General features: G+C 45.7%; 1 protein-coding gene across 1 annotated transcript; it reads left to right on the forward strand.

The window, feature by feature from the left end:
- The first annotated feature begins 65,642 nt into the window (after positions 1–65,642).
- PAPPA (pappalysin 1) lies at positions 65,643–243,406 on the forward strand. The gene is made up of 22 exons (XM_059828870.1): positions 65,643–66,039; positions 91,609–92,677; positions 118,248–118,393; positions 122,802–123,095; positions 127,167–127,359; positions 133,922–134,043; positions 139,607–140,114; positions 157,103–157,231; positions 158,842–158,933; positions 171,467–171,663; positions 189,998–190,111; positions 190,520–190,655; positions 194,307–194,520; positions 203,834–204,002; positions 210,602–210,785; positions 213,400–213,610; positions 214,220–214,391; positions 217,733–217,880; positions 220,568–220,677; positions 227,362–227,433; positions 231,298–231,396; positions 243,299–243,406. Exons 1-22 carry the CDS (start codon positions 65,643–65,645, stop codon positions 243,404–243,406), a joined length of 4,884 nt encoding a protein of 1,627 aa, XP_059684853.1.
- Positions 243,407–243,793: the final 387 nt, after the last annotated feature.

Raw genomic sequence — 243,793 nt, forward strand, 5'->3', positions numbered from 1 at the left:
GCGATGCGGCCATCCTCACCGAGGAGCTCAATGTGACCTATCTAGTGGACACCAGTTTGTAAGGAAATGGTGCTTCTCCTCTCTATCAGTCCCCAGCTTGCGCTCCAGACCCGCATCTCCTTCGGTGGGGACAAAAGCCGAGCATATCGCTGCTGCCGGCCTGGGACCTCGGCTTGCGGAGGCTGTGGTCACAGCGCTCCCTACAAGAGTATCTCCATTTTCTTGGCCAGATATTGATGTGGGTAACTCCATATGTCCTTGCAAAATTCCTCTTGGAGTTTTAGTTTGATTTGCGTCTGTTCCTTGTGCAATATAAAGTTTTGCTTTGGCTTGACTAGCACTTGCTGTAAATGCATTTTTTCCCCAGTAGTAGTGGTAAAAGCCTGAGTTTGGAAAGCGGGAGCTTTTGGGAAGGTGCTGCAGAGCATTACTGTTTCCCCAGTGCTCTTAATTTTCACCCGCTGTCGGGGAAGGGGATGGGGAATAGAGTAAATGGGCCCGAAGGAGTTCAGAAAATGCAAAAGGAGTTAAAAAGCCAATGCCTTAGCAGGTTAAGGGATGAATCTGGAATCCTCTGGGTATCCACATATCTGGATGTGCTGGTGAAATCAAAGAACTGTAAGTTCAAGTGAGTGTTTACAGGCTCCCAAATTCAGTTAATTTATGACATGTTTAATATGTTTTTACAAATGTTTGCTGTACTCAAGTAGTGACGATGCTTTATTTGGTCAGTAAAATTCCATCCTGCCTGCAATACGCAAAGACCTGAATGTCACAAGGATGTTCTGTGTTTAAGGAAAAATATTCACTCTCGTTTTAAACAGATATTCCAAATTCTTCTTCTTTTTTTAATAGAAAGTTAAACCTGTTACTGAAACCACCAACAGGACTTTCCAATTCTCACTAACATTAAGGGATATTTCTGGTTTTTCTGGTTTCCATTCTTCCTCTTTTCTTTTTCTTTTCTTTTCCTCCTTTTTATTTTTTCACCCTCTTTCTTCAGCATAACAAGATTGGAAATTAGTGCTGGCTTGAGGCCATGGCTGCATCTAAGAGACCATTTAAAGTTATTGCTCTCTACTCCCTCTGGGCCAGTAGGAAGTTCAGTTGTGAACACAGAGGGAAAAAACCCACCCCAAAATGTAAGAAATAATAATTAAAAAAAAAAAAAAATCAGGAGAACATGGGGTTGCTTTTATGCATGCCGAGTTTTGGGTAAAAAGAATTGTGAAAGCAGCTAGAAATACTGAAAAGCAGCTTTTTGCGTTGAGGTGCCGGGGTTGCTCTGGTGACATTTGTGGTCACGGCCGGAAGGGAGAGTCTGTTTTACTTCGGACTGAGTTTGGGCTTCTGGGCTCTGTCTTTTACATAGGTATAATCAGGAACGGTCCTACTGAAGCTGGTGGAGTTCAGCTGCTGTGCAGTTGGAGTGAGGGAAAGCTCTGAGCATCCGGGCAGGTGGGAAAAGATTTGCAACTTCATCCCCATTCTAGTTCTGAATTTCCCAAATCATCCATTGCAAGAACCTGACCTGAGCAAGCCTTTTATTCTAACAGCATGGCTTGGACGAGGATGTGGGAAGATGGATGTGAGGTTGGTTAGCATGGGCTAGAATTTGAGTGAAAGAACCTGCCTTCTTAGAAAATATCCTTTCTTGTAAACAGAAGACTTTCTGGCTCCAAACAGGGAGCTGAAGATGAAGAACCGGCCTGTACGCGTTCACACAGATAACCTTTTACGTGTACAAGTTGGTGGGTTTTCGATCAGTTTGTGCACACATCTGAAAGCATCTGGCTTGTCTGGTGGGTATGAACAAGGCAGGTCCTGGCTTACCTGAGTGAATGGGTACCCCTAAGCCCTCTCCTTTTTTTTTACCTGAAGTTGAATGACCTGATCCTGTGAAATCTGTTCCCACAAGCTTTCTTTTCCCTTTTGTACAGCAGTAGTTGCTGGGCAGTATTTGGGCTACTTCTTCTTGGGATATGAGCAGGGTTTTTGTCTTTGCAGACAGAAGTTTTCTAGGAGAGAATGAAGGGAAACCTCAAACGTATACTCACTTTCAGTGAAAAGGTGAAGGAGTTTTCAGAGTCTCTGTATGAAGAGGCAGACGGGGTGGGGGGGTTAATGGATTTAGTCATTCTCCCAGCACCAAATATACAAATCACGTCCGAGATCCATGACACAGGTTGTGGGGCAGGGAAATGATGAAACTTTTAAAGAATGAATCACTAAAATGCTTTGGGTCCTCCTGATGTTTTCCAACTTGTAGTAGCTCTGGATTTTTATTCCGTTGAAAATTTCAACTTTCCACTCAACTGTGAAATGATTAAATCCAGTCATTGATGGAGCTATGGTCCTACTTGCTATTGCCTGTCCAAAAGGCTCCACAGGTGAAAAGCAGTTCAGGACAACATGTGCTAATTTGGGATTATTTTGGAGTTATTTACATGACAGAACCACCCTAGACTCCAACCTTGGTGAGGATCTCATTCTTGACGCTATGCACATGAAGCAGATGTTCCTCCTTGCCCCCCAAAATTTATAGTCAATACAGGTGAGGCAAAGAAAGTCTTATGTCACATCCTTGGTTAACAGCAAATTCAGACTGTTTTACTTTAAGACCACTTATCCTACAGCTCAATTCAGTGCTGTATCCTACAGCTCAGTGCAGGGCCATATCCATTGCTCAGATTATTTTAAATGAATGCAGGCCCTCTCTTTGCTGAACAGAGGTTTTTTGACATAAATTTTCAAACTTAGGAGAATTCTTTAAATTTCCACCCTTGGGTTTCCCGTTTCTCCCTTGGTTGTTGGTCAGCAGATCCTGCATAAGAAACTCCTTGCTTTCCTGTTTGTCAGGAAGGGTTAAAAAATAAATAGTGACGTGTGTTCTGGGGTGCCAAACTTTTTCTTCTGCTCTCTCTCCTTTTGATTTAAAAGCTTTGTTTATCTCTCTGTAAAGTCACTGGCAGGCCATAAAGAGATATATTGCCTTGGTGCAGACAGCACAGACTCCGCTCCTGGGAAAGCAATGGACTGTGAAGTTGAGTGTGTGCGTGTGTGGGCCCGCTCATAATTCAGGAAGGGTTCTCTTTTGGGAAGCTCCCAATGGATGCTGCCTGCAGTCGCTTGCGGCTCCTTGTAGGAGAAGCGTGCATGCATCCAGGAGGGTTGGTCAGGCTCGCTGCTTTTGATGTTCTCATAAAGCCATCACTCTAAAGCTTGGAATCGCAAGGCTATCGAACTCAGTCATAATAGACTGGATAAAGTACTCCCAATGGTTTTATTTTATTTTTATTTTTATTTTTCGATAGAGAAATAAAGTCATGTCAGAGCCCAGCTTGCTCGGGCACTCCCAGCATTGAGCAGTGAGATTCAACATCAGCATTGCTGCTTTGCTTCGCGGATGCTGCCATCAGTTGAACCTGCGAGCGTACGTTCCTTTACGGGAGCTGCACCCCGCTGGGTGTTTGCAGACCGCGTCTTCCCCCACGCATGTCCCCAGCGGCTCCCGCGGGTGCTCCTGGCTGGGATGAAAGGTAGGGCGTTTTAGTAGGAGTGATGGAATAGGTGAATTATTCCTGTCTGGCATTTAGACTGCAGAAACTGCTTATTTAGCTGAGCAGAGGACACTTGGGTTTAATTTTCAATGGAATTGACTTGTAATGTCCTTCTTGCTTATCACCGGAGGAGGAATCTACTGAAAAAGAGGGCAGAGCACCAAACGCAGCTGAACCGTTGCCAGCAGAAAGGTTATTGATTCCCTGCAAGAGGAGATAGGAAGCCGCCTCTTTCCTCCTTTAACAGCAAGTCATGCTTTGTGGGAATCCCCCACCCGGAATCACGGATTTCCAAAGATCTGAGTCCTAGTCTTGAGACGGGGAGTTGGGAAGAAGCAGACCCTTCTCTTGGAGAATTTCCTCCACAGGGAGGATTAGCATGAGAACGACAGATCCTTTCAATCCCACTGCCTTTCTCAATACATTAAGTGACACATAGGCTGGAGGAGGCCCCTGAAGATTAATGCTTTCCACAGATTCAGTTTATCTTTGGAAACTCTACCAACATATGTAGAACACGGGCCCGCAGCCTGCCACCTCCTCGTCCCCGGCAGGCCGTGCCCACCCTGTTTTACCTTGTGGCTGACACAAAAGGGGTTCCAGACTCGCTGTGTCTTCTGCAGCTCTGGGTCCCTGTACTTAAAAGGCTGTTAATCACAGCCTCCCTGTAAGCTTGTTTGCCTGGGGAGACATCATTAGTACCTTTTTTACAGTGAGGATAAATCTGAGAATCGCCTGAAAATCTGCAGGAAATTACTCTTAAGTGACCGATGATATGACCTCTAATTTCCTAATGATCGAGGAAGAGTTCAAGCCCAAGTGCTTGTATATGCAGAATGCCAAATTTATATATACAAAGCATCATAATTACTGTCATGGAGATTTACAGCGCTTTACAAATCATTAATAATCATAATAATAATATTTACCATAACTCTTTCTGGCAGATTAATTGCAGTTCTCTTTGACCATCCTCGAACTACTTTTCTTACAACGTCTTTCCCATTGGCATGAAAATGAAGTACACAAACCAGAATTTATTGACATAACCGGTGGCTTTATTTGCATGTGTTTGAGACAAAACCAGATATTTGCTATTGAAGGGAAAGCATAAGCATCAACGAATCGGCAGATCTTCTAAGGCAGTGCTGTGTATTGCAAAATTTCAATGTGGCGTTTAGCAGGGGATGTGCTCTTCAATGCTTGTGACAGGCAGGGGTGGTTCTTACTGCTCAGTTAAGGTACCATGTGCTGTAATAAGTGTATAAAAGACATACATAGTCATTTGCACGAGAATCTTTTTGGTCTTTCATGCCTGTTTTGGGGTGGAATATCCACATGTTATAAATGTCAGGTTTAGGCTACACTGACTGATCTGTAATTGATGGACTGAGGTGATAGAAATTTCTCATTCTTCTAAATACCATCAAAATGATGAGATTTGGAGAAAGGAAAAACGTAAGAAAATATTTCCCTGTTTCCTCTGCTTTCCTTCTCCTCGATGTACAAAGTTTGGAAGCAATTTCAGATGGGATAGAAAATAAATGTCAGCATGCAATGGCATTTTTCAATTTGAAATTTTGTATCTTAGTATATTTTCTTGTATTTCCTTGTATTTTTATAAGCTAAAAGTCTTTATAAGCTATTTTATTGTAGCAGTTTTATGAATTTTCCTGCCATTTTTTGACAGCGTGTACTATTCCTGCCAATGCCATGGGTATTGTTTCTCTTTTATGAATTATTCTATCTAGGTCTGGTTTTATCCATTACTAGAAATCTGGTATTAATAGACCTTTATCCTACGGCAGATTCATTAATTTGAAAGGGCAGTTAAATTATTGTTTATGCTTTTTGACATTGTTCTGTTATCTATTAAAAAAAAAAACCCAGTCAGAAAATATTAACATTTTGTATCTTAGTTTTGCGCTTCTCTTCGTTTATTCATCCAAAGCACATTTTGGGTGTAAAACAATCATTCCCCTTGCTGTGGTAGCACAGCTGTGGGGTGGAAGAAATCATCTGCTTCATTGTTTGCAGGAATATTACCCGCTGCTTGATGGTAAAAAGAAGTCTGGCTCTAAGATGTACCAACCACTCACATCTCTGGTTGAACTCACTGGGAGCTGCGAGTAGCATGCATGAGGCAAAGCTGCAAAAATATGTAACCTCATATTGAAATACTGCTTCAAATATATTCTACAGTAATTTAATAATTTGTCAGACCAACACAACCTTTAACTGCGTTCAGTGTTGCAGCATCAGACTCCCTACTGAGGTACAACAACCTGGATATTAGGAAAACTTATTCAGGACAACAGACAGAAATCTCAGGCACCCTAACCTCAGCTCTGTCTCATCAAACTTTCATCTCTGCGAGACAATTACAAAAACTCATGTGTTATAATGCAAAACGTTGAACTATTAGTGCCTGCTGACATGGAGAAAAATGGTAATAGCATTTCTCTCCCACCTGCCTGTCCTTCAATTTAATTTTATAGTGGGTGTCTCATAATTTTTTTAAGTTTCTAAAAAAAGACTTCAAGAATCTTTTCTAAAAGAAGGTGCCAAGCAAGCTGAATGTAGAAGTTGCTGCCAGTTCTGCCTTTAATACTTTTAAAACAAATACACGATTACAGGCACACTCACACCAAAGCTGTGTGCCAAAGGCCATCAGAACTAAAGACATGGTTTAGAATATCTATGTGTAAATTGGGTCTGATGATTCACATAACTTGATGCCTGGAGACAGAACACATATACATGGTGTTCTTTAATCTATTTCTAATTTATATGATGTTCCTTGGTCTAACCTGTTGGTTCTCTGTTCCGTGTGCCCAGCAATAGATGGTACGTGTTTCTGTGAGACACGATGCCTTGCCTAACAAGGACTGTTCTATGTTTATTTGTATATTCTCCGTTCAGTGTAATTCCAGAGAGATAATTACCCATGAATGGGTTATCCTTTCTCAAGTAAATTAAAGGGTTTCCCATACGGTACGTCCTTCTGAGACCACAAGGAATTTTCTGAGAATCTGCAACGGTTCAGGTACAGGAGACTCCCAGCTTAGCTGTAACCTTTGAGGTCCTCCCTATTTTCATACCGACACCTATGTCATCAATCCCATTACAGAAAAATTCCTCTAATTGGAAAACCCTGCTGGTGGAAAACCTGTCCTCATCCTATGAAAAGTAAGAGGTACCACGGGGATGTTTTTGTTGTTAGTGAATCATATCTGGTAGGAGTTGTTTCTTTTTCTTGTGCCACACCTCCAGCCCCCTCCAAGCCGTCCAGCCAACTGCTTTGGCTGGAACAGCCCGTTGGAAGTATAGCATGCCGTAATTGCTTCATTGTGTTGCTTTAAGAGGAAAAGAAAATAGCTATTACTGTGAGCAAATGCTTCTGGTTTTTTTCCCCTATTGCTGTTGTGTTTTTTGGTTACGAAATGCATCCTGTTCTGAAACTGGGTTTTTGAGACTTTCTGTTGTTCAGGTGGAAGGCTGAAGATGGGCAACTCTTGGTAACGCAGCCGGTGGTAAAGAGAGAAAACATTGGTTTAGAGAAATGCTCTTCATTTATAAAAAGGGAGTGAAACTATTAGCGATTAATATTCGTCCTGATCTCTTTCTGGAAGGTAACAAAGCAGCATAGTTTTACTCTTGGAAAGCATGCCAAAGCTAGGCTTGATGCTTACATACTTTCATCTTGTCTTCAGTTACATAGAAGTTAGTGGAGATTTGACTTTTAAAATTACTGTACGTACTTGTTTACCCATTTGTCTATAGATGTAAGTATGGAATTTAATGGTCAGTCAGTGGCTGAGATAAAGCCCTCTAAATTCGGGGTACTGCCTGTAAAAAAGCTGTTCTTCCATAAGGCTATTCTGAGAAGAATGAACAAAAAAAGCCCAGCTCCAGTAAACTGAGATCAGACCCGTTACTGGAGATATCTAGAAATTTATGACTGGAAAAGGTATTAGGTTGTGACCTGATGGTCTCCCGCTGCTGAGGCTCCGATGGTGATTAGGAAGAAGTGATTTCATCGCCATATGAAGCTTACTGCCCTCATCCCTGTTTGTTTTCTCATTGAGAAGCTTGAACGTGGTATTCAGGACTAAGAGGAAAAAATGCCTCCCCACACATACGCACAAAGCGTTATCACTGCCAGCTCCTCGTCTTCAAAGACCCCTGACTGAAGCTCTGTGTGACTAAGTCTACTTAATTCCCCACCTAAGAGAAAAAAGTAGAGTTCAGAAGTTCAAGGAACTCTCTTGCTAACCACATGCTTGTGGTTGTCTGGGCTGCAGGGTAGAGGGCTAGGCTGAATCGCTCAGTGTTTCGGACCTGGTCACAGTCATGTAACGTCTTCTTTCCAGGCAATGAATGGCCAAAAAGGTGGAAGGCTTCACATGCTGCTGGTCGGACCTGAGCGCTCTTGGAAATGTAGCCTTAGATGTCACCTTGGGAGCTGTTCGATAGGAAGTATCTGGAAGTCTTATCCCAAGTTCTGGGAATATTTAGCATAAGATTGTGTATTCATGGCCTTGACAGGCTCATATATAACCCTGTATAGCATCCCCCTTTCCTCCCAACTCGTGTAACTGTTAATAGTAGTATTCTCCTATAAAGCTTAAAGTACATAGAGCATTTAAAGCTTTAACATTTATAGATTGCTACTGTAGCAGGAGAATCAAGCTAATGAAAGGATTGGGTGGCTGCCCTGAATTAATACGACCATAATCTAATTCATTTTAACTTCTTTTTTGCTGCGTGTAAAACCTTCCTCTCTCCTCCAGCAGCGCACTTAGGGCCCAATTCACAGCCTTGTGGCAGATAATGGGAAGGTTCCCGCACAGTGGGGCTGAGAGTCAGGTTTTGAACAGGAGGCCCTTGGCAAGGGCAGAGCAGCGATGGTAGAGGTGGCAGAGGTCTTCTGCAGAGGGCAACGGGAGGGCTAGGACGGGGGATTCGGAGTCTGAGGAGTGAATAGGGGAATCGGAGCTGGGAGGTGTAGATAAAGCAGTGACTTCTGAAGCAGGATCTCTGCTGTACTTTGAAATAGAGATACTTTTTTTTTTTCTTAAAAACTTACATAGTATAGAGCCTACTTGCACCCAGAGATTGTCTTATAGGCTACTCCTTTCTATTTATGCCCTTGCCTATTCCCTGGAGAAATTGTGTTTGGAGAATACTTCTTGTAGTTATAACTTTAAGTGCAGTGAAATGTGTTTGATCGTGCTGCCTACTTTTGTTCTTTGTTTCATCTCCATCTCCCATGGAGATGGAGATGTTTTGTTGGTTTCAGCCAAAAAGGAAGGATTATTGAGTGCTCTGTAGATCATCCCTTGGAAGCTTGGAGGGTGGGAAGGGAGCTTGGGACCTGCAAGCAGTCAGGTAGAGGAGCTGGAGGGGAAAGCAGTGATTTTTGAGAGTGAGCAAGGCACTGTGGATTGTTCTGACAGGTTTTGTTGAACTGTTACTGGATCACTGAATCCAAGAAAATATTACAGCACATGTCCACGTAACAGCCAGTTTATACTTATGACCTTTTCACATTCTTCTCAGAAGCTATGTATGCCACTGTTTTCTATGTACAAACTTTGGCAGCCCTCCCTATCTACTGGAGAGCTATGGAGAATAATATAAAAATATAATAACATAATGAAGGACTATAAAATTCTTTTTCTTAAACCTTAATCCATGTATACAGTGCAAGGGTTTCAGTAGCTTCTGAGTGCTCATAAGCTAAGGGATGGGCCTGTTCTAGGATGTGGAAAATTCAGTGAAAAACAAGGCATTAAAGAAAGTAATAGCTGGACACGATTGAATGGGGAGCACTGTTCTTCATGGACCTGTCCTGAACTCGTGCCCCAGCACAGTTTGAGGACTGGTGTTGTGCTTGGAGTAAACCTAAAACCAAAGCTGAAGCCACTTGTGCTCATTAAAGAACCTGTGGCAGCTTTTGCCATGCTGGATGAGCAACACCTTGCCCTGGTCAGATACTTACTGAGTGAGTCTCTTCTATGTGTTAATTGTGACTATTTATAACACCTTATTTAGGAGGCTCTCTCTATCACTTTCTTTCTCCATTGAGTCAATGAAGGGGGAGTGCATCTAAATTAAGTTTCTTCTCTTACTTGCTTTCTGGAAGTATGTTTTTCCCCCTCACTAAGTATATAAGAAGCCTAGAGAGATTAGTCTCATAATGTAGGCTAAGATAGGTCTCTAAGAGTAAGTGGTGGTAGGCTAAGATAGGTATCTAAAAGTAAGTGGTGTTTACATCCCCATTCTCTAAGTGTGTCCTGCATCCTCATTCAGATAAGATATGCCTTGTCCCTTCCTCCAAAATTGCTATGTCATGTTAAAGCATTTCCAGCGTGGCTGCACATCCATCGTGATCCCATGTGCTTCTGTAAATACCCAAATGTGTGTGGGGGTGATAAAATCTGTTTTATCTGAAGGAACGTGCAAGCAGTAAAATATTGCCTCAAATAAGAGGAATGCTTGCAAGGATTTGTGTATACTAAAGGATGAAGAAATATATGCAGTTGAAGAAAATCATGGTTCCCCTGCAGGTAACACAATTAGCAACCTGTAGACTTAGGGCTGGATTAAAATTTCAGCAGATGAATGCAGAATTGCACTCCCCAGAGCTCCTGCTCCCGACAAGGTGAGATCTGGGGGATGGCTTCTGCGGGGACGGAGGTGTGGCCCTGCCCTGCCCTGCAAGGACACTACAGGCATACGGTTCTCTGCAGCTTCTCCATTGCCAGGCTCTGTCTGCTCTGTCCTGGGTCCCACTGTGAGGCACATGTCACATAGCATCGACGTTTCTCGGAGAGCTCTGCGTGCCACCTCGGGTGCTGGTCCTCCTGCGGTCAGCCAGCCTGCAGAGCTGTGGTGCTCACACACACATCTGCCTGGTTGAAAGGGATGTGCTCCAGTCTAGGATGGAAGCAGCGAATACCCACCATTAGCATTTGCTTTGTTAATCCCTTGCCTAACCCTACAGATAAGACGGAGACCTGAATTGGTGTCTACTGGGGAGAGGAAACCACAGGTCTGAGCAGGGCGGTGTCAGGATTCATGGGATAGTCACCATAAAAACACATGTACGGTGAAAAGCCCACGGTATGGTGAAATATGCCCACGCTAGGCTGAAACCGGCTCGCGTTCCTGTCACGGAGTTTTCCCTTAAACAAAACACCTGCAGGCAAAGCCTGCCCTGAGGAGCACCGAAGGGCCAGGCCTGTGCTCTCCAAGCGATTTCAGGATGCACGGCGGAGCAAAGCTGGTCTGCCTGCAAATGCGATTATTTGTTTATTTATACAGAAAGTCCCTCCTGTTCCTTGCAGAGGCCTGAAGCCCGAGCTTTGCCGGGCAGCGTGCGCGCTGGTTTGGGCAGGAAGCGTGGCACGGGGGGCACCCGAACCTGGTTGAAAGACAGCTCCTCTGACTCATCAGCTGAAAGCAAAATGAGCTGTATATATTTAAAGCAAAGGTCTATTTTAAAAATTAATGATCTGCAAGGGAGAGAGGAGAAACTGCTTCTCTGTAATGCAGAAAAAGGCCCTGATGACCACAGCCTGGGTCCCTTTCCAGATGATGTCATCATCAGTCTAAATAATAAATTTTTAACGATGTGGAAAAAAAAAAGGAGGAGGAAATAAAAAAGAGGGGGACTCTGTTTCAATGAGGAGTAAAAGTAGCTGGTGGCAACAGGGTCTGAGGAAAATATATGGTTGGGTGAGGTTTCTGCCCTGTGTAATTAGATTATCCCAAGTGTAGGAGTGTGCTGCAAAAGGCACATTGAAATGCCAGTAATTGACTGCTCTGTGTCTTCCCCTGCCGCACACCCATGCAGAGTGGAAAATTGGGGTACTTGGGATATATAAGGCAGAGGGGCGTTCTATAAACGGGGCTGCTAATAATAGGCAGTTAAGATTAGAAGGGAAAGTGTGGGCTCTCATCAGCCCGGAGACTAGGGGATATTTTCCCCTCATAAATAACAGGCCACAAGAAATCTATTCAAACGGATTTGTGTTTGGTTGACAAATGTATGCAGTATTTTACCAACGGAGTACTCACACTGGCTCTTTAATGCAGCTTCAATTACTAGCAACACATTCGTTTTTAAATGCGCTCGGTTTTGTTTCGTAGTACCCCCCTGGAAACGTGTCGCCCATTGCCGCCAGCGTGTTGTGCAGGCGAGGAGGGCGCGGGGAGAGCCGGGTTTGGGGAGAGCCGTGCCGGCATCAGCAGTGTGGCTTGGGGGGGCCGCGGCACCAGCGTGGACTGAATGGTTTTGTTTTTTCGCTTCGTGCTGACTCCCCATCATGGGGAGCCCTTGGGCATTTTCCACGGGATTCCAGCCAGAATTTTCACAAAAAAACCCCAAACCAAACCTTAGTTAATGCTGGAATTGTGCAGAATGTCAGAATGTATCTGATATGATTTTAAGCTGTATTTTAAGTGATCTGACTTCCAGATCCTGTTCAGGGCTTGAGCTCCAGCGTACTGAGTATTTCTGTAGAGATGACCCCCTCCGTGAAGAACTTAGAAGCTGAGGAGACAAGACAGCAGCTATTCCGACCTGGCAGGCAAGGGGGCTCAGTTGTCCAAAAGCAACAAAGATTTCGTGTCAAAGCTATGGACCAAAACTGCATTTCTTGAATCTCCGTCTTGTATTTTCCCAACTAAATGTATTAACCCCAATCATAGTTTTCATGGACCTCAGCTTTCTGAACGTCAGGCCCTGAAAGGAACAGATGTGTTTCATGAGGTTTGGGGTTTTGTAATGGGAGATTTCAATGGTTTTAAGACCCAAATCTACACCTTCTCCTCAAACTATAAGGGACAGATTTATGTCATGTTTTGTAGTGGGCTGATCCTAATACCCTTGTCGTGAGACAGATTTACTGTAGTTGTCAAGACAGATTTGCTGTAGAAGTCAATACCTTAGCCCGCCGGTGCCTTAAGGAAAAAAGGCCTGGGTATTTAATGCCATAAATATTTTATTCTTGCTCTGCCATACAAACCTTGCATGGCCTTTTAAAAACAACTTCTCTTTGCCCCAGTTTCTCATGAGTTAAATGGGGATAACAACACTTCTGAGAGTGGAGTGAATAAGACCGATGAAATAAGGAGCCTTTTGACCAGGAAGATGGAAAAACCCACCTTGTCTCTGCAAGGCCCTATTATTTTGTTTAAATGAATTCTTTCCTTTTTGCTGTTTTTATTGCTCCTTAAATAGTGACTTTAATTTCCTTTCAGTTTTGTTCTGGTACGCAAAGATGCAGCATTTAGATGCCCTTCAGCTTTGCGAGTCATTTGGTGTCTCTCCCTGTTGCTGCTGCTATTCCCTTAGCGAGGGAAAAAGGCACCTTCAAAGTATTGGTTGGGTTTGAGGGTGACATTCACAGGGCCCAGCAGAGATGCTGAAGTTAGCAAATCCGACATGGGTCTTTCTACAGTTAGCTGGTCGTCATGCAGAGGAACACAACAAATACTCGGTCTCGACTGTCAAGTAGTTTTGTCTGCTCTGGGTCTCCCATGAGAAGAGGAGACACTGCTGTGCTCGCAGCTGGGTTTTTCTTTTCTGCTGGCCAGGCAGGAGGGGACAAAGCAGGACTTAAATCCTCAGGTCACTTGATACGTCCTTTGTATTCGTATTTCTTCCATCATTGTGAAGGACGCATCAAGCTTTGGGTTTTATGTTGGGCTAAAGACTCTCATCCATCTCATCCAAAACCTAAAACACAAGTCACACTTCACTGGTCTAATACAGACGTCTATGGGCTTGTTTTTATTATTAGCTTGCCCAAAGTTTGCCATGGGTGGACAGTTTGTTAAATGTTGGCTCAGCTCGTGTGTGCTGTGTCTTTCTTTTGTGTGTTTTGATAGAGCTGGGTGCTCTATCAGTGAGGAGCACACACAGGTTAAACGTGCCTTTTTTTGTACAGGGCAACAGAGTCAGTTCGTGAAAAAGATGAGCAACTTGGAGAGGAAAAGGACACGGAGTTGGCAGTGAAAACTGACAGTACAAGCTGGCCCTGTTTGGTGGAAACAAATAATGCTGGTGGGAGGACTGGAGTCACCTCGCCGTTCCTCATGTGTGTGGCACCGACTGCAGCGGAGTTTCTTTGCCAGCACGCTGGATGGGAGCTGGGGGAAAAAGTGAACGCGTTGCCAGGGCCTGTCTGGATGGGATGCGTGTGCAGAGGAAGCGCGAGCCACCGCACCAGCTCTTTGGCAGTTGAAGAACCCATCTGCAGAAACCAGGCCTTCTCTGAAACGTGAGTTATACCATTTCTCAAAACTGTATGTAGCAAGAAATGACTGTGAGGCCAGCGATTCGTTCCGGGTTAATGTAAAGGTACCAGAGGGGCTAATATAAAGGAAGAAAATTGATACTGGCTTTGCAGTGTTTGTGGTGCAGAAACGTGTACAGATGTTTCCCAGGGAAAGAGTGGAACAATCTGATCCAATATTAAAAACAAAAAATACCCACCCAACAACAAACAAACAGCCATGGGGATATAGGGGCTGGTAACAGTGTTGGGATATCTGTAAATTGCTGCAGACTGCACAAGTATTTGCTTAGTGCTGTACGTTTCATTGTAGCTGAAAGGAAAGGGCCCTTGTGAGATGGTAGAAATTGTATGAGAAAACTTTGCTTGAATTGTAGCACTCCGATTATTGTGTCAAATACACTTTGGTGGGTATCCATGGGAGTTACACGAGGGGCAGATTTGACCCTTTGGGATAAATACTCTGGGGAAATTAAAACTGGCTATAAAAGCTATATATAGTTGAAAAGGCTATGGTAACGTTTTATACAGTATGAGCCATGTTCTATTCTTTACAGAAACCCGTATCTGTAAAAAAGCAATTAGAAGTGCTTCCCCGAAAAAAGGCAATTGAACGCAGTGAATGAACTGCAGGAATTGTACAGTTTCCAGAAAATGGTGGTAGTGAAGCATTTGTGGGATCCATAAAGTCACCATAAATTCCTAACTGAATATGGATTCACTCTCCAACTCTAAAACCACAAGATTTATTTGCTGCTGGCAGAGGAGGTGAAGTTTGCAGAGCTAGATCTGTCTGGAGCATGCCAGCAGGTGGGGAAAGCACCGGTACATTCCCAAGTGCGTAGTGTTCCCAACATCACCTTGACTGGCCACGTCCTTTCACGATGAGAAGAGAAGACAGGACTGGGTTGGTCTTTTTTTGCCGAAGACCTATCTGTGCTTTCAACACATGTAACTGTGTATGGGTGGGAAGGTTTACTAGTGCGCAGCATGTCCTGTTGGAAAAGAAGGATAAGGTAGAGGGTACACTACTGGTTTCACTCAGGAAGATCTAGTTTTGGCTCAAGAGCTGACCGAAGTCCTACGAGCTCTGTCTGTCTGTGCGGTGGGGATGCTAGCTGGTGATTCACGTGTTTTGTGGTACAAACCTAAACAATGCGGTAAAGGTTGCTTTGTTTCCTTTCCGTGAAATTCCCTTTGTCCCCCAGACTGTGGATGTTTCATGGACATATGCTTTCAGGAGGAAGTATTGCCGTGGATGGTGGACTTATTTGTTGGTTTTTTCCCCCCTCTCTGCTCGTTCCCGTTGGCCTGTTCCTCTGGGTCCTGGTTCCAGTGCCGTTCACTTCAGACTCCCACCTTCTAACCCTGCTGTGCTTCTACTGCTGAACGTAAGGAGGACACCAGCTCCGGCAGCCAAGACTTTCAGTCACTGACTGCCTGCACCAGTGATGGAAATATGCATAATAATGCGGATTTGGGATGGGAGAGCTGGAGGATAGGTCACAGCTTCAGGTAGGACGAAGTAAGACGGGGAGATATGGGCTAAAAGTCACTGCACGGAAGTGGAGAAGTCTGCGGCTTCAGAGATCTGTAATTATTTGGGCCCTGTCAAAGATGAATGGCTGTGTCTCTTTCTGAAGTCATCTGCATAGCTGGGTAAATGTGATTGCATTGATTTAGCGTGTCTTCAAGAGTCTTTTTACAACCACAGGAGCTAGAAATGTCTTTTGTTGTTGTTGCTTTTTTTAATGAAAGCTGACGTTCTCGAGCACAAGTCAGCAGGAAGTGGGGGCAAGTTTATTGGCTGTTTTGGCGGGGCCTGGAGAATAATTCTGCCTTTCTCCTGCCTTTTGTCTGTTCAGACTGTAAATTCATTGAAGTAGGGAGTGCTTTCTATGGTGTGTCTTTATAGCACTTGCTGCAATGGATCTGTGCTCTCAGCTAAATCCCCTAAGACTTAACAAAATATAAATTAGGATAATGGTATAAGTTAAATGTTAAATGGTTGCGGGGGGTGGTTTATTTACATGAATTATCACCTTAAAAAAACCCACAAAACAAAACAAAAAAAGTCTTTCTGAAATCTCGGTGGGAGTTTTAGCTTTGTGGCAGAAACCGTGCATTGTTCTGTAGCACTGAGAAGACAGGGCAGTCGTACAGTGGTTGTGCCCCGTTTTAACGGAGAGGACACAGGCTGGTTTCAGGCTTCCTGTACCCCAAACTTCTCTAAGCTGAGCTTGCTGGTAGCAGTGGGAAATTACTCCCTGCAATTCCTTGCCACAGACTTCAGTGATTGCTTTGTGTTGCACAGTACCTTGGGCAGAGCTCTGACACCCAGGAATATATTCTGGAAAGACAAAAGAATTTCTCCCTCCTTCAGCTCCTGCACAGAGGGATCTTCAATGCGTTCTCCGTCTGTTTTGTTAAGAGAGAATGTAATGCTAAGCTGGGTAGATGTTACAGAGTGGAAGAGTGCAACAGAGCTGCAGCAAGCCTGATGTGGTGTCATGCTGGTGTAGAATTTGCACCTTTCCTTCGTATGAGAGCAAATAAGGCCACAAATGGTAAGACCTCGGGATCCAGCTTGTCGTGCATGTGTTTAGGTGCTCAGAAAAGGTGTGTAGAATGGTGGGGGTCCTCAAAGTCCAGAGCAGATTTGCTTATCTATGTAGTGCGAAGAATGGTAATCTTAATTCCACTCAGCACTCTGCCGGGTCCAAGCCCCGTTCTCCTGCCTGCAAACCCACAGCCTGTCGTCCGCGTCCTTTTAGGTGCTTTGCTTAGGGCAGTGCTGAGACCTGTGGGTCCATCCATTGTGGAAAACTGGTCTCTAGCTCTTGTTTTTTGCGTAGTTAAGATCAGCAGCAAAACTTTCTATTGCTCGGATATTGGAAGTCCTCATGGAAGTTAGTGGCAGTCTGTCTGCCAGTGTTGTACTGGCTGCTTTGGGGTGACCTGCCAGCTGTGTCGTCAGGTCAGCTGGAGGCATCTTGTTCTAGGTTTGCAGTGCGAAGCAGCCCTGAAGTTGGCAAATTGTACTACCGCAAACCAGCCCTATTTGCAGGTTGCTCAGTGCTGTGATGCGGTGCACATCCCATATCCCTACCCCCTCCTTGAGAGCTCCTGGAGGCCAGAATACCCCGGCTGCATTTTAGCACTGTTTGATTCAAACATTTGAATACCTGTTTCTCTGAAGCACCCGCTTCTGTGATGGATCGCCCTTGTTTTTCCACTTCCAGAGCAGTCAGCACAGCTCAGACACACCAAAGAGAGCCTCACTCCAAACATAGACCAGTGTAAGAAAGCCAAACTGAGGCCAGGGGTCTTTCAACAGATAGTCCGGCTTGGGAGGAGGCAGAAACAGGATTTGCTGTCAGCTTCGTGCCAGTGACAGCACCGCGACGTTATTTGCTGTAGATTAATGTGGGAGAAGGTCCTTGCCGACAACCCCTGCAAAACAGTTCAGCTTCAAGTGGAATTACAGTGGGCCTTTTAGATAAGTATATTTTTGCCAGCTGATCCCCAACAGCACTCCCAGTGGTGGGGAAAGCTGAAGCTATTACTGTAAATACAAAAGGGAAGACATACTTGGCATCCCTTTACATTAGAGCTGGCTCAGAAGAACGTCTGCGTAGCTGTTCCACTGCCAAGATGGATTGTAGTCAGATAGTACACATTGCAAAGGAACCAGAGCACACACTGAGATCTGTTGGGGTTTTTTTAACAATAGTTTATTTGTGTTTCAAAGGGATAGTTACAGGAATCCAGATCAATATGCTTGTCCAGAACTGTGCCTTCCTATTTTAGGGCCTGGATGAATAGGAGGTTACTTGAGTTCACATGCATATTGAGGGATCGGTGCTTGCGGTAATGCAGCCTCCCAGGCTTGTTGCTTTTCCTTTTTGAAAGTGAACGTGAAAGAGCTGCAAGACTAAAATTGCCATTGTTCTGGTTCCTGGAGTTTTATTTTTTCCAATGAAGTCCGCGTGGCGTTGCATGTTGTGAAGCTCTTTAGGAATGGTGAGGTCGTGTCTCAACAGGAGATGGTAGGAGCTGAGCGCTCCCCATCCAAGGTGTTTAAATAGACTTTGCTTGAACCATTTTAGATGCGTGTCCTGAGAACATGTTGGGCTTTGGACCGAATCGAACACTTCTGAAACGGAAGAAAGATTGTCTGTTTCAGTTAAATGTTCTGATTTTTTTTTTTTTAGTAGAGAGTCGTAAAAGTACAACTTTGCTTTGATGAAAATTTGTTTGGCATTTCCCAATGCCAGGTTTCGAAACCATATGTATATTTCCATGGTTTCAGCACTCTATCCCATTTGTTTGGGACAAGAAAAATGGTTGACTAATGGAGTAGGTTGCATGGGACCGAAAAAATGATGTCTGGTTGGTTCAGTTTCTGAGATCCTTTGAAATGCTGGTTTAGACAATGAGTTGTAAGTGCTTGAGAATTAGACCTGTAATTGCTTTGAAAATCTTGGTTTATAACCTGTTTTTTCTCTACTGATCTTGATATTTTTTTAAGGGACACAGGCAAAACAGGAATTTGAATAGACGTAGGTACTTAGATGCTCAGGGTAAGAGTAAGCTATTTTCCTATATAGAATTTCAAGCCCTGATTTATAGCAAGCAATACATTTCCGACAGTTTTAAGCAAGCATATACCACTGCTGCACCTGGGTTTTTGAGGGCAAAATTGCATCCATTACTTGAGCATATATGGTATCTAACTGATGATGAATTATGCTGCTCATGCTTTGAATGGTGCCACTGCATGTTTTGTGAAGTGTAGACTCAACAAAGTATATCAGCAGACGGAGCCAGTTTCTTCTGAATCTCAACCTATGACAACTTTCTCAACACACACTGGTCTACGTTGATCCAAGGGGCTATCTTGACGGGTGCGTTCCAACCCCGCAGTGCTTCAGAGTTCAAATTCTGGTGTCATCTGGCACATTTCTGATGTCTCTGGCTTTCGTGATGACATCCTGTTACATGAAGAATTTTGGCTGGTGCATGGTGTTCTCCTTTCAACTGTTTTGCATAGCTGAGGAAGACACCATCCCGACTAAGTCAGTGTAGTTTGCAGCAGCGTGTCTGGTCTTTGCTGGGAGAAGGGCTTCTTTAATCTTGGCTTACTTTTCTCCTTTTTTCTTCTTCCCCGTGTGTTTCTGCATTGCCCCCTATGAAAGGTGGGGCAGTCACTCGTGGTGGCACTGGTGCAGGGGCAATAAGCACTGTGGCAGTCCCAGCGGAGGGTAAGAGAAAGGAGATACGGTTCATTGGGCATTTCACAGCCCTCACTCCTAATTGCACTAGAAAGTGTATGATTGGGAAGGTTATGAAAAGGATGTGGATTATCTTCTTCTGTTTGCCACTGGTTTTGTTGGTTTGTTTTTACCTGAGCTGATGGGACGGGGGAGAGCGGGGAAGACTCCTCCTAGACACCCCAGCACTGGGAGGGGAGGAAATGGTTTTACAGGCTTTAAAGCAGCAAGACAAGATTTCCAGAAATGCACGAATTAGGAACCAGGCATAATTGTGGGGGATATTTTGAGCGCAGAGCTCTCCCCAGATCCAGGTCTCTTTAAAAAGAAAACTTCAGCATGTTTCCGACCCCACAGAATTAGGGGACTGGTCCACCACTGCTGCGATGAGAGGGGCAATGAGAGCACGGTCCAGAAGATGCTTGCACAATCCTTCCTGGCCCTGGCTAGGACTTGGAAGTCCCTTGCTGTCCTGAGCACCCTAGAAAACTGCACGTTGACATTGCCTTGCAGGTAACTGGCTGGGAAAGGATTTCTTCAGGGCTTATACTCCACCTCTACCCACACTTGCAGTCCCAGAGTCACCAAAGAAAGTTTAAAAATATTCTGCCAAATGTTTGCTCAGTTAATTTTTTTTAGGCCTTATTGTATTTAACCCCTGTTTTGATTCTTGATTTTTTTTTTTTTTTTTGTCCCTGTCTTCCCTTAAAAAAGTTTCCCTTCTGGGGGATGATCCTTAGGAGTTGGATGTGTAGGAGACTCATGCAGAGACTGCCTTAGCAGTAGTCACCTTGCAAGTACTCCCATGCAATGCTTTTCTCTGTGCACATTTGTGATCTGGGAGTTTTATTTAGCGCTTTTTGATGGGAATCAAATTAGGGTTGGATTTCAACATTTCTTGAAGAGAGGGAATGTACAGCACAGACTGCATTGCAGGGAAAAATACCCAGCACGTCATGTGCCTGCTCACTCCTCATTCTTCACGTTGTTCTCACTGTTCCTCGAGTCGAGGGACCAACCTCTATTTGCCCCTGTTCAGGAGTAAAGTCACTGAACCAGAGGGGTGACTAGAAGTCAGAGGACTTCTTGTTTTGGCATAACAAGAGATAGCCTTTCGCTCTGCGTTTTTGTGCTTTGCACAACTCGGAAGAAACAGTGGGCTTCCACGTTCATCGTCTCTGCAGCATGATGTCGTGGGATCCCCGTGTTGAGTGTACCTGCGCTTCTGGTTGAAGAGTGGAAGAGAGGGCCGGGTGCCGCTTCAGGCTCAGCCCAAGTCATTTAATCAACCCCTTACCTTCAGGGGCTGAGAAACGTGCTTGGGACGTGCTTCCAGCCCCTGTTGGCTCTTGGATGCAGAGGATGACGTCTGTCCCAGCAATGGTTCCCCCCACCACCGGGGCAGTGAAAGTACAATAACTTTGATGTACAGTCAGCGGTTCTTGTAGGAAGTTTATAAGCTGTTCATTTATCAAGTTTTTCAGTGTGTGCACGGCTGGAGAGGAATGAAGGCAACAGATTTATTCCTTTAGGAGGTGGGTTAATCCTGTTTCAGCAGTTCCGGGGCGGGGGCGGGTAGCAGGAGAGGGAGAGCTGTTTCTGTACGTCCAAGGCAGCACGCTGTGAGGTGCATTCAGATGAGTTTCACCTCGGCATGCATACTGCGTCGCCTTGGCTCCCTTAGCAGGTCTGCTCTTCAGCATCCCAAGAGAACCCCCAAACAAATTACCAATTACATTTTGTGCTTTAATTAAACAGAAAGGTGGGCACACACTTCAGCTTCACTGTGAGCCCCAGCGTTAAATAATCTCTTGAATGATTACAGACCCAGCAAATTGAGGCACTGCTTAATGCCTTTCTTTGCATATTGGTGATTTACCTCGAAGATTCCCCTGTGAGTGGTGAGTTCAGTGTCCTCCTCACCTGCCCCAGAGAGGCTTTGAGACTTGGGGATGGTATGAAGATCCTTGAGCATCTGTTGAAGTCGGAGGGAGCCCCGTGTCGTTAAGGGCTGGCTGGAAGATGCTCAGTATCCTACAGCATCTGGGCCCAGTGTGTAAGACCTGGTATTAAAGCAAGGAGCATATCCAAAATTTGCGCCACAGAGGGAAGCATTGGCAACATGACAGGAGCCCAAAGGTTGTGCTTCATTTGCATGTGTATTTGCATAATTGCAAATGCATGAGATGCACATTAATAATCACTCTTGCATCTTTATCATTCTCAATAAGTACAGAGAAAATTTCTTGCTCTTGGAGTTGATCAGCAATAAAAACCTGCAGTGTCCTCATTCTGTAATCGCAGGGAATGAGGGACACCTTGGGAGAGGGACATGTTTTATCGTTCTGTTGGATGTGTCTGCCCTTAAATCTGTAGTCCATAAAATTTACCTCTGGACTAGTTCTGGGCAAGAGAAATTAACTGGGAAGGGAAAAGTACCTTGAAATTTTTATACTAGTGGGGATATTTGAGGAGCCTAGAAAAGCGGGCACACCTGGATCTTGCTGAATTTCGGTGGAAGTTCCACTCCACTTGTTCTGTTCAAAGCCTCAGCAAAACCCTGTGGGGCATGACCAAGGATGAGTGTAATTCTTTTTGGGTGTCCTGTGTAAGGACTTAGTGGGGCTGGCTTAAAGTAGTGTCTTGGACGGAGGTGGTTGCTCTACATGTATAGTCTGATACTGTCCCTATTGCAAAGACTTACTTTCTCAAGCAGACAGAACAGAAAAAGGATTGGAAGAGGGAATGCAGAGACAGAGGGTTTTGCATATTAGAAAAAGCTCTTCTTTACCAGCTTGTCTTTTTTTAACCTTATCAACTAAATTTCTCTCATTCTCAAGCTTATCTTTACTTTGCAGAATTGTTCCTTCTGACACCACTCTTCTGCATTATACTGTGATGGCATTACTTAATTGCTGAAAATCACAGTGGTTTTAGGATGGAGAGTGATAGATTTCTGCAAGTGATTAAATGATGCAGGTGTCTGTTGCGGGAGGGACCTGGCTGTGATGGCCTTGATTTGATGGACCAGTGCTGTGTTCCAGCCTGGAAGGTCTGGGCTTTGCTCATGTACTTCTACCACGTTTTTGTTACAGTTGGCCCGAAAATGAGTACTCAATTCAACAGAAAACATTTTTTGACTTTCTAATGTTTGTTTTCATTTTTTCTCAGATTTAAAACTTTCAACATTTTTCAGGATGGGGAGATGGAAGGATATGATTACATTCCGCCCAAACCATCACTGTCCAGTGGCTTGGATTGAGATGACTCAGATTCAGAGTCGTCCTTTTCTTTATTCGGGCCTTGAGTCAAATCTAGGTGGGTACCTTGGTCATGTTAGAAGGCATTCTGAAATAGATTCATGAATCCCATCTTGATCATCTTTTAAAACAATAGCGTAACTGAAACTTATCAGTACAGTGTTTGCTTCAACAAATCAGCATTTTTCTCTAAAAACAAAGAAATATCATTAGGGATCATTGCTATTGTTCCTTTCTGTATATGCTGTAATTATGGAATATTACCCTAATTGGTGAAAACAGGATAGGTTATGTATTTACTGCTGCAGCATCTCAGTCTAATGTCTTCCTTGGGATATTGGCTTCAGAGTTTTTCTCAGTGAAAAAGCAAATCTTCATTAATTTGTCCAAGGAAGCAACAACCTGTGAAGAAGGGGACAAGCTACTTACAAGCCTTGTTATATATGCTGGGAATCCCACGATTTTGCAACAAGCAGTGCCCTGTGTCAGGCTCCTGCTTTGCCTCAGCAGGATGAATTTGTTGCTGGTGATTGTCTGCTCCACTGTATGCTTTCTCAGGGATCTGGGAAACTGCTGAGTGTTCGCATAATTGTCTTTACACTTCCATTTCAGACATCTTCAAATGTTTCTAAACTGAACACATAGGAGACTGAGTAGGCATCTATTGGTTTTCAGAGATCTCACCTTTTTCTTCAGTGGGATTTTACTCTACTCTTCGAATAATGTTTGTGCCCTTAGACTCATTGTGGCTTCTGCGCTTACTTTGAAACTGTATTGACATAATTGAAGTGTCTTCCGACCACCTCAGGAATCTAGCAAGATTGAGACCTAGGCTTTCTCGGCTGGTTTCAGAAACCTCAGTCTGTCCTTCATTTTAATCTCAACTCCCAACCTGATTCTTTCAGTTACTTACAGATCTTGCAGCCTGTGCTCCTCAGAGTCTTCAACCGTGCAGAATTCAGGCAACTAGAAGATTAAAATGGATCTCAATCCTGTACTGTGTTAATTCCAGTCTTGCATTGCAACTGTCTCATTTTAGCGGTAGTATACTTCTGTCCACAGGCCCCAAGGAAGACGTGGGGAATCACTGTGCGAATGCATGGACATACATTCCCTTGGCCTTTGCTGACTTCCAGCAAAGCGATGGGAATGATTCTAGTACTTTTTATTTAAAATTATACATCTGATGGAAAGCTGAATGCAATGATCCTCATTCACTGTTCAAAACCATCATTGGTTCGCTTTATGTTGACCGTGAATAATGCCAAAGGTGCTTGCACAAAAAAACACTTTGCAAAGATTCCTGCTTGATAGACTAAATTGAGTAGCGCTACAAAGTGAGCCAATAAAAAAGAAGCAAGACTGTCAACCATTCAATCTCTTTTCATCTCTGTAGTATCTTTAACAGCTGCTACTTCAAAGCCCTTCACAAAATTATCAATACTTTTAAAAGCTGTTTGGGATAGATAGTACAATTCCAGATGCACCTAAATTATTTTGGGAAAGAAAGGGTTTAAAAAAATTGTTTTAAGGAATAAAATACACACTAGTAACAAGAGGAGGCAAGTCAAGAGTGAATGTGAGTACACTCTGGCAGAGAGCTTCCCAGCTGAGGAATATAATGCAAAAAGCCTATTGGCCAAAAGTTCTTGTCCAAGACTTCCAAAGTCCAGCACTACCTATAATCATGTCCAATCTCTTGCTGATCCAAAAGCCAATTTTTCAACTCAATTCTGGCTGAAACTAGAAACCCATGTAGAGATCTCAGATTGGTGAAAAAAGCCTGTTACCATGCATGCCAGAGATCATTCCTGCTGCCACATTCTGGACCAAGTGCAATTTCTTCTAATAAAAACATTTCTGGCAAAGCTGTACATTAAGCGTTAGTGTAATCGAATCTGGATGGGAGGAAAGCATGCAAACTTGCTTCCAAGTCAGCAAGAGTTAGGCAGGATTTAATCCTCCATGTATTTTTATTATGATATAAAAAGCTGTTATATTGGTATTTTTAATACATTTATCAAAAGGAAACTGCAAATCCAAAGTCACTTCCAAATTTCCCACTGATACAGGAATGAGTAGCGGAGACAATTCTGAAGTGAACTAAGGCAATGGGATTTTGTAATACGGGTTTAGCTGCCAGGAGACCAACACTCGGATTTGACTTTTAACCAGTTCACACTAGACCTATGCAAACATTTTCCCTGAACGTTTGCTGTAGCGTGAAGCTGATTTCCTCCCCCCCCTCTTTTTGTGCATATATTTCTGTTGGCTTTTCACAAACATTTTAGCAACCCATAGGACCTTCTGGGATGACAAAGCCAGTCACCAGCCATGCACCAGCAGCTCCCACCACAGCCAGCACCACTTGCTTAGGGGCCTAAGAATAGGAGGCGGCAGACATTTCTATTAAACCCTCTTTTTTAGAAAGAGCTTGGCTCTCATCTACTCATCTAAATAAGGTCCAGATTTTCAGAAGAGCTCAATAGATTGCGTGCTGAACACTTGTGAAAATAGAGTCTACATTTCATGTCTACTCTGTGGGGCTCGAGGCTTTCAGAGAGCCGGCCTCAAATTTCTTGTTCTTGGACAAACAACGAATGTTTGGGGATACCTTGGGGTTGATTCTGCCTTCCTTGCCCTGGGGTTTCCAGCGGTGTGACGCCATGCAGCGCGAGTGGCCAGGCTGGTGTGACATCCTGCGGGAGGCTCTGGGAGGAAGTGGTAAGGGGCCTCCGATACGGGAGACGGGCATTTCATTCCCTGCTCCGCCACAGATGGCCTTCAGGGTCTTTGGCTGGGATTTTCAGGCTGTTTAATGGATGTTTGAGGGTCAAAAGGAAGTGATTTAGCTTTTGAGTCCTAAAAATAAGGTACTTTGAAAGGACCTGATTTTGAGACCTACCTCTGCCCTTTGATATATGCCAAATTAGGCAGCGAGAGTGGAGGCACGCATAAGCATCGCTCAGAGTTTTGTTCTGAGTTGGTATCCTCCGACTTCTTGGTTTGTTTGTTTGCTTTTTAAAATTCTTGCCTCCTAGGGATTTGTGAGGACAAATGCATTAACGGTCTAAAAAGTGTTTGGGAACTAAGCTAATGGAGACTGTCTAAATCCCATGTACCGATTCTGAAGCCCAATTTAGAGCAGCCTAGGGGCATCTCACCATCTTTTTATTCCTTCTCAGTACCAATTACTTTTGGATGCTAAACAACCTGTCCTGAAGCCTGACTGTACTACAGTATCTTTCATCCTGAAAAACCCTAAAACTACACAGCAAATTTATTACATAAACCATACAGGGATCATTTTACCCGTCTTTAGAAAGCAGCCTCTTGTGGGTTTGGAAAGTGTGAGAACAGCAGCGTTATGCAGGAAGCGTCATTTTTAATCAGGATGCTTTCATCTACGCAGTGAAAGTCCCTTGCCAAAAGCTCTCTCATCTCTGACCCCTTATGCGGTGATATAATGTAGTTCCTCCTGAGGCATGAGAGATGCTGAGGTCAGCCTTGCCATGTAGTCTGAATTACTGATATTAAAGAGGATAATTGGCATTTCTACCACCTGGTACAGTTAATAAGACAGCATCCAGATCAACTGTCTAGAGCCCTGTAAAATAATCATAAGGAGAATACAGTTCTTTAATAGCAATAAAAGTATAATAAGGTCCTCTAAATAGAGTAACAAAAGTTGAACGAACCCAATATTAAAACACTATATATTATTGGATTTTTCTTAAAGTCTATAACAAGGAGATCCTTTGGCACACAACTACAAAATCAAATTTAACAAGCGAGTTAAATAAGCAGTGAGGAGTGGGGATTTTAAACTTCTTTCCAGTCTCAACTGCTCTCATTTAGCACAAGCAGAGATCTGCCTTGGGTATTGGAAACCCTCCCTGGTGATGGCCGTACCCGAGCAGTGGCGTTACCAGAGAGACTGGCATTTTTAGAAGAAGATTGAAGACCCGATTCTCATGGTGGGGCGGATTCCCCAGAGTAACCCTTTCGTAGATGACGGCCTTGTGTCTGAATGCTCACCATGCTCAGTTGGAAACCCGCATTCAGTTTTCTCTTCTGCCTGGGAGAATTTAGACCTAAATCTCCTTCTTTCCAGAAAGATCTCTGCCCAGGGAGCTGGTTGCTCCGCACTGGGTGCGTTTTCTAGTGCTGCAGTTAGTTTTACTGGTCTCTTAATAAGAATGCAGGAGTCGTTGGATAAGGAGAAGGGAAAAAAAAATCTGAGGTCTTGTAAAAGGTGCCTTTGCCAGTGGTAGGAGACCCGAGTTCCAGCCGTAACTCCAAGGTTGGTTAAGCGTTTTTCATAGAACAGCTGAGCAAGCAAAGAAGCAAAACCGGAGGAGCTTGGGGACTTCAAAGGAACCGAGTGAGGTGCCTTTAGGGTTGGCGGAAGTTTTCAGGTTGCTGTTTTGAGCATAGGAATCTAAATTCAGAATCTAAATCTGAGGATCCGAGTCCTGTTTTGGCCTCGACCTGATGTACTCTCAAAAAAATTACCTTTGTCTTAAAAAATGTGTATGCACCAAGCAACAGGCATATTTTCTGTTGGATGAACTCTCCCAGGAAACCATAGTATCTTTCTAGCTCAGCCACCGGGATTTTGCTGGCAAACTGCACGGCAATGTGTGAGGTCCTCAGATGCTGTTACGTTGGAGGAGCTGCATGGCTGATACTGCTGGTATTCACATTTGCACCAGTGCCATTTGAAGAATCTGGTCACTTACAGCCACAAAGAAGACAAGCCATCCTATCTGCTTTTCTAATTGATGAATCTCTGGTGGACTTCCTTAAAATAAGGTGGGATTTTTAAGCTATTCCCTTCAAGTGTTGTTACAAGAGGGATTTTGCAAAGCTGGACTGGTATGCTGCCATCCCTGGCAATTCTTTGTTGATAATGGACTCCATCACCTTGAAAGTCTCTGTTGTTGCCATTATTGGAAATGTCATGGATGGTAACTGACTGGCAAAGTAAAGACAACCAACTGTTTTGGAGGAGTGAAGTGTTTCAGCCACGTTTTGCTTTGCCGTTTTCATATAGCATCTGTCTTGCTCAGGAGCGTGTCCTGGTTTAACTCTCTGCTCAACAGCAGCAGCGCTGGCCCTGCAGTCAGCACTAGACATGTCCCTTTTCATTCTCCTTTGTATGACCGAATATTTCCCTTTAGCTATTTTATTTTTTACAAAGAAACTTTTATCTGTAGCCACATGTGCAAAACTCTCAAACAGGCTGTTTCAAATCTAGTCAAGGTCATTGAAAAAAGATATTTTTAAAGTGGCTAGGGCTCTTAAAAGTCCTTTTGGATTCCCCAGAAGCAAAAAAGCAGCATTTACCCTGTAAGCCTTATAGATCAAGGACTTGAGTATCTTTCAACATCCTAAAGCCCGTACAGACTTTAAACTGGTATTCCCAGCTCATTCGCCAAAGGAAGAGGAGGAGGAGGAAAATGAAATGAACTGAAAGCTTTTGCCTTGAGGTCTGGTGCAATAGGCCTTCTGAAGTCTGGAGTCGGAATTGTTTCAATCTATGTAAATATCGGGAAATTAAATTCCATATGTCCCACGCCAGATGCTCCCAGCTGCTGCTGCTGTGTGGGGAACGGTAAGTAGACAGTTTAGCCTTGTCAGGCAGGGGGGGGATAAAAAATAGAAAGGGTGGGAGGGGGCGGATTGTCATTTTGAGGTCAGGAGGGTAATGTGCACAAGCGCCTATGCCAGTGAGCTGACAAGCCAAATCACTGGACAGTTCTAAGTGCCGTGTGAGGCTTAAAACTGGAAGACCCCAGTGACAGCGTCACAGGACTTGGCGTGAGAGCTTGACTCTGATGTATATTGTTTATTTCAAAGCATATAGAAATTATGTGCATATGGGAAACAGTCAAGTTTGGACCGTGAATGGCTCGAGTGGCTAAAACCGACTTGGTTGTAGCCTGGGAAAAATAGCCCAGAGCAGACGAGGGCCCATCGCTGAACCAACCAGCCATTGCCAGTGACTGCACTGGCCGCTTCTCGCTGGCCCCTCCATTGCCCTGGTTCATCACCCCGGCTCCAGCCTTTTCCCTGGGCCTTCTTTGTGTTTTACACAGGCTCGTGCGTTTATTTAACAGGTTTGTTATTTATATCATGAGCCTCGCGCTGCGGAAGGGAGAGAAGTAGAGTGATGCAACCACAATTTTAAATGACCTGCTCTTAAAACAGGCACCCACGCCCTAATGAAACTAGAGATTTAGGAATCCTCGTGGAAACTCCAGCTGCCTGAAAATAGGCAGTGCCCCTCTCACCTCCGCACGGATCCTTCGCCATGCTCCTGGCCGTCAGCGCAGCCGTGCCCCGGCCCGGCCGGAGGCGGGTGGAAGTGCCGCCAGCCCGGCCTGGAGCAGCCCCTCCGCCTGCGCTCGGGCGGCTGCTCCTGCCTCCCTCCTCCTTTTTATATTTCTATTTTTTCCTAACGCAGTGACAAGTGGAATGGTCGCTGAAAAAGAGCGGCCTTGTGGCTTGCCCCGACCTCGCTGCAGACGCTCGGTAAACACGAGGGAAGCCGGAGCCCCGGGGCCGGGGCGCGGGAGGGAGCGGGTGAGGAGGGCTGAGCAGTTACTCAGCATTCGCTGTCTGAGAAGGTGAGAGTTACTGTGGAAAAACCCTGCAGCTTTATTGTTCTAACCTTTATTTAAATATAGAATCTATAACTCGTTTTTCCAGAGAATTTAAAATAGCGGTTTTTCTGCTCACAACTGCGCCGTCCAACTTCTGAGGTATCACATACTTATGTATTATTTTATGGAGCTGACAGAGGGGGAGTCTAAGGGGAAAAAAATAGCTGAAATAGCCAACAGCAGTGTGAGGAATAAACCCGTGTGTGTTCGCGCATCTCGGGAGGAAGGTCGGCTGCCGCGAGCCTGCCAAAGCCTGCGCTTGCTCTTACGTTAGCCCGCTGTCCTCCTCCCGCAGCTCCCCGGCACGAGGGGCTCGGGCCTTGGGGCTGCCAACAAAAACCACCGTTTCCCCACGCGGCGCCCACGAGAAGGGCTCGGGGCAGGCGCCCTCGCCCCCGCCGTCCCGCCTGAAAGAATTACTTGTAAACTTCGCCAGTGGAGGCATATCATTAGAAGTGATATTTTCTCGTGGCGCGCCTGGAAAAAGAAGCGTGGCGGGGGGGAGAGGGTATCAAGTGAGCGAGGTGGTTTCCTCGGTGCTGCCAGAGCTGCTTAGCCTGGCGTGGTCGTGCCGCGTTGCGGCGGGGTTTGCCCGGCCTCGGACGCGGGGCCTCCCCCGCCACTGCCCATCCGAGACAGGCCAGCAGGGTTTTTGTTTCTTGTATGTCAGAGGAATCCCTTACGACACCCATTCCTTTTCCCCCTTCGTTTCCTTTCAGCGTGTTTTTAATACTTTGCCGAAGACTTTTGCTGCAGAGCGAGAGGCAGAGAAGGCAGGAGGAAACACCCCCCTTATTCTCAAGCAAACCTCCGCACGTTTGTGGGTAGCGTTTAGTCTGCAGCAAGGTGTTCTTAAGCTATGAATGCTCCTCTTGCAGCAGTATCCTGAAGTCCCTGTGGAAATCTGGGCCTGGGGTAGGTAGTGCGGTTCTGACATTCGGATCTACATAGGCGAGACAGACACGCTGCCTGCAGGGAGGTTGGTGTGGCTCACTGAGGGTCGCGCGGGGCTCGGTGGCAAAGCCAGGTCTGCTCTGCTGCCAGTGCAGTGCCCAGAGGCTGCTCCAGTATTTTGTATGTTCACTGTTTTCCGTACGGCTGTTATGTCTGTCTGCGTCTCACAGTGACGCGCGCTTTGCGCTGTGAAAGATAAAGTTTTTCCTCTTGGAAGAGCGTGTTTTAGGGCCTTAAACCACATCAAAGCAGTCAAGGTGTGCATATGGGTATGTCAGCAGGCTCTCAATGGATGCACTTATCGCTCAGGTATCCATTCCCCTGGTGCATCCCTCCCCTCGCTCTGTCAGGTGCTTCCCTGATGTCATAGGATTTAATTCTTAATTTTCTGCGTTTTTGAAAGGTTGACGTTTTGATTATCCGATGGCTGACCAAAGTTGCCTTCCTATTTCCCACTCTTCATAAATGGGGCTGCAGAACTCTAAAAGTGTTGGAAAGTCATGGCTGAAAGATACGGGGCCAGGAAGCGTAGAATAAATGTAAGTTGTCCAAAGGTGTTAACCGAATGAAAAGGGAGTGAAGACGGTGGGCGAGTGTTCGTCCATCTCATCAGAAATGAGATGGATGATGAGATTCAGAAAAGTGAGGTATGTTTGTGGGGAAAAGTTGCATTGTTTTTGCTGGAAAAAGAAAAAGGAAACATCTTACATCGAGTTGGTTATCTCAAGGTGAACCTGTAGTGTATACAGGGCATGAGGAAGTTTTCTTCCCAGAGTCTGACGAGCTCTCTCCACTGATTCTTCCCAAGCAGGTTTTCATAGCCAGCTAGGTGAGTGTGAAAGCAACGATCCTCCCTGTGCGCCTGGCATTTTACCTGATAGTAGTTGTCTTGGTGTAAAATCACAAAGGAATTTTTTGGATTCTTTTTTTCACCCAGGTGAGGCAAAATTACTGGTCCTTCACCAATCCTTTTGATGGATTGAGTTGAGGGAGAGGATTGTTCATGTTGACTATTCATTCACAACTTGGATTGCATAGTAAGACACTAAAATCTCTTGGATGCTCCCAGAATAAACTTCAAATAAAGACCATGGCAGCAGGTTAGTCAGTGACTCGGCCAATATATTCTGGTACAAGTTCTTAGATCAATCGTCATTTATTACGGAAATACACAAAAGTGCTGAGAGAGTATTATGTACATTACCATGGACAACATAGAAGTAGCAAATAAAAGGAGACTGCTAAGGATCTAAACTGAACAGAGAGTGCAGAGATGCAGGAATGGGTTTGAAGGATTTTCGAAGATCTCTACCTCTGTTTCCTCTGCTGCTGTCCAACAGGGCGTCTAAGGCATTCACAGGAACAAGTGACTTTTATGGGGAGTCCCTGTGTGAGCCTAAGTTGCTCATAATGTGAGTGTCTTTCTGACCAATGTCTCTAAACATGTGGAACGCTACTTGATCTTTTTTCAACGTTTGTAATCACATGGGATTTAGGTTTCCTTTGAAGTCCTTAGTGAAAGTTCAAGTTGGTTTTTATTTACCATAATTTATTTACCTGCTTTTAACTGTGAAAAAAGGGCACTTCTACCCTGATGTCAGGGGGCCAGCCTCCCTCTCTGCTCCCCTCCCACAATGTGACCATTATATCAACATATGGCAAACATTTCTCCTATTCTGTGTTTACTCCCAGCAGTAAAAAGTCAGTAAAAAGCCAAGGGCCTTCCATAGAGAGAGGAAAACTCAGCTACAACCTTCAGGACAGGAAAAGCAAATACACTTTTAACAAGAAAGTTATTGGGACATTGCTAAATATTTCCAAGAAATAAAATAACAAAGGAGCTTGTATCCAAGAGGAGTCACATATCTTCAGAAAGTATAAGCATCATGGAAAAAAATCCTGAAGGATTATTATTGAAAGGTTAGCTGAAATTAAAAGCACGTTTGTGCAGCCAAAGGAGTTTTTGGGCTTTAATTCATTAGCTCAGGTTTCATCTACCAGGATTCCGCCCCCGGCACGTGTAATAAGATTAGTTCATTAATCGTCAAGTCCTTGGGAATTAACATACTGGAGGTGCTTTTCTCCCCCTCTGAAAAGTCCCCCTGGATATATAAACACAGCAGCGATTTTGTTGAACGTGGGATCAGAGTTAGTCGTGCCAGGTTTGGCTTGATGAGAATGACTGAATCCTATAAACAAGTGAACAGTGGGAGAAACGTATTAAGAAAAAAATACCCCTTGTTTTGTCTTTTAGAGTTGTACTGCAATGTTTGGCTGATTGCGTACGGAAATCCAGTGCATTAACTCTTTTAAAAAAAAGAAAGAAAAAAAGGAAATAGAGAGTGGTTTGTTTTACAGAATAATTACCCTGGGAACTCTGCTTTCGACCTGCCATCCCATTGGAAAAGTGAGGATAAAAGGTCAGAAGGGGACCCAAGCAGCAGCTGGGCATGTGTGCGGTATGGCTGTGTGCGCATCCTTGGGGCCAGGCTTGGGCAGAGCGTGCCTCCTGCAGAGATGTCTTTTGTACGTCCCTGGAAGGGGCAGCAGCACTGTCCTGGGGCAACACTGGTCTCGCTCAAAAGGCAGGGCAGTCCGTCTAGTTGCTCGTACAGCAGACATCTGAAGGTAGGTGGAGGGAGCGCATGGTCAGCAACGTGGGGAAAGGATTTTGGGAGTCTTGTCTTCCCTTCCCTCACTCAGAGCCTGAACAAGGTCAAGGTAAGATGTGGCCCAATCCCTTTCACTGACCGAATGGGAAAAAACCACCTTTGTAATAAGGTCTTTTAAAAATCACTTGGGTCATGCGCCCATTTACATTGTGCCATGTTGTCATGCAATTTAAGCAGATTAAAAACACATTTAACCAAGTGCAAGGAAGGAAATGCCCTGATCCCAAGTGGCAAGGGTCAGAAGTGACATGAGTGATTAGGTGCGTTATTGGGTATTTTGATACGCCGTTGCTTAGTTCTGAGGTTCTTTAAGGATTTTTGGAGCAGGGAACGTAAGGCATGAGGCTCTGGACTCATGGGAATTTTACCTGCCAGAGGATATTCGGCTTTCCTTTTCTTGTAATTTCTGAATCCACTTTTTCTTCTCTCTGCAAACAGATACAAGCTGTTTTGTAACAGAGGCGTATTTCACTTTTGGAGCTATAGGAAAACATTCCTGACATTGGCAAAGGGCACCAGGGCGGGATGATTTACGAGTAGAAGATTAAAAAGAGCTAAATGTGGCTTCTTGGTTTAAAATGACTAAGTAGGTATATGATAACTATCTTCAAACACATAAATACTAGAGAGAAACAGAAACGTCTACTTTGAGCCACAGAGGCAAACCTGCAGGCAGTGGAAGGAAAACAAGTAACACTCAGGCTGAGTAAGTATCAAGAGAAAATTCCTAGTAGTGAGACCTCTCTAAAAATCTCAAGGTACAACAATGCTCCAGTTGTAATAATGTCGTAAAAGTGTCCCAGTGCTACAAATATTGTAAGCAGCGCTGGGGATTTCCCATTTATTATGCCCAGATGGGATTAAATAACCCAGGCAAAGGAAGGCTTGATTCAGTCATTAGCCCCTGCGAGGATCTGGAAGGAGTGCAGGAGCAAATTGGGTAAACCTCTCGGTGCCAATAAGTGGAGGGAGACAATGACCAAAGGAAAGGTGAATGTGAAATTATCCTATTTGGGCTCAAAGTGCGATCTGAATGGTGAATGCTCTTAATGAAAGCACGGCTGCTTTAGTAACCCAATACCTCCATTACTATTTTAGGCTGTAATTGTAGCTAATAGAAGGAAATGGATTTATATTTTGCTAGACTGCATTATTTATCAGTAAGAGTTTTAGGATTCATACAGCACTGCGGAGAGAACTGCTTGATAAAGAAAGCCTAAACAGACTAAGTCAGCTACACTGGATGCACTGGTTTTTTTGGGTGTAAACCCTAAGTTCAGAACAAAACAAAAAAAGGAGAAGAATAGTTATGTATTGACATGGCCAAATGAGACTTTGTAGAGTAAAGGCAGCAAAGAAATACAAGGTGAGGGTGTAATGTCACTGTGGGATATACAGCCGGTAAATAAGGAAGAGAGGGAGCAGAAGGAAGGCAGAATCTCCCAAATGTTCCTAAATCAAGGGGGCAATATGTAGAGAAGGACTGAAAAAACAACAAGTGCAGGGACCCTTTCCAGATCTGCTGAGCTGATGACCAAGCTGATAAAGATCCAGGGAACAGCCGGCTTCCTGGAGCAAAATCCTGTACTTATTTCCTCAACAGAGAAACCTTGTCACCGCAGGATAAGCCGCTGCAGTCCCAACAAGGTGAATCCTACTGAATTTTAATTCTGTGCCGTCCCCTTGGCAGAGAGGGAGCAGTCTGGGGCTACAAATAACGGACTAACATAGGAAAGAAACAGAGTAAATGTGGTTATCAGGAAACGTTTACAAGCGAAGGGCACTGGGCTATGAAATAGTCACTGCAGCACGATGGTGGAACCCCATTGTTTTGGGCTTTCTTAAAGCGGTCTGGACAAAATCCTAGAAAACGTCTCTGAAGACAAACCTGCGCTGGCGGGGAAATGAGCTGGATGATCTAACTGGACTTCTCCACCTCCAGCTCTGGCGATCTGAGCACAGCTTCCCAGGAGGAAAGGCGAAGCCCCGCTGCCGGAATCACTTCAGCGGCTGGGTCAGACCCGCGGCCCCTTGCGCTCATGACGGGCGTCTCCCAGCTCTGCAGACACCGGTGGGACTGCTGTGTCGGTAATTCTTCCCCGTGTAAGGAGCTGTTGCACAACCTGGCCCTTCCATTAGGAAGTGAGCCATCTAATGAACAATTAACCATGCACAGCCTAGACACGATTTGTACACAATCATTCCTATTTTATCATCCGTACTTACGTTTTTGCGGCTGCTGCTTCTTTCAAAAACCAAAGAAAACAAAGCGAGCTATTTTATATTTTGTTTTTCTTAGTAATTTATGATTAATGGGGTAAATCTTGGAATCCCTATTCAGTTTTCACTTCATGTTACCCAGGGCTTCTGTTTATTCATGTTTTGTAACAGAAATACAAAGTATTTCCTTTTAGCCCAAGGCACCTAATCAGGATTAGGCCTGGAGCAGAATATTTTGCATTCTTGCGTTCCAGGAATACCTTGATGTGGAGTTATCTTTTGTCAACTGTAGATTGAATATTGAATTACACTGCTTTTTTTTTTTTTAAAAAAAAAGGTATTTTAGGGCTTATATGATCAACTGATACTGAATACAGTTATTCTCTGCACCACATTTCGTGAATGTGGGTCTTCCTACAAGTTCATTAGCTGAAAGTTGATAGTTGAAGAAGAATTTGGTTTGTGAAGTTGCCTCTCTGCGGGATTGAGGGATTGGGTGCCGCTCACTGTGTGTAAGCTGTGCAGCAGCCTGCTCACGCCTGGCACACAAGTTATGGGTCTCAGCTCCACGCTGAGCTCAGATTAGCATCTTGTGCTCTTAGTCCCAGGTTTACACAGGATCTGCGGCACAGGAGTCACCGTATCGCCTCTTACCTGTTGGCAATTCCTCCTTCTCTGCAGCCCAATGAGCACTATAATGTTTACAAGAAGCTGTGATTTATGTACAAAATCAAGGCTCTTTTGAAACAGCATCTAATTTGCAGTTGCTTGAAGAAACAGCCTGTCCTTGTATCTCCAGTGGGTGAAGATAAGTGACTTGGGAGGGACACAGATGTCAAATCAAGGCAGAGTGTGTCCTGGATGCTTCTCGGTCAATGCCTCATTTTCAAAGCCAAACTGAATTGTAGAGCTTTTCTGCAATTACAATAACAAGCAGCTTTATTTAAATGTAATTGCTTTAACTGAAAATATCCTAATGCGGGTTTTTTGTTCTGTCTGGTGTTTGGAAAAGTCTCCATAGCTTTGAGTCACCTATTTTGAATTTTTAAAAGGTTTATGTCTAGTTACAGAGCAGACATATTATTACACATCGAGGTCTTAGTCATTTTGTTCTGCTCTTGCATCCTGGTGTGCTTATTCACTTTGGTTTATCTGAATAGGGAGGGAGGGAACCTGGAGGGAGTGGGAAGGGTGCACAGATTGAAGGAAAGGTCCCACTTTAGAAACAGTTGGCCTTTACTTTTTTTTTTAATTGTTTGTATTTCATTGACTTACTCTTAATAGTGATACAATTGTGAAAGAATGAGAAGTCCAGAAAAACACTTTTTTCTAAGATAGCTTTCTGAGTTGTACGCTGTATTGGAGAATCCCATTGAGTTCTAACATCAGATCTCACCTCTCCAAATAGCTTTTATATTGACAGTGCATCATTTGCTTTTATTTTTATACAAAGGGATTACTTGTTCCTTTTTTATTATTATTATTTTTCTTTTTCCGTTACTGTGCCTGTAATGTACTCAGAAAGCTGGGTTGTTACAGTAGTGCTTGGCAGACCTTACTAGGAACCGAGCAAAACTTCCAATCCCTTGACCTTTGGTTTTCCAAAATTAAAACTTGCAGCAGAAGTGTGTACGTTAGGCTTATCGCCTAAATATCCAGGCTGATGCTGCCAGGCTTTGGGCTGCAGTGAACCTCGTTCTTCTCTTCTCTGCTCCCTCGCTTTTGCTCCCCACCCTTCCTGTTTGAGCTGTGGTCTGTCCAGCCACGCAAGAGGTTTTGAATCAGGACTCCTGCTTCCTCTCGACCCCGTGCAGGACTCTCTGTACAACGTGAGTCACTTTGCCAGTCAGAGTTTGTCCTCGTTTTGCCTGAATATTGGGCAAATTACATCACTGGGCTCCTGACGGGCGGTCCCTGGGTCTTCCCGGCCTGGTGGGAAAAGCAAGGAGCTGACATGAAGGTGACGCTGCTCAGCAGAAACTGCCGCGGCGGCGGCCCTGAGGCGGCTTGTGTGGCTCCCCGTCCCTTTGCCTTCAGGCAGTGGCAAAATTAGTAAGTGTAAAAAAACAGGTTTACTAAACAAAACTAATTTAGCAGGAAAACTTCTACATAAGTGCGCTATGTGGAGGAAAAGCATGGGCTAGATGCAAGGATAGGGCATAGGAAAATAGGGAAGGAGACATCTGTAAATTAACATGAGGAAAGGAAGCAAATTTGCTTTCAGCCTGTCCTGAACACAGCTCTGTTTGCTTGTTGTTGCTTTTACCAACAGGGAAGTCGGCCTTTGAAATCTCTCTCCGGCTGCGCAGGTGGCAGTGTAAGTAGCATAAACCAGAACTTGTCAAATCCAGGAATCTGGCTTGTGGAGAGCAAATCCCAGAAAGAAGGGAAAAAAAAAAAACCCTCAACCCCAAAACAAAACAAAAACACGATACCTAAACCAGACTTCCGCTTCTGGGATCAGATCAAAACAACAAAAAGCCCAGAAAGATTAAACTAAGCTCAACTCAAATTAGTTTATTGTGTTGCATGTTTCTTGAGGCAAAAGAGTTTACTTTGGAATTAAAGTGCACACACCAAACATAGCCCTCGACTGGACATTCAGCGCGCTAATAGTTTGCAGAGGAGTTCAGGGAAGTTGACTCTAAAAAACAGATGGGTGTCGAGAGGCACCGTTGAGGTCTCCGCATTCCTCTCTGCGTATCGACACGGGGCTGTTGTGCTGAGGTGGTCAGAAACTCTGCAGCTGTTTGATTCCTCTGCTTAAACAGCTCTGCACACGTACGGCCGCCTAACACCGCGTAGAGCCCTACGTACCGTCTAACGCAGGCTCCGCCAGATCCCAGACCTGCTGCAAGCACGGGGAGGGGGTGGCGGAGAGGGAGGGCTCTTTCGGGGACTGGAGACTTGCTTCGGGGAAGCATCGATGTGCTCTGAACACAAGAGCGAAGCGCCATGTGCTCTGCGTGGCTCTTTTGAAGCGTACCTGCCTCCACCGTTTCTTGTGGCTGTGGGATGGTTGTGGGAGAACTCCCCCAAAAGATTTCTCCTGTAGCGTTGGTCGGTAGCGTTTTGTAACATTTTGGCAGGCAGGATCCTGGCCGCAAATAATTAGTGCAGAGGTGGCATGAAATTGAAAATGAGTTATGAAAATATTTGCTTTTAAACATTCAGTAAGAGCTTTGGTGTCATGTTTGGGAATAGTTCCTGTTTTATTCCAGCTGGGTTGAAGTTTTTGTACTTCTCTGGTTTGTTCGTCTTTTGAGGTAAGAGAAGGGCATTTCTTTATGCTGGGGGTGTCCCCACAAGTCCACCTCTACATGTCCTTAGTGAATGGGGACAACATGGGATGCCATGATAGGAATGGGTCGCTGTGAACTCGCTGTGCACTGGTCTCCCAAGGAGGCTGCTGTGTTCCCAGCAGCACCCGGCACAACGGAGGCTCACGAGGCTGTGACAAGTTCACGTGAAATGATGCTTCCAGGTGGAAGTGAAGCTACTGGTAAAACACTTGGAGACCACTGCCCCGGTGACCCTCTTCTACAGTAGTAGAGGGTGCAACCTTCCCTGTTACTCCTCAGGATTGGCAAAGGAATGGAGATACTGCCCAGTCTTCGGTTTCTATTTTATTTGCTTATTTTGAAGGCTGCAGTCTTGGCAATAGGAAAATGCCAATGGCTATTTGTGCAAGAGCCGCTAAGCTCACTTCCGTAGCATCACTGGGCTGTCTGCCCTGAGAAGGCCATTTCTTTCAAGGACGTCTCCCAAGGACCAAGGATTGCTGTGTTCAGATGAGGGACAGGATCGATCTTCTCTCCTCCAAGGTTGCTCAGCTGGAAGCAGTGCACTGTTCCCAGTTGGACTGACGGGGAGGGCTGGGACGTGACGGGTGTGAAGGCAAAGACACTGTGGAGAGCAGGAAGAGTAGCTGAGGTGGAGAACTGGCTGCTCTTTTATTCTACTTCTACTGGTCTAACTCCAGGCTCCTCCTTTACCCCGTAGTATCACCCAAGACACAACTCTGGTCCATTTGGAGAAGGCAGAGGTAGGATTACAGGGCTCTCTGGGAGCAATTAAGAGGCCAGCCATGAGGCCTCTGACACCACTTCCTAGCTACTCCAGCTTCTCCAGGTCTGGGGAGTGCCTGCGCTGGCCGGTAGGTAAGAAGCAGGGGGTGAAACGTTGGTTGCTTGAAGATGAGTTTCTGAGAAAAAGGGCAGCTTAGAGTCCAAGGACCAGGTGTCAGAGCAGTGCGATGCTTGAGGAAGGGACAGCCTGGTTTTTCTTAGTTTATTTTCACATTTGACCTTTTGGTTAAGGAGTCCAGTCAGACTAATTTCTTCCAGCATAAAGACAAGACACTGAATTTAATTGGTGATGGGCAGTGGAAGGTTGTATTTTTGGACTGGGGATGTATACTGAGGGAACCTATTCATTAGCTTTCCTAATATTCTGAATATTAGCTGCCGCTACTGCTTGATGATTGTGGCTTCGTGTGACCAGTGTTTATGCTAGCGTTCTGCTTTGATGGCATTGGATGTATTCCCCAACTCCTAAGGTATGGTAAAACAAGGTGGAACTAGCACATGATAAATAGAACCGCCTGACTTTGCTGTGGCCTCATATGCCCTTGACTCTCTCTCCAGTCAGTTGAGGTGTCATGTGGGGTTTCCCTAGCACTAAATCTTTGTGATTTTATACAGAGTTTGAGGCAAGAGAGGGAAACTACTTGGTTGGTTTTGTTTGTGGCTTTTTTTTTCTAAAGGTCTAACTCTCTTGAAATAACATGTAAGAGTCAATAGAGTTGTTAGTAGCTACAGTGGGGATTATTAATCCCGCTTTTATGGATGAGTGGTGACTGTTAAGGATGGATGCGTGGTCAAATCCTCTCTAAACAGCTGGGAAAATATGAAAATTTAAATTCTAACCAGTGGTTTACAGGTTTGGTGTTTTCTCCATGCTTGTGCTCTGTGCTAGGGACTTGGCCACAGAAAGGGCTGTATTTATTGACTGTTATGTCCAGTCCCAATGAAAACAGGAAATCCTTAGGGATCACAAGAAATCTATCTGAATCTCATCCATTAAACGAGAATCAAAACAAGTGAGGAATCAAACTGCTGATTCTTCCTAATAACTCTTTACTGCTGGAGAGGTGGTGCCTGGAATCAGCCAGAAGTTGATAGAAACTGGTGAACTTGAAGCTGGAATCTGGCTTTTGTAGGGCTACAGGGAGTGAGGATGAAATGTTTCTTTCTCCTTTACGTGTCTGTTTGCTGCACGTTCGAACTATCTGCATGTGTCATATTGCGGCATCAGTTTTTTTTAATTCCTCATTGATATGAGGGAGGATTTCTGTTTAAAAATCAATGGCTCAGGGTGGCTTGTGAGGAACAGGGAAGGAAAGCCCGTTTTCTGTTTGTGTAACATTTGCTAGAATTGGTTAAACAGACACACATCAAAATAAATGCTGTAACCTTTCAATAATGTTTAGTCTCCCTGAGAATGAACATACTGTAAGTATGTGTGTTAAGTATACACCATTAATAGCCGCTGTGACATTTGGGCTGGCTCCACAGGGGAGATGAAGGGCATGCACTGAAAATGGTATCAAAAGGGAAAAATAATCACTTCAAGTCACAGAAATAAAATTTACCAGAAGTTGCAGGAATAAAAATAGGTTATTTGGGTTCCCTTGAGTGAATTTGATCTCTGTGATGTCGCCATCAGAGGACCCAACTCAGGTCCTTTCATAGCCCAGGTTTCTTCTCTAAGTTGTGACAGGAATGGGTCCAGAAATTCCTGGAGAAGTGTCACAGATGATGGATAATTTCGGTGTAAGTTACTGCCATTACTTAAAGGCAGTAATTTTTTCTTAAATTCTGTCTCTCTCTGTTGATCTTTTCTGTTTCTGTTTGTAATGATCGAACTGTAAGCATAAATACCTAAGGACAAATTCCCACTACGGTGGTCTTTGTCCCCAACTGGTTCACCACGTCACAGCAACCTGATGGTTTGTCAGTGGATGCAATCTTCTGCTTCGGCAAGCATGTGAACGATCACAGTCCTCGGCCCTAAAATGAACCACAGCAGAGAGGTGAGGCTGGCCTAGATGTCAATTAGGTAATTCTGTGAAGGAAGAGCAATTTTGATGGAGAAGATGATAAAGTCAGTGAAGAGTTCTGTTAATGTCAGTGGCCTTGAATACAGCCTTAAACAGGATTTTTTATAGTGGTTGGGTTTTTTTCTTTTAAGAATCATGCTTTACTACTCACATGCTTTACTTACTTACTCACTGTTGTCTGCAAAACACCCCCTACCCGATGGGTTTTTTTAAATGAACTCAATGGCACCAGCTAATTCTGTAGGCTTATTTCCACTAAGACTGAAGCTGAAGAAGGCCATGACTTAACTGAAACTCTGAGCTGTATCAAGTTTTGCTTAGGCTCCAGAAAGCTTGGTTATTCCCTTTTTATTAACTTTTCTTGTCTCCCTTTATCTCTCAACGATAAGAATAGTTATTATTTCTGGACCATTGTGCTAAGAGTATTTAAATTGTTTATTGGTGTATAAAGGCTGATGTGATTTTTGTGGTGGATCGTATCATCCTACAATAAACAGTGAGATGCGATGCCTCAACCTGGTGGATTAATGGTGAGTTTTAACAGAACAAGAGTTCCATGTCGATGGTCTGAAGGCCCCCGAGTTCACCCAGACCTGGCCATGGCTGCCTTTTAAGGCTTTGGACAGTCTCTCGAGATAAGCCACTAAGGATGGCTGCAGAGCATGCAACTTTCTCTTTCCAGTGGATGCGGCGTTCAGTCTCAAGAAAAACTGTTCTTCCTGTGGTGCATTGCCCAGTTCTGGGGTGTAGTTTGGGTGAATGTAGTTGTCATGAGTTTATATAACTCTACCACATCAACTATGTACATCCTGCATTAGCCACAAGGTTTGATCTGACGTTTTTCTGTGGCTCTTAACATAAACCAAACTGACAGAGAGGTGCTGCAGGTAAAATCTTGGGGCCTTTTTGGAATACCCCTGGTAATAGGAGGACTGGAGAGTCGAATGCAGATCTATTAATTTTGCATCACCTTTGCATCAGCCCTGGCCTTGGGGAATGTTCCAGGGTGGACTGGAATAGGCTAAGATGGGAGCAAATCGGGGCATGGCTCAGACAGACCTACATTTGGCTGTGGCTCTGCCGACAGATTAAACTGGTTTTCCAAAAGATTTTATCAGTGGTGTGACTCAGCATCGTTAAACTTGAAAGCAATAGCCAAATTGGTGATCAGAAAGAGAACTTGGGGACCATCACTCAAAAGTTTGATGGCCTACAATAAGTCAGAGCGGCATCCAGACGACTCATGTTCTTGCAAGTCTCTAAGCCAATGTTTTTTAAACACAGAAGGGGTTTGGATAAGCTTCTGAACTGGACCCAACCTTCCAATGGTTTGAGGTTCACCGATTGCTATTTTCTGTCTAACTTAGGCAAAGGCTTAAATTTAGAAAAAGAACTTAGTGTGTAAACATTAGGCACTTTGTTTAAATATTAAGCATTAAAGTTGCAGGTTGGTTTTTTCACTTGAGCGTGGAAATATGTAACCTAATTTGCCGAGGTGTGGAAGCCAAATCGATTTTGGGACTGGAGTGAGCTCAGCTCGTTGCACTTATGATGTGTGTATTGCTTACAGCTATAACCAAAATGTTTGCAATTTCACTCTGTGCCCTGGAATAGTCAATATTTGGGATAAAAGAGAAATTCTTTGCAATTGTAATATTCCAGTGGTAGGAAATTAAATTGATAATGTCTGATTGCATTTGAATAAGCATATAAGAGGACAAACCCCCAGTTCTGTAAAGGCTTTTGTGTGTAAACAAAACTTTGCATCCTGGGAGTAGCTGCATGAAACAGCAATCATAAGGTATATATTAATAACGTATGTATGTCTTTACAGGACTGGGGATGTAGATATTCTCCCTCTGAGAGCCAAAACAGAATGAAATAGAAGTACAGAGTTTGCCACTGTGATGTTTGTTTGAGGAAATTTTGGAAAACAAGGAACTATTGTGTAAAACCTTTCTCCTTGTTTTGAGGCTTGTGGTTTATCCGCCTCCCTCCTCCAACAATTACAGTTTCTCAAGAGCAACCTAAGAATTGTTGAGTAAAGGTCATTTATCTAGTATGGTTTCCCCTAGGATTGCTTTTCACTCTGGCTGTCACAAAGATTTGATGCTGGAAACGGCCCCAGTTCATTATAGAAGCAAGCTTGCTAATACAGAGCTTGAATGTGGAGGTTTGGAGGCAGCTGGCTGGAGAAAGGAAGGGCCTTGTCCACTATGAAGAAGCAATAGCCTGTTTTAGTTTGTTACCCCCTTGCTTGCCATATCGCTATCCAAAGAGCAATAACATTTCTACAAATGAAAACAGGAATGACAGCCAAATGAAAAATCCTCCTCGTTTATTTAAGATAGCATCCAGATCTACCCACCTTGGTTAGATTTGCTGCTTTTTTCACCTGTTTGCTCCACGTTCTGCATGGCTTAGTAGGATTTGCCAAAGCAGACCTTCAAGTGCTGCCAGCAGGAGAAAATCTGACAATGCAATACATGAAGTACTCAAGAGGACTTTTCTAGCTCGATGCATTCGCCAGAGGTGCCTTTTCTACCTTGCATCCTCAACAAAGTACCTTCCCACAAGTTGTCGTGTCTCCTGCAGTATGATATTCTACCTACAAATGCATATATCTTTCAGTATGTGGGAATGCCCAGTAATGAGAGCTGACTGGAGAGTGAAGTTGTGAGTCAGGGACTTGGATAGCTTTAGTACCACGTATCATTAGCTTTCCTGTTGTCGTTCAAATGCATCTTGGGTTGTTGGTGCCTGAACGTTGTTGCCAGCTGATGATTGTCCAGGCATCCAGGTGGTTTCAGCTCTGTACGTGTCAGGAGCAAACAAACAAATCCTCTGCTGTTTGGCTGGCTCCGGTTGTTGCACTTCTAGGCAGTTTCAGCCAAAGACTATTTTCTGTGTCTTTTCCAGTTCTCAGCTGCCGGCATTTCTCAAGGCTTGGACTTCAAGACTGGTTTAAGGCAGTGGGTATTTCCTTGTGTGTAGTGAAAGGCAGCTGCACAAAAGCTGTCGCTTCCCAGGAGACCCGAGTGAGCCACCCAGACTCCCTGTTAACCGCACCTTCGTAAGCCTGACGTCCCGGGGCTCCCGTAACAGTCAAAATGAGGTAGGAGTCACCGTCTCCAGAGGTGTTCAAGGAACGTGTGGACGTGGCATTGTGGGACATGGTTTAGTGGGCATGGTGGGGTTGTGTTGATGGTTGGACTTGATGATCTTACAGGTCTTTTCCAACCTCAGTGATTCTGACAGATAACAGTAAGTTAGGCTCCTGCTGGTTTTTCTGGAGGGTGATTCAACATAGCCACTTCTCGGGCTATGAAGGGAACCCGAGAAGGTTAACCCGACAAAGCCGTGGATCACCTATGTGGACGCCCGCCACCATCCCGCATGCAGCAAAGCCCTGCAGCCGCTCTTCAGCGTTCACAGCGACAGTGCAAGGTGCAGGAACCAGAGCCGGTGGCTGGGCGGGAGCGGAACACACACTGCAGCTGTCTGGACTGTACCTATTACGTGGATAGGCAATCAGCTCCTGTCTCCAGGGCTGTCAATCTGGAACCTTTCACCAGCACTAAATTCACTTTAGAAAAATAAAATAGAGAGACAGCGAGATTAGTCAGACTTCTAAAATGCTTCAAGAAACTTTAATGCTATTATCTAAGCAGAAAGATATCCAGCAATTCCTCAGCTATTTAACATAATAGGCAGTTGCTGACAAACGACGTTATCGAGCGTACACTCTTGAGTGAGGAAGAACGATATGATCTTGCTTAAATTGTATTTTAACAAACATGCCTATCTAACAATTAAGCTGGAGCAATTTTACTCTAATAGATGCTTTTGCTGCTTAATATAGAAATTTACATGTTCATTTGTAGCCCCCAGAGATCACACAGCTGCCAGACTCCCAGCTGCCACCACCCCATTCCTCCCTCTGCGACTCACTCCCAGCTTTGGCTACGAGCACTTGATCTAACGAAGCACTTTAAAATACAAATCCCACTGTTTTCTTGGCCGTGGAGCTGAGCTCACTGGGCTCTGTTTGAAATAGGCTGTCTGCCAGCCAGACACCCTTACTCACCTAAGCTAACTTTACTCCATCTGATGGCAAAATTAGTCGGTCCCCCTCCCTCCTTATCAGAATCCTGTTGCATTATATGCAATGCTATGAAAGCCTGGAAAGGGTGATCCTCCTCGGTGCGCTTGGCCATCCACCCTGTCCCTCCTCCCGCGTCGTGGTGCGAGGGCTGTCCTGCCCGGGATCAGCTCTGCGGCCGTGGTGGGCTGTTTCAGGCGGGACGGGCACCAGAAGAGGCAGCAGCTCTTCGGTTGTAACTCTGCCATCCGATTCACGAGGCATTTCCCAGATAAGGAGGTTACAGTGGGAGGTGGCACAGGCAACTTGGGCGCTGGCAGCGTTTTTCCCTTCTCCTTGGGCGCTGGCAGCGTTTTTCCCTTCTCCAGTTACTCTGTAGTTCAGCTTGGGACAGACACGAGCCTGATGTAATACGCTGTGTGCTATTTCAAGGAAACGGAGCCCATGTCCTTCAGGCCAGCCCTCGGAAAGCTTAGTAGATAAGAAACCCCGCTCTGAATGTTTCTTACAGTCCCAGATGAGAGAAATAGGTAAAATGCTTTCTTTTAACTCTGCCAGTGAAATATAGTTGTTTCATCTAAAATGCCGGAAGGCGGGTGCCCGTAGCTCAGCATTTCATGTGCACACACACTTTTAGCCTTGACGTAGCAGAAGGCGGCAGGTAGAAATGAATGTGTGGCTAGCAAATTCAGAGTTGTTAGGGAACTGTGAAATCAGTTACCTGTGGACTACAACACCAAAAGCCACATGGTGATGCAGGTACTTGGCTCCTTTTTCCTCTTGCATAAAGAAGTGGAGGGCTTTGGTTTACCTTCAGGTCTCATCTGTTGTTCTGTCATATGGATGAAGGATCTTCTGGTCCAGGCACTGCCTTTTGCCCCCTGGACGCAGAGGCAGGATACGGAGCTAGCTGGAGGTCTGCTCATGAGGTTATTCTTATGCAGGAACCAGCAAAACTGTATCCCTAAGTAACTTATCCAGCAACAAGAAAAAGGCCCAAACTTCTCTATGAAGTGATTTGGCATGAATGAGTCTGTAAGCTATAGACAAAGGGGCATATTCTCCAGTATAAATCGATTTATGTTTTCTAGGGATTTGGCCTAGAGCTTTTTTCTCTGGCTTGCATACCATTGTGACGGTTTTGTAAAACATTGTCAAAGATAATTCATTGTGGATTATCTTGTATTACGATCAGCTGTGTCCGTATTGTAACAAGGGGTGTCCAGAAAAGTGATTTCCTCCCCCTCACCCTTGCTGAGTGATAAACCTCATACCAAAGGTGCCTGCGAGGGTTGGAAGGCCAGAGAATCTGTTCCATTTGTTTTTCCATTTAAGCAAAAACACTTTTACTTAACCATAATCAAGGAGGGAGGCAACGCCACTCCACTTGGCAAACAAACTTATAATAAGTGTACTTGCTGGAAAAATTTATATTTTGTTCCTGAAAAATAGACTGAGTGTATTGATAGCACAGCACAATCTGCCTTGTGCTTCCTGTGTGGCAAAGGGAATGAGCATCCTCCCTAAGCCTAGAGCTGACCTCTCTTCTGCAAGGTGGCAGATGCCTTCGTTTATAAATAGGCCCAATTAGAATCAGGATGATAAAGCAATACTCTGACTTTGGGAAATCCCTCCCCTCCCGGAGGGAAGAAATGCATCTTCTGAAATAACTTGTGGAGCATAGTAAGTTACCCCTGGAAGAAGTGATCCTTGCGCTTCTCCAAGGACAGGCAAAACACCCCATTGAAATATTTTCAACGTACACCTTTTCCCCAGTCTCCTGCAAGCTTCCCAGAGGTGAACCAACACGCCCTTGCAGAGGACTGCCCCAACTAATCAAGCGCTGCAAACGGAGGTCAGCATTGGACAACTCACTACCAGAAGGCACCTTGAACCAACCGTTTAGCCAAATATGGAGGTGTTAATGCAGTCAACGGTGACTGCACGGTTGAGGAGGATGTCTCTGGAAAGCGTCTTCCAAACCACACCCAGAGAGGGAAAGCAGAGTCTCAGATAACCCGTGTCTTGGAAGTATTTTCCTCTGCCTAGCGTGTGTCCAAAAACTCCTGGAAAGAGACTCCTGCGGATCTTGCATTGAAAAGATTTCAGCCTGCGGAAAAGCTCTGCTGACATTTGTCGCATGGTCTCTTGTCACTGCCACCTTGTGAAGTGCCTTCCCCTCAAGATGTGGAGGGCATCAGGTTAGACAATTTTTGTGTGTAGCTCGAAATAAAGCGTTGAATGTAGGCATTCAGTGCTTTAAAATTAAATGGAGGTGAGTTTCGTCTCAAAACTTTACAGGGAGTGAAAAACCGAATCCCATCGTTTTGAAAAGTTGGAACTGAAACATTGGGACTCTTTCAAAAGCTTTTGTTTTCTGTTCTTTTTCATCTCTTTTGGCCAAAACGATTAGCTTAATTTTATATAGCTTCAAGAGAAATTGTGAATGGTCCAGAATTTCACTTACAGCTTAAAAAAACCCAACAAAACCAAAACAAACCCCCAGACCTACCTTAAAACAAATCCCTCAGGTGTAGCTGCTTCTGAGAATAGGCCATGTGAGAGATAACAGCCAAGGTTATGATTTTTCTAGTGCTTTCAGTATAAAACTATGACTTTCAGTTACTCATGCGGGCTGATATTTTTCCTGCTGGTTCATCTCTTAAAACATTTGAGCCAAAGTAGTCTTCTCTTTCCAGGAACAAATTGGGAGGAAATTATGTTGTATTACCCATTAAAAAAACCAAACAAACTCACAGCTGTTTCAATGTGAAACTCTCGAACGTCCACGCAAAAAGAGTTGACATTTGTTGATAGGACATGGGGGCCTCACTCTGCTGATGTGCATTTTTCTGGTCCTAAATTTGCAGCTAATTCCGTCTCCAGCTGTGCATGTTGCGTGGTTTTGGAGCCCCTGCTTCTGAACCATCAGTGCATGGAAGAGGAAGAGACTGCTGCCCGTGCTCGCGTACCAAAAATAGAGCTTCATTTGCTCTCCACCCCAGTTCATTCCTGCAGCAAGGATCCGTGCCCGAGTGAGGCAGCCCTAAGCAGCATGTGATAAAGGAGCACATGATTGTAGTGTTGGGGACATTGTTGTAGCGTGTGTGCACATGGGGAACAAATTTTGATTGCACAATCAAGCGTAATTCAGGGATTTCCTAATCACTGAAATCTTGACTCTGCAACCTTATGAATTTTCTTCCATCTGCGGTGGTGTAATTCATTGCTATAATTGCAACAGATGGCTGGGGTTTTTTCAATCATGATACAGCAAAAAAACTGAAATAGTAAAAAATTGAGAGTCTTGGGGTCTAGGATGTTACACACTGGATGAAGTGTCAGGTTCTGACAGGAATATACATTTGGTATTACCGGGCTATAAAATGCAGTTTTCCTAATCAATGTTCTAAAAATCCCTGCTTATATTTTTGATAGCTCATAATACACTACTTTCTCCTGGGTAGTGGCCAGGTAGTAGCCAGTCGTCACTGAAATAACTCTTACAGCTCTGCCGTGGCAGCTTCGTGTGGATGCGCCGTGATCCTTAGCCTACCTACGCTGAGCTGAGACAGAGCACAGATGAGAGGAAGGTAACAATCCTGTCTGTCTTGCAGGCTGGAAGCTAAGGATAGGTGATGCAAGTTTGGAGAAAGGAAATGCAACTTTTCCCCCAAATCTTTGGCTTAACTCAATGTACAGTGTGAGCCGAGTGTTTTAGAGGAGATTCAAGTTACCTTTTCAGAAAGTTTCTGTAGACCTCTGCAATTCCTGGCTTCACAGTACCAGGTATGTCAAAATGTCACGTCAGAGGCTGTTTTGATGGCATCGTAGTTCAACCAGATGCAAGGTGTAAATCCTAGGAAAGGTCTCCGCCCTCCTTGGAATTTTGGAGAACCTAGAGCAGAGGCCGCAAAACATTTGGGAGAGTCCTTCCGAGAAACCTCTGAACTTTTTGGGGGTTGTAAGTGATCTAAGGAAAAAGTCAGAGTTTACCTGATGTGATATTGGGATAAGCAAACTGGAGAAAACTAGAGAATGAAGGCAGGGAACAACCCCTCGCTCCCCAGCGTTGGGAAGAAATGTTCCTGCTCCAAATGATGTCTGGCCATCATAAATTATCTTTAAAATACACTTTGCAAGTTAGGCAGAAAGGGGCTGCTTTTTAGCTCTGCAGAGAAATTACCTAGAAGCAATGCATTGATTAAAGATACTTTTTGCTCATCGTTAATCAATGTTGTCTTTGTGCCCCCTGTTATTCCAAAGTCTTCTAGGTAGACACTATATGGGGTAGTAGAGCACACGGAGAAAGGACTGTCTGTATACATTTAATAGCTGAAGGAGAGTGTTACCAATGTTAAAAGCAAATAAAGAGTGGTTCACAGCATGCTAGTAGGGCCAGTGACATTAACGTCACATGCTGCACCCTGCTCGGTGTCTGGGGGAAGGCAGGTAAAAAGTTCTGTCTGCTCCAAGCTCAAGATGCTGGCAGCCTGAGGGGCAACACGGGCAACAAGAGAGGTCTTGGCGAGGGACAAAATAAGGGCAAATCTAGATACCCACGTACCTGCCCTGCTTCGCAATGTGCCGTCACGCTGTAGCGCGATCCTCTGGACTCTTTGTATTGCTAGTAGTTATTTGGGGATTTGGTGGTTTAATGGCAGATTTTTTGACTGTTTTGTTTTTCAAGGAGCAGAAGCTGCGTGCCGGCTGAGAAAAGTTGTGTGTCTGTGCTACTATAGGTTTGGCTGGTCATCTCATATTTCTCTTGTATGAAAGTTTTTGAGAATCATCACGTAGAAGTAGGAGAAACTTTGGGCCCGTGTTACCCACCTTCTGACACAGGGTGTAGAGCTTTTCTAATTTTCATGTAGAGCATGCTACAACTGCAGAGAATAATGTTGTAAAACTAACGTTATTATTTCCATGCGATTTTTTTTCACTTAATACAATCACTTGAATTTATAATTGAGGCTGCCTGCGCCATCCTTTTAATCTAGTAATGGTATAACTCTATAACAGTCTATTTGAAATGTCAGCATTAGGAAGGGAGAGTGAGCTGGATAGCCAGAAAATGTGCTCATCCCTAATGCAATTATTAGTACTTTTAAATAACTTGTTCAAAAAGAGGGAGAGCAAGTTGCTGACTGCACGTTCAAAGTTTTCCCCCCACCTTGGGATCCATTTTCATCCCTAGTGGAGGTGTGGAAGAAGGGAAGCCAAAGCAATGACATAGCTTCTGCCTTTAGCCCTTGCTAGAAAAACATCCTGTTACACCTAATATCCTCTACAGCAATCGCTTCACTGGCCACAACCCAGAAAAACTTCCCACGAATGCCGGAGTCTCCTGCAGAACAATAACAGACGCCGGTGACAGCCACTTGTGAGGTGTGGCTCTGACTCATGCTTCATGTTTGTACCGCTTCCTCCTGCGCACCCCCCCCAAAACACATCCGTGGAGCGGGGCCCCCCCGGTGCCTTCGTCCGCTTGGTCCTGCAGCCGAGCCCGGGGCCCGTTCCAGCGTTGCCGTCTGCTTCTGAGGCTGCTCCTGCGCTGCTTCCCTGTTGGTTTCGTACATCCCTTCTGGAGGCCTCCATCCACCTTCTGTAATTCCTGGTCAAAAAACTAGACCGATGCCACGCAAAGGTGTCCTAATCGGCAGCAGATGTGCAACCAGGTGGCTTTTCATTGCGGGGCAAGGCGAGTGGTTGGGAGCGTTGCATCCGCTCTCTGTTTTGTGCGAGGACTGGTAACCGGTGCGGTGGGTTCAGCAGGAGCAGCCCTGGACGCTCTCCCTTTCCCTGTTTCCTTTGGGTGCTGCTCTGAAAACCTGGGGACAGAGTACTGCTAATATGTTGATTTTTTTTTTTTTTTTAATCAGTTAAGAAGCACAGAAGGAAATCAGTGATGGTAGACTGCTAGGATTATTTTTGAACCATGTTTTATTCCCTTAGTCAACTATAATGGGACTGCAGGAGGCTTTATGATACGCTGTAAAAACTCACAGCTGAGTGTGGTGGTTTAATGGTCACAGGGACTTTCAAAAAAGAATAGTTTATTTTTATGTAGCATCCTTTAAAAAAAAAAAATGGTAAAAAAAAAGTCAGGAAGTATTTTACAGGGAGGAGGTAAAATAGGCAGCGAGTGCTTCCAGGAGCTGGATGCTGCTTTGGAGGGAGAAAGGGTGAAGTGGTATATAAAGAAGGACAGGTACCATTTACAAGTGGGAAGGACGAGGAGAGAGAATGGAAAGTGAGAGTAATGGGAGAAAGAAAATGAACGTGGAGGAGTTGGACAGTACAAGAGGAAAGGATGCAATTATAGAAAGGGAAAGAAGAGGGGAGGGGAATGTTACATTTGGGGCTGGATGAGGAGGACCACGTTTTGGCAGGAGGGGAGAGCGATGGGTTTAATGGGAGGTGGCTGCGGAGGGGGGAGGGAGAGGGGCAAGGGCTGTGAGAGGAGGGATGATGGCTGGGCAGGACGTTTGCCTGACCAAATCGGTGGGTTTCCGTGCTTCTCCTGGAGGCAATAGTTGTACCATGGTATGTGATTTCTGGGAATTTAAGGAAACCTGATTCCAGTGTTAGGTTCACCGGTCATGCTGCTAGTTTCTGCACAGGAGCACTCTTTCCAAAGACAGTCTCTGTATGGGATTTGCATAGAAAGAAAGATTGCTAAGCAGAAACCCTCTCAGGCAGACCAAGTATCCAAACTCCTCTCTCAGTGATTAAGAGTACCCAGAGTTAGCACTGTCAAAGATAGTCCTTTGTGGTTTTAATCCTAAGTGATTATATGGCTTCTGCAACATGCCCTGTGATGGCAAACCTCAAAGAAAGGTGAGAACTCATTTGAACGAAAAGATTTTCACCTAAGCTCTCCTGACTTCTTGTCTTCAGAATAAACTGAGAAAGTAGCTCTCGTAATCCCATTGAGCAGTCGGGTCATGAATACCCAGACATAAAGCCTTGGCATATAGCAGGATTAGAAGGGCATAAAGAGACATGGTACCTCCAGGGTGGCACCTCCTGCTCTTCCTATCGAGGAATGAATCTCCCAACATCATTTCAAAGTCAGCATCCAACAACCAGTCTGAAATCCCGCACCAGAGAATTTCAGTTGCAACCTGGGTCCGCTCCAGTTAGAAGCTCGTTGTTAAGCCTTGGTAATGCTATCGCTGTCTCAAAGACCTCACGGGCCTTTGAGAGGTGTAGAGATGGGGAGGTCTGGAGCCATTGGCAAATTGAGACAAGAAATAATTTCCCTTCCCCTGAACAATGCAAGTGAATTAATTTTATGCAGATGAAGTACTTGGTTTAAAAAAAACAACGCAAAAACACCCCAACAAGCAAATCCCCGAAAAAACCCAGGATGTTTCGTGACTGGAGAAGGAAATAGTGAGAGAAAATACCGAAGAGCCTGAAGGCTGAAAAACATTTATTCCTCACTCTGAAGAAGAGTAGCATAGATTTAATGGTCTCAGGAGGAGGGATAAGGAAGCTACAAGCAACAGAAGTAATTGTAGTAAACTGTGCAGAAAATTAGCCCTTCTGAATGGGGTTATGTCTTGACCATTTGTCGGTACTTAATCTTAGCTTTTCCTCTGGATCCTCCCAGTCAGTTTCCTACAGAGTGAAATCCCCGACAGCCCGAAGCTTTCCTTGGGGTGCTGCAGGCTCCCCCCGGCTCGCTGCCCTCCCCGGCTCGCTGCCTCCGGGGAGCCTCCCCCAGGGACACCCGGCAGGAGCCCGAGGTTGGATGGACAAGGGGTGCTCTTCGTGCGAGCCTTCGGTGTCGAGCTGTGGTACGGCAATGGAAACGCCATTGTGGATTTCTGTTCAGTGTCTTTTTGCCTGAGATGAACCACTGGGAAAAAAAAAAAATATCCAAGAGAGAAGTACTCTCTTCCTCTGACCTGCTTCCTACCCGGCTATGTGCGTGCTGCCTACCGTAGACATTAGGGCTGTAAAAGCTTATTGTCAAATCAATTCCGCTCTTACTGAGACCGGAGAGACCAGGCGTGCGCCTTGAAAGACTTTAAATCTTGCCCCTCCCTGATGATTTGCAAAGTTTAATTTCTGTAATGGGCTCTGGTGACAGAAGCATTCACTGTTTTTCCAACAGGAATTGCTGAATGTATGAATGACTCATTCTGTAGGCGGGAGATATAATGGCAGCCTTCGATATCCTGATCTAAGGGTGGGGAGGTTGTGTGGGAGGGGAGTAATGGGGTACACTTTAAGTTAAATTATCCACCTTGCTTCCCCGTCATCAGGCAGCCCCTCCTTCTTCTCTCAAAGTCCCTTTCTGGCCTGGTATCAGGATAACGCTGAACGAGGGAAAGGGAAGGCTGAGGGACCTCCTGTGGGAGACAAAGTTTATAATATATGCATTTGCCTGGAAATGCCATAAGAAATTAATATTTGTTACAGAAACAGTGGGCCTGCATTAATATTTTAATATTAAATGAATATTTAATTTGAAAGCTTTGATTTGAAAGTGAATGAGACAGCCATGACATGAACAGTTGTGCTGTTCCTGTTAAGAAATGTTAATGACTTCTTGACAATGTCGGTAGCAATAACTTTACACTGTTTCAGTTACATAATGCCTTTGAAATATTGGTAAAATGATTACTGAGAACAAAAAGCAGTCTGGCTTCAGCAGCCCTTTTGGGAAGGACTTATGTTAGAGAAAGGTGGGATTTCCTCCAGAAAGAGGATCCCGCCAGGCCGGCTGGGGCACGGGGTGGCCGCCCTCTCCCCAACATCAGCATCCTACACCAATTTCGGCCATCTCTCTTGCCTGAGGTGCCCCAAGCCACCACATTGGTTGGGTGTTGGCCTCTTCTCCCAAGTGACAAGTGACAGAACAAGAGGAAATGGCCTCAAGTTGCTCAAGGGGAGGTTTAGGCTGGATATTAGGAAAAATTTCTTTACTGAGAGAGTGGCGAGACACTGGAAGAGGCTGCCCAGGGAGGTGGTGGAGTCACCATCCCTGGAGGAGGTGTTCAAGGAACGTGTGGACGAGGCATTGTGGGACGTGGTTTAATGGGCATGGTGGTGTTTGTTGGTTGAGGGTCGGACTTGATGATCTTACAGGTCTTTTCCAACCTTAGTGATTCTGTGATTGCTCTGGCGGTGCCTCCTGAAGAGTAAGGCTGAACGTGGAGGGGCTGAGAGCTTCCCAGAGCCAGGCTTCTCAGCCGCCTTCCCACAGTGACTCCTGCCATGGACCTTGGCGCCTTTTATAGCCGAAAATGGCTTGCTCCAGGGTTTCTTATGGCTTTTCTGGCTGAAGATGACGCAGGGGTATCTGTTAATTTTCATGCATTCAGTAATCGTAAACATCATAAACATGTTAATCACTCAAGCAGGTTTATTTTGTATGTTTTAAAGCGTTATTGAAGCTGTACCTGTAGTTTCTGGGAGCTCTCCTAGGGTTTTACTCTGGAGTGCGAAGGCAGTGAGGGAACAGAGGAAAGCAAACAGGTCTGTTGCCTCAAGAGCATCCTGAGTTTAATCTTAAATTGCAGCTGAAACTGGAAGTCCTTGGCTGAACGTGGCTCCAGTGAACCTGAGCTAGGTGCCTACAGTCTGTAGGCATTGGTTCTGAGGACTCTCTGCCTATAGTTTTTAAACCCCTTGAAAACTCTTAGGAAAAGCTGAATGGGATGTGGAATATTTTTGCGACATGGTCTGTTGCCCATTAACTCTGAACAAGGAAAATTCATCTAAAAAATAATTAAAGAGACACTTTGGCATGGTGTCTTGAAAGCTGTACCATGCTGTAGGTTCCCATTTCCAGAAATGTGTTTCTTCTTAAGGCCAATCTTTGCACAAAATTAAGAGAAAAATGAAACCTAAATTCACAATGTGACCCAATCTAAACAAACAGAGAGTGTTTTTCTCCCCCCGCCCCCCCCCCCCCTTTTTCCCTCTCTCACTCTTAATTTCATGCCATTGTTACAATTAGCCTTGTTAAAAGTAAGTTAGTGGAACGAGGAAACAAAAAGCCAATATAGGATGCAGTTTAAGGTATTGGTTCTTGAGCATGAGAATCTTTCTCATTTTTCAACTGCATTTTTCTGACGGCAGTATTGGTGAATTTAGTGTTGGCAAAAGATGCAAGACATAGAAGGATGGAGGCTTGAACTTGTATAATAAATGTCAGCACATGGTTTTGTCTGTGGCATTTCTGCCCTGGTCCCTCTACTACCTCCTGGTACCTTCAGGTGGATTCTAGGTGAGCTTTTGATGAGTGAAGGCTTATGATGTCCTCCAACAAGTCATGTCACAGAAAGCAATGAAAAAGGATCAGATCAACTTGATAACCTTGGCCAGGCTTGACAAGGTTGAGAAAAGATCAGCTATCATTGCAACCTGGTAGAAACTTAGCACTTGAATATGTAAACTTCAGCTCCTATTTAAATCCTTCACTTCCACTGACATAATTGGAAAGGTAGGTGCCAACATACCTATATAGCTCTTGATTTGGGTTGATTTGCCCCAACCTATACAATGGGGCTCATCACCCCACTCACCTTTAGCGAGAAAGCTGCCCACATTCCCCACGAAGTAATTGCTATAAACTCCACATACAGCAATTCCTATTAAAAGTTGGCAATGCTTTACTTGCCACAAAGCATGCACTGTTTTGGAGCACATGGCATTTTAAGGGCTGAAATATTGTGAATACTCCTAACAAAGTTGATTTCATTTGTGAACAAAAAGCCTCCCTATTTTTCATAGTAACTGTTCAGTAAACTATTCTGACAACAACTCAAGTCTGATCAAATTAAAGTCAGTCCAACCTTTTTTTAGTGATGAACCAAACTGAAAAGATTTTGGTATCCCAGAAAGAGTTGCTAACCTTTCTGGGCAGGTCCTATAGTATTTAATAGCAAAGGGTACCTTTTTGTATAAATATTGTGAACTATGGAATTTAATGAGATTTGTATTGTGCTATAGAAATGTACTTTAGAGAATTAATTTTGAAGTCTGTAGGTTTAAATGTTCTCTAAAAATAGCACTGAATATATACAGGGCTTTGTGCTTCTATGCCTATTTAGTTTTGGAGAATGTTTTCATGTATTATTTGGGTTTTCATTTGATGCACTTTTCTTTTTCCTCATTCTTTTTTAAAGCATTGGTAGCAAAGGAATGAAAGGAGGCTATTTTTTGCTACAGGATAAATTTTGATATTTCAATTCCAGTTTTTGCCTCCTGAGGAATTTTCTATTTTCTTGAGATTGTTAACCAGGTCAGTCACTACTCATCGGTTTAATTACCTGCCTTAGCAGTGTATCCGAGCTGCCATTTCAACAGCCCAGTCCGTTTAGTGTGTCTAATTCTGTGCACAGATGTACTTGTGCAATAACAAGCAGTTTTAAAACTAGGATACATGAAATATCCTCCAATACAAACAAGGTTATAGTTTTCTCAGATCCAGTTCTCTGCAGCTTTTATAGCTGTCCATATGATGTTTTCTGGTTTTCTCTGCTAGTGGGCAAACAGGGTTTGACACTCAATAGTGAGCTGTACTGCATCAGAGAGGTCTGCTACGTATCACTGGAGAACCGGGTATCACCTCAAAGAGCAAAGGGAATTTTTGAAAATCCTGTTAAATGCATTAACAATGAGCTGGGGATAAAGTCAAAACCCTGCTTAGACATTTCGATTGAGAGTTGCCATACAACTATAGCCAGTGGTGGGTCTTGGCTGAAAATGTATTTATACATTAAGACAGATAGAGATGGATTTCACTAGTTTAAACGCAGCTTTAGTGCAGACGAAAGCAATAGGGGGTGGCGGGGAAAGCACAGGCTGCCACCACCCTCACATATGGCAATCGTTTCCTATAGTGCTTGCTATATTGTATTTATTTCACGCGGTGACATATCACAGAAAGCTACCGATGCCAAATTCTTAACAAAAAAACCCCAACCTGCAGCTTTTAGTGAGGGCTGTCCTCCAACTTATTTGTGTTTTGTTGTTGGTCGTCTTTTTCCTTCTGCTTTTCATCTGTCTGGTTTCTATTTCCACCCTTTCTGTTCTTTCCTTCTCCGTTTTGTTTTGTCTTGTTTTGGTTTTTTACCGTATTTGAGGAATCTCAGTTGCACTGAGAAGCCTGGGAGGTATGAGTGGAATGTTTTGATTTAATACATCCTTGCCTGAACTTTCTTTTGACAAACCAATTAATATCTGGGGATTCTGGGGGCAGAGTATTGGGAATACAGGGAGATGAAGCAGCCGGGGTGCAAGGCTGGTCTGAGGATGAGGAAGCTTGACGGGGTGGCTGGGATCAGGACGGGAGGACTCTGGAGGGCTTGCTTCAGGTGCGAGGGGATGACAGATGAAGTCAGGAGATTTTTCAAATTCTGAAGCTAAGCACATGAGTGAAAAGCCTAGCTCTGTCTTCCAGGCAGGCAGGTGATCACCTTGCTCTACGATGCCTGGAAGATAGATCTAGTCTTTTCAGGGTTCTGAAACTCTGGACTTCAGGGTTAAGGTATAATCCACAGTTTGGCAGAGCTTGGTTCAGATGCCGGGTGCGTTGCGTTTGGACTGAGCTAGCCTCCTGTGTCAGCTTGGGGCGGAAATTAGCCTTCGACTGCTGATTTATGGGTCATCTCAAGGACCCAAGTCCAGGTGAGGATCAGATGCCTGTGAGGCTTGGGAGCGTTTGAGTCAGGGACTTGACTTGGGCCCCGTGTGCTGTGAAGACGGGACAAACTCCTGAATTCAGATCTGCTGCTGAAGGCTGTGACGGCCTGGCTGGGAGGGTTCCCCGCTTGGCTCCATACCTTGTGTGCATGGGACTCTGCAGCTGTGTTTTTCAAATGCCATTCAAATGAAAGCAGAAAGGGGAAATCCCATTTCACTGGGAATAGCTCTCAAATGCAGAGAGAAGCTTTTCCTCTGAATTCTGTCTTTTGGCTTTCTTGCTGCAGAATGACACGCAGTGTCTTTCTCTGGATCAATTTGTTTATCATTTGCTTGATTATCTTCTTCAATAGCAAGACACGACAGGTTTCTCTTGTTAATCCTGTTAGTACTGGCATTGGAGCAGAAATTTAGTTTAGGAAAAACATTTGGGTACGTTAAACTTTCCTGTAGATGATGCCTGTGAATACCAAAACATGGCCTGATATGTTTGAATTTTCTAGATTATTCCTGAGCCATGTATTTCCATCCGTCTGTCTGAGTCCCGCTCCTTGTCTCTCCCCGTGCATACTTAACGTGCCAGCACCAGCCTTTCTTCTGGCTTTCAGAGCAGCTTGTGTGGCTCTTCTGATGCAGTACCGCAATGTGCTGACTACACGTCGGGGGAGCTGAGAGTGCCGCAGGCAGAGCCCTCTTCTCCATCCCCACCTCCCAGCCCCACCTCTCCTCCAGCGGCCGATGCCACCCTGCCCGAGAGAGCCCACCCTGGCGCGTGGGGCTGGAGAGCCGCCCCGCCGCTTCTGCTGTGTTCCTCCTCCAGGACAGCTGATAATGACCTTTTTCTCTTTAATGTTTTAAAAGTGATGTATGGTTAGAGGAAGATGTCAGAGCAGAGCACTGGAAGACTGATGACCTCCCATGTATCTTCTGAACAGGTAGGCAGCTAGCAGAGGCCCCATATGCCTTTCCACGGCAGCCCCCCTCCCCTCTCTGCACCCATGCATGCTATTTATCTTGTGGGGAAAACATTAGTAGGTCTAAGAGGATAGTTTAGGCTCCAGAGCTCACCCAGTCCTTGACCTCTCGGCTGAGACTTGCCAATGGGGCGGTGACTAATTAACAGCAACTGCAGTGGTGTGTTTTGTGTTGTGGATACATGCCTCTTTGGGTGGAACGTATCTGCTAATGTACTGTGTGTTTACAAAGGCCCCTGGGTAATAAGCAAGCCCCCATCTTTTCTGTCTTAGAGTTGTTTGACTGTCTGGTGCTGTCCCATAAGTCTTTGGTTCAGTGAAATAGTCTTTTCTTCTGCCCTGTCGCCCTCCCGATTTGGTCTTGGCTGATGTGAGAGCCTGAGTACTCCAGTGCACCCCGGAGATGGATTTGAGGTGGCCCCGGTGGATGTCAGGGTGGGCTTGTGGGTCCTGTCATGGATACAGCTCTCTCGAGTTACAGACTGCAGCGAGGCAGCCCGGACAAACTGAAAATGCTCCGGGGTGAATGAAGCAATGGCCCTGTGCAGTCCTCCTCCTGCAGGTCATAAACCAGCGACCAGTATTTGCAAATCACTAGGAGATGCAACAAATCCCAAGGAGTTTTTCCCTTCCTGGTCAGTTGACTGCTTGTCTTGTTCCCCTTTCCTTCCCAGCCAGGTCCAGTTCTCTTCCCCCAGCATTTGACCCAACCCCAGAAATGCCGGAGGGCATATAACCTTTGGGTGAGATGGTTTGGGAACCACATAACACATCTTGCAGTCTGGAAAATCAGGGGATCTCCTCGTGCACTCTCCTGGGTTTTATCTGTTTTTTCAGGACCAACGTTTGATTGTTCCTCGTCTTGGCCCCTGAGAAATTCCTCATTGGGCAAGAAGTGCAGGAGCAATAAAAATAGTGTTCTGCAGTTCTGGGTTTCAGCACCCCGCTTTCATCTGAGGATCTCAAATCTCTGGGCAAACAGACTTTTAAGATAGGTATCGTTTCAGTCTCCTTAAATGAGAGAGGAAAGTGGGGGCGAAGAGTTTCTGTGTTCTTGTTGGGGTTTTAAACCTGTCCAAAAGGGGCTGGGGGCTCCAAGGAGGGCTTTCGATGCCAGGGCAATGCCAGGAGGGCCCAGGGAGGGTGCTGGGAGCTCGCTCCTGCCAGGGGAGCCCCTCGGCCGCCCCGGTGGTGTGGGGCGGGCTGGGCATGGTGCTGTGGGCACTTGCTGAGACCCAGGAGGTCCTTCCTCCTCTCGGTGTCTTTGGCTTTAGGCTGTGATTTTGCTGCCCCCATCAGTCTGCTGGTTTAGGAACCTGCCTCCTCTGCCTGTGCGGTGCTCTCCCGTATCGGGATGTGGCCCTGCAGACGTGAGAGGTAAAGGGCCTGTCCCCAAAGTCACCCCGTGGGACCCACTGGGGCTACTCACATAAGCCTTGTTCATCCTCGCGTGTGTGTCTTGGGTCACAGGGACGTGGCCGTGGAGTGGCGACTGGGCACCATGTAGGTGAGGTCTGTGGTTGTTCTCTTCGTGCCTGAGCAAGGATTTCATCCGGGCAGTCCATCCCAAACACCCAGAATTACAGTATACAGTCCAAATTACAATGGACCCATGGAAATAATCAGCATTTACATGGTTTAATTGAAGAGGAAGAACGTGCCCCATTGCTTACATCATCTACCGCGCCTTTTTGCTCTCCTCACAATGTTGTAGAATAGAGATTGTTGCCCCACCCCCAAGAACATATTTCAAGAATGTGGTGAAAAAAATACAAAGAATATGTAACTTTTCTGGAAATATGATATTTCATGAGGGAAATTTGAAGGATAAAGTAACCAAATTCCAGGCAAACAGGCATCAGTATTGTTAGGAAATACAGCTCTCTGCAGGGCAAAAAAGAGTGGTATGCCAGGTTTAAATAGGAATTTATAGCCACTGACTGCAAATTACCTTATAAAATTACTGATACTGTCATAAAGGCATCAATTATGTGTTTAGTCTTAATTGTCATTTATTGCACTTCTTAATTGTTCAGTAAACTTTTCTGGATTAAATAGTGTATTTCAAATTGACGTGAAGCTGTTTTATTGATGTAAATTACCATAGTGTGTATTTTCCGTACGGGACAACTGGGGGACCAGCAGCAGAAGAGTCACTTATCCGCTAATAAAGGCAGTGTAGTGCCAGTGTTCTGATTTCTGCTCAAGTTAGCGTAGTTGTATGGAATTATGAGTATGCAGGCAATAGTTACAAAGGACCCTTAAAATCAGGATTGTTGTTAGTATGGAGCGCGCCAGTGAAGGCGGCACGCAGACTTGTAATCGTTTGTCCTTTTTAAAACAGGAGGAAGGACAGATAGAGAAAACATTTAAAAACCTGGCCAATTTTCACTGAGTCCAAATTAGGTCTTCTGTTAAACCTTTTCCAAGACAGAACATGTTTGACATTTTTTTATTGTTGGTTTTTCAGTTATTAGCATTTCTGCGTTTTCTTGGGCTCACGAGGAGCTGTAGCCACGTTCCACCTAACGCAAGCCCTGTCTCACCGTCGTGACACCAAGCGAGTGGCTCTATCTATCTCCTAAGAGGTGCTGGACTTTATGGGATTCGCAACCCAGAACGCCCAAATCCCTTTTTCTTTGAAGCTATTCTCGGCTCTTTGGGTTTCATTCCTCGCTATTCTGTGGAGGCAGCGTGATTCCTATCATACCATTGTTGATTGCATAAAATATTCCCTGAATCCAACACGTTGCATTAAAATCTGGTGTCTGGGCCCTGTCTGATTCTGAACAGAGTAGCTGTTGGATTGCGTTTCAGCGATCCTCAACCCAAGCCAAGTTCGGAGAGACTTGATTGGGATATCGGTGAGGGGTAAAAACCATGCAAACCTCTGCTGTGATTGATGGACTTGTGCACAGTGAGGACAAATATGTACAAATACTTGCCCAAAATAGTAGGGCCTCAATTCAGCTGTAACTGGCAGACTTTTCAGCTCAACTTTCAAGAAACATTGGTTTTAATTGACCTTCATGTGAGTAATTTGAAGAGCCAATGCTGCTTTTCACAAGGAGAGTTTCAAGCGGTGGAATCTCCCATCCTATGCAGAATTAGTAGTTTCGCCATATCACGAGTGATTAAACCTGACCCTTAGGGAGCCAAAAATAATGCTGTGTGACTTCTTTGCCTAATTAACACAGAACAAATGTGAAAATGTGTACATTACAGTAAATTGTGTGCTAATTGGCCTTAGAGAAATACTAAATATGAGGAAGAAATGGGCATATAATTTCAAACATATTTGAGAGGTTTTGCAGTCTGCTTGCAAATAGGAGGAAAAAAAGTCGAAATTTGACAAAACCATTATTTGTTATGATTTATTCACTCAGCTCTAGTCTTGAACCTGGGAGTTATTGGCAGCTTCAGCTAAGATTCCTGCTGAGTATTTCTACTTATAATGACTGCATACAGCATGTAGCTCAATGCTATTTTTTTGGCATAATACCATAAATATCTATTTTAATTCTTGTCTCTATATGTGTATCTAGGGTTTGGTGCTTTTTTTCCTTTTTCTTGTGAAAATGCCTCTAGATGCAGGACAATATCCTGCTCCCTTTACTTAGGAGAATACTCCACTCGAGTTCAACAGGAGGATTATTCTCCTTGGGTAGAAACCCCCCTGCCAGAAAGCCCGTACATCACTTAAGTACTGGCTTAAGCAGAGAATAAATGTCCATCTGTGCAGGGTAGAATTTCATCTGTTGTCAGGGAAGTTAGATCTGACCCACAGACTTAAGGAATCCCAGATTTACTCACCATTCCTAAAATCACATCTCTTCCACTCTCTGCTCTTTATCACTCAGGACTCAGGAGTTTATGTATCACATTTTCATTCTGCTTTTGCTATGTCTTAGAAATAAAACTGATTGAACATGAAATTTGGGCTCTAGAGGTAAATTCCATCTTTTCATACTTTCTTCTGTCTTCCGTGAGTACAGAAAGCTGAGCTTTGGGCCTTTGTAGCAAGAATACCCCAGAATTTGTTACTGGAATTGGAGCCTGACGGATTGAAGTGTTGCGTTTTGGTCACAGTGAAGCCCTTTCTTTTGCCAGTAATATTGGAAGAGATAGAAGGTCAAATATGTTCAAAATGAAATGGTGCAGTGCCATCAAATTGGAATGTTTCAACAATTCTCTTTGATGATTTCAGCCAAATCACAGCGTCCCTAAGAAACGTTGTGATTTCACAGAATTAGCTTTTTCCACTGGAAAAACTGGAAGCCGCGTTAGTTAAGTTAAAGAGCCTGCTCTTCCAGACTGCACGTGGGCAAAGTTCCCGGGGACTTTGGGGGAGTTGTCAAGAGGAGAAAGCGGTGTCCCCGGCAGCAGGGCTCCTCCTGGTTTAGCTCTTATTTGAAGTTGAAGCGGTTCACTTTAAATTTTTGAATTTTTGTTTGATTTGCACTGTCCTCTGTATGTTAAATTAGAAGAGTAAAGTGCAGTACTTCAGCTCTGATCTTAACTTGTTTCTGCCGAGCAGGCACGTACGCATAAGTGTCTTTTTTGCATCCCTCGGAGTTCTCAGGGACATTTATGGGAGTATATACCATGGTATAGTTTGTTTCCTAGCTAACAATTTCCTCTTGGTTGTTGAGAGGCTTAATTGCTTTGAGGTCTTGTATTAAAAACTTTGTAGATGTTGCCAGGGTTTTGTGTCTTTCGTCTAAGCAGAGCCTGTCGTGGCGGGAAGGTCTGTATTGTTCGAGGGGGGCTGGTCCGCTCTTGCCCTTGCTGACTTCTGGTGGGACTTTGTGGATATGGCCAAGATCTCGAAAAATGCCAATTGCACATTCTTCCATGTTTGCAAATCAGTAAGAAACTGAAAAAGCATCTCTGGGAAGGCTTGCAAACATGCAATGACTCTTTCTCATTGAAAAATTTACTTTCCTTAATTTTATCTTGTGTCTTTTAAGCGTAAGTAGCTGTAACAAACTCATACTAATAGGGTAATCTGCAAAAGCAGGAAGGTTACAGTCCCAGGAGGACTCTCTTGCGTGATTGCTGTTAAAAGTTTACAGGAAAGCAAGGTGTGACAATCGTTAGTTTTGAGATGGAAGAAGAGGATGATGGGGGTTACTGGGCTTGTGGCTGAACTCGGTGCGATTTAACTGGGTTCTGCTGGACTACTTCTGAGTGGAACAGTGGCCCGTAGATTCAGAGTGTGCTACTGCTAAGTCATTTCTACTTATTAAGTACTTAGAAAAATCCTTTTTGTTGCCATCAGGGGGAGCTTTTGAGATCTTTCAAGAGTGAAAAAAAAATACTAAAAAAAAAAAAAAGAAAGGAGAAAAAAAAGAAACGTCCCAGCTCAGAAACAGAGATCTACAAACCAGCAAGCAGCCAGAATCTTACCTGTGGCTACAACTAAGCCAAGGAAACCAGGGGAGCTGAATTCCTTAGATTGCAAAATTAGCAATATTGAGAGAGGATTTTTTGGCTCAATCCACCAATAAAATTAATAATTTTTTTTTTTTTATTATTTCAAAAAACCCAGGAGTCTTTGGAGCATTCAAAAGCCAAATCCTGCTCTGTTGCTACAGCTTCTGGAAGGCAAATGCTCTTCAAAAAGCTTCTCTCCTTTTAGCTCCTGATGATTCGATGGGGACCTTTGATGCAACATTTGGATTAGCTGCACACAACTGCACTGAGGGGGACCACAAAAGGGGGAGCCTGGCTGATTGCATAACTTTAAGAAAATAATAAGAGGAAAAGAAAGAATTAGCAAAAGAGAGAGAGAGAGTGAAAAAGAGAGAAAGAAAGCAAGCAATTAAAAAAATATCTGAGACTCAAGTTTCAAGACTCTTTATGTGCTGCAGAGGAGCATAAGGTTTACCAGCAAAGTGCAACGGGGAGTCTGAGAGGAGAAATAGCTTTCTCTTTTGCCAAGAGAAAAAAAATAGGAATGTGTGTTTTGGACTGGACTGAGAAAGAAAGCTGGGGAGATTGCAAAAAGGGGGGTGCAGGATTTTTGTCACATTGATCCATTCATCTTGATTGTCTTCTTTAAAAAATAAATAAGAGGGGGGAAAGAGGAAGAGAGGAAAAGAAGGGGGGAAAAAGAAAACAGCAAAAGTGTTTGAACCTCTGGAGCTATCTGCTCCTTCAAGCTGATTGATTAGTCATGATCCCTGCAGTTTTAATGGGAATCATTCAATTGGGAAGGTGGAGCACCCTAGAGTAGATTAGCATATTCTTGTTTACTCATCTTCTGAGGGGCTTTTTCTCTTTTCTTTCATTTTGTGGAGAAGAGGGGGGGAGGTTGGGGGGAAGGAGGGGGTTGTGGCTTATGTTATAAAGGAGGCCAAAAAAATAAATAGATTAGAGCATCTTTTGGGGGGAGGGAAATCAGTGGGTCTGAGTCTTGGAGAAAGCTGGGGGGGTTGTTTTGGGTTTTTTTGTTTTGTGTGTGTGAGAGAGTGTGTGTGTGTTTGTTTTTTTTTTTTTTTTTCCAAGAAGAAAAAAATAAAGGGAAGAAAATCCAGCAGAGAAAAGAAGAGAGAGAGGAATTCCAGCTGTGGAGGAATAGAGGAGAAGAAGACAGATAGAGGAGGAAGAACAGAGCAATACATTTCAACCCAGGAGGAGTTTTGATTTATTTTATTTTTATTTGTTTTGAGGAAAAAAAATCTATAAGCAGGAAAAAAGAAAGAAAGAAAAAGAAAAAAAGAAAAGAAAAAGCAACTGAGAAGGGTTATAAAAAGAGCAAATACCAAGAAGGGTGAACAAGAGAAGAAAGTCAAGGCAAGGAGGAGCCCAAAGCTGGCAGATCGGGAGGATTTGCAGGGGAGAAGGGGGGGGAAGATTGGAAATGCAGCTCTGGAGTTTGCTGCTGCCTCTTGCGCTTCTCCGCACAGCCCTAGCCAGCGGCCCCGAATGTGGGATGGACGAGCGCTCCCGCAGGGCGCGGAGGGACGCCAGGCAGAGCCGCCCGCTCCGCGACACCGCCCCGGGCACCTGTGCCACCAGGTTAGCCCGAGGCAGGCGCTCGGCCGGCGGGCTGGAGCCGGGGCACGGCCCCCGCAGGAGGCACCAGCGGGAGGTGAAGGGCGCCGAGGGGTCCCCCGCGCCGAGCAGGGCGCTCTACTTCAGCGGGCAAGGTGATCAGCTGCGGCTGAAGGCAGACCTCGAGCTGCCCCGAGACGCCTTCACTTTGCAAGTGTGGCTGAAGGCTGAAGGAGGACAGAGATCTCCGGCTGTCATTGCAGGTAGGTAGTTCGTCCTGCCCGGGGCTGCAGCATCCCTTTTCCGTTCCGGGAGCCGGCGGAACAGCCAGCTGTAGGCGTGCGTGTGTCCAGTGTGCGGGTGTGTACGTTGAAATGTGCCCGTGTGCCTTGCGACACGCGTGTGCGCGCGTGTGGGAGCGCGTGTGGGAACGCGCTGGGGTGCCTTTAGCGTCTGTCTGTTCGGTGACATACCGGAGCTCGGCAAACTGTCTGAAAGTACACGCTCGCAGAAAAAGTTATGTAAACTTTTGCATCGGGAAATGGCAGCATCCTGGGCAGCTTCTTTATTTCTGCGTGCACGGATTAAGATGCAGACAGGGGAGCGAGCTCTCACGGTGGGTTTTTGCCTAATTTACAGGTTGGAAAACTGTAAACAGAGCGCTTGAGAGTAGCCGGTATGTATGTATGAAAAGAAACGTATGTGTCTAGCGTGTGGCTGCAAAGAAATGCGCATCTAAGGTCCCTATGCGATTTCCTTAGTTTTATTAGCTCTTTAGTGTACTTCACTGTTACCTTTTCAGATGCAATGTTAGCGTGTGGTTTCCAAAAAGCTATAAAGGAACTTTTGGCTATTGTGAAACCTCAAATGAATCAGATGAGTTTATAAAGTTCCCAACCCCTCGACGCTCAGCCAGGGCTGGGACTAGCACTGCAGCTAGAGGATGTGTGGAGTATTTTTGTCTCCCCTTAGAAATGGCAAGTGTAACACAAATGAGTGTAAGGTCAAATAGCCCTATAAAATCATTTAGCACTCAAAGCAGCTACCAGTCTAAGCCGTCTGAGCTGAACAATAATGAGGAATATTGCACTTCTCTTATTTAAATTTTATGAGCCCATCATGAATTTGGGTCCTTTCCCCCCACGTTCACTCCCTCTCCCCCTCCCTCCCGCCCTCTCCCCGCTTTAGTGATAAAGTGCAGCAAAGTTGTCGTGAAATCGGATACTTTTCGGAGGGTTACAAACCCTTATAAATGTCGCCACATCCATCTTTGCTCTGAAGGAAGTCATAGAAAATGGAAATGCCCTTTAAAAAAAAGAAAACAAGTCAGAAAGAGAAACGGGGCAGCGGGGAGGGGGGGAGGAAGACATGTTTTACAGTTCTTTTGGCAAGGAGATTCCCTGAAAGTACAAAGTTTCCATGTCCTAGGATGCCTTAAAGAGACAGGGAGGATTTCCCCTTTCCCTTTAACCGGAGTCACTTCCTACCAGAAGGCAGCGGATGCTCGTGCCGTGCCGGTGGTACCGCGGAGCAGCCCAGCTCGCCTCTCCCACCGCCACCCTCCCTTCGGCCACGGTCTCCAGCTCCGCTGCCCCAGCCCGGACCTGCGCGACTGTCCTCTCGCAGGAAAGTTGCTTTGTCCTAAGGAAAACAAAAACTAAGATGAACTCAGCAGTGCGTCTCCTTAACTTGCCCCAGTCCCAGCTGCTCTGCTCGCTCCTGAGGAGGGGGACCGGGGGTGTGCGGCTGCCGGGGTGGGCAGGAGGTGCTGGGCATGGGCTGGGCCCTTTTGCCTGGAGTAGGACGGGCAGATGAGTAATTGCAGAGGTGAAATAGATTATTACTTGCTTTATTTCCCCGGCTTTCTCATACTCCACTCTTCTGGTTCCCAATCTTAACTTAAAGCCCAGGGCTCACGGTGCTCCTCTTTCAAGTTAGGGAAGGCAGAATTTGGGTTTACACGGATCTCATCAGCGGCAAAACACGGTCACTGTATTTTTTTAATGTGTTTAATCCAACACCTAAGACCCCGTGTCTGTCTTTGGTGCAAGTATCTCTGGTTCATGCAATAGGGAACCTAGACAAACAGACACAAAGATCATTTGTAGTAAAATACTTTAATTGGATGGGGAAGGTTGGGTTGTTGCCTGTATAAAGCACTTGACCCATTTTATGCATGGAAATAACATTCCACTGTGAAAAAAGAAAAGAAATGCCCCAGTTTAGCACCGTAGAGCTTGCAGCTCAGCTCGGGAGGACTTTGTGATTTTCATTTTATTTTTAAGCTCCCCCTCCCCTCCTCGCACGCACTCTTGAAGAGGAGCCAGGTTTGGCTCTGTGTGTAAACACCTGGACGAGGTCCAAGAGGAACTCACTCGGAGTATCCTCCACACACCACAGCCTCCCAGACCTGCAGCAAGCTTAGGGAGAGATTACGCTTCCCTCAATGAGGAAATCAAGGGTTCTGGCTGCCAAAACTCTTGGCTTTCTCATTTTCACTGTTTTGGGATGTGACAGACTCGGGAGCCCCGATCGGCTGTTGAAGTTGCATCTGTAGGACCCCACTGAAATCCAGAGCCCTTCTGGGTGTTTGGGCGGGGGGACAGGGATGGGGTCAGATTTGCTGACGGTGCCAGAAGTGAGCATCTCCCCAACTTCCATCCCAGTTGCAAAGTGGGAAAATGTGTGATGGTACAGATCTGAGGGAGAGGGCAGGATTGATTGGAAGACACCTCTTTTTTGGAGTCCTCCTTTGTATCTTCATCTACTTTCTGCCCTCCACCCTCTGCCTGTGTTGACTGCTCCCCTTCCATCCTTCCTTGCTGGCATATAAGTAGTCACCGCAAGTCATATAGGAGCCGCATGTGTGCCTATAGGGGAAGCCTGTTGTGTCTGTTAAAAATCTCATGTAGGACCTGAGTTGTTATCAGCTTCTCCGCCTGAGCCCTGATATAACGGAGCTCCTCTGCTAATCCAGGCTACAGGAGTTTCTGTTTCTGTCTGGAGCCAACTCTCCTTACGTCACCCTCTGCTGCAGTATTCAATTTGTTTTCATAAATGGCTAATTTTACAGCGCCGTTAAGTGGGTTCGTCATTGTGCCGGGCCATGCCCTGTCTCTGATGATAGGCAGTCCTTGGTGCCAGGCTCTGCCAATTTTCACGCTGGTTGGCAGTGATGTTATTGCTGCCCTGTTTGACTTCACTGATATCTGTTCTGGCATTTGTCAGGGAAAGCTGTTGGGAAACTAGAAGTCTGACCCATTGATCTGTGTTACGCAAAAGCTCAGAAGCGTTTTCGGAGCTGGGCTGTGCTTCGTTTGAGCGGCTCCCGCGGTGCGGCTCTCCAGCGGAGGCAGCTCTCGGCTCGTGCGTACTTGCCTCCCTCCCCGGGCCGCGTAGTTCTTGGACAAACACTCCTTGGATGTGCGTACCTACCACACAGCACAGTACATCCCTCTTACAAACACACACATGTGCACATGGTATTAATCATGCAAGTTTGTGCGCTTTCCCCCGTGGAGTCTTTGAATGCATCTCTAGTTGCGAAGGAAGGAGTTAAGGTCCAGACTGTAGTCAAGTTAGGTAATACACATGCTGTGCAAAATAAGACGCTTCAAAGCACCGTTGACCTTGCTTCTGTTGCAATCAAAGATATTTCAGTTCTACTGTGGAAATGCAACTCCATCCTAAGAAACAGGATCCTCCTAAGTCCCTGTCAGTGTCTTTTCTGGTCTATGGCTGAGGAACGGGATAGCTCATGTTTTCATGGGAATGAGATGTTGACTCTTTACTGGCTGGGAGCTGAGAGGAGCGGGATGAATGATCGGCAGCGGGAGCCGGAGTAAGAAGGCGTGCCTGCTCTGAAGAGTGAAAGTTATTTGTGTTTTGGTTTGGTTTTTTTTCCCCTTCCCGGTTTCATTCTCCTCTGTCTCTCTGTTCTTCTGCCTGCCAACAGAGAGCATGATCCCAACTTAATAAACCTTCATATGTAAGGGAGTGCCTATGTTTTCCCAACTTCGGTCCTTGATGAACATAAAACTGCAGCAGAATCCAAAGGGAAAGAAATGCCAAAATCAGCACACTGGAGCTCGCTTAAAGCCACAGCTCTTGCATGCGGGAGACTGAGAAACATCTGTGTCGGGGTCCAATAATTGGGCAATTATAAAGATACGTAATTGACACTGCGTAGGTCTGTTCTCTCCACAGGGTTTAAGAATATATGTTTACTTTTGGGGGTTAATTTGGTTTCCTTCTGAAGTTTTGGAGTCTGACATTGATTTCATATGTTTCAGGTAGAATCGGTGAGCTGGGTCCTGTCCCCGGAGCTGATCCTTGTAGCGGGTGTGTTGGGAACTTGAGGATGTTTTCAATAGAGAGCTTACTTTTAGTGTCACCGGCATTAAAATAATAGGTAGCTAGATAATCCAGCATTTTCTCATCTTCAACAGCCTGTTGTCTTCTAATCGCATGAATTTTGTTTCGATCTGTAATGAAGTACTGGACTGAAGGACTATAGAATAAGTCAAATGTAAAGCTTGTAGTTCTGTCATTTTATTAGTGCTGGCATGTGCCAGGTCCCAGGGTGATGGGCATGATGGGCGGAGTGGAGTAACGGCTGGACCAGCGTGACAGGAGCTTGCACACTGGTCCAGATGCTCCTTCAGGGTGACAAACCTCCAATACACCATTGCTGAAGGCGACCGGGAGCTGTGTGGTTTTGGCTTCCCTGTAGATGGGTTCAAATGATTAGCTGCTTCATGACTATGGATCTGGATAAGGCTTGACTAATACGCCACTGAAAAAATATAGCATAGCTTGTCGTTTACTAAATATTTGCATTTGAACAGCACATTTCCTTCAGCCTGCAGAAGCCAGCACAAGAGTCAGAAACTGAAAAAGAATAAGAATTTTTCTTTTCATAAGATTTCCAATTTTAACCCGTCTCGTTCTTTTGACCAGCTACGCGCTAGAGTCAGAACAGCACGGTTAGAAGAAAGTTGGTTGTGTGTGTGGTTTTTTTTTTTCCTTAAAGTACTTACATGTAGGCCATTCTAATTAATAAACTCGTAATAAAAGAAAGAGGGAAATTTGACTCTGTGTGTGTGAAGGATGGTAAATTTAGATTCCTAAGTGATGTATGGCTGTCTCCTGTAGGCACGGAGATGTGTCCCAGGCTGAGCTTGCCTCTCCGAGCTTCATTTCGGCCTGATTTATTTCAAGCCAGCCTGTTTTAGTTAGAAAAACTCGCGCGAGGCAGAAAGCAAGCTGAGGTGATGGTGTTTGGAGAGAGAGCGGGAGCGGGGCTCTCCTCAGGGATTCATGGAGATCGTCTGGAGAAGCGCAGAGCAGAGCTGCGGCGGGCAGGCCTCGGTGGCGAGGGCGAGAAGCAGCCCTTGGAGAGCCTTCGCACGCTAAGCCATCGCGGAAAGACAGACCTGGTTGGTGATTCAGATGCCTGAAATTTATCACATCAGGTTGAAGCTGCTCTCCGGTTCCCCACATCGCCTCCCCACGCGGCGCCAGGGGAGGGTTGCAGGTGGCCGAGGGGATGCCGAGGCCACGGCCGAGCGGAGGCGGAGGTGCCCACTGTCAGCCCCAGCCACACGCGGCATAGCCAGGGATGCTCTTAAATCCCAAATCCCAGAGGTCTCACTGAGCCCTGCGGCGACTGGGAGGGGCGACACTGGTTCCCCGGGGACCCTAACCCAGACCCTCCCACAAAGGTGGGTGCCACTCACCTTTCTCATGAAGAACGGGACAGGTCTCTGCTTTCAAAGCGGGCCTGGGAGTTTGCTGATGCTGCTCCTTGAGCTTCGTGTGTTCGTTAGCCTTTGCCAAGGGCGGGAGTGATCCTTACCCGGGTGCGTCGAAGAGCAAAGAGCTGAAGCGCCGGCGGGCACCTCCCTGGTCACCGGGGCCCCAGCCCGGTTAAACGCAGCAGGGGCACGCCAGCTGGGTGGAGCAGGGATTTTTGGTGGAGAAATGCCGCCTTTGGAGCCCGGGTCTGGCTCCGTCAGGACACAGGCGCCAAGCTGCTCAGGTCCGTCGCAAGAGAGGTACAGCCACGATGCCCACCTGAGCAGCTTTAACGCAAAAATAGTGCAGGACCAACGGGGTTTAGGTGCTCTCAAGGCCGTGGGATTAACTGAGTGCTTTCACCTTGAATTTTCATGGCTCATGCTGGTCTGAGCCAGAAAAAAGAGCCAAAATATAGTGACTTTTTTCAAAAGACATATTGAAAAAACAAAAATAAACCCTTCCATGACTGGGGTCAGCTGAAATGTTCCCGTATAATAGTTTTGCTTCCAATTCTAGCTGTTGTTTTTTCAGCTCCTCTTTTCTTTTCTCTGATAGAAATTATAAGAGCAGAAGCAGAGAAGGGACCACCTGGGTTGCCAAATTCAGTCCCTTGCAGTGTCAGGGGTATAACAGCAGATAATTAGTCCAAACATTCACAGAATATCCACTTTGTAGGTTCTGATATAGCACAGGCCACGGAAAATTTCCCAGTGCTCTATTATAAACCAAAGATCTTTAGCTAAGACCAAGAGTCACCACTATAATGTAAGGCAGGAAAAGAGAAGGACAGATTGACAACATCTTAAGTACCTAAAATCCAAAGCATCGGTTTAGAAGACTGTTAAGTATGAGAAAGAAAAACATTTTCTGGGAAAAGATATCAGCTTTCTTATTTTCAGAAAGTTAAAAAAGAATCAGGTGTTTTGACAGTTATGAAACTTCTATTGAAATTTTGAGTTACAATATTTGCCAAAACTGATCCTTTCCCACAGATAGCGTGTTTTGATTAATTTCCCTTTTTCCTGAGAAAAATATTTTATCAAACATTTCCCACCCTTCTCTGGTCCTAGTCTGTGTGGCAGTTCCTACATCCCATCATAGTAAGAATGAATGCGTTCACTATTACATTTTTACTTCTTCAAATCTTGTATTCCAGATTATTCTGAAAATGCATCAGAAAAGTCTTGTTTGATGAAAACCCTCTACGTTTTTTTCTCAACTATGTCACCTAGTCTAATATTTTTTTCTTCATTTAACTTCCTCTCAATACTACCAGATTTTTCATCTAATACTCTCTTTACGTGATCAGTAGATATTATTCTTTCTATTTCAAATACGCAAAATATATTGGACTTTTCTATTCCCTAGGTTCTGGGCATTTGCTTCATGAACAGAACAACTGACTGCGCTGTCCTTTTTGTTTGTTTATTTTCCCCAAAATGGGACTTCTAAAGATGAAGGTGTACCTTTCTTCTGAATTTATGCTTACACCGCTCGGTGGGCATTTCCCTACCTTGGGGTAGCTGACATCTGGATGTGATTCTTAGTTTTATTTCAGCTTGCTGTGGGGAAGAAATGCTTGATTGTTCTTCTGCTGATTTCTGCTTGTCCCTACATTTCTCTTCATTTTCTCCGGTGTGAGCATGCATGCACGTAAGCACCTTTGATTTTTTCCCAGATCAATAGAGTATTTAAACTCCAATGATCAAGGAAGAGCCGCTTGTTTATTTCCCCACATATTCTGACACGAGTGGCAGACCCTGTAAACTGCTTTGATTTGATGTTAGTGCCTATTATAAAGTTTACTCTCCCCAAAGCCATCTGTTAAGTCAAAGTACTCTTACTCTGAACATGAGCAGAGCAGAACTCAAAAAGGCGAGTTAAGAAGAGAACAAGAGTGAGTATCTTATCCCAGAATTTTGCTTTCTGCTGTCCTTGTTCATGGTGATGAGAACAGTTTGCTTAGTTGAGGACTGTTCAACATCCGTAAGGTTGCCAGCACCAAGTGAGGGTGTAGTATGTGTCATAGTTAAAACTGTGAACAAATATAAATACAAGTCAGGTTATCCCTTGGTGAGAATGGGGCTGGATTCACGATGGTAGGGTTACATAGGCAGCATGGATTTGATCCTGAACCTGTTCAAGATCATGAAAAAATACCACTGACCTTGGCTGACTCTGGCCTAGGAGATTTCGGGGAGTCTTCTGCATCTCTCCTCTACAGCCTGGACCCTTCCGTGGTCCTTGCTTTAACATCCTTTATTTCGCTGTCCTTTCTTGCTTTGGATACAAGAGAAGAAAACTTGCGAAGCCCTAACGTCAGAGAAATTGGCCAGGGGAAGGGGACATGTTTATTTTAATTGGTTTTGCTACACTCCAAATCCCACTTTGGCCTCTGTCTCTCTCAACCTTTCTCTTCTTTGCTTTTTTCTTTTTTTTTTTTTTTTTCTTTTCAATGTTAAAAAGAGCACTTATTCAAAACACTCTGTCCGGTTTTCTGTTTTGCTGGGTGATGTAAGCGTGTAACTTTCCCGTCCAATCTCTCCACCCTCTCTTATCACCATCGTAGTCTCGGTTCTTTCTCTACTATCTGGTGTCCTTGATTCCCCTGTCTTTCTCTTCTTCCTGCTCCACGCAGTTGCTGGTTTCCTCCTCCCTAGCAAGCGCGTGCCGTGGGTAACCCTGCGCTCTCTGTAGTTCTCGTCTTCTTTTGCCGCGGGAGGGTGGTGTCCCCTCCTTGCGGACCGCGGGTGGCCACCAGCTTGGTGGCTTCAGGCAACTCGTGTTGGAAGTGCTGTGGGAACAGGGGGTAAGCAGGCTGTGTGTTTGTGTGCTTAGTCAGGCATATGCTCATGCCTATTTTCCGGGAATTATTGATATTGTTCTGTTTAATATCCATCCTGGCGGTGCACAAACAAGGAGCGAGCCGTTGTTCTCACAAAGAGGGAGTGAGGGTGAAGTGAAACTGAGAAGCATCTGGAATTGGCCTGGTGAAGCAGCATCTGAGAGATATGATACCAGCTCATGAAAGCAAAAGAATTGCTGTGTTAGAGAAGAAAACCGCTCTGTTCTTTGCTGATTAACTCCTGGGGTCTGGTAGGCTTTCCTCGAGTCTTCCTTTTGAGTGATACTTGGGGCTCTTTTATCTCTTCTCCTTCCTCCCCTCTGCTGTGTTTTTCCTCCTTTTCCTTATCTAATTTATTGTCTCTTTATTTGCTTTAAATCACTTTCCCATATGGATTTCTCTCCTCTGACCCATCTTCCCCTCCCTCATCTGATTCCCAGGAGTCTTCTGTCGTCATGGAATTGGGAGAAGAGCAGCCCTGTTCCCGACACGGAGCATCAGCTGCAGGCTCCTTTCCTCCTTCGTTTTCTTCCTTGCCTATTCTCGACTGTTAGTGTTGGAAGCATATTCACAAGGATCATCCAGTGGATTGAGGAAAGAGATGTTATCACCATTATTTTGTTTGTTTTATTTAAGACAAGGAAAGAAATGGAAAGGAAAGGCCTTCCCTGTTACCAGTATGACTTAGTTTTGAATGTAGGGCTTTTTTTCCCCCTGTTCTAATGTGTCCTAGTACAGTTATTTTCCTTTATCATTGTGGTAAGATTGCGGTTTTGTAGTCCTGATAACTGCCTCAAAACATCCTGCTGATGGTGGAGATAAGTTTCTCAGGCGTGAGAGAACATTGCCCTTAAAATCAGGGAAACTGAGGAATGGAGGGATGCTCCGATTTGTCCAAGATTTGGCAGCGTGTTGGTGACAGAGCTAGAAACAGATCCCAGCAGGCTTGGCCGTTTGTTAAACTCTTTTTTTTTTTTTTTTTTTTTTTTTTAGGGGCAATGGTAGTTATTCCTCAGCCTGGGTTGTTCTCCATACGAAGTCAACACACCCTAATTCCTGTAGGATGTTTCCTTGTAGCTGCTGATGGTTCTTTGCTGGGTAATTGTTGTACTGAGCTGGTGGTGGTTACAAAGTCTTTCGCCTGGTGTCACACCACACTGTTGAAAGCGCTGGCAACATGGGGGACAGGCGAAGAAGGCAGCTGGCGTTTGTGACACGAGCTCTTCGGAGATGGTAGAAAGTCAGATGGTCTGGAATTAATATCTCTGGCCTAGACATGCTGGTGATGTTTGAATCAGCATGAATTACTGTATTTCTCAAATGGAACAGCGTATGCAGCCCATAATGGGAGAGAAAAGCAAATATTTCTGAAGTCCCTTACTTCAGAATATTCTTACTTAAACTGGAATGCTTTGATATTTTTTGTACATCTGCACATTGATTAATATATTGACTTGCTGAAACAGCTTGTCAAATATGTAACCGCTAAGCATGTTCCTAGGAGATGCTGAAAACCTGTCTGTAGATATCTCAGGTTATTAATTAAGGGCAAAAATAACTCATTTACCCCGTAGTTAAGTAAGGACCAGGTGAGTGGTTGCAGAAGGGGCTTTGCACACAGCGTGTTAGTGCCCCAGGCTCTTCTGGGGAAGGGTCATCGTCTAGTGCACGCTCTCGTGGCTAAACAAGCGGTGTTTCTGTCGGGAGCGTCAACAAGGAGGCTGTACATCATACAATCCATGCAGTTTTGTTCTGAATTCAGCAGCATCTGTGCTTGTACAGGCTGAGGTGCTGAGGCTGAAATCTGGAGTTTGCATTACTACTGTCTTACATTGCATCTGTCTTGTGGATAAACAGAGCAGCCTCTCGGAGGTCAAACCAGCACCTTTCACCAGTGATAATTTAATGGGAATTATTTTCAGCGTAAACTAGACAAGAATTGGAAGCCTCCTGTGCTGTAGCTCATGAATGGAGATGTTCAGGGAGAAAAGGAGTGCTGGGAGAAAAAGCAAATGTTAACTGAATGCATTACGCACACGATTTTGAAACATGTACTTGGCAGAGGGAAGGGTGAGCAGTGCAAGCCAGATTCTGCTGTTGAACACACCAATGTAAACCTGGAGTAACCCCTTTGGAGAGGAAATCAGGGGGGCTGCTCCAGACCGATGAACGTGTAGAATTTGGGGCAGAGGCAGAGTGCATGCAATGGGGAAAATGAACAAGCTGAGGAGCGGATGTCATGGAGAACAACCTCCAACCACCGTCACCGCTGTCGATGGTTTCATTTGGGTGTGTAATGGTTATGGTGATGCAGTGGGAAACATTTGTACAACATGGGGTTGTTTTTACTTTTTTGGAGCATTTTCTGCATATACCTATCGTAATCCCTCTAGACTGTGAAATTAGGCCGTACACCCTTTTGACAGTGCGCCCTTTGTGTTTCCGGCAACAAACACTTCTGAACTCTGCTCTCCAGCCTTGTGGCCCTAAACTCCTTCACCCCCTCCCATACTGTCCCATCTCCAGCAATAATATCCCCTCCTCTGTTTATAAACAAACACCCTCAGAGGAAGTTCACAGGAAGAAAAGTTAGTTAATGAAAATGAACCATGCACGCAGGTCCGGGCTGTGGGTTGGAGCCAGCAGGGTTGCTGGATGTTTCCTACTCTGCATCTGCTTGTAGGAGTTTCTTTGATGAGATGTTTGCCTGTCTGTCTAACTATGCGTCTTTCTCTTCTTTTCCCTTCGTCACGGAAAATATGAAAATAGAGGGAGTAAAATTATAGTCTCAATTTGCTTTAAAATCGGCGTGGACGGTATTCAGGAACCCCGAGCAGGAAGGCTAGCTTCAATGAACTTGTAGAACCCACTGACTTTGTCTTTTTTGTTTTTTTTTTAAACACTGAAATCTAGATTCTGGCTCCTGGCAAAACTGTTGCTCTTGAGTTGCGCAAAAGCTGGAAAAGGACTAAAATAGCCCAAAGGATAATTGTCCTACTATAGTCTGAGCACGAGGCTGATGCGTCTGGTGTTGCACATCACTCTCACAGAACCACCAGCGTAAGGAGGTAGGAGTGAGCAGGACCCAAGGAAGTAGCTAACGCAGGACTGTATAGTCACCGTGAGCTCTGAAGCAAGAGACAGTCAGCTGGAAAACATAAAATGCTTTAACTTGCTCCAGAGGTCCCCCAAACCCCTTGCAGCACAGGGGGAACCCAAGAAAAAGGGCATTTTCTTGTGACTGCACCTGGGTTGTGCCTTTAGTACTGCACCTTGGTGGTCTCAGATAGGAGGTGAGGGAATTAGGTGTTTGTTTCCTTCCAGGAGACACTGGGATCCTCTAAAAAGCCTTTCTGGCTACTCAAAATGTGTGGGAAAATCATCAGATGAAGAAAAGCTCTGGGAGTGAGGGAGGTGGCGCTGGTCAGGGCTGTGGTTCCTTACTTGTACCAAGGTGTGGTATCAGTGCAGTGCTCATGTCACTGTCCCAGGCTCCCCCTCTTCCATAAGGAGTGTCTTTGGAAATTGGGAATAAGGGAGTTTTTACAGATAGAATAGATGTGAAAGTTATGGTCCCGCTTTCAGTTCTAAGAGCCTTGATGTTTCAGATGTATTACAAAAGTTCTCCGGTGCTGGCAGGATCTCCATACCTTAAAATGTGATGATTTAAAATAGTCTTATCTGTTGCTTTTTGTTGAAAGAGCAGTTTCTCTTATTGTACAAATATTTTCTGTCATGTAATTAATAGCCTTATCCGTAAGACTATTCCAGTGTGGTCTCTCCACCTCCCACCCCGACGGGGGGGAAGACAACCAGAAATGAAGGTTTCGTAGTGCAGCATGGACGAAGTTTATCAGTTGTTGCACAATCCCTTTGCCTGGGAGCAGATTAAATAAAGAAGGGTGGCAGGGTGGTGGTGGTGGAAATGGACCTGATTTATACTGGTGAGCTTCCTCCAAGAATTCTAGGATAACTATCAACAGTTTCTCCTTGGAGGAAAGTTGAGCAGTTCATTCTTGCCCTTTGAAGAGCTCTGAATTAATGAAGAGCAGAGTATCTTCTGCTCTTTGTGCTGGGAAAGACTGGAATTCCCCAAAGTCCTCTTGCTAGAGATAGTTTAATCAAACAGACTGTTTACATTCTATGTCTCACCAAAGGCAATGCTCAAACAGGGGTGGTCTTCAGCTATATGCTGTAATACTAGGGGGTTATTTCATTTTATGTTAAACATCAGCATACCACCAGTTTAACTGGGGAATGGCAGTATCCAAACACCTGCAGGCTCCATGGAGCAGGCCAGAGAGGGAAGCAACAGCAGCTGCATCTCACGGAGGCAGAATGATACTGTGAGGGGTCTGTGCTGCTTCTCCGAAGGTCTCTGCAGGGTTGGGATTTGGCAGCAAAGGTGGGCCGGGAGCACTTGCACTCGTGGAAGAAGACACCTTGCAGCAGTAGGAGGCTAAGCACTGGACCAAACTCTTCCCTCCGCCTCAAGCGCTGATGGCCGAGGCAGAGAAGCAAAGGGCCTTTCTGCCCCAGCCACGTGTTTTGTCTCGCGCTGTGAAGGCCAAACTGTTTTGGCGAACAGTTTCTGTGCTCTGATAGTTAAGAAGGCACTAAATGAAATGGGAGCTATGTATTTCATGAGAGAGAGGGAAGAAGGAAACGAGATTAGGATAGCTCTTCCCACCATCACCCATCTCTCACCTCCCCTCCCTCAGGATGAACATCTCTTGCACCTGTATCAAGAAACCAACACTTTATTGCACATCTGTATGGCTGAAATTGGCCATAAACCTTGAGTCAGGATCTGAACTTGCGTTCAGATACATTTTTAAAAAGAAAACACTTTGGTATATTCTGGGAGTGATGTATTTCCGCTCCCCATGCACAGGATCTTCTGTGCATCATTGAGGAGGATGCACGTAAGTAGGCAATGTGGCCAACATTCTTCCAAACCCAAGCAATCCAACCAGCTGTTCAGCAGGGATGTTATTTACTGAGAACTGTCAATGTGTTCAACACATGGTGTCCTTTGCACTGACAAACTCGCAGCCTGGCTTTTATGGGGTTTCTCTGACACTTGTCAAACACTGGTGACAGGGCAAACCTCATGAGGCACACGTTTTTATGTGAAAATTATTATAGAAGGGCATTGCAACAAGATGTTCTGTAGGGAAAGGAGAGACAGAGACTAGTTGGCAGAGAAGAACACAGAGGCAGTTGCAAAGGGTAGAGGTTTCTTTTTGGCTGGTGGTTTCGGGAGGAGAACAGAGATTTCCTTCAGCGATAAATTAGATGCTTTGGGAGAAAGAAAGGGTGTTTGTTTCAGCAGTGATGAAACTGCTGTGTGAGAGGGAAACAGGCTCCCTCTTCTGCTAATTCAAGCTGCTTTTATTTTGTGGCATAGTGGTTGGAGGTGGGCAGGTTGCTCTGGGGTTTTAGTTGCTACTTTGCGATTGCTCTGAGGTGCCTTCAGCTCTGGCCTTTCCATCTGTGAAGGTGGGATGATGGTTCTCAGCAGTCCGCAGAGAGATGCTGTTTGTAAGGATGGGGTAGGATCATCAGTGCAGCGCTTTGACCGTGTGTGATGCTGTAAATGGCAAATACCACTCCATTGTACCAAAAAGAAGTAATGCTCAGCCAAGAAGCCCCTTTGGCCAGGGTCGTGCTAGGTCCCTGCAGCGCTGTGCTGCTATAAAGAGAAGACTGAGGTTGTGAAATGCCAAAGAGACAAAAAGACAGAGGCATATCTTGCCAATCTCCTACTTATCTATTTGTCCCATCTTTTTTCTCTTGACTTGTGTAAGCTCGTATTCATGAGTATCACAGGTATTTATTTTCCCCTACTGAAAAACAGAGCTGTTGCCTGAACAGTGTGACTCTGGCCACATTCCCTCCTATTCAGCACAACGCAATCTTGGCTCTTTACTAGTTAATATTTTCTGTCAACAACCTGCAAGAAGACATAAAATCAGTGCTGATAAAATTTGCAGATGTTGCAGAGTTCAGGGAGTGGTAAACAATGACCAAAACAGGACTCTCATTTGGGTGTTTTCAAAAATTGAGAACACGCAAACAGTATGCATTAGAATAAAGCCAAATGTGAAGTCATACATATAGAAAGACGGGCGGCAGGTCATACCTAAAGGGTGGATGGTGGGGGAAGGGTCTTTCACCTGGAAGCTAAATGTGTAGGAGTAACTGCCTGTTGGACTAGATAAAGCGTGTAAAAGCGAGCTGCCAATGTGATGCTGCGGCCAAAGGTTTCGAGTCATTGTTGGCTATGTAAACAAGGGAGCATTGAACAGGATTGAGGAGGTTGTGTTATCCTTGTATTGACGCTGGACTAGCTGCTGCTGAAGTACTTTGTCCAGTTCTGGTGTCCACAGTTTAAGAAGGATGTTGTTTGAAAGAGGATTTAGAGAAAAAAATTAACAATGACAATAATTATGTGATTTGTAACAAGTCTTCAGATGTTTGACTCAAGACAATTAAGAGGTGACTTGATCATCATGATCTTTAAGTATATGTTTGAGGAATATTAATCTGATAATTCGAGGTTGGAAATCTAGTAATAGGCGACAGGAGTAAATCTAATGGACGCACATGGAGACTAGGCAACTTCAGAACAGGGAGAAAACGTGGCATTTTAGCCCTGAGAGTAGTTGATCATTGAAAAAACTTTGAGTCGAATGGTGGAGTATCTGTCACCATAACTTTCAAATTAAAATTCAGTGTTTTTCCAAATTACAAGTTCTTTAAAGAGGAGTTAATTCAGTCCTCACCCATATTGTGTCTGAGTGCTTCTAACATCAGATTATTCAGGGGTTTTCAGCTATTACTGCAAAAATAATTAAAGCCAACAGTAAAGCACAAGTAGCACTAGGATGCTAATTTCAAATCCTTTAATTTTCCGGTATTTCTATGGATTCTCCTTGACACGGGTAAGATATTTCTAATCACCACGATATTTCCAGTTCTTCGTAGGGTCTCCTGGGCTTCACTATAGTTGACTTGTCAGGCTCAGTTTCATATGTTGTTAATCTCGTTTAGATTTTTGTCACCTTTAACCAGAATGGTGTGCTGAGCAATGAGTGCACTTCTCCCCTTCCAAACAGTCCCGTGTGCTAGTCTGAAGACACGCTGAAAAACAAGACTGAAATATTTTCTCATTGAAGGTAGTAAGAGTTTTACTGTTGACTTCAATAAAGCCAAGAATTTACCTCCAGAATACAAACTTCGGGGAGCAAAATCAAGGTTTCCCTCTGGAAGCTGGAGCATTGACAACGTCGGGACTGTGAAGCTAACACAGCAGACATCTGTTAAAAACAAAGAAGTGAATCAGAAAGCAGAGAATAAGCTTAGGGTGACTTTTGCTTGTCATGTCCTTGCTGGGTGGTCTGTCTCGCAGTCTCAGGGCAGAACAGCGATCCAGAAGGGTGTGTAGGCTGTACGCTGAAATTACCTATTCCTGTGACTTTGGCTGAGTTGCAAACAGAAAATATAGACCAAAGACCTATGGAAGGTAATTAGTGTTCTGAGACAGGGTTTCGTTTCATCTGAGCCATCCCCAGCTGGAGACCGTTCCTCAAAATTCAAATTCAAGCCAAGTCCTCAAAATGCCCCAGTCTGCTCCCTCAACGCCGTGTGCACATGTATATATAGGCCTATGCACAGAGAAAGTAGTACACGTACATGCTATTTTGTTAGTCTTCATTTCTTTGGTTCCAAATTTAACCAGAAGTGGAAGGGCTGAAATAACATAAGAAAGGTTGGACATACGATATTTCCTGCTGCTCAGCTAAACACAAGAATTGCCAAAAATCTTCCAAGGTAGCTTGTTTCTTTTACATTTTTCTCCCAGTTCTGCGGACTTGAGAAGGTCAATTACTTTTGAGAAGCATTTGACTTTGGCAACGCTTATGGAAAGCGAAGTAGAATTATGACCTTTTGGAGGCTTGCCCATCGCTGTCCCATCTTGTCCTTTAAGAACTAAAGGCTGAATTTTCAGCTACAGCCTTCCGTTTAATAGGTGTGAATTTGTTCCTATAGACTTCTAAGACATCGTGAGTATCTGTGTGAGAATTTTCTTTTAGATGTCTATTTATTTGTGCTCACAGATCAAGTGATCACTGATATTTGTAGAGCAGAAATACAGGCTCAGGTATTTCCAGGAGGAAAATCATACCAAAACAAATGAAACTGGATTCAAACTGAGCAGAAAAATAGAGCTCTAAAATTATATACTCAGGTTAGTATGTGGTGACTACAGCCTATCTGGAATGCATACTATAATAGTTATATCATGTTAGAGAGGCAGGTTTTTTCAGCAGGATGTTTCCTAGAAAGCAGAAATATCTCTGTGGTTTGTGTATGGGTTTGGAACTTGTATGCAAGTACGGAGCGGGGAATTTGAGGCATGAAATAGTCACGATTAGAGAAGGCCCGGATCCCTTTCAAAAACGACAGCAGAAAACAGGCACAATCAGCTCCGTTCTGCCTGCTGTTACCGCACGCTGTTCTGTGTATTGCGTCGGAGACGTTTCTTTTAAGATTGGTAAATTCCTCAGTTGTTTCTATTAGTACAGGAAAGATGCAGTCATATGGGAGAGCCAGATGCAATAAGATATTTGAGTCTGGATAAGATCTAAGATATTTTATAATAAGATATTTAATTCTCACAGAGGCAGAGACCTTGCATGGTATAAATCAGTGTAAATGCACTGGAACAACTCAGTTTTGCACTCACAAAGTATCTGCCCAAGAATGTTCTCAAAATCCAATTAAATAACCAGAACTGTTTCATGTGGAAATGCCCCTCAATTACAAAGACAGGTCTAAGCTATCGTGATGTGATTTTTACAGTCTCCTCGCAGGGTGCCCTAGTTTGCATTCATGGAATTTTTTGTTTTTGTTTTGTTTTTGTAATAATGTGGATGTTGGCCATCTGTCTGATCCTGGAAAGGTTGTAAGGTTGTCCCCACTCCCCAGGTCCTCTTCCCACTCCCTCATTGATCATAATGTTTGATTTAGGTGCCTCTAGATTTCCTTCTTTGTTCTCTAGCCCTAACCTCCCCCCCACAAGCACACATGCATTGTGCAATGGTGTAAAAGCTCTTCTCTCTGCAGCTGGGAGTAGTAACTGCTCAGCTGGTTCCAGTGCTGCCCTAAAGCTGCTGTAAAGGTCAAAGACAAGGGAATTCTAAAAAGCAAAACAAGCTGTGGTGTTGTCCCCCCTTCAATCCTTGCTGTGTATTTTGATCAGCACCACAAGCAATCTCATGCGTAGACCTCCACTTCTCGCTGCTCCGCGTTTCTGGCCATGGCGGGGGTTCCGTAGGCAGCACGTCGGGTGTTTTTCCAGCACTACTACGGGCTTGGCCACTGCTGCAGCTGATTGACTTGCAGTGCTTGTCAGGCACAAAGCACATTTTGAAAGGAAATGCCATATTGAACTCCCAGTGAGCTGACGGGTATTGTGCACGGTCATCTGATGGCACAGATGTGCCCCTAATAATCCTTCCAGGAGAACGTTTCCTCCTGGGATGCTCTGGCCATCTGATCTGTTCTGAGGTATGCTGACCTATCTTGACCCAGTTTATGATGAATTCTCTCTGCTGTTTTCTAAAATGAGCCCAGAAATACCACTTTATCATTTAGATCGCCTGGAAGTTATGGTACTTACGTGTCTGTTCCTTCCGTAGAAGATACTCTCTGTGTTTGCTCTCAAGCATTAACTCTAACAAAAGGGAGGAAAGCCACTCCGTGTTAGCATGCGCAAGAGTGAATTTCTCTGTAGAGCTTTGATAGCTAATCAGTGTTTGGCTGATAGCGCAGGGAGGAAGAGGAGACGTGGAAGCACGTGTTCCACCAAGCACGTTGCTGGGTACGTTCATCTCTGTGTGTCATCATCGAACGACCCTTCTGCTGGTCTGCCATTGTATTTATGTCCTTTTTTGCCGGGTTGTGTGTGCTTCCAGTTCTGTGCGTGTTACTTGTGCACGCGTCTGTGAAAGATGGATGACTTTCATGCATGTCTCTTGATATGTATCCGTGTGTTTTGCAACATCTGCTTTTAAAGTGAGAATGATGTTAATGCTGCATTTCTCTGAAGGTGAATACACTGCCTCGGCTACAATAGGATGGTTAATTCGTAACCTGGTTCTGCTGATCAGTGAGCACAGAGAAGCTTGGAAGCTGAGCGGTGTGTTCAAGTCTCTCGGAGCCAAACCAACAAACTTATTGAGGGCTTTCCACTCCCTATATTTGAAGGCTATATGGGTTTTCATAAACACTAAACTCTGCTTTATCATCAGTGGGCCACACTAGACTGTCTAAGACTGGCAGCCACCAACCTGGATTCTTGTCTGAATCGAGCCTGATGCAAAGCCTCCCATATTTATGGCATACACCGGTGATTCTCTGAAGGAACATGCTGATGGCTGCAGAGCGTATGACTTGAAGTTAAGTAGTAGCAGAACGAAGCCTGCCTGTACTATCTTAATACTGTCCCTATGTCTGCATGTGTTATGATCGTCTCTAGTAACATTGACACATAGTGGTTTTCCAAGCTTCAACCAAAAATACTCAGTTGTTTCTGAGGACAAGGCAGACAAATAAATTGTTTTGTAGATATTAGAAAATCCTTACCCTTGGTGTCTGGAATGTTCCTGTAGTCCCAGACTTTATAGCAGGGACTGAAGTTTGACCCTTGCGAAGGATGTGCTTTTTGCTATCCATCTAAAAGCCCGCCTAAACCTGGTTATTAGATCATAAACAGCCACAGTTTGTTAACCAAGTACCAGTCTCCACTGGTTCTGCAGCTTTATTGTGAAATGCTTAGGGAGATTGAGATAAGAAGCCAACCTTCCCACTAATACTTGTTTACGCCGATGCTGTATACAAAGGAGCCCTTGCAAAAGCAATACCCGGTCCAGGGATGACCCTGTTATAATACTGCAAGGACTGAAGCACGCTTCTCTGTGCCATCTGGTTATGCAGTGTTGTGTGTTCACTTACACCTCAAAATCCTCACAATCTGATAATTTCTCACTAACCCCAGCCTACCAGATCTATTTGCAGTAAGCTCTTATATACTGTTAGCGGGTATATTCTCACAATAGGCTCAGTGAAGTGTCACTAATATGATTGTCCATGCCAGTGGCTGCTCTGTTGCAGCCTACATGATTTTGTTATCAGAAGGGAAGGTTTTATGTAATGTTCATAACTAACCAGCCACTACAGGTTCATGTTTTGCTGTTTTAGCCGTTCTCACCTCCCTGTTTTCAGGCTTCAAGGTATCTCATTGAACATATAAGTGATGGGGAATTTGAGAAACAGTACAGAATATATGCTTAATTTAATGCTAAATGGCAATGATATAAAGATTTTGATATTGCAAAGAGCCTTGGGCCAAATTCCCGACGTTAAATAGGCATAACTGTATTAGACTCTGTATTTCTACGTAATGAAGATTCTGTCTTTCACGTCAAAACAAAAAGAACTCCGTCCTTCTGTCTCAGATCGGAATCCTTTTGCATAGCTTGTAAATGGGAATATCTGGTGTGAATTCAGCTAGATTGATAGCAGCAGCAAACATCCCCTTTTTGCTTGCTTAAGTAGTACATTGCCACCTGAGCAAGTCTCAGGTGGTTTGCTTGAGCCACTCCTCGTCTCAGGGGGCGACCTCAGGAGGCCTCTTAGCTGTGTTGGAAATGGTATAGACAGAGATGTTGCCTTAAGTACTCTGGACTTTGAATTATTTAACTATTGTGGAAGGAAGTGGGGGCTGGGGTAAGCATGGCAAAGGAAAGGAGAGATTATTTCTCCCCTTTGTAAAACTATATTGGGTTCAACATCATACCATGAAATACCCAGTGCAGAACTCAAGAACTGCTCCAGTGGATCTTCGCTGACTTATCCAATTGCATGGAACATGGGGATACTTAACCCAAATCTGTCGGTTTTAATTATTTTCCTCTGGACAGATAAAAGCTTTCTATAGGTTCCTGTAGAATATTTGCTCTTTCAAGCGTTCCTCTGTGCTTTGATACTAAACGATTAAAGCATGCTAAAGAAAAAAACAGCCCCAACCTTTAGCTCCCTGTTCTTGGGCCCCCTGACTGCAGCTTTGATTGTTGACCTAAATTCCCCTTTCATAACTGAGTCCTGTCACCTCTGGTTGTAGTCTCCCAGCAAAACAGGCACGGCCAACTTTCAGAAGTGCAGGGCACTGTTTTCCGTTCTGCCTTGCACGGCTGTGACGGGCTCCGCAGCACACCTGATGTGTTCAAAGTCAAACTGACCTCCTTCTTCCCTTCCCCCAGCCTCTCGGCTTCTGGAAAGGAAAGCATAACAAGTCTTTTTTTTTTTTTTTTTTCTTTTTTTTCCCCCCTTCCTTGCTCTTCTAGTTGCTCAGCAAAGTGGGGAAACTTTTTCTGTATAAAGAATTAAATTCTTAGGTAATCCTATGGCTGGGCTGATTACCGGGAAGATTGCTCTTAGCAAGACGCAAGAAACTGCACTGAAGTGAGGGAGGGAGGTCTGGAGTCTGTTAGTAATGATATTAAAGTGGATTACAGCAGCTTGCATGGGCTACTTCGGCCTCTCTTCTTTCAAACTCAGCCCACAGAGAGAGCTACTTAGGACTCCAGCAGCTACAGCCTCTAGCTGTGAGTTCCCGTTTCTCTGTGGCTGCTGCTGATAAACATCTGCTCCCATTTCGGCATGGCGAGCTTGGTTACAGCAACGCCTCGTGTCCTCCTCGCCCAGGACCTTCTTCCAGAAGTTCAGCAGCTGATGCTACACACTGTGCTCGTACTGCCAAATCCTGTCCAGCGCGCAGGGCCCGTGCAAGGATGTGGCTCTATTTAAGTCCCCAGCAAAGTCCTGAAAACAAACCGGGTTATAAATCATACACTGGCCTTGGTTAGGGCCTCCTGGAAGAGGTCGGATGGACGGGTGTGTACTGGAGCAATTGTGGGTCAGTAGCGAGAGCACTGAGATTTCACTTGTAAAAAAAGGGAGAGACTATATTTCTGGTTTTCCGTGTTTGGCTTTTGGCACTGGGGCTTTGGAGGTTAATTTTCCAGCTTTCCCCACACTTTTGATGCCTAGGAATTTACTTTTCCTATAAGGGACAAACATTATGGGACTGCAAGGAGCCTTGTGGGCCATCGAAGTCTGTCTTTGGCCAAGCATGTAGGAACGTGGCATCTTACTCTGTTCATGCACTTCTCTGGAGTTGTCTGAAAAGTGACTCACTTCTTTGTGGGGAAGGAAGGTTACCCATGGCTCTTACTGGAAAGCTGAACTAGCACCTCTTTTTTGAATAGAAGATAAAATTCCATTTTAATCCCTTGGATTTCAGGAACAGGAGCTTTACGGGGAAAAAATCATTCAGACGAAGGAGTTAGAAGGGCTGTCAGTATTCTTCTCAGCTGTAGCTCCATCCCTTTCTAGCAACTCAGGGCAAGCAGAAGTGAGGAAAACTGTTTGCTGCTGTATGAAACTTGTACATATTTTTTTAATCTAATTGCTGTGGGGAAAACAAACATCAGTTTTATTTCGCACCATTTCTTGGCTCAGAAACTTCAGGCATATTCGCCAAATTGTGGTTTTGCAGTCATTGGCTTGAGCCTCATTTACCATGAGGCCTCTTTACACCACTCTTGGTTTGTAAAGAGGTATTAAGTAGCTAAAAATGTCCTTTACCGCATTATTGTAAAGAATTCTCAGTGTAAATGAGAATCTAAACTCTGTATGTTTTTCATGTAAATGTTGGTTGTGGTCACAGCTGAATTTTGAAATTTGGAGTGTCAACCATTGTGAGGGGTGATTTTGCTCAAAACCAGCCTTGTTTGGGGTAAAAGAGGCCTCTTGTTTAAAATGTTCTTAATTATGTCTGAGAAATAACTCATGGCTATGGAACCTTTTACTAAATTGAAATAAATTGTGAAAACATCAAATTATTCAGTTTTCAGAAGTTCTGGCAATTATTTCACATGTCCCTCTTCCAATGGCTCTGCCCTTATTAGTTGTCATAGAAGAAGTAATAAATTCTTCTATTATGACATCCAAAGTCCCAGCTGAAATTAGTTTCATTGTGCCGGGGACAAAACGGAAAAGTGACACTCCCTTAGCCGGAGGATTCTTAGTCTAAAGACAAAAGTAAGTGAAGGATTGGGAAAGTAGGTACAGTGTACAAGCAGAAGGTCATAAAGAACTGGTATGACTTGCAAGTTGTAGGGAGTGTGCGTCTCTTACCCCTTCTCATACTCTTTTTCCTTTCTCTTAAGAATAAAACAAGTCTTGCTGCTGAAGGGATTGTGTTCAATCCATCTTTTCATCAAGAGTTGGATGTCTGTAATAGTAAAAGTTTGAGAAAAGAATACTGTATGTGGCATATGGATTCGGTGATGACCTTTGCCCTAAACGAGAAAATGTAAGGAACTGGAACAGTAGACTGTTTTAGTTCAGCAGCTTTCATACTGGCATGTTCAGTGGTGTCCCTATTGTCACTGTTTTTTTCTTTTTCTGCCCTCCTCTGGCTCCCTGTAAATCTTGAATTGATGGCAGCTGTTTGAGCCAAACTCAAGACACGTTGCATCACATCAGGGTTTAAATGCTCAAAGGCAAGGGAGGATTGCTACTATTCTGTAGTATTCCTCCAGCAGCTCCATCTGTTCAGCTGAGGTCAATCACTAGCATCATGCAGCACTTCAGAGAGAGAGGAAGATGTTCTTTAATGCTGGCTAGGAAACTGAATTTCCATTCCACAATAATTTATTAGTTCTTTGGGGGAATATTTCCAGCCCCAGTCAGCACAAAAAGCCAAAAAACTTGACCCTTAAAGACTCTGTGGTGGACTTCCCCGGAGCTGGAGACCCCAGCAGCCTGTTCCAGGACTTCCAGCCGTCCGTCCAGCAGCAGGGATCTTGGATGCCTTAAGAAACAGGTGGAGCAGCTATTGCGTGTACAGCTGCCCAGTGGGACGCAGGCCTGGAGAATTCGGTCGCTGGGTGGCAAAGGTGGTAGGAGATGATGTGGAGCATGGCTGGGATGGGTTGACCTTCTATGCTTGCAGCCAAAACAGCCGAGGGCGTCCCTGGGGTCCCTCCGGCCGTGTTGAAGACCCGCACCTTCTCAGAGAGGTTTGTTGGGACTAGCCCATTTCTGCATCACTTTTTCTGCTCTCACCATGTTGGCATATCTTGGCAGGCAAAAGCTCTCTTACAAAATGTCTGACCAGCTCTAATGGTCTTATTACAATAAGTTGAGATTTTTATAACTTATTGTTTTATGACTTATTTGGAAAAGGGACTTGTCTTGCCAGCTGTCTTCTCATTCATTGCAGTATTATCCACCCACTATCGTCGGACAATACCTTCATTTGAGATTCATAAAAATGCAGATGTTTATGAGCTTTCATACCTCTGAAAATGAATGCTTTGTAGAAGTATTTATTCCATAAAGAAAAATGAAAAAACACTTAAAAACCAGACTCCAGAAGGTCATTGGTAGCTTTGGCTTTCGCATCACGAATTTCTCAGGTAAATATCCATCCCAGCAAATGTAATTTTTTTGTTTTCAGCATATTTGTTTTTTCCTTCCCTGGTTCTCCTCCTCTCCTTTCTCGTGATCAGAAGTAGCAGTATAAACTAGAAGCCGGTCTCGGAAAGGTTTTGAACTGAGTGCGCCCTACAGATGAATAAACACATTACCTTCCGAACCCTGGGATCTCTCTTCCAAAGGAAACAGGAAAAGGGGGAGCTCAGAGTCCCTAGCAAAATACCAGCGTGCAGAAAAAAAGGCCTGTTTAAATTTTTTTAACTTTCCCATCAGAAGAGTTTTTTTACAGGAGGAAGAGGAGGAGAGGGGAAGGGTGTGAGGAGAGGGGGGAAGGTGGGTGCTGGGAGAGGGGAGGAAAAATACAGTGAATGCTCCTGTAACCTTTGCTCTGTTGATACTAGACAAGACTGCACTGTTAATGAGTGATTGTTAACAGATGGCTGTTGAGCAACTTAGTCAGAAGCAGAAGATGTTATTTGGTTGTAGTGCTGGGAGGGTTAGGGTGCAGGGGTGAGGTAAGGGGATATTTAGTCTTTTCGTGAGGACCGAACTGTCAGAGATTTATGATTTTCGTTTAGGCCTTTGGAAGCGAAGGCTTGGGGGAAGGACTGTTTTCTATGTGCTGATAGGAGAAAGGCCGTTTGGTGCTGAAGGCTCTAACGATTATTTTTTCAGTTGAGGGGTGTCCCTGCAGCCCCTGGCCTTTGAGAACTGGGAGATGGAAATGTATGTCTTCAACTTGCCAAAGCTATTGTCCCAAACTGAGAAGGTGTGGGCTTTTCCCACCGCTTGGAGCTGTCTGAAGACTGGTTGAGAGAGCTTTAGGTGTGGATCCACACGTTGTCTGTGAGAGAAACCATTGCTGTATATTCCCTGTGGTGCACCAAATCGTTACTAAGTGTGTGTGTGAGGGGGCAGGAATCTTTCTGAATGTGTGTGTCCATCCGTGCATGTCTCTTGCCCTTTCCTGCTGTGGTGTATACCTTGTTCAGCACATCCAGCATACCAATGCATGCCGTTTGCTTACTGATTTTTATTGGGTATGAACTTGATGGTAGCCTGAACTTGATGGTAGCCTGAACACATCCCATTCACTCTCTGTTGGGTTGGGGTGCTTGATCCTACCAAGATTGTTGCAGCCGCTCACAGTTTCTCAAACTGTGCAGTACTTAGATTTTTCTACTTACTTCTCCTCTGGACCTTATTAGATACAGGGTTCAGGGCTATGAGATATGAGTGAGATCAACAAGGATTGCTTCTCAAGAGTTCTTAGTTTCAACCAGTGATGTACGAGTTGAGTGAAGGTAAGAATCAAATACACTGTACAACATTTTGCAGATAGAAATTTGCAGAAGGGTTTTGGTTTTTGCTCGGGAAAGGGGAATCCCATTCGTACACGCCACTGGCCAAACGTGACGTTTAATAGGAAGTCTTAACGTGACCTCCCACAATCACACACTAGGTGTTTTAATGTCTTTCTTATACACTAACTTTCTAACGTGTGTAGGTGAGTCTGCGTATATACATATAGAGAGCTATAGTTATACAATTGAAAGACTAATTTCTTTATTCTGTCATCCTTATTTATTCATATTTCTTTTTTGGGGGCACATAGGACTATATGACAAATGTTCTTACACGTCCCGTGACCGAGGATGGGTCCTGGGGATTAACACCGTCAGTGACCAGGGGAATAGAGACCCCCGCTATTTCTTCTCTCTGAAGACGGACCGTGCTCGCAAAGTAACCACCATTGCGGCACATCGCAGCTACCTCCCCAACCAGTGGGTGCATCTGGCTGCCACGTACGATGGGCACCTGATGAAACTCTATGTGAATGGTGCCCAGGTGGCCACAAGTGGAGAGCAAGTGGGCAGCATCTTCAGTCTTCTGACCTTGAAGTGCAAGGTGCTCATGGTTGGAGGAAATGCCCTGAACCAGAACTATCGGGGTTACGTAGAGCACTTCAGCCTCTGGAGGACAGCCCGGTCTCAGAAGGAGATCTTGTTGGACATGGGCCAGGCAATTCACAGACAAGACACGCCTCTACCTCAGCTAGTTCTTCAAGACAGTTTACTGAATGTGAAAAACACCTGGTCTCCCATGAAGGATGGCAGCAGTCCTCAGAGCAAGTTCAGCTATCACCATGGCTATTTGCTGGATACCAGCCTAGACCCTCCTCTCTGCGGACAGACAGTCTGTGACAACACGGACGTAATCGCCAGCTACAACAAGCTCCCTAGCTTCCGCCGCAACAAAATTGTTCGCTACCGTGTGGTAAATCTCTACGATGACAAGCACCAGAACCCCACTGTCAGCCGGCAGCAGATTGAGTTCCAGCATCAGCATTTAAATGAGGCTTTCAGCCGCTACAACATCACCTGGGAGCTGGAGGTGTTGGAGGTGAAGAACTCTTCCCTTCGCCACCGACTCATCCTGGCCAACTGTGATATCAGTAAGATTGGGGATGAGAACTGTGATCCTGAGTGCAACCACACCTTGACCGGGTACGATGGTGGAGACTGCCGACACGTACGCCACACGCTCTTCAACAAGAAGAAGCAGAATGGCGTGTGTGACATGGATTGTAATTACGAGAGATACAACTTTGATGGTGGGGAATGCTGTAACCCAGAGATAACAGAAGTCACCAAGACGTGCTTTGATCCATATTCTCCTTACAGGTAGGCAATTTCTTAAACAAACAAGCTTTTTATGATCATATTAATGAATATTTGTCTAGGTATTGATCAGCCTGCTGGCTGTTGAATCCTTGTGTTACTGGTATTATGGGCTTTGGAGTTTTTAATTAATCAATTTTTTTCTTAGTATTTAGCTCACATTACAGTTATCCAAATGCTATCTCAGTAATTGTCTCAACAGCGTCTCAACATTGGATTGGTATTCCCCATCTAAGCTAAAGAAAGTTAGTGCTGAAGACCGAAGCAGCCAACTTTGGGAGACCCAACAGTTGTTGGTTATGAGCAGTATGTCGTAGCATTGCACAGTTTATTTTAACCACAGACTCTTAGGAGTGGGGATTGGCTGTCATAGAAAGCTCATATGTGTTTGGACAGCAAAGAGCCCCTCGGGGATGGAACAGAACATAAATACTCTTAGATAGACTTTAATTCTGTAGGACTTCTTTGAAGGTAGGTAGATGATTCTATATTCTTAATGCTATGAGTACAGCTTTCTGTAAGCACTACTGCAGAGGGGCAGCGGAGTCCATGGGTTATGAGGAGGGAGGCGAGTACCAGGTTCTTGGCAGTGCTGTTGCACACGTTGGGTGGGTAATTGAACTCTTCTGCGCCCCCTTTTATACACATGAAAATGGGGGTAATGCCACTTCATTGCAAATGGCAGGGCAACTTTCTGTGGGTGGATGTGAATTTATAAAATCCTGAGTGCCTTTGTTGCAGTTTGAAGAGGGGTATCCCTGAATAGCTTGCATCAGTTGAGTTCCACATATCTGCAATTACTCCAACTTGCTTTTGATCATCTTCAGATAAGAGTTAGTATGTTTAAGTTAAAAAATACTCCCTGTGAATGAGTTAGAAGTATAAATGCACAGAAGATGAAGGTTAAAGCTGAAATTCTGTTGTCTGTATCCCATGTTACAGGTTTTTTAGGGCAATTCATGGAGTCATGGGGGAAAAACGCTAGATGGTCAGAACACCCTGTGCTGTCAACACTAGCGTTCAGGTTAAGAAGGAAAATATGAGCTGTTCTGCAGTCCCTTCCATTATGGCAATTCAGGCTATATTTGTAACTTCTTAAGAAGAGAGAAGTTTTTAAACAACATTATCAGCTTTACTGGAGCTTTAAATACACATAATTAAGCTGCAAAGAAATGCTTCCTTTCCAGTTGTTGTTTTGGTTCGTTTTTTTAAATTTCAGTGAGGTTGTTTTTTAAGAAGTCCTTATAGCTCAGCTTGACTTCAGTCAGTTACGAGTGAACAAAGCTCAAATGGGGAAATGCTTTAAATACTAATGATTGAAAATATCGAAAGCAAAAATGCCAATCTTTTAATACTGTTCAATTGGAGAGGAACACAACTAAGCAAATACCATCAAAGGCATAATGCAAATTGGATTGTTTTAACACCATAGTTCTAAGAACTTGAGGTGTTAGTTATAACAGCTATGACAATTTTTAGAAAAATACATTATTTTTAATCTGATAGTTCCCTTTTATCACTTGTTCTGTGACCAGCATAATACCCATATAAAATGAAACAAGTAAAGCCTTTTAAATTTTAGTTGACAGATTTAAGACTGTGCCTCAATGTTATTCTGACATACAGAGATGTTTCTATTTCAAATGAAGTCTTTTTGCTGCACAGAGTGTACTTGCACAAGCCCAAGCAAGGAATTTAGTTCCACAATCTGAAGTTACTTTAACACAGCATAGTTGCTTTTCATACGCAGTTATATGTTCCTTTTGGAGACAACCACCTTGCTGAACTTCTCGGGAGGATTTGCGTTTCATGGCGTTGAGCTCACAGATCTTTTACATGGTTTTTTTTGGCTTGAGAAGCACCTCCTCTTGACTGGCACACTTAAGTCAGTGAGGGAGGCCTGAAGGGCCTCTTCCACAGCGTAGAGCCTGAGAAAATCCATAGATCCTACAAACTTTTTTTTACAACAGTTGGACTTCATTTATTTGTCTTTGCACAGACATTGTAATGCAGCATTGATCATTGGTAATGAAACCAAGAAGGGCAGTAGAAGATTTTCCATCTCTCTGGAGGCTTTATTTGGTGGCTGATGTGCTTAGGCTGAGCTCATACCCACCGCTATGATGGGTGTTTGCACTCAGTATGGCAAAATACAGCTGTTAGGCCTGTGGACTTGGTCAGTGAGGTTTGTAAGGCTGAACACTGCTTTGAGTATTTAGGCTAACAAATACAGGTTTAGGGCAGTGGCTTTGGCAGCAAAGCCTCCATTGACTAAAAGGGTGAAGATTCAAACCCTATGTTTGGCTTTGGCATTGCCCTCAGCATCATCCCCTGAGAGAGATTTCCATGCCAATTAGTGACTCAGTCAAAATCTGTGACTCAGTTGGCACTGTCTGGGCCCATTTTGCATCACCAGCCCCTCTTGTCATCACTTTCATTGGCAAAGAGTCCTCAGTCCCCTCTAGTGCAGGCCTTGCACCACATCAATGAAGACATCTCTACAGCCACTGAGAGCTCACGTCGAATTCCAGGTGTTTCCTCTGCCAAAGTTCAGTCTTAACAGTAGCAGAAGAAAGGGAAAAGAGCCCTCAGTCTGGTAAGGCATCAAATAAAAAGGGGGAAAAAGATGAAAAGGTACCAGTAAAAGGTTTCCTGAGCTTTCTGCTGTAAAGACTCTTCCCAGTCTTCCTTGGTACTGGGGGGGCCCTCAGACACTGCTGGGTTTTGTTCCTTCTGCACCCTTAGTGTCAGCAGTTGTAGCCAGCTGTTCACCGTGCAGAGTTTATTCCTGAAATACTTTTGTCCTTTGGAACTAACCAAAAAGCACTAATGCTTGATTAATGCTGTTATAAACAGGAACCCTCTTCAGTGCCTCTTCATCCCCAAAAGAAGATGTATCCATTTCCAGTCACTTTCCTTCTTCTGACTGTCTCAGTCCCAGCCCATCAAGCCTCCATCCTGGGACAAAGTTGCTATGACTCTTGTTACAAAAACATCTGTGGATGCCTCTTGACTAAGTGCAACCACAGGCTTGATATCACTGGAACAATTTCAAGACACCTCTGATCTCCATTATAAGTTTCTTGTGATCCCTTTGGGCCCTTGGGCAAAGTGCTCAGGTACTTTGATGGTGTCCTTCAGTCACTGTTGTGGTTCAACTATGGTGACCTTCGAGCTGATCCCAGCAGCAGAGCTGTTCGGATTTTTTTCTCTCCAGCCTCTCTTTCTGGCATCTCTCCAAAAATATTTTCCTCCAAAGAGCTGATATTCTGTGCCATAGTCAGGTAATGGGGTTGTTGATGCATAGAGATTTAAGTACAGTGGCATATCCGTAAAGAAGTTTGCCGGAGGAACAGTTCAGAGGGACAGCACTGATGGATGGGGACTGTGCTCTCAGAGCTGCTCAGCAGAAAGCTGTAAACATTGTGGTACCAAGTAGATCATCTCTCCTCTTTTTTAATAGCTTACGGGGAAAAAACAAAAGACTGGTTATCATTAGCCACACAGCAGGCTTTATCCAAGAATATCTGCCTCACTTCTTTTTATTAATTTCATGAGAGTGGGACAAAATGTATTTAGTCCCAGCACAAGATTTGCAAATGTTGTTCAGCTTTTCTTTGTTTCTGCAATTCTGGGAAATTAGAACATGCTAAGATCATACGGTCTGGCCCAATACAAAAGGAAGGAGCAAGGATAAACACACTTGCCAGAAAGACAGATTCCTCATGTTGTTTGGGATGTTGCTGGTTACAAAATAGGGAAGACTTTGAGCTCATGACACCTACCATGGCTCCTTTTCAAAAAACTTGAAACAAACAGCAAGGGATCATAGGAAATCATGCTCTGTAAGTGCCATTTGATGTGGCAAATTCTTGCACCATACTATGGTTAACTGAGCCATTCCTTTTATGTCATATTGGGCTTGCACATCAGGCTTCACCACAGGATCGCACGGACAGATAAGAAGGCATTCCCCTTGATGCCTTCTTAGGAGAATGCTGATGAAATTCCTGAAACAGCAAAAGCTACTGGAGTGTCTTCAAAACTCCCTCGATTCATACAATCTACTGAATACTTGCTGGAAATCCCCTCAGAATAACTGACCCTGGGGACAGGCTTTCTCAACATCCACATGTGTGCCCTGAAGGCTTCCGCAACCCTTCTGCTCTGCCGAAACAAGGGGCAGGGACGAGCTGTACACACTCCAGAGTCTATTTGCGGCACCTGCCTGCAGACTCTGGGTGACACCGAACCGAGTCGAGCTCCCTGCTGAGCCCACCCTTTTCTGTGGCCTTTTCCAACGCTTGCATTGTGCCGTTCAGCAAAGTTGCGTCACATCAGCTGCCTCGAGGTTAAGGGCATTGGCACGTTCCAGTCATACGTATATTAGACACTGAATACACGTCTGAACAATTTGTAGACATTTCCGTAGTGGTTTTGAACAGCAGTGGGTATGGCAGAGCCCTGTACGAGGAGCACACCCTGCTATGCCGTGTGGGTGGCAGCGGTAGCATTAAGAGCAGGAGGTGGCTGGCTAATCCACAGCCTAGGTCAGCCTCGTACAGGTAACTGAGCTGTGGCTGCGCTTCAGGGCTCCTCCCTGGAGTTTCCGATCAGATCAGCCTCTTAACCCTTTTTTCTTCTCTTCTGCTGGAAACCTTTTCATGAAGCTTCTTTGCAAAATATGGTCAACTTACTCTGGCGGAGGCAGGCATACCGAATGCCCTTTTCTAGGAGCTGGAAGAGTTGTAAAAAATACTCCTTGATTCCCAATAACAGATTAATTTTCACCTAATCCTAAACACTGAAAAGAACAGAAGAAATTCATCAAAGCTCTTCAATTCAGGAAGCTTGAAAACTTAATCCCCTGTCTCGAAAAGATCATTGTGCAGCTCTTGACATCAAGGATTCCTGCATTCACACAGGTATCAGACAGACATACAGCAAATACCTGAGTTTTTGTCTAGGGATTCGGCGTTAAATGTCCAGTTCTTTAATTACCAGCCCCAGGGCTGTTCAGAAGGTGGGGAGGTAACACTCTCAAGGCCAGAGTTGCTGTATCTTGGTAGTTGTCACCCAAAAGCCAAGTCCCAACAGGAAATCCTCTGTTCTCTCTGTTTATTCTGTCCTCTATTCCAGATGTCAGGGATGTTAATCAGCTGGGAGGAGTTGCATCTGTTCCCATGCTAGCAACTGACATTTATAAGTCTAGTATTGAATTCTGATATAGACAGGACTTCAGTACTAAAGCAACTATTCCTACGTATACGATTGCACACCCTAGAACCAGTAAGAGTTTGCTTGACCCACAGTCATCTTTTCCAACAGTTTTTTTCAAGAAACATTTTTTCCCCAAGACTCACAGGACTCATGGTTTCTTTCATGGCCGTTATCCGTTATGTACAAAGATCACTGTCTGGTCAAACTGCAGGATGCTTGGAATGAAGACAGCCTATAAAACCTATGGAGTAAACTATCAGAGATCATTAAGAATCCTTGTGGGAGACAATAGATTAAAGTATTATTATACTTTTCCAGTGCTAATGCAGAGCCATTTGGCTCTGGCTCTGGAACCCCACATGGAAGATTTGCAAGTGCAGAGTCTGCAGATCTGGCAAGGACTGAGTTTGGCCCTCGCTGCTCTGCGGCACTGCGTCCTCCAGGCCCGGCTGCCCTGCGGGCACGGACGCTCTCCAGCAACCCCTTACCAGCCTCTGTTGAAGCAAACAAGGTGGAGCTCATCCCCTCCCGTCTTCTGAAAAGTAGCGGTGTGTATAAGCTGGTTTATTGTCTTTGCTGATCAATTCAAATTGCGCTGTTTTACACACAGACCCGCAGTTCGATCGTGTCCAGCATGCCTCTTTAAAGGGCTATGGGGCTTTGCATTAATCACCCTGGTTTTCTCCCATATCCATTTGCGTACGACCTCGCGTCAGTAGTGGGTGGGAGGTGCCCTCTGCGTTTTTCATTAGCGGTGGCTGAAACCTTCTGTAAATTCCGGAGGTTGCACCTTTCACACAGAGAAAGATGCAAAGCACAGACTATTTCTGTGGCAAGCTTAACCAGGTGCAATACTTATGTTTGCAGTTCCCATCCTATCTTTCGGACTTCTCTTCTGATAGGAATTTAAGTCCAATTTTTGCAAGCAATAGCTGCCCCTTGGGGAAATACAGGGCAGCCACCTCCACCATGCTCCATTTACAGCATCCATGAGCACGATGCATTTGACTTTGCCTCTCACGTGGATTGCTGGAGTTGGGCAAACAGTACTTCAGTTGGTTTTTTTTCTCGGAACAATCCCTTCGCTATCACTGCCAGTGGAAATGTACAGAAATCTTTCAGAAGAGATGATGCTGACTTGTGCTATGTCCTGGGGGAGTTTGCTCTGTGCAGCCACACTTCAAACCCTGGGCATTACTGGTGCCTTCACGTCGTGGGTTCGCAGGGTTCAGGAGAAGGGGTGAGAAGGATAAGGTGCATTTTCTTTATTTAGTCTCAGCTGAAAATGTCGATGTGAGCAGAGGCATGAATACTGGCCTAGCAGCTCTGCCTTTCCTCAATATCTATGAACTTAATGCAGGGGGGGAAAGACAACCCAAAAGTGTGGTTACTCAGAAAATTGCAGTTTCTACAAGTAGTCTATATTTTTGCATAGAAAAATACCTTTACACCGCAGAGGACTTGCCTGCAGCATCAGTAGATGTGATGGAAAGATTGGGAAAAGGGGTGCAAGTTCTGAGCAGAAGAAACAGGTAATACTGCGCCAGTGGTATGATTTTCAGAGCAATGATGTTCCTGATGTAGCTGGGAGAGCTGAAGCTTACAAGTAAGGCAGGTTTCAGCAGCAGGGGAATGTCTTTTCTTAAGCCATTTAAGAGTGTTAGGGGAAAAAAAAAAAACACGAAGAAGGGTTTATGAGCTTGAAGATTTGTCCTTTTCCCCCCAAATTAATCAGTTGAGCCAGTAAAAAAAAAATTAAGATTTCTCCCAAGAAATCATTGCTTGTGATTTTTTTGTAGTCTTTCTTTTTTTAGTTTGTTGGCCTTTTGGGGGATTTCAGAGGTATGAGAAGGAGTGTGTGTCAGGGGATTTGGGTATGTATGTATGTTTAAATCTGATAGCTGGATCAGAGTGAGGAGGGGATTAACTAAATAGAAAGGTGATGGAAAAGAGGAAGGTCTTGGAAAAGATTGAAGGAGAAAAGATGCAGAGACAGATCTGTAGGCAACAGCATGAAGCACAGTCTGTGTCTATCAGCCCTTGTTTGAACTTCTTCAGCACCAGTTCCTGATGTTCCAAGTCCCTGTCTGCCTCCTCCCTATTCTGTCATCCTTCTTTCCCCAAGGCAGGTCAGCCCTTCAGTATAGGCTCTCTCCTCTGCCCAATTTGGGGCTGGGGGAACCCAAGAAGTGGATGTCTCATTTTATCTTCTCTTAACTGCAGCGAAAAGAATTAATTGTCCCTCAAACACCCCAGGATCAGGACAGCGTGGAGCTGTCCCATCCCTTTTGGAGCTGTCCCATCACTCTTGTGCCTGTCCACCACTAAGGTACGCTTGTGCAGGGTGACTGGCGAGGCCAATTTCAAAGTACGTGTGATGTCTTCTCCATTAGCTATGTATCAAGACACCCACTGAAATCGTCATAAAGAGTCCTAGAACGTTCTCCGTGTGCATATTTGAGAAGGATGAAGGGTGTGGGTGACCAGAGGGGCTACAGAGAGTTGCTGGTGATAATTTTCTTAGAGCTATCAGGAAATGCAATGATGCGGAGCCTCACAACAGATCTGTTAGGATTACTGAGATACTCTGGAACCACTTCAATATTTGTAATGTGTGTTCATAAAAGCTGTGTTGTAAAAGAGCGTGATGCTGATAGCCATAGTCATTTTTCATCCATTAGGGCCAGATTCATTGAGAAGTTGGATGGATATATCCCTACCCCACAACCTGGTAGAGTGTTTAGGCCAGGAATACAAACCACAACTGTCAAAAGCAATTCCGTGTTTGCTTGATCGCAGCCCCGGCTCAAGTGGAGTTACAGGACCCACATACGGTGGAGGGAGATTAGGAGCACTTGCTCTGCTGGGGTCAATGAGAACCTGTCCTTTAATGTTGTTCTAAGTAGATTTGCAATTTTGGAGTTTCTCAGGGTAACTCAACTGAAACTACCTAGTTTGCACATAATTTCAGCACTCCAAATTAACATAAATGTGCAAGAAAATGTTTTCAGGTTCATTAATAATGGATGGGTGGCTGCGCCATCGGAGTGCTTGTTCTCAGCTTCCAAAAGGATCAGAGTGAGCACTGAGGAAACTTCTTGGAGTACTTAAATGTTTGGGGTATGAAACTCTAATAAACCTCCAAAAAGCCAGGAAATTTGGAGTGAAGGCTGAAACTCCATACCTAGTGCACCCTACTGGGTCTTTGTATTTCAGAACACGTTATGTTTGTTCGCTGAAATATCTCCAGTATGGAGCTCTTTAGGGTGGAGTTTCACCTTTAACTCTGAATTTCCTGGCATGTGTGAGTTTGAAGTACACGCTTAACTTTTCCCCAGTGCTGTTTTTCAGTTTTAATTTCCTTTTTCTTTTAAAGGAGGGACCCTGCTAGAGGGACCCCTGCTAAAAAGGGACCCCACTGAAACCAAGATTAGAGTTTTTGGCCTAATTTGATCTTTCTGAATTTCTTCAGGAGAACTAGGTTCAGCATTTTTTTTCTACTGTTGTTTTAAAGACTCTTGTGGCCAATCCACCCCAGTGAAAAAGATTGATAAAATCTGCACCCTGCAGACCAATTATTTTAGAAGGTACCCAGATGTTTGAGTAGTATATAACAAACCTTGGAAACATAGAACATCTCGTGTAAATGCTAGTTAAAGACCTGGTCATGGCTATTGATATGTGTGAGCTGTTTGTTGTGAAATGTATTATTTCTGTTAATTCAGTAATTGCAGAAGCAGCCCGTGTTTGCTGTTGACACTTGTTGGGTTACGTCAGTGATGGTAAAACAGTGGAAACAGCAGTGGTTTGGAGTGACAGCAGTGGCAATTACCTGCAATGCTTTTAAAAATAATTTTGGCCCCAGACGTTGAAAAGATGTGTCATCCCTGATTTGTGTGAGGGCAGCTTCAGTAGGGTTGAATTACAAGGCTTTGGAGAATAAAATTCTTTCTCCTGCCTCAAAACACGTCTTTTGAGCTATGTTGCCAGTAGATACTATGGAATAAATTTGCTTCTCATGCTACAACCTTGTCGTGTCAACAAATTGAGGACTTCAGTGAGAAGCTGTGGTAGTTAGTTTCTGCGGGACAAGGCTCGGTTGGGTTTTCAGATCATTCCCATCAGCTTTGCAGGGAGAATTTGTCTTAGTGAAATGTCCCTAGGGAAATGTGAAGTGCTGCAGTTCTGTGCCGTTGGCTTTGTGAGTGCCTGCAGCCTCAGGCCAGGTGTGCTGTGAGTGCGAGAGCCCGCGCCTGGTTTCCAGAGGACTTGAGGCTCCCGTACCATTTCCCTACCGACCCTCGCGATGGCTGTGGCCTTGTACAGGCGTTGCGCGGAGGTCGCTGAAACTCAGCACTTCTCGAGGATTTTCAAGAACTTTAGTTCATGCAAATGAAAATTCAAAGTGAAATCCCGGGAGGATTCCTGCTGCCTGGAGCCGGGTACTTTGTCACCGACCAGCCCCTCTGCGATGGGACTGGTGCTGAGAGGGTGGTGAACTCCCTGTATCCTCTGCTAAGCTGAGTATTTCTCATTCTGACACATAAAAGCACTTCGTCGCTTTACCGGGAGACAATAGTCCTCTCCTTTCACCCTTTCCAGTACGGCCCCGTCAACATCCTTGTGTTGTATTTCCAGCCTTGACTTTGTAATGCGGATCACAGCTGGTTGGTTTGAATTTCCCCTGAGTTACCCAGGATGCTGCTGAAAGCACAGGAAGAGCAGAAATGCTTTAATCAGTTAAATCAATCAGGCAAAAAAAAGTAGACTAGACCTTAAAATTTACCCCGCGACCTTTGATACTCGCTGCGATGACGTCTTTGTTCTATTTCTTTAAGTGCAAGAGTTTATTGGGACTTGACAGAAGGGTGGAGCGAGGAAGACACAGGAGGGGGGTTTGCTGAGTTAAAAAGGGAAAAAGAAAATGTCAGTGAGAAAATGGAAATACCCTGATGTTTCGCCAGCCTAGTGCTGGAGTCGGCCTCTCTCCCCCTCCGTTGCAGGGAAGGGGCTCCTTTTCCGTTAGCTTGACTATGGCCTTTTTTAATCGGTTTGCTCTGACATGGAGCCAAGATAGGGCTTTGCTGCGTGATGCCGGGTCCTGCGTGTGTTCAGGCATCCACAGCTGTTCCCTAGCAAGGGCTGGCGTTTGACTACCGAGGTATTTTTTTATAGCCACAGAGGGCAACTATTAATAGATGAGATTTACCAAAACACAGAGCTACGCAGCATGGTGTGGAGGGGAAGAGGAAAACCTGTGTGATTTATGCCAGGAAAATTCCATGTCGAAATTATACTGAAAGACACAGTAAAAATCAATTTGCCAAGAAGGGGATTTAATCTGTTACTCGGGCCATGCCAGCATTTCTTCTCCATTAAGGATCTGCCCCATCGCATGAAGAAGTACGTTGCTGAGTTATTTCTTCAGCGTTAAGCAGCGCAAATGATACAAAGGGTAAAGATAAGACATAGACACAAAATTTCTGAGATGTGATTAGACTGTGAAAGAAATGCCAAAAGGGAGCGGAGGCATTCCTGACCCTGAAGATGTTTCAATTTGATCAGACGTGGGATTAGGGGTAAAATGTGAAGAATTCCACAATTCTGTGGTAGGAACGAGCTGATCAGGGGTTTGCCTTTTTGTTTATTGATTCATTTCTAATTTCCGTGATACAATGTAATGAGACTTGTGCCCTTGTCAGACTCACAAATTGTATTCGTATATCGAAGACGACAGGTTGGGGAGCATTGAGCAGAAAGGAGTGAGGGTGTCAATTTAAGCTTCTTTTGCAGTCACAGCTCAGACATTGATTAAATAACACAAAATCCAGATGATATCAATTAATAGACCCATCACTGTAATCATCTACACTTTTTTTGTGCACCTTCCAAAGGCACAAAAGGGAATTATATTCCCAAGACAAGACCCACTGACTATCAGTAGCATGTGGGTATCAAAATCCCCTTTACACTTTGAAAAGCTTTGCCTTAAGTTGTTTTGTGTTTCCTTGATTCATTTATTTGGTTTGTTTAATTAAAAATGAGACAGGGAGAGATTAACTGGTGATAAATTCTAAGTAAATAAAGAAATACGATACACTTATTTAGAGAACGTGGGTAGACCTCAAAAAGGCCAGAGCTTAGTTTGCTTCACGTGAGCATCAGAGAGTATGGAGATGTTTCCAAACTGTCTGAACTGCCTGGGTTTGCAGAACTGTTGGGAACAATTACAAAACAGCATTTTTCTGTGATCTCCTGATTTCCACGAGCTTGATGATGCTCTGTTCCTGTCTTCAATCCCAGCAAGCGCAAATGGAGACAAACATAGGCATGCCTGAGAAGTATTAAGAATTACATAAACTTATATTATTCAAAATACCTGAATATGTTTGGGCTTGGCGTTTCTGGTGAAGGGTTTTTATTTTGCCTTCGCGTTTGGCTTGCTTTCTGCTAAGGACCAATTCTGCGAGTTGCTGATTCCTCCGCAAATGCGTAGTCTCAATGTTATTGCACTACATGCTGAGGATAAGCATTGGCTGTTTGTAGTTGTTGCTCAGTTAGTTCCTTAGGGGAACAGTCGTGCCATCTGCTCGCAGCAGGTATAGACACACAGCATAGGCATGATTTAGAGAATTAAATCTTAAAGTCTTTATAATTGCTGGAGAAAAGGTAGGTTCATCCACTAGGATTCAGCGCACCTAGGTCAGAGGCTGAAACCAGCTATGTAAATGCCATGCACAGTTTACATCAGGCTTCCCCATCACGCTGCATTCCTTAACAGTCGTTCAATCTTTTCTATTTTTACATATATAATGTTGTTCCAAACGTATGTTATGCTTTCTGTCTGGACTAAGTTACATATCCCAAGCTCTTTGAAGTCCGTAGAAAGATTGAACTCCCAAAGACTTTGGTCTTTGGCTTGGATCTCCACATCCAGAGCACGAGTGAGGTCGAGAGCCTTTCTGAGACAAAGGGCAATAGCTAAGAGGAAAGCTCCTGGAGAACAGCACTGCGCTAGAGCGAGTAGAATTATACACATACCCAGTGTTTTGGGTAAGGACTGATGGCAACAGTTCACAGCGTTATGAAAATCACTTCCCTTTTGCCTCCAGCCTTTTTACTACGACTGTGTCAGTGCCGAACTCACTCACTAATTCTTCCAGAATTGATCGGTCATGATAAACTTCCAAACACAGAGTAAAATGCTTCCGTCAGACACATCAGAGTTTTTCTCCCAGTTTGCCTGAAGGAATCTGTGCCGTTTGATTCCCCCCCTGCACCCGGCTGGATTCAGAAAAGGGCCGGGAGTTCCTGCCTTCCTCCTCAGACACTCAGAAGTCCTCTAATAGTTTTACTTCTGGGGATAGATTTATTCATATGTTTTTGCTTCCAAATGTCTTACTTTGCCTTAAAAATGCAGGCTCACACCTTTGGCTATCCTCTTCTTGATCAGACACAAAGTTCTTTTTCTATCCATCTGGGAACAATACCTGAAGCATTTCCAGTTTTTGATCTAGAGAACCATCAGGAGGAGATGGTCCAAGCGGTGGTTGCAGGATGCCTTCTCTTCCCCCGCAACTGAATAAGGCAGGGTGTCAGGTTTTGCAAAGTTCTCGAGATGTGCTTGAGCTGGCAGCAGAGGAGTTGTGGAAGTGAGGGAATTCATAACAGTCCCCCTCCGTCTTTGACGGGGACCTGCAAGACGTCGTACGCTAACATACGTTTTATAAATGCAGGTTTGTATAATTCAGGGTCTATGTGTGGGAAACAGTGGGCAAAAATGACAACCTGCAATTTTTTGCTGGATCCCTTGCAAAGCTAGTTTTGTAGTTATCAGGATCTTAAGTCCTGTAGTAGTTGTTAGTGACAAGTTACCGATAAATTACTGCAGCAAACCAGAGCAAAAGTCGATGTACGGTTGAGATAGGCAAATAGAGTGATAGAGGGTGCAAATGGTACGGGGAGGTTAGACTGCATGGCCTGTCTATAGCGGTCGTACTTGTGGCAAAAGTTGGCCAAGAATTTTAAAGGAAATAAAGGAAAATTAGAGTTTTCCCTCTCTTGTGTTAGTATTCGACCACGGAGAACAGATCTTTGCAGTCTCGTAGCCCTGTGCTACAGGTCTGTGTTTGATTCAAGTGGATCCACAGGCTTGCGGTGCCAAAACAGGCAATATCTGCACTCATGTCTGAAGGCCAAATATATGGGTATGATTTCCTATAGTTTACTGTTACATGCTGGATCAGTATTGTGCGTTTCATAAGCTGCCAGTCCAATTTTGTAGGGTCTCGGGAAATGTGTCCTCCAGGGAATGCTTACAATCAGCCTTATGTTTTGGACTGATAGTGCCTGTTTTCTGGTACACGTGTTAGCAGATCCATATGTGAGGCAACCCAAATGTCCTTCCATCTGCCTAATAAGCTGGGCATTCGACGTCTCTGCTTGCTCACCGTTTATTTAAGGGGTAGAGGACCTCTTCTGCTTGATATATCCTTCAGGTCAAGAAACGTCCACTCTGAGAACCACATGTGTACAATGGTATTTGCTTTACCTTCTATCAATGCAGAAGTTGCAGGTCCCGCATAGGTTCGAAACCCAGAAAGTCTGACTGTTCCTGAGTGTTCGGAAAAGGCACATTTACATCTTTCCTGCTGCTGCTTGTCTCCGGCTCAACAGAGAGAAATGAGGGGCAGGATTTTGATGCTCGGGGGTTAATTATGTTAGCAGTATCTGTTACAGCCATTGCTGCCACGTTTTGTCTACCAACAGTAGTTGCTTGACAAAGTCATGATCTACTAATTCCTCTCTCCTGCTCTTTCTTTCCCTTTCTTTCTGTCTTCCTAGTGAACAGGAATAGAAATTTAAAAAAAAAAAGAAAAAAGTAATTGTTGGATTTAGAAAATACACTGTTCACAGTATTTTCTTTCTGCAACTCTGAACTATTTTCATTGCAGGTGTGTTGGTGTTTCTGCCAGATCACCTGGCAATTTACTGTGGATTCTGGGAACTTCAAAGCTAAATGTTCTCATGTGAAATTTCTGTTTCAGCGACTGACGTTTTCTGTTTCCTTGTAATCTCTTCACTGCTGGGAAAGAACAAGAGTAACTAGCTTTCATAGATCTCATAATATTTAGTGGTTCTTTGAATCTGACTATTCAATTTTCTTTTTTTCTTAAAAAATACGTTCAAGACTTTGCTGTTGAAGATAAAGACTTACTGGTGTGATCCATCAATACTCCCTGGAAAAAACAGAAAATGAAAAGAGCTAAATATTAGTCCTTTGTTGAAACATGGAGAAAAAAATCTTCTGAACTTTGAAAATGTGAGGCTTTTAGTGCTGGGGCACAAGATTGTTTTGGTTTCCCTGAGTTGAAGTCTCCATCACTAGACTGTGTTCTTTGTGATCTCACTTTGGTATCTCCTACCCTTTCCTGCATAAGATGAAATAAGAGGAAGCTTCAACCAGTCTCATTCGAATCGGGTTTACATTTCTTTCTCAGAAAAGAGGAAAACTGGGATTACCCTAACCATAAGCCATTGATGATCTGCCCACTGCAGCAGGACCAACTTCATGCACAGCCCTGCCAGGAGGTTAAGAAATGAGATTTGGAAGTCCATGAGTTGTAAAAACAAAAACAGAAAAGAAGCGGCATCTCCAAAGCAAAAGTGATGTTTTGCAAGATGCATATTTGGACTGGTTATTTTGGCCCATCAACTCCAAAAGTGTCTGTAATAAACATGCTAGGTCCTTTGTGGTTGTATACGATTTTATTTTAATTTTTTGCTGATGTCGGCCTGATTCCAAGTCACTCTTCATTCCAATAGCAATGTATATCTTACTCTGTGGCACGGGGTTTATGTGCAGGGCGGATTAGTGTCAAAAAGTGAGATGAAAGGAGCAAAGAATTTGATCTTGTTCTTTTTTTTCATCCTGCATTTTTTACTGCGTGTTGATTAGGGAAGATGCTAAAGGACCAGCTCCTTAAAGTCCCAGCTGCACACCCGGGCAGGGACAGTGCCACATGTCACCCTTCTGCAGGAGCCGTGACTAATGGCTATCTAACAGCAAGCACCCCGGCACAGTGCTCCCCACCCTGACCTGTGTTCGGCTTCCTAAAAATCCCAAATGCTCCCATGGTCGGTGACCCACCGGAGCCCACCCAGGCAGGGTCCTGACCCACCCTGCCTGCCTGCGGTTGCCTACTACATGTGTTCGGCTTCCTAAAAATCCCAAATGCTCCCATGGTCGGTGACCCACCGGAGCCCACCCAGGCAGGGTCCTGACCCACCCTGCCTGCCTGCGGTTGCCTACTACAAGGGCGGGTGGCACAGGCAGGTGCAGCCCTGGACAGAGCAGTATCCACGCAGCAGGGTAATCCCGTGCTTTCCGTGGACACCAAAGAGAGGACACAAAGCGTTTCCCAGCGCTCCAGAAGTTCCAAAACCTGGGTCCCTCCAGCCGTGAGTCCCGAGGGTCACGCCAGCCAGGGACTCGTTTGGGCAGGCTGCAAACGTGACCTCAAGCCTGACCCCACAGCCATGGGGACGGAGGTGAGAAAGACAAGGCTGGGGTTGAATATTAGTAGTGGAAATTGTTAGACAACTTTAATATAGAGACTTGCTATGAGCTACTCCTATAATTAAAGAAAATTCTGTGTCAAAGCCTCAGGTTTCCTCTTGATCTCTAACTTCCAGTCTGATTAACAGAGGCTCTACCTAACTCTTGACCTGATTCAAGGGAGCGATGACAGGCTGCGTTCCTGGTCTCTGGTGCTTTTCATAAAAAAATCAGGTTTGTTCTGGTGACGGAAACCAAAATGTCCTTTACTTGAACTATTGTGCAGTGTGCTGTGCACGTATCTGTTGGTTGTTCTTGGAAGCTTTGGGATGAGAGGTGGTATGTAAATGCCAAATATTATTAGAACGGTGGCTGCTTGCTCATTGAAAGCAGAGCCCTGGTTCCACAAGAAAATCTGTTTATGAAGTAAATGTGCTACATTGTCTTCAGAAACAGTGAAGCCGAGGGATTCAGGAAGGACCAGCTTATTTCAGGGAGCTCTGACTTCCCATCTGCTGAGCACCGGACCTTTAGGACTTTTTTGGAGATTGTAAAATACGAGTAAAAGGTTGTAAAATAAGAGTGAAGACTTGTAAAATATGATTAGTGGCCACCAGCAGAAAACTTAAAGGATCAGTAACGCAAGCCACCGCTTATTTAAGAGAAAGATGATCCATATTACCACAGAACGTAGGCTCATGAGATCGCGTTTCTAATCCTAGCTGTCACCCTGAATGATTTTGTTGCTTTGAACAAATTATTGCATTTCTCTACCTCAGTTTTCCCATTCGGAAGACAAGGCAAATGATTCCGTTTGCCTATTTCATGGCTTCTTCAGTCATGGTAAGATTTCTTGAGGGGAGGCCCAGCGCAAGGGTTCTCGTCCCACTTTAGTATCACTTAAGCCCTTGGCCGGGGTTCGGGGCGGTGCAGAGGGCTTGTGTCAGGGCTTTGACCAGAGTGGAATTTCTCTCTTCATGTTAAGAAGCATTTTGAGGCCCAGAGGGGAAGCACTGTGGAAGTGCTAAGCAGCATAACTGGTGGTTAAAATAGCCTAAAATACATATACCTTCCTCTACTGATTTGAATTCTCGAGTATAGGTGAAGGAGGTTTGCTGCAGCCAAAAGGGGTTTTTGGAAAAGCGGCAAAGGAAATCTGTTTTAACAGCACGAGTTCCTGAAAATATCCTTACGCCATTTCTTTCTTTATCGTTTGACTTTTCTCCTTGTTACAATGGTTCAGCCTGTAGAGTCTGGAAAAACATCAGGGTAACCAGGGCAGAGGGAATATCAGATGGAGATGAGGGATGGATAAGAGACAAATTACAGTACATTTCTCATGGGTCATTTGGCTCTAGTCTTGAAAAGGAGAGAGAAAAAAAATCCCAAAGTAGTAAAAGAAAGAAAAAGAGACAATTAAAACAAATAAACCTGCCAGTGCTGCTGATTTCAAAGGTCTGCGAAATGTGCATATATGCTTCATAATGCTTTGCTGTTTTAAAGAGATGCGTCTTGAAATGTTCCATGCTTTAATCCTACTCACTGTCTCAGAAGTTAATTGTACAGTAAGATCACAATTCTCTTTGCCAAGGCTTTCTCTTTGTTTTCTTTTTTCTTCCTGCAAGTTGGCCAGCCAGCATATCTTTTCCTAGTTCTGTGTAGCCGTTTAGCTTAATTATTTTTTATGGTCGTGTGAGGAAACGGGGCTTTTCAGTTCTTGCTGCACGAGTGAACTCAAATGTTGCTCCGCTCTTGGACGTAGACCTTGCAAAGGGAGAAGGCTCAGCGATCACGTATTTATGGTCTGTAGCACTGCAACTCTTTATAAACCTACCTAAAGGTTCTATAAAGGTGGGGTCTCTGGTATAAGAGGGCCGTAAAGCCTGGGAAAAAAGGGAGAGAGGGAACAAATAATTTTGGGTACATTAACAGCCACCCCAAATTTTTGCCCAGAGCTCAGACAGAACATGTTTGACATTTGAAAATTTTTGCATCATCTTTTTCCCCATTCTTTTTCCCTGAGCTTCTACTCTTTCTTATCCTGGCCAGAACCAGCAGCAAAAGTGCCGGGGGGGCGGGGGGAAAATCTGTTTTCACTGTATTTCTGAATCTCAGCCCAGGTTTGTGAAGGATTTGGCAAGGATTTACAAACCTTTGAGAGAATCCGTGTGGAGATCTGAGGAAACCCGCCTCCCTCCTTAAAAAAGCAAGTTACGTTGGCCAGAAATTGGGCAAAAATTGGTCGTTTCAACTGAGGTTTCCTTTGAGATTTTGGACTTGAACCTGAAGCTGCTCTCTGAGAATCAAATTTTGCTCTGACTAACTCTAGATTTACACTGGAGCAAATACATCACAGTCAGAGCTGAGACTTGCGTGCAGCCCAGTGAGAGCAGAAGTTGGCTCGAAGTGCAAGTGCACATGAACCAAACCGAAGGAGGACCCAGAGTTTGGAGTAGTCCAACCGTCAGGTTTATTCCAACCTGTTGCTGTGGCTCAGCCCGTTAAGTAGATATTACATTTATAACATCCAGCAGTTACCTATGAGCAACTGCATGAAATAAAGCTGTACCATTTATTAGAGGTCTTTTATGGGAAAGTCGGATAGGGCTGAGCAGGGATGCGCCATTAGGGTTCTATAGATGATAATACCGATTTTTAGAACTTAGTAGCAAATAATTTCCTTTATTTATGGGGTGCTTTTTTTCCTTGCGGTCCTATAGATTTATGGTGCAAAATGTTACAGTAGAAATGTGCTTATTTCTAGGACTGTCCTGCTGGAAAGTCAGCATTTCAAAGCAGATGGAATGAAACTGATGACTTGATAATTGTAAAAATTCCCTACTTAAAACCAAGGAGCTGCTCTCTGTCTCTGTTGAAGGATAAAGAAAACCCAGACCGAAAGGGTTCCCGTGTTTTGCATAGTAAAATTCTTATTTTCTTTCTATATTTTTTTAAATATTTTTTTTTCATTGGGTGAGTAAAGCCTGAGTCACTAACATAGAATTAATTCAGTTTGGAAAAGAGGGCACCCTAGGATCAGCGAACACCCAGACTTTTGTAGCCATGTGGGCTTTTCTTTCGTAATATGTGTTGCTTAGGGTTGGTCTTAACTGTAGGACCTGCCACGGACGTAAAAAAACCCCGTCCAGCTTTACCCAGCTAACCTGTATGCATTAGCAGTGTCACAGAGAGCGATACAGAGTCCAGCACAGGCTACCAAACCTGCCCAAGAAGCTGGGTTTATATTTGAACAATTATCTTAAGTGTCTTTTCTTGGATCCTTATCGTTATTATGTTTTTCGCCAAAACATTCCTCCTTTCTTGTAATGGGACGTCAGATTTGGGGGCTGCAGAGGACATTTTGCTGTAGCGGAGAAACCAAAATTCTTTAAAAGCTGCCAAGCCTCCATGTGCTGACAGTGCTTGCAATTTATGCTTGTGGACATGACCTAGTGACTGCCTGGTTTGGATGCGGTCGGAATGACAGTTACACATTTGGATTTCAGTGTGAACACAGGCAGGGATCTGGATCTAAAATCTAAATTGGGACCTGAAGCTTTTCACTGGTAATATTCTGGCTCTGCTCTATTTCAGGCTCTGTCCCAATCACTGAAAGATTTATACCTTTATCAATAAATTATCATGACTTTTACTACACTTACACCAGTGTCTTAAATTAACACTAAACTAAATGTAGATGAGGCACGCTTCCTGCTTCACATGATTTATGGTAATCCGTCTGAAATGAGGAGCAAAATTAAATTTGCCAGCAAAGGCAGATCTTTAACATCAGGTCAGACAAAAATGTTATTGCAAGTCCACTGCTAAAGAGGGTTTGTAGGTTGTCGGGTTTTTGTTCAGGTTTTTCATAGACCTGCAGCACTTCAGGCAAAAAAGAAGAAAAAAATGTTAGAAATATTTGTAGGTCTGGAATCTGTACTGGGTACTTTATGTCAGGTTGGCGGTGATAGACAGGACGAACGTAGCGGCTACGTGGCACTGATGAGCTCTCCGCTTGAGGACTGTGTCCTCTTTTGATGACCTGCCTTTGAGAAAGATGTGGAGAGTGCAGATGAGAGCATCAGAAATGACCAGAGGTCTTAAAAATATAACCAGTGAGGAGGGACTGAAGAAATAAGGTGGTTTTAGCCTTAAAAATGAGATGGTTTACAGGAGATAGAATAAGCTTTCAAATAATAGGTTTGGTAAAGCAGAAGGGAATCATCGAATCTCCCTGTCTGTGGGGAACGGGACAAATAGTCATGCACATCTGTTGCAGCAAAAAAGATTCAGGTGGACCTTCAGAAAAACTTCCTGACGGTACAGGTATTGAAACGTGGGCTGCAGGTTGCTGGGGCAGTGGCAGAGTCCTTGTCGTGTGTGGTCTTAAGTATGAGCTAGATAAAGATTTGTTTGGTGTGACGTACAGAGATGCCCCTGCTTTGGGGTGGAGGGCCAGCAGCGACGGTCTCTGGACATCCCTTCCAGCCTTGTTTTTCTGTGACTCCTTGTGACAGAAGGCAAAAGGCAGCTTATACACTGGCATCAACACTGCATCTCCAAAAGGAGAGTTCCGTGTCTAACCACCCAAGACTGAGAAATCACAGGGGGGAAAACTAAATTACAATTGTGCGCGTCTGCCAAATGGCCCCATTTCAAGGTCAGCTTTCAGTGCTGTTGAAGTCACAGTTCTTGCTATTATCTTCAGGAAAAACGTCATTTATCTCAAAACCATCCTTGCTATTCACTGCAGATACTGAAAATCTCTAGGTGGACACTGCACCCTAAAACCTTGGGCCCCCCACGTTGCTTGAACGAACGGGACAGACAGTTGGGGAGTGCCTGTCCACGTACTGGCTGCTGTGGTCTTTGCTGCTGTAATGAGTTAGTGTCAGTCCTGGGGCCAGGATCAGAGCTGGAGGGACCAAGGGAACACCGCTGAGACATCAGCCACACCGCCTTGGGAGCCACACCTGGATCTGTCCCAGGCTGCCGGCGAGCGTTGCCAGGGCTGTCCAGAAAGGCTTTCTCTTTGTCTGCCGAGTCGCACGTATAGCATGGTTTAAGCTGGGCTGACCGCTGTTTTGAGAGCACCAAATGAAAATAGAAACAAGGAGTCTTGGGAAGGAGAGTGATGTAGTGGGTCCCTATGATTCCAGCAGATTTGCTCTGTCCTGCCGTATGCTGAACCCGCTCGGTAAAGGAAAGGACATTGTATGTCAAGAGATACAATGGAGGCTTTTTGAGGCTGACTTCCCAATTCAGAAGATGCTGTGGTTTTTGCTTTTTGCTTTTTTGAAATGATGAAATGCAGTGCCTTTTATTCCTAACAAATTCATCAGGCAGTTGGAGACCGTGCTCCATACTGAGCAGCTAGCAAAGCTCCTACTCTGTGTTTGGGTGGGGTCTTACAAATAATCCCTTAAGTACCCTGTTTGTTTTCTTGCTGTAAAGCGACACTTGTCTTTGAAGGAAAAAAACAAAACAAAGTCAAACAGAGAATAACTCAGAGCAAACAGAAGAAAACATTTCCTAACAATAAGGGCTGGAAGGCTCCGTGTTCCTTGCAAAAACAACCACGAGTGCAGGAGGCTGCATCCCAGCCACGTTAGGGAAACGCGGGAAAGCCACTCTCCGACCTGGAAGAAAATGGGGGAGGAAGAGCTTCCAACCCAGTTACAAAACTGCTCAACTCTAGTCACCGAGGCCAGATTTAATACCATTAGACCTGATACCAACCGATTTTAAAAGCCATTGTCAAATGTGTTCGCAGCTAAGCGGCAGAGATTGGTGCCTGGATTTGGCTTTGGAGCAGGGGGCCGGCAGAAGTTTGCTCCTTGCAGTGGCCCCCGCGGGCAAGTGGGGCTGCTGACGGGTGGCTTCACCTCGCTGCCTGGGGACGAGTCCTGCTGCGGCGAGGCCACAGCCCAAACGGATAGGAAAGGGGCTTGACAGATGAGGCAGGCGCGGGGATAATGGCTCGTGTGACTGATGGGGAGGCTGCGTGGCAGGCAGAGCAGTCGCGAGACGCTGCTGGAGGAGCTAAAGGCTCCATTAGACTGAAACTGGAGCACTGTATGGGATATGTATTACTGATCGAGGTCTGGGGCTTACTGGATAAGGGCGAGCTGCTGTACGGTGCAGTTTCAGAGGGCTACTTACACTGCCGTGGAGGAACAAAGCAAGCCAAAGCTGTGCGTTGGACAAGTAAGTCGAGGAAAAGATCTGGGTGGGAATGTGCACATTGCCTGATATGATTTGGTGTCCCAAATGGCCTTAAACAGCCCATAGAATTTCTGTGTCTAAAACAGATTCCAGCAAAGGAGACCTTTTATGATGCACTAATAGGCTCATTAGGCTTTCTTGAGCAAGGCACGCTCACAGCATCGTATGTTTTTTCCATTACAGGAATTACACATGTTTTGTTGTGCTTTGGGTTTTGTTTTGTTTTCCACATAGACTTGCCCTGACAGTTCCCCCATTCAGGTTTATATTGGAGGTACCATCTCGAGCCAATGAATTTTATGAAATATGTTGCTGGCACTCACGGAGAGATGCATAAAGGAAATATTCTAATGACAGTTGGAAAGGCTTTGATCCCTTTCCAAGACTGCACTCATGTCTTTGAAATGCGAGTTTGGCAGTGCTGGAAAGGCTGGGCTCTTTGGCTCTCTTTGGCACGAGCCCACGTGACAGACATTATGTCCTCTATCAGGGGACCCACATAACCTTGAGAAGTGTAAGCAACGCTCGCAGATTGCATTGGGTCAGATAGTCTGGGCTGATAACAAAGCAGCCGCGGCAGCAGGGGGGAGTCAGCCTCTTCCAACACAATAACTGAAAACTATTTTGACCTGGTAACTGTTGGGTCTGCTGCCTGCGGCTACGTAGTTGGACATGAACTGCAAAAGTAGTTAATTTATGCCTCCTTGAGTGTAGGAATGTGGTGATGATGGATAGGGATGGGAGGTTATTAGAAACATGGGGAGGAAGGAGAGGATGGAATTCCAGCTCGTGTTTTTATCTCTTACACACACACACACACTCTGGTTCCTTTGCATACATACTCTTGGCTTCTTGCATGTGTGCACAATCCAAACCCTTGCTTACACACTCAGACCTCTGTTCATGCACGCACATGCAGGCACATGTTCACACGCTTACAAGGGATTTGCCCGAGTTAAATGCTCGAGCATGTTTGTGTTGGGGGTTGCTGACTGCTTTTACAAAGGGGTTTGCATTTACTTCCTCCCAAGCGCGACCCGTTTACACCTACTCCTGTGCAGACCCTTTGCTAAAAATCCTCTTAGCATTGTGTTCTCACAGCGTTTGAATGTATTCTGCGCATTCGCAGACTTTCGTTGGCTAGCAGAGAATTAGTGGTCAGAGAAATACCATAAAACCAAGTCCAATGACTTACTACGGTGGATTTACGTAAGACATGAGTTCAGTCTCAGTGATGCACTGACATCACTGGCCAATTAGTTAAATGCTGTCTGCTCTGGATGTTGTCTGCAGTAATAATCCATGTACGAAACAGCCCTAGATGTTGAAGCACATAGCCTGCATGCAAGTGAGAGAGCGATTGTGGCCATGCGCTGAGGACGTAAACGGGGACTGGATTGTGTAAACAATCAGCAAAGAGACAGCTGAGAATAAAGAAATATTAGTTTAGATTATTTGAAACCATAAGAGAAGAGCGAGGATAAAAATGGTAATCTCAGGAGGGGAGTTTGATTATAGTTCCTCCTACAGGGATTTGCATAGACCATAAAGCGTCTGCATCCAGAGTCAACAACCGCAGTCTCAATACAGACAGTGGGCCTTTCCTTCCCACTGTGATACAAAACACACAAACGTTTTTCTACTTAGAGGTACGCAATGCTTCTGTTTCTGTCCTTTTCTCTGTTGAACGAGGTATCGCATCGTTCCCACGTTCTCTCTTACACTTTTGCTCACTGTCTTACTAATGCCGCCATACGTGCAGACATACGCATTGCCCCTTAACGTGCACACGTCCTCCGTCGCATATTCCCCCGATACGCTTACACTTTCATTTGGAAATGCACATTAGCTCTCCTATGTAATTTCAAACTATTGCTCGTGGACATGTGTAAGTGTGAGCCCATGTTTGGAAAAGATGTTTTCAAAGGCACAAAGAAGATCCTGGAAATAGTTTATGCACAGCCTCAAAACACTGCGCAGATGCACGCGGAACGAACTTGAGGAGCTAAGGGAAGGATCTGTGTATTTTCCATCGATGTGTTGGGAACAGTGGAGAGATGAGAAATGTGTAAAGGGTCACAGTGCTGACCTGTCCTTCAGGATGTCATCCACATCGATCGGAAGATAAACACTGTATGGAATGGAAACATACCCTTCCACTGGTGTCCCCAAAGAGCACGTCTTCCTCCATGAGTCAGCGAGGGCCTGGGGACACCCAGCCATGAACTATTTTGGAGGCAATGACTTCAGCAAGTGGCAGGGGAAGCTATTGTGGAAATATGAATGTGTTTTCCATTGGGGAGTCCTCCAGGGAAGGACAGAAAGATCTTGGTGCTGAGCCAACTCCCCTATTTTTTCTTCACCCTTCTGGGAACGAAAGCCTTGCAAAGTATGCAAGGAACCCTACTTACTGAATGTGAGTGCATTTGGTTTGTGAGAGCTACATGAGCCCTATACGCACCCATGTACATATGGAAAGGGGGACTTAAGGAAGCAGGAATCAACCTGCTCAAGACCATCATGGTGTCCTTTCCTTACAAGCTAGTCAGCCGTGCTTGACTCAGCGCGATCTCTCCTTCCAATGTTTCTGTCCAGTGAAGATACAACTCATCCTTGTTTTGGGTTATGTGTTAGCATCAACAGGCAATGTGAGCTTGAGACAGAGAAGCAATAGGTTTACTCTTATGTTTCACATTCTCCAGCTTTTCTCTGAGTTAGAGTGTCACAGTGCCACTGAAAGCAGTGTGGCATCATGGTATGCGCTTCGGCAAGTGGCTCCTCCTCTGTTCCAGTAGTGACAAAGTCTACTTCTTTAAAGGAGCGCTAACGGTACTTCCAATGGCCATCAAGCTTAAGGGATTGGCTTTGCTTACCTGCAAGCAGATTGCTCTGTAACCTCCAGACAGCCCAAAAGCTAAGAAGAAACGCTGCTCATCTTGGAGGGGGGACCTAAGGAGCCTTAGGAATTTATGTCGTGTTACTGTACCACTGCTGTGGAGATCTCTCGCAAGGAGATCTCTTGGCACAACTTTGCTTGCGGAAAATAGCAATTCCCAAGCAACCATCCTATGTCAGGGTTAGACCATGTGCAACTCAGCACCAGTGACTGCCACTGGTGCTAAAGGAGTAACTTTGTGAGCTGGTGTTAGTTGTTGTGCCAACCTAAAGATGTGAAACTTATTTGTGTGAAGGAAAATTAGAGGTAACAATAATAAACAGCTTAGAGGAAATGTGCAAGGTAACTGCTGATATAAAAAGATTTACTGACCATAATACATGGTTAATTACATTCATAATAAATAGATTCCTATACTTATCTGAGGAATGTGGACAGCTTTATGTATTTACCTTGGATTTTCTGGCTTTAGTTAAGCAATGGCCTGAAGTCCTTAGATGAGATTCACTATATGAATGCAAATTAACTGAAGTTTGGGAGTGGGTTATTGAAATATTTCAGGTGACTGATACGCAGGATATTATAAGATCTTTGCTTGGATTGCAGCAGTTCTTCAATACTTTGTTGCTTTTTGTGTCACCTTAAAAAAAAAAAATGCTTTTCATTTTCTACAGAGCATACTTAGATGTCAATGAACTGAAGAACATACTCAAACTGGATGGATCCACACACCTCAACATCTTCTTTGCCAATTCCTCCGAGGAAGAGCTGGCTGGAGTGGCAACTTGGCCCTGGGACAAAGAAGCCTTGATGCATCTAGGTGAGCGATAAAGATGTTTGTTCTTTATAAAGCATTCTTTTGGGGTGCTAAGAAGGAAAGACAAATATGCGTTAAGCTCTGTTCTGATTTCTTATCATTCCTCTAATATATAGTCAGGGGAAAAAAAGTATTTCACGATTCCCAGATACTGGCTCACAACCAGGAAAATATTAGGTTATAAACCCAAAGCATATTATGGTATTTGTAGATGATGTCAAGCTGAAAGTATTTCACCTTTTAAGTGAAGCTACTTTACAGGGCATTCACTCCATGGGAGCACTTTGCGAAGAAGATTGGGGGGGATAGGTGGGGGGATGCTAGACAGAAGTGGATTTTTAACCTTAGCCTGTTACGTTCTGATCCTTAGTTCATTACTTAGTAAGTGTTCAATTAATTGTCCTCACAGACTATAGTTAACATTTCTTGCTATTTTTCTCTACCAATGTGCAAAAGAGCAAACTGCTGAGAGAGATTGTATTTCTACTGTTCATTTGAGTGGAACTGGAAAGAGTTCGCTACCCTGCAGATTGCCCTGCATGTTTCATAACTAGTTTGCTGAGTATGGCTGCTGGAACCCCGGGATCCAGACAAAGCCGTGCAACCGCCCAAATGACTCACTGCCCTGACACCTGCAGTGCCACTGGACCTGTGCTCCTTGCAAAAAGTCAGATGGACCTCGAAAGGTTCAGAAGGCACCGACTGAGTCTGAATGTATTTCGCTTAACTGCACAAACGTCCCTCGGGCTGCAAACCTCATCTGGTCATCTTATAAGAGCAGGGATTCTCACAAGTTTTCCAGATATTTCTCCAGCTTGTCCAGACCTTCCTAGGCTGGAAGTGAAGTCTAGTTTCAGCCAAGTTCAGTCTTCGTGAAAGGCTGCTTCAGCCAGTTTTTGTATTACCCAACCCCACGTTGAGCAAAACAAAAAAGATGTGGCAAATGTAAACCTGGACGAGGAGAGCAAAATATGGTGTTTATTATTCTAAAGCATAGTATGAGAGCTGAGCTACAACTCAAGCCATCAGTCAGGGAGGCCTTGCCATGTTCAGAAATACATTACCCCAAGACCTAAATGTTAACATCTCTTCATAGTCACCTGTCTCCACAGCTGAGAGAGGCTCCATGGTCAGACCCAACAGTTGGAGCTGGCTGCCCTGCTTCAGTTAGTAAACATTTTATTACGACATCCAGCTCTACAGCTGCTCTGGAAGAAGTGTGAGCAAATCTCCCTTCCCAAGGACCGGCACTGACACACATCCAGTCTCCTGCCGAGCTAGGCTGGAAGTGAAGCCACTTCCACTCTGACTTGCCTCCAGCCTCATCTCCATGGGCTCCTGCTGGGAGCACCCAAACCAGAAGATGCTGTAAATGCCTGCTGGTGAGCATTCCCCACGGCAACACCTTCTGGCAAAACCAAAGATAGATGTTAACCCCAGCCTCAACCAGCACCCACGCTGCGGTGGTATCTACCCCTTTGTAGTACCACAACCCCCTACTCCTGCACTAGCCCCACAGTAACTCTGTTTGCTTCTGATTGTGCAACGGTATGGGTTGCTGGTGGGAAACATTAACCCTAATGCCACTGCTGGAGTGAAATGAGGCTGCAATATAGCCGATCCTTCCTCCAATGAGTGTTTTCACAGCTTCCCTTGGCGTTGCCACGGGAGGGAGCAGAGAACAAGGGGAGAGCTCCAGAGTGCCAAGAAGAACCTTCTGCAAGAGGGCTGGGGCTTGCCCAAAGCCCTGATGAGTTCTTCTGTCACTTCGTTAAGCTAATTGTCAACATCATGCCTGAGCAAAACAATTTAAATTCAGCTCCTACCGTGTATTGACAGAATTCATTGACTAAAGAAAGATCTCACGAGAAAAAAAAGACATTAGCCAACAGTTTAAAGTTGACTTGCAGTAGAAAAAAGTAAAAATAAATAAATAATGGTCATAATTTCCTGTCATAATAGCCCTCCCAGACCTGTGCTTGGTCTGTAAGAATTCATCTTTAATCTTTTTTACTCTCTTCTATAAATCCAATATGTACTTAATAAAAAATATGAAATATGTCCTGTGGTGCAGATCTAAAGGCTGGGATAGAGATTGTCTGGGTGAGGGAGTTTATCTTTTCTGTAAAACTGCAATTGATTTAGATTCTTGACAGCTGTGAAAAATATAAATTTTCAACAAAGGCAAAAATAAAATCTCCCTCTCCAGCTGCCTCAGGGCTGTCCAATGCCAGAACCATTTACCCAGCCTTTATTTTGAAGGCACGTCCTGCTGAGGAATTTCACCAGTACTCCTGCCGTTGGGAAACACACCCTGGAAGCATCTGTGGGAAAGAGACCCCCGCAAAACAATATACCAGGGTACTCTCCGGGTGTCAATGGATCTGCATGGGTAAACCCCAAGCACCGGAGGACTCGGAGCTTGTGTTGTATAAAGGGGGAGAGAGGGATGCAAGGAAAATGGGGATTGCAGCGGTTGCGTACTGGTCTGTAGGCAATTAATTGGGCCTGTGGAGAGCTACTGTAAGGACCAGTTCAGTGCTGTGAAAAGGATGTGCAAATGCTGCATGTGGCATAATAGGCGTGATGTTGCAGTGCGATAGATTTTGTTCACTCTTTTGCATCTGTATTTAAATTTGCATGTGTCCTTGCAAGACATACAAAGTGGTCCTTCCTCTCTCTTCAGCATTGATAAAATTTCAGCTGGAACACCATATCGTGTGTGGACGCTGTACTTGAAGGAAAACGTGAGACAACTGGGAAATCGAAAGGAGAACAACAGTCAGGGAGGTCTAGAAAAAAGATTGAGCTACAAGGAAGGGTTGAATGGATTGCGGTTATTCAGAGTGAAGGAAAAGAGCCTGAAGTGGGGATGATGACAATCTCATAAAAGCTGATGAAAGGGGAGGAGAATCTTCTGTTCTTCGTATCCGCGTGAGGCAGGACTTGAAGTCATGAACTTAAATTGCCAAAAAATCGATTCATATTAGATGTGAGTTAAATCCTTGCAGCCGTAAGGGTACTGAGTGCTGAAATTGATTGCTGGGGTAGTCATGTCATCACGGGTTGTAAAGAGACGTTAGGCCAGTATGTGTGAGGGATGGTATAGACCTAATTGGTCGTGCATTGCTTGAGAGTGGAATTAGATGACTTCTTAAGATCTTCTCAGTCTTATTTTCCTGTAATTCCATGGTTATTGCAACAAGTCTCCAGGCAGATGAGAAGGAAGAGTCTATGGTGTGTCAGAACCCGGTGATCTCATCTTCCGTGCACTACAGTCACTGATGAAGCTCCTCCTGCCAAAACCTTTTCTCTCCTCATTGTCACTAAATTATTAGTGTACCATATCCAAGGTTTATTTTCCAACTGTAACTTTTACAAAGCCATCTCCTGTTCTCATGGTGGGCAATATACACAAAATAAAAGGCTTGGAAAAGTTGAGGTCAACAAGCTAAATAAAGAAAATATGAAGCATATCATAAATCCAAAGGTACATCTAGCTGAGCTAAAAATAGAATTCTTATGATTAATTCAATATACTGTAAAGCTTCGCTAGTTTATTATTTACTTATTTACACATCCCATAATGCATACGACAAAAAAATCACCGTTGGTTTTCTTTGTGCACATTTAACAGCCATGCAGTTCTTTTGGAATTATCACATTCCAGGATTTCATGTTTTTTGACACATTAGACTTATGCATATTCATTAGTGGACTGCGCAGTTCTGATCAAACTAGGCTTGTCTGAGTGCATGAACAGAGTGTGTTTCTGACGGTTACTTCAAAGCTGTCTACATGATCAGAGCACACCCCACAAAAACTGCTCCAGCCTTGGGGGTATTCTGTTTTCCTTGTCCAGCTATTAGTTTGCAAATATTGGTGCAACCTACTGCAATTTTTAGGGTGTTTCAGAAGATAATGGGCTTCTATTATATCTCTACTCTGTGGAATAGTATACAGAGAGTGCTTCACGTATGTTTTGTTTGACTCTTGGTATCAAATGCATTGCTTACACGTATCTGGGCAGACTCATTCTATTTAAGCACACTAAATGATTTGGAATGGCATAGTATGAGATAATTGCACGTAGGATTTTTCTTTGGGTTAACAAACCAACCAAACTGACCATATTCAGTGGAAAGACCGGTTGTCACTGTGTTTTTGGTTTAGGACGTTGGACTTTGTCCTGTGATTCCCCATCCTTAAATCACCCGTAAGGGTGAGATTAAACCTTGCTGTGCAGTTTCTCTGAGCAGGCAATGTGCCTGATTGTGCAAAAACCAGTCTGTGCTATAGAGGATCCGATGAACTGCCGGTGGATCTGCCCTTGGGATTGTCTTCCTTTCCCTTTCTCTTGCTGTTCTGAGGAAGACAAGGCAAACGAACCTCTTCTCTTTTCCCCTTGCAGGTGGCATTGTGCTGAATCCTTCCTTCTATGGAATCCCTGGCCACACACACACGATGATCCATGAAATTGGGCACAGCCTGGGGCTCTATCATGTCTTCCGGGGAATCTCAGAGATCCTCTCCTGCAGCGATCCGTGCATGGAAACTGAGCCCTCCTTCGAGACCGGGGACCTCTGCAGTGACACCAACCCTGCTCCTAAGCACAAGTTGTGTGGAGATCCCGGACCTGGCAATGACACATGTGGTTTTCACAGTTTCCTAAACACGCCGTTCAGTAACTTCATGAGCTACGCAGGTACTTGGGTTTCCTGGGTTTGCTGTTGGAGTCTGTGGCTGGGTGGGAACAAAGAATAGCAGCATTACCTCCGATTCCTACAGTCCATTTCATGGGCGGCTTTATGCTGACGTGTGTGTCCATTGGTCTAGGACCAGACTTGAGGAGGGACCGAACTTGACGGTGTCAGGAATCCCTTCCAGTTCTCCTGTTCTTTTTTTATCAGTTTTCCCCAACTTTACGTAGTTTCATGTGATGACCGGGCAGAAGATTTTGGGGAGGGAAGAAATGAGATAAGCATTAAGAAAACAGCTTCTAAAGGCTCTACAGCCAATATTCCATCCTATTTCCCTGGGATCCGGGTGCCTGATCTATAAGGTGGTCTTTGAAAAACCCAAATTCAGAGGTTGTTTACCTTCCCCCAAGGACATATTGAATGTCAGATGAATATTGATACCACCAAGGCTGCGTAATGAACCTATGATAGGTAGACCTCTAATGAAACACTGCTCATGCCTCCATGCGTCTGTTCGAATACCAGGTTTGGTGTTTGATTTGGAGTCCCTGTCATTCGGTTACAATCGCTCACATCTGAGTTTCATCGTCAGAGTGTGAATTCTGGGATAGCACCTGGATCGAGATTGCTTTTCCGGTCAAAGACTCCCGGTGTGGTGTGCTGGTTTGTGCTGGGAGCGCAACTACAAAGGCTCCATATCAGTGCGGTAAAACCACCCCTCTAAGAGGAATAAGCTGCTTAAGTAGAAGCCTGATTGTGTAGTTATAATTCTGCAGGCTTCTGTAGGCGCAGCTGCGTGGCTCAGGGGTGCCAGTTCATGGTACTCCTACCAACAGAGCATAACGCAAAGAGGGTGTGAGCTCCTGTGACCCTTGCCCATCGGACGAGGGTGGGGTGGGGTCCTTGCTGCACCCCTGGAAGTTCAAGGGGAGTTGACGGATCCTTTTGTTATTTCCCAGAAAGAACAGGAGATACCTTGGCTCGTATTTCTCCTTATTTTGGGTCACAGGGTCTAGCTGTGATGAAGGTCTGTAACATTGAGCTGACAGCATCGACAACATTTTAAAAGTGACCAATATACTTGTAGCAACTGAAGGGCACCTTTATACCCAGGAGAAAACACAGATTGCCCACTCAAAAGGTCGTAGGAGTGCTTATTCTGTAATAAAACTGTAGAGAAGCAAAGCGTTTAATGCCATCTGGGGCACAGATTGAAATGATTTACAACAGAAACGCTTTTATGCCCTTCATGGCACTAGCTAAAAGTGATGCTTAGTTTTCTCTTTATTTTTCTATTTGTTTAGAGGGTGTTTTCAGGGACAAGCATACGCACACTGAGTCAGCGCCTCAGCGCATTGTGCGCTTTTGTGCATGCGGTAGGGCAGAGAGTCTTAGTGCCTGATACAGCCTCCTGGTAACATCACACAAATAAGTCAGCGCCACTTCAGATGACAATATCCCTCCACCACATCTGCTTGTGTGTATGTGACAAGGGGTGGAGCGCGCGTTTCAAAACGCTGAGGTCTCTTCTTCCACAGAGAACTTGCCTTGCCAATTCTCTCGAGAGCTGAGACAGAGAGGCAGACCACAGAGATACCTATCTGCTCGTGGGAGCTAAATACGTGCTGGTGTTCTGAGCAGAAACCTCTTTTATTTTTTTCCTTCTTGAAAAATTAAGTGAAGCGACATGATAGGCATCTCTAGAGCTCATGCATGAATCTGTTTGCTTTTCTGTTGTTGCCAGTGGAATAAAACTATATCAGGATATCAGATTGCTGTAGAAATACCTTTGAAACATCTAGGTTGAGGTCATGCAGCTCTAAACATTGCTTTTCTTTCCTTTCTGTTTTGCTGCTTGTATCCAGCTTAATCATACTGTGTTTGTCTGTCTGTCTAACATCCATCTGCCCAGTTACCCCCAACTCTGTGGCAAAGCACTGACTTAAAGGGTAACTTTTCTTGCCCTGAAATAAGAAGTTACAATGTCCAGAAGATTGAGAAGTGTGAGAAATTGGACTTGTAAATTATTTTTACAAGTCCAAAGAGCCGTGGTGTTCCCAAATAAAAAGACAAGTTAGTCTTTTAGACCACTCACCATGAAATCAGCAGGAATCCTGCCTCTGAATTCTGTTAGAATAATCATCCCAGCAAAGTCTCTTGAATTTCTCTAATTATTAATTCATCGGAGGATCTTGAACCTTTCTTGAAATCAAGCGACCAAGTGAAATACCTTTCTCCCTCGCCTCTCCTCCCTTCCCCTCCCCCAGGACACAGCCTGTGCTGATGTTTAAACAGATTGAGAATGCAGGTCATCTTTCTCCTGTGCCATTGTCTCACTGCTTTGTCCTATATATATTTTATTGTTCCTTTATGATGGCTATTAAGGGCCTTTATCTCCTTCTGGGCTTCCGTGAAGAATATTTATGGCTTTTACAACATGCCCAGGGATAGACCATCAATAATTATTGAGGAAATCCAGAGATGTCATATTGAAGCGGCTTTTTGCATACCCACGGGGATTTGTAGATATTTTCAGGCTGGTGGTGTCTGTCTATCTGCAGTGCATGTTTGATGAGGGGAGGTTCACTGCTCAGTGGAATGGGGAGAGACACAGGAGAACACGTGAACTGACGGGTCCTTACTGTGGTAGGACTGCATTTGGGGCTGTAATTTGAGCAGGATCCCAAGCAAAGCTGTCTCCTTTTGCTTGCATCTCAGGGAAGATGTGGTAAGGTTTTAAATTAGCCAGCAAATTCACACTTCTCTTCAGAACAAATTCATGTTTTTTCGTTCCTCTTGAGTTCCACAGGGCACGGACTTGAAGACATCAGAGCATCTAGTAACGCTATTACAATATTGAACTGCCAGCTTACACGCACGCAAGCAACTCTCTGAACAGCCTTCGGTGACCTGCATCTTCCCAGAAAAGTGTATTACTTGACCTGTGCAAAACTGTCATTGTTGTTTGTATCGCGGCAGCGTGCAGAGGTCCCATCTGGGACTGAGCTTTACTGGGCTGGCACATGTGAAGAAACACTCTGTGTTTTCAAGAGCTTTTCATCTGATGGGAAGAGTACCAGAAAACTGGTTAAAGCGCTAGCAAGAAGTTCTTCAGCATAGCTTTTCTGGGTGACTTTGCACAACATATTTATTCCTTCTGTGATCTGCACAATAGAGAAATACTAATTTTCTACTTCTCCGGGGCATTGTAGTTGTAAAGTTGTATGGTGTTCAGAGGGCACTAGATGTGTTCTTGTTGCCAGATCATGTTTGGGGAAAACAGATGAAACGAGAAATGGATATTTATGGGAAATTATCCAGCAAAATTATTCTGGCATTTTGAATGAGAAAATAATTTGAAATATCAAAAATGTTTATAAGAAGTTCAGAAAGGGGTTGGAATCATAATGGTAATGGGGGAGCTTTTTAATAGAAATAAAGTTATTTTACTGCACCAAAAATTTACATTATTAATCAGCCTTTGTAATGATTTTCTTTTAAATTCATCTTTCAGAACATTTTTTTATTTGTTCATTAGAAAATTTAAGAACTTTAAAAAAATTACATATTTTAAAAATTCTGTGCTCTTTTAATGTAAGAAATCTGTCAAAGGCTATTGCACGCATTTGCCTGAATCTCAGTCAACGCTGTATCCTAACACTAGCCGTCCTTTGCCCTTTTATCCTCTCTTAGACATACTCTTTTAGACATGAAATTCTCTTAAGCCCAGAGGTCCTCTGGTAGCCCCAATTCTGACCAGAAGGTGCTGCCCTGAGGCTTTCTGTTTCTTCACCTCCACGTGTCTCTGCCTCATCTTAGGATGATCTCTAGGTGTTCCCGGACCAGACAGAGAGAACGTTCATTGATTTTTTTTTCTTCCTTTTTAACTTTTGTTTCCTTTCACCTGCCTCCACAAGTGATGACTGCACTAATTTGTTCACAGGCCATTAACTTTTCAGTGCTGCAAGAACCCATCCCGACCCTTGCAAGAAGCTGCCGTTCACCGGGTCGTAATTCTCTCTCTTGCTCCCGCCTTATCTCCTGCGTGGTTGATGTGGCTTCTGTTTTAATTTCAGACGATGACTGCACCGACTCCTTCACACCCAACCAAGTGGCCAGGATGCACTGCTACTTGGACCTCGTCTATCAGAGCTGGCAGCCCGCGAAGAAACCGGCTCCTATTGCAATTGCCCCCCAGATTGTGGCTCGGACCTCCACCGCTGTCACCCTGGAGTGGTTTCCACCCATTGATGGCCACTTCTTTGAAAGGTGATCACACGCTGCTCTGTGCTCTTGCACTGAATTGGATGGAAAAGGGGAGAAATAGGGGAACAACCCGGGGCCCCGCTCCAGGAGCGCAGCTTTATGGTGTGCTGTGCTCAGTCGGGGTTAAGGTTCTTTCCTAAATCGGTTCATATTGAGGAGGTTATTGATCTGTTTGCTGCTCTTCCTTTCTCAGCCTATAGCACTCTGTTGAGGGCCATTGATTTGCCATGTAAAGGGCAAATTTTTTCCTTGTATGTTATGGGAGGAATTTTCAATCAACGATTCTGGCCCTGTGATTCCTGCTGTTATTGCTCCTCACAAATACCTGTGGGCTTCAGCTCTGCCTGTACGTCCCCCCTCCTCCTCTTGCATGTTTTTCTTTTGCAAGGGCAAGGTGAATCTTGTTTCTACTCCCGTGGCAACACAGAGCTCATGGGCAGCGGAGTCTCACGGGGCAAGGAGGTGGCAGAGCCAGGGAGGGGGACAAATGCTGCCTCCTTCCCTGAGCTGCAGGTCTGAGACGGGAGCCACGCAAGGCAGAGTCAAAGATTTAAAACCCTGAGCATCATGCAAGTGTCATCTCGCTGCACCCTGAGTAGAGTGTGTAGGTCAGAGTGTGTGTGTGTGTTTGTGTCCGATAGGCATGCGGCTGTGTGGAACCGATAGAAATGAAATGAATGCAGGGCTCTGGACAAGAGTTGCACCACATTGCGGTTCGTAGCCGGAACAACTCTCACCCCAGGATGACCTGAGCAAGTGGGTAGTCCACCTGAATACTCTTACGCAGCGCTTGGATGGGCTGCCGGAGCTATGGGAGTCCTAGCAGAGAACTTCCTAAATGATGGACCTTCTCACATTACCGTTAACTCACCTTCCCCGTTTGCATTTCTTCTCCACTTTTTGCTTTGTTATTTTCTAGAGAACAAACTTTGAGTGTCCTTCAGGACTGTAGCAGCATGTATCACAGGAGGCCGAATTTACAAGCATGTTAGCGCCCAAAGAGCTGTCTCAGCACTGCTGCTTTGTACAGTGAGAGCGCCTTGAAAGCCACTGCCTCCATCAGGGGTGAAACTCCTTCCAGCACTGCTAGGACACCATGGCCATTTCAGTGGCCAGCTTGCACTTTATTTGAGTAGGCAGGTAGCTGTTATTTTCTGCTCAGCTGAGATTTCCCACCTTTATTGCAGATTAATATGGGGAGGACAATCAAATCATATTAGCTGATAAAGAGGGGTCTTGTGCTCTGAACAGTGTTTGCTTTAATTGCAGTTTTGCAACTGAATCCTTTTATTCCCAACGTGTGAAAAGGACTTACGTGAAGTTCCTGAAAATTAATTCAGAATTTTTTAGCACATAATCATTTTTAGGTAAATTAAGTTTCTCGAATTTAATTTAGAATTCAGAAGATACTTATTGTGTGTTAAATAAATACCATCTGCCTCTTAAAACACATTGATGCAGAGTTAATTATTATGTAACCAAATATGTCTTTATTACATATTTCTTATAACTCAATCAGTATGTTCTTAATAACTCCTAGTTAGTTGCTTCTTAAATAACATACAGTGGATAGCCTGCTAAATCTAAAATTTCATAACAGAGTTATCATATGTTAGATAAATAGTGATTTTCTAAAAAAAAAAGGTCCTTTGGGTTTTCAAATCTGTGCACTCAGTATTACTGAAAAGATTTAAAGAGACAGCCTCAAATACTGAGTCCAATTCCTTGTTAAAATGAGATTCCCAAAGCTAACGGATGCAGAACTGTTGCTGTGACCATTTAAAAATGTCACTGAAATATATGAATGATCCTGTCTAAAACATGCCCCAATTTCTGATATGTTAATCAAACCAAGGATGACAGTAGTATTATAGTGACTAATACTGGAAAAGCTCACGTGTTGAACTTCCAGTACCGACGTGTCCAGCGCCGCTCGGTTAGAGATGCATGCCTGTATCAATTTGTAAAATTGGGTCACTGTGCAAGACAAGTAGGAGGTAAAATTGGCCAAGTATAATCTTATCTGTGTGTGGGAATACTGTAAATCTTTGCAGATATTTTTACACAAAGTGCACACCATGGCCCAAATTTTCCTTGCCTCACTTGAATGAATAAACTCATTCACTTCAATGGGACTATTCACGTAAAAAACAGAAGACTGATCCTCAACGGCCGAGTGCCTTGGGCCTGGTTTCTAATGCACAGAGGCCCCTTCCATGCTGTTTTGACAGTGTAAAAGGGCCTTAAAAGGATGAATGGCTCTGGCTACATTAGCAAGTATTGTGGCCCAATATAAGTAGATCTCTAACACAAAACAGTTGTTAATGAAGACCTGACGTCAACGCTGCAGGGGTTTTGGGGAGGTTGTTTCAGCCTCGCTCTAGCCTGGCCCTGTGGCATCAACAGTTGGAGCACATCAGGTGTGGTCCTGGAGCACATCTCCACCCTGGTCTCAGGCAAAACCGGGTCCAGTTTTCCGTGCTCCAGGACTGCTCCGAGTGCTGTAAGTGGGGAAGATGAAGAGTTTCACTTCAAAAGCTCGCTCCTGATCCGAATTACAATGCTGCTGTGGGTGTACTCAGTGTAACTCAAGTGCCTTTTGCGTCCCTTTTGCTCTCTAGAGCTGTGCATAGGCAGTGACCTGCGCTTAATGAAAGTCAGGAAGGGAAAATTTAGCCTTCTGTTTAAGAATATAACGCTGGGCTGGCTGTATCTGTGGGTGAGGTCCGGACAGGTCTGCGGTTGAAGGGCGATGAAGCATGGAAGTAAAGACCATGTGCCTTTTCTCTGCTTAGGTGCACCTTTGTCACAGGTGCCAGTCTTAGGTGCTTTTCTTTTAGGGCCTCAGTTCTAGGAATTACATGATTCGTTATGTGGATTTGGGGACAGACAGTAAAGCTAACTCATAGCTCTTGTAAATTTGGGGTTGGCTACCCTGTGGCCTCACACCTTGGCAAGAGTAGCTACATGAGCTGTGCACAGAAGTAAAATCTTCTTCCTGACAGGCCCTCCTTACCTCTTTAGTGTGTTTAATTGATGGCTGCTATATTGCTCTAGAGAGTCATTTACCTGCACATAAATTTGCCAACGTATGTTTGACCCTAAGCTCTAGCAGCTGGTTGAGCTTCTAAACATCTCTAATAATCAAATATAGCAAGAACCAGCATTTCTTCTTGTAGCTGCTACACATGGGATTGGAATACTTACCATTCTCCATCCTCCCATTAAAAAAAAAAAGCATGAAAAATGTTGCATGTGCGTATAATAATATGTAATAATAAAATAATAATAGAGCCAACAAAACAAGTGAAAACAAGTGAGAAAAAGAAAACTCTATTCATTTCCTGGCTGCATCTATTAGATGCGTTCATCTGCTGTCGCTAAGCATTCATGTGCCTCCTGTTTGATATGCGTAGGCAGGATGTAAACAGTTATTGTAATAGGGCTCTGCAGCAAATTCTGCTTGGACAGAAAACTTCGAATGCATCTGCTCTTCCAAGTTTTCATTGAGGTGACTGCATTAATTTCCATGAATCTGATGCTATCTCATTCTTAGCAAGCAAATATTTTGGTCAGTATGGTGTCCCGGATCTAGATGGCTGGGCTTGATAATCGCTTGCTTAAGCCTTGCTGGGAAGTTTCAGTGCCTTGGAGGGAGAGCACCAATTCTGAATTTCAAGTAAGGAGATACAATTCAGTCTGAAAACAGGCACTCTTTACTGAACAGAACGACAAATTTTTACTGGTTCTGAGTTGCCCACTGAACTGGTGCTGGCCCTGAAGAGAATTGTCTGTTTTTCAAGAGCATTCTTTAGATTTTGAATCCACTTTTGAAATATCATGCTGTAGGAATGAATTCCTTCTGCGCTCTGAACTTCATAAGCTGGAATTTCCCCAGTACTCGGCTTATTAGAAAACAGAGAAGTCTAGATTTTCCATTACCCTGCACTTTGGGGAGTCATGTGCACCGGTGTATAAGGTGTCAGATATGCTATCGTTCCTAATTAATAGTGTTTTGAACCAATTTACGCCCATTTTGTCTTGATGTCAGTGGCTGCATAAGGTGGAAGGATCTGGCTTAGATTTTCATAAGCCTGCAAATGCAATTCCGTAATTAATTTTGACACCCATGCCTGTTTGTAGGATTTGTGTGCAAGACTCTGCAGACCAAAAACTTTAACCCAGGAGTCATCGTCCCCTGTGTAACTCCTTTCAGCCAGTGGAGTTACATCAGGGTTGAGTTTGGCTCTCGGATTGGAAAAGTAAAAAGAGAAAGTTTGCTCATAGCCTCTTTCCCACATGATGCTCCTTGTGATTCCTCTTACCTCCAAGTCCTTGCTGGTAAAAGGAAATGTTTGTCCATAAGCCTACAGTTTTTTCCACCATGGCAGCCTCTGATGAAATTGTATAGCTGCTAATTTGAGTAAAAAGCAGTCCTAATTGTGGAAACTTGGCTTTCAAAGCCCTGTCCTCATCCAGGACCAAGCGCTAATGCAGGAGTCTCTTTGTAGAGAAACTGAAAGATTATTATTGCAGGGACTTCTATCCTGACTGTTGGTGGATGTGTCTGAAAAACAACTGCACAGTAATAATTCTACATTTTGATTTCTCAGTACCTTTTATTCTGGATTCTTGAATTTTTTTGCATATATTATTTAGGCAAGCTGAGTTAGACTCTTAAACTACTGATAAAAAGACAGCTGAGAAACGAAATAGGGAGGCAGTGTCATACCAATAGTGCAGGTGGGTGAAGTGAGACAGAGAGAGCAGTTATGCGGAACATGCCCACATTTGTCCATTACCAGCGTTACAGATCACGCGAGGAAGAGGACGGCACCTTTGCCTCCCTCTTCTCTGGTCTACCCCATTGCCACATTTTATTCTTAAAATGTTTTCAGCAGGTGCATCCCTTTCTGCACTGTCTGTGAGTTCAATCATTCACCATCTTTTTGTGTAGGGGTGGCTGTGGGCCATATTGAAATGGATACGAGTTCTACCACCGATTTAATTCCAAGTCCCCCCTGTTGACAATCCCTGCTTCCGCCTAATTAAGCCGACAGAAAGTTGACTTTCAAATAGATCCTTGTCAACAAATAGGAGATGCTAAGCTGTGGAGCAGCTGAGCATGTGTCATCCCTACCACCAAAGGGAAAGGAGATCACACAGCCTGGGAGGGCTGGGAGAGTAAATTTACAGTCCCGGTGTCCTTGCTAAGGATCCAGAATAACTTTTGCCTGAGGATCACAGTGGCCTTCGCGAAGTAGTGCTGAAATAGATCGCGCAATGGGAGATGGTTAAAATTTGCATGGCTGATTATAATAATTGATGACTCAATCCATACTTACTTGGGTAGCTTAGAGAGTACACTATGTGTTACGCACAAAGTGTTTGCCTGAAATTTCTGTCCTTTCCTAGGTGCATTTAATTATTAAGATCAGTAATTTTTTCCTTTCATCTTGAGTGGGCAGCATTCCTTAAAGCAGAACGATGAATTCTGAATAACAAGCAGCTTACTGGGATGAATAACTACACATTCTGGGTCATACACAGTTCCAGATTTCATGACCCCAAGGAACGTAGGGCTGAACTGTGTGAGTTGCGTCCTCAGCTGATATAAATCAGCCTAATGTTATGGAAGACATTAGAGTTACACCAGTCTACGTCAGCTTAAACCCTGATCTTGTGAATATATTAGCAAAAATATTTGTGAATCAGTGTTTAACTGGGTTTTCCTGTTCAACCACTTCTGCTGATAGTGCTTTATTGACAGTAGCTGGTATTAGATGTATTGTGTAGGTGAAGCAATGTTGGCGTTGGGCAGTGAAGTGCCTTTCTTAATGCCATGTCATGTCATCTGATGGCGTGGAGCCATAAAATGTTCCAGTTCAGAAAGAGCCGTCCACTGGTGCCAAAGCTGCCAGGTATTGAATCCGGTTTCTCCTGCAAAAGGGATTACGGGCATGTTCTTGTCTGTATATTCATAACTCATCCCTTTTCCAGGCTTGTCATGATCTAGGCTGTGATACACCTCCAAAAGTGGGTCCTTGCATACTTATCAAAGCCGTGCTTCACAGAGCAGCTCTGTCTGATGTTCTCAGAGCCTGGGACTTTACCCTCTCCTCTGATCACCAGTAAGCCCAAGGCCTTCACAATCCTGAAGATGCTACCAGTTCAAGCAGTAAATCCATGGTGGGAGCAGAAATAGATCTGAAATCTCCTGAGGCCAGTTTCTCTGCTCTAACCACTAAGCAACACATATTTTCTTTTGTCAGGGCTTGATCCAGTTGTAGTGCGGGGTTGGCGGGGGGGGGAAGATATAGCTGAGCGTGATTTCATAGGTTGCTGTCGTTTTGTGTTGGATGGCAAACTCACAGATGCCGTCTACGCAGGCCGTTAGCCCAAACCTACAGAAGGTCAGCGTCAGAAAATACTCTTGTCAGTGCTGTGAGAAAAGAGGGTTAAGTGGAACTGAATTCTAAGTCTTATTGCTTTTAATATAGTTGAATAAGCAGCTCATTCATCTGTTACTAAGTTGGTGTGTTTTCCTGTTTTCCTGGCCTCCTAGAGAAGTGGGATCAGCATGTGATCTGTGTGCGGAAGGAAGAGTCCTGGTGCAATACGCCTTCAGCGCCTCTTCCCCGATGCCCTGCGATCCCTCAGGGCACTGGAGCCCGCGGGAAGCAGAAGGTGAGTCACAGGGCTGGGGACAAAGACCTGGCTGGGGAGAAGTCGAGCCAAATCAAAGGGAGAGCCACAAAGAAAGTGGGAAAATCTGGGAGAGAGTGACCGGTTATATCTGCACGTAGCATGAACAAAACTAGAGGACAGGTGAATACGCTGTGCCCCGAAGTAATGCCACTGGCTGACATACCTGTGTTTTGGCCCCCGTGTCCTGACCCTGCCCATGAATTAAATGAGTTCTGGGAGCTGAACCTGAGTTTCAGAAGGCAGCGGAGTGCCAAGAAATGCTGACCATTCACATCTGCCAGATGAATTCCTCAGGGGAGCTGTTCACTCCTTCTACTCCAACTCCGAAAGCGAAGAACTGCATGTTATTTATTTGGGCCTGATTTCTGCTGCCCTTGCATTGAATAATAGCAGGCTGCACCAGCAGACACGCTGAAAGGAGTGGAGATTGCCCTTTGGGCAAGTACTCTGCAGCATGAACGCAGGTGACTACGTCAAACCCAGTCTAGTTCAGGGTGTTTTGCAAGTCATTCTTACTGCTTCTCTTTGAGCATGTTGGAGGGAGAATGGTCTGCAGAGCTGGTCATGCAATGCCGTTAGATCTTCATCATTAACTTTCCTCCATAGGTACCTTCCATTATGTAGGTAGGTGGATGTGGTAGAGCGTATTTAAGATTATACCAGGCAGAGGTCACTAATGACAAGATATGGGTTGGAAAGAGCAGAATATTATTTCAGTCTGTCCATCATGAGCTATTCCTTCGGGAGCAGCACACTCTGGGCCCAGACTTCACTGTAAACACACAGGTGGGCTCATTGAACTCACAGGCCAATCCCTGGATTTTGCAAACTCATTATACATATACCTCCTTACATTAAGGGCTTCTCTGTCCTGCAGCTAGAGTACGTGGGAGTTATTCTACAAGGAAGATTATTTGTAAGCTAATAATGGAGATATATGCAGTGCTGGCACCCAGGAACCCTCCCTAGTCCCAAGGTCAGCGTGTGCAGCAAGCTGCGTCCCCGCTGCGTGATGGGACAAGATGCGTGGGCAAGTGTCCTCTGCCCTGCACACCCAGCTCCCAGGGCGGGGGGCCAACAGAGGTTGGGGTTCACTCCAACTCACCCCCCCAGTTTGGACATCCAAGGGCCAAGGCTGCTGGGCACAGCGCAGAGCACACCTGCCCCTGGGTGGATGTTCTTCAAGAGCTTCGACCTGGGAAGCCGCAGACCAGCTACGAGTGTGACTGGATTATCAAGTAAACAGGATTAGCGAAGTCTGGATTGCTTGCAGTAGTAGTGCAGGGTGGAAGGTGGAATTTCCACTTAGCCAAGAATTACAAGACTTTGAAACCTGGTTTCGTTTGGAACAAAACCTGAAACTTTTGAAATTCTCCATGAAGGAAAATTTAAAAAAAAAAAGTGTTTGAGGCTGGCCAAAATGTTTTGTTTAGGTCACATAATTCCTCTTTCATGAACTTCGGTTAAATTATAACATTTAAAAATATCCCCTTTTAGTACATAATCTAGGGCAAAAGCAACTTTTAATATCAAAATGAAGAGTTTTTCAAAGTGCAAAAGTTAAATGATTTCTTCCAAAAATGTCAAAACACAATGTTCCAATATTGTTAGAACTTTCTTCCCATTTTCTCTTCCAGAATAAAATTTTGGCCAAATAAACCCAATTTTGCAAAGTGTTTTGATTTTGAAAGAACTGCATATTCCATTAAGATACGCAGTTCCGTCAAAATTTCTCCAACGAGCTCTGATTTGAAAACTTCTAGATCTCACACGTCTTGCCAGCGGCATCATTCCTAGAGAAACTAAGCTGCTCTAAGATTTATTACTCAGCTGCATTTTGCATTTAATTTCCTCTTCTTACAGTGTGTGCCTGCACGTTCTTAACTATGAAGGGTGCAGTCTGATCCTTATCTGTCTCATTCAATTGCTGTTGTGCCATTGCTCTGGAAAGAAAATTTGGGAATCCTATCCTCTTACTACATTAATAAGTTTGTCTCCACTTTAGGGTAGAAAATATACCAAGTGTATGGTATTTGTTGCTCTGTAATTTTCTGTCATCACTACCACACTCCCTGACATTCAGGATCTCTGCCTATTTGCACTTGGTCTGAGTTACAAATAGCGCAGTTAGATCATTGTCTGGCTTCTTTAATTGTCTATCTGTGAGTACTCAAGCATGCAGCTTTAAATTCACTTTCAGCAAGCGTTCATGTGTGTAAATCTCCACTGCTTGAATGTTCATGGAAAGTGAATACAAAAGAGGCATAAGCATGGCCAAAATGAACTCATTTTAAAATTTGAGACGACACTCATGGAAAATGTTTCGTAGTACTCATCCAGCTTCTTACCAGAAAACCACATTTCTCGCGTGTCTCTGAAGCAGCTCTGAACCTGGTAGGTCTGATTACATTTTCCTGAGGTCTCGTAGCATTGTTATGTTGCACAGTTACTCCAGGTAGCTGACACCAGCTGTGGGCTGGACTACGTGTGAGCTGTGCCTCTTGTGAAACTCTACCGTGGGCACTGCGTTCTTCCTAGTGCCCAACAACCCCCCGGACTGAGATATTTTGTGGTTCTTTCTCAACCAGTTGTGCCCTTGGCATGAGAAGCTGTTTGCTCCTCGGCAGCGGTTGTGGGAAGGCACTGGAGATCAGGCACTTCTGATTTACTCTTTAGCTTCACCATAGGGCAGGAAAGCTCTAACCTACCTGGATTCTCACCAGCAACACCAGCTAGATAAACAAACCTTACAGCACCTCCACAGCTCAGTCAAAGGGGGGTTTTATACATGAAAGGTAATTTTGGCTCAAACCCAAGCAAGTACCTTTGGTTACTGTGCAATATATGCATATACCAGTCAATTCCTACTGCCTGGCTCACTCTTGACTAAGAGAAGTGTGAGAATATAATAAACATTTTTGCTGCCTTAGGCTGCTCTACTGCCCTGCCTTTCCCAGTGGCCAACATTTCACTTGAGAGTGATTAATTCTGTATTTGCAAGTGGAGTTGTCTCAGTTGGACGTTACGGCCCAAATAGATGGTCCCTTTGTCTTGACCAAGTAAGAAATGTGGCAGGTGAGTTGTAGTTGTAGTTGTGACAGCGGCTGTTTCCCAAGAGGCTGCCGATCCCAGCTGGCTTCCCCGTACAAGCATGTCAAGTCTCTGTGAATGTGCCGATGCAATGGAGGGGCATTCATCCCAGCCGCTTCACTTAACTGCATGATGAAGGCTTGTGTTGAAACACCAGGCTGTGGCTGTGGCCGACGTTTTGGGGGAAGCCTTCCTCCCAGCCTACCATCCTTGCTCTCAAACAAGGAGATGGGATTTGACTTCTCACAAACCTTACATTCACATTTTGTTTGTGTTAGGCAAGACGTGATCCTGTATCAGATGTTGTTCTATGACCGATCTTGCTGACGATCTCATAAGCCAAAGGATTTTCAGAATCTGAGTGCACAGGGGCAGAATAACTACTACACCATTTCTTTTTATATACAAATATTTGTAATTTTCATAGTATTTACCCATCTCTAGAAATCTAGAGTTACATGGAATAAGGTTTCCATCCTCTTCCACAATTAAATGAATGTTTCTTACCCAGGTCTAAGTGCCTGAAGATATCTAAGAAAGGGTCTCTTTATCTCAACTTCATTGAGGTTTTTAGTCTATGGATGACTACAATCAAGCTCCCATTTTGGGGTAATGATCTGCATTAAACTCCCTGGAGGCTTAGTTCAATTCATCTATCGCATGGGATCACATCCTGATCTACCAAAACATGTAGGTTCATTCACTATTTAAGTCTTACAGAGGCCTTGAATTGGCAGAGGTGAATTTTCAAGAACCCAAGTGGAGGCCACATTTGAACACATACAAGGCTGTGAGCCATTAATCAACTCCATTTTCCTATCTGTGAGATGGCAGCGATAAGATTCACAAATCTTTCCAAAGCCCTCTGAAATACTAGGGTTAAAAAGCACCTTCTTAGGGCTGCAGTCAGGAGCTTGCTGGGAGTCTGCGAGAAAGTCATCGGTGGGCCCAGCCAAGCACATGCGGACGGCAGCGATAACGTGAGTCGAATGGGGTATTCGCTACTCAAAGTGATTATACACAGTACTTGCAAGCTTGCCAGGGGGAAAAAACTTGAGCGTGTTAAATGGAACTCTGGCTTTCTTCAAAATATATCGCTGCTGTGGTCTCTCCAGATGCTGAGGTTAGTGGCATTCCCGCTGCTCTGTGGCAGGCGAGGAGGAGAGGAGGGCTATGGGGTATGTGCGGGTGAGGGAGAAGCCTTGAAGGTTGCGCATCTGCAGGACAACTGCGTGGGATCGCGGGGAGGGCTGCCTGAGATACCAGGAAATCTATTCTGCATCTGGGCCCATTTGGTATGAACAGGAGAATTCCCTGCGCTGTTTATCCTTGATGAAAAAGGCACTTTTCTAACACTTCATTGGATCACAGACAATAAGAATAACCTTCACACATTCCCCTTTTCTCTTTAAATTAGTAGTGATGTCCTGTTCGTTCCTGTTTGCCCAGGGCTTTATCTTGCTTTCTTCCTCGGTTGCAAACAGCTGTGCTCTCTCTTTTTTTTCTCTGCCTTCTCCATTTCTCTCCTCTTGTTACCTTTCTTTATCTTTACTTTTCCCTTTCTTCTTTCTTGTACTTCGTCTTCCCCCTGTCCTGCTTGCTCCCTTTTCGTGTGATTATTTGGGAAGGAAGAGGGAATTTATAGCTCTCACTGGATTCTGTTACCAACTGTTCCACCCATCTGACCTCTATGGATCTTGCAGTCCATGACTCTGTGCCAAATTGTAATGTTACCATAGTATTTGGGAACCCAGCAAGCATTGTGGCTTTCATTAGTTTTTAGTAATACCTCCCATGTAGTTGAACGTAGCCAACGGTGAGAAATGTAAAAGTACAAATGCCTGTTGTTTCATCACGGCGAGCGCAAAGAGCCAGCTCAGACCTGTGCTCCATGTGCCTCCAGAAAAAGGGGTCTTACACAACGTGCTAGATTAGCCTGTAAATGGCATAGGAGGCGCCCCTCAACAGCACAGTGCAACAGCTTCTTGGAATCAACAAAAGCTCTTTTCTTTGTTAAAGACAAGAGAAAAAGGTTATATTTTAGAGTGGCAAGCAAGGGAGTAAGTAGGAGCACAGAGGTGAACTGAAGGCAAAGTGACTCTGTTTATCAGGTAAGGTACCAAGTGGAAGGGGTACAAAATATCATTGTTTGGCACAGGGGGAGGCACTAGAAATAGCAAATATAGGACCAGACTCACTGGCGCAGTCTGTGTTGTGTGGTGTCCAGTCCAGCTGGGCACTTAAACTGGGTTTGCGTCTCTCAGCCAGTCAGGAGACGTTGACGTTATAGTCCTTCTCTCCATGCTGGCCACGCCTGTTCTGCTCAAGTAAATAGCTTCCCGGACAGATACGCTCTCCTGCTACCAGTTTGTCTTTTGAGACTGATGCCAATGACAGCCCACGTTCTCTAACTTCTTTTGTGCCCTGTCTTTACCTCCTTCTTTCTTTCCAGGGCACCCTGATGTTGAGCAGCCTTGTAAATCCAGTGTCAGAACGTGGAGTCCCAACTCAGCAGTCAACCAACACACGGTGCCCCCCGCCTGCCCCGAGCCTCAGGGCTGCTACCTGCAGCTGGAGTTTCGTTATCCCCTGACTCCGGAGTCCCTCACAGTCTGGGTGACATTTGTTTCCCCAGACTGGGACTCCAGCGGAGCAGTGAATGACATCAAGTTGCTTACCATCAGCGGGAAGAACATTTCTCTTGGGCCCCAGAACGTCTTCTGCGACATCCCATTGACCATAAAGCTGGATGCGGGACAAGTGGGCGAGGAGGTGTATGGGATCCAGATCTACACTCTGGATGAGCACCTGGAAATTGATGCTGCCATGCTGAGCTCCGTCCCCCACAGCACGCTGTGCGCAGACTGCAAACCCATCCAGTACAAAGTGGTTCGGGACCCTCCTTTCCAGTCTGGATCTTCAGTTGTCATCTCAAACCTCAGCAGGAGATTCGTCGACACGTAAGTACTTCTTTCCAGAGAGCTGAATAGACTTGTTCAGAGGAAAACAATAACCTGTTCTTAATGTCCAGCGTCACAACTGATTGTTAGGATTTTGAACGGGATAGACATACCAAGTGTTACCAAGAGAGGATATTTTCATAGTTTCTCTCTGGAACCAAGAGCGTCACACTCAGGTGAAATAGCCTGGGATTTCACGGATAGTTTTTGAGAAATTTCTGGGCTAGTTGTGCAGAGAGGTGAAGTTCAGGCTTTCCTTAACCAGAAAGGATAATGCAAACTACCTGAGCTGTGATAAGTTAAATGTTTAAGATAACCTAAATGAGGACCTCTGGAGTAGCATGGTCATCATTTCTCAGAAATCTTTTGAAAGTAATATGTTGATGGAGAAGGAGACAGAATGGCTTTCAGTGCTGCAGCACCAATTAACTGCTAAAGTAAGGATGCAAAAAATACGCTTGCATGTTCAGGTATATAAATGTATTTCAGCCACTTTCATCTTCCTCTTTCATGTGTCACTAAAACAAATTGTGCGGGAGTGGCATTGTTCTAACATAGGAAACATGCCACATGCACTAGTTTGTTGTAGGAGCTGAGTTTCGTCCCAGATGCAGTTATGCTCATCTAGTCAAGGAATGCATGATTGTTGAGGAAAGTCCAACTTCAGAACATTTAACGATTTCAAGGACATCCATGATCTACCCCATAGGCATTCTACAGCAGCAAGAAAAACATCTTTTGCGTAGCATGATTCCCTGGAAATGATTCACTCATCTGTGGGAACAACATGAAGCTCTTTTGAAAAATGAACACGAGATAAAAGGAAACCTGCTGAGAAAACTGCTCTCTAATTTAGAAAAGATGATCTGATTAGTACAGCTAATATCAAGGAAGCATACATCATTATGGTCTGCTAAAGCATATTTAAATATAATAAAAACGATTAATTAACAATTCGGTAATCATGTGCTACCATCCCTTTCATGGCCCAATTATACAGCTCCAGAATACGGATTGAAAAATTCAAGGTAACTAACAATAGTGAATATAAAAACAAAACCCAGGACATCACTGAGGCTACTCATGTGCTGAAAGCTAAGCGTGTGCTTCAGTGCTTTCTTGGGTTGTAGCCGTGTTCCAACAATTGCTGGCACTTAACATGAGGTGAATATTGGCATATTGGGAACATGGAAAATGGTGAATTTTCCCATGGTTTTGCTGTGAAAGCATCTTTGCCTGAAACCTGGCCCACTCTCATTGGAAAATGGGACTGGTTTGGTTTGAAATATTTGCATACCTTAGCACAAATTCCCACAGAAACAGGTCCAGTTTTGAGTTCATAACAAAATGTGAAAAAAAAAAAAAAAAAAAAAAGCCCAAAACATAACCTGTATTCTGAGCTCCATTCCCTTGTCTTTTATTATGATTTTGTAGGTGACTTCTAGCTTATAGCCAGCTGTAGTGCAAGGGTGCTGTAATAATTAAATCAGTAGCCAGGGATTAATGACAATTTTCCTGTCTGTCACTGAATAAATCACAGGAGGTACCATTACTGTACCTGTCTGTACCTCTCGCCTAGTTACATAGCCAGCTAAAAATCAGACATAAAATGTACATTAGTCTTTCTGGGCTCTACCTGTGGTCAGTAGACAGAAACGGATGCTCCTGGAGGCTGGCACAGCCAACCTAAGCAAACCCTCTAGTCTAGCTGGCCTCGGGTTGCCTGTGCTTTCCAGGGAGTACGGGGAAAATCCCGCCTGTGAGCTTCACTGAGATGCTGGGAAAACTAAAATAAAGTTTTTAGTCACTGGGTGAGGAGTCAATGATGCAGATTCTTAAGCAGTTGTAGGTGGTTTTGGTTCAAGACCTCAGCATGTGTTTGAAATCTTGAGAAGCGGGGGGAGTTTTTATCCTAATACACCTATGTGCACAGCACTGAGCCGTGTCCTCTGGTGATGGGGCGTCATGCGGATTCGTAGGCTGATGCTGTACGTCCAGGCTGCTGCTGGGCCATACCTTGAGACACAGCAAACTCGCTGAAACTCTGCGTGGGGTCGTGGTTATGTGGTAGAGGCTCAGGCAAGATGAATTTTCCGTTGGCACCTTGTGCAAAGAGTAGCCACAGTCCTTATGCTCCGTAAGCAAGAAGGAGAGGAGATGCTTCAAGGAAGTCAGGGGCAGAGGTGTTGGGCTATGCTCCTACGTGTATATATATGTGGAGGTAAATGCAATCTCTCTCGACCTGTTTGCATCTGCCTGTTTGTCTCATTCTGTACGGCTGGAATTCAGCATATCTGTGCAGCCAGACTTCGCACCCCCTTTATCTCTGTAAGCCCCAAGCCAGTCACCCCTCCTTCACGCTTTTGCATGTTTTCCATATTAAATAAAATGACACCCCCACATGTTCTATGGAAGGTTATTTTGAAGGCAGTCGCGTATCTTTACTCTTGCCTCCTTTGACCTTGATCTTCACTTTCTCTTTTTCTCCCAAAGAAAATATTTGCTTGCACTGTTATCTGTGAGCAAGATCCTTTCCCCAGGTGTGGCGATGCTGAAAGAAAAATTAATTTCTCCTACCTTCTTCCCGTCAAAGAGAGGGAACTTCTCTTTAAGCTGAGAGGACAGACAGCCTTTAATGGATAGCCCTTGCCTAGTCAGCACTGGGTGCTCCACAGAGGAGAGTAAATAACTAGAACGGTGGAAACCTTTTATTAAAAAATGCAAAATAATGCCAGACCTTCTGTTCTCAAGCTGAATTTTAATCTCAGCTCTTGGCTCAAGCTGAGACTAACAATCATTTCTAAGGGACAGGACCTTATCCTTGGACCTTACAGAAACCAGGCAAGATACACTCAATTCCACTGAGTATGATCAGCCAGGATTGCTGGTATCTGTGATACAAACTGAGAGTCAGAGCTTAGGAAGAGAGCAGAAAGCTAAATAAATCAGTCGGGGAAAAAAAAGAGGTCAGGCCAGGTGCAGCACAGAACTGCTGAGTCTTCACACCGCAGTGAGTGATAAGGAAGGAGCCTCATCTGCAAGTCTCAAAGTCTCAGCTCACAATTTAATCCAAAGTTCGGGTTGTGCTTATACGTAGAGGGTTTCATTCTGGCTGTTCTCTAGAAATAATGTGCAAGATAGTCACAATGGCAAACGTGGCAATTGCTTTGCCCTCATTTTGCCCTTACACTTTTACACTCACATCGTTGCAGTTGGAAAGTAATCATTGCTCTTGCATTCGTTTGTAGCAACCACTGATTTATTAAGAGCTCAGTGAGAAGTGAGCACTCACAACGAGATGCTCTCCTGAGGATGTCGCAGGTACAGTTAGGTGTCAGTCCCACTGGGACAGTCTAGGGTGAGCAGCCCGTGTTCCCCATCGCACTCTCAGTAGCCAAATTTGCGAGCAGTGAGCAGCCGGGTGTGCTGGCAAGGTCTATGCTCTCCCCTCTGGCAGGCCAACCCGAGAGACACCGGGGTTAGTTTTGGAAAGTTGTCAGAATAACAGGAAAAGTTTCTAGGAATTGGAAATTTTCCCAACTTTTCTGCCACAGCCTTTGTAGGAAACCTCAAAATGTGGTGGACAGTGATGGATCGGATCATCTTCGTGGTGTTAACCTGTAGGCTATTTTCAGGACAGAGGCGTTGACTGAAGTAACCTTAGAAAGAATCTCAGCACAAAGCCCTGGTACGAGTTTTGGTTTTGCAGAGTTGAGCATCACTGAGAAGTGAGTATGCTGTCCTGTGATATATTCATCTGAGCCATTCCTGCACTGACTAGAGCTTTAGTACCTAAGTGACACCTAGAGATGCTGCATTCATACTTGAAAAAGAAAGAAAGAAGAGAGACTCAGAGAGAAACTTGCATTTTCCCATATAGGGAATATGTTTTTCTTCTCAGTTTTGGCTATTTTACACCTATGTTCTATGGCTAAGCCTTTTCTGTTGCTCGATAATAGTTGGAGGGGACTGGTCGTCATCTGTGTACAGTTGTTGTTGAAGTAAGTACAATATTTTAAAATATTTTAAAATATTTTGTTAGAATCAGGAGTTCCATTCAGTGCTAAGCTTGAAAACTCCATGGCATTTACTGTGTTTTAACTCGGCACCTAAGACGGTGGAGTGCAGATCTCACTCGGGCTTCTTGGGGTGATTGCAGTATGACTGAGAAATTACCATCATCAAGGTTGCAGGTAGTTGGAGGGCTGCTGTGGCATTGTTCATAGGTCCTTAGCGTTTCGTGTACTGTATCCAAAACAATTGTTTCAAAATTTGTGTTATTGATACATTTGCCATTTGTTACTGGTATCCAATCAGAAGGGCATATGGTAAGCGCCTTCTCAGAAACCCCAGATGATGAATTGAAGGAGATGGAAGACAGTTCTTAGTCTGAAGGTATATGAAATATTTGGTAGATTCCTACAAATATGAACAAGCAGAGAGGCTGGAGAATCAGCAGTGGGTATCTATAACGAGCAATGATTCATTACAGCCAATTATCGGTGTGCCGTTTAGCCCCTGAACTCAATAGGAAGACTGCATTTATGTGACACAGGCCCAGCTGAACACAGGACTGCAAAAATATGACTATCACAATGATGATATGTAAACCTAAGTCCCTGCTGAACGCAACACTAAAATTTCATGGCAACATCTGTCCTTATTATGGCATTCCTTCCTTCATCTTGAAGATCTATTTCTCTATTTTCTGAAGGTCTACCAGCCAGAGGAATGTATGATCTAAAGCAGCTGAAATGAATTGCCAGATCCATCTGTCATGAAGATAATTAACACCATATTTCCACCCAAACAAGATACAGATCGCTGGGTGGATGTTCTCCCGACACCAAAAGCTGAAGCCCATATTATCACCATCTTCTGCTCACCCCTCCTCCACAGTTACTATGCCAAACCTCTCTTGATATGCCAGGAAATACTGGGGAGTATCTAAGATAGGACTGAAATGTTAAGAAAGCACTTTACATGCCCAGATTTATCTGCCAGAGCTGCTAGGTTGTCCGTGCGATACTGGCATGCTACACATCTGGATTCCCAATATGCTTTAGAACTGAATATAGTATTCCAGATGTCCTTGTGCACGAATACTTACCCAGCTACCCTGGAAATGCCTTGCCCTGATGTGTGCAAGGACCTCGTATGCTTTTTTTGTGGATACATCCCACTGATGGTTCATAGTTGTCTTGCAGTTGAGTAAATACAACCAACTGCTTCTTCCCCTCTCACTTGCAATAAAGAGCTCCCAGCTTATTCTGAAATTCTTGAGCCTATGTGCATAATATTGTCTTATACCGACATATGCACCATTTTGAGACATCCAGTCCTGTAAATTAGTCATTTCTACGTTATAACTCCATCCTTCTCTGCATTGACTGAGCCCATTTACCTATTCTGTGTTGTCTGCAGATACTTGGACTTTTGGGGTTCGGATCTTTATTTGCGGGAAATGTCTGTTAGTTAATCTCAAAGTGATAACTGAAAGACAAATTTCCATTTTCCTTCAAATTTCTCTTTTCATCCAACCTATTATAGCTACTAGAAATAAGTGCAAAATAGTGTCGTCTCTTGTTGAGTCCCTAAGTATCCGATGCCTGCCCTCATGCCTAGCAGTGCCAGAGACCTGCCGTTATTAAAAGTATTTGTTCTTTAGTCTGCATCTAGGAGGTTTCTTTCCCATAATTGCACAGTTCTCCATAATATTTCTCTCTAGTAATATATTACAGATCCCTATCTGTATCCATATGAAAGCTTACAGCTCATCTCCAGTAAAAACACTTTTACCAAGCTTCAACATGAACAGATTTACTCTTATTCATGCTTTCTTGCTCATTCCTAAGAGCTTTCCTATCGTTAGTTTGCAGTGCTGCATGGACAAAGCTATTTTGAGCTTTTGCAAGAAGCAAACTCCCTTGTGTCCCACCAGGTTTCTCTCACCCCTATAATTTCCAGTTTCAGGTGCGGTAGTAATATTGCTAGTTCTTGCCTAGTTCTTCATCCAGAGTCCTTGCGTTAAGGAGCAATTGTTTCAGTTGTTCCTCTCTGACCCTGGTTTCCCAGCTGGATCAGCGGCCGTGCTGTTGCTGACCGAAAGCCTCCACGTGTCAGTGAAGAGCTTTGAGTGTATTGGAGCTGCCTGTGGTCACTTTGGGCAAAGTTGTGAAGTTTAATCTTCAGCTGGTGTAGGACAGCATAGCAGTCCCGGAGCTCAGCGGAGGTGCTGGCGATCTGCTGGCAAGCATCGTCTGCCTTCATGCCTCTCTGAGGCCCCCTCTAGCCTTGGCTGCGTTGTCAGCACCTTCCTCGTGCAGCCAGTGTTGATTTGCCCTGTTTCTGCTTAACGAACCTGGAAATTTCCCATGATGAAAGAACAGAAAAATACGGGACGATTGCCTGTCCCACACCTTCCCTTCCAACAGCAGGAAACTGGTCATAAGCTCATCTGACCCTAACAGAGGTGAAGTGCTGGTAGGAAGGAGAGTCCTCCACCCAGCAGCATCTTCATTGCCAACATCCCCCTGGGAAATTCTTCCCTTTCCCGAAGAGCGTGGCCTCACCTCTGGCTTGCGTGGCAGCGGGGAGCTGGGACTGGGCAGGGAGGCAGCAGGGATGACTGGTTCTGCTCCCTGTGCCAGACAGGAGCGCGTGCCCCTGCTCTACACCGAGGGCTCCGGAAGCGGGGAAGAGGAAAACTGCTTCTTTTCCATCTACTCTTCCTGCGTCTTCTCTTCACATATGTTGTGCTGCTAAATACTGAGGTAGCGGTTGTTATTATTTATAGCTGCCAGTAGCGTGCCGTGTGTTTTACAGAAGAAATACGCCAGGTTCCTTCTTTCAAAGAGCTGACAATGACACGTTAGGGGCTAGCAGTGCCGCTGCGACCAGGGGTTGTACATCTCCCCTTGCCTGATGTGACTTGACAGCTGGAAGCCACGTTCTGATGGCTCTCCTTCTTTCTTGCTTTCTCCATTAAAGGTGCCAGGTTGTCTTTGCGAAAGAGTAAAACCTGCTTCCCGACCCCACACGCAGAACAGATAGAGCAATTTTTTCCCTTACCACCCTCTGCCAAATTGCCTTAACCCTGCCCTGGAGAAGAGAAAGAACAATTTGACGGTCTGTGCCCATTCAGTAGGCAGCTTTTCTGCTAAGCCTGTGCGAAGATGCCATTTGGTGCCAGCTGTAGTGATAGATTTGTGATTCTTTGCTGTTGCGGTTTCTTATGTAATGCTGTAACTGTAGCTGGCGCTTGACAAAATCCGTCGCTCCTGTTCTGGCTCAGCCGCACATGATGCAAGAAGAAGGTAGTAAGGGCGGGTTTATATCTTTATGGGTTTGTGATCCTGAGGCAGGGCAGCCCGGAGGAATTTTTCAGCCTGGGTCTATCTTTGAAGGGTGGCATTGCTCTGAATGACCCCCAGCTGCCTCTCTCAAAGAAATGACTCGAGAGCATGGGAAGAGCCAGGAAAGAGGGAGTGCCGCATTTGGGGAATGACTCTTTGCTTTGGGATCACTCCGCCAGCTCTGCTCCAGGGCCTCCCCAAAGACTGCTGCTACATTGGATTCACGTCTCCGATGTACCTCTTGGGCGATACACAAAGGCCGTAGAGAGATCAGACCCGTAGACTACAACTTAGCCATGTGCAAGTGTCCCGGAAAAAGTGAACATTAATGGCTGTCCTATTATTGACCAAATAGATACTATTAGAAATTGATATATTTAATCACTCCCAGCCAGGGTGGAATTTGAACTCGCGACCTAGAAGTAGTAGCAGAGTTTTCAGCTGCAGGAGAAAAAAATGAAGGTCAAACAGGACTTTCCTGCTGGGCAGAACAATTTATTGCAGGTGAAACAGTCTCAGATACGTGGTAAATTAGGCTGTGCATTATCTCATGGATAATAATTTCTCTCTGATGTTTGCCTTCTTGTGTGCATCTTTATTTTGGGCTCTAAATAAGATAAGAAGCACCAGAAACCTCCCAGGAATAACAAATGCATTTTCTTTGCTTGATTGAGGAAAGAAATATTGGACAGACATGTGTTATGCAACAATTTTAAAATAACTCTCTTGTAAAACTTGGAGCGAGCCTCAAATACCGCAGAAGAAGCAGAAATGTGTTACCTACCTTTTTATCAGCAGTGTCAGCCAGTACAGCTTTTTTCAGCTACTTTTACTGAACTATTGGCCTGATCATTTCCTGGGCATTTTATTTTAATATATTTTCCTAGGAAATAAGTTCCAAGTCTCTGTTAAATTTGGAGCTACGCTCAAACAGGCAAGGATTTGAAAACAACCCTGCAGTAAGGCTAGAATACCTGTGCTGTCCTTAATACCTTGTTGGATACAGCAACAGAGAAGACAGCAGCCTTTTAGGTGGTATCATTGCATGGCATGCAATGCACTGAGCACACTGTGGGGCCAAGGCACCCGTCATGGGATTGCTTCACCCAAACTTGATCATAGTCTTTCTGGCCAGGATCCTCTCAAATGTATGGTGACATTGGGCATCTCCATGCTGATGCCCCAATTCCAGTATTTTCCTGGAGTTTTTTGTGATAGGAGCGGCAAGGTGGAAATAAAGCTCATTCTTCTCTGCAAACTGTACCCCAGAGAGGGTGCCTGGAATTGGACACCCCAAATTACCAGCCATTACTAAAAATACTGGCCCTGAGAGCTCAGTGCAGTAAACCAGATCATTTATTCACAGTGGTACAGATTTTTTTAAAATGTAAGACCAGTTGCAGATGTAATGACAATAGAGGAAATTAGCTCATGATGGGATTTTAGAAAAAGGCTAGTGGAAATATGTTCAGTAATGTTCAGTTATTAAACCATTAAAGATCCCACTGGAGACCAGCTAGTAGGATTTCTCATAATCTGAAGTGGCTTAAGGCAAAACACAGAGCCCCTTAGGAGGGAAATGACTAAATGTTCCTTTGGAGTAGTCACCTCATCTCCTCAACCATCTCTCTGGGCTCTGCTATGCGGCGTGTGTGACAGCACATACGTCTCTCTTGCGCATACCCTCGTGTACGTATAGGCTCCCTCCCTTCTCCCAGGGAGCAGTGCGCCGGGTGTGCCATGGCCCCCGTGCCCTTACCCTCTAAAGCAGAGTTTCAGCAAGGAGGGATGGTAGATGTGAAACCAGAGAAAACTGCAAACATCTGTGGTTGCTTGGGGCCCAATGTAAGCCCTACTGAAAATGCACATAATAACTTCCACTGGCTTCAGGAGCCTTTGGATCAGGCGCTGCGAGCGTCTGCTCCCATGGCTCTGTTTACCATTTTGGTGGGATTACGTGGAAACGGGAGGGTATTAAGTCCTGAAAATCGGGTCTTGGCCCAGGCCTGTTGAAAGGAAATCCTAGAGGTCGGGTCGGGATTCAGAGAAGCTGAAGAACGTTATTGCGCCAAGTTGATGACCCTAAATTGGGAAGAGCCTTCTGCCCGCCGGGAGAGCTGAGCTTGATGAACTGGCAGGGGGCTGAGGGTGGCAGCCGATGTGCTCCCAGCCCCGGCGATGAACAATTGACATCCAAAAGTTGAGAGGTGGTTGTTGGGGTCCCAGACCCCGTGCAGGGTATGCATCAGGCCCTTCTCCTGCAGCGTGGTCTCAACCGGCGCTGGAGCCCATGCGGATGCTGCTGCTGGCGGTCCTGCACGGAGGAGCCGCGGCGCAACCGGGATGTCATTAATGGCGTGAGTAATCAGGCAGTGCTCATCAAGAGGCACGATGCAACAGGCAAAGGTTCGCTGGTGACGATGATGGCCTTTAAAGCAATTAACCTGTCCTAACCTGCCTGCCGGTTGTGTTACTGTTTTCTCCCTGCCGCGCTGGTACACCGGAGCACTATCCTCAGGTGGTGGATGCTGGCACCGTTCCCCCACAATCAATAGAGAAGTGCTGACTTCCACCGCTTGAAAATCAGGCTTTTCGCATTTCATGTCCCAGATCTTTCCTTCCTTGGTCAAACCGTAACAGCCTTCCCTCCTGCGGCAGCCACGTCTGAGCTTCGTGTTGAGAAGCGCTTCCATCTCAGCCTAGGGTCTGATCGCAGCGCTGAAGAAGCAAACACAACAGATTTTCCCCCTCCTTCCCCGCTTCTAATAGCAAACAGGTGCTCCGACACTTAACCTGTGTGCTGCCGTGAAATTGCCTGTCTAGTGCAAACACCCATGTGAGGCCCTGGGCCTCTGGGATTTACTTTATCCCAGGATTTGTAACCCAATCTCATTTAGATCCTCCATTTATGTCATCCACCTTAAAAACTCATAATATTTGTTGTTGTTGTCGTTTAAACATGAAGGTAGAAAATTGCCTGTTGTCGTTTAATTTTTTTTCTTTAGAGAAAAAACAAGAAATATCTTTAAGGCCTTGGCTGCAAACTTTGTTTTTTATTAAATGTGCTACTGTGTTTTAAATTGGTACCAGGGCAAATACTTGGACGATTGTATCAAAGTCTGGTGGAGTTAATCAGTTGCGTATATATCTATACGTTTGCTACTTTAAAATTGCACGGTTCTTGCACGAAGGACAGGAGAGAGCGTTCAGGGTGTTTAAGGTCCTGAAGAGGGCCTGGATTTCAGAGCAGAGGAGCTGCACACTAATTGCGTGTTTTGATTTTATGGTAATTATGAGAGGTGGTGATGACTGGTTTGTAGAAGTATTTCATGGAGCAAAGGATGTTTTCCTTTTCCTAATAGATTGGATCCCTCAACCTTTGACTTCAATCTCAAATACATAGCATCTCCATGGTATTGCACAAGTGGGTAAGGTGGTTGGTTTAGGTGTTAGTAGAAATACCGTCCTGGTAGAGTCAGAAGAAAAAGTTGAGTTTGGGCATAGTCTTGATGCCACTGCTTTGAGTGGTGAGGCTCTGGGCTTCAGAGAGCAGAACTGCCTCATGGTACAGAACGTACCCCATGAAGTATTCAGCTGAGATTGTCTGTTCAGGTCACTGGCAGCTCTGTTGTTCTTCCTTGGGAATACCCAGTTCAGATTTAAGCTGGATTTGGGAGCAGAAATCCACTGTCCAGTCCCCACTCTCTCATCCAGCCCATGAGTGCTCAGTGAGTACCTCAACTACCCTGTTTTGATTTGCTTGTAAATAAATAAACCACAAAAAAGCCAGAGGGCACAGAGCAAACCCATCGCCCCTGTTGGGACCTATCTTATCATGGGTAGAGAGTAAAGCCTCTCCGAGGCCGCTTCCTTGGCATTTATGTCTTCTGAGTCAGCTCGGTGTCTGGGAGAGAGGCAGGAGACTTGTTTTGAGGCCTTTGCACCTGCCATGTCGCTGGGCTTATCCAAACAGCGAGAGATTGGACCGCAGCTGAAAAAACAGCCCGTCGCAAGAGCTCGGGATTTTTGACGTCCTTCTTTTGTTTACAGCATCCCGCCCCTCCTCTCTCCTGACTGCAGAGCCGGGCAGGAATTCTCTTCATTATCTTCTGCCGTGCTTCTCATGCCATTTTTATTAAAAGAAGGAAAGGCAAGGCGAGGGGGAGCGTGTGCGAGAGAGGATATAAAAGAAGAAAATGGTCGTATTTGTACAGTCAGTGGCAATGCAGGAAAAAGGATGGGAGCTGGCGAGCAGATCTATTCAGGATGCCCTAAAGCGACCTCATCCCCTGGATTACTCTTCATCAATTGCTTTTGGAGCACCTGAGCATGGGGGAGCCTGCAAACACCTCAGTGGCATTGCCGAGAGGTAAAACTCAGCGCAGTTTAATGACCCACTCTCTAAGTAGCAATGAAGAGAGCGGTGTTAGCTCCTCCCATCTAGAAACATTGAGCCCCAGTTCAGTGCCCGGGTCTGGGAGGCTCTAAACTTGTCTGAGCGGTGCAGTGCTTCTTCACTGAGTTAGTGGATATTTGGGGTATTTCAGGACCTCTGTAAATGATGCTGGGTGTTTTGGTGGGGGTGAGCAGCCTGTGGGCAATAGACTGGACAGCTCCAGGCTGCGAAGGGCGGGACAGGACATGGCGTAGACCTTTGGGTCTTCCGTCTGTGGTTGTATTCAGTCCACCTTGAGCAGCTGACCCAAAGCATTGCAACAAGTGAAGATGTGGGGTCGCTGCTGTTTGCTGCCAGCAGATTTCCTGGTTTGCTCGGCAAGGCTTCCTTGCTAGGGAAGAAGGGCAAAGGCGACGGTGTTAGACGGAAACAGGGACGTTCCTGGCAGACTCGTTCCGCGCTGCGGAAAGCTGCCCAGGAAGTGTTGTCTTTTGGCTCAAGAGTTTGGTGGCTATTTAAGGTCAAAGAAAGACGGGTCCTTCATGAGGACACTTGAGGTGCGGAATTTGCCTGTTTCACATGACACTGCCTCTGACAGCCATCATTTAATTGGGGATGCCTAAGACCTTGGCGTCTTGTCCTTAAATAACAGGCACGCTGTCTGCTTTCATTGCTTTCTGGCCATTTATGTTTTCATAGGGCAGAAGCTGGGGTCAGCCTTAAGGATATTTTCAATTTTGTTGGAAACAAGTCTTTGCTGTACAAAAACCCTCCCTGCTGTTATCTGTAGTAGGAAAAACATATACGCCATTGTAGTAGGGAGAGAGGCGTGGGATGTTTGCTTTCCCTCGGTGCTTTCACTGCGTCTCGAGTGGGTGCTGTGTCCTCAGACACTGAAGCCCTTCAGTGGGCACGGAGCAGATGCGGTTGGGGCACTGTCAGCCCTTGCAGGTGTGCTGGCACTCGAGGCCATGCGTGTTGCTGCTGTAAATTCAATGATCCTTTAAACCCACCTTGGTCTGAGTAGAAAACTACTTCCTAGAGGTGTAATTTTTCCTGTAAGTTTTACAGGAACACCCAAACTGAAAGCAGAGGTCCCTTGCCTGGGGGACACAGCACGATTAACTCAACAGCCCAGCCTCCCCAGTAAAAACAGGAAAAGAATTAGAGGGGTTTATATTTCTGACCCTGGATCTGTCGCTCGCCACAGCAGACAGGAAAGTTGCCCTCGTGGTATTTCACACGGCACGTCCTAATTCCCCCTCTAAGCAGAGGGCTTGAGTCATTGCTTTTTAATAAGACTGCCTCCCCACGGGCGGAAGCTGCAGCGATCAATGCGGCTTACTCAGTTCTCGAAAAGGTCATTAAAAGACCATAGATATAAATTTAAAGGAGTGTTTGTTCACATCCTTAATGTTAAAGATGTTCTTCTGTCTCACTTCCTTAAGTAGCATCGTACGAAGCCGGCGTGCGTCGAGCCTGCCTGACAGCAGAGTGGAAAGAGCATAATACCGCTGTTAGCGTGCCGTCAGCTCCAAGGGAAGGCGGGAGAGAAAATAAATGGTCAAAAATCACACTTTTCTCACCACTTGGAGCAGAGCTTGTTTTGCTGACATCTCCAGATACAGTGTGTAATATCGACCTCAGTGCCCCATAACTATATAGGAGAGAATAAATTCTTTTTTTGTTGTTTTTTTTCCCCCCCTTTGTTCCTGCATGCCTTCCGCCCTCCCGGGCCCAAAGTATTGCACGTATCATCCCTTTAGCAGCTATATTTTTCTGAAACGTAGGTCCTGTGAAGGAATGCTAAAACTCCGACTTGCTGCCGATACGATATATTTAACAGTTCAGGAGGATATCAGTATCTCAGGTTGCAGTTGTGGACACGTGAAGTGCCACATCCAGCTCAGTCAGGTTTTCACCACTGGTTGCATCAGGCCAGGGTGAGCTGAAAGCACCATGACTTGAGTTTTGAGTTTCAAAGGTGGCTTTCTGGTGCTCCAGTCCAGGCGCATCTCCAGCTCTGGTCGCGTGACGCTGGAGGGCACCCCTGGAGCACCCGTGCTCCTGCTTCTGATCTCCTCTGGGCAGGGCTGGTTTGTTGTGCTGCCCCGGGTGTGACAGCCTGGGGCTTCCCTGCGGTCCCCAGCGGGGAGAAGGCCGTCAGGCTCCAGGTCGCTCTCGACTGGGTGGTCTGAAAGGGGAGCTGGGGGGAGGATTGGCCCCACGGCTGCGGCGTGGGACTGGAGAGCCGGCTCCCAGTCCTGACATTGCTTTGCAGGGACCATACGTCTCTAGGCGTTTGTCTTTCCTTTCTCTGTATTTTAACCTAAGACAAGGGTATTACGTTCATAGCTCATGGGGTATTGTGAGCATAAATTACTTAATAGCTGTTTTGTACCCCAGTTGTGTAGAAGTAAGGGACGCCAGGCTGTGCAAATAGCTAAACGTATGTATAAGAAGTCAGGTATTTTGCTCACCTTCTATTTTAGAGAAGAAATGGCCTTTTTTTTTTTCTTGTCACTAAACTCTAAGGACCACCTGCCTGTTAGGACATACCACTTCTCCAAGACCTTTCCATTTTTGAGCAGCAGGCTGCAGTTGGAAATGTGCCCTCGCCAGCGTGTAGCAGGTGACAGGGTTAGACCAAAGCTCCCTGCCACAAAACCAGCAGTCCCTCTTCTCCGACGTCCACAGGGTCCTCTCCCCATAGGCAGTTTTACATTCCCAATCCATGCAGTTAAATATGCCAGAGTTCTCTCCACCTAATAACTTTCATTTCCAGTTTTCTGTCTTATTCACCCACATACACATCCCATCACGTAGTAATTCATAAACACCATATTCTCTCCTGTGCTTCATGTAGCACTATGTCTTCTTCCATTACGTTCTGCCAACTTCCCGCCCTGTACATAAACAAATGTGAACTTTTCCTGTTTTCCGTTTGCTTACAAGTACACACAAGCACACAAAAGCACTCCCACGTACAGAAACACGCTCGCAGCGGCACACTTTCTGCTGTTAGCTGAATGCCTGCCCATCACCTATGGGCATCGGTGGAAATCACAGGCAAAATCAGAATCTGAAAACTACTATTTTGCAGTCGCGTGTGTGATATCAGCGCGTCGGAAAGCAGCATGGATTTATTTATTTTGTAGCTGTTATAGCTGCCTGAACTGTTCATTTGTTAACAGTCTTTTCTAAGAATTGAACCTTTTTTGTGGTTAGCAGATCCCCAGTGACAAAATCCACATTTCTGCAAGTGTACTTGTTAATCTTAAATATTTTACGAATGGTTTTGAAGAAAGAACTTGAAAAATAACTGCTCTTTAATAGTCAAAGCTTGCCTCTACTTTGATTTCATCAGTATATATCAGAAACTTCCTGTCTTAATAAGTGGATTTATCTGGGAGTGAAGTCTAGAGGAAACCCTCAGTATTATACAGCAGTGTGTGTTTGGCCACTTCAGTTATTTCCTTTTTTTTTTTTTTTCCAAAACAGTTCTTTTAAACAGGTCCCAAGGGCAGAAGTTTGAAATTTTTCACTTTGATTGAATAAACGCTCTTACCAATGTCTGGGTAGATGTCTCCCCAGTCTGTAGGTTTATTATAGACAGTGTTTGTGCTGCCTGAATCCTCAAATTTAGCTAATGGAGCTACAGCCGATTGCCGCCAGGAATCGGGTGAAGAAGCAATGAGAAAGCCAGTTGTGCTGTGTTTTCGTTCCACTGAGTTTCACTCCCCATTCCAAGTGTGGTAACAAAGAGTCAAATCCCAGTGCTGTTCGCGTGCAGTTCTTTCAACGACAGTTATTTTACAGGCGTAGTATCCCTGAGCAACAGCTTTGTTGTAAAATGTAGCGTGTGATATTGGAGTTTAAGTCATGCTTGTTAATTTAATGAATGTTGTAAGGAGATACTTATTTCACGAACTTGAAGATTTCAGTGACAACGGTCCATTGATACCTACCTCAATGGCTTTGTTGCTCTGTGTAGTAGATACACCTCTTCGTAGTACACAATTCATTAATACATGCTTTTTGACCAAGTTCCTGTGACAAAAAGACATGTATACTACTGTCAGTAATTGGGGCAAAATGAGCGTAGTAAGTAGAGGACTGGCGTGGGTTAGGAAGGAGCTGGGTTGCGTTACGGGCTCTGCAATTAGCCCGATTGATGACTTCGAGCAAATCATTTTGCCTTCGCCACTCCGTGGCTTGACAAATCGGCACAATGAGGATAATGGTAATGAGTTTCTTTGTGGAACGTTTTGAGTTCTGATAACGTAAGAGACATTGTAAAAGAGCTAAACATTTATGTTAGGCTTATATTATTTCTGTATTGCATATAAAAAATCATTCCTCATTTACAGATGCACAGGATTTAGGTAATTACGGCTTTGTATAAATATGTAACAGTTTTTTAATTCTTTCTGTGCATATTTCAATGCTAATACTGTGATCCAGTGCTGTGGTGTGGATCCTATTTTTTGGACTCTCCTGGAGAGGAAGAAACCTTCTTTTTAACTCTACTCTTTTAATACCCATATGCAAGGTGGATAACTTATTTATCTATCGCTGAAACAACCCCAGTCCAATTCTGTCTTAGATCAATAGGCAAATTCCCACTGGCTCCAGGTGCAGTTGGATTGAGCTCAGGGCTGTTGAGGAAGTAATCACTCTTTGCAGGGTATCTTAAGTTCCTTACATGAACTATGCCACAGACTTGCAGGTAACGCTGTCCCTGCCGTGGAGAGACAGGAGCAGAAGTGCTCAGAGGCTGAACACAGCGAAGCACAGGGCTGCTTTCTCAAATGCTGCAGTACTATCGACTGTCGGTAATGCTGTTACCGTGTCTCACTGCACGTGGTGAGGACTGATACATTGCCGTGGTGTCAGGGCAATGCCATCTCTGCAGTGGGTACAGGTGTAAGCAGCAATGCATCGAACTGCGTGATCTTCATCAGCAAATAGTTTAGCTGTCAAATAGTCAAGAGCTGCACCTATTTCAGAGCTGTGCATAAATCAGGTGTGGGCATAGGTAGCGCTGATTGTGCTCACAGGAAAAAGACACCCAACCAAAAGTTAATCCCATCACAACAAGGTAGGAATATTCTGAGGACCTGATTGAACTAAAACTTGCTTTTTTGGCAGCCAAGCCCTGTTTCAGTACCTCCTTCTCTGCCCTTTGCTACTGCCTTTGTTGTACCGATCACTTAATATTTCCCCTTGTCTTGCAGGGAGCTGAGCAACAGGACCACATACACATACCAGGTCGTCATCGTTTCCGGGACGGAGGAGAGCGAGCCTTCCCCCATGCTTGTGTATATCTCTGGAAGTGGATACTGTGGAGACGGGATTATCCAAACGTAAGTCTGGAGCAAGCAAACAGATAAATCTGGGCACATCCACTCAGCCAGAATCTGAGACTAGAAAGGAATTGATGACCTCTGATGTCTCCTTAGTTTAGGCCGGCTCTCATCTGTAGCTAATGACTCATGTGCTTGATGATTACCAGGCTGATGACATTTAATTAGAACTTAGGCCCTGCTATCCTGGCACCAGCAGATACAGACAGAGATACAGATAATGGAGTCCAGACAGCAGGATCGATATAAAGTACGCTCTGTGGTGTTTATGCTGTCTGTTCGTGTATCTGTATCTTTATATGTGTATGTGACATTTCCTATATGGAGCTGAAGTAAGTGATGGAAAAATTCACACAGCCTTTGATGTTGTCGTTACACACGAAGTCCCACGTGCCTGGCAGCTGGGGGACAGGGTAAAACCCCTGCCACGTCGTGGGCCGGGTTCCTGGTGCAACCTCGTTTGACCGACCGCCGGAGCTGGGATGCATTTGGAGGTGATAGATTCAGCCTCTGAGGGAGAGTGCTGGGAAGTGCGTGTTCTCAGTCAGCTCCTCCCTCTCACCGGCTGCCAGTCCCACCACTGAAAATGTGAAACAATCATTCACAACTGTGTTAGGGTTTATTCTCTCACTATGCTGGCCCTTAAGGTCACCTGCTTCAAAGCTTCCTGGCATTAGATAACTTAATTATTTAAGTGATGGAAGTAACAACAAGCAAGTGCTTAATCCAGCCAGTATTGTTTTCTTGAAATAATGCTGATCAGCAATCGCATAGTACAGCTCTGTCAGATGATATACCTGGCAGCAAGTATTTGCAGGATGAGGCCCAACAGGCGGGGAAATCAAAGAGAACAATCAAACGACATATGAATCCAGGGCAGTCTTGGAGCGAGAGGTGGAGAAAGACAGATTAATTTTGCTTTCCATAACTTTTCTCCTACTGTTATGTTTGCACATTCCTCAAACATCACTTGTGGCTTTGCAGCAAGCATCGAACAATAGCTGAGCTGCCTCAGGAGCGAGCAGGAACCAGACTGTGTCCCAGCTCGGTTGGTTGTGGCCCCACTTGCAGCTGTGGCAGCCCCTTTCTCATCTGGTTCGCACTCCTCCCCACGCGCCGCTGCAACCGTGGGGGCTGGCGCAAGGCAGGACCCCGTCCCCGTCCCCACCTGCTCCCCCCGACTGCTCTCCTCCGAGTGCTGCCACCTGGAACAGCCCAACGCCAGGCTTTATGCCTTGTTATTCCCATGCTGGGGTCACAGTCTGGACCTTCCAGATATAATACAAAGGGTTTCAGAGATTCCTGTTCTCTTTTTCCCCACCTGCTGAGTTGCAGCCACACCAGCTATGAAGGAAGTTGCTCATATCCTCATCAGAGAACAGCAAGTGGTATCCACATGTGCAGGAGAGAAGCAGCCAGGCAAGCTTGTGAACCAGGAATGATGAAAGTCAGGGCTGGAGGAGAAAGGGAGAGGTATTTTAAGGGTTGGCACACAAAGCCGCTGTACTGGATTTCAGGGCTTTAGGGTTCTGCAGAGGGGTTGCAGCGATTGTCAGGATGATGCCATTTGCCATCTGACTCCTTTTTGCATGTGTGTGCCCTGCCTACAGAGACTTGGGGGAAGAATGCGATGATATGAATAAGATCAACGGTGATGGCTGCTCCCTATTCTGCCTGCAGGAGTTATCCTTTAATTGCATCGGTAAGTCTGGCTCAGAGCCCTTCCACTCATGGCGGGCAACAACTCTACGCAGAGGGCAAGGAAAAAATCAACAGTATTTTCAGCATTTCCAGCCGAAGAGTTGTCATGGAAGAGAGAAAAAAAGGTGGAATTTGTAGGTTTGAAAGGCGAACATATCTGCCCAGCTTCTGGTCATTTTGATGGGAAATTGGTTCTGCTGGCTTTGAAACAGCCTAGGACTTAAGGCTAAGTCAGCCATTGTGGGACTGATCCGAAGCCCATTGAAGTCAGTGGGTGGTTTTCCACTGGCTTCAATAGGCTTTAGATCTGGCTACGTGAGAAGACATGAACTGATTTTTTCTGGTAAACAGGAGGAGGAGTGAAAGGGGAAGGGACTGAGACCAGAAGCAAGTCCAGCTGAGGTCACACCTCCTTTGAGTTGCAAATCAATATCTGGGGATCAAAGGTCTAGCTAATCCCCTTTTTCAGAGGTGAAAACTACTTAATCAGATTTCATTTGCAAGCCTGGTTTGCTCTGATTAGCAAAACCTGTAAGCACAATGGCCGGAAGATGCTCGAGCTATCGGGGATAGCAGGGCTGTGGTTGTGAGCTTTACATATTTATTAAACTCTCTAGGAATGCTGGGGGCAGAGAAGGGGAACGGAGAGTGATTTACGCTGCACCTTCGGTGGGGTAGCCCTGCGTTGTGGGACTGCATTTCCCACACTGGGCTCAGCGAGGTCTGGGGAAGGATGAAACATGCAGAGCTTCTGAAACCAAAGTTAATGTTTATAAAGGGTCGGCTTTTTCTCAAGAGATTTTATGAGATGCCTTATCTGGACTGACCAAGCAAATACTCTGTCCCATCCAGTGATCCCATGCCTTCAGCTCAGGGCATCAGTCCTAAGTATAAGCAGATAGTATAACGTTGGCAAGACTGAAATGTGCTCTTTTTGGCAAACGGACGATTATCTCTTGTGGCTGGAGCAACATGTAAAAGGACCTCACAGGCACCATGTTTCCCTTGGGTGGTAAGCTGGGGACTGCTTGTCTCGTCATAATGGCTACATTTTTACTTCAGCATCCCACGCTTTGGGACTGGAGGCCTGATTTGATGATGTACTTATTTACATATTTACATATGTAAATTGCCCTATTGAAATCTGAGAGTATTTATGGTCGAGGCTAATTGTGAATATTGGTGGTCTTGAAGTTACATTTGTGTTTCAAGTAAGTTGCTGCATTAGAGCCTCAAGCACTGGAAGATATTAGTCATAATATTTTGAAAGTGAGATAAACACTTCTGCAAATGTTTTGGGTTCTCCAAAAGTCAGGCATAGTGTGAGGCTGGTTCCAGCAAGGGTTTGGGTTGGAGCTGGGTGGTTGCATTTGTGTCACCCCGCTCAGCAGCAGGTCTGAGCTCCCTGGGCCAGGTCTGTGCGTTGACCACATCCCGGCGGTACGTTAGGACATGAGGCAGGTCCTCCCCTGCGTACACCGGTTCGCAGGGAAAGTGGGTTGTGTGGGCTGGGCAGCAGCTGCATCGTGCTCCGAATAAGTCCGTGGATGGGAGTAAGAGGGGGTGTCCCAAGCCTCAGACCCCACAGTGGTGTCCTGCCAGGTGAGCGCAGGAGCCTGCTTTATGCCCATGTACGTGTTCATCTCCGGTATCAGCAACGGGGCTGGTTGAGAGTGTGGAAAAAGCCCATCTGACAGCAATAGGATTAGAAAATGAAGCAACTAAAAGATACACACAGATTTTTTTCTACGCCATTACAGTGATTTTTCAGATGTGCTTGCGTTGAAGAGGAAAGGGGAATTCCAGAGGTAAAAAGTTGTTTGTTTGTCATGGGCTTTGGAAGTTCACGGTTTTGCACGGGTCCTGGGTTACAAAAGCGAATGAAATCAAATTGTTTGTGCGATACTGATACTGAATATGAAAATTCACTTAGGTGAATCAAATTGTCTGAATCAGTAGGAAGGTGCGTGGACCCAGGCCTTACAGACGTTGGGTTGCGTGACTGTACAATTGCGGTGGTGCAACTGCTGTGGTGGTGATGGTCTCAGTGTCTGTGTGGGTCAGCCAGCTGCTGTTGGTTTGGGGCAACCACTGCCTTCATCGAGTCCCTAGGAAGGGTTCAGAGAAGGTAGTACCCGTGAAACAGGTCCTGTTGGCTTTTATGGGTGCTGGACCACCAAGAATTAGGACATTAGGAGCTAGAGAGAAAGTGCTGGCTAATCTTTCAGACAATGAACAGTCCTGACTTGTATTCTGTTTTAACATACCAGGTATTAAAATCTCACCAGAAAACATAAAGGTGTTGGGGAAGCAAGTGGCTGTACCTATTACATAATAAATGGTAATTAAATAGAGCAGAAATTCAGCATTCTTCATAATCTAATAATATCAGACCGGATCCTCTGTCTTTAGCCAAACAAAAGTCGTCTTTGAGACTGGTTAGGTGTTTTCTTGGAAAATAGAGAATGCTTGGGTCCCCGTTTGAGGAGCACAGAAAAATAAGTGTAATTTATTTCTATATTTACAAGGCTAACACATGTTATAATCCTGTAGGACAGCAAGTAATTATTTCAGACAGTGTTATTTTTGCAGTGATGTTCTTGTTGTATTATGTAGCTCTTTAGAGCCCCGGGAATCACTCCTCTTCACCAAAGAATTCAGTGAGCCTCAAACACATGTTCAGAGGCTTTGCTGAATTGGGGGCCTCAGGGTTTGATCTTGCAAATGCTTCCTTCCAGGCATGTTTCTGAACTACCACAAGGCATTCTTTAGACTTCTTTAGGCTTCTTTAGACATTTCTTTAGACTTCAGCAAATCTAACCATGACAGTGAATGCAATGCTTCTCACAAATTGTCTGCAGGATTGGGTCCCACACGGCTGGAAATAATCACTAACCATTTTGGTTGCAAAGGCAGGGCTGACGGGGCGTCATGGGGGGGTTCCATAGGGGTAGCAAAGCCCAAGCGGACTTCTTCCTTCCATAATAGAGACCGTGCAAGTCACCACACTTGGTAGAAGAGAAATACAACAGATTCTGCAAACACCATCAGGCTTTAGATTTAGAGCCACGAATCACAGAATAATTTAGGTTGGAAGGAGTCTCTGGAGACCTCGGGTCCAAGGAGGGCCACTTCAAAGTTAGATCCAGCTTCCAAGTTGGAGCATGTTGCTCAGGGTCATGTCCAGCTGCGTTCTGGATATCTCCAAGGATGGAGGCAGCCTGTTTGCAGGTGCCTCTCTTCCTCCCTTTGCCTTTTAGGATCATGAGGTTTATGGGGTTTTTTTAATTGGTCCAACTTCCCTTTGAATAAATGGCACAAGGCTCTCAAGACACTTTGTGTTAGTGCCTGTAATAAAATTAGACTTCTTTTTTTTTCTTTCTCGGTTTTGTTTTCCCTCCTCCTTTCCTCTCTAATCAGATAACAGTGGATCAATCTGCTCTGCCAGGGGAGGAGGGGCGCGGGGGAAGGCAGGAGGGAGGCAGGGAGGAAAACTGTGTGGTCTTACTGTCAGGCTGTCCTGGCCTTCTCTGAACACAAAGCCGATCAACAGAAAACAGATAAGATTAATAGCGTTTTCTTCCTGCAACATGCTGAAGAGCGACAGTGAGATTAATTAATTAATTAATGAAAGCATCTGGCAGTGCTCCTTTTTTAAGTTCTGCGGTACACTCACCCTTCCCCATCCTGAAATTTATCACCTCTACTTTTTTTCCCCTTTGCGTAGTGGATTTTGCATCTTTTATCTCCTCCGCACAGAATTTGGTCCCACGGGGAAAGTTTCACTTTGCCTTTTGATTTGTAGGAGACAAGTGAATCAAAGTCATGTCTGCTGTGACTGATGCACCCCTCTCCTACCTCTTGGCTGCTTTTCTTTCACCTTGCTCTTGATTACTCCCGGGATAACCGATTTTTGCGATTACTGCGGATCTCAGCCAAGTTCCAGCCGACGTGTCCTGTGTAAAACAAGCCCCAGTCATAAGAGTTATGATTTGCAGTTGTGGGAACCCAGAGCTTTTTAGCAGTTGATCCGTTCCCACTGGACCTTTGAGAAATGGGTGTCTAACAAGCAGCTGAGCACCTTGTCCTTGCTGTGCACTCTCCCACACACCAACGTTGTACACATGCCTCTAGATATATGTGCAGACGTTGAAAAAGAGTGCTGCTTTCATTTGCATTCCTTTTGTTGAGTGTGATGTGCATTATGCATTGATTTAGCTCACCAGTGCTGAAGAAAGAGGAGGATATAATAAAAAAGATGCAGAGATCAATAAAAAGGAAGGGAGGGGAGAGAAAGTAATATGAAGAGAGATGAGTAAAGACTGATAGACACATTGAAACACAGCTGGGAAGCAGCTTCAGAACTTCTATCTACCCTTAAGTTTGCCTGGTAATTTGTGGGGTTTTCAGTCGCATCTTATTGGTGTTATTATTGCTACACTTTATCTCCTTTGCTTGTAAGGGACTCTTCGCTAAAGCCTTTTTACAGCAAAACAGGGCAGCGCTTCCGCTAACTTCCACATGTGAGTGGTCCCACTGAAGAACGGGACTGTTTCAGGTTAGACAGACGTCTCCCTGGTTTGTTGGATCAGGGCCTCAGGGATGTAAAATACAAAGAAAAGGCACAGAGTGGAGGAAAAGAGGAAATAAATATACCTAGCTCTTGAATTTACCACCAGTTTCTGGCATGCTTGAAGCATTAGTCGCCAGTGGTTGTTCAGGGAGAAGCGTGGTTTTCGTTTGACAATGATCCTTAAACACCTTTTCTTTCGCTCCTGCTTGGCCTCAGATGGTTTTTTGCTACCTTACAAATCTGGATCTGTCCTCCACCTCCTCCGAGGCCTCTCCCTCCAGCTGTGAGCCTTACCTTTGTGGGAGCTCTATCCTTTACCTCTCCCATTATCCATAAATTAAGCATAGCACTTTCCCCTAATCTTATTGTTTGGCGGGCTGCATTGCATTCAGGGAAATGATTAATATTCATGAGCTTGCTATCTCGGTTTGGTGCATAATCCTCTAGGGAAATTGCAGTGTTAAATGAGTGACACAAACCTAATTTTATATGTCTTTTCTTTCCTTTCTTTCTTTTTCCTTTTTTTCCCTTTCTGACAGAGAAGTAATGTGCTTAAAATAAATTGATGGATGACCATCCATATTCATTGTGGGCATGCTTTGAGAGCGCGCCTCGCTCCCATCCTCTCCCCCTCCCTTCCTCATACCCCTGCACAGGAACACAGCTTTGACTGCCGAAACCGCGGCCCCACGCAGCAGCTAATGGTGATTTCGCCTTCTTTCATGAACATTAAATAGGCCTTGGCTGACCCTGCCGAGGGCTTTCAGTAGAACAACAGCATGGGAGAAACCGAGCCACCTTGCAAGAGAAACTCAGCATCTCATAGGGCATCAATAAGACTAAAGCATCGACCAAGGAGCTTGGGAAAGAGTACTGCTGTCGATAAAGAAGCTGACATTCTGTAGCAGAATTTCATAGCAAATAGCAACGCATTTACTGACCGGGGCTATTCAGATGATATTTGTGTGAATCCTTCAGCTTAAGGCAAATACTTTGAAGCTGACTGTTTCCTGCAGCTCATGGGAGTGTGGCTACATGTTCTAAAAAGTCTAAGCACTCATTTGGCAAGTTAGTAATCGCAGCATCGTCATAAAGTCTCTTAAAGTGATTTTCAGGCTGTCATCATTAATAGTGCAATCTTAGCAGGGCCAGCTGAGGCACAGAGCAGAGAGAGCAGGCATCTCAGGCAGCAAAACACAAAGGACAGATGCTTTTTTGTGGGGTAGAATGTGGGCTGGAGTGGTATTTGCCTGCATTTTTCCCTAGGCCAGTGACTCCAGCCCAAGCTCAATCCAGCTTTGGTTTTTAGGACGCAGCTAGAACAAGAGCCCAACAGAAGAATTACTCCTTTGCTTGTTGCATCCCTCACGCATTACTCTCCGTGGATCAGAGGGGCTTCCACAGCTGGTCGTACTTCCCTCCTTAGAGCATCCTCTGTGACTCAACAGCAACTTGCTGTGCTTACAGGATGATGCTGAGCACAAGACCTTCCTTTGCAATAACATCCGACCACACGCACAAACAAGCAGTTCATTTTCCTTGGTGAACGGCACCACTGGGTTTCTTCTCTTGGGCTCCTTCCCAGCCTCCCAAGCAAGCGGGCCGGGTGTCGAGAAGGGCCACGCTGGCCAGCCTGCTCATAGTCGTAGCCGTCGCTGCCTTGTGTGACAGAAGCCTGAAGACTTTCAGTCGAACAGTCTTGAAGTTTAGCTAATAAATCTGGGTAAGTCTGAGGAAATATTGAAATATTCTCAGCATGGCTTTTCCAATTTATCCAACCACCCAGGAGGGAAACAAGATTAGGTGGGAAGAGGACGCATGTTGTAGTGCTTTTATAACACGCCTGGTTGCCCGGGGTTGGGGGAAGGCCACGTCGGCTCCTGTTGGCTAGCCGCAGAGCAGATAAGGTCTTACTACCACTGCCCGTGATGGAAAATATCCTTTCGCTTAAGTGACAAAGGCTCATGTTCTTGGAGGTGAAATATCAAATTTCAATGCCGGGCTCTGCAAGGGAGTTGTAATTGTATCTGTCTGCAGCGCGCAGATCAATTGCATAATTATTGTGCTCCGACCGCTATATCATACCGATGAGCCGAGTCACGCCAGACAAAGAACAAGCCCAGGAATGCATTTCCACGAAGCAGCTGAATTACCAGGGAGCCGCACTCCGCAAATGCATTATGCCCGCCTGCTCGCTTCAGGAGATGCTCAGACACGATTGTCATATTGTAAGAAAAAGAAACCTCCTGCGAGGCCCCTGGATGTTCCCCAATAGATTGCAACACCCGCGTTGCCTTCATTTCCAAGGTGTCTGTTTTATTTCATTGAAGGAAAACGTCACAATTTATTGATATGCAGCTTTATTCGCAAAGGTCTGCCCAAGCTCTGTGTAATGGTTTTCCTCTTTTCAAATCAGAATATCCAGGAAGGAAAATAACCCTCGAATATTTTACTGTAGCAGGAAATATCTCTGTCTCTGGCTTCTTCAATATTAAAGAAGAGATTAGCAGATATCCTGGAAGCAGGCCATGTTATTCACTCTCTTCCCACTGAAGCTGAAGGTAAAACTCCCATAGTAATAAATGGAGCAGGTTCTGCGATCCCTCAGCCGCCGGGTTCATGTGATCCATAGTGGAATTATTTCTCCTTTTGTGATAGAAACCTCTGGCTATGTTTCTTCTCATCTGTGAACTTAAACACCAGTGCTGGAGATGCCAATTAAGTGACGCGGTGGTAAAATCCTGCTTCTGCAGAAGTTGCTGACTTTGGTGAGCCTGTGATTTGGCCCTCGCTGTGTCTGAAAAGGCCTGCACACCTCTGGACAGACCTTCCAGGGGTTAAAATGCGAAGCTTGCTCTGTTCCAAGAATTTGTTAGTCTGAGACAATGCTTCTGCATTTTTGTCCCCTTTTTTTTTTCCTTTTTTAAATTTTTTTTTCAGACAAAATAGTTATGTGGCATGAGGCTTGTTATAGTTGGAAACATCCCTAAGTAAACAGCTGAGCTTAAAAATACTCCTTTTTTGTCTGGCCTTTTAAAAAAATAGTAGTTATTGCACAAAAGAAGACTATGCTGATGCCAATCACTGCGTTCTAGCTGAAAACAGGAAGCCGCCCCGAGTGTCTGTCCCCAGCACTTTGACCACGCGGCTCGGACATTAAAAGCCTCGTCGGAGGATGTGCCCTCTGCTATGAATTGGATCTCTTTATCTCTTTTTTTTTTTTTAATGAGGTGGAAGGCTGTCTATCACAGATAAGTGTATATCCTGCATGTCTGCTTCCTGATCCCTACCAGGCTTCATTCATTTCGCTGGTGATTTTCTAGCCTTGCTTTGAATAGGTGACTGTGATGGGAGTTACCTGCTCATCCAGACCTGGCCTGGCAGGCGCTTCCCAGGTGCTCTCTAAATCCTCAGCCTTACCCTGTGCATCCTTTCATTTCTGAACCCCAGAGGTGGGTTTGTATCTCAGTACAAAAGGCCGCCTTTTGCACCGTGCTCGGGCAGCTTAAGAAGCAAGGAGAAAGGGAGTTTGCAGCATTTTCTGGTGCAATACACAAAAGCCCCAAGCTCGTTCTGGATCTTGAAGCCCAACTGCAATAGTAAGCAGGCCAGGTCTTGCCAATCTGTTTCCCCAACAAATCCCCCTTCTCCAGGTTGACGGCTGCCACGGAGCGTTCAGGGATTCCCAGACGTTACAGAAATCTTCGCTGAACCGGAGACTGCCTTTTCACAAAGCAAGGGCAAGAGAGGGACTTTGGTTTGGCCCCAGCGTTTTTGTGCCTTAAGTAAGTTCTTTGTCACAGAAAAGGAGCTTGGGCTGCCTGAATGAATACATGTTCCGCGAGTTCAGCTCGGGATCCTCCAGCATCTGTTGTCGATCCCCCCAAGACGCTGTCTCCTGCTGCCAGGTGCTACGCCTGCAGACATTTTACTGTTCTAGATTGAAGCTGGATTTCCAGGCAACTGCTTTTTAATTTTTTGAAGTCATTTTTCCTTGAGGACAAATCAGATTTCCTTCATGTTCCCTTCCTCTGTATCTCCTTCAAATCAGATTCAACTTTGAAGTGAGAAGTCCACGGTGTTGATGAACGTAGTCCATGATGCAAGCCATACATGATCAATACATCACTATGACCTTCACCAGCTCTTGGGAGCCTATAGACTTCTGTGGAGACAAAAATTAGCTCATATTACCAAGGCCCTGGATGCATTTCATGTCACGGTAGTTGGGAAGAGAACGGAAAAGGCTTTTTGCACCATTATGGATATAAAGATGTTAGCTACTGCTTCCTAGAAATATACCGCTCCTGACACTGCCCTCCCCGGCTTTGAGCCTGTAGGACTCTACAGATTTAACTGAGCTGTGTTCACACCACTGTGGAAGGGGAAGAAGCCTGTTAGTTTTTATTTTGTGAGGGCAATCGTAGGAAGAAACAATCTGGTCGTTCTTCACTTTGCTCATGAAAATGTAAAGCCTAATGTGTAACCTACCGAGCATCCAGGACGGCAGTAAGAATCAGGAGTCAGAGCTGGTGCTCAAGACCTGCGAAGGAAGAGCCTCTGCTTCTTTTTGGTGGCCCACCCAGTGATGCACCACATTTGGCTGTCGTAGGTTGATGCCATCTTCAGTCCCCTCACCGGCGTCTGGGAAGGATTCAAAAAAGTCCCTTTTTGCTATCACTCGGAAGTAGGAAGCTCATGGGCAGGAAAAGTCTCCCCCTTTTCTCACCAACGCTCCTCTCAAAGCATGGCATTGCACGCTTCAGGATGGCGTGTCGCTAGTAGGACTTACAGATCTTCCGTAAAAGAAAACTAGGGTTGTAAAGCCACTTTCCCCCATCGTTTTTCAAAGCACACAAAAGCGAGTGGGTACCTAATCTCTCAGCCTTTGTGCGAGGTGTCACCCAGCCAGCAAACCCGCGCTGTGATGGAGGGCAGGGTGCCGCCAGTCTCCAGGACTAGCACGGCGGAAGGGCTCATGACAGTGCAGTTCAGTAAGACTTTGTTAATCATTTAGGCAGTCTCCATTTAATTCAGACATCTCAGTCTCTCCATTCGGTTCCTCCCTCGGGTTTTGCAGACTCCGAGCAGACAGATTTATTGGGGTCTTAAGCATAATCAGGAACAAATTAGCCTCTGTTAGGATCACACACTGGCCTGGATCACAGCTATTCAAAGGCTGCCTTCCCACCCATGTGAGTATGAATTAAGTCATCGGATTGGAGTAGGTCTTGAGTATTCTTTTATCCCGAACACATGATCTTATCAGGAGCCCATTACGTTTATCATCGCATTAGGAGGGAACATTTGGAGCCAGTGCAGGAGTATGTTGCTATATAAATGTTGTGCTTACTTCAGCGCCTGTCGTGAAAATAAGTCAGTGCTTCAGGAAGGCCAGGGAAACACTCTCTTAACGCATATGCCTAAAATTAAGCTGTGAGTTTCTGGGTATGTGTTTGCATCAGCAGGGTGGCTGCATTGGGGATGTGTAAAGAGAGTGTACATGTGTTTGTGTGTCAATGTTTCTGTCAGCGTGGGTGTGTAGCAGGATGCACTTGGGTGCCAGTGTTTCACTGTAAGTGTATATCTGACTGTGCATATGTTTATAGGCTGAAGGTTGGGTCTTTTTAATAGGGTAGGTCTTTTTCTTTTTCCCCCCCCTCCTTTTTACAGAAATAAGCTTCTTTTCATAAAATGACAAGGAAACCCTTTTTCCAAAAAAATACATATTTTCATATGTTTGGGATTTGTTTTTGAGGATTTTTCATTGCTGACCACAGTCTTTCCAGAGCTGAATATTTCTCAGAGATTTCTGCTGAGACTCTCGCTCAAACTGGGACATAGTGCTCTGAGGCGGGTGAGCCGCTTTGCTTCAGCCCACTGTTCTTGGGCACAGCGGAGAGCTGGCCTACGCTACGATCGGTCTCTGCAGAGAGAGGAGCAGAATTAGAGTTGCAGAAGGATAAGGTGAGGAAACCAAGAGCTTGTCTCCATGGCCATCACCATTACACGCTTGCTCTGCCCCTTCCTTGAGCTGGCCAGACGCAGAGCGTGGCACTCCCAGGGGCGAATGAGCCACACTGGTATAGCACTGTGCCGGCATTAATAATCCATGCAGAGAAACAAGGTACGTTACAGGGATGTCCAAACTGGGGCTCTTGGGGCACGTACGGGTCATGAGCAGTTCAGGGAGACGTTCCCAGCTGGGTCAGTGTCAGATGAGGAGAAGCAGGGCCCTGCTGGCATCGGGGCTGTTGGGCAATTCGGCCATGGGAGGAGGCAAGGCAGCGGGGCCGCTGGGGCCAGCACTGCTGGGTTGCCTTAGGGCCCATCTGCACATCCACCCTCGCCCCCTCCCACCGTGGAGTAATGGGGCACCCTGGGGAGCCATTGTCATCTTTTGTCTGTGAAGCACTCTCCCAAGCGCTTGTCCTCCGAGCTCTTCGCTTGTCCTCCAAGCTCTTCGAGGTGTGTGGTATATGTTTGGTGGCTCCCAGCCATATGAAGAGTTTAAGATGTGACATGTAGGGTCAAGAAGTTTGGCCACCCTGGGAATATTCGCTCGGATGCGGGGCTGGGCTCATACAGCTGAACGGCTTCCAGATTCATGCTGGCTCCTTTTCGCCAGCTTGGAGTACTGGCCCAGCAAATACACAGTTCCCCACACTTACCACGTACACAAATTGGCCACAGAGGTCGTGGTGAAATGAAACCATAATGACATTCTTCCCTGATAGACTTCTCCATTCTTTCAAACTCATACTCTCTTAAGGGCCTGGAATTTTGCATGGGGATTGAGAGGAAGGGAGGGGAGAAGGAGTGAAAGTCATTAAATAATTGAATTGCAATAAACTGATTTTTTTTCTGGCTCATGGTGTAGACTAGGAGGAAAAATAAACAGGGGATTTAGTAGTTTGGAAGTAGCTCAAAATTGAGCAGCCGTTGGATTTTCTGACACCTAGCTCGAGATAGTCCAATGCTACCGACAGGACTCTCCTTAGGGATCGCTTCCATCAGTCCAGCTAGCAGCTCTGGCTAATTTCCTACCGTTTTTTCAGCAGGCTTATTTGCCAGACAAAAATACAACAGGCTGTCAGAACTGGATACCTCTGGGGACTGGCAATGATAATACAATACAAAATAGGATACCAACAGGTCAAAGGTTTCCATTTCACAGAGTACTCTAATGACTGAAAGTCATTATTGCTATGCAGTCTGTTTGAAAAGAGTAGATGGATCTCAGTTCAGTTTTTAATGGGCCAGTGTTACAGAAACAACCTCAAAAATTTGGCATCTTTGTTGGCAGTCTCATTAGAGAAGCCACAGAATAAATGGACAAGGATAATAAAGTCTCCTGCTGCTTTTGATCCTTTCAGGTCAAAGCCGAGTCATGTTGGTTGAATCCGTGTGTGTATGTGGCAAGCTTACCCTCACACTATGTGTAGTGTATCTGCTCTTTGGATAAACAGATCTGTTTGGCCCTTTGGTCACTATATCTGTGAGCTTGGCAGTTTTCACCACCCCTAAATTCACAGTTGCTGCTGTTGTTGTTTTGCAGATACCTTTTAAAAACAAAAAGGGAAACACTGTAGACCAGACCCTCTGTTGGCGTTTTTCCATCCAAGTTGGTGGAATTATGCCAACACCCACATTGTCTCTCTATGTATTTTCTGCCTCTGCTTTCTTCTGTCTCCATCCTTTTAAATAGAGATAGATGAAAATAAGCAGAAAACCCCTTCCATTAGGAAATAGCTTGGGGGGATTGCCCAGTACAAAAGTTGACTATTGTTGCTTGGCTTTTTTAAAATCACCTTGCTATTGCCTAGAAGTGACCAACGCTTTCACTTCCCAGGGACCTGTCCAGCAGACACATGACTACTGATGTTATCAGGTCCTAGCAGCTAGATTGCAGACATGTAGCCAGTCCTTTGTGACTCCTCTGCTCTGCTTTCTCCTGGCAGATGAGCCCAGCAGGTGCTATTTCCACGATGGTGATGGAGTATGCGAGGAATTTGAGCAAATGACCAGCATCAAAGACTGTGGCGTTTACACTCCCAAAGGCTTCCTGGATCAGTGGGCTTCCAACGTCTCCGTCTCACATCACAGTGACCAGCAGTGTCCAGGATGGGTGGTCATCGGTCAGCCAGCAGCAACCCAGGTAAGGAAAGCATACTCCCTTTCCTGTCCTGGAAAGTGAAGTCCATCAAGGAGCAACATTCATGAGCGTAGCTAGATGGTCAGCGGTCATGCGTGATGTTACCTCTGCCTGTTATAACTTGCTGCTTCACCAAGAAAGGCCCCTGACAGCAGTTTCCCTCTTTCTGAGCCTGTTTAGTAGTGATGAGTTGAAATTCAGTTCCAATCATCCAGCTGAAAACTGGCTGAAGTTGTGGCCTGCTTGATTCTCTAAGCTGTGTAGGAGTCACCTTAACTAACTATCGTTGCCTAAAAGGCTAGACAGGCTCTCTGCAGCTAGCACAGGGGACTATCTTGTGGCGATGAGTTCTGAAGGCTAATGCCGAATAATACAAAAGAGCGTTCTTTCTTTTTTAATAGTTTTGTGTTTTCTGTCTCCCAGTTTCATAAAAGCACCCTATTGTTCTATTCTGAGAAAGGTCCCGTCCATTCCCAAAGCCATTCATTAGCTTTAACCCCCTTCTTACATGTCTCCTTTGTAGCATAAATAGCTCCAGTTACCATAACTTTACCTTTTGTCTCCCTGAGAGAATTAGATCCAAATGAGTTCAAAAAGACATTAGATAAATGCCTGGAAAACAGAGCTGTACACGATGCAGATGCAGATGCAACAGTCCAGATGCAACCTGACTCAGGAAAGCCCACATTGCTTATTGTTGTTTTTTTCGGAGGATACAGCAGGGAAAGGATCATCATATATATGAGCTGCTTCATATATTCCTCCTTCAGCATCCACCATTGTCCCTTGCCTAGAGATAGAGCAGTGGATTAGGTGGACTTTTGGTTTGACGCAGCAAAGTTGTTCTTACAGTCTAATTATCTGGGAGGTGGCTGGAGTGGGCAGTGCCGAGAGGAATGCCGTGTCACAGATACGACAAGCAGATTTCTCCGTGAATAGTAAACGCTAAGCATTTCCAGTTGGCTTGCAAGAGAAAACATCTTTATCCAAGAGACTTGGCCTTGTTCACATTGCACAAGTCTGTAACAAATTAATGACCAGGTCAGTTTTAAATGTACAAAGTGTGGTTAGCTGGCATAGTACCAAGGCAGAATCCTGAGCCCAGTATTGCCTTTTTGTCATGGTCTCATTTATTATTTCACACTGTAAAAGGAACTTTCCTCTGGACCCCTACCAGTGCCTTCGTAACTTCTTTCTCGTTCGAGCTCGCTGTGCTGTAGCACAGTCCAAAGCCCACTATCTCCAGTTCAGGTGCTGCTTTATGTGCGTGTCCCCAAACACTCTGTCCCCGTGCAGCCGCTACAGAGAGCTGCCCTGATTTTCTCCTAATGCACTGGTAGAAACGCAGCCACGCCATGCAGTAGGTAACATATGGTCCCGTGGTGGAAAAAACACCGCCACGCGCACACGCAACAGAAAGCCCTGCTGTGTAGCCACAACTCAGGCGTGTTTGTTGTACCCAGATGAGATGAAGTTGTCACAGCCTTGTTAAAAAAAAAAATAAAGGCAAAAAAAAGCTGTTGTATTTATAGGCAGAGCACTAGCATATCACACACTGGCAGAGTGAATGGGAACATGCCTCCTGTTATTGCCTGGCCCCTGGGGAGATAACAGTGTGCTATTTACTTCCAGCAAAAGGAATTTTTGCTTTAGCTCAGCTGGTCCTATTACACCAGTTTGAGTGCATGGGGTTCATTGACCTTTTTAATCATATACGTTGAGAAAGTCTTTGTTTTCCCCAGGAACAAGACAGCCGCCTCAGCTTGTGAAAGCACCTGACTTGTCACTCCGGAGAGGTTAGGTGGGGCAGCAGGTCATCAGTCTGTTAGCTAGCAGAGATGAAAATTAACCTAAGATCTCGTCTAATCACTGCGTGTAATGATCACTGGTGTGTAAACATGTTTGGCTTCATTATCTGCAGAAGCATTGAGCCTTAGGGGTTTTTTGTGTTGATGAAAGGAGCACCTTTCCTCACCCAGATATCTTTCAGAGCAGGTTGTGTGCTCGCTGGTGTTGTGCAAACTTTTCGTGTTGTTGCTGGGTAGTTTCCTGATTAATCAGAGTGGCATTTGTGTTGGCTTCTCATCAAGAATGCCATGAAAGATATGTTTGAGTGCAGCGCACAGCAATATACAGAATACATAAGCTGCCTGTTCGTTAGCCGTCCCCATTTCTCGTAATTGCCCCAGTGCTCTCAAGGTGCTTTAAAGCATTTTAAGCATGTCCTTCATGATTTAAAATGTTTCTCATCCTTTGATATCTCAACACCCGTTTCTCTGCATGGCTGTCATAGTTTTGCCCAGGCTGTTTCTGAGGAGTAGGCATCGCAGGTTGGTTTGTTATTGTGGTATTTCTCAGCAATATCTGCCGGCGTGCGCTTCTTTACTGTTGGAGGATTGTTGATGAGCACAAGCCGGAGCACACTTGCTTGTTATTGTAGGGTTGCTCCTGCGGACTGACGACCCCACGCCTGTTTGCCCAGTTCACCTAAGACATTGCCCGTTTCTGCAGAGCTGGTTGTTCCTTAGAGGTAGGGTGCCCGCACTTACTTATTATTTTGAGATGGATCTTACATGCTGGTTCCTTACTTGTTAGTATGAGGCTGATGAATGGCAACATACTAAGCGAGAAAAAAAAAAAGTTCACAGTATAAGGTTTGTTTTGAACAACAAAATGCTTGCAAAGAATGACACAGTCTTGGCGAAGAGATACACATTTGAAAAATGGAAAGGTCAAACAGCCCCCCCCTTTAAACAATCGCTCTTTCTGCAGAAGCAAGACTGATAGACAGCCACTTCTACTTTCCTGGCAGCCACTCTTCGGTGCTGATTAAGAAATATTCTCAGTACTGACAGCATCATATTTAGAGCCAAAGAGGACCAGTCAGCAGCATTGCACCAGCACAGAAATGCGAGCACCAATGCAGGGTATTTTTTACAGTTTGATTTTCTAATCTGGCGTCCTCCGCAGATCTTGAAGCAGACGCTGCTCAGTACCTGTTGTCAACTGCAGGAGGTATTCAGCAAGAAGGGCTTTGCACACTCTTGGGCTGCTCTTTTCCCTACCCCTCTTGCTGTCAGCCTCTCCTTGCCATCCACTGTGTGTGAAATATTATCAGTGTTGATGTGCTGGTTGTGTGGGGTTTTCTACAGAACTGTTTATTTCTCGGGGCCTTTCTTGTGCTAACGATTATTGATGCTAGCATTAAGTCATCAGCTGGTGTATGCTGGCAAAGACTACAAAAAGGCAGTAGCGCTGGGCAAATTTGTACTAGCTGAAGGACAGATCCAGTAGGCATAAAGAGCAGACAAAGGGTGCTTCGGCTGATCTGTTTTGTGAATAGCTGTGATTTTTTCTTTACTGGAAGTCCCCGGGGACTTATCTCCTTGACCAGTTTGTACCCAGCTGGGGTCAACCTCCTCGTTACCAGCAGGAGGGGGTCGGACATGGCCTCCTGACACCAAGTTAAGCACACCTGGGCTTGACAATGCCTGAGTTTAAAAAGCCAACCCGGACAATCCCTGTTTTATCATCACTGGTGAAGCTGCATCGGTGAGGAGTGTTAAGTAGATAATGTGGATTAGGTCACTGTAAAAGGTTGGCTGTCCTGTAGGGTTCAAGAAATCGGAGTCTTGCACTGAACGTAGTCAACTCAATCTCCGTGCTCTCATTGCACACCAGTTTTGGTTTGCCACAGTTTTCCCTGGGTTGAGTGCCTTAGCTTACATGTTAGTCTCTCTTTCTAGAGTAGGTTGTACTGACCGTGAAGGATTTGATATTTTACTAAGTGTCTTTTCTATACAGATGTGCCTTTGGAGGAAGCCTCTGACAGGCCTGTTTCGGGAGGGTTGCTCTGTGGCTTGGGCGAGAGGAGCAGAGGCAGATGAGGGCAGACCAACCATGGGAGGCTGGAGATGCCATTTCTCCTTTCCTCTGGCTGGTGGCACTCCTGCTTTTGGAGAACCGATTTGTCTGCAGTTTCCCTTTGGGCCTTTATAATAGAGAATTATAAGAAGGGACTAAGGGATCTTTAGGTGGCTTATTGTGAACCTTGTTGCTCCTGTCATGGCAATGTGCGCGCAGGACTTGGAAGTTGGTGTGTGCATTGGCAATTTAAAGGGCCAGTCCCCCAGTAGCTATGTCTTTCATTGCGTTTCCTCCCAGTTGTGCAGAAGTTGTTTAGACCAAGTAACCATATCTCTCTATACATAATTTAATTTTTTTCCTCCCTGTGCCATTGTCCCAGCCTGGTTTTCCCCGTATGGAAAAAGCCGCGCAGCTCAGGCACGGTTAACCGAAAGGGGACTCTTTCCCAAGGCTGCTGGGCACAGACAGATCCTGGGATTCCTTTTCGTTCCCGGACTGACGAACACACCCTATTCTCCTCCGGGTACCCCACAGGGGCTGCTATGGAGTAAGAAGCTGTGGAAGAGGATTCTTATTACATCTTTCCCACAAACAGAGGCCCCCTCCTGCCCCTATTACAGTTCCCACAATTGCACTCATCCAGACTCACTGCAACAAACCTATTCTTCCACCAGCAGCAGAAAGATGTCTAGAATTGCAGTATGTCTGAAATTGCCCACAAAAGGAGAAGACAGGCGCACAAAAATATTCTGAACGCTAGAAGAAATAACATGGTAGAGCAAGGGCTCCAAAAGGGGTACGAAAATACCGTAACAACATTGAAGAGAAAGATGATGAAGTTCTCTGCCACACAGTTTTATTCTGTCTAATAAATATAACGCTGAAGACAATTCCCCAAGGATCCAGCGAAGCCAACAAGTAGAGTAATCTTGAACAGGAGTGGGGAGAGAGGAAACCTGCAACTTTTAATGGAGAAGCCATTCCTTTCCTTTGGGGTGATCTTGCTGAGAAGAGGGAGGGTGTCTGTCTGTCGGCTCTGCAAGTGGCCCTTTTTGAACTTCCCAATTCACAGCCAAGTCCTGTTGCTCTTCAACGGTAAGAGTCTTGTTGTGGTTGGAGGGATAAAAACATCCCCATTTTTAATAAGATGATTTGCTTTGCAAATGTCTTTGTTATTTATAGCCGAGCCAGGCTTTGAACCACTAATCTCGGGAGGATGAGGGCAGAGTCCCACTAAGAAAAACCATTAATGGAGGAACCATGAGTGATCAGAGTTCTGGAAAAAGATGAACTGGACACTGTGCACAGGCTGTCGCAAGAGGAATGTAGGTTTGCTGTACACGGCTGAGCTCATTTCCAGTACTGGCTGATCCACCAAAAGGCTTCAGCTTAGGTTACAGAGTCTCCAAGTCTAAAGTTAGTTCAAGGGGGTCCAAAACTTCATCTTTATTTCAGCCTTCCCCCGGATACTACAGACCAGCCAATTTGGTGTTTTGCCTGAAGGCTGGAGAGTTGTATCACGAGCCTGGCCCTGATCATCAGGCAAATTCAGGCTGGAATGCTCCTTCCTTGGCTTAGTTGATGATGTTTTTCAAATTTTTTCGATGTAGAGGGATTAATTAAGCCTTATCACAGGACACTGCTTGGTTTCTGTTCCATTTAATAGAGGTGGAAACAGGAGCACAGAAAGTTAAAGCTACTGCTTGAGGATTAAACCTCAACATCATTCAGAGATGTTGCAGGCACTGGGCATTATTAAGCCTAGACCTCCCCAGGACTAGGAAGTTCAGGACATCTGGAAAGGGAAATGTTCATATCTTGGATAAAAAGAAGACTGTTCAGGGCCTGCTGAGAGTCGCCGCCTGGGAGCAGAGACCTGGAAGGGGTTTGGTGTCATTAAATCTCCATTTTAGCTCCGTCAGTCACCTCATATCATCCCGTCTGTGAATCAATCAGTCTTTATCCTAGCACAGTTTGGCTGTTCATTCCCAGTACAAAAGGACTGGAAAACTGTCCCACCAACTCCTTGCTTTAATGGCTAGAAGCCTTGTTTCCCACCTGTCTTGCTGGGAACGCTGGATTTTGCAACCTTTCTGCCAAAGGAACTCCACTGGTCCTTACTCAGGCATTTGCATTGTTGCTTTGCCTTGTTGGAGGAGGTGGTCCATGCGAAGGGTCCACACCGAGGTGAGGGATGCTGCAAAGATGTACGCTAACATCAGTGCCATGGCTCCTGCTCAGGAATTATCTCAGTGTTCTGGGGAGGTCTCTGAGGCACAATAAAATGAGAAATGGGATTTCTAGGTAGGCTGGCTTGAAAAAGACTCAGTTGCAGAGAGGTGGCTGAGAAAGCGCATTACACTTAAAGTCGATCCCGAGCTGGCTGGAGAAAAGGGGACGCTGCTCATCACCTGGCTGCCTGCTCCCTGCTAGGACAGACAGCGATACCCTCCCTCTCACCCCTCCATCCCCCCGTCTTCCAGTGCTCCTCTGCTCCTGGCAGTAGTAAACCGGCAGACCCCATGGCTGATGTCGTAGCCTCTGGCTGATTTGTGTAAGGGGAGGACAGAGAGAACACAATGAGATGTCAGAGGAGATTCCAAGCAATTTTGCCAAACACTCAAGGGATATTTTTTTCTTTCCACTCCCCTCCCCCCTTAGTTTTTAGAATAATTTTTCAAGAGCACATATGCAAGTCATCTAAGAGAAACAGAACAGTGAGTACCAGGGGCTGGTACACTGTGTTCCCTTTGTGTACTGGAGAGAAAATAGATAAAAGAAACAAAGGATGATGCAGAGAGCAAAGCAGCCATCAGTACTCTCACAAAGGTTCAATCTGACCTTTTCAGAGATGAAGGTCAAACCAAAAATCCTCAGGTGCCGGAAATTGGTCCTGTCTTCCTAGGACCAGGAGGCATTTACCATTAACGAAATGAGAGCAGAATTCCATGCGATTTGTTGTTGCTAGAGGCGAAAAGAAAGGCAAGAAAGGAATATTGTCTTGGATAATAATAAGGATTATGTGCTTCTTTAGGAAGTAACTTACCATTTTATGATCATATCTGCTCTACACCCAGCCACCCACCCAGATTACACACGGTAATAGAAAACAGCTTGGACCCCCCCCGGCATCAGCGAGCTGGAAAGCCGGACCCCACGACAGCGGCGGTGCTCGTTAGCATGCACTTTTCTGAAAGGGGACCCCCCTCCTCGGCCCTTGCCCCTCAACCTGCCAGTCTCTCCGTCTGCTGTTGCTGCTCACAAGCCTTTAGATGCAGAGCATGTCCAGCCGTAAGCGTGGGATAGCTCTCCTGCATCCCATCCGGGTTGTTTGTCTTGGGTCCCTCTCCATTCAGAGCAGAATGATTTTGCATAAATGCGTCGACACGTCTGCTTTGTTCATGCATGAAGGGTTCTCGGCCTTTCTCATCCCACCCCCGCCCCAGCCGTCTTCTCCCTACCCCCCTGGCATGTAGCTTCACCAGCTTTTGCATGATTTCCCTGTGCAACAGCGAATAAACCTGCCTGAAGCGCTGCCAGTCAATCAAGCGCAGTTAAAAATACCCAGTCGATTATTTTGGATAGAATTAAAACAAGTGATCGGAAGGAGGGGATGGAAAAGGATGCAAGAGCGAAGCCGTAATGGCCTTTACTATGTAATTTGGTTTCATGTTCTGCACAAGAAAACATGTAAAATATGTAAACAGAGCTCTCCAGGATTGTAATGTAGCTACAAAGCCACAGATATACAGGCAGGCAGGGTGCTATTCTTCAGCAGAACGGAATGCCATCCCCAAAACCACACGATCATTTCTTTAAGCCTGAAAGTAAACTTTCTCATGCCAGGAGTAGAGAATTTATTTTTTCTTTTAAACGAGGATTGTCTGCACTACTTGTTCAGAGTACTGTAGGCATTTTAGCCCTCATTGTCATAAGAGACCTCGTATTTTGAATGCCAGTGAATTTTAGGGTGTTCATCTTGAGATGTCTCTAAAAGGCATGGTTTTTGGAGGATGGCGCTTAACCAGCACTGTCCTGAAGGTCTCTCGAGTCAACCCCTCTGTCCTCACCTGCAAATAAGTATCTGCTTTAAAAAGGCAAAAAAACAAAACTGGGAACCATTTGAATAAACTCTTGAGCTGCTCGAAATCTCTCCTGAATCGTGCTGCCTTAGTTGGAGCCGTAACTGCCGAGGAACCCCAAATCCGTGCTCATTTTTGGAAACGCTGCCTGTAAACTTGGAGGATCACTGTTTCCTCTGAGGTCATTTCAGTGGTGAATCTGATAAGAAGGCATGATTCACCAGTCTTGTAAGTGGGCCCAGCTCCCCCTGCTATCAGCAGGAGCCTCCCCCCAAGCCTGGGTTTCCACCGTAGCCTCAGGGTCCGGCTGCAAACTGTAATGCGTGCCAGGAAACGGTTATTTGCATGATGAGTGCTGTTACCTGGCTGTGCATGTACCTACTCACTGGGAGAAGCCCTCACTTCAGGAGAACATCAAGTTCTGCTTAGCCATTTTGCTCACTGGGCTTAGCACTTGGGGCAGTGGATCTTTTTTTCCCATTTTTTGGTAATTAACCCTTGCATCATCGCTCTCAGAGAAGACAAGTCTTTTTTCAGAGAGGGGAAGCTGAAGCACAGGTAGAGATGACCTTCTTTCCACCTTTCTCCAACCAAGTGTCTTTGAAAATCTGCTCTTTTAGCAGAGCAGATCTGTTGCTGGTGCACTGCACCGTGTTTACACCGTGACCCTTACCTGCTGGAAAAGGAAAGCCTCACTGTATGGAAATTTATCTGTGTCCCACTAGTTGTTGCCGGTGGGAAAAGCCCAGACTGAGCAGCCATGTTTTCCTCCATCCCCTGTGCTCCCAGTCTGTCCTCCTGGAGCCTGCTCCTGGGAGGCAGTGAGGCTGAAGGAACCGTGAGCTTCCTCCCACAGATGATGCTCATAATTCAGTCCCCGTGGTAAGTTCTTTGGGGAGCAGCTGGGAGTTTCTGTGAACTCCCGTACTAGCCTGGGACATCAAGGATGAAATGCTCCAAGTGGGCTTTGGGTTTAAGTTGTTGGAGTTTGAGGTTTATCAGATCAACCAGGGCTGTTCTGAGATTAGAGGGAAGCGATGGGCTTCCCCAGACACCTGCAACCAAACCTTTGCTGGGGTGGAGGTGTGCATGGGCTGGAGGAAGCAACTGGCTGTTGCTCTATGGACTCTCCCTGGATGGTCCAACTCGTTCAGAGATTTTGTTCGCGCGGCGGCGGCGGTTTCGTTACTCTGCAGTTTCAGTGGGAAAAGCCCGGTGAAGCAAGGGGGAGCTTTCTGATTTGCATACCACAAGCCATGCCTTCAGGTATTAAGAAAAACAAGCCACAGGATTTAATCTTCATTAATGCACGCTGACGTAGGGCTGAGTAGTTGGATGGGAAACCGAAAGGCTTTGACTGCCGAGGTGTAACCGTAGTCGGCTCCCCAGGACGGCTCGTGGTAGCCCCCCCACGCACTCCCTGGGAGCCCCGCCGCAGCCTTCCCTCTCGCTATTAAATTCAGGGCCTCTTCCCAATGCATCATCTCCCTGGATGTATCCAATTAAGGCCTGTTGACAGCCCAGAGCAGACTCATACCCTTAGGATTGGAGGCATGTGTACATCTTCATATAGGGAAGGACAACAACTGGGTGTCTGGCTGGCTCGCTGGCACTGCGGTGTGGGAAGCTGAGCAGCTTGGAGAGGGAAAAGGAGCCAGGGAGAGAGAGATTTGCACCCCCAATTATCCTTGCATGTGGAAACGCTGTGTGATGAGGCTTGCGTGTGGTTTACACAGCGTGTTTACATGGTCCATAACCCTAAACAAAGCTGAAAAGCATGACTTTAACTCTGGAAATAAAAGCGCTGGAAACCCCTGGTTTTCTGCACATGAGAAAGTTTTGTTCTTTAAACACACAGATGTTTTTAAATTAAAAATCACTCTTTTGACCTTTCCTGAATGTGATCATGTGGTCAGAGCTGACATTAACCACTGCACGGCTGTTTGCTTCAGCCGCAGGCGAAGCTTAGCGAGCAATCTTCAGAGCTCGTGGTAGCACCTGCCTTGTCTCACATCTCTTGGAAGCCACTGCCGTGCCCCGGGTGCGCTTGGGGCAGTTCAGGGGAGGTGGCGTTAGGTACAGGGATATGTAGGGTCTACTTCTACCATGCTGGAAACGAAAGCATTGTGGGTTTCGCCTCCTTGATAGCTGAAAAAGGCATGACAATTTTTTTCCTATTTGTCTTTCTTCCGATCAGAAATGTTGCCCAAGTGCTTCTAAGCATCTCTGGCCACCTCAGCCAGTGCGTTATTCTGATGGAGAACTCCCCATTGAGCTGAAGTTCTTTAGGGACTTGTTGTCATTGCTTTTGGGCTTTCTCTAACTAGCTGCGTGCTTTCTTTGTCCAAGCAAATTTACAGGACCAGCTTTGGGAAGGGAGGAGGGGATGTTACAAGCCCAATCCTGCTTTGCCTTGCAGGACTGCCAAACCAGCAGAACTACAATGAGTCCACTGAGTCGGATCCACTAATACCGTAATAAAACTATATTTAAGATCCTCCTAAAGCGTGGTGCACATTCTACCTTTGACAGTTTGATTTCCTGATGCCAGCTGCTCCCAAATGAAACGCTGCAGTCAAAAGAAAAAAAAAAAAAAACGAAAAAAACCCTTTTGCTCTACTCATCAGGGGTAAAAGCTTATGGGATGGGATTGTTTTCCTTTGCCGCAGCACCCCCACGGCCAGCCTTGGCCCGCAGTTATATGCAAGCTTTGCTGTAGCGGACCTAGCTGGTTCAAGTTAGAGACAGGCAGTTCGGGAACCCGAGTGTGCAGCCAACAATAATGTTCTGGCTACTGTATTTGTTTAACCTCGCTCTCCAGTGGATGGATATACAGTCTGTTAAAGCACTTATCAGTCTATAATGCCTTCACACTTTTGTGAGCAGCAATGTGGAAGTTGTAGACAGGAGCTTTTGCTGCGGATTGAAAATGTCTTTCAGCTTTAATGAGGCTGCTGTTTGCAAAGCGGAAGGTATAAGGTCTTGTTTGAGCACAGTTTCTTTATGCTATCTGTCTAGCGGGTTGCATTTGGCCGCTGTCTCTACCGGTAGATGTATTTGTGAACTTGAACATAATAGCAGAATACAATTCAGGGCTAATTCTAAGAATTATGCCTCCTAGGTGAGATCCTGGCAGTGCTGGGGAGGACGATGCTGTTGTTTGAGAGCAGCATCTTTATGTCCTACTGCTATGTTGAAGAAACAGCAAACCTCTGGCATGAATAAACGGGAGCGCATGGCAAAGTGCTCGGTTATGCTTTCATGTGCTTCACGTGAGACTGTGTTCTGCGTTGCGGTGTGCTTGGAGCTATTGCCTGCTTTTGCACCCTGTCAGCGTGCATTACTGAATGCAAAAGAAGCAGGGGCACATACAAATTGCGCTCATGAGCTCCAAATACTGGTGTTTACTTGCAGGCTTGTGTGAAAGTTGACTTGAAAAATCCCATTAGCGCAATTATTTCTTCTTTTTCTCATTCTTTTTCTGTAGTTTCTGGCCCTGGCTCAACTGATGTCTTTGGGGTGATCCTTTGAACCATGCAAAAATCATCTGGTTAGGGTTTTGTTGTAAAATCAAAACACCGTATTGTTTTTTCCACTGGTCCAGCTAGCATCCTAGCTATTTTGATTACACCTGGCTGGATGTCAAAGCCGACATGGGTTTGGGATAGGGCCAGTCAGAACTGATTTACAGTTTTTTCAGGTATACCTTGTGAAGTTTATGGCTTTATGTGATTTTGATTTGAACTCACCGGTTTTAAATGAAGTTTGCTTTGAATCTGGAGATAACAGAAATTCAAAGGAAAGCTCAAAGAATGCAGGTCTGCATGATTTAAAAATTGAAATATATTGTTCATAGAGACTCTTTGGGAGTGAAATAACTGCATTTTTCGAGAAGGCTAAAGTTAATAACATACATTGAATACACATGCAATCTGGGCCATCATCTAATGGAAATCCCTGTAGCTCCTATTCGCTTTCCTGAAACTAAACCTACTTCTGTGACAAAACAAAATAGCCCTTGCATCTGCCACTCATTCCTGAGTCACAGCCCTGTGTTACATCCAAAGCTCTGCCCAAGGAAATTTCCCTTTGGAAATGAACACTATCATTTTTATTGTAAAGTAGAGGAATTTATCATCATGTCACGTTGCAAACGGACTATTGATGCCGTGTCATGTCGGCTGCGGTGTTTTCATACATATAAAGGTCACTTTCCAACTACTAAAAAATCCAGCCAAGCCTTCAGCTGAAAACTGGGGCTCTGTGCTAAGAAAGCTGTAGTAACATGCTAATTGAATACTAAGTCTGCAAGGTCCGGACACCGTCGGCTGCTCCAGATTCAAAGGGGACCCTGGAGCTGTGCTGAGACTGGAAATAGCAACCGGCAACAGGGCTTTATTTCGTCCTGCAGGAACGTAATCTGCTTCCCAATCCCACAGCCAAATCCTGTTCTTCATTACACGGGTAAAATTGACGGATGAGATTTCCTCTTACTTCTGAGCCAACTGAATCTGGGAGTAATATAGCATCAGTGTGTTACCCCAGGAGTTTTATCAGCTTCCAGTTGATAAAGCGTTTCTGTTGATCACCTGCCTGCATGCCTTTGTCCTGGAGCAGGGCATGCTGCAGTTTTTCATCTTTCGCCACTAGACCTTTAAGTACCCCAATGAAACCAGGCAAAAGCAGGCAAAGAGCACGAAACTTCGTGAAACTGTGTTATCAGACACAGAGGACAAGGAGAGGTTTGGAGTGGAAGCTGCAGTTCGTGAACATCAGAGGTAAGGGAAAGTTGCTGCTGAGGAAGAAGCAGCAGATGAGAAGGTAAGAAGGCTGTTGAAAGAGGGAGGACACAGCTTTCTCTCATCATCTTATGCTTATAACCTATGCTACTGAATCTCAGATTCGGTTTTGGTTTTTGGTTTTGATTTTACAACAACAGGCTATTTTAAACTCACTGTTAGCATGCAAAAAAATTTAATATATGCACCAGTTTGAAAAAAGTAACTTGGAATGCTTTCCTTAAGTTTTAGAGGCCAACCTGAAATGACCGAGTGCTGACTTTCATAGTTGGGCAGACAACTGTTGACTCAAATCTTCTGATGGGACAAACCCAGAACACTAGTAAAGAGACTAGTCCTAAGCATTTCTGACCAGAACCCAGAAGAAAACCCAGAGCAAAATTTCTGACGTCCCTTGAGTTAGGCCAGTTTGTGTACAATTTCCATCTGAGCTCTGTGGGCTCGTGAGGTTTGAAATGGTCATAGAAATTGGCTGATTTTTGAGGTGTTTGTTGTAACCCAAATGGTGGCCTTTTTAATGGTTCAGTGCTCACTAATGTGGGCAATTTCATTTTTTCTGTAACTCCAACCCAATTCCCAGCCTAAATGAGAAGAACAGTGCAACAGCTTTCAGAACAGATTGGAGGTCTGTGCTGCAGTCGGCAAACTGGGTGGTGTCCATGTGGCAGTCAAGCTGCCTTATAATATTGGGCAATAAACGAGCGGGAACCTTTCTGATATTTAGCAACTGCACCATAGTTTCTCATCCTTGGGTAAGATTAACCTTAGGTCTGCAAGAACAATAACATATTTAAGAATAAAAGGTCTGGGTGACTGCCAGCCCCCATGTCTGGCAATGGAGAGAGAAAGTTTTCATCTGTAAGGGATGTGTTAAAATGCTGCTTATGGCATGGTTGGGATTCTCTGGCATGTGTTGAGTTAAACATAAATAACATACTGCAGAGCAGTCGGCTAAAAATTGTAGATTAATTAGGTTTCATTATTATGGTTGAAATCTGTTCTTTAGCTGGATCTTCAAACAACAGAACGTGTCCTGTTTGTGCCTCCACGGGTTTCCTATCAGTCCCTGAGTCTTTCCGTGCACTTGCACAACCTCACTCAGGATGTTGTGCTCTCCACAAACAGATGGTACTGTGGGTTTCACCAGTAGATCCTGTTCCTGCTTGTTCTGTGGTTGCTGTTTTGCAAATGGGACAGGGTATAGCCCCTTTCGTCCCAGAAACTCACAGCATCGTCTGTCTCGGGGCAGAAGCGGCAGCAGTGCAGGCCCCAGGAAAAAGGAGGGAGGGAGAGGCAGCAGCCTCGCGTTTGGGGCACGAGAACCACTTCCACCCTTCTCCTCCGGAAGGCGGTTGCTCCCTGCTGCCCGATGGACCAGCGCTTGCGGTGGCCCTTCGCAGCCATATTTAGCTTGAAGACGTGGTCTGGAGGAAGCCCTGCCATGGGACGGCAGATGGGATTTGGGGAGCAGACAGATCTGCGCGCTGGAGATTTGCTCTGTTTACAGCCGCCCGTGGGCATGCAGACAGGCACGTCCGCTCCAACCGCGGCGTCAGCCATATGCCAGAGCTGAGTAGGGCAGCATCCTAGTTTAAATAGCAGCTTTGCCTGTCTGCACTTAGAATTATTTTGATGTTACAATGTGAGAGATGAGAACCACCAGCGTATGCAAAGCCTGTGGTGTCTGGCTGTGCTTGCTCGATGGGAAGGCCAGAGTGGGATGGCATCTGTTTGTATTTAGCCCACTCCTTTGGGGAGGTATATCCTTCACATGTGTATGTGCTTGTTTGTCCCTTCTCTTTGTAACATCTGAGCACCTTTTTGTGGCTAATGGCTTTTACCCTCAAGATACCCACCCGTGTGACGTGGGGGAATATCATCCTCGTCTTACGGAGGGGGACCTCAGGCCTGGAGGAGCCAAGGGCTGCCCGGAAGGTTGTGACGGGGCCGTGCCCTGGGCACAGTCAGGTTGAGACCTCGTCCAGTGCCCACTCCCCAGGATCAGTGATCCTTAACCTGTAGTTCGTCTGCAACAGGAGCCCATCCACACAACTGAACATTGCCTGAAGTCATGGGGTGGCTGGGAATTGTTCACAAGGGTGCCTTCCAAAATCTGCTCTTCAGCAAATTTTCCTGTATTACTTTGAAGGAAAACGTTATGGGGAAATGGAGTTGATTGCGATAGTAAATGCGTTTTAGATGTGGCACTGAACTAAGCGCTCCCAATATATCACTTTTCCCTTTCTGCTGACACATTCCTCGGTCCTCTTGAGTAAGAGAAGGAAAACAGGAGAGGCGGTTTGAAGAACATGTTGTCCCTGTGATTGACAAGAGGTTGTATAAATCAGTCAAAGGGAATCCTCCAGGCATTCCCTCTTGTGGGAAGATCCCACAGTGCTCTCTGGCCTTGTTCGTTCTGTCTCTCGATGTTTGTGTACAGATTGTGTGGGTGGGAGATGAGCTGGATTAGAACCTCTGAGAGGAACAGACATCAGCTCTTTTAATTGAAAGCAGCTTCCTAGGGAGGGGTATGACATGGGCTTCCAGTAAGTAGTCACAAATAGTCCCTGAATACTTTGGAGCAGATACTAAGCTCCTGTGGATCCCAGTTGCTGTATGGGTCTGAGAACCTGGATGAGCCCCAGTGAGCGAAGGTTTGAGTCCTGTGTGATGCCGTCATTCTTCAAAGGAAATGCTTTAGTGTTTGGTAACACCCTGAAATGAAAAGTACATCTACCCCTTCTTCCCTCCACAGCTGTCAGGTGCTTTAGCTGCTGTTTTGCATCACTGTAGCAAACCGGAGGATGTTAGGAAACAATTTATTTCTCATAAGCGTGAATTCCTATGAATTTGTAGCCGTGAGGAGAGATGATGCTCTGTCTTCCAGGCCACTGGAACTTGTAGCTTAAAAGTGGTGGTACTGCAGTAATAAGTGCCTTCGTGCTGCTGCCATCTTCTAGGGATGCCTTCAAAGCAGAGGTGTGAAAGCCTCTCCCAGCAAATGGTTCTCAGACTTTGCAGTTGCGGTGTGACACTCAATAACTGGGTAGAATTGGAAAAGGTGATGTATTTACGACGTGCGTTAGAGCCTATTGAGATGGTGGAGGCTGTAGGTGATAAGGACTGTTTATCCAATGGGATTGTTATTACAAAATCTTAAAGAACTTTTTTGCCATTAGCTAAGGTTACTAGATAGCAGCTAGTGGAGAAGAGGCTCTTGTAGCCTCTCCTGACGTCGTGTCTGTTAGACTGTTCCCACACCTCTCAATTATACTTTTCTCCTAAAAGAACATTTTACCCCAGGACTGCTTTGAAACACTTGTCTGCGTAGCGATGGATCAGCCGCAGCGGGAGGAAGCTTATCTAACCTGTTCAAACCAGAGCAGTCTACCGAGCCTGCACACCTCAGCTGCACGTGTGTCAAACACAGGCTCTTTATGCAATGTTAAGATTTTTGCTAATATTCTCAGGCAGAAGCAGAAAGTGCTAGAGTTCACACACGCACACAAATCAAACAAGGCATTCGAAAGTTATCAGAGATTTCCAGCCCGCCTCAGCGGGGGTTTATTTTGGGTTTGATTCAAACTTCTGGTGAAGGTCTGGGTGATTTCTTAATACAGGTTTTCACTCATCCATTAAGTGGCACTTAAAACACACCAAACGTCAGTACTTTTCTTTCTTTCAGGCACCTTTTTGGACCAATAGAGCAGGAGGAGATGTACGAATAAGAACAAAATCATATAAAAGTAATGAGACCTTTGTTCATGTCAAAGAGCTCTCTGACCATATAAATTGCAGATGTGGGTAAGATAAATTCCCTAGCTGGAGAGGTATTAAAATAAAAACCATGCTCCCAACAAGAGACAGGCTGCTGAAAATGCAAGAAGGGAGAATTGCGAAATGGTACATGTCGAATTGCTGGCCTGGATTTCAAATGCCAAAGATAGTTTATGTAAAGCCTTGCTCTGCTGTAAAATGTAACACTATCCGCTGGCTAGCCTCAATGAAGCTTGGTCCCAGTTGTTTTAAAAAATAAATAAACTAAAAATCTTCTTCCAGCCCATTAAAGCTGATTTATGTTTTGCCCATAGATTCCTCTGTGCTGGTTCTTGAGGGACTCAGATTATAGAGGTGATTACCTCACTTTTAGCCAATCTGGTTTCTCATTCCCAGGCATCCCAGGCTCTCTTTGCATTGCCCAGGCTTTGCCTGCCAAGACCAAGAGGGCAGTTCCATGCGTAATTACCAAGTGGGCATAGGATTTTGAATGGTTAAAAACATCTCTGTTAATTCTCTTGTTTCACTTCAGAGTTTTCTTTTTGTTTTAATAATCAGGGAAATTGCTTATGAGAACAGTTTTACTGACAGCACATCACCACCTGATTGCTCAGTTCAGGCTCTGGTCTTGGAAGGAAATCTAGTAGTGTCCCCAGGAGTACGTGGCTCCAGTTAGCACCTAGCGCAGGTGCTCTGTGCGATCAGTCCTAGGCTCTCCTGTGGCTAGCACAGCTGCTGGAGGTGGTCTGGCCTCTTGGGTTACGGTCGCAGCTCCGTTGCCACTACCCCGTGTGCCCACAAGGAATTCCCTCTATCCCCACGCCTCTGGTAATGACAGTCACTGAGTTCACCACAGCGTGGTGAATCTTACCAGGTACCCTTCAGATGCTCCGAGAGCCTCAGCTGGAAGCATCCTTCTAATGCAGTTGTAGCCTTTTGCATGGTGGACATGTCCTTCCTCCTTCGTATTCGGGGAATGAAGGCTATGGTCATGCGTGTTCCTTTTTTGAAGCAGCTTCCCTGAGCAGTGTGGTTTCAGGGTAAATCCTACCATTTCTTGCAGCTTCCTTTTCACATCTTACATACTGACAGCACTGCAAGGCTCTCTGGTACTTAAGTTCAGGCATTTTCTTCTTTGAGCTTTTCATCCATGCCAGCACTTGGGATTCATCTACTTGTTCTTTACTGAAAAGAGCAGTGTGCTTATAATTCCACTGCAGCCTGCCATGGAAAGTGCTGTAGGTGTAGGAAGAAGGTGATTCCACTTGCAGAACCTAGTTGACAAAACAAGAAACTAGTTTGCTTAAATTGGGTTGTAGAGACAGGACTTTCCTGGCTACACTTGCTTCCAAGTTTACATGGCCATCTGTGGCTTCCCTGGGGTTACAGTAACGTGCAGGTTTAAGTAGGGCATTGCTTGAGTACTGTGGAGAGCGTCTGCAGGCTGTCTGTGCTGTGAGTTGGTACGCTCAGAAACCATCGTCACTTTGACTCCAGTGGGAAGAGTCGCGGTCCGTTTGGGTAGGAGCAAAGTTGTTCTGAATGCTGTCAAAGACCTCGTACCAAAGGAAACTGTTGGCTGCCATCCAGCTGCTGCGAGTCTTTAGCTCCTTTTCATGTTTCAGTTTTTCTTACTGAGGTGGAGGACCTGGAAACTTAACTTTTGAATGCTCTCATGGTATTTAGAAACATCATTATTGTGTATTATTTTATTCTGGCAGTGCACCTGGACTTTTTTCCCCGCTTTAAACAGTCATAATCCTTCCTTACTGTCCTCTCCGTCTGTTTTGGTGTTTCTTTTTTCTCCTGCAGATGTGTCGAACTAAGGTAATTGACTTGAATGATGGTGTCTCTCAGTATGCCTGGTATCCCTGCACGGCCAACTTCCAGTACTCCCACATGACACAGACCGTTTTCTGGCTGAAGGTAGGAAGTGCACATGTCATTCAGAAGTCTCCTCTTTGCCTGCCTGTACAAACTATCTCCAACAGGCAAAATATCATGGGACAGCCTTCCCAGGGCCAAGCTGCTCCTTTCTTTGAAGTGCATTTAATGCAAAATAGCAAAACAAAGTCTCTGAGCACTGTCTAGAGAGTCAGTGGTGAAGTCCCCTCCTGTGACAAGGCTATTGAATTTCTGAGAGCTTACAGCCTCCAGCTGCGGGGCTGTTTGACTCGAGTTTATCTAGTTTGTGTAGGAGAGATTGGAAGGGAAGACTTCTGTGTGACCTGGGATGGGAATTGTTATTTTAAAAGTCCTGCACTGACGCTGGGGGTTTTTTAAGGCCCACCACACTTCTCCACCTCAGCCTTTGTGGGGCTTTTGTTTTCCCAGGCTTATTTTTCCCAGCCTATGGTGGCTGCGGCAGTCCTAGTTCACTTGGTCACTGATGGGACCTATTACCTGGATCAGAAGCAGGAGACCATTGGTGTGCAGCTGTTTGACACCAAAGAGCAAAGCCATGATCTTGGTAAGATTGTGTTTTATTCAACTCCCTCTTTATTTCTTGCTTAATCTGTTGGTACCCCCATTCACAAACTGACCAATACTCCTGCTCGGTTTTTCCAGGAGCAGACAAAAAAAGTGCTTGCTTAATGCTCCAAGACCTGACTTTGACTAGACTTTGTTGAAAATGATGTATCATTTTATGCAGACATTTCTCCGTGCATGTTCCCAATGTTTTCGGAAGTGATTAGTTCCTCGTTAGTCACTAAAATAAGCCCTATTTCAATGCTTCACGCCCAGCACCTCCCTGGAGAGACATTGACAGTGATACAGATGAACTGCTGGTAGTAGGGAGTGAGGCACCTGCACCAGCTGGTGCAGCGAACGCTTCTGCTTCGCAAGGTGCAGTTGGGCAGATCTCTAGTCCTGCTTGCAGGGAGGTTTCCACAGCTATTTAATGGCCAAAATTTTTCATGTGAAGTATTTCAGCTTTGATGAAGGTCTAACTCCAGGGCCCTTGTGGGCTGCTTGCACGGCCTCAAGCAGATGTGCCTGACAGAGGCTGTGGACCTGCCTGTTGTGTTGAAGTCCCAGGACAGAGCGTTTTTGTCTCTACCTTGGGCAGAGGTCTCAACCTGGGAAAGTTGTGTCTGGTGAATCGATTCTGGCTGCATTTACAGTCCAGGACCAAAGACCTCGCCCTAGCTCCCAACTCCGTGTCAGGGTAGGACTTGCATAATCCCTTTCCAGCTGTCCCCTGCCCTTTTTCCCACTGGGAATAAAGCTGGCCGTGTCATCCAGTTTTTAAGGAAACATAACCACCCCACCCCCCCCAGCTTTCTGGTTTACCATAACTTTGCAATTTTGACAAGCTGAAACACAAATGAACTTCCTACTAGTGATGAGAAGGAGAAGGGACACACAAGTGACACATGTTGGATGACTGTCCAGGGCAATATATAATTTGGTGGGGCGTGGAGGAAAAGGAAGAAAGTATGTGTGGTGTCTGTTGTCTGAGAACAAACTGAAATTCTTAGCAATTTGTGCAGGTTGAGTCAGGATAGCTCCCAGTTTGCCAGAGCCCCTGGATTAGTCTTACTCTCCTCCTTTCGCAAAACAGTAGCACATAGCTCTTTCCCTCTGAGAAATAAAAGATGGAGACACAAGCATGCCAACAAATACTTAATGCGACATTTTATAGAGACAGACAGACAGATTGTGAGAGAAAGAGAACAAGAAAAAGGAGCAAAGAGGAAGCCGAGGGTTAGGTTTTGAAATCCTCGATGAAGTTGCAACACGAGTTTGGCATGGCTCAGACTGACGCCTGGAGATCTTCACAGCTGAAATGCTGACTCCATCATGGAAAAGCCCCTCTGACCTTTTCAGAAGAGGCTGGCCTGGAGCAGAGGAGAGGTGGAGGTAGGCTACCCAGCAGTTCTCACTCAGGCAGGGCTCCCAATCCCTGTATTATCTGAGATCTGGGTGCAGCATTAAGTCCTTTTCCTGGATATTGTATTTGATGTGTTGGAACTATCACCGTGGCAAGCTAGAAGCTGCAGCTGCGATGCAAACTTTGGCGTGCACTGGGTGCAGGATTGACTGCAGACGGTCAGCCAGCCTTAAGCAGAAGTCAGTGGCAAACTAAAAGTACGTCCAAAAGGAAGCAGCGATAATTTAAAGCTTGATCAGTCCTCAGTGTGCTAAAGACACTCCCATGAGCAAAATGCAGTCTGGCCAGAAGTGCAGTTTCCCACCTTGATGGGAGTACGTTTTTACCATGTGGACTCCCAGAAAATAATGAGAAGCTGCTTCTGAGTCTCAGGAGGAGATGGAGGGGTTGGGATGCCAAACACCGCAGCGCTGTTAGTTCAGAACGATTGTAGACACGGGGCTCAGCCGCTGGGTACTTTGCAAGGGCTGTCGAGGATTGAATAGGTGAATACAGAGCTACGGAAACAGGGACGAGCATGGAGACAGCTCTAACTCCCCTGCCATGGGCACCTGTGCTGCCTCGAGTGGTTTTTTGCTAAGGAAGGCAGGACAGTTTAATGAACCTGACCTCTTCAGCCCCGTTTACCTTGTCGGGGTCAGAAAGCATCAGCAACTGCAGTGCAGCTCTGAGGGTCTGTTTTGTTGTGGACACCACCTGAGTGCGAGGAATGAAATTGAAGTGAATAAACAGCCTCATACCATAAGGTCTTTCTTGGCTTTCCATCAGAGAAGGCAGAAACTTCCGAGGAATTTGGGAACCCGGGATTTTGAGTATTAACTGCACCTGTTTGTAAGTGAGAAACGTGCACCGTTCCACAAGGAGCTGATATCAAAAGACCTGTGGGAGGCAAGTAGACAGGGAGGTTATTTCAGGGTCAGGTAAAGACCAAAACAAAAAGAGGTTTCCTTTTTTATTTTATTTTTTTTATTACAGGAAGATTTTTTTCTTAAAGTAGAGAGTGGGAGATAGATGTTTAAAGAGAGTGGTCAGAAGTCTGTCTTAATTCACAGGAAATCACTTTCTAAGGAGAAAAATGAAAACTTTTTTTATTCCTTCCCTTTTGAGTCGAGAAACCTGAACTGGAAAAAATAATAATAATAGAAATCCCTGAGCCAGTTAAACATGCAAATAGAATTTATTTTATTTTCAAATTCGTAAGTGTGTCAGGGTAGCCAAATGGCCTGGGCCAAAGCCATTGCTGGGGGAGCTCCAGTGAAGCGAATGGAGCTGGAGCCAAGCTGATCCTCGGAGCGATGCCACGGAGCCGCCGAGGCAGAGCCTTGCAGTCAGTCGTCAGGCCGTGAATCTCAATTAATGAATTTTGAGGCCAGCCGACAGCTGTCTGTCCTTTGAGTTACCCCCGAGATGGATTTGGCCCGTGTGAATTCAGGTTGCATCTACTTTGAAGGTGAGAATTTCTTCCCAACTCTCACTGAGTGCCTTCTCTGCTGAAGAAAAGGGATTAAGAAGTCTCCTTGTCACCTCTCTGGTGCTTCTGTGCACCTTCACCTCTTGAGACGCTTTTATTTTCCTGAGACACAAATATTTTCTTCTGAAAGGAGGTCATCTGTAAAATCCTGAGTGGGTCCCTCACCCTTGTTTCTCTCTCCAGGATCATCTTTGCCCTTTTTAGCGAAGAGCAAGATACCCCAAACCTGAAAACCATCCAAAAAAAAGGGAAAAACTGGGCACATTTGGCATAGAACGCATGCAAAAAAATTTAAGTTTGAGTGCTAATGACATGCACAGCTACAAGCAAGCCACTGGTGCACTGCCGACGGTGCACAAAGCCACCCAGCCTGCCAGCACCATTCCGTGCGCGGTACAAAGGCTCCAACTGTCCCCTCAGACCGGTTTTACAATAGTGCGACTCCGCTTCCTCCGTGATGCTTGCTCCTGATTTAACAGAGCACAATAGAAATGTAGCTGTGGTGTAAAGAAACTGCTCTGAGAGCCTGCCGCGCTCACGGAGAGAATGGCAGCCTTTCTTCAGCTGTCTGGAGGGATATACTTCTCTGCTAAGCTCTCCGGAGCGATTTGGGAAGCCCCTCCAGGCAGCTTACCATAACTTTTCAGCTCTATAGGGCCGTTCCTATGGGTGAAATGCTTCTGAAGTGCCCACGGCTTTGGGAAGCGATTGTGTTAAGTCTGACCCTTCCTCTGATCTTGTCTCTCCTCTGGCAGGTGTCCACGTCCTGAGCTGCAGGAACAATCCCCTGATTATCCCCGTCATCCATGACCTCAGTCACCCTTTTTATCACACCCAGGCTGTCCTCATTAGCTTCAGCTCCCAGTTTGTGGCTATCTCCGGGGTGGCCCTGCGTTCCTTCCACAACTTCGACCCCATCACCATCAGCAGCTGCCAGCGAGGACAGACCTACAGCCCGGCGGAGCAGAGGTGAGCCTGTCAGCTTGCTTCCTTCTGCCTCGCCACCCACCGCCCCCCGCGCCGCCCGCCTGCGCCGGGGGTCAGGAGGAGGCAGGAGGGGCACAGCAGCTGAACCCTGCTGACCCTTTTGTGTCGCTGGTAAAAAACCGGCAGTGTTCTCATTGATCAGGATGGATGGGACATTTAACCCGCATGGGATACTGTTAGTGAATTATTTCCTCTTCCTTTCTCCTCCCACCTTTATCCCAAGCTTGGAATTGGGGCCAGTTAACTCTCCATACGTTCCCCAGTACGGCATCGTTTTCACCGCTCACATGCCAGCCTCCATCTAAACAGCTTTGTGCTGCTGAAGTGCCACAGGGACCTCCCACGGAAGCGGTCGCGCGGAGACAAAGTGATGCTTGTGCCCCGGCGGGGCCGGATCCTGCAAGGTGCTCGGCCCCATGCGGCGGGTGCTTGGCCACCAGCATTCGTGGTGCTTTTATGGCTGGGGAAGGGCCCTCAGTACCTCTCCGGATCAGGCCCACGTTTTGAAAAGCTCTGTGGGACCCCCCAGGATGAAAGGTTTATGGCTACCGTTTTATTCTTGTTGTTATTACAGACACATCAATAGATCACCACCAACCCCTCTCAGTCTCTGCTTTACAGCATCCCACAGAGATTGTGACCTTTCGTGGCCTCTGGTCCGGCAGCTTCATGGAGCCTTTCAGCGAAGCAGTGAAAAGAAGAGGGGAGAATTTAGCAAAACCCCTGAAAGAATCATTTTTTTTTTCCCCTTTGTGAATTCAAAGTTGTGAGCAGTCGTCATACCATAGCGGCAGCAATAGTAAAACAAGTTGCATATCCCAGCAAACCTCTGCTCAGCCTCCTAAGCAAGCTGTCAGGCTTTTTGATAATGTTCTGGCTTGTTTTTAGGACCTGCTTTTATTCCAGGAAAGGCAGGAGGGTGAGAAGGGGGAGAGGGAAGGGAAAATAAAATTTAAAAAAAAAAAAAAAAAAGGAGTATATCTATAGCTAAATCAATCCAGTCAGTGTGTTCTGACCTAGATTCAAGGAGTCTGATCATTCTGTGCAATAGGTTGTATAAATTCAGAGGCCCAAAGACAGCAGGATCGAGTTTCGGATGAGAAGGCTGGTTGTGGAAGTTTGGCCAAATCCCAGTGCAGGAGCGGGACAGAAAAAGAGCGAGAAAGACCCACTGGAAGGAGACGGTGAGAAGCGACAGGGAGCTCGAGAGGGCTGAGACGCAGGACCGCGTTCCTGCCTCTCAACTTTTCAGTAGGAATTGAACCATTTGTTCACTTATGAAATTAGAAGTGTTTAGAAAGTTATTTCCTTAATAAAAAATGCATTCCCCTTAGGCAAAGCTTCAGTGAGCCTCTGCAGCCCAGCAAACTAACCTTTAGAAATCTCTTGCAGAAGAATCACCCACCGTTTGCCTCATTTTTTTTTTCCTTCTTGATTTCTTTTTTTGCACGGTTTTGTTTTCACGATGCGCTGACCCATCTCAGCCCCTTGTTCTCAAAAACCTCCGCCAGAGCCTCGCTCGTTCAAAGTAACGTTTTGGGTCTTGCAGGTTACAAACGCTGGATTGAGCGTTAAAGTTTCCCATGTCAGTCAAGGAACTAGAAACTCTCTGCAATAAAGCCCTGATCCAAAGCCAGTTGAAATCAGTGGGATTTTTTCCATTGATGACAGTGCTGTAGTGGAAAATCTCCAATTTGCCTCGCGTGGCGTCGTTTGGGGTGACCATATACGCCTTCTTCTTCTTCTGTACAGGAAACTCGAAGCAGTTCAGGTATCCAAGATGTAGAGAAAGTTGTGCATTAAGTTGTGCAGCCAGGAAATAGGTGCCACCTTTGCTGTCACCTGCCATCTTTTTCCATTGTGAGTTTACCCAATCCAGGGAGAACATCGAAAGAGGGATTTTTAAAATTGATTCTTAACCAGTTCAGAAGCTGAGTGGGGGTTTTCTGCCTCCCGTGCTCACGGTCTCCCCATCAGACCCCCTTTGAGGGCCAGTCCCACACTGCCCATCCTTCCCTTCGCTCCTTTCCCCACTGGTTGCATTTGCCTCATATGATTTTTAAACTAGTTATTTAATTTTTAAAGGAACTTTCCTTCCTATGTGTAAGCATCAATTTTAGCGCTTTCATTTTCCTTAGGTCAACAGGGATATTTTTGCCTGCTTTTTGGCTTCTCTCTACAAGAGATATTATTTCTCTCTCTTCAAGGAGAATTATTTTGGTTGGAGAGGATTTATAGCCAGATACAGACACTTCTAGGCAAGGGTGCAGACTTTAAATATGTGAGGGAAAAGAAATATATCGGCCCTTAAAAGTTAACACAGCTTTTATTTTGAGGGTGAATGGATCACTCCCATGGGTTAGTGACAACTTAATAACTGAAAATAAAACATGCGCTCACTCTTCTTTCTTAAAATACATATTATGGTTAATATTTTAAAAGAGAAAAAGGAGCTTAAATGCAAAAGTCCCATTGAACTTTATAGGTCGTTGCCCTCAGTCATCGTTAGCTCTTTTGAAAATCCATTCCATCCTTCTGAAGACATTTATAGAGGGTTTAAAAAAAACAGCTCTGCATTTTCCAGTTGTATTTTTTCCAGTTGTTGTTTTTTCTGCTGCAGCTGACCACAGGCTCTTTTTTGTTTTCAGCAAAAGTTTACCTCACTGCTGGAGATGTGCTGTAAAAACGACACACTTTATTTTCACACTGCATCCTTAGACCAGATATAATGGCCTAGTTAGGTCTTCTCTCGTGCTTTAGAGCTCAAATCATTATACCTTTATTATTTCCTGTTTAGCCTCGTGGAGTGGACGGTGAAATTGGGTGTGCGGATGCAGAGGTATAATTTCGCACCCCGCAGTCACTCGAGCAGCAAGAAAGCCTGTGCCTTGGGGCTGCCTTTGACAGCGGTTCCTCAGAAATCAGGTTGTTGTCCTTTTCACCCCGTAGGAAACATCAGCTGGGGGTCTGCCATCCCTCGCAAGGCAGTCCTTGTGAAGTGCTGCTTTTCTTCGGTGGCATTTCCCTGCCGCGTTCACGAGACCTGTCCCCTCCTCCATCCCGCCTGGTGCCATTCGCCCCTCTCCCAGAAACTGCAGGCGGGAGGTGTGAAAACCCAGGTAGACACCCCAGTTCAGCTGTCAGAATGGTGGGTTTCAGGCGTTTCCAGCTTTCTAATCCTCCGTTACCTCCATAGTTGTAAGGAAGACAAGCCTCCCCGGCCCCACAGTGGGCTCTGGCCGCCCATGGCTCTCCGGCGTGCATGCCCCACGTTGTGCGTTCTAGTTAGTGTGGCAAAAAGATCTTCCTTTTCTTTGTTTGGTTAAATCTTGGTATGATACGGCTGCAAAATTGCTTCCGTAGGGAAGATTTGGGGTTTACCTTCCTCTGTAAGTGCGCACATCAGGGAGTTTGACAGCCGTGGGGGGAGACCAGCACTGTAGACCCACTCCGGGCCAATGCGGCATCGCCTGTCCCCGCCCCAGCCTCCGCGGAGAGCCGTCCTCCGAGCTTTTGCCCTTTGCTGCCTCAAACAAGTCCCAGGGAGATGTAGCCCACTCCAGCTCTTCTCTTTGTCTTGTTCTCTCCTGCTGTTAGCTTCCCCAACAAGAAATGATGAAGATAAATCTTCAGCAGAACAAATGCAACCGCCCTTTATAACTCCGGTTATTTTTTTTCCTTTTTATAAGGAGGGGGGGGAAAAGTGTCTCCTCGTCTCTTTTTTTTTTTGTGATTTAATGCAGCTTTCTCTTTCCTGATTCAGCTGCCTTTCCCCTGCCCTGCGTTCTGTCATTAAGCGCAATCTCTGTCAGCTTGCTTCTGGTGAAATTAATGAATTTCTCACAGAACTGTTAATCATAGAAGCTTTGGTCTGTGACATGTGTTATAATTCAATGGGTTTTTAACCTTCGCCCCATTTTGGTAATTGGCAAACGGCATCATTTGGCTTTTATTAAAGTGGAAGGCGATGCGTTTTCTTTGTTTGCCTGGACAGACTCTGGCAGGGAGACCCGCAGGGCTGCTAACGCCCAGGCACACGGCCCCGCTTCCAGGCTGGCAGGGCAAAGGGGCTTTGAGAGCATTATCGGTTCAATATGGACCCCCCCAGGCAGGAATATCGCACACAGCGGGGTGCAGGCAGGCTGAAGGCAGAGCCGGTCCCCAGGGAGAATGTTGCCCTGCCAGTGGTGGGGACAGCGGTGGGGATGTGCTGGCTCGTGCCTCTCCTTCCTCCACACCTTACCTGGGGTTGGATCAAGTTTTTTCTGTAAATCTCTGGGTTCATCCGCATTCCTGACCCTATTGGTTTGACCTAAGGTTTTGCTGTGATTGTTATAGGAGTCAGGCCCAACGGTATGGGAGTGAGATTGCTGAAGGGTGATGCCGCTCTTTGGGTTACTCTCATGGACCAGATTTGACGGCAAACACCTGAAAGGAAAGGGCTTGATCCTTCTTCCAGCGGCACGGTCAGCGCGGGTTCACCAGTCCCCACTGAGCCCCAAGGATTCGGGGAGATGTTCTGTGAGATTTTGTGTTAGTACAAGGAGACCAATGTGTTTTAGCTGAAGATTGAAGAAGACAAATTCATTGCCATCTTTGCAGTTCATACTTTTTTATTTCTACAACAAGGAATGTGGCTAGCAGCCTTTGCTTTTCAATATAGTGCACATATGTTTGGATTAGAGAGGCTCTTGCCTTTAGGGGAAACTCTACAAAGAAGACAGAATCACAGAATCATTAAGGTTGGAAAAGACCTTTAAGATCAAGTCCAACCATCAACCCAACACCCCCATGCCCACTAAACCATGTCCTGCAGTGGCACGTCTACACGGTTTTTGAACACCTCCAGTGATGGTGACTCCAACACCTCCCTGGGCAAAGACAAACCCACTGTAAGGATAAATCTGTTAGAAACACCCTCAGAAGGTTACCTCTGTGTGAGTTGTACGTACGGTGGCGTAGAACAAAACCAAAGTATGCTTCAGATCTGCAGCCCATGCTGGCCTGAACTGTGGAAAAGGAAGTTTTTCCGGTGTACAATAGATAATGTTGTGGCTCTTCTCATAACGAGTTTATACCATGAGCTTTTATGCTCACCTATGCACATATATGTGCCAGAGCTATCGTGAAGGAAGCAAACAATTAGGGCACTATGTTAAGATGAGTTCTTGGAAAAGTGGTTGACCCCAGGGTTAGGAAAAGAAAGTTTGGCTGCTGTAAGCTTTTCGAAAGAGGAAGTCCTGGATTGTTTTTATGTGAGGAAGGAAGAGTTCCGCTTAATTGTTACAATTCTCTATAAACATGTTAAAATACAAATGTTTCTAGGATTGTGTCACTAAGACCCCAATTTAGCAAAGCCCTTAGCTGTTTGCTTACATCCCCCTGTAGTCAAATCTATCAGTGGGACTTAACTGTGCTTTTGAGGTTAAGCACATATTTAAGTGCCTTGCTGAATTGGGGCCAATATTGGCACAGAGAAATAAAGATTTAGAGGCTAATGACTGAGCTCATTTAGATTAGGGATGGGCAGAATGGATTTGAATAAAGTAAGAACTGGCTCAGAACTTCAGCCTACACGTGAAGCTAACTCAGTTCAGGGCTTTTTACATCATTGAAATGCTCTGCCTTGGTCTGTATTTTTAACACGCTGCGAACAGTGAAAAGTGTGCAAGAAGCGCACCGCTCCTTGTACCCAGCTTGGTGTGAAAATGTTGCTTTAGGCAATCATACGCTACCAGGGCAAGAACAGGAACAGGTGAATCCTGAGGTGGAGCTAGTAAAATAAACACTGTCAGGGAATATCCCAGGCACCGACACTTGTTCATTACATTTGTATCAGTAAATCGTTAGAGTGGTCCTTGGGTCCCTTGCATAGCTTTCATCCAGACCAGCTCATACTCTGGGAAGAAATTCCCAGGTGCATTTGGGGAGTTAGGATAGACCAGGGATTATTTGAAATTGGCAGTTTTGATTAAATCACCCAATTTTGATTGCAAGAAAATGGGATAAGCTGTCCCATGCCAGGTTTTCATTCTCAGATACTCTATATTCTTTCTTTCCCAAGGAATGCATAGTTTCTGGAGCATGTGATGATTAACCACTGTTAAATGGCAGGACCCATGCAAGAGCTTCTGGAACCCACAATTTTGTAATACGGATGTGATGGGTCCTTTGTCTAAACTTCCTACTTGGAGATACCAATTTCTCCTTCTTAATTCTGCATTTGCAGGACTCAATTCAGGATCGTGACTTCAAAATTCATTGGGATTTACGGCTGACAGTAGCTGATACCAAATTGGAACCAGTAGCTAGAGAACCAGAAATATTTAAATTGGAAACATTTGGTGGCAGTGGTTGTTTTTTTACAAAAAGTGAATGGTTGTATTGTTTGTCACTGAAGTCATTCATATAGAGTTACAGACAGAGAGCGCTGCCCAGATGATCTGCTAACCGAGGCATAATCTGGAGCCTGGAGGGGGTGGCTAAAAATGTTCCCTGGCCATTTAAGAAGACCACAAGGGGACTTGTAAACAGAAAGAAGAACATCACAATAAGTGTTTCTTAATGCTTTTGTCTGTGGCGTTTCAGTTCTGTAGGACTTTTAAGCCCAGGCTTGCTCATCTGGTGTCCTGATATGAACTCAAGGAACCAGATCCTTTTTCTCCTTTACATTGATGGAAATGAAAAGCGATGCCACTTACTGCGATGACGTTCCTCCAGATTTCCCTTTGTGCAAATTGCAGAGGTTTTCTTAGGCTCATCCTTCCCTCTGAAGCCATTCAAGGCTGAATCCAGTGCTGCATTGATGTGTAGCACATTGAATCATGTAAGATATTAAATGAAATAGGTCTGCTATTATTTTATTTTTCCAACTTCAGTGCAAAAAAGGTTTTCAGATTTTGCGGGAGTTTTGCAATGGGCAGTCAAGGTTCACACCATGTACTTCTGAGAATGGCTTGGCAATGGTGCTCGCTTTTTCCCTCAATGAGTCAACCTCCTCGTCACTGGAGCCCTGGCACGGGAGGAACGCGTATTGCAGCCTCACCGTCTGAAAAATGGAGGGGAGCAAAGTGACAGTTAGCCTTCATGGGTAGGGAAACTGGGACAGGTTGGGAGAATTCGACAAGACGTCGAACAGCACATGGCTGTTCTCCTCACCTCATTTCTCTGCAAGAGAAGACCACCTGGGCACTAGGATATACTGTCCACTTGTTCTTCCACCATCTCATCCACAGTCTTACTGATCGGTGCAAAGTGAGATCAATGGCAGTTTAAATTTGTATGTCAGGCTGTGACTGGAAAGCACGTGTGAAACCCTTGGTATGGGAGGGGGGATCCTACTGAAGGCAGGATCACACCGTGTAGGTCAGCTCTGGCAGAGGATCATCCATTCTGCAGAAGTAATGAGCATCACAGTTGTAGTGCTGATAGACAGGGCGCTGTTTGTTGCATACAAGGGTATCGAGTTGGCCAACACAGAGGTGGAATTCTCCTTCCTCAGTCCTGTCAGCGGCAATACTTTGTGCACAATGAGGAAATAAGATCTTTCTGAAGGTAGAAATTGTTTATGGCTCATCGCACTCCGGGGAAGGGCCGCTACTGAACAAGCAACCTTAAATTACAAGCAGCGGGCACTTCCCATATAGCAGTAGCCTGGGACAGAGAAATGAGTTGTGGAGGTACATAATACTGTCGTTTAATCTGATCTAAAGCTCAGTAGAGACATGTGCAGATGTGCTTCTCTATCAGTAACATGGGGATAACAATACCAGCCCAGGTGTCTCACAGGGGTGTCATGAAAATTAATTAGATAATGTCTGCACAGTGCTTTGAACACAGCAAAACACCATGTACATGCTAAGTCCTGTGCTTACTAAGGTGGTTGGGGTTTTGGTGGCTGTTAACCCTTTTTCTAGGAGGTGGGAATTGCTTGTAATTGATTTCAAAATATGTGTATTGATGCATTGCTTTCCCTTCTTTCTATAACTTTCTGTGTTTCAGGTTCTTCCCTACTCAGGTAGATGGTAAAATAAGTCAAGGTTTTCCCTCCTCAGAATTAGTTTAACTGTATTTAATTTAAATTCATTTTAATTTTCAGCAGAGGCATATCACCTTGTAGGAATCCTTAACCCCAGAAATTTTGTCTCTAATCCAGCAAAATGTCTTTGCACGTAGAATCAGAGAATCACAGAATGGTTTGGGTTGGAAGGGACCTTTAAAGGTCACCTAGTCCAACCCCCCTGCAGCGAGCAGGGACATCTTCAAGTAGATCAGGTTGCTCAGAGCCTCGTCCAGCCTGACCTTGAACATTCCCAGGGATGGGGCATCTACCACCTCTCCGGGCAACCTGGGCCAGTGTTTCACCACCCTCATCGAAAAGATTTCTTCCTTGTATCCAGTCTAAGTGTAGCCTCATGCTTTAAGACTCTCAGCATTTTCATTGCCCTTTAGCTGAGGGACTGCCCCATATTCACATTTGAACGTGTGCTATAATGTTTGACTCAGGTCATCAGAGATGGTGAAAGATTTTGTGTCAACCAGACATCTCTGTGTGTACAAAAATCAAACAAAAACCTCTTTTTACAAGTTGTGCTAGATGTTACAATAATTTACTGTAGGGAGAGCAGACAGTTTCCATCCGGGGAAACATTTTATGGATGGCAGGACAGCAACAGGAGAGATCTGAAATGACAGCATGCTGCTGAGCTTGATAAGAGCTTATCAACACAGCTACACAGCTGATGTTTGGTGTTCCTCGTGAAGTGGAACAAAATGAATGTGTTGATTTCAATTGAGTTTCTCAAAGATAAGAGTGTCTATCACAGAACCCCCTCCTCACACGTACATATGCGCACACTTATCACTAGCAATATCAGGCACTCCTGAATTCAGCAGAGATCTAAAATTGGGTGGGGCGCAAGGACTGCTTTTGAAGGGGGAGTGCTCTGGTGGCAGGGTTGGATGGATGCAAGTTGGTACAGGAGTGGGAAGGCCACAGTGCAGTTGAATATTGCAGAACAGAAAGTAATTCTGCAGAATTGGCAGGCTCTTCCCTTTTGCCACAAGACCTGCAATTTGCTTTCATTGTCATCACCATTACCGCTGTCCCTGTCCTTTGGAAGACACAACTAGAGAGTGTGCTTGTTGGTGAGGAGCCCTTTGCCGAGTCGGGTTCAGTACGCAGCCTGTGTACCTGCTGCCTGACAAGTGATGAGTTTGTCGGTCAGACACGCTTGCTTTTGTGGAATGGATTAAATTAATTGAATAAAAATTCCACTCCTTGTCTCCTGCCTAGCTGCGTCCACTACTCCTGTGAAGCCACCGACTGCCAAAAGCTGGAGATCGAGAACGCGCTGCTGAACTGCACCGGTGGCGGGTGGTACAACGGTGCCCAGTGCAACGTGAGCTGCAAGACAGGCTACATTTTGCAAGTCCAGCGAGACGATGATCTCAGCAAGAGCCAGGTTTGTTCTGCTGCTTTTGTATGACCCACAAGACAGGGCTGAGCAAACAGACGGGGAGAAATTGAGAAATAACCCAGCCTAAAACCCAAAATATAAGCTCAGCCTTGGGACAAGACCTTATCCGAATACATCCCATCAGAATAGGAGCCATCTGACTCTGTAGGAAGAGGTACTGATAGTGAGCAAAGCTCGGATGCTCCCCAAATTTAGAAATTTTCAACCCAAAAGGTTTAAACGTGTGTTCAGGCCTTCTCTGATCTCACTGACTCTACTCAGCCAAACAGTGTTTCTTGGGTTGTTTTTTTTGGGGTGGGGTGTTTGGTTTTTTGCACAACCAGTTTCTGGGCAAAATACCTCATTTTTATTCCTCGGGTTGAGGCTAACAATGTCTTAACGCCTTTGCAGTGTTTCAGTCCATCTGCTCCCAACCACACCCTGACGCTGCAGAAATGCACGGTATCAAGGGAGTGGAAAAAGCACCCAAACCTTTCTCCTTCCAAACAAAGCACCGAAAACCTCCCCCAGTGGGCCAGGGAGTGCTCCTCGTCTTCTCTAAGCCATGCGTTAAGAATCCAGTCCTACCAAAGCAGCATGTCTTGATGCAGTGAGTGGGTTATTGAGGAAAACTATCTATTTCTTTAAACAACAAAAAAATGCAGGTCCTTTGTGCTGGGGGAGGTGGACAAGGTGTATGCGCAGCATGGCCCAGCCTCGGCACGCCGCTGGGAGCAGGGTGCGCGGGATATGTGGGTGCAGAGCAGGCACCCCGCTTTGTGCTCTCATCTCGAACGCTGTTGGATCCCGTGAGCGTGACGTGGGGATGGTTTCCCCCATCGGCACCTTCTCGCGTGTTGTCGGGGCAGCACACACATCTGGGGCCGGGGAGGGCTGGGGGCAGGCAGCCGCGCTCAGCAGCCTGTCTGTGTTTGTGAAATACTGTGTTCTTCATCAGCTCGCAGAGGGGGGAGACAGAGCGGAGGGGAATGAGTCAGCCCTTTCAACTCAATTACAAAACAAATACAGGACCCCGCGAGCTGGGCCTCTTCCATCCTAATTGGCATCAGCACCAGAACCCCAGCTCCAGCTGAGCATTTTTACAGAACAGAAAACAAGTTCTCAAACGAGCCTGAATGGCTGAACCAGGAATGAGTTGGAAGGGATCTGTACATTGAGCACACCGGAATCCCAAACCAAATCAAACAGCCTAAACATGTTTCACCAGCGCCGTGTTACTTAAATGCAAGAAGTACCTTTTGGGGAGGCTCAGCCAACTGTATATGGTTTTGCTCTGAGAAGTTTGGTTTCAGAGCCTTGATCGGACTCATATGAGAGGAGTGGAGGATTTTAGCACCCCTAGCTAACGTGATTCACTGCCTATTACAACACGCTTCCTCTCACCCTGGTCTACGATTGCACTTCATCGTCTTTTTTCCACCGATAAAAACCCTGAGGCCAATGGCTTTGTTTTGCTCAGTGCTGTGCATTGACTGTTCAAATCAGGGAAGGAGTGGAGCATCTTAAAGATACCCATGTTCAGCTAAGCACATTAAACACGTGCTTTAAAAGTTTATTCATGTGCTTTGGAGATCTGTTGAAAAGGAACGGACAGTGTCTTTTGCTATCGTCTTGTTTTATTTCTTTGTGTCAGGTGCTTCAAGCCAGAACTTGTGGAAGGTGTAGGCAAGAAATGAATTATCCGAGAAAGTCCAGAATCTGTGGTTTGGATTCCTCGTATTGTGTTGTATTGAATTGCATTGTGCTCCTTCCACAATTGCTTCCCAGCTTCAGCTCCTCTTCTGATCACAAGCATTTGGAGATGCGATAGGGCATGTGGGTTGTTATCTATGGTCAGAGGGACCTTCTGCCGTGATTGAGGAACCTTGCACAAAGCTGTTGGTTGTTTCACTATGGTCATTTAGTTGGATATTTTGCTTGTTTGACTGATTTGAGGGTCTGGAGCTATTTTTTTCGCATTTACCTGACAGTGTGGGGGGCTGCACGAGGAAGAGGAGGAAGGAAAGGAGCTTTGCACATGCTGATGTTTCACACTCTTGCGTAGGAAGGAGGCTGAGGTGAGGTGCAATGTCTCAAAGAGCAGACGGAACATCGCTGGCCCATGACCACTGCACGCTGATGAAGATGATTGGCAGACCAGTGAAAACACCCTGGTTTAGCAACTGAACCACATTTGTCTTCTGTATTTCACTGAAAGGCAGAAAAAAAAGCCGAACAGAGAATTAAAAGCAAAATTTTCACAAGCACCTCAGAGATGTAGGGGCACAAGTCACATTTCAAATCAATCTTTTATATCTAAGGGGTCTTTGAAAATCTTCTTAACAGTTTCTGCACTTTCTGGCCTCTGTGTCTTCTGAAGCCACCATTTTAATCAGTCTTAGGGCAAAAAATTCATTCATTTCTGCTGTCTGAGAAGCTCCCATTCCCAAATTCTGTCAAAACTCCATAAAATCCCCAAACCCTAAAAACTGTCAGCACTATGTGCAGTAGAAACTGTTTGCTGTTTGAAAATAAAAAAAAAAGCTGAGGTGTTTACGGACTCTTGGGCTTTCTCTCATCCTCATTTAGGGACTTCAGCAACAACAACAAAAAAGGGTTTGCATAGTGATGGAGCAAAATCCTTCATGTATCTTTCTCACAAAGATCATCTCGGGATGTTTTCATTTCCCCCCGATTTCTTCCCACCCCCCCGACAACTTCATCTCTCTTTCTTCTCTTCTCCCCCTTTTCCCTCTTTGTCTTTCACTGCTTTCCTCCCCCTTGTCCTTCGCTGAAAGCCCCGCTCATTCAGTTACTTGTTGTCATCTCTCCTTGAAGCTACCACCACTGCTGCTCTGGTCAAGAGGTGTTATTTAAAACCCAGCAGCTCCCTAATGTTGTGCAAAGGCATCATCAATCATGCCAGGAAAAGAAAGCGCGGCTCATGTGGGTTCAATTAGAGGCACAGTAGTGGGCAGAAGTGGAAGAATACTTAGAGGGGAGGGCACAGCTGTTCATTTTTAAGGAGAGGAAACTTCACACGTGAAGCATCGCTTGAAGAAGGAGCCGGCTGGGATCTTGGGCAGCAGGAAGGAGACATGAATTCTCCCAGGCTGTTAAAAGTCCCAAGAAACAAATCTTTCTGGCACCAGATTTGTTTAAGTTTGCATCCTCTTCACTGTACTGCACACTGTATCTTCAGAGGCCCTTTTTTTTTTTTTCCCCCTCTTTTCTCCTCCCCGCCCGCCCTCCCTCCTTGCGTAAGCCTCTTTTGGAAGGCAGGACATGAAGGGAAGCGGTTGCTGTGATGCCAGTCAAAGCAGCACAAAGTGCCCAAAGTGACAGCTAATAAACCAGATGAGAAAGCCAAGTGCTTCGTATGGACTGCTGTGAGCTGGGTGACCTTGTCAGATCAGACAGGCGAAACAGGCACGTGCCTGCTCAGGCTTCGGGTGGAAGATCTGCAAAGGCAGACGCAGATGCTGCCGCAAAGACCCTGTGCCGGATCCGAAGGCGGCACTGCTCGGGCTGAGTCGGTTGGAAATACCGCCGAGGTGCGGCGTGGTGTTGGGGAGAGCCGGGCTCCTGCTCGGCTGCCTGGGGTCCTGCCCCCGGCCACTGCAACCATCCCACCTTCGGGTGGGACATTGCAAGAGGGAGAAGCTGAAAGCTGGTGGGTGCATCTGCAATAATTTCCATGGTAGGGTTCTCCGCTGTACTTTCAATCAAAGCCACTGATCTTCGTCTCCATTGCGGGGAACGTTCTCTGTTAGGTTCTGCTGCAGAAGTAGATGTGCTCCTGTTGCTTGAAGTGATGGCATGATAGACATGCTCTAAAATTTGCCGTTATTACGTCTGACCTTGAAAACCTCAGCTTCCATCATACAAAGTGGGGAACAAATTCCTGGAAAAAGCTGAGAAACCAGGGTCTTACCCACATGGACACAGCTTCTCTGCGGGGGAATGACCTTGCCGGTGTGCCAGGAAGAGGAAAAGCCATACGGATCTGGAAGGAGGTGACTCTTCCAGGTTAGGTTAGTGCTTTTGTTGGGGAAGTACCATGGGGAAAAACCCAGAGATGAAAATGGGGAGAGACTCAATTTTTTTTTTTTCACATCAAGGTCTAGAACAGGGGCAGAAATAAAGTGCAGTGGGAGTACGGCTCTAACGAGGGATCCCTTCCAAGGAGGGACGACCCCAGGCATGTCATGTTTCCAGCGGGCTGTAGTGCCCTGCAGCTTTCTGCTAACGAAGAACATGGCTGCAGCTCAAACACCCTCACAAGTGTTAGCTTGGGCAAAATGTTCTTGTCCCTTTTCTGTAAGGTGTGACTGTCATGCACAGATACTGCTTCTGTTTAAATTTTTGTGTTATATTCCGGATTCTGCATTTGCACTGTTTATTTGGTGTGCTGTAGAGCTACATCTGGTGTAGAACCCTGCCGTTAGAGAAACTCCCTTGTTCACCATACTGTGTCTCAGCAGCCAGTATCAGCTAGTAGGAGCAATCATTCATTCCTGAACTAGATCACCCCAACACTAAAAACTGAATTCTTGGAGTTGAATCTCCTGTCACTGACAGAGCTTCCCTGTGCTCAGCATGGATCCAGCATCCAGCAAGATACAGTGCAAGAGCCATGTCTTTTCCATAACTTTTGGATAGTCCCTGACATCAATAGCTTGGTTTTATGTTTTAACCTCCTGGTGTCGAGGTGCCCAGCAGCCATGGTGCCGGAGTGTTATTTGATGACAGCATCTGTTAAGGGAAATGGAGGCTTTGCCGAATGCTGGAGCAGCCCAGCCTGGAGTGCAAATGTAGTGGTGATGCTGCTGCGTGTATGTGTTATGAAGACATGGACATTTGCTATATCATCCCTTCTCCCGTGGCCATCTCACCGCAACTTCTGGGAAGCACAGGCCTCTTCAAGTCATCAGCTGTCTACAGAATATATATATACTTTTTAATGGTGCAGATACTCTGATAAGCGACAAAGGCAGAATTAATAGCCACTGGGGACTGAGAACACAGAGTGTCACTTCACCTGAGCGCTCCGAGAATCCCAGAATGTGCTACTCTAAATTTGTAGAAAAGACATTTTTTTCCATCAGCAGTGCTCCCTGTTTAAATAAACTCCATGGTCTAGAAGAGGGGGTTTGTGCCCACTTGGGAAGTGTCCAGTTTCTCAGCTCTGGGACTGCTTTTTCCATTCTGAATGCAACCATATATCAAAGGGAGACAGGTCTGAACTTCTGTTGAAACCATTAGGGTGTTTTTGCAAAAAGGGAATCCAGGTCCCTTTGATGTGTGCTAGAAAAATTCCCCTTCCTTTTATAAACCCAGGTCAATGGTCGGCGGTGCAAATCTCCTGTGAGCGTACCAGCCCTGAATAAAATATTCCCTGGAGGCGGAGGAGTGCTGCTGTACAGCTTGGTCAGATTCTGCGTCCGTATCTTCTCCTTCTTGTGTTTGGGTTTCTCACATTTCTTTTTCTTCTGTCCCTCTCTTTATTCTGGTATGGAGGGAAGAGTCCGTCCTACTTTCAGATTCTTCACGTCTTGTTTTTAATAATTTTCCCTTTTTAATTAGAAAGTGGATGTGTTGTTTATTCTGTTTTCTTTGCCAAACTCTGTTTGTCCTTTGGCCACCCACTAAATTCTTCATCTTAGCTTTGGCTGGGCGTCTCCTTTACCTCCCCTCCTTTTCCTTCTCTCTCCCTAGCACTTCAGGATTTCAATCTGCTGCATTGTTTGGATTATTCCTCAAATCCATAGAAGTGTGGCTTCTATGTAGCTACGACAGTAGAGTGACATTAGGGAAGTCAGAGCAGAGGCACTGACTCTGTTTTCGACCTCTCAAGTGCCAGGTGAACGTATGGGCAGGATGCTCTTGGGTCTGTCCATCACAGACTCCTCCGGGAAAGAGTCTGTCTCTCAGGCGTGCGTGTCCCCGATGCCAGCGCAGCAGGGCCCTGATTTCATTTGGAGCCTCGGGGCACTCTGATAGTGGAAGCGATAACAGCAGCTGTCATATCTGAACACAGTGCTGACGTGGCCCAGGCCACCTCCCGTGGTACCCCAGTCCAGGGGTGACTGACACCTCTTGGGAGAGCCTCGGATGGGAGTCCCAAATGGGTTCACGTCAGCTTTTACTTCAAACCCAAGAGCGAGTTTGACTCCTCAGAAGTACGTGGGGATCCCCTTGGAGTGGCTGTGTCACTGCAAAGGTGACAGGGATGGGGGATGGCTGTCAGCTCCAAACAGCTCGGGCTTGCACGCTCCTTTCTGCTCGCAGGGCAGAGCAGCAGGCTTCCCGGCTCGTCTCAGGAGGCGATGCAGACGAGAGTTCAGATTATTTGTAGTGCTCCACTCGTTATATTGAAGCACTTTGGTGTCTCACCCCAGAGGTGACAGAAATACACCCTGGTTCTCTGATACTGTTTCTTGCGGGACCTCGGTGGTTTTAGTAGCTGCTGTCCCAATGGTGATGGTAGTGATCAGGCCCAGTTCTGCTTAACTTGTGAGCCAAAATAATGGCCGTTCTTAGGCTCGAAATGGTTTTGATCTCCCCCTTGCTGGCTGTGGCTGTAGGCATGTGTCTTTTCCCAGACGGAGTCCAGCATCACCATGACTTGCACAGATGGGAAGTGGAACAAGCAGGTGACCTGCGAGCCCGTGGACTGCGGTGTCCCAGACCAGTACCACGTCTACCCAGCCACCTTCAACTGCAGCGAGGGGACCACCTTTGGCAAGAAATGCTCCTTCACTTGCCGACCTCCTGCGCTTCTGAAAGGTATCGGAGGGTGTCTGTGCAGTGACCTGGGGATAGCTGCACAGTTAACACAGGCTGCTCCTAGTAATATATGTTACCGTTGCTGTTGGTTTAGAATTATTCATGATATTTTAAGTATGAAGAATTATGAGAGTCTATGGGAAGGTTTATTTATATTAGAAGTTTAGTTCCTTTGCATTTCTCTATTACCTTCCTTTGACCTTTCCTTGATCACGGCTGGCCGGGCAGCAATGACAGTGAATATTGCTTCCATACAACCAAAACAGGGAAAAGTCATGGGGATAAATCAAATCGAACTCTCTCACCTTCTTTCCCGTGCCTTCTCTGTTTTCTGTGTCTGTCTCCCTTCCATGTATTTGGAAAGACAGAAGACTGAAAAGTCCCATGTCCCAGTTGCACAGTGCCCCATCACTGTTTTTCCTTTTTTCCTAATCCACCCATCACCTCTCTCCTTTTCCACGCTGGTCTTGCTCTATCTCTGACCTTTCTCTCCGCTTCTTGTTTGGGAGTCTCTACAATTTTTATTTCTTAAAAATAACACACTCTGCTGTCTTCTTTCCTTTTCTTCCCCATCTTCTTCCCTGCTGCTTTTCTGCTAGCATGCCCATCATCTTCTCAGCACCATCAACTCTTCTGCTCACTGGCACATTACCCTTTTTGACCTGATCCTCAGGTAACCAGAGAAGATATCATTGTTAATTTGAAGGAACATTAGAGCCAAATTAACTTGTCATCTTGCAGTGGAGTAATCTTAACTGCTGTTGTCAACTCAGGTACAAATGATGCATAAGCTTTTTTTGTACACGTGGTACCGCCTTTTCTGCTAGGATTCATTGCAAATCCCAGAAGAGGCATGGGAAGTATTCTTCATTTCAGTGAAAGCATATGTTGATTTCTTCATATATAACCAAATTGCTTAATTCTTTTAACTCCGACTTAGGAGGGTAACCACAAGCAGCCAACACACAGTGAAAGTTAAGACTGCTCGAAGGGGAGATTTTTATCAAAGAATTCCCTTCTTCTGTTCAAACACTCAGAGGGTCATCTTCAACAAGAGGTGTTTTTTCATTGGAAATGCCTGGAATTTTTTTGAGGGGGCAGTGGAAGTAATGATACTCATCATGACCAACAAGAGCTTCAGCTGATGACTCCGGCGGGGGTAACTGGAGGGATGATAACCAACCCCCAGGTCGGGGGGTGCAGCTGTGGTGTGTAGCATCCCTTCACTTTTGTCCAGAAACTCTGTGAGCCGTGAGGTAAAGGCACCATTTGGTGTACAGCCACCGGTGATGACTAATAGATGTTGCCACTAAGCTTCTGGAGAATGGCGTTCGAATGACTCATGCCTAATTCAATCACTGACGTCATGACAGCCACTGTTGGTAATGTCACAGCTTATCACTTTGCAGTGGCAAGTATGATATCACCAGGGCTGGTCTGCAGAGCTGCTGCATGAGTCAGAGCAGAGGAGCATGCTGGTGCTCTAGAAAAGAGCTCCCTTCCGCACAGAATACCCCTGCAATCGTCTGCAGTTGGGGAGGGGAGAGAGAAAGCCAGGGCTGATTTAATGCGGCTTCTCTTATCTTTGTGGGTAGGGCAGGAGGGCTCCTCCACATACCTTCTTGAGCCCTCCAAAGCCTTTTGTTTTCTTCATCTTTGAATTCCAGCCTCATGCCCTGGCTCTCTTCCTTCCCTCTCAGAGAGATGGCATTGCTCTGGCGTTAGCAGTTTGTCAGTATTATTTTGGATAACTCCAAAGTTGGCTTACCGTTGAAAATATGCCTTGTGGGTTGAGAGGAGTTCCTGTAGCAATGCTCGGGGATTTCAATAGAGTATTAAGGATTTTTGAAGGGTTAGTGGCTCATAGCTGTGCTTTGTTTCTTAGGAAAAGCTTATTCCTTTTCAAGATACAGTATAAAATAACAAAGAATGTAAAATACACTGATACTAGGCTACTTTTAGCTTAACTTTCTGAAGTCAAGTAGGTCACAGCAGAGGCAAATAGATCTATTGTACCTTTTACCTTTGAGGTGCTGGCCAAGAAAGCCTCCTAAGGAAAATGAGTCTCTAATGAGTATTATGAATCGTATTTATCACAGTAGTCCCCGAGGACTGAGAGTCCCCAGCTGAGAATGGCTCCTCATTGTGTTGGAGTAGTGACTCTAATACTAACAGATGCTGCTCCAAAAGGCTCAAAATTGAAATAAAAAGAAGAGATTCAGGGAAAAGATATAACACAGAAGCAGAATGAAGAATGTAATGGCACCAAACCCTCTGTTAATGCCATGACTTTGGAGGGGAGCGGGTTGATGTATGAAACAAGCTTCCTTTCAGAGAAGAACAAAATAAGGAAGAGAAATACAAAAGATTACAAAGCCAGTGTGGTTTCCCCTATGCTATAGCATTTCCTGAAATAAGCACTCTCTGCCTGTCATCTGAAAACAGAGTCCTTAATGATTTAATGCCATCATCTAGAAAGAGAAAATGCATAGGACATACACAGTTGAATTTGTCAAACCAACTGAGGTGGCTTTTGATACATTATGGGTGTAACGACATTTCGAAAAAAATAGTCCAGCTGAACGTTGTTAACTTTGCTCACTGTTCTTCTCAGGAAACAACAGCAACTTGACCTGCATGGAAGATGGGCTGTGGTCCTTTCCGGAGGCCCTGTGTGAGCTGATGTGTCGAGCACCCTCCATCGTCCCTAACGCAGATCTCCAGACTACTCGTTGCCGAGAAGATAAGCACAAAGTGGGCTCGTTTTGCAAGTACAAATGCAAACCAGGTTACCATGTCCCTGGATCCTCCAGAAAAGCAAGAAAGTACGTGAAAGAGTAATGCCATGCAGTCAGCATGATTCAGAAAGCCATGAGTTAAAATGATTTTGGGAAAGGGATGGCCTGTTTATAACAGACTGTATGTGCTGTAGGGAATATCACTGAGGAATTCCTTCATGCAGATAGTGGTGCAGTTTCAAGGGGATTTAGGCACCTAGCTCACTTAGGCGTCTTTGAAAATCCTGACCAGTGCTCAAAAAACAGACCTTACCTTAGAAATACCCCTTTGATATGCAGCCTGGGGAGTCCCCTTTGAAACTCTGCAGGAAAGGGTTAGTGCTATCATATACTTCTGACTCTGCACAAACCCACTTCAAACCAACCACAGCCCACAAGCCTGGGAAGCAGAGATTTTGAGAGACACGTCCAAGTCCAAAAGAGGAGTTTAGGCTGGGCAGCTCAATGTTGGCTTTGCAAAAAATCATTATTTTTGCTCCGAGACCTCATGACGCAGATTCACGACTTGCTCCCCAAGTGTTAAAAGCTCAAGCACACCCATCCCCTGCAACCTGCTAGCACAGAGCTCAGAGGCTTAGAGGCTCTTAGCTGACTCAGCCACTCACTAAATGGTCTTGGTTTTTTCTCCACAAAAAGGCGAGCCTTTAAGATCCAGTGCACGCAAGATGGCACGTGGCTGCCGGGCGCTTGCGTCCCTGTTACCTGCGACCCTCCTCCTTCCAAGTTTCATGGGCTCTACCAGTGCTCCAATGGCTTCCAGTTCAACAGCGAGTGCCGGATTAAGTGTGAAGATGATGACAATCAGTCGGTGAGTCTCTCTTATCCAAATTATCTCAGCCCGTACAAGTGGGGTTTTATCATCTCTTCCCTAAGGACCCTGATCTTGGAGGGGCCGAGTGCCACTGAGCTCTTCTGAGACCAGAGACAGAGAAACGAAGAAAGGAATTACGTAATTAAAGTAGAGGGAGAGAGCTACGGCAAAGAGCGTGGAAATACTATTTTTATGATAGCAGAAATGGTGTTAACTATTACCCGTAGAGGACTAGCAGTGTGACTTACTGTTTCCGGACAATAAGTGGCTGAAAAATCTACCTAAGTGGCTCTATAATCTAGCTAGAAAATAAGGAGTAGTGAATGAGAGTAGGATATGAGTTACCCGCACTTGTCCTGTTTGTTCATTGCGTTTCACCTTGCTTTTCTCTGCAGTTCTTTTTCTCATTATCATTACATGTATGTATGCCGTATGATAATTTAACTTCATAGGGATTACAACTATTCAGGTGAACTGTCTCTAAACTTTCATGGTTTTTTGGCTGTAAAGGTGTCATTTGGCATCAGGGCTCAGACCCTCATCTGGCATAAATCAGCCTGTTGCCTTTGACTTCCTACGAGAAGCTCTGGCCTTCAGTATCTTGTTTGAAATGCTTAGTTTTCCTCACCAGAGGTAATTATAGTTTGTGAGATAAATAACTTCTCCCAGAAGTCCTGCTGCTGCTTAATACGCTTGGGAAGAGAAAGCGGGGAGGTAGAAGCTGCTGCTACTACACGCAGTGCAGAGAGCAGGGAGTGCTCTGTCAAAGGCCTTTTGATATCATTCCAGATTCTAAGGACATATTAAAAGGCACCAGCGATCTGAAAGACACCTCGGATACCTGCTCCAAACAGTTGCTGCCCCCATTCCCTGCCAGGTTGGCCTGCCCTCATCACGGGGACAGCAGGCAGAGCCCTGGGGTTTTGCATCAGGCCACCTGGAAAAGGTTTCCTTGTATAAGACTTAGGAGAGGTTTCGAGCCTTGTGAAACGAGAAGTTGCACGTGCGGGTGCAGTTTGGGTGGGAGCTCTGGGATACGGCGTCTGTGGCTTTGTGTGTCTACCGCTTGCTCAGACTGGTCAGCGTGGCTGAAGACGTGTACCCGTCACTGCAGTGCAAGGGAACTGGGGCCACCAGCGTGATGACAACCAGTGTAACGGGTTTGTGTTTCCTTTTAAATGAGCTGGACGTGAAGAGGAGCAAGCAGTGGAGTCAGGGTTACAGCAAAAGTGAAGTGAGCTCTGGAAAGTGAGAGATACAGCTATGTCTCTATTCACTCTAAGGAAGAGTGTAGTGACTGTTCAGCTGCAAAAGCACCTTGAGCAAAGGAGCAGATAACGTCTTGAGAAAGGGATTTGCAGAGAAAGGTATTTCCAGATATCCCAGGAAATAGACTACAGAAAAGAGGGAGGGCTCCTGGCACAAGCCAGAACCACTTGAGAGGTGTTAATTATTTAAGGATTAAGCCCCACTAAGTCTCTCTCAGCTATATAAGGTGATAATGCACGTTGCATCCAAGCAAGAAACCCAGCAGGGATTTTCACAAGAGATTTTGCAGGTCAGGGAATAATGGACAGTATGTTACTATAGCAATGGATATCCTGGGATCTCTGAGTACGTTGCAGAAACTATACAATAGTACCCTCAAGCACAGCCAGCTCCAGGGGCGTAAATCAGGTTTCATGGCTCACCTTTAAAAATCATGCTTGAACCCTGGCATGCAAATTGCAATGGAAGTGTTCCACATTTGCTAAAACAGCCAATTGTGCTCGATTATCACTTAGCGATCTCTTCCTGAATTTGTCACCACGCTGGAAGATCATTACTCAGCTGTACATATGGCATCTCTTAATCACCAGGAACGTGATGGTCATTTAAGCAGGTACCTCCCCTGGCACCCAGAGCAAGGATCTTCCATTTCTGAATATTGTGCACAAATCAGATGAACAGTCAGATCTAAATTAATCAGTCTCTGCCAAACTGGCCCTTAGGTGACAGTCACCAAGCAGGATCACACCCTGAGTCCATCTGGTCCATTATCCTTTCATATGATTTTCTCATTACTTCTGGCCATGGCCAGATGTCTAGAGAAGGGGAAGCAGGTCCCACGCAGTAGTCTGTCGATAAGACCACTTTGCATCTCGCTAAACATTGTGTTCATCAACAAAGCTAAGCAAAAAAAGCATTAGGATATTAAGGACAAGACTGACACTGAAGGCTGCGCCATCTTCCACGCCGGTACCAGGGGCTTGTGCAGATCCCCGTGCAACAACGGGTGTGGGTCGTGGGGAAGAGCTCCTAAGCAAAGTTCAGCAGCCCCGCTGGGATCCCGGCATGGACAGCACACTAAAGGATCCCCAAAGACATCCAGCACAATCTCCGAGAGCAGGGTGGGTAGATTGCAGGCAACATGCCTGGCATGTAAAACGGGCGAGAAGAAGCGGAGATCCTGCATGGTTCTCCCACCCAGCAAGGCCCCCGCGGGAGGTTTGGAGCCCAGCCCCACCAGACATCCTCCTGTTGAATGTCCCACATTGCGCCACAGCAGTTAGGCTCGCAGATCCTGCAGAACATCTGCTTGCGCAGAAATCCCCAATGCCACAAGGATAGATCTGACAGAAGATTGTGCGCTCCTTTGTTGTTTCTAAAGGGCATGATATTTCCCCTTGGACTTTGGTATTCGTTCTTCAGTATCACACAGAGAATCTTTTCTGTAAGAGAAATGTCATATTCTATTCCTTGCCCATTCCCACACCAGAGGATTTTTTTCTCCTTTCCACCTGCCTCTGTGCGTGTCTGTCTCAGCCTCTTCACTTTCTGTCACTCAAGGCAGCCAAGCTCTAAAGAGCACGTTCTGCCCTGCTAAGCATCCCTGCTCGTGTCCCGCTTTCCTTCCTCCTTCAGCTGGCCATTGGGGATTCTTTCTTTTTCGAGACAAAGATGATACAACTAGTTAGGAAATGGGAAGTGGGAAAAGGTTGTCTGCATTCAACACAAACCCCTCAACAAGAAGAAAGAAGGCAAATGAGGTGAATGCACCTTTATCGCAACTGGAGCGGGTCTATTTTAAGGTAGAGACCTTGCAAGGGCCTTGTAAAGACATTGCATTGCACAGAAGAGGCGTGCACATGTGTTTGTGTGCAATGCAGCTTTCATTTTTTTTATTCTTTGGAAGAAAACGCCTTTTTTGCCCCCCAGGGCTGGCATTCCCAAGCAGGGGTTCTTCCAGCTCCAGCAGAACTTTGCTCCCAGCTCAGCTCTGCCCGCTTCTCACTTCTCAGCCTGTCTTTGCTGTTGGTTTTGTGCCCATCCTCGTTATCTCCTTCTCTCGTTCCCAGGGTCGTGGAAGCAACGTGATTCACTGCCGGAAGGATGGCACCTGGAGCGGCTCCTTTCATCTCTGCAGGGAAATGCAGGGCCAGTGCGCGCTGCCCACGCAGCTCAACAGCCACCTGAAGCTGCAGTGCGCCGGCGGCTACGGCATAGGTTTGTGAGCATCAGCCCCGGCCGTCTGCCGTGGGGGGACGCAGCTCTGACAGGAACGGGGAGCAGTGGGAGAGGAGACGAGGAAGAGGATGGGAATGAGAGGGAGGAAGGACGGAACCCGCGGTCCTTGAAGTCACCTTCTGTGGACCTGTTTGTCTGAGTGAGAGGCTGCTACGGGAGGCTTTTCAGGGAACTGCTTTTAGGAAACGTGAAGCTTTGAGAGGCCAGGCATCATGTAACATGCTCTGCTTGCCTGCTCCTTGCACCGCTTCCACTTGCATTGTGTCCCTTCTTGGGGAGCTAGTTTTAATAGGCAGCCAGCACGCCAGACGACGCCAGGGACACGTCCAGTCCTCAAAATGCAGGGAGAGATTGTACCTGCATTTGCTGTTACAATTCTGTAATGTCCCCCTCCTTCAACCACACGCACACCCCAGAGGCTGAAAAGCGGGAAGCTGGCTGGGAAGCGCAGCACCAGGATAATTCACGTCCCTCCAGAAAGACTGTGAGACCCGCTGAGCATCCCCTTTGGTGTGACAGTTGTTTAGGAGCTGTTGTGAGGGTATGTTTTTCCCTTTCCTTCTGGGGTGCCTGGTCACTCTGCAAGGGGTGATGACTTCCTGCGCTCAGCTTTGCTTTGGGTCACCCAGGCAGAGGGAGGGATAGACTACATACCTGAAGTGTACACACTGTATTGTATTTTCAGCCCCTGTTTTTGAGGTCTCCTTGCTGTAAGGGCTGCAATGGGAGCTGCACTGGCTGCAGCCTGCGAGGCCCCTTCCTGCAGCCCCGCTCCCAGCCCCTGCCAGACCCTCCTCCCTCCGCCTGTCCCTTTGAACTTGGAGAGATTTCCTCGTTGCGCGACTCCCTCATTATATCGCAGCCATGCGAGGGACCACGAGCCTCCTTGTGTTCCCTCCCCGGGGAGGAGAACACGACCTGGATGAGATCACCGCTCTGTAATGATGCCAATTACAGATCATATATCAAAACAATTCCGACCCGCTCCTTTCCGTAAGCGTAAATAGCGTGGCGGAGCGCGGGAGAGTGAGCGGCGAGCAGGCTGCGGCGACTCTTAATGTGGCGAGGCGTTTTACCCTTGAGCCGAGGTTACCTCCTGGGGCCGGCCAGGTTTTTGCAAGGAGAGAAATACCGATTCCTGGTTTGGAGGGGAGCACCTCAGTGCTGGAAGCAGGAGGGTCTGAGCTTCCCACACAACGGGCCCCTGCCAGCCCTCGGTCCTCTCCCAGCCCTACCGGGCCAGCTGCCAGCAGGTGCTGATCCCAGAAACAAGGTCCGGTGGGCCTGATCCTGGGATGGGATCACACAGCCGTCATGGAAGCGAGGGACTCCTGGGCCAGATCCTCCACGAGAGCGTAGCTCTTGCTGGAGAGGGAGGAAGAGCTCGGCGAGGGCACGGCGGCCGTTGGCTCTTATCCTCAGCAGATGGAGACATACCACACACTTAGTTAGGCTCGCCCAGCACCACCTTTCGGGATCAGGTTGTTGGGGTTTTCTTCTCTTCTTTGTGTTTTCGGAAGCCTGATTGATGTCCTTCCGAGAAGGTGCTCCCCTGCCACTCACTCGCAATGGGGATGGTGTCAAAGGGCCTCATCCAGCGGGTCCATGGAGCCACGACCACATGCGCTGGGAAAGCAAACCAAGCCCCAAGTGCTCCCCGTCTTGTCGGCTCCACAGCCCGGGTCTGCTCTGCTCCCGCTGACTCCTCCATGTGGGAGCACGTGAGAAGGCAGAAGCAGGTGGGGAAAATAATAGCATCCAGTCATGGTCACTATGAATCCCACACACCTTCAGTAATTCCTCAGACACCTAATCTGCCCTTCCAGGCTGAGGTGTGTGTTGAGCCAAAGGTTCAGCTCTCCAAACCAGTGCGGAGATTAATTCCTCCCCCAGCCCTGATTGGAGCACAGAAATCCTAATGACATGTTTGCAGCAGCTGTGCCATTCAAGAGTGATTTTCCAGGGGGGAAATGGTAATGGTCCAACACACTAGGGCTTACGGTTGTGTCACCACAGGGCTCTGGGATATTGCTGCAGAGTATCGCAGCACGTTTTAATAAAGAAAGGACAGGATTCCCACTGGGCATGACAGTTAATCAGAGAAAAAGCAGGTTTATGTGTGAACAAAGCCATCATTACCTCTCTGCGTACTTCTTATCGACTGTGGGACTTAGGTGATAGCTCGTCTGCAATATCATTAGGCTTGGTCACCCTCCGAAAGATTGTTATTGAAGGTCTGTAAATTTAACAGATCAAACGGTACGTTTTTGTCATGTCATAGGTGAGATGAGTTCGACAGCCTCTGCTTAATCAGTCCCATTGCTTGAAAGAGCAGTTGAGATGGAAAAACCTTCACATTTTCTTGATGATCTGAAAGTGCAAAACCTGACCCCCTTCTTGGAGTTAATAGCCAGAGAAATACCTAGGTATGCAGCTCATACAAAAAGGCCCTGGAATATCTGCCACCCCCACGGTCTCCTGCTGAGATGCAGGGTTGTACTCAGCATTTCATGTGTAGCTAGAAGATATGTGATAGTTACAGTTGACTGCTAATTGCAATTTAGGAAAAATGAGCCCTAATCCTGTCCTTCAGCTGGAAGGATGCTGAAAGGGTCAGAAGCTGCTTGCTTTATCCTTTAGCTTTATCCTCTCCGTATTTCGTGCAGGCGCGGAGTGTACCACCTCATGTCTGGATCACAGTCACGAGCCCATCCTCCTGCGCGTGAACGAGACCGTGCAAGACATCCAGCACTGGATGAACCCTCAAAGAGTGAAGGTCAGTGCCTTACGATGTCACTAACTATGTCCCTTGTTGCACGTTTGTGTGCAGTGAGTGAAGAGCGGTGCCCATGGTTCATTCAGTGAGGGCAATACGTGGGGAATTCTGCCCTTTAGAAAAGAACTCCTGATTTTTGCTGTGTTTTTGCACGTTGTTCTGGTAAGGTGGTGACTTTCTCTCCAAGTTGCTTTCTCTCTGTGATTTCCCAGTGAAAGTCAGTTCAAGGTAAAGGCCCCGAATCAGTGTGCTCAGATCCACCCAGCACCTACAGTGGGTCTGATCTGGAAACATGATTGATTACACAGGAAGATGTGATGGACAGTGAGAGAAGGGGCACTGGCCAGGTTTTATTTTCTTCCTCCTCTTCAGTATTTTGCATTCTTTGGGTGTCAGGGCTGGATTTTTCAGCACTGCTTTTGGATGACAAAAGAAGCTGATACAGAGGGTATTTCATTTCCCGAACCAGCAGAGCTGGCTGGGTCCTCCCCCCGCCCCTTCGCCCGCATGCGAGAGATGCCTGCTCAGCACAGCCCCTTCCAGAGGTCACCACTTCTTCCTCCTGCCTGCTGCAAACGCACCGGCAGCATTAACCGCTCCCGCCACGCCGTCCTGTGCGTCCTCCAGCGCACGCCACCATCGCTCTGCCCTGATGGGGACACGCACACCCCTGTACAGCGCCTTGCACACACGCTCACCCCTGCACATGCATGCCACTTGCAGCAAATAGCTGCTTGGTTCCATGCCTACACTTGGATACCAGTGGGAGACACACTCATCTACCTCTCTCTCAAAACCTTCATCTACACAAACGTTGCCCTTCTGCCTAGAAATGCGTGTAACCAGGCGCTTGTGCCTACGCGGTGTTTCTGCGGGTGCAGACGTTCAAGTCTACACGCTCAAGTGCATGCTGGAAGACTCTGGCCCATCGCGTGTCACCAGGGTGCGGGTTGCTGGTGGTGCTTGAGCAAACACGGTCAGCTTTTATATGCTTGGCCCTGGCTTTGCAGGAGTCCGTTTTACAGACTTGAACTCCATTTAGGAGGAGAACAAGCAGCCAACACAGCCCCAGCATGTCCTGAGCAGCTTTGACAGTCTATTTGCTTCTCTACATGCCTAAATATGTACCCAGGGTTTGGGATTGTTGAAATCTGGCCTTGGCTGTGGATAGCGAGCTGCTCCAGAAATCTCCATCACTTTATACTTCCCTATTTCACACGGAGCAATAGAATAAATCCTGGAAAGGGCTGGGGAACCGAAGTCCAGAGAATATGACAAGATTGCAGTGTCCTTCCTAGCTTCCCATTCACTCCAGACGCCGAGATTATATTACTGCCTAAGCCTGGGCTTTGCCAAGTTTCTGGCATGAAACATAACGAAAACCCCTATCTCTGTATTAGGGGCAATTTCTCACCGGCCCTTTCCCGAGTGCTAGACTTTAAAGTGGTTTTGTAATTCATGGTGAAATAAAGTGACAGCTTCCCTCCCGTTCTCTGCTGTGCTCCGTCGTTTATTGATGCGGGTACGCAGAGGGAGCTGTAACGCGTTTTATACCTGCAGGTCTCTGGAGGGCTCATTAGGCAGCAGGGAAAACATGCAGTAGTAAAGGGGGAGATGAGGGGAGTGAGGGTTGGAGGAGAAATCACGGTTTCCAAGAGTACAGTGGTAAATAAGACCTTTTTTGCCCTGATGGAGAGGATCTTGCAAGAGCTTTAGGCTGTGAGCAGATGCAAGTTCGAGCCCACAAACACTTCGTAACTAGAGGGTGAGATTTGGGCTTGAAAACTTGTGTTGGGAGATGGAGGGGAGCCTTTAGGAGATGAGCGGGATGATGCTGAGACACGCTGGAGGGGAGGTTTTTTGGTAGCTGTAAAACATCCATCTTACTCAACTCTCCAGATAAAGGGATGTCACCCACAGGGAGCGGTGCCTCGTGGGGTGCCACTGGGGGAAATGCTGCTGCCAGTGGGACCGGGGAGACCCTGGAGAGACGGGACTGGAATGCCTTAGGGGAAGGTCCCCATGGCAATGTGTTATATATCATTAATAATATGCGTCTCTATTTACGGTCAGTGACAGCTTGCTGTTGTGCCATACGAGTAAAGCGAGCAGCTGGTTGCATTTACACGGCAAGTCTTTGTGGATCTCAAAGTACTTGAATGACGCAAAGGAAACGCTTTTAGTTACTTAATTTCAGGCACAAGTAACGTACAAACGAGTACAGTATGAGAAGCAGATAAAGGCAGAACCAATCTCTGGAGCTTACCTTGGAGAGGACAGGCACGGATAAAACATAGGCAAGAAAAAAAAAATATTTGTGTGTAGCTGCTCAGGCAACAGCTGTTATGGAAAGGAGGTAGGAAGAGGGACCCGTCCCTCCTCTGGGGGTTGTTTAGAGCAGAGCTGTGCAAATCACTTGATTTTTCAGTTTGCTGGAAGTTCTGTCAAATTAAAAAGAAATGTTTTCTTTTAATCAAAGTGACTTTTTTGTTGTTGTGATTTTGGGTGAAGCAAAAAATTGGAGAAAAAAACCATGTTGGTTTGAACATAACTTAGCATTTCATTTCCAAGGATTTTTTAAAACATTTTGTTTAATGAAAATGAAAAAAAACCTTAGAAATTAAATGTCTTCTCAAAGGAGTAACAACAACAGATATTTGATTTTGAAAAATGTCTAAATATTACTGTGTTCTTCAGAATTGCTTTAGGCTGAGTTGCTTTGTTGGGTCCGAAACAGTTTGCCAAAATCAGTGCAAGTTGGCGGTGTCTTCCAAATCAGTATTGTCAGCAGGAAGAAAAAAAATCACCTGAAATCTTCTGTGTCTGTTGTTCTGCAGCGGGACGTGTTCAGAGCAACCATTGCTGTTCCCATGATTTCCCATTTATTGTGTGTGTGCAAGGGGCAGCGAGCTGTTGAAGACACCTATAGATAGAGCTGCCGAGGCTGACTGTGCAGGCAGTGGAGAGAAAAAAGTGAAATATCTCAGGAAGACAACTGACAGCTCTTTCCCACTGACTGCAGAGAAACAGGGCGGACACCTAATTTCTTAGGTTGTCTGAATTTGGGTCCTTGACTTTGTGCTGAGCAGGAACAGGCCAAATACTGTGCAAGCACGTGCGTGTATGGGATAGCCTTGAAAGGGTCGGCATGCCCCGACTCTGCCTGCCAGTGGGGCCAAGTGTGGCCTCGGCCCCTCCGCACGCCTGGGACACTGCCCCGCTGCTGGCAATGCGTTTTCCCGTATGCACTCCTGGGATTTCGGATGTCCAGAGGTCATTAAGGGGAATTCTCCTTAAATACTCCCCTATGCATTTAAGCTTTGCCGTATTCCTCCTTCCTTCCTCTCTCCTCTTTCTGTGAGTGTTGGGCTCATTTTGCAGGCAGGGAAACTGAGTCACTGAGTGGTGAAATGACTTACTGCAGTGCCTCGGCTCAGCGCCTGGCAAGGCAGGACTTCCCACCCTGTCTGTAGCTGCAGGAGGAAACAGCCACAATGTGCCGTGACTCCCCTCCCTTGGCAGCAGCGGCCGATCCCCTCACCACCGTGACATTAAGCCCACGTTTAATTGTCATGTTCATTTAGTGCCGGAGAGAGTTAGCTGAGACCAGTAGATGCCAGTCCCTGGGCTTTAGCCCTGGGGGACACTTGACCCATCTAAGGTGGAGGAGGGCTCTCCTCCGGCCTCTCTTGGGGAAACCTAATCCCCTCCGCAGCCCGCAAATGGTTGACATCATTGTGTTAGTTCCACCACGGGAGGGAAGCGCTGTGACCGGAGGCACTAGGTCTTCCCTCACAAGGAGAAAATGACAGCTTGAATTGCTTTTTTGGCTCTTTGATACCTACTGTGGGAGCGCATCCCGGCTTCCTCTCCCTTCGGAGCAGATGGAGTCACAGCCACCAAACCGCAGATGTGGCTGGGTGGTGTTTCTGGGATGGGGACAGGACCAAAGTCAATACACCCGGCTGCGCGGCACAGCCCGTGCAGGAGGGCAGCTGTGCTGCAGAAGCCGATGCACGAGGGGAGCCAGGGCCATGAGGGCGGCATATGTCACTGCAGCGGCTTGGAGCACGTGGCGGCACGGGGAAGGGATGGGGCTCACAGAGACAGTGGCCAGATAGGCTTTACCCTGTGCACTGCCTGGCACGTGTTGGATGTGGTCCTTCCATCCACCTCTTACTGCATCCTTTGTTGGCCTTATGAGCCCACCTTCCTTTCTGCACGCACTGATGCCATCGGATCCTGGTCACATCCTGCCGTAGTGCTGCCAATGTCCCTCCTTGCTTGCTTTTTATACAGTTGTTTAGCTCAGTTGTCCCATGCAGCACCCTATGGCACCCATGTGCCTGTTTGCACTGCAAGAGGCAGGAACGATGCCCAGCAACCCGAATCCTCCCCAACTTCTCAATTTTCCAACCCAGTCTCTCCCTCTACCCACACCCCCTCTCCCATCCCATTGCACTCCACACACCCCAGCAGCAGCCTGAGGGTACAAACAGGCTGGGCGGTGGGAATCCAGGGTTTGGAAGGCCAGCAAGAGGAGCCAGGAGCATGGCCGAGGGCCCTTCCCTGAGCGTACTCGGCTCCCAGCTCCGTGAATGTTAGCAGGATTGAATTCAGCTGGAGTAGCTCTAATGGTCTCCGCTAGCAAAGTATCATCTGAGCAGAAGGCAACGTAACTGGGACTACGCCGTTGGCAGGTACTGCTCCAGAGCAATGTGAGTGTCCCACTGACCCGGTGATTAATCTAGCGCAAGGTCAACTGGCTTTCCTACGCTGTGGAGAGCGGCCCGGGGCTGCACCCCCTTTCCCTGGAGGATGTCCAGCCGAAGGCTGTGCAGCCCTTGGGATTGAGGGCGACCTTGAGTGAGAGCTCCGAGGACAGCACCATCCTAGCAGAGACTTTGCCTTCCGTCCGATCCTCTAAGGGAGGGTGCTGGGTTTTTAATAATGGGAGGGTCAGGAAAGTAGTCAGTGCATCTTCTGCGAGGGATTGCTCTCACTCGGAAACCTCCTTTCTTAAGAGCCTGTTTCAGGGCTATTCGACTCCTTTTATTAGCTCCAAATGCTCACACACATTCACGCATATCAAGAGGTTTTGTAAATATTGATGCTTCTTGCCAGGGGAGCGTGAGATGCTCTTTGGAAGTGCACTTCTACTTATTGTCTAGCTGGCCTTGGACACAGGAGGCAAATGCCTGAGTTTTTTTACTTTGGTTTAACTCTTGGGTTCAAATGCTATTGATCTGCTTCCTTTACTCTCCCCCCCCCCGCCCCCAGTCTGTTGACTGGCCTTGTTTATTTTGAAACCTAGAAAAGTTTCCTTTCTTTTCCTTCTGAAGTGCACTAAACAGGAGAGGGGGAAAAAAAAATAAAAAAGTCTCACCATTTGTGGCAGGCAACAGCCTGGAAATCTCCAGCTGTCTGTCAAGAGCGCACTGGGGGAATGTCTGACACCGCAGGGCCCCCGCACCTTGCAGCCTCCCTCCCGGGGGATAAACAACGTCCTCCCCCCTCGCCCGGCTGCTTCTCCGCTCACACAGACGGGCCCTGTTGCGAGGCAGGTGGGGCAAGCCGGGCTTGACTAATAGTGGAAAATCCGAGAGCATCGGAAAGATAAACAGCCCAAGTCAGATAGTATAAAAGTCCTTTTTCTAGCACACGCCAGGTAAGCCTCAAATGACAGAAACTGTAAAAACATGCTGAGGTTCCCCTGCAGATGGATTAAATTAGCCCTCAAATAAACAGGGGAAGGGATGGCTTGTGCGTCAGGTCTTCCCAAATGTTAATCCCTTCCTTCCCCAGGCCTCCATCCAACCCTGACCCCTGCCTTTGGGCAAGTGCCTACGTGTTCGTCTTGCCCAACTGGACGTTGTGGTGTTTCATCCATGGACGATAACCCAAAATGAATGTTGTGTCTGATGTCCTGCTGAATGGCCAGGAGTCCTATCTCCTAGACCTCCATGATAGCAAACCACCATCTCCACTGACTGGCCAAACTTTTCATCCACTCTTAAAATCTAAGTTTCCATGTCTACAGGCAAACAATGGCTGCCCTGGGTGTGTCATCATTGAGTATGCTGGTCATCATTTTTGCCCAAAACTAGGCACTCCAGAATTTATTATAAATACAGAAATTATTATAAGTCTCATGTAATGTAGCAGGTGATGCTGTCCTTTCTGGGGGTTATTCTGAAGGCATGTAGTGGGAGGTGCTTCCATTTAAGCTCTAAAGGATGGTGCGAAAATATATCTGAAAGTCCACCTTTAGCATCTTCAAAAAGCACAGATACAATGGGTAGCAAGAGAACAATGTTTTGCAGAAATCCCTCAATGAGTTCCTAAAGTGTCTCCCTGCTACCCAAGAGCAAGACAGTGGACCTGTGCCTTTGCCTTTCCCTGCCACGTTCCCCCACCACCAGTGAAATATTGGACATGACATTTTAGGAGAACCTTAAATATTATTTTAATCTCAAATGTTCTGTTATTGCAAGTGTCAAGTCCAACACTTCTTGTAAATACCTGGAGGACAGCCAGGTCCTGAGAACACAAGAGGTGTTAGGAACTGAACTTCATTGGTTAAGTACAGGAGAGCCACAGGAGCCAACACGCTGACTTTCTGTACACTGATTTCTTTGTCTTAACCTGTTTTTTGTTTTGTTTTTTTTTTCTTTTCCCCTCCAGAGCGTTGTCTGCACGGCGGGACTCAAGTGGTACCCTCACCCTTCCCTGATTCATTGTGTCAAAGGCTGCGAGGTGAGCTTTCGCGTTAGCTCCGGTGGTCCACGCTTGCTCTCCAAAGTGTTATGGTAACAGTCACTGCAGTCACCTGGGTTGTAAATGCTGTTTTTCAAGTGGGGCAAACACGCTTTTGCCCTGACTGTCCTGTCGAAACGACGGTGATCTCCTGCATCAGTTCTGACACTCAGGGGTGAAATTGGTGGTTTTCCGAGAGCTGATGGTTGGGTGACTCTCACAGGAGTTAAATGATCAAGTGTCTCAACAACATTGGTAGATCATCAGAAATTCCCAGGATCTGGGGATTTCTGGGAAGTTGCAAAAACCTTCAGTTGTTTTTCCTTGGTTTTGACATCTTATTAGAGGGCCAGTTCTTTCCAAGGCCAGCTAGGCTTTGGGCTTTAGGGCATGCAGATAAACTTTAGGAAAGCCAGAGGCAGAAATGCTACCGCTGGGTGGGCAGCACAGCTGGATGGTGAGCAAATCACACATCCCTCCACTGTGTACCTCTGTCTGAACCAGAAAAAAAAAAAAAAAAAAACAGAAAAATGCAGTTATGTTTCAGCTGTGATACATTTTTACAGTCTTGTGTGTTATTTGAAAAAAAGCAATTATTTTGTTTCTGCTGGCAACAGTCTTTGAAAAGTCTGAGAAGTCGTAAGATGCTTCCAGTGGTTAAACAGGGCTGGAGCACCTCTCTCTGGGTCATGGTGCTCATGTGGTTTCCATCATGCCAACCCTTGAGAATCAAGAGGTCAGTCCTTGTGGCACCTCTGTAAGGCTGGGAAGCTTCATGCCCGTTTTAGAAATGGGGTGGCTCACAGGCGGAGGGATAGATGGCTGCTTTGGTTACATGGACGGGCAGTGGAAGAGCTGTGTCTTGACCCCACATCTCCTGACTTTCTGCAGCACTGGCTGCACTCTCAGCACCCAGTAACCCAATTTTACAGGCTCATTGAAGTTACTTGCCCGGAGTGGCAGAACATGGCACAGAACTCCTAAATCTGACATGAAACTCTCGACCACATAGCTGTGCGACGTGATTTGACTTGAAGTGAAAGACAGGTTTCCTTCGCATACAAATGTTGGGCCCAAGAGGGTAATAACTCTCCAACAATGTAATAGTTTCTGTCTAGTTGTTCCCTAAATGAAAAGCATTCTGCTGTCAGTGCTTTGAATGTCATAAGCCATCTCACGCATTACATTCATGCAGGCTGGCTGGGCGCCCCTATTCTCCAAAGACAGCTAAAATAACATCCAGCGACCATTAAGAAATGCCATTCAGGTGCTGATGCACCATTGGGTATCCATTCTCCTGCTGTTTAAGGGTAGTTGTTACTGTGGCAAACTTTGCAATGATGTAATAATTTACCAGAAGCCATTATTACTGACATGCTTTTTCTCAGCATTTTCTTCCCTTCCATCATTGTTAATTGCCAGACCCCTCGGCATCAGTAGGAACTTTCTTCTTTTCATCATTCATTCAGCAGTGTCACTGCATTGCAATCTATCATCTTGGAAGGCTTTGCCCAGACAATTGATAATGGCCTCGAGCATCATTTTTAGAGCCTGATGCTTCCAGGATCCACAAATGGGCCAGCGCTTGTTCTCCGGCATCAAGATTTCAGAAGAAATGCCATCTTCACCAAGCCTTTTTTCACGACTGTGGAAACAGGGACTAATAAGCCAGTGGGTCAATAATACTGCGCCGTTAAGCTGATACAATCCCTCATGTATTAATACCCTTAGCGTTAGGGAGGGTTTCCGGAATAGAAGGCTGTAAGCGGGGCCTTATTTTACTCTTGGCGATCACAGTGGTAACCCAGACTGCTGCTGCAATGTGATTTTTTGTCGCTCCCTAGTGGCAGGAACAGAGGTTTATGAGGCAGCCCCGTACTTCTCGGCAGCTAACTTAGGTGTTTCAGTAGAAAACTGGTCCCTCTGGACTACCTATGGCCCTCCAAAAATATAGGAGCACTAAGCTATGCGTGAAGACCTATAGAGACCTCACCCTCCACTGCCAGGCCTCCAAGGTCTCCCAAATGAGGATTTTGGTACCAAATCAGAATAGACCTTATTTGAACCATTCTTCTTCTCCAAAGGACTGACTTGCCTACTCTGTGCCAGTGCAAGTGAAAGGCAAATTCTTCCACAGCTTTCTTTTATTGATTTTCCGGTGTTCCTAGGTGTAGGGTACAGGCATTGGCATGGGAAATTAAAGGCGAGCCTTTCTTGACAGGCCGGCACAGCCAGCCAGTACAAGGGAAACACGGAGAAGCCTACAAAATGTCTTGGGAGGTTGGGCAAAGTTCACCTTTTTGAATATGACCAGGTTGGCATAAAAATATCTCTCCATCTACTTATAAATCATTCCCTTTTAACTCTTCGCATATTAATTAAATTGGAAGGGCGTTTGCAAGTCAAAGTCTTTGCCTGTGTAAATAAGTCAATCTCTGTGGAAGTCAGTGGAGTTAAGCCAGTTTACAGGGATAGGAGCCTCGCCCTGTGAGTCTGATTTACTTGTCAGCATTTGTAGTATTGGCATGTAGCTAAAGAAGTGATGCACAGTAAGTGAGTCGCCTCCTGGTAGTCCTGCTCTGGTCTGATACTGCCATCATTGCCCGGATTTCCTATACCCTGATAGAAATATTTGAATTTACAAAACGTCAGCAGTACAAGCCTGCGTCTGCACCGCTCCACAGTGTCCATTTCAATACTGATGAGCATGGCCATGGTGAGCTCTCATTTCTGGTTCTTCAGGTATCTATCATCAGGGAGACCCCGGTATTGCAATTGCCACAAAATCCTCCCAGGAAACCTCCACAAGCCTCCCCACCCGCTCTGCAATGATGCCTTCTCATAGGAAAGTCCCTGGTGTGTTTTTCACAGTGCAGAATAAATGAATTTTCCAAAGAGCAGATAAAATGGGAATGGCCCCATGAGCCTGTGCGTGTAAGAGGTGTTACAGAGAAACGACTGTGCTCTCTGCTGAGCATCCGTTTTCCTGACCTTTCAGAGCTGCCTGGGTTTCCCATACCTTTCTCATACCTTTCTCATACCTGGGCCTTTTCTAGCATCAGGCACAGTTTCGACTTCCAAGAAAGACTTTTGTACTTACTGACCAAGAGGGCCCCAACGTGTCATGAAGAACCAGACTTCAAGCCTTTTCTTCAGCATCGTGATTATTATTCAGGTCCTGTGCAGCACATAGACTAGTGACCACATTTTCTTTTTCAAGGTGATTTATGAATTTTACTTAATAGCTCTCCACAACATCCCTCTGAATAATTGCCATTATCCTGGCACTGAGCTGTGGAGCGGAGGGTGATTACATGTCATGGCCAAGGTCACACGCAGTCAGTGCTGGTCGGAGAACGAGAGCACGTGGTCCCTTTGCTGAGCTCAGACCACTTCCATTTCTCTCTGTGATATGTTTTTGCCCTCAATGCTGACACTTGTTGCATAGTTAGGAGAACTGTGGTGGAAAGTGCAGCTATTAAAAGCAAGCCAGTTTTGCTGCTCTACATAACCTCCTTCTTATCCCACATAGTTTTGGAAGGTTAACTTAAAATTATCAAAAGGTGCCACAGTTTGAGATGCCTTGATGCTGTCTCTGGGCCTAGTCAAATTAATATTCCTGAAGCATCATCTTATGTGGGATGTGAAAAGCCAACAAGGGCTCACTTCCCTTCCATCTAGTGTCGTTTTTTTTCTGTCTGCTCTGAAGGGAGAGGGGAATAATTATCTCTTGCTTTTCAGGGCAGTTGGTAATATTACAAACTATACGGCTCCTTCAAGTCTTCATGTTTTCCTTCTGACATATTGTTACAGGTTTTATCCATGTCCGCGTCCTCAGTCTTTTTCTGCTTTTTCCTTTTTCAGCCTTTCATGGGGGACAACTACTGCGACTCCATCAACAACCGCGCCTTCTGCAACTATGATGGTGGGGACTGCTGTGCCTCAACAGTCAAGACCAAAAAGGTAGGGATGCCTCTTCCTCTTTTCACTGGGAATTCCTTGGTGAGTGCTGCTTTGCACCTGGAAAAAATTTATTTTTGCTAGAATAGGGGAGGTCCAAGGTCTCAGAGGGACCTTCAGTCGAGGCATCAGCTCACCATAGGCACTGAGTTCCTGTTGGTTCATTTTGAAGTTCTCTCTTGATATGCATGTGTGTTTCCCATCATAACCTGCCTTATACCTGTGCAAGGTAGGTTCTTAAAAAAAGTAGTCAGAGGCGTTCATTCATTCTTATTGTAAATAAACCCTAGCTTCTCTATAGGCAAAGGCTGGCTCCCTCCAAAACCTTGGGGCATGTTCATCAGCAAAGCTGCACCTACTGCTCAGGAGACCTTCACACAGCAACGCTGAGAAGGGTATATTTGCCCATCCTGGTATCCACCGTCGATGCTCAGAGGGGAACCTAAAGGTTAGGAGTCATTAGGAAAAGAACGGAGAGCAAAACAAAAGCATCGCTGTAGGTCCGTACTTTGATCCGTGTTTACCTGTGTGTGCACGGCTCGCTGACCATCCCATCTCCAAAAGGACAGAGTGGGACAGAGAGGAGCGTGGAGCCGGGCGGCAGGGCTGAGCAGAGATGGGAAATATCTCCTGCACAAACAGAGACCACATAGAGCAGGATCTGCAAATCTTGCACAAGAGACAGTGGGCATGGTTAGTGGCAGAGATTTGTAAAAACATCATTTAATGCAGGGAGGATGCTTAGGAAAAATAAAATCCACTGTTTCCTATCACACAGCAATGAGGGGGTGAAATGGTAATTGCCTGGAAGCAGGATCCAAACAAGTGAAAGAAAGTGCTTATTTGTGCAATGTGTGTTTGAATGATAGGATGCGTTGACCACAGAGTATTATTAAGAACAAAAATATATTTGAAGTCAAAAAGAGAATAGGCATATTCGCAGGGCTTAGGTGGCTATTAGATGCTGTGATCTGGATGCAGTTTCTGGCTCAGGAATAGCTAAACCGTTTGACTGCTTGAGCCCAGGGAAGGATCCCTTCACACATCCCCTTTTTTTATGCTTCTTTAACACCCATTTCGGGCCACTGTTAGAGACAGGAGATGAGCGATGGAGCTTGTGGTTTGAAGCAGTACAGCATTTCAGTGTTCCTAACCAGAATAGATTTTGAACTTGTTTCCCAAAGAAAGGAAGGAAAATTGTAGCCTCTGCCATGTGAGATTTTTACCTTGTCTTGAAGATTTGAGTGTGGATCAAAGAATGGAGAAAATCCAGCTACGTTAAGTATCTGATATATATTAAGAAATAAAAAAACCTTGAGAACAGACAGAGGGAGTTTGGGCTCAGCATATGACATCATCCATTTCACCCATCTGAGGAAGAAGGTCCTCCCTACCGCAGCTGAGGGACCGAACACCTCTGTGCAGGGAGCAGTCTTTACTAAGACGGCTTTTGCTGGAGGTTTCTTTCCCTTGGTTCAGCCAAAGATCTCTTACCAGTACAGCACTGTGGGCTGTCTCTGGCCCATCTGGGAACACCGGGGAAGGGAAGTGGACATGTCTTGGCAAGTGGAAGGAGTTCATTTCTGCAGTGGGCAAGAGGTGGGGGAAGAGGTAGTTTTCCTAGACGTGCTTTTTTGGACACTTTTCCCCCTGTATTGCTGTGTTTCTTTTGTGAGTGTCCCTGCGAGCCACGTGCTGGGAGGGAAGCGAGGGTAGGTGAGCTTCTCTGTTCCCCAAGGGTGGAGTAGGGCATGGAGGGCCCGTACGGGGCTCCCTACTGAAACGACCACTGCAGAGACGAGCGGGGTGACAGGCAGCGGCTTGTCTTCAGTGTCGCCTCCAAGAAGAGATTCCTATCTCTGGCTGATTTTCCACCTCCTTGGGAGGAGCAGCCCAAGGGCAGGCACAGCTTGCTCGTTGGCCTCTGCTGGGAGGGCAGAGCTGGAAGTGCCCGGTAGCTCAGCATGGCATAAATCTTCTCCTTCTACAACAGCCAGGCTGGGAAACTTTATCTCGTTGCCTCCAGGCTTGAGAGCAAGGGATGAAAAATCCCAAGAGGTGCCAGAGGAATGGAAGTGAGGCGGCCAGGAGGGGACCGACCCAAACCAGCCCTATCAGGACAGGAGCTAAGGGCACAACTTACTGCTGGGGTGGGGACGGGACTGAAACACAAGGGATGTGAGTGCCGAATCGAGGGGGAGAGGGATAGGATTAAGGTTTGGGAGCAGAATTTATTGCTGGGCAGGGAGTTGAGACAGAGCGGGATCTGCACAGAGTCGTGAGCACTTACCAGCCAGGCGAGTCACACTCAAAATATCTGCTGCTTCGCTGCCACCCAGAAACGAAGTGACCACCCAAGAGGAGGAAAGCGCTTCGTAGCCCAGTCGGTTACTGGTTTCTGTGCTAAAACTGCCTGATGCAAAGGGCAAGTGGTTCAGAGACGGGCAGCTGGTCACGCGTCTGATGCATTTCCCCCATGGAGGGGGAGGTTTTGTAGCTTTTTGGACATAAGTCTGCTTCCACAGACTTCACTGGGAGCTGTATCTTTGTAACCCGGTGAATTAGACTTGCCCTAGAGTATACTTTAGAAACCCCCATCCTAGAGATCACACGGTTTGAGGGCTGAACCACAGAGCCCATCGCTTCCTCGGCACGCATTCAGCTTCCAAAATCTCCTCTCTCCCAAAACACCAAAAACATCCCAGGAGCTGAACAAGGCACTCGGGAGGAGTGAGAAAACCACCTTCTCCTTGGACCTTCCATGCCAAAAGCAAGATGCTAAGTCCCAGTTTATTACATTTATAGGGTAAAGCGGGGAATAATAACCCAGCCGGCGGGGCCGCAGCGTCAAAGCCGAAGAGGTGGCAGGCAGCACCTCTCTGCCTGCAAAGCGGCTGCCGACACCTGCGGCAGCAGCCGTGGGGCCGCGGGTCTCAGCTCTGCGAGTTATTTTCCCGTCTGAGGCCTTTGACTGGGACCAGATTTCAGGCAAGGCTGTTCAAATACAGCCCTCCCTTTGAAGAGGTTTATGAGTGGAGCGTTACAGGAGATATTCCAAAGGGAAAAACAATGAAAGGTGAGAGAAAAGGGAGCTGAATAAAAATACTCCGCATACCAAATCCTTCCAGCACAGTTTGCCACCTACTTAAAAAGGCACAGTTTTAAAATACACATTGGGTGTAAAAGCCAAAAACCTGGAGGAGACATAGGGAGGGGCGAGTCCAGCTCTGTTAATTCCAATACCAGATGAGGATGTATTTTCATACGGTTGTAGAAAGAGCGAGACACATGAAAGAGACTGCTTTGCTCCTTTTCTTTCAGGGTTACATACTATGTGGCAGATGTGTCAGTCTTCTAAAGCCCCTGCAAGTTTACCCATAAATGTCTAACATTTATGCAACACCTGTTTTTCTCCCGAAATGTCACAGGACATTTTACAAGCTTTAGATTTATCATCTTTTCACCGTTGCAGCCATTGCTGGGGTGACACATGGTTCACATTTAACAGAACATAGCAACTCTGCACATTATTTTAGGAAAGGGCTGAAGATTAACATTGCATCATGTGAAGATTCAGGAGTTAACAGTCAAGTAAGAGCTGGCTTCAGACCTTTAATGTCCGCAAACTGTCAAGACTTAAGTTTCACTGCAATCCCACCACCCTCCCAAAAGCACTTTCAGCTGCCCACAATGCTGTGAACCAGGCTGCGTGAAAGCAAAATTATTCAACCCGTATTCACTTTCATTCTGAGCCCTCTTACTCAATGTGAGATTTTGCACGCTCCTGTTTTGTTGCCCTGAAAATGCACAAGTGACTTCCATGCAGCATTCGCTTCGGCCACCTTTCCCCTTTGCATCGGGGCATTAGCAGCCACGGACCTTGAGCGTTTCTGCAGTGAGAGGGGAACAGAGCAGTATGACTTATCTGACCAACCGCTGACTAATCAGTGCTGCTGTTTAGATAGGAAATAATGAGTGTTTGCCCCGCACTATTCACAATCAGGCTAGACAGCTTAGAAGAAATCATTAAAGACCTCTTTTGAATGCTACAAATGGCAAGGAATAAATTCAGTCATATTCTGGGCATAAATTCGAGGCAACTGCAGTCAGCAAGCGGGAAAAAGAGACATTCATCAGCTTAATTATTTGTTGTGCACTAATTGACCAGCGTCCCCCTGCAGCGGGCGAGAAGCCAGGGCTGGCGCCGGGACGAGTGCCACCCACGGAAGCAGGGACGCGCGTCCCACGGCGCCTGACGGTGCAGCCCCGGGCAGGTGGGCTGCGTGGGGAGCGGGGGGCCGGCGGCAGGGTTTGCAGCTGGGGCAGAGGACGGGGCTGCACTGCTCGCAGCGTGCCCTGCGCATGACCCAGGAGCGGCTTTGAGAGACAGGAAGGCCATTGCCGGCCAACCTCCAAGGGAGAGAAAGCTTCTGTTGTGTATCTGGAGGGGATAAAGTCTTCCGTGAAGGACAAAGCAAAATCCCATCTCCTTTTAATCTTCCTACCCTCCTGACCCAGCACAGGTTGCCAGCTCCCTTCTGCCTGGCTGCTCTAGGAAGCTGCTTCTTGCTTTGTATCCTGCCACAGATAAAAGAAGATACTATTTTTTAAAACATTAAATACGTGACCCTGCTGAAGTGAGAAAAATAAATAACCTGGGCATAACTGGCTGTCTCTGGGCTGGCGGCCACCTGCGAGGAACTCCTGGGGCACGCAGCGTTGCAGGGAGAGAGGTTATGGCTATTTCTTTCTGATTCATTTCAGGAAATCTTCTCTCCAGTCGCTGTCCTCCTTCATTTCTTTTCTCTTCCACTTCCCTTTTACAAGTTTCCCTGGGACAAGGCTGTCTAGAAAGGCCTTGCAGAAATCAGGAATGTCTCTCTTTAGGGTCTGCTTACGTACTTTGTTCCAGACTCGGATCGCAGATTTGCTTACTTGAAGAGCCTGCAGCCTGGTCCCTGCAAATTTAAATAGAATTTACCATTTTAAAATTCCCCCAACTTAAACTGTTTGAAAGGGCAACCTTTCATCTGTCTTTCCTCTCTGCCTTTCCTTTTCATCGCATAAGGAGTAAACCTACTGCTCCCGTGAGAAAAGCCTGTCTCATTCAGTTATCACTCGGGTTTTCCCTCAATGGCTTTGCCCCGTAGCACTTAGAAAAGAAAAAGAAAAATCGTCCTGGCAAAAATTCCCATCTCAAATGCCGCCCCTTCAGCCTCTTGACATTTCTGTCCAACACCTTGGAGAGGAAAACCAGCAAGTGCCTCGGCGGAAAACAAACGAGGACTTGCAGTAGATAGAGGACTGTGTGGGATTCATCCAAAGCCTTGCTTATCTAAAAGATAGGCAAGTTATCAAAACCTCTTCAGAGACTTTATGGCCGAGAATTCAAGGCCTAAAGAAAGGAGCTTTGAACCGAGGGGCTGCTGCTGGCTCCAGCAGGGATTTCCAAAGACTGTCCCTGCCTCCCTGGAAAGGGGGTCTGCTGCACTCCTACCCCTAAGACTACAGAAATAACCACTTCTCGGTATTTTGGAGAAATAAGCGCCTTCTCCCAGCTCTCTAACTGCAACAAAGACCTGTCTTGGAGAATCTCAGGTCTTGCTCCGTCAGCAGAACATGGTTTTGAGGCAGTTCGCGCAATTGGCAGCGTAAGTGACCACCCCGTCTGAGGAAATTCTACTTATCCAGAAGAATTGATGTTCCGGCCACGATGCTGCACCCAACAACTCGAGTCTCCCCAGCTGGGTGTGTTTGTCAGCTCTATAATTAGCTGGCGAGATACAATGAATGGTGGGTGAGCACGGAGGAAGGAAGGATACAATGCGGAGTATTGCTTCATGTCTCTGGAAGCGGCCGAGCGCTGCTGCGTCCTCCAAGCACGCTGGCTCACCCAGGCGTGTGGGTGAACTCACTTACCCATGAGCTGTTGGTCGCAGCCTCAGTGGCTAGCTGTTTGCCGTGGGAGGAGCGTTTTCAGTCATGGTTGCTTGGGATGGGAGCTTACTTTGGGGCTCAGAACTTGGTTTCATAATCGTTCAGGGAGGCTTTCCAGGCGGCGATAAATTAAAAGCAGTGATGGTAGTAGCACATGTTGCCTATCCTGAGAGAACGTTCTTGGCTTCAAGGGACATGGGGCTTCCCACAACATACAGTGTTCCCAGGGGACGTGCTAGTGGAGGGTGTTTGCTTTGCTATCCGACCTCACTTCATTAGCAAGTGTTACAAAAAACAGCGAACAAACCTTCCCTGCTCCACTGCCAGCTATTTGGCCTCTGGGTGGTCTGGCTCCTATTAAATCTTTGGTGATTATTTAGACTAATTACATTCATGTTTGCACAATCAGTAGCACGAGGATAGGAAGCGCAGCTGATTGCTGAGCAACTGAGCTCCGTGTGGTTTGGCAAACGGGCTCCCTCGCTTCGCTCAGTGGGCAGGCGGGGATGCGGGGATCCGTGCGGGCAGGGCTTTCCCGGGGATCCCTGCTGGCTTTGGGCCATCCTCCTTCCACCGGTTCTGGTGAGGCGGCTCCCGATTTACACCCGACGGAGAGAGCGGAGCATCTGTTGGGTTTAGTTGAGCTACGTCTTGTTACACCAGGCTTGTTGGCTTCCATGGGGGAAAGCCCGATTTATGGCAGGGCAGTTAATAACAATTCAAGCCTTTAAAACTGAATGTGCTGCGCGGAGAGGAGGTTTCCTGTGAGCTTCATCTTCGCCTTTCCCAGGCCCTCTGGAGCGGTGCCCTAGGTGTGAACCTGCATACCAGCCCCCACAGTTAAAAGGGGGCTCGCTCTTGTTCCATTATCTCAAAACAGCCCGGGTGACCTAAATGCCAAAAACCACTGAGAAGACCCTTACAAGATGCATTTTTGTCCCACAAGGGCCTTGTCAGGGAACAAAATACTCCCCGGTGTTTGAGCTGCGAGGGTCTCGGGAGGCGCGGGACTGTGACACTCAGCACGGCCTGCCACGCTTATCTCGACACGCCACGTTCGCCCGCAGAGGCTCTGTCTGCAGCAGGGCCTTCATATTTCCAGTTAGGCTTGTCTGGGAGATTTCGCAAACACTTCAGGGCTGAAATCTAACAACAGGCTGTTTCCCAACACTTTGCAGCCCTCCTCCCCTGCTTCCCCCCTGCCGCCTCCAACCCAGGCCCTTCCCCGGGCCTGATTCTGCCCATCCTGGTGCTGCTGTGAACCAGCCCCGAGTGCGCTGGATGGGAGGTACAGCCAGGTCAACCTGATATGAGCCTGTGTGAGGGATGAGCTCTGACCCTTTGCAGAACTGTTTCCCATCCCTCCCCATACCTGTCTGGGATTTCTCCTGTCAACATTCCCACCAGTTCCCTATAGACTGGCCTTTCTCAGCAAGGATCTGTCTTGGGATGTCACCAGCCTCTTTAGATAGGTGCCGTGTAGCGAGGATTTGTGGCCTCTCACTCATTTCATGACCTGGATCCCAGTTCTGCACTGGTTTGTTGTATCGTTGTCTCTGTTCCCACAGTTGGGAGCATGGCATTAAGGACAAGTGCCACCCTGTTTCCAAGTGGGAGCTTGGGTTTTATCCAAGGTCTCATCGCCTAGCGTGGGAGAGGATGCTTAGGGCTCCTCTGCCTTTGTGGAGAATGGAAGTATTGGTTCATACGCTGCGCAGCACGGGTGGTGTGTTGGTTGAGGTGGAGGCGTCTCAGATCCCCTGTGTGTTATACCCCAGATGTCCGTGCTAGCCTCCTGCCTAGCCCATAAGCCTACGCCTGCTGCAATTTCTCCTTTAGTTTCAGAGCATGGTGTATCATGCAGTGCACGCTCCTGGGGTGATGGACACGCTTTAGGTTGCGTCTGTTTTCTCTTGAAGATGGATAGTCTGTGGTCCAGTGTGGTTCGGGTGTGACCCACATTCCCCTGAGTGCTGTCGATCCACACTATGGATCTGTTCTGGGTCATCTCCAGATGAGCGTGTGTGTAGGGGGGTGTGTGTAGGTGTGCAGAGCTGTGTTCTTCAGTTGTGCCTATTTCAACCTATTTTAGTTAGTCAGAGGAGACAATATCCTGTGCTACTTCATCAAATGACCGAGCCAGGCCCTAAGCTTAATTTTTAGCTTTTTCTCCCTGCCCTCCTAGATATTAGCCAGGTTTTCTACAGGGGGAGATGGATATAGGGTGAACGCGGGACTTGGTGGGTGGAAGGAAGAAGAGCTGATTCTTTAATACTGGCTTTACAATGGGTATATCTGGAAATTTCAGTGCAGGTCATATATTCTGTTAATGAGTCGGGCTTTCACAGACCTATTTAAAAAGAAAAGAAGCAGTTAATCTTGGAGTATGTATATCTGGGCTCCACACCTAAATGGGCTATCATTCAGGAAAAGGTTCAGCATTTATTATTTCTAGCACATGCAGCAGCTTTATTCATGGCGCTGTACTCCAGAGGGCTATCGCTGTACGAGCCCAAGGCAAAAGGCAGTCCTTCTTCTAAGGGGTCTTACGGTTTCTCTGAGTTAGGTACTTGTGACAGTCCTAGTAGATGCTATGTGTGGGTTTGATTCCCTAAAAATCTGTGGAAATCAGGTCCTTGGGGAACTCAAATGTGTGTTTGTTGTAGATGTTGTTTAAAGCGGAAACCCTGTATTACTGCTGAGTGTTTGGAGAGTTTTGTCTTGTCTAATATGACTGTGGATGTGCTCATTACCCATAGAAATCTCTGCCTTTTCACATAATAGAAAACTGATCTCTGGAGCTTACTGCCGTAAGACAAAACAATTCATCTATCTGGACAATAGCACTGTAAAAATCAAATTGCATAAAGAGACTCTGTAAGGGACATAAAGTGAATAAGGCTGATCTGATCAGGAAGAAACCCTCTTACACTCGGGATACCCACTGCTGTGACTGCTGCTGAGCCATGAAGCTGTCGGCTCTTGGGGCCACGGCTCTGCCCCGGAGAGAAGGCTTCTGCACTTCTGTCCATGACCCCTGATAGGAGACTGGAGGGTTTCTAGAGGACAGCACACAGCAAGACATTTCTTCTCTAGCAGCTCCCTGTCCCGAGAAACTGGCTGCAATGTAGGAGAGATCTAGATTCTTACGTGCGCTTTTTGCTCAGGTTGCTCCAGTGCTGAGCACACACTTACAGTGACCTGTAAGAAAGCAAAGGGGAAAATAAGGGAGAAATGGGAGGAGAGGGAATGAAGAAGGTAGATCACTTCAAGGCAACATCAAACTCATGTCACGTAGTGGTTTCTAACGCCACTATTTCAGCACAGCCCACAGAGTAGGTATGGGGAACGTGAGCTGGTAGTTTGGAGACACAGTCATGCAGGGCTTTCACTTCTGGCCCTGATGTTCCTGCAAGTGAAATGGTAGCATTTATGGGATCTCCGTGCCTGCCACATGTTTCGTTGTCCCACTTATGCATGGACAGCAGCGGAGACAAAGTGCAGTAGGATGTCACGGCTAATTTCAGCCACTTTACTGAAATGCCAGACTTGGGTGTGTGGTTGTCCTGTGTTCAATGCAAAATGTGTATCCACCTTCTCTGTGAGCCTGTCTCTCTCCTTTGAATGCAGGGGCCACTTAATCGCCTTTGTTAGACTGTTACAGGCAAACGCAGTGAATCCAGGCCAGGGAGAGGAAAAAGTTTGATCAAGACAAATGAAAGAATCAGGTTCCCAGGTCTCGCCTCCAACCAGTAGCTTCGCTGTACAACAGGGAGGATTTTTAAAGTCAAAATCATTGCCAAATCCAGATTGAACTGAATTATTCAGGATAAAAAATAAAAATAGGGGAAAACTCCAGACATATTTAAATGTTTTGTTTGAGCATTTTCTAAGTGAAATCAGTTTTTATTTCAAGACATAACTTTTGCTCTGAAATAGGCTTTTTTATTTGTATGTCTTGGAGGGAAAAGACAAACCTGAACTGTAGCAGATAATCTAAACCAAAATGTTTCCTTCTACACTGAATAAAAAAAGTCAATTGTTTTTCATGTATCTTTTCTTTTTTCCTTTCCAGTATTTTAATTCAGTCATTAAACAATCCTTCTTCAGCCTCCTCCCCAAGCCCCATTGTTTGCAGACGTCTCTGTTTTCCTATCTAAGAATATTCATAACACTGTGATATGAGACAGTCCTGCTCTGGCTGGCTTCTGTTGGATCAAGGGACCCTTAAGCTCCTATTGTTTTCTGCAGTTTATAAACTTCTTTAGTTTCCAATTATTTGAATTCATTTGCTTTCAACTTTTTGGACTATTTCTTTTCTTTGCAACCTCCATATTTGAACAATTGGAGATTCAGATTATTCACTGGTTGGTTATTTAGCTCGTAAGTCATCAAGGCCGTGGCTTGATGAAGAGTCATCACCCTACTCTACCTGGAGGGTCAGGTCTTCTGGGAATGAAGTCAAAAGCAAGGGGAGGAGGCTCTCTAAACCCTGATTTGGTGATGAGTGCTGGCTATTTAATGTCTCTGTCAGCATGTCCCTGCCTTAGGCTCCCCAGTTGTGAAATAAAGCTCCACACCTCTCCATCCCGTTCTTGTGTGCGTCAGGAGAAAGGCATCCTAGAGATGGACATGCAGGAACACGTATGGAAGGTCTAGGTGGAAATGACAGCTATGCATTCACGCACAGTGCTTGGTCCACATTCCTAGATGTGCTGTTGATGATACATAGGGAACAGGCAGACCCAGGCTTCATAGCCTGGAGAAAAGTGTTCATGAAAGAGAGAGCAAACATGTGGCAGCAAAGCCAAGGGAAGCAGACGGAACGCGCGCGCGTGCAGCCCTTGCCGGGAACGTTTGAACAGGTTGTGGCACTGTCTTGGAAGGAGTGTAAAGGAGGGGAATGAGGTCATTTGCTCAGTCTCTGCAGATGGGAGAAATTCTTGGGAATTCACTTCAGGGCAAACGAGACACTGTTCCACTGCCACCCCCTTTTCTTTATGTAAATACCATGATGCAATAGGCCAAAATCAGCTTCTACTAGCCAGGCACTGCAGGCTATTGTTTCAGCTCCTTCCCACGCTTCTCCAGAGAGATCACGGACAGATGACAGATCATGCACGTAGCAGTGTCTTACTTGCATTCCTTTACTGTCCCTCAGTGCCCGTTAGCTGCATCTCTTCACCTTAAACACAGCAGGTATTTAGAGAAGTCTCTCTGCTGGATTACAGCTTCACTGATCTGCTAGGTAGTGTGCGGTTCAGTTCCTGCCCTGAGGAATTGAAACCCAGAACATTCATGATTAAGTGCACAAACGGACTTAGGCACGGCAGCAGCACCCAAGCCATAGGGCCCTACTGCGAAGTGGTACCCTACAGAGAGGAGATTATGGCCCAGGAGTAGGGTTCACCAAAACCCCCAAGCTAGAGGTGGATAGGAGTCCTATGGGGAGACTGGAGTTGGGACCTGCTGGACCCAGTCGTGTTTGGTGATCATTTGAGTTGGCCACGTGAGTTGAGGGGTTTGTAACTTTGCTGTCGTTCAGTGTTTGTAGCCTTTGGGGTAAGGATAGCTTTCCAGAAGAGGTTGGCAGTGCAATGTGATCCAAGCATCGTGGTAAGTACCTCAAAAAGCCCCAGAGTTGCCTGAGAAGTACGTGTCTCCCCAGCCAGCTGTGTTCACTTGCCTGATGTGAACTGTTAAGGGAGTATCTGCTGACTAGTAACTGCACGAGTTGAACAGGTTCGTCTTCACATATTTTACAGCCTCTCTCATGAACGGGTAGCTCACCTGAGGCCTCAGTGCACCACCGGCTCAGCCCTAGAATAAATCACTGTACAAAAAATAACACAGCTGAAGACTGCAGCTGATCTCTGAAGATACCGCTCCGGAGGTCCCTTTTGTTCTCCAGGGTGCTGTAGGTTTGTACCCTCCTTCATGTCTTTGTGTCTTTGGTTTTCTTCCGCAGGTTACTCCTTTCCCTATGTCCTGTGACCTACAAGGAGAGTGCGCTTGCCGGGACCCCAACGCCCAAGAGCACAATCAGAAAGACCTCCGTGGCTTCAGTCTTGGGTAATGCCAAGCGACGTGGAATGGAGGACCACACTGCTCAAGGCAGGCTAGGAGAGACACCACATCCCTTTTGGTATCGTTTTTAACATTTAGCTGCTCAACTGGATGGCGTTTCTGCACCAGGGACCCTTAGAATTCAACCAGTCTGCCTTTAATTTTTGTCCAAGGAGAACTAAAAGTAGGGGTTTATGTATTAACTATATCTTAAATAGTGATGAAAAGAAACAAACAAGCAAGAGTTAAGTCGAGAAGACTTTCATGTATCAAAACAGCATGTTATGCCCACCTAATTTGAACAGTTCATATCTAGATTCAAGGCGAGAAACAAGCTATTTATGTACACATATTTATAGAAATAAGTAGAGAAAGAGAGAAAGAGTGAGAGATTATG

This window comes from Gavia stellata, chromosome 24, assembly GCF_030936135.1.
Source record: "Gavia stellata isolate bGavSte3 chromosome 24, bGavSte3.hap2, whole genome shotgun sequence".
NCBI lineage: Eukaryota > Metazoa > Chordata > Aves > Gaviiformes > Gaviidae > Gavia > Gavia stellata.

Bases quoted from the DNA above. Each gene is read 5' to 3' on its own strand.
- PAPPA (XM_059828870.1), top strand. From the start codon at position 65,643: ATGCAGCTCTGGAGTTTGCTGCTGCCTCTTGCGCTTCTCCGCACAGCC. The intron at 190,656-194,306 runs GTAAGATTGTGT...CTCCTCTGGCAG, and splicing joins AGAGCAAAGCCATGATCTTG to GTGTCCACGTCCTGAGCTGC. The intron at 217,881-220,567 runs GTTTGTGAGCAT...TATTTCGTGCAG, and splicing joins CGCCGGCGGCTACGGCATAG to GCGCGGAGTGTACCACCTCA.